The sequence below is a fragment of the Festucalex cinctus genome, chromosome 9 (assembly GCF_051991245.1).
Source record: "Festucalex cinctus isolate MCC-2025b chromosome 9, RoL_Fcin_1.0, whole genome shotgun sequence".
Lineage (NCBI taxonomy): Eukaryota > Metazoa > Chordata > Actinopteri > Syngnathiformes > Syngnathidae > Festucalex > Festucalex cinctus.
In genome coordinates, this window is record NC_135419.1 from 1,645,103 (window position 1) to 1,902,498 (window position 257,396).

Consider the following 257,396-nt stretch of genomic DNA (forward strand, 5'->3'; position numbering starts at 1 on the left):
GGAGACATGATAGGATTGGGGGGTGTAGATAGAGATGACAAAGAGAGGATGCACAGCTGACCAGAGAATGAAAAGATAGTTTGGGGGGGGGGGGGGGAACCTACTGCAGATGCGATGTCAATCCTAATTACTAATTCATTAACCTGCTGGTCTCCCCACCCCCTCCTGTAGACGTACACGCACACGCACACAGAAACAGACGCCCTCATCTGCGTCCCTGGAGAGGCGGAGGGATGGATGGAGAAATAAAGAGGTGTGTCTGCTGCTAAGTGACATCTGCTGGACCGTGACGGCGGAAACATTGTGGGAACACTGGAAATCCCTGATGTGACAACGGGATGGAGGGAGGCAGGGCGGAGTTATTGCTGGGTGATGGAAAACGATAACAGCTTGCTTGCTTGGTGGGTGTTAGGTGGTCTCCTGTGATGGTGCATACACAAGTGAGTTGTGTCCGAGAAAAGACGTGATGGGAAGGTTTGCCAGGGTGCGAAATGACAAAATCGATAGGCTAATGTTGATGAGCTCAAGGAATGACATTCGGAAAATGCACTCATTGGCCACAACATTAGGTACACTTGCACAAGCGAGCAAAATATAGAACAGAGAACTGCAGTAAATAATCTGCCAAAGTGTTTTGAATGTGTTGGTACTTTATACTTTAAGTGCATGACATGCTTTGGTATACCTAAGTTTATTTTTGGAGTGTACTTATTCTTGTACTAAAACGAGTAAACTTTTAAGAAAAACTCCTTGGGACTAAATCGGCCCATTTTAGTACACATAAAAGTATAGTATATTAATAAGTATACTTAAGCATACTTTCAAGTAGACTTTGTGGTATATTTAAGTACACTTTAAGTATACTGCACTAAAATTGAGTTTAGGACTTTATAAATATATTTAACCTATAATTTTGGCCCATTACTTCACAGTGAGTGCCTTCTAAGTATATACTACAGAATGTAAACTTACTATACTATACTATTTACTATATGTTTCAGTATACTTACAAGTACAGTTCACATTTACTTGGTGTAGTATACTTCCAATAAGTACAAGAAAAGTAGCCTGGAAATATACTCTCCTAATTTTGAGTATACTTCAAAAAGTAAAAGTACATTCTAAATATATATAATTTTAAGTGTACTTGAAGCATACTTAAATATACTTCTTTTTTGGTTAGGGTAGTGCTGTTCAAGTAATACAATGCAAAATGTCATAACTGCCACATTAAAGATGAATATCTATGACCATGTTAATCAAAACTTACCATCAATAATTTTGTTTTGTTACACATATTTTAGTGGCGGTACAGCTGTACCTAATGACGCGTCCAATATGGTGTTCACATTTCTCTTACCACAATTATTTTTTCATGTTACAACCTTTTTTCCCCTTCAAAAATCTACACAAGAAACCAAATAATGCCAATGCGAAGTGTGTTTTTTTTTCTTATTAGAAAATGTATTAAAACCAAAAAAAAACAATACATCACCAGTAGTATCAAATATTTTTGACCTGTTAACATTTTGGACCATGCAGCGTTACCGGCATTACAATGACCTCATTGGAGGTCATTTCAAAATAAAAGACATTTCAGCTTCATTCACTTTTTGACATTATTATTATTATTATTCAGACTCCGGCCAGAACAGCTTCATCAGTCTTCATTACCATGGAGGAGGAAGGGGACATTGCCTGTCTGTGCGTGCGCGTGAGTGTGCGCATGCGCGTGCGCCATTACGTCCACAGGCATGAAAAAGTATGACACATTGCGCCCGCGGTTAATAAGTGGGTCTTGGAGAAGCTTTCCATCACTTTCACCTGTGAGCACTTGTTCACCACATGGAGCCCATTCAGCCGAACCTGAAAAATGTCCATGTTTATTTCCGGGGTGCATATGTGTGTGTGCGTTTGCGTGTTTGAGAGACGGCCAGACAGACAAACATGGGACAGCCTGCCAATATCATGACGGAGTGTGCCATGTGTTTGAGACTCATTTATAGTGCTCAGCGTGCCAACTATGAGTTTGCCGGGTCAACAGACCGACACGTTGCCATAGCAACAGCAACGCACTCAGCCCGCCGACCCGCCAAGCTGTAAATATGGAATTGTGGTGATGAGAACATAATTCACCCACGGAACGTTGGGACGAAGGAGGAGTTGGATGGGATGAAAGGATAAAAGGATGAAATGATAAAAGAACAAAATGTTGGTAGGTCTGTGAGCCTCGCGCAGAGTGAGTTGTTGTTGATGATGTCAATAAATCGCCAGTCTTTGGCTCTGGACTTCAACACCGCCTCCGACTCCCGTCACTACTCGCTACAGAATTATTATTATTATTATTTTTTAATTTTCAAGGGGGCAAAATAGATGGAGTCGGGTTCCTTCAACATTTTCCTTCAACGAGCTGACTTGAGCCGTTCGAAATGTGATTTTTATGTGAATTGTATCCGATTTCCAGAAAAGCCATGCAGACTCCTGACAGTGCATCATTTAATAGAGCTTACGAGTGCGCTACAGGAAATAGAATGAATACTTCCCTGCTGGCTTTCTTTCCAAAAGAATAAGCCAGCACACACTCTCACTCCTGTTTCGACTGCACTCGACGCTTTCGCGGGGGAACCTCAGCTGGTGTTCAGATGTAGCACTTTCTACAATTGTTTTTCCCACTGTTGATCCAGCTGTATGAAAGGCAGCCATTTTTAGCCTTCAGCTTGGATAAGCCCCACCCACCCACCGCCTGGCGCTAAAAATCCTGACAAAAGCAGGACTATTGAAATAATTCTCTCCTGTGAAAAAAAAAAAAAAAAAAAAAAGGTCAATAATTGACCGCAAACTCGACTTGCTTCAGTTGAGCTAATTGTTGCTCTGCACTCCATCAAGTAACAATTATTGTGAACATAACAAAATCCTTGTGGGGGGGGAAAAAAAAACAAAAAACAAAAAAAAATTCCACATTATGTGCTTTTGTAGAATTGTACTCAATGGTGCCGACGGCAGCATTTTATGTTCTGCCATTTAGAATGACTTGGAGAGAAAAGTATTGTAATACTTTGTGATCTATTCAAACACAAACATCATATCCATCATTTTCCACAGAGGCCCAAATTGGATGCTTATGATCAAACTTTTCTTTCTTCACAGTTGTGACAAAGAAAATCTTTTAGGACGTCAGTCTATAAAGCTGTTGTGCCTTGCTAGTAACGTGCGAATACTGTAGTTGTCCAACTCGTATGAAAACATTATCCAATCGTGAAGACAAAGCGTACTGCTACATGGACCTTAAAGTGGAAATCAAGGATATAGAATACATGTTTTTCCATTCATCTGTGGTTACACATTACATGTGATGAAATAAAAACAACAATAACTTTGTTTGAGTTACGCCGCGGGTCTGCGGACAAGCTAGCATTGGTTAAACTTTCTCATATGTATGCAACTTCAGTGAGACATATTTTTAGAAGTTCACTTTCAGACGGACATTAAGATGATCACGTTTATTTGTTGGTGTGGAAATTTTGAGCCTTACCTCTGTTTTCCTTGCGTCTTCAAACATTACAGTCTTAAATCACTGCAATAACAGCCTCGCTTAGTGACGTCATCACCATTACGTCCCTGACCTTCTCTTTCCAAGCAGACCTGAAACATTTTCCTGATGATTTTTTTTTTTTTTTTTCACACTGTAGTGAGAGGCAGGGCCACCCAGTGGTGGAAGTAAGAAGTACAATGCAGACATACAATGTGCAGGCCATATATGTTATTTTTAGAACGTGGTACAGGGCTGTAAAATACGGATATGGCCCGTGAGCCAACTTTCGGTCACGCCTCAAAGTGGATCTGCCAATGGAGAACCTTCCAATTAGTTAATGTTCTACTTGAACTAATTACAATTCTCAGCATTAGATCTTGTAACTGACCTTTGAAATGTTCTCTTTCAGTCTTCTTTGGTTTGTTTGTGCAGATGTCAGAGGAGAGTAAAGGAAAGGGAAAAAAAGAAGAAGCTGGAATCATATTTTTATGTTCTCTGCTGGTCCGCTCTTTCTTTCCACCCCATTATGCATATTTTGGTTCAGAGTGTGGAAAAATGTTGCTGAGTATTCTTCATGACTGCCTCTGGAATTGGAGAGCAGGCAAGGATAAAGTTATTAAGCGGCACGTGAAAAAGTGCTGGCCAACTCACAATCCCGTCTTGTGCAATGAAGAATATCAACTCAATCGCAAATGCAAACGTGTGAAATGTTGCGTGTGACAATGAAATTTCTTCTTTGCTATATTTACAGCAATGAGTGCTGAATGAATGTTTTATTTATGATTTATCCCGCTCGCTGTCACAGTTCGCCTTCAAAAGCGTTTGGGGCAAATGTAAACAACAAAGATGGTTGATTCTGAAAATTGTTTTGCTGTGCTGATTCACGCAGTCATTGCAAATTACGTTGTGTCACGTGATTATATCTTGTCTTACATTTGCCTCAAACGTTGATTGAAAAGTATTGGACTTTGGATAGTTGTAATTTCATTTGTGTGGATTTTTTTTTTAATTTGAATTCGGAATTGTCAATAATAATGATAATAATTAATACATTTCCGAGAGGTGAACGTGAAAGGCAGCCTGCTTGTCGATCTATTGTCCAGCAGAGGTCACTGTGTGTACAAAAATACCATTAAAACGTGCTCTGCGTTAAACTCTAATCTTGTCCACGTGTTGATAATTGCAGGGACTTTCCCAAGGTGTACCAAAGAATTTGCAAATGTAGGTTGATGTCAAAGATAGTCAAGTCAAGTCATCTTTATTTATGGGAAACTATTTCCTCATTAGTCCTACACAGCAATTCTGGACAAAAAAAAAAAGAGAGTGTTCCTAATCTTTACCTTACTCATCCTTTTACGTTTCCTGATATTTATGGTTGACAGTGTTGTTTACCTTCCTGGTTCAGACATTCACTTCAGCTTTCTGTTAAATGATATTTTGGAGGAAATGCCTCAATATAATCAAAGTTAAAGTGAAATGAAAGGACAGTCAACAAAGTTGTCTTTTTTTTTATTTTTATTGTCATTGTTTGATTTACTGGAATTTGTTCGTTGTTCACAGACCCCGACTATACCTGTGCTCTATTATTCCCATGTCTCAACCTTGACCTTTCCCCTGTCTCGCCACCAGTGACAAACTAAGAGGAAAAACAAACAAGTGTCTGGTATCAGCGTGACTCAACTTTTGACAGAAACTCATCTGTATTGACCGCTGATCGATTTTGACGTAATGCTGTGCGGAGAATTACCAAAACTGATGAAGTTGTTATAAATTGTTTTTGTTGAAGTGTTTACACGCAGGCTTTTAGTAGGTCACACCCATTTTGGCCTAACGGGGTCAAATAATCAGGAAACAACAACAATAAAATGTCGGCCACGTCATGTGTACCTAACAAGCTGAAGTAATTGTGTCAAGTTATAACAAATTAAAAAAATAAAAATAAAAAATAAACGATATATGCCTTTGAATTTGCAAAAATAATAGCTATTAGTTCTGACTGGCTATGCTATTTATTTAAGAATCACCATACTCATATATCTAACTAAGGCAGACAATAATATTGTCGTCACGTATGCTTCACAGCTCGGGTGCAAGCTAAGTGCAGCCACCCCTGGCTCTGCCCCTGGTCGTCATGGTAACAAAATCCATACTCACCATTGGCCCAGCAATTTGTGGAGTGGGTTGAGTGCAGGCCAACCTCTCAAATGGTCTGATTTCAGAAAGACAAGAAATGGAGTATGTAAAGTGTCAAAACTACAAAACAAAAGTAAGCATAATTGGAACAGAACGATTCTTGAACTGTGCCTAATGAAGTGTCCGGTAAATAGAAATAACCATCATTATTTAAGAGTCTATAAGTAACAATCGGCCAGTCAACTGGGTTCTGACATTGCGGCATTGTGAGGGGGGGAAGGCCAGAGCAACACAATGAGCGGTGGATTAATAAACGTGCCAGCAACCTGTCATCAGATTAACTTAAGTGTGCGCATTCCTTCCTGCACATGTGGTGTTTTGATTGCTGCTTTCACACAAAGCCAGCAGGACTTCCTGCAGGAAGAAAACAACGGAAGAGCAACAACCGAGTTGCAGATAAAAATCGTGAGGAAAAATGAACCCCCACCAGTTCCTGTTTGTGGCGTCCATATTAAGCAACCACATATAGAAGAGCTTATTTTGTATTAATTTGTAGTTTAAGTTGTACTTCTGTGTGCAGCAAGCCTATTTTAGTTCGTGGAAACTAACAAAATAAGTGAAACAAAAAGAAAAACATTTTTGAATCATGTTGTCAGAGCCATCAACAATCAAATTAGTGGTGCAAGCGTAAGAGTCAAAGCGATACATTAATTACGGTAAGAATTAATTGGTTGTATTTGAAAATATAATAACAAAGGAAATAAAACCTTTTTAGTGGCAATAAATTTAAATAGATTAAAGATGTATGCCTTATGATAGGTACAGTGGTCACGTGATTCCCAACCGCCAAAATTCTATGTCTTCATAAAATTCAAAGATTTGTACCACAAACGGAACTCATTCAACCAATGATTACAACAGGAATTTGTTTTGAAAAATCTACATTTGCGTATACAATATTTCTCTAATATCAGCAACACGTTAATGACAACATTTATTTTATTTTTATTTTTTCGCCAAGAATCCCAAATTGAGTCTAGACACAGTGGGAGTTGTGGTTCTTTTACTGTGTCGCCTTGAAACGACGTCAGCTAGTCACAGGCAGCCAATAAAAAAGCGGGACGAGATGACGTCACTCCGAGGCGACAGCTGTGCTTGCTTGAAACGCTTAAAAACAATCTGTTTGTTGAATTTTTACTTACACAATTCTTACTTAAAACTAACAAACTTACTCCGAAAACGAATTCAACCTAACTCAATTTGAATTTTGATGAATTATAATAAAAATGGTTGTGCGGCAGATTAATGAATATCAAAGAGTCTTTTGCGATGTTGTTGAGCTGTTTTTATATGATGCCGCTGAAAATACATCTTTTATTCGTTTTTCTGACCATGATTCATTTGTTGCAGGTGATTGGGAAAGAGGAGGGGAAAGATGCCGTGTTTTACTGTCAGTCCGTCCCACACGCGTGGAGTACAAATGCGGCACAGTCGAGCTGAGAGCGCATTCCACCCTCCTGACGACTGACCTCACACAATCATACACGCACACGCACAGTTGCATGCGCCCACGTCACACTGGCACACACTCGTCATACTGCTCTCTAGTGGAAAGCTCATGCAGACAGACCAGTCGAAGGAGATGCTGGCGGCTGGCAGCAACTGAGTAAGTCCGCTCTCATTCTCTCTCTCTCTCTCTCTCTCTCCTTCTGTCTTTGTTGTCGTTGCCATTCTCGAGCCCGTCTCACTTCATTTATCTCCCACACTCCGCTCTGTCACTGTGAAAACAGCCGCTGTGTTCTCACATGGGGGGGGGGGGGGGGGACTTTTAGAACTCTTCTTTCAGTATGCATTGCACACACCTTTCTCTCCTGGTTCTCCCTCACCCTCCACTTTGTTTTCTCTGCATGTGAGCCGAGGCACAAGTGAAGTCTGAGCCTATTTGCATGTTGGAGCACAGCCAGACGGACAAGCTTTTTTGTCTTCACATGAGAACAAACAGCCTGTGAATGTTGAGCCTCTATTTTGAGGTCTCCTTGCAACTATTTTGACTGTGTGTTGTCAATTAGGATGCCAGTTGAGGACTGCTGTCTGTCTTGCAGAAATGGAGGATAGTTTGTATCTTAGATTCATGACATAAGACAGATTCTTTTTACATGGCGTGTTGCATCTTTGATCACCGTTGCGTCTGTGTGTGTAGTAATTGGCAGCAGCTATTTGCCTGGGCATTAAATAATTATCTTACAGCCCCACGAGGCCCACAGACGTTTAAGTTCGTGCCCGCTTGAAAGCTTTAGCTTAATACTTCAATCCAAATCTGTCTCACACGTGGCCACACCTCAAACTCTACAAGTCACGCCTGATGTTTCACCTGTTTCGACACTTTTGACTTCCCTCCAGCAGCCATTGGCTGAGCCTTATCGGAGAGCTCCAATACGATTGGCTACGTTTCAGTCGCTCGTTTTGAATCTTTGTTTACACACGCTTCGAAGGAGGAAGGAGACGGTTTGTTTTCCGGGAATGTGCCTTTTGAGGACTTCCCTCGTTAATAACTAACAGGGCCGTTAATGGCTACCGTCGTCGTGTGTGGGTAAGAATGTGCTTATGAGTTTGTTCAGATTTTTTGTGCCTTGTTTACTTGCAGTGTACAGTGAAATCACTCAGATTTATTGGCGAAATATGTCTTCACAGTCCCAAACTCGGCTGAGAAAAAATTTTTTTTTTAGTTGTTTTTACAATTATTTTTCATTTATTTATTTATTATTTTACCTATCATATTTTATTGTCTGTTTTTTTTTTTTTTTTTTTATAGTTAGTTTTACTAGATTTTATGTGTATGAATAGTGTGCAGCACTTTGGAAATGCTTGTTTATAAAAATGTGCTATAGAAATAAAGTGGATTGGACTGGATTGGATGAAAAATATCAGGGAGGGAGACAGGCCGGGAAGCCTGGCGGTTTGCTAGTTAGCGCCCCAAATTTCTTAGATGGGGAAAAGGGAGCTGTGAGGAAGGAGGGAGAGAAACTGAAACAAGACCCCAAAGGGAACTCAGTATGGACCTCGGAGAAAAAATGTCAAAGATTTACACAATTTTTTAAAATTATTATTATTATTATTTGTATGACAGTAGTGGCATTCCTAATATCTTCTCAACGTTTGCACAGTAAACAAAGCTTTTGAAGCCTCTTGTGAATGGTGCAGTCATCTTTCTCTCTCATCTTTCTTTTCAAATCACAGCACGTCCTTCAGTACCGATCCAGACCCGCTGCACCTTCTTCTCAAGAGAGTCCAACATACTCCCACTTCTCTGTGTTGGAAGACTAGCCAAAGGACAAGCAGGGCTTTACCTGACTCCTTTACAGAACAGGAAACTTGAGCCTCAGCACAAAAAAAAAAAAAAAGGCAGCCATTTAAACCGCCGCTGAAACTGCAGCACCGACGGTCGTTTGCAGTGCTTGAAGAAGAGCGTCGGGATGCTGGCTAAAATCCTGGAGGAAATGTGGGTGGAGCCAGAAGTTCTGGAGGCCTTGAGCGAAGAGCAGAAGAGGATCCTCTTCCTCAAGATGAGAGAGGAGCAGGTGCGCCGTTGGAGGGAGAGGGAGGAGCGGGACGGACAGGACGGCAGCATGCGGCCAAAGAAAGGTAACGTTGCTTAAAACTGACATAGAAATCAGATCAACAATGCCTATTACGCAAGATATGAATTTTGCCAACATTCAACCTTTAAAGGGATACTTCACTTATTTAGTCCATTATAGCAATACAAAGTTAACTCATTTGCTCCCAATAACGTGTAAATACGTTTTTTTTAATGTTGTGAGTGTCCCAAAGACGTATTTATACGTTTTTTTGTTTGTTTGTTTTATGCTAGAGCATACAGAAAGCTTTGATGCAGCCTCTCGGCTGCAAAGAACGGTTGCAAAAATGGTAGTTATTAACAAACGGCCAGCAGGTGGCAGCAGAGCAAAGGAGATCAACCAGGGCCATCTTGAAAAAAAAGCTAAATTACTCACAATTTTAAATAGATTTGTGAAAACTGATGAAACTTAGCTCTCTTCTAATGCTAATTGCTGCAAAACAGAAACAGATAGAAACATACTTTTTTTCCTGATGAAATAAGAGACTTTAATCTTTCTTTTGATAGGTTCCATGCTTTTATAGCAACATAACACAATATTCTGTGGGCCTTGCAAAATCAGTCAAAATCCAGTAAAACAGCCGGGAGCGAACGGGATTGCGAAATGTGAAAATGGCGGCGAGTGAATGAGTTAATATTTTGTCTATAATTAATTTGATACTTTCATTATTTTTCACGTACAAATAGTACCTTTTAAAAACATATTTTGCAACTTGCTGTCGACTGAAAATGACATCACAAGGGGCTCAGGTAACCAATCACAGCTCAGCTGTTTTCTAGGTTTGGTCATGTGACATTCACAAGCTGAGCTGTGATTGGTTGCCTGAGCCCCTTGTGATGTCATTTTCAATCGACAGCAAGTTGCAAAATGGGTTTTTAAAATGTACTAATTGTACATGAAAAATAATGAAAATATCACATTTATTATAGGCAAAATATTCATGTTTGATTTCCAAAAATGGCTAAATAAGTAAAGTATCCCTTTAAATCTTGATTTAGTTCTACTCCAGGGGAGAGCCTCACCTGGCTCCACTGGTCCAGCTATCAATAGGTGTGCGTGCGTGTGCGTGCGTGAGCGTGCGTGAGTGGCAGCCTCTATCAGCATGTGTCGAATGGCTTTTACGGGCACGCAGCTGAGTAAGATTGACGAACCCCCTGTGGCTCCAACCTGATATTCAATTACAGTCTTCGTTGAGCCAATCTCTGCCTGCCATGTCACCTGAGAGGCAAGCAAGTCTGTTTGTGTTACACAACACGCATCTTTTGTTGCGCCCAAATGCATAATTAAAACTTACAAGGGAATTAACATTACTACATCAAAAAACTTAAAAATAAAAATAATAATAATAATATGGTATGTTCGGTGTCCAGTCCAGTGAGCTAGGATAGGCTCCAGTTACTCGTGACCCAAATAAGGTGACGCTGCATAGAAAGGTGATAAGGAACTTAATTTTGGAATTTTTACATAGAAATATATAGTATAACGAGACATACTTAAAGGTACATGTACTTTATCGTATATTTTAAGTGACAATTGACAATTATGTATGTGTAAACCTAAAGTTGTGCTTCACACATGGTTGTCATGACTCACAATGCGACATTGCTCTCTGACAGTAAATAAAAGGTATCCTTAACTCATTTACTCCCAAAGACGTATTTATACGTTTTTTTTATTTTTTTAATGCTAGAGCATATAGAAGGCTTTGATGCAGCCTCTAAACTGAAGCGAATGCTTGAAGCAATGGTAGTTATTACAAAAACGGCCATTAGGTGGCAGCAGAGTGTAAGAGATCAACCAGGGTCATGTTGCAAAAGCTCTTTTCCCCACTGTTTTAAACAGATTTGTGAATATTGATGAAACTTAGCTATATTCTAATGCTACTTGTTGCAAAAAGGAAAAGATATAAATATACTTTTTTTTCCCTAACTAATATTTCTCTTGGTCGGTTTCATGTTTTTATAGCACACAATAGTCTAGTGGCCTTGCAAAATTAGTCAAAATCCAGTAAAACAGCCGGAAGCTAAGGGGCTTGCTTCACAGTGAAAATGGCTGGGAGTGATTGAGTTAATAATTCATTAATATATTGCATTAAAGAAGCAGCATTTTTATTTTTTTTCTCCTTCCCATTTACACTTTAAATGACCATTATCGTCGTCAACCTGCTTTTAAAATCAAGGTTTTGTATTCTCATGCAGTAGCAGGTGCAATATAGTACCTAATAAGTAACTAATAAGATGGAAAACATTTGTCAAACTTTCCCTGCTCTTTTAGTTTTTTTTTTTTTTTTGTGTATCTTGAACAGAATGGCAAGTTTATAGGATCTGAAAATTTGAAAAGGTTATGGTTAAAGTAAAATTGTATTTGTTAAATGGTTGTCATATAGCAGGGAATGGGACACAAATGTCTTGAAGATACTGTTTTAGATAGATATTGTATTTATTTATATTTTAAACAAAATCAGTCGTATTCCTGATGATTTCTAAGTAACCTTAAAAAAAACATGATTATTATTATTATTATTATTGCACGTTATTTCACAACCCAATGTCTGACATTTATTTCTAAACACAATAATATCCGGATTTTAATTAGAAATGATCCGAACAACAATGCTGCATCATACGATCGTTTCAGAGGATCTTGAACAAACAAACAATGAGCGGCAACCAAAACGCCAACAAGGGCAGAAATAATCAGCAAGCAATGAACAAAGAGCCACGCCAGAGGAATAAACTTGTCGGACAGCACCATCTTGTGGACGTAAGCCTTCATAACAATCCATGAGGGGACGAGCTCAAGTTGTGTTTTTCTTGCTTTTTCCGTTTGCAGCCACCAGTAAGCATGTGAGTTGGCTCCTCGGGCGTGATGGAGACGTGTGCGTCCGCGTGATCGGAGAAGTGGATGAATTCCGCTCTTCCAAACTTCTCCAGAACCTTCTCAGTAACAGGTTGGAACGCGCAAAGTCACGTGACGGATGACCGACGCTCTAAAAAAAAGGAAATTGTTGAAATGATTTAAGATTACAAATTGAATTGTTGACAAACTTAAAAAAAAAAAAAATCGCTTCACTTAATATATTCATTTGAATTAAGTTAATCCAAAATGAATATATTAAGTTTAAAGAAGTAACAATTAAATGTAATATATTGACTTTGGGTTCGTCTCTGTGTGCCCTGCGATTGGCTGGCAACCCGTCCAGGGTGTAACCCCGCCTACTGTCCAAAGCCAGCTGAGATAGGCTCCAGCACCCCCCGCGACCCTTGTGAGGAATAAGCGGTCAAGAAAATTGATGGATGGATGGATATTCACTTTGGATTAACGTAATTCAATCGTGTGTTGTTCAACAGTTCAATTTGTAACCTTTAGTTGGTTCAACAATTCTATTTATTTAGAATTTAATCTATTATTTAGAATGTATATTTTATTTAACGTATCAACATTTGAAATGGTTAATAATTGCTGATTATTTAACATAATAATAATAAAACCATGAATGCACAACAATGAACATTGTGCTACATCACATCTCTGACAATTTCGAATAGCGGAGTCTTTTTTTTGTTTTTTTAAATTTAAACATTAGCACGCATAACATTTAAAGAGCATGTAGCAAAAGTGAATACACCCTTCCCATTGAGCTCAGTGTCAATTTTGCATGCGGCCACTATTATTTTCCAGCACCTCTTTACACGTAACGTTCACCGTGCAATGCGGTTGAACTGGCATCTTCTCCTCCTCCTCCTCCATGACGACATCACTGAGTGACTCACTTTTGTGAGCGAGTATAGCGTAAGCTTGTGCTTGCTGTCATGTTGACTCTTGATCCTCACTTATCACATGACACCGACTCCGCACGTGACCTCATGACATCACGCAGTCTTTGATAAAATAACAAGTTACGGGGGAGATTGCTATCGGCTCCAAATGATTGGATTATTCAAGTTATTTGCTAAATGAGTAATTGGAAGAGTGATTCAAAGGCTGGTGTGACTGTTGCCGATCGTCCTGCAGGCTTCATCGCGATAACGCGAATGGGATGCAGACGGCAGACGTGCAGGCAGGAAAAAAGGCCCAGCAGCTTGGATTGAAAGAAACCCGGCGAGCACTCGCTGATGACGCAACTGTGAGTGCATGTGTTTGCTGTTTTAAGTGAAGATAACGTGATAACGCGCGTTTGTGCTGTCGCCGTGCGCAGAATGAGCGCGACTCGCCGAACGTCTGCCAATCGTCGGAGGATGAGACGGATTCCTCCTCCAGCGCAGACGACGAATCGAAGGACCTCAGCGAGGGCAGCGACAGCGAATCGGGCAGCGGCTCGGACAACCTCGGCGACCGGGTTCCTCGCTGCAGGCCCCGTCTTAGTCGCCATGGCAACGGAGCAGCGCTCGAAGCCCAGCTGTTCCACGCGGAGGGCGTCAGGCCACGGGCCACAGGTGAGAAAACCAGAAGAGGCGTGATGGTGAACACAAATCGCCTTTATTCAGTTTGAATATCGTCACATCGAATATCACGATACAATATTAGCACGATATGAAGGTCACGGTATGATAATTATCACGATATTGAGTTGGTGATATTTAAAAAGATCCCAATATTATAAAAAAAAAAAAAAAAAAAAAGCTCATACTAAAAAAAAAAGCACAATATTATGCTTTTGCACATAACACCAATGCAAATAAACCACGTACAATCTCAAATAAAAATATTGATCACTTCATGTGCAAATTCGGTTCCAATTAGCATCGATTTTAAACATAGAAGGCCAAAACATCCCTAATGAAAATTAAATTGCACTAATAAAATAGCCACTAGAGGGTGCTAGAACTGCACAACAGATGTGTTCCTTTTAAATATTGTGAACATGACGACGACGATATTGTGGCAGTTTTAATATCACGATATCACGATATTGCCCTTATCGTGACATCCCTAGTTATAGTCACACAAAAAAAAAATGTCATTACATTATGTTTGTTTGTTTGTTTGTATTTTCTCACTCACTTTGAATTTGATGCCTGAAACAGTCAAAAAATAAAATAAAATCTGCGACAGGGGCGACAAAAGACTGGGAAAGTTGACAAATGGCTGTTTGAAACATTCCACATGCAGGTGAACAGGTGAATTGGAAACGGGCGGGTGTCATGATGGGTAGAAAAGAAGCGTCCCCTCACAAGCAAGGATCGAGTGACGTTCACCACTTTGTGAACAGCTGCGTGAGCAAACGTTTCTCAAATTACAATTGCGAGGAATTTAAGGAGTTTGTCATTTACGGTCCATAATATCATCAAAAGATTCCGATTCAGCTCCCAAATGTGAATTGCAATGTTGTTAAAAGGACATTTAACGCAATGGTAAACATCCCGCTGCCCCAGTTTTTTTTGTTTTTTTGTTTTTTGTTTTTTGTTTTTTTGAACGTGTTACAGGCATACAATTCCAAATGAGTGAAAGTTTTTATTTACATTTTACACAACATCCAAATTTCATTTGAATTGGTGTTGTACAGGAAACAATTAAAATATTGTTTTGTTTTGTTTTTGTTCCCATATCTCCACCTGGATAATTGCAAGCTTAATACCTTATCCATCAATAAGTGCCATTCGGACCTTTTTGAATGAATTTGATCTCTACTTTCTTTCTCAGATGCCTTAAGCATTCAAGGGACCAAGTTAGAATACGGAGGACGAGTGTCCCAGCTCAAGAAAGCCTTTGGATCGGATCCTTCTGCCGGCTTCAGCAAACCTCCTTTACCTGCCAAACCTGCTCACCTGCGTCATTGACCCGTTAGCATGCCGCTAGGCCTGCTTTGAAACAATGCTGTGACAACCCCCCCCCCCCCCCCCCCCCCCCCCCCCCCCAAACCCCCAATCAAGGAGACTGATGGACTGAATCATGTCACCAGTACTGTGGGAGGAACTTCATGGCTCAGGCCATGTGAAGGCGGAACAGGACCCTAACTAGGTGAACTGGATATGGAGAAATGTGCAAAGTGACACCTCAATCAACATTTAAGACAACATCGAAAGGAAATCGAGGAATGTGACTGCTGTGGTCGACTGTGTGAAAGTCTTCACCATCCTAATTTTTGTTGAGTAGTACAACATAAACAGCTAATGAGATTAAACAAAAAAAACACAGGTAAACAGTAAATCATGCACCTTGCGCTACCTTACTACAATCGTTTTTCCATCAACGTCGTTTGTATGTAAGCAATAGTTACACCTGCACAAGTTGATTCAAAGAAATGTTGCGAATATTTTGGCATCCTTATTTAGCAACATGTCAAATTCTACGCTCGATACAGTGAGCTCGTACGCCAGGACAACAAAAAACGTGTGAATACGTCTCTGACCGAATCGATCATGAGCATCGTTATGTTACTAATAGACAGTATTTCATTTTTCCTGTCAGCAAGCAAATTGTTTGGCACATTTGTGTGTCAATCACACTGTTTTCGTAGTGATTCAAACGATAAACCAATTTAAAAATAATTTAATGTTTAAACGTGTTCCGATTTACGTCACATTCGCGTCATAGCGTAACCGCGACTACTTCCTGCTTCTGTGTCAAAGAATCGTGGGAAATGTAGTCAGACCCGACGCTAGCGAAGCGTCACCATTTCTGCCGGCGCGATCGTTTTCATTTCAAGCGGAGCTTTCAAACTACTCCGGTCCTCGAGGTTTCCCTCCTCCGGCACACCTGATTCAAATGAACGGCTCATCGGCAAGGTGTGCAGAAACCTGGTAACGATCCTGATCATTTGATTCAGGTGTGTTGGAGGAGGGAAAACCTCTAAAACATGCCGGACTGCGGCCCTTGAGGACATCCGCTTGAGACTTAAAGCAGGGGTGGGCACACTCAGTCCTTGAGAGCCGGAGTCTTGCAAATTTTGGATGTTCTCCTTCTTCCAACACACTTGATTCATATAGTATGCTCATCTGCAAGCTCTGAATAAGCCTGAAGATGATCCTGTTTATTGGAATCTGCTGTGTTGGAAGGGGGAAAAGAACCTACAGGAGTCAGGGCCTCGAGGACTGGAATTGCCCACCCCTGATTTAAAGGGACAATGTGTAGCACGTGCATTTTCAAGCACCTCAGAGAGTCCACACTTTGTTAACGCCTACCACCTCCAATTAGTACGTTTGCAAAGTTCTTCTGCTTTGTGTATCCATATCAGAAATATGGCAGCAAAACATGTCAGCGTCCTGTAAGACATGGCACAACCTATGTAATATAATTAGTGATTACCTGACCTACAATTATATATTTTTTAAATGTACGTTGATGTGATAGCACTTTATTTTTGCTTTTTATTGAAACTAATATTTTTTTTTAATGAATGAACATTGACAAATCCCCAAAAAATTCTACACACTGTCCCTTTAAAGACATGAAAAAGATTTGTATTTTTGGATTTTCAGTTTTATAAACAAGGTTGTGCAATATATAAAATAAACATGCACTTGCATTCAAACTTTAGCAAAATCAAGCATCCAAATAAAGTGAGCACATTACAGTCACGTCGTGGAAAACATTTTATTGTGTATTTGACGCACCAAAATCAGAACGGATGCATGTCAATACTGGGACCGATCAAAAAAAGAATATATAATGATCATTGTTCAACACTGTCGAACTGTCAACCAAGAACACAATCGCGATTGAATTTGTTTGAAATAGTTCCTGTTGATAGTCTATTGCGTAACGGATTTTCAACAAAATTGTTTTTAATGTGTAAAATCTGGTCACCCTATACTTGTCGTGGATAAAGAACACGTTACTAGTAAGGCAAAACATTACTTTTACTTTACAAAACTAATAGCACACAGTCAACTAGTGCACAACTTTTATCACAATAGTGACATGTAGTTGTTCTACTAGCGCACTGAATTGTCTTACTAATAAAGAAAAAGTACACGGACAAAGCAGCGCACAGATAGATAAATAAATAAATAAATACTGGAGCAGCTTTCCGTAAGAGTACGAGCAACAGTGTTGTTGTCAAGTGTACTGGTGAGCACAGCCAGGAGTCAAAACATGTCAAATATTTACAGACCAAACTGCACTGTGTCCCTTTAGGGGGGTCCAGAAACAAGCAAAATTCACATCAAAACAGAAAGTTGGTGTAAGCATGGCAAGAGAATGCGCGAGTATAATGTGCAAAAAAGGATATAAGCTACACTATTGAAGCGTGCTTGCAATTGTACCCATTAGTCATGTATTTGCACCAAATTGGTTTATAACAGTGGTGTCCAAACTACGGCCCGGGGGCCATTTGCGGCCCGCCGTCCATTTTTCCGTGGCCCGCGACATGTGCTAAAAATGGCATTTGACTCAGTTCAAATGAAATAAAAACAAAAATGTTTGGAGATGGTCAAAGTAAGACGGGAGGATGTCAAACAACACAGGTGCTATTAAAGATTATTTTAGTTAACTCAAACTAGCTAAAAAACTAAAACTCGTTAACGAAATAAAATAAAAACGAAGATGCTTTTTTAAAAAAAGAAAACTAACTGAAACTACATTTTATGTTTACAAAACTAACTCAAATAAAACTACCTAATTATAGCAAACACGTCCTTCGTTTTAGTCTTTGGTAATTAATTTAATGCGTGAGACTTTGTGGATGATTTTAAATGTGATTTTTAGTAGATTTATTTTGATATAAACCGAAATAAAGACATCGTGCCCGTGGTGTTTTTTAAATATTGCGCACAATACTACACATGAAAAAAATACAAATAAAAATAATACTGAAACTAACTAAACTAAAACTAAGCAATTATTAAAGAACTAATACTAATAAAAACGAACAGAACCACCCTTAAAACTAATAAAAACTCAAATGAAAAATTCCAAAACTATAATAATCCGACTGCCATATTACAAATAAATTGGTTTATATACTGTAGCATTTTTCAAAATATGCAAAAGCGCAAATAAATTATTTGTACAATTTTTAGGACTAAAATAAATAAATAAATTCTCTTCATAACATGATGTGGCCCTTGCGTCCTTCTAATTTCCTGTATGTGGCCCTCAAATGGAAAAGTTTGGACACCCCTGGTTTATAATATATCATGGTCAAATCATTTGTTTATTTAATTTCATTGAAGTTGCGTGTCTCCAAAGGCATTCCATGTGTGTGCGTTTGGGAGGGGGGGAAGTGGGGGGGGGGGGGGGGGGGGGCATTGACATTCTGATAGGGTTATACAAGGAGGTTGTTGATAGCGGCCGCCTCGCACAATGATTATCTATTCAGCAAGAAAACAGCCCACCAGAGATCAAACGAAGAGCACATAAAGCTGATTAGCATGTGGTTAAGACGCACAGACAGACAGACAGACAGACAGACAGACAGAGAGGGCGAGACGCTCGGGGAGACGGCGCAAATGCGAGCTGGGTCACGGGGAAGCAAACGCGTCACAGGGCGGCTCATGAAAGCCTCCTAAGCATTCCCGCAAGCACCTCCACGCCTCGGCCGCAGGATTTGCCGTCTGCGTCCGCCCCATATCTTGGATCATGTGACTTCGACGCACGCACGCACGCACGCAGTGTGAAAAGGGCCCACTTATATTTAGCTGGCCAGTGTCGGGTTTCCCAGCCGGGCATTGTGGCTCAACTTTGGCGCACAAGAAAGTGCACATCAGATCAAGTGTGAGAGGCAAGAGGACGTGTGCAGGTGCTTTCTTTTTTTCTTTTTTCTTTTTTCTTTTTTTTTTCATGCCTCTTTGGGTCAGAAGGAGAAATCGGGACACTTCTCATGCGATGTGACAAAGCACCTGTCAAAGATCACATGCTTGACACCGGAGAACCGTTTCCTTCCATAATGAAGTCATTGTGGAAGAAAATGGCCGTTCACTTGCCACTCTTAGTTCATTGGACAGAACTTATTTAGCACAGGCTGTGTGCCAATACAGATCATACTAAAATAGTACATTTATACAGAGTAAAATGATGTTATGGAAAATGTACTTGTTGTTATACATAGTTTTGTGACTGCTGAGTATGTTCCAATGTATTTGCGAGTATGTTCGAACATGCTCACAAGTCCGCTTAAACATACTCGTACATTTGAACGTAGGCTAAATCAAACATAGCATATGTTTTCCCATAATGCCACGGGGCAAGTCAGTTCCCTGTTGCATTATGGGGGCAGAAAAACAATCCTGAACCTAAATCATGCACTGCAGGCATAATAATAAATCATAAAAATTACGAATAAACAATGTTGTTTCCATGTTGTTTTTGCACCGCAGGCGACGTTGAACTTTTCCGACTGCACGAATTAATTTCTACCACACTGATAAGTTAACACACATCGCACGAGAAGATGACTTGATTGCTGTTAACGCTAACAACATTATGGAGGAAGCGAAACCGCATCGCTTAGACTGCTAGATGCAGTTTGTTTTTCTTTCTTTTTTCTTTTTTTAACAGTGTGGTGAAAACATGGAGAAAAGCGTGAAAAAGTCTTTGCTCACCACTGAAGCGCTTCAGTCTGACCTTAACGTCACGCTAGCGCTAATGTTAGCATGTTAGCATCAACTCTTCAAGCGAGGCCTGTTTGACTGTTTTATACAAGAGAAGAAAGAGACTTGAGGGTTTAGGTGAGTTAATTGACTAATTGTATATACATTGCCTACAAATTAATATGATTTTAAGCCACTGTAACAATATTCAAAAGTTTGAACATTGGTTCAAATACGAGCCTCATGGAAAGTGACATTTGTTTCAACGATTAATATGCGTTCAAAAAAACGCCTCCAGATAGGATGATGACGCTCACGTGATTGAAAACTCATGACAAGCTAACTGCTTTGTTTGCGCATTTAAAGAAACGACATTTTCCCTTCTTGCCTGGAAATTCAACCAAAGTAACACTTTTTTTTGGAATGAAACACAATCTCACAATCAAATAATAATATGAATTGTTTTGGGAAGAACTCAGCTCAACTGCATCATCTCAACACATAACTGGAAGCAATTTTGCTAACAACAAACTTTGTGTTTCAAATGTTACAGGGGATTAACACAGACCACTTATTAAATATGTAGAATTACTATTTATCAAGCAAGTTGCTGATTTGTCACTGGGTTAAAAAGGAAATGCTCTTGAGAGCGGCGAAGGCCGTTCGCTCCGAGCGGAATCCTCGGTGGTAACAATCGATTCCGCATCATGAGATGGCGTGACAAGAGGCCGTGATGAACGATCGCTGCAGGCAGGCAGACTTTATCAGCGTGCTTTGCTCAACTTCCTGGAGCCACCGTGGCTTTTTTTTCCTTTTTTTTTTTTTCTCCTTCTGCAACCAGCAGCAGGCTAAAGATTAACAGAAATTTTGTGCACACATTTACCACTGCGAGAGGACGCCATTTGGCCGTGCTTAAAATGGCGGACAAATGTGTGAAATGGTTTTGAATGCTTTAAGGAGGCGTATTGGACTTTTAGCTATTGTTTTTCCAAACAGTTTTAACAGGAATTTTTCCGTCAAAATAGGATTGAAATGTGACTATATATGAAAATGTGCAAATATTGAGAATTATGTACTGAACCATTTTTCACCAGTTGTCATTTTCAGTCGACAGAAAGTGACAAAATGGCTGCCCCCGTGAGATGGATACAACAAGTGGATTTTGCTGCTTATCTTATGAATCCACGACGGCAATTTGCATCAAAACGCCGTCTTTTAGACTAGTGAGGCTGTAAAGAAGATATTGTCAAGAAAATGTTTGGGCTGTTTTCCCCGTTACACTAAAAACAACTCAAAGCTGGCGTTGCATTGAAGGAGAATTATTCGTATTGTGGTCAGGTCGACTCATTTGTGGTTCAAGAGCAAGAGTGACACGCTGAGATTTTATCCAAGTTGTAAAGTATCTTTATGTAAGTGTGCCTTATATTGTGGCTGCCTCATAAAACATTTGAAAATCAGAAAACCGATTCATTATAAGCATTTATGCTATTTTTTTTTTATTGATGTTTGTGATTTTCTTTGAGCACTGGGCGGGAGAAGCTGTTTTTAGATGTTGGCCTCATCTAAATCCATCTTTAATAGCTTAAAAGGTCAAAGGTCAAGAGTCCCCTTTGACCTCAGTGTCAGCAAAATACAACCAGAGGGCAGATGAGCCTGGATTTTTTTTTTGAAGAAAGTAGAGACGTTTATGTTTGGGGGGGGGGGGGGGGGGTGTACCACGGTGGGGGGGCTCCATCGAGGGGCCTGGCGGTTTAGGCCTCACAGTTGTGAGGTTCGAATCCCTCCTCCAACCTTCCTGTGTATGGATTTGGTTCCTCCTGAAACCTTTGCCGGAGTGTTGTTTTTTTTTAAAAAAGGCGATGTTGTGTTGATGTTTTTGGACCACAATGAGACGCAGGAAAGGCCCGACTGGCGAGCGGGCGTCCGTCCGCCCGAGCTGCCTCCAGTAGCGGCTTGCGACGAGCGAGCTGGCAGCGCGTTCCGCCGCAGTGCGAGAGGAGACGCTTGCCAACATACGCAGGCGCCGCGGGGGTCGCTCGATTGCACCCCACCGGCCCCATCGGCCGCCATTCGGTCCGAGCCGGCACGCAAGTCTCGATGCATTTCTATCACCTTCATCGCTCCGCTCTCGGGAACTCGCACTCATCTTTCGCTGTCTTTGTTTGGCCCACGTTATCTTCGTCCCCTGCTGTCCGTCTCCCCGCGTGTCACTCTTTCTCTCTCTCTTTTTTTTTTTTTTTTCCCCTCCTGTGGCCTGCTTTTCATCCCTCCCAGTTTCACCCTCTCCCATACCCCCCCCCCCCTCTCTCCTCCCTCTCTGCCCTTCACCAAGTCTCTTTCAAGCCCCCCTACGCACCCCCTCGTTCACCCTCCACCTTCTCTCCCCTCTCCCTGGATCCGCTTTCGACCCCCACCATTCCTCCTCCTCCTCCTCCTCGCTGTCCCCTGTTCAATCCCCCTCCCCCCCCCCCCCTTTTTTTTTTTCTTTCCTGCCATCTTGCAGGCCAGTGGAGCCAGACTGCAGGCGTTCAGGGAGTCACTGGACCTGCTGGGCAGCGGGTGACACAGATTTCCGGTGTGTGTGTGTGTGTGTATGTGTGCGTGTATGCGCATGTGACGAAAAAAAAAAAAGGGGGGAGGGGGTGTGGGGGGGATTAGGCTCCGAATCACTAGAAAAAAAAAGGGGGGGGGGGGACGAAAAAGCTGCGGATCCAAGAATGTTACGCTTGTGCGAGAAAGATGTGAGGAAAGTATGTGAGGACTTGAGTGGAAGATTGTGTGTTTGTCATTCAGAGCGAGTGTTGTAATTGCGCGATGTTGGAGCTCGCTGCTGTTCTCCATGAGTTGGCAGTGTCCTGCGTTGGCTGGCGTGCTGCGCCTCTCTCGCTCGCTCGCGACCGCCTGCCCGACGCGCACGCGCACACGCACGCAACCCCCACAGATGCACGCACGCACACACGCACTCACGCACGTCCCTCCGCGATCCCCCCCTGACTGAAGGCGCACAGGAAGTGCAGCCGTGGCCCAATTATAGCGTGACACCTCAGGCCGACCGTTGCCATGGTTACGTCTTCCCTGAGGTCCCCTGGAGTGTGGCGCTGAGGAAGAAGGTCTTATCACATCAGCCATCGTTACGGCAACAAGCGGGAAAAAAAAAAAAAAAACGGCCCAAGCTTTGCTTTCTTCTGTGGAGTTGGGAATAATCACAAAAAAACAAAGAGAAAAAAAAGCACTATTGCGTCACAAGTGTGTGCGCGGACGTGAATGGAGATTGTTTGTTGATGTGTGTCAGCTTAGGTGCGCTCGCCAAGCGGCGTGGAAGGTGTGCTGGTGTGCTGGTGTGTGTGTGTGTGTGTCTGCGGGGTGGTGATAAGGCTCCGCCACGCCATTAGGTGACTCATAATCCACGCGCGTGCACAAGTATCAGCGGAAGCACGGCGGCCGCCAAACACGCACACACCCCCAATTAAATATGAGTACAAGCGTGTAGACAAGCGCGCATGGGCCAATTTCTTTTTATTTCAAAAAGGGCAAACAGATCTATACAGTACAAGTTGCACATGAAATAATTTAGACGAACTCGCTCGCTGATGACGACAGAATTGAGAGTCCCGTTTGAAACAAAACATTTGGCTCGGTTTTTTGTCCTTCTTTTCTTTTTAACGGCTGCAACACAATACATCCAAACTGGAAAGGGATGTAAAAAAAGACATAATGTCCCCGCCCACCCCTCATGATATTTACAGTTTATTTACAACTTCATCGTCTCCTTCTCTCTCTCTCTCCTCTCCAATTCACTGATTGTCAAAAGAAAGGATGGGAACGAGTGAGAACATTCTTCGTCTCCGCGCTAAACATCATGTCCACGTTTTCGAACCAACATGGCGTCCAGTGTGCGTCTGTGTGTGTCGTGCGTTTCCACAACAATCATCCGAAGGTTACTATCCGTCCAAGGCGCCACCGCTTCTCTCCTGCGCCAGGCCCAAGGAAAAGTCGGAGCCTCTGAGGTCAAACGCGGACACGCGGCCCTCGAACCCGGGACCTCCCGGCTTCCTCTTCAGCTCCTCGCACTTCCTGTATTTACAGATCTGGTGTCCCCTCTTACGATTGCGGCAGCTGCTGCACTGTTCGCAGTTCGTCTGCCGCCGGCACGGGACGCACTCGCCGCAGCGCTTCCGCTTCCTCCTGCTGCCGCCGCCTCCGCCCAAGGAGCCGGGCGAGTGGCCCTCGGCCACCAGGCCTTCTATGCCCTCGGCCCCCGCCGCCGCCGCGCCCCGCCAGTGCCCGCCCCCCATCTGGAAGCCGGCGAGGGGGAGGAGCGTGGGGCTGAAGGGGAACCAGGCGCCCAGGTAGGGCTGGATGTCGGCCCTGCACCCGGGCGAGTCCTCTTCCTCCTCCTCGGGCCCGGACGCTCCTCCCTCGCCGTCGCCCTTGCCTGCCTTGGCCTCCGCCGCCTCCCTTTTGGCCGGCTGGCCGCTCTGGGCGCCGGCGCCGGGCTGCTCGGCGGCGGTCGGGGTCAGCGCCAGCAGCCCGGCGCGCATCAGCAGCTCGGCGGCGTGGGCCAGGTGGAGCCCGCTGGGCGACTCCCACATGTCGGGCCAGGAGGGGGCCCGGCGAGGTTTGGCGGGGCCGGGCGGGGCCGCCGGCTGCTGGGCCGGGGACGGTTGCATCAGGCCTTTGACGTCCACGCCTTGCGGCGGGCTGGCGATGTAGTGGGACAGGCCGTAAGGGTGGCTGGGGCGCTTGAGGTTGGGTCTCAGCGGCTCGTTGGGGATTTTAGCGCCGCCGCTGGCTTGATCTGGCGAGGAAGGGCCAGCGATGTCGACTGCCGTGGACATAGCCGTGAATGTGGGCGGCGGCGGTTTGTGTCCTTGTGTGTGCGCCGGAGGGGTGGTGAGGTGAGGTGAGGCGAGGTGAGGTGAGGGAGAGAGGGATTGACGCCGGCGGCGCGCGGGCTCGACAACTGTCCTGTTCCTTCAGCCAAAATGGCAAGCCTTGGCCTGTGTCCCTATTCCCATTCTCTGCAGCAGCCGTGGAGTCCTGGGGAGCAACACATGAACAGTGCGAAGGGAGGAGGGTTAAGAATAGAAATGTTGGGGGAGAAAAACGCAGAGTAAACACAGCGGGCTAGCATAGCTCGCGCTGCTTAGAATGTGACAAATGCATAACAACAACATCATCATCATAATCACGTCAATTGTTTGCAAATAAACCTCCCCAAGGGAAGCTAACCGGCCCCTGCGAGCGCGAGCGCGAGCGCATGTGCTGCCGCTGATTTCCGCATCCAGGAGGTTCGTATCCCTTTAAGAATTTCACGGTATATCAATGCAATCAATAACAGAGCGACAACAATATGCAAAGATATGCGCATATGCGCAGGTCAAATGTGGAGCGCGCTTTTCAAATACATTTTGACGACTGCTCTTATGTGTGCCAGCCATGCTTATGTGGCTTTCCGGAGCGACGCGAAACACACAAGCGTCCGCAAACAAGGCTGTCTTTTGTCTGCTATCGACGACGAGCAGCGGCGACGTGCGCAACGATGCGGTGGCGGCGGATAGAGGAAGAAAAAAAAAAAAAAGCCAAAACAAGCAGCCGATATTCCGCGGACACGTTTATGGGGTGTTAATCGAGCAGTGGATTCACGTCGCGAGCGCGATCGGCTGTTTTCGGCGCAGAATGGCGAGGCTGGTCCCCGTTTTCGGCCGAGTCGAGGTTACCTAAGAAGAAGACGACGCTCGGCCGACGCTGACCACAGTCCGAGTGGTCGCTGCGACACGCACGGAAGGCGACAGCACAAAGCAGCGCCGAGCAACCAGGAAGTAGCGCGGAAACGTCCCCACTTACCGTCGAAAACGCTCGTTCGAACGCCACTGTCAACAACAACAACAGCAAAAAAGCGACGCTTCGATGAAGTCATGAACTAATAATGGCGTTGGCGCTGCTTGTAGCGTACACAGACGGCCGAGCTGCCGATTCCTCCTCCACCTCTCCGTCCCGGAGGGTCTGCAAACACTCGGCACGGAATTTGGGGGCGTCGCTCAAAATGCGAAGTGGACTCTCGGCGGCGGCGTGGTGGTCGTCGTGGTCACGACGAGCCACGGAAATGCACAAAAACGTTTCAACATGGGGACGGAAGTCTGCACTTTCAACACCAGAGACGCGGGGGGGATAAAAGCTGACATGAAACACAACACTGGCCCGCCTGGCGTCATGAAACTACTATTACTACTTTTGTGACAGCTCTTAAAAATAAATAAATAAATAACTAAATAAATAATACATGACGTAAGTTGTTGTACAATTGACACAAACACACTCAATCAATAGCCATAAAACAAGGATCACGTTCGCCCATGTAACCCAAAAAGGGAAAATGTACTTTCAAGTCAAGCTGTCAGAGCATTTACTGTGTAAATAGAATCTCTTCATTGTTATTTAATTTACTCATCTGTCAATACTTTTGCTCTACATGGCAGAAGGCACATTTCACATAAAAAACGTCAGTTTTGTTGTTATAATGTGAGAATTTTTTTGTCTAGTTTAAAATGTGTGCCTTCACAAACACTGAAGACAAAAATTGATGATAATAATGATAATAATAATTGCGGCCTTTCTATAAATAACATAAATGTGTTTGCAGTAATGAGTTGACCTCTTGTTGAGGTATAGTAAAACGTGTGGACAATAAATATTACCGTATGTTTTTAAGTTTGTATAATTCTAAAAGTTGGGGTCTTCCAAGTTTATGTATAAACTCATGTACTACACTAGTATTTACCATAGGACTATTTGTATTCAAATTATTGATATGTATTCAGAAATGTATGTGCTTTTAATAGTATAAGCACAGATGCTGAGTTTTTGCATTCTATTAAACTGACAGCTCAATAATTGTATTTATTTTCTTTAAATCTCACTACTGAGGCGCGTCTCCCTTGTGAAAGGCCAACCCACCCAAACTTACAACTATTTTCAAACGAAATGTTGAGGCAACATCCGCTCCCGGTCAGGCTGTCCTCGACTAAACAAACAACAAACATGGCCGCTGACTCGAGCCGCTTTTTTTTTTTTTTTTTTTTTGGCAGGTGACTCCTCACGAGTCCAGTCCACCTCTTGCGAGAGTCCTGCTCGCATCTGGCACGCAGCCACATAAGCTCGTGCACGCGCCCGTGCGTGCGTGCGCGCGTGTCACTATAGCAGCAGGGGCCCCCACCAACACTCGTGAACACGCTCTGGACACGACTGCTCGTGTAAACACAGCGTCTTCTAGTGGTGACCACACATACTGACGTGTCTTAAAATGGCCACCGATGCTCGAGGTGGACACTGCAGAACACGCGCGACTCTTGTCAACCAAGGCGTGGGTCACTGCTTGATGTGGTTTAACAAATACACTCTTGTACTTTTAAAGCCAGGTCTTCCCACAATAACAAACAACAACAATGATCATCCAAGTCCGGCAAAAAAAAAACAAAGTTTTATTCACATGATACAGTAAAACAAACCACAGATTCTGAAACACAGGAAATAGTAGAAAAACAAAAAACAAAATTCTATTTTGGAAGCAGAGTTGAGCACAAACAAGTTGCCGCAGCGATTGGTTATGTCTGACCAACATTTCTCACGATCAAAGAGAATCATTTAAGACAAACGTCCAGCTTTAGTTAGCACTTAGCACAACATAAAAAACAAAACAAAACGCAACATTCATCATTTTCGTAGTGCGTCTCGGAACTGAATTCATTTAAGGCCTCGCGTTCCTTTACATGAGGTCGAGTGGAACTTTTAGACACAAAAACCATTCCAAAGTGGGCCGAGCTCACCTCTGACCGTTCAGCATCTCTCTGCGCACGTTTAATTCCGTCGTAACACGTTTGTTGATTCTACTGAGGCTTGTGTGATTTGTTGCGACATCAAAATACCGTAAACTTTCCTTGCGATGCTGCACGGACACAAATTGGGGAGGCATGTTGGGGGGGGGTTGAAGGTGGGCGCTGAAGTCGGTTTCGTTGTCTCACACGTCCCTCTTCTTGATGATGAGAGGGCCCACGTTGTCGCCGGTTTCCTCGTTATGTTTGCTGTGGGCGCCGTCGCAGAAAGGGAACTGCCAGAGGAAAAGTTCAAACAGAACAGACGTTGAATCCATAATTGAAAGCTAATACAGCCATTTTGGTTTTCTGTCACAATATTAAAGTGGTTAACTTCATTTAACTTGGCAGTTACCTGGGCGGTCCTCGGCATGTGACAATTTGACGTTGCAAACGGCACACAATGAACTCTTTTGTGCAGCGTGAGAATACGTCATCACACGGTATAATCATGCATGATCAATTTAAAAAACATTTTTTTACAGTATAAAGGAAAGTCTCAATTATGAGTTATAATTATGCTAATTTCCGTTATGTGCTGTATTAAGTTAAGTTAGCGGCTTTTGAGTCGACAAAATTGTATGATTTGGTTGAAAATTGTGTCATTTAGCTCGACAGTAAACTTTAACTGGGAAAGACAAATTTAAAAGAATGTTTTGCCTTTCATTGGGAAAACTGAGTGAAAACAAGCGTTATGTTAGGTTTAACGTGTAGGAAGGGTAAAACAATGTTAAAAAAAAAAAAAAAACGTGATATGGTCTTGTGGAGCTGGGTGGTGATAAACAGGGGTTAACTTGTCTTTTTAACTCATTTGCTCCCAATAACGTGTAAATACGTTTTTCCCCTAATGTTTTAAGTGTCCCAAAGACATATTTATACGTTTTTTTTTTGTTTTTTTTTATGCTAGAGCATACAGAATTCTTTGATGCAGCCTCTCAACTACAAAGAACGGTTGCAGAAATGCTAGTTATTACACAAACGGCCAGCAGGTGGCAGCAGAGCAAAGGAGATCAACCAGGGCCATATAGAAAAAAAGCTCAATTACTTACAATTTTGAATAGATTTGTGAAAACTGATGAAACGTAGCTCTCTTCTAATGCTAATTGCTGCAAAACGGAAACAGATAGAAACATACTTTTTTTTTCCTGACGAAAGAAAAGACTTTAATCTTTCTTTTGATCGGTTCCATGCTTTTATAGCAATCGAACACAATATTCTGTGGGCCTTGCAAAATCCAGTAAAACAGCCGGGAGCGAACGGGATTGCGAAATGTGAAAATGGCGGCGAGTGAATGAGTTAAATATCCGATTGAAAACATTACTATTCAAGGATTACGGTGTGCTACAATTTACAAATCTGGGTGCTACGTCATCACCATAAGAAAGAACTTAATGTTAAACTGAGGAACTCCTATTATTAAATCTTTTAAGGCCCAAGTTCGACCAGGCAACTAATTATTTTTCGTGAAAACAGCATTCTAAAATCCAAACAAGACACTTTTGTAAAAGAGACGTCGGTGTTTAGCAATGACAAAAAAAAAAAGCGGCTTGCAACCTGACCTTCTTTGACTTCCAGCAGCGGCAGTACACAGCCTTGGTGCCAATGTCCTCCATGTCAAAGCTGTGCACCACTTTGGGACTGTCTTTGTTGACACACAAATTCACCGGGCCCTTCTTGCAAGTCCGCCCACTCAGGTAACGGCTCACTAGGAAGCCTCCGACGGCTGCCACGACAGCCACGGGGACCGCGACCAGGAAATGCTCTGCAGAGATGCAAACATGATAAAGAAATTGGACTTATATGTGTATGCTAGGGCTGGATTCATACGGTGTTGCTCAAGAGATGAGTGAAATCTGAGGGTCTGAACATGCAATTTGTTGTGTGTTCCTTGGATGTAAACAAAGCCATATTACATATTTGGAACTTTTGGAATCAGAGTATCACTGTTCTGTTCCAGATAAAATGTTTAAAAAAAAAAGGCAACCAAGAAGGCACTGTCGACATGTTAGGAGTAATATGTGGAAGCTTTTTTACGAGGCAGTGAGTGCAGAGCAGATGTCTGCAGGGTTACCAGGGCCACGCCGCCTGACCGGCTTAGCAGGTCCCGTGATCAGACTTTTTACTCGGGGAGGCACAAGGCCAAGACGCGGATAGAAAGTTGGATCACCTTCAAAATCACCATAGGTTGGAATTTATATATGGCCACTTAACTTAGGCTAGCTAAGTAGCTTTTTAGCTAGTAATAAAAGCAGTTCATTTGATCTGTTCAGTCGATTTGGCTAATTTGACTTCCGGCTGTGTTATGCAAACAAATAAACAAACCACCATACAGTTAAATTGCCACAAAACGATGGCTGAGATGACGTTTTTGTTTTTTGTTAAGTTACGTCGACACGCAAAACATTACCTTTCGACCACCTCATTCCCGAGCTGGCCGGCGAATGTGTCATGGTGGGGAAACCGGGGGTGGCCATGATTTTCTGGACGCTGCGTTATTTGGCGTCAGCAAAGCGGCAAGGTCAATCGTGGTTGCGCGTAAAGTGGACGCCGTCCTCGTTCTGCTCGCGTTGTGGTGTCGTCCTGCCTACGTCATCCCACAACACAGACGACGTCGCAGAGAGGGTACGAGTGGCTTCACAAAATTCCCTCCGCATCACTTCCGGTTTCGTTTTGGCGATTTTTGAATGCTCCTGGGGTTTCCAAATACACTGGTTTAAAGTTAGCTTCGTGGATAGATTTGCACGTGACTATCATCACTTATTGTCTTGCCTGGTCCAGATAACATATTAACAATGGCAATGTTGTTCAAACGGGAACGTGCCTCTTTCATGACTATTTACAAGTCAGGAGGGGACCATTCTTAATGGCTACAGTCTTTGGTGAAAATCAACCTTTGACCGATGCGGCGAGGACTCATTTAGGGACATTTATGTCCTTAAATCATACCAGTCGGCCAAAAGGGTTGCACGAGTGGTGGAAAATTGTTACTAATAAAGTATCAAAGACAGAAACTGTTTCCATAAGAAGTCATTAAACGGCAACTTGTACAACCGATGAGAATATTTATATTATAAATAAACCTTTATAAAGCAATTCTCAATTAATAATGCCACTAATTTATCATTTCGTACAACTGAAATAATAATCATGTAATTTCGCGAGGCAACGTCTGGAGGGCGACAAACTCTGCTCACTGAACTGTGTACCAGTCACTGATCTGAATGAATGACTGGATCGCCGTTAGGCCGAGACTTTTGAAGTCGCGAGGCCGCCATATTGCTCCTCCCAAGAAACGTTTCTCGGCATACGATCCTGTACATTTACAGTATCGAAATTGGAGAATATTTGAGACAGTACATAGTAGAAACAGCACGATTCATGGTGTTTTAAATTTGTTAAACATAAACAAGATGACTCAAGACATTTCACAACATGCCTTAATTAAATACATGTATAAATTATATGCTTAATGATGTTTACACAGGAAACGTGTATATTTTTTTTAAATCAAAGAATTAACTGGAATTCAAAAAGATGCGTCTACCAAATCTAATGGAGTCTAAGGAACTAAGCGACAAGAAAAAGTGGGTCTTCAAAGCAGTAGCCTACATATTGTCCACTTTTTTTTTTTTTTTACTTATTAAAAAAAAATAAAAATGTGAATACCCCCCCTAACAACTGCCGACGAACTACACACATCTCATTTGTACGTATGCAGTTTATATAAGTAGTCTGCTCGCGAGATGGGAGGAGCAATATGTCCGCCCTGTGACTTCAACGGCTTGCCACGGGCTCGTATGGGCTATAGCGGCTATCCAGTCTTATATACAGGTCAGTGATACCAGCGCACTCAAGGGCCATTTTGGTGTGCAATATATGAATACTTCGAAATTTTGATCACACAATAATTGTGGGCCATCAATCACCTTATTCATATGGCAATCCAGTTGAGAAACGTAAACGTTATTTAGACATATTCATATAGAAACATGAAACTTACAGAAAATAACTCAAAATGAGTTGGAAGTGGGAAAATGTATCTCCCGAGCATGTCCCGCCAATTAAACAAGCCTGACGTAACGTTCCTACCATGACCTCCTCAAAAGGTGTTAGAATGAGTCAACACAGGAGTCACGGGTTTTTATTACACAGTTTAATCAACACACAAAGCTCAACGAGCCTCTCAGGTAATTCAATATACAGAGGTTTTGTGCAAGAAGAGTGTGTTCTCCTCGCACTCAGAGCCCAAGCCAGTCCCAGAGCCATTTATGATGTTAGCCTCTAACAAAAAGCAAATAACAAAAAGAAAAGAAGCAACCTAAAGAGTTTAGGGAGAGAGATGGGTGGGGTGGGTAAATACACAGGTTGGAAAAAAAAAGAAAAAAGAAAAAATTGCTTAAATACCCGGTCCAGAACCTCCCCTTTGTCAAGAAAGAAAAAATGGCGGCCATAGTGGGGGTGACATGGGGTTACAGTTGTATGTTTATAATAAGAGTCAACATGGTTGCTGCCATCGTATTTAACACAGAGTGCTCTTCAACTCAGTCTGCTTCCTCGACAGATGGAAATCAAAACGGGGGAGGAAAAAAAAACAAAAACAAAAAACAAGTATGCCGAGTATAAAAATTCCCCAAATTGTGTGTGTCCCTCTTCCCCCAGAAATGAAACAAAAACAGGTCCCGTCAAAGTTCAAATGCTCAAAGGAATGCTTTAAGTGATTGACTATCTGGGGTGGTTGTGTGAGGATGGGGGAGAAAGGGGAGGCAGCGACAACCAAACCTGCAAGGAAAACCAAATGAAACGCAGTACGGTTGCGGAGACTAAAAAGGGGCGGGGCACTAAAGAAGAGGCGCTTATTTACCATTGCAAGTTGGCTGTTAGTTGACGAGAGGGAGTCATGGCAGGTGGTTGGGGAGGCAAGACAGAAAGATAAAGATACGGTGGAGGAGAAACAACACATATGAGGGGGGGCAGAGGTACTCTGGTGAGGGGGGAGGCGTGGCTCAATGAAAGCACTCCAACAGAAACCAACAAGATCTTATTTCAAACTTTTCATTTGTTTGTATGTGTTTTTTTGTTTGTTTGTTTGTTTGTTTTCTTCTTTACATCTCAAGCTTCCCAAACTTCTGCCGTTAGAGCTGGTTGGCTTTGATTCTGCACCACCAACACTACATTGCATACTTTTGTGTCCATTCCCGGGCTATTTTGTCGTACCTGAAACAGATGCACATGTTGACAAATCATGAGAACTTGATATTTTTAAGGTCAATGATGTGTGCCATTCAGAATTGTGACCAAGACAAATGAGGGTTTCCTTATAAAATGGCTGCTGAAACAGATTACATGGAGTATTTTTAGCTCCCAGTTGTAGCGATAGTAACATAAAACCAAGAAATATCTTAACACAACAATAAATGCAAACAGATTACTACGTATTGGTATCCTTTCTAATTTCCTCAATCGATTCAATCGACCATCATCATCATCATCATCATCTCTCTGACTGTCCAGACTGACTGAGAAAACGGAGAAAACATACTTTTGCTTGTCCGTCTTGTAGATACGGGCGATCTCGGGTACTAAGGGGTCATCCGGGTTTGGGTCGCACAGAAGAGAGCAGATGGACAGGAGAACTGCAAAGGGCAAATGAAGAGGTTCATCAAACACCGATTGACCTCAATAACATCGTAACACTTTCCGTGTTGTGGAGGCAAGGTTACATATTTGTGTAAAAATAATTATTATAAGTTGTGAGGCTTATGATGATGATGTTATCACATATGAGGCACTAATGTCCCTATCTTATACATGCAACTGAAAATAGTGAAGGTATTTAGGTCTTTAACTTCCTTCTACAAGTAAAAATTAACCAAATAAAATATTTAACCAGGGATAGAAGAAAAAAAAAAAAGTTTTCAAGCCGTGGGAACATTTATCCTCATCCTGCAGTGCGTACTACATGTTTGTCCTTATTCTTTTTTATTTTATTACTGGTTGTCTTATGTTTTTCATAACCTCAATTTTGCTGCATCTGTGTCATAAAACGTCTCAATAAAGTCTTTCTATTGAATTCTATTCACACTTTCTTGTGGTTGTTCTTGTGCCCTATAAAAATGGAGTTGAGCATCTCAAAAGAAGTACAAGTCTTTTTACAATATACATACACAACTGCATGTATCTTCACACTTTTTCATAGTTTGGTCCTACAAACTTGCACACAGGTGCGACTTGTATATATTAAAATTGGAGCGTAGTCTGACACTGGGTGATATGGACAAAAAACAAAAACCTCAATTTGTATTTAATTGTTGACAATTATGATTTTAAACAAAGTAATAAACCCAACAAACATGTATATAAAGCTTTAATTTGTTCAAAAATAAAACCTCAGCAAAATGTCCAGAAAATATTGTATACTGATTTTAAATTAATCTTAACGTAAGTAACATTCATAACTGGTGCAAAAGAATGTAAAACAGTACTTCAGGTAAGCCATTTTCAATTAAAAAGAAAAACTTTTTGTAGTTCGAAGCAAAGTTTTGCCCAGCATCAAACTCGTTTGCTGCCGTCAAAATGGGGTGCGTTCAGAAAGTCACTCTGACACCTTCACACCAGTCAAAGTGTTTTTGTTCAAAGTGTTTGAGCACTCGAGCCTCCCGTTAATTTCCGAACGAACGCAGCCAATGTTATAAAGCAACGAGCAGCTCGTGCTTCAATTGGTTCGTTTACGTGTTCTGACGATGCAACTGGGCTCTGGCACTCCTTTTTTGTGGCGCTCTTATATAAAGATGAGTCGACTTGACTAATAAACGAACGGCACATTTGAACAACACTCTGAATTTCCAAACGGTTTGATCGAAGCAGTGTGTGCTTGAACTAGGGCTGAACAATTACGGAATATAATCTAATTGCGATTTTTTTTCCCCCCCAAAAAATTGCGATTGCAATATCATGTGCAATTATTTAGTTCAAGGTCCCTTTTCAATTAATTTTTTTACCCAACAAAAAGTTGATTATAATAAACAATATCATATCGATTATATAGAATAGGATCTTAAGACAAAGACAAATAAAGCCTTTTAATATATATTTTTTCTACTAGTTACAATTTACCACTTCAACACATACTTCTCAAGTTGCATGAAACATGACATGTAAACACTGTATTTATAAATACATTCAACATACATATTTAAAACATAAAACTTCAGTCAGTAAACGCACACATGCTAAAGTGTTGATGACGCAACATCTCCGACTTGATTTCAAAAACCACAAGCATTCTATAGCAATCCTTGTGGGTGGGTCGCGGGTTGGGTAGTTTCCCATGGTGTGGACGGTCCGTGAAGGCAACACGGGATTTGTTTTGGGAAGCCAAGCGCGTTCGGAGCTGTCGTTTTCCGGCTCAGTTGCGGCGACAGTTACATGCAAATTGTCATTATAGAAGTTGTTGTTTGTTCTGCCGCTTGACCTGTTCCGTTCACCAACGCGACAATACGTGTACATTAAAAGAGGCTACGACGGCGCCATCTAAACGTCGAGTAATGACGACCAATAATTTCATCCGTCCGAATCTTCATTCATGAAATCGGACGGCAACATTTGGCCACCTATACACTGATTTGGCCTCAAAATAAATAGATGGCAAATCTAACAGCTTTGCTTGCTTCCAAGAAACGATTGTGCAGCGATCCCAACGTGTCCACATGTTTTTCTGTGCGAGTTTGAAGGTGAGCAAGCACGAAAGCGCCTACCTTTGGAGATGGTGAGAGCCGGAGACCACTGTGACCGCAGGATGTCAAGACAAATGCTGCCGTTGCTGTTGATATTTGGATGGTAAATTCTTGTGGTAAATGCAACCTGAGGAAGACGAGGTCAACGTGAGGCAAGGGAGACACCGAAAAGCGACACAACCACTCGCTGCTTGCATACCTTTGGTGGTTTGAAGGGGTAGTCTGTGGGGAAGTGGATAGTCAAGAAGAAAACCCCGCCTTGGTAAGGACTGTCATTCTGATGCGGGAGACAAAAACATCCACGAAGAAGCTAAATCGTGTTTATACAATCAAGCTAGTCAACCTGTCAACATGAAAGTGACCTCTGAGGTGAATACTTACAGGTCCCATTATTGTGGCTTGCCAATGAAAACCTGAATGAAACAGTGGAATTGATTAGGAGGGCACAGTAGTTGGGAGATTTTAAAAAAAATACAAACTAACATCAAAAGTATTTCTCATGGTGCCAACTTAATTAGCATTTAACTTTAAATATCCCCTTGACAAATATTTGTACGTGTCGTTCTAACACCACAGAAGTCTACCAGTGAGACCGATCAAACGATTCAATAACGGCTTGAGAGCGACAACAAATAAGTTATTATGCAAACATATTACGGAAATGTTATTTCGAAAATGCTTCAGCAGAACAATTTCAAGCCAGTGTGATAACAGCTGAATAGTAGCAATTAGAAGGGACTAGTTGGTATGCTGTGGAGGTGCTCAGCTTCCACTCAGCCTCTCCTAAAGGCTGTCAGTCGGTGAACTATTGCCCCCTTTTCCCAATGCACAAGTAGACTCGGCTCAAATCTACTTGCACCCGCCTAGTCCCCCCCCCAAATAAAATAGTGAGAGAAGCTGCAAAAACCGCACCACATTGAACACATCATTTAAAAAGACACACTAAAAAAAAAAAAATCAGGACAACAAAGGTCTCCCTGTTGGCCACATAATGAAACGAGTTTATTTGGGTGGAGACTGAGGGCTGCAAGAATAAGGACAACTGCAGCAAAATAGAGACTGTGGAGATTTAATACTGCAGCAGCCTTTATTTTTCTCATTTCTAGATGTATAACAACCCAAACTACACTGCTGTGTCCCGATATTGATTTGATTTGACACTTAACATTAACTCATTCACTCCCAACCATCGCTTCCAGCTGTTTTACTGGATTTTGTCAGATTTTGCAAGACCCGCAGAATATTGTGTTCTATTGATATAAAAATTTGGAACCTACCAAAGGAAAGATTAGAGTGTTTTCTTTCATCAAGGGAAAAAAAAAAAAAAAAAAAAAGTGTGGTTGTATCTGTTTCCGTTTTGCAACAGTTAGCTTTAGAATATAGCCGGGTTTCGTTAATATAGCAAAAACAAAACTGCTGCATTTGTATTTTTGTTCAGTAGTAATAGAAAATTGACGTGAATATGGCAGTGTGTGGTGGTAAACGTACTGTCATCTCCTACTGGTCCAGCAGAACACTGGGCTGGGGGATCCCGTGCGAAGTCATTCAATTCCTAACACAAACAACAACAACAACAAAACAATAGCAGAAAATTTAGTTAAATAGAAGCAAAATCATTTACATCGAAGTTTCAGGACCTGGCCCTTACAAAAATCTTTATAATACAAATCAACTACAAAGCATAAAAAAGAAAAAAAAGAAAAACAAAAACAAACTCACATTTTACCAGGTTAATAATCCAGGGAACCTGAAGCAAAGGTTTTATTGAACAATAACAAAACAACAATATAATGGGGAAGTAATCCAGTATCCAACTGAAAATTCTATTGAATAATGAAGCAAATAAATTATTTCTGCTTCCTTAAACAACAATTATGAATACAGGAGACAAAACTAAACATTTTACTTAACAAGGACGGACCAAATTGGATTGTTCTTTATGTCATCAAGTTTCAACAGTTATTTCATAAATTCGCATTGTACAAAGCAAACCAACTGTGTTTTCTTGTCTAGAAACATTTTCAGTGGTTCATTTTCAAACATAAAAATGTTAATCTTGGCATTTGTTGCATCAACAACACACAAATTAATTTAAGTATTAATACCCTTTTGTTTATGCAACTTCACTTGAGTAGCGAGCCGTTTAGCATGCGACACAATAATAAAACAGGTTCAGAGCTGTGCATTTATGATCTTAGAGCAGCTCTTACTCGAAGTTTTGGAAGAGTTCAAATTCAAATGAAGACACCTCAAAAGAAAACAAATATTTGCATCATTAAACTTAACCCAATTTTGACGGTGGTCAGAAATAATAGAAAGTCCTCGTCACCTCGCCGTCCACAGGGCTAATGATATGATTGTAAGTTACATTAATGTTAACCTCGCTGATTATAAATGTTAGCTTATTACGGGTGGCACACAGCTTCATACTAGGCGGAGAGCAAGGTCAGCAATGATTACAAGTCACAGAGCTTGCCTTGTGTTGTGTTTCAGTATGAAATGCTCCCACACTTTTTTTTACTATCTTCCCATACCGTCAAACAAACAGCTTCGCTTCTGCCTCTGACTTTCTGTGCGTACGTGACATAAGCAATTTGTGCCACTTCAACACCTGTTGCAAGTTTTACATTCCAAATGTGTTCATATGAGGTGCAAAGAACGTGAATTTTGACTGGCAATATTAAAATGCAAACCTACTTATTTGACTCCATGAGTACATATATGTAGTGATTCGTAAATATGTTTTTAATATGTTGCAACAATCAAAACATTTTTATTTTCTTCATGTGGCCAAACAAACACATTTGAGAATAGAAGCTTAATGATTAGAAACCTTCGAAACAGGTCGCTGGTTAAGCGTAGTAACCGTGAATTAGGGCTGCTCGATCATGAAGAAAATATTAATACCGATTAATTTGGTAATAATCACAATCACGATTAGGACAATCATTTGATTTTTGGTGCCAAACAAAATAATGTTTAAATTAGAAAAAAATATTAAAATAAATCAATTTCTTTGCAACACTATAATTATGCAAGTTCCGTTTGGACCAAACAAGATTTATTAGTCGTTAGAAAAAAAAAAAAAGAAAAAAAAAGGTGCAAATATATAAATTTAAACGACTCAAAATATATCAGTATTAATAATCTTTTATTTTTGTTTACAATTATGCCCATTTTGTAATTGTATCAAATACTGCCCGAAACAAACCAATCAAGGAATAGCAGAAACAGGGGCTATCTATTTAATTTGAAGTCCTATGTTGTTTATGGTTCACCTGGTCCATGCTGATTTATATCCACATATGTCAGTGGCTTGGGTTGGATTTAAAAAAAGTTGTAATGTTACTTTTTACACTGACATGGAAAATCAGATACAAGACACATTGGCCAAAAAAAATAATAACTTAACTGGAGTATGAACATAACCTCTTTGATACAGTACGATAATTTCTTTTGGTGTTTTTGGTACATCCCTATACATATGCACGCACACGCTTTAACACTCATGAAAGATATTTTTGAGTTTTATGAGATTAAATTGTACTGAAAGATTTCACATCAACAAATACAGGTATTAATGTAATAAAAATATCTTTCCTTTTTTATTGTCTTGGGGAAAAGTGGGTTGTAGAAAGCTCCGTATTTTGTTGTTGTTTTACTGCCGTTTTCATTTGAGAATAACAAAGGATGAAATTCAAAAAGCTCTGCTTCCTCCATCCTCATTTTTAAACCGTGATTATTGTTAGTGGTAGTATTGTTTGGTTTGATATCTGGGGGGGAATTTCACAGAAAGTGTTTATTTAGTCCATTCAAATTTGCTCCATACTGAAATCGTAAATGGCAGTTGGGTATTGTTATTGAATCACCGCCATTATGCAATAGTTCTTGTCCAGGTACGGCAGGTAGTGCCTGTGACAAAACAAAGGACTAAGTCACAACAACAACGTTATTACAGACAAGGTCCGAGTCAACTACTAGTTGGTCGTTTAGTAGCCGCCGCAGCTGTACAAACGTTAGCTTTGCGTCACATGTTAGCGAGCGCATCTCTTACAACATCAACACGGAATAAGATTTACGGCGGGCGAATTCACACTAGCCCGACAACGAGCAGCTAATATTATCCAAGAAACGGTATGTCGTCGTCCTGCAGCTCGCCCGCTGTCACTAGCGACGTCAGCCGAACGACGCGTGGGGCCTGCTAACATCATTTCCAGCTTTCCCACGGTCGGCTTCTATGTCGATGGCAAAAAACACGAAAAAAATTACAAACTGTGACTTTCTTTTTCCTGACACAATCTCGTAAAAATACAATTCAAGGTTGCGCACCGTCAAAGTAATGTGATGAAAAACAGCACAAGCATAAACTACTTTAGCTGACATCCGTCCTCGCGTCAGGACTGTCAGGAAAAGAGCAAACGGAACACATCCGTTCATATTTAACATTACATTGGTTAAATCGTTCACTAAAAAGGTCCAAATGAGCGATTTTGACAATAATTAGGCAAGCGGAAGGGGTCGTTGTTTAATGTAGCTCGCTTTAGCATAGCCGCTAGGTGAACAACTGTCAAATGTGTAGCCACTAATATGAACAATAAAAAAAATCCTAACCTTAGCTAGCATCGTATCTTAATGGGCGATTGAGCAATGCGATACGATTGACGGCAAACACAATTAGACGCGACTACAATCAAGTTTCACATTAGTGTTCATGTGTTAGCTTAGCTTCATCAGAAGGAAGCATCTAGTTTATCATCGTTCGCCAACCACCGGGGCAAATTAAGTAAGTAAGGGTGAATGAAGACCAAATGATCACGCAGGAACGCCATAACGACTTTAAACAGCCTAACATATGGCGATTAAACGTGTTTAAGGTAAGCCTATGAAAGATAGCCAGCCACTGGAAACGGCCACTTGAGTGTAAAATCGAGGTGGCCCGTTAAGTGATACAGAAAAGCGGCGCATTGCTCCATCCTCAAACTCTCGTCGCTGGCTGCGGTTTATCGTCGAAGTGCAGGCCAGTGACGACAATGTGGACAATATCACACGATTATGCGGAGCGCAGTGCAGCCAAAACACGTCTTGTCGGCAAACGGACAAGCTCGGAATAAAATCCCCAACATCACGGCGAAATGCAGGGCCTCTGCGCTCACTTCCTTACCTTGTGGATTCTTTTCAGGGCCATTGTTGTGCTAGCGCTTCTGCCAGGGAAAACGTGCGGTTAAAATGGCGATTAATTTCAGTCCGTTGATAACACACCGACGTAATTATCATAGAAGGTGATGAGAGTACACTCAAAACGATCGCAGATCGCTACTACAAGGAGATACCGACAGATTTCCGACTCGAAACTAAACGATAGAAGGGGTAGACCCGCGGTCCTTCCTCCTACTGCAGCAGCTACCAAATCACAGCGGGCCTGTGCCCACACCACAGGAACAATGACAGAATATCCGACGGCGCCCCTTCACAATAATACATCGACCTCTGTGGAAAAGCTAGAGGTTAAGGTTTACAGTATTTTGTTTTGACTCCTTCGCCCATAAAAAGGTTCGTCACAACGAGTCACTTGCATGACTTGTTTGGCACAATTTTTTCATTTTTTCCCCCACTTGATGCCTTTTCTAACTCAACCCACCATAAAATGCCCGGATGTTCAGAATTGTGCATTTTAATAAATTGTACATTGTACAGTGAACACCAACATAAACACAATACAATTTTGTTTTGCTCCCAGTTTTTGTGGGGCAGATGCAAAGATCTAAAACTTTTTTTTTTTCACATTCAAAGAAGGTCATTATTGCAATTAAGACAATATTGATCACAAACCTGTCCAACTCTGTGTTAGTGAGCCTTTTGGCCTTTTTGTACTGTGTAACAAATTAAATGCAGTTTGGTGGTCACTGAGGCAAAAACCTGGCCGTGGAAGGAATTTGGTGAGGTTGACGGAGAACGATTTCTGGACCGCTACAAGGAAATTCTGGTCCACCATCCGACGTCTCAGTGGGGATGAAGCACTGCTGACCACAACCTGTTTCCTGGAGTTGGTCATGTGATGTTTGCAAGCTGAGCTATGATTGGTCGTTACTTGTGATGTCATTTTCAGTTGAGAGCAGGTGGCAAAATGGCCGCCCCATGAGATGGGGGCAAATACACAGGTATTTTTTTTTTGCTGTTGAGTTCATTAACAGCTGTTAAACAAGTACACTGACCAAATATACCAACTTCCTCACTTCTCCAAGCCTGCTCCTTTATTCTTCAGACCACAATGATTATTTTAGCCAACATTATTTCTCTACACTAACTGCACAGGATGCCATGTTTGTAGTTTTCTTTCGGACAACACGTGTGCGTGGCGCAGTAAGTATATTCTCGACGCTGGATTGGCTGTTGCGACGCCATGAGTGGTTTCCAGTTCAAATTTACCAACTTGCGCGAATGTGTTTGCCACCGGTCGCTTCGTCTCAACTGCGTCAATCGCGCATCGTTTCTATACTACGACAAGCTATGCTAGCTAACCAAATGCTAATAAATCGCTAACTTGAAAATCAGTATAAAAACGCTTGCAAAACACTACTACTCAACCTCCAACTCGCTAAGGAGGCGCGTACGAGACTGAGCCGATGAGTGGCAGGGCGACTACGTCATATTGCACAAGTGACGTAATAAATCACTTCTCGTCCAATGAGAGGACAAACAGCCAAATTGTGTTATCCCAGTGTTTAACCTGAAGATGGCGCCACACAGACGTTTTTTTTCTTTTCTTTTTTTGTTGCCCCAAATTCAAACAACAAACGAGCACTAAAAAAAATGTAAAATGTATTTTTTTTTCCTTCTCAGTTACAAATTTCAGCGTGCTTTCGGTGTGAGTACATTTGCCAGTTCTGTTTAGCAAGTTATTAAAAAGTATGCCTGAAGTGTCAATGAAGACCACGTGACAAAACATTTCAAGTGTGTGTAACTGTAAACCTCCACAGGATGGCAGTATTAGTCCGAGTGCGTGTGTGCATCTACGCACGTCGTCAGCGTGAGCGTGAATATGCGTGGGAGTTTCTTTTCTCGCCTTTCCGGGCTGTTGCCGACCAGCTGCACATCATTGTTTTGCAGGGCGCGTCATTAGGTAGAGCCCCAGTTTCCTGCAATCGACACCCCAAACCCCCTTAATTCCTACAACCCCCAGTATCTTCACCAAAACAAATCCGGGATTCAAGCATGCCGCCAGAACAGCCGCGAACAATCTCTGCAACAACATCTGGATTTCCCCGAGCGAGAGAGGACGGAGACTCCGCCGAGTGATGCCACTGCGGCAGCCTGCGCATGTCGTCGACACCCGCAGCAGGAAGACCCGACGACGCAACAGTGTGTGACAGATCAGAGACCGCCCACCCCCCCACACGCACATAGCCCCCACCTCGCTTCCGACCCCCACAAGGATGTCCAGCTGCAACGCAAGTCCCGCAGACCGGCTGATCAAATGTCGGCATGCCCATCATGGCGAACGATGCACGGCCAGCGACGGCGACTGTACATTGTGCGCACACTGATTCGGATGTGATCATCCCCCTCCCCTTTTGTAGCACGCTGTCAAGTGTTCATTCCCGCTTGTTATATCTTAGCACCTTATCACCCAATAAAGTCAACCGTGCACGTGCCTGCCTCTCGACCTTTTCGGAGGGGGGCGGGAGATGAGAAGTGGTGGGTGGGGAGGGGTAGCGGCGGGGGGTGGTTTGGGTATCCGGCGCCACACGACACAATCAGGGTCTTCCCCTCGTTATTCTATTAGAATTCACTCCTCAGCGAGGCAATACCCCATTTTCCAAAGGAGGAGGAGGAGGAGGAGGGGTGGGTGCTTTTTTTTTTGTTTTTGGCTCCGTGGGCGCGCACTACTCCTAGCGGTGGTTGGCTGTTACTGAATAATTCCCCCTCCAGAGTCACCCACGGAGTGATAGAAGGAGGCACAAGCCAGCGAGTGGGAGACGTGAGCGTCTTGTTCCAATGAAACGACGAGCAGTGTGACGATGACAGCGAAAGGCAGACATAAAGGTAAAAAGGCTGGCGCGTGTTTTGCCGTGCGGCGCGAATGTGGTCACGGCGATGATGTCGCGACGACGAGAGGAGGGGAGGGAGGGAAAGGATGCTGCCGCGAGGGGCATTTTACAACATTTCTGCCTATCATATGCTGAATTTTTAATGTGCACGTCATGTTTATGCGTGCGCGCGTCTGCTTATTCCAAAGGCTGACCTACATTGGCGGTCTAGTTGTATTTTTAGACACAAGTCAGGTGATCGATTGTAATAAACGCGAAGGGTACAAGTCCAAACTTTTCCAGCATCCCCCTTTTCGTGTTTTCGCCTCTATTAGCTTAAGACATCCCCCACCGTGGCACCTTTAAATCCCCCACGCGCGCGGTCGTCTTCCCGTCAAGGCCCGCCGAAGCGTTCGAGAGTGGCCGCCGCTCCTCCAGCCTCCTCCTCGGCTTCCCCTCACGTTTCCCTGGCGGTCAAATGAGAGACAAAATGGAGCGAGAGGATGTGCTGGGCTGCAGATGAGCGAGCTGACGATGATGACGACGGCGGTTCGTGCCGCACTGATGGCGTTATTGCATCATTGGATGATGGGATAGTTCATGTGTCGAAGGGAGGAGAGGGTATGTTGGTGCTTGGATTGTCGTGCGGATGTTAGCCACCACTACAAGGCTGACACGCTTCCCGCACACACACACGCAGTCAGTCTTCTGTCACAGGCGACGATGTTTGGTCAACCCACTCGTAATAAAGTCACAAGGTCTCTGCCGGAAGAAGCGGAGCTGACAGCTGGACGCGTCGCTCGGGCATGCCCCGGTATTCCTCCAGAAGGAGGGGAGGGTGCTTGCATTTTTTTTTTTTTTTTGCACGTAGACCTTTGGACTATGTGCACTTTCGAGTTGCTATATGTGTCGTGCGCGCGCACAACTACACGGCACGCTTGCGCATGTGCACGGCGGTTGCTGGCATACAGTATCTGGATTCCCTGAAATTACTGATATTATTGAATGGCCCCCCCCCCCCCCTCTGGCATTATTGTGGATGAGTGGTTGCCTCACAGAAAGAGAGCTTGTGACAGGGTGGTATAGTTGAGGGAAACAGCCGAATGGGCATGCCCCTTTCTGAATGTTTCTCAATTTTTAGGACGAAACACAATTTCCCTTCATAACATGATGTGGCCCTTGCGTCCTTCCGATTTTCTGTATGTGGCCCTCAAATGAAAAAGTTTGGACCCCCTCTGCTATAAACACTGGAATCCGGAGTGTGTGAAAACAAGGACATACTTGCAAAGTGAAGATGTTGTCAAAATGTAAACATTTTTAAATGACTATTACCGTTTCAACGTACCTACATTGCTTCAAGATGTCTGTCAGTCCTGCGATTGGCCGCTGTTCAGTTCGGGGTGTACCTTGACCTCAAGAGGAGTCAGCTGTGACAGACTCTGGCTTCTCGACGGGTTTTAGAAAATGGACGAACGGATGTTTGTTTCCTCCTCTCCTTAAGTGACTCCCCTTCACTTCACGTACGCCATCATGACTCTCCCTCTGTGTTGCAAACATCTGGGCCACCAGAGCTCAGCTGCCTCCACATCAGAGCAATCGAGCAGCGTGTACCCTCCTTATGCATTAGCCATAATAACACACCAGAAAGCTGTCATTCACTGACAAACAGAAGCAACACCACAAAGCAATTCATCACACCTGGTGAGAATGATTTCACGTGTTTGCGCCGAAGGGGGGGGGGGACGTCGTCGGTGACATCAGTCACACAGACAGCACCGTGTCGGCGAGACTGAGCTGGGTACTTCCCATGTTATGGATTTTCGTGCTGTTTGTCAGATCGAAGTGCTCGGAGATGGAGCCAAAGGACAAAGCATACCCGCAGGAATGGACAGAAAGTGTGGGGGCGGGCTCAGTGAGAGAGCGAGCGAGGGAGAGGCGACCGTGTGAAAAGGCCGCCAAGGAGTCTTGCTGGAGCAAGGACGGCATAGCGATCGATCTTTTGGCGCCTTTCTCAATCGCATAGCGTAAAAAATCGTCATTCCTGATATTGCACGTGAGGTCAAGGCAAGTAGTGACGCGATCCATTTTTTGCGTTTATTGTTGTGGCATCTCTGCGATTGGCTGGCAACCAGTCCAGGGTGTCCCCCTCTTACTGCCCGAAGCCAGCTGGGATAGGCTCCAGCCCCCGCGCGAACCAGTTGTGAGGAGCAAGCGGTTAAGAAAATGGATGGATGGCATCTACAGACATATTCCGAGACACTGGCTAATAATATTAGCTAATACTCCATGCTAGTAACTCCGGCGAATACATCTTGTACAGCTCCCGCATATAAACGCTGTTCCGTTTGGACCAATCACAGAGCAACATTGTGTTTGGGGGCGGGATATGCAACTGTGACGAAACCAGGAAGCCAGCGCCGACACAGGGGCTAACAAACAAACCTAACATGGACGAATGGACGCTACAATTAATTCTGTACTCAAAGAATTACTCACCGTTTCCTTGTTGAATGTTGAACAGCGAGAGGCGCTTCGAGCATTCCTAGCTGCTAAGATGTTCCTGCTTTTCCCCCCTTAGACAAAAAGGAAGAGGAAATTTTCACCCGTGGCCGTGATTGGTTAAAACAAAAGGTGTAGAATGACGCATCATCCAATCAGCTCGAATTATTATACAGAATGTCCCGCCTTTTCCCGACAAAATTACAGTACTGTGGAGAGGTACCATCTGGCTATTGCCAGGTTACCATACTAGGGCTGTGCAATTTTCAATAATTAATAATTTCAATAATTCTATTATATATTAATATTATATTATTACACGCCACAATAACAAAATCAGCACAAAAAAGATTCATACTAATTTTTGAGTTTAAAAAAAAAATATTTACACATTTTTTAAATTTTAAAATAACTAATTTAATACATTTTGTTTCATCCAAAAGTAACTTGCATAATTATAGTTTCAAATAATTTTATTTATCTTAATTTATTTTTATTTTTTTTTACATTTAAACATTTTCTTGTTTTGTACCAATTTGCCAAAATAAATAAAGATTTTTTTTTGTATTAGTATTATTATATATTATTATTAATATATATTATTATAATTATTTTTGGTCCAAAAGGTAACTTACATAATTATAGTGTTTCTATTTTTTTTAATTGTTCTTAAGATTTTTAATTGCTTAAACATTTTCTCGTTTTGTACCAAAAAATCAGGATTTCAGTTCTTGCCAGAATAACTGCAATGATTATTTTTTCCATAATCGAGCAGTCCTACTCCATGCATAGAGGTTGGAAGCAAGAAGCGCAGAAGAATGTCGATCGTATAAAAACGATTCCGTCCTTCTCCATTACGTCTTCAGTCCGACTGAAAGCTGCAAAAATTGATGATGCTATCATAAAATGTGGTCATTGCTCGCCGAAACTAAACCTGAGCAAGCTTCATCAAATAATAGCATCACTCAGTTGTGTCATTTTGTTTTTTTTTGGCTGTGGCTCGATAAAATGCAGGGACCAATCTGTTATTGTATCCATTTCTTATCAGCGTGAACGGAATCGCCGATACAAACAAACTGCTTCATGGCATCGCGTTGAAATAAGTTGCGGTCGCTCCAGGCTCGCTTGACGCGACGAGCGATAAGAAGGCGAGGCGAGGATCGGCGAATAAACCGATTGCAAGTGTTCGATGCCTCCGTGAGCTTACGTCATTCGTTGTCTGTGGCAAAGCTGCGTTTCACTCTGATGCCCTCCAAGAGACTTTTTGTTACAGTTCACGTTTTGGTTTGTAAGCACAACTGCGGTCGGCAGTGTGAGTCATGGCCGCATTTCATTTCGCTGTGCACGAGTCACAGCCGCGGTCATGTGACTGCTGGCTGTCTGGCGGCACATCAGTGATCTTCACTTTATGCTGGACAAAAATGTAAACAGGGGGAAAAAATGTTTTTTTTTTAAAATTATCACAGGAAATTGTAAACAGTTTGAGCAGTCGGTGTTCCATGAGAAAGAAAAACAACGCCTACGAGAACAACTGAACAAGTTGAAGTCAATCCGACACACTTTAATGGCGACAAGTTGATTCTGAATACTGCCGGTTATAAGGGGGTGTGCACACTTGTGCAACCACATCTCAGATTTGTATTTTTTTTAGTTTCCCTATCAAAATGATTTGAACAATGAAATTCAATTGAGTTGTATAGGTTAGGAAAATGTTTTTTTTTTTCAATTGAAATATTGCAAGCCCTTTATTATTTTAATATTGCTGATTATGGCTTACAGCTTAAGACAGGGGTGTCAAACATAAGGCCCGGGGGCCGGATCAGGCCCGCAATGGGGTTTAATCCGGCCCGTGAGATGGTTTTATAAAGTGTAATAAATAAATAAATAAATAAATAAATAAATGTAGGCCCAATTAATAAGCCGGCCACAATCAAAGCTTATAAATTCATAATTACACAAGTAAGTCTCAGTTGAGCAATGCAACTTGTACATGGAGTTGCTCTGAATGTCGTTATTTTAAACACAATTTAAAGTTAGTTTGTTTAAAAAATAAAAACATGAATCAAACACAAACATGCTGAATAAGACACATTCAACTACACATATGACAAGGATTAACATCCTTATAACTTCATTAACGGCACCCGGCACACAATCAGTGAACAATATACAGGTTTATGCAAAAAAAAAAATTAGGACAATATTTGTACAGATGCGCCCCACAATTTAGGGCTGGCCCACAAATAGCGAAAATCTGCATGTAATTGACGGCAATGTTTTAAAAATTATTTTACAATTTTACCGATCCGGCCCACTTGCGAATATATTTTCCTCCATGTGGCCCCTGAGCTAATATGAGTTTGACACCCCTGGCTTAAGAAAACTCAAACATCCTATCTCAAAAATATTCGAATATTTCCTCAGACCAAGTAAAAAACAAAAAACAAACAAAAAACCCCCCCCCGCCATAATCGGCGATATTAAAACAATAAAAGGCTTGCAATATTTCAGCTGATTTGTAATGAATCCAGAATGTATGGCATTTTTGATTATTTAATTGCATTACAGAAAATAATGGAATTTATCACAATATTCTCATTTTCTGAGACAGTCCTGTGCGGATACACAATTTCTTTCGATTATAAGAGTCACGAGCCGCCCTTTTGTGGGGGTTTTCCATGTCACAGCTCTGTATGAAAGTTTATCTGACACAGAATAAGTAGTTGCCCCACAAACCTGCTTTTGGATTTAAGCTTATTGTAGTATCGACGCTCACAGTAACATCCTACATGAACCAAAGCTTTGTCATATCTCATATGCATGCGTTCATGCGTTCATGCGCTCACGCACGGGCAAACCGCCACTTCCGGCATGGCTTGGGGGCACTCTGGCCATCTTTCCTTTTGGTGCAACATGCTGTCCCATCATTCTGAGGGTTGCCCCAAGGCCTCCTCGTGTCAACTGCATTTCACCAGCATAAACGTGTTGGATTGTCATATCGTCTCGTGAGCCAGCGGCGGGTCACACCTTGACAGGTCTGCGTGTGTCCTAATAGGCCGCTGTCTATTTATAGGGAAGGCACTCCGGAGAGAGAAAGAGAGAGCGAGGGAAACAGAGAGCAAAAAAAAAAAAAGGGGGGGGGGGGTCTAATGAGGGCAGGCTGTTAGGGGATGAGCTGTTGTTTTTGTTTGTGTGTGTGCGTGTACGCAGATGGCTCTTCATGTGTGTCGTGCGCATTAATTGAATGACTTCAAACGTATCTTTGCTTGTTCCTCTACCATCATCAGCGCCTTCAATTAGCCCGTCGGTCAAAGATGGCGGACACACATACGCACGCACGATGAAGAGTCACATACCAGTTTTTTCTCCTTTTTTTTTTTTTTAAGCCTTGGTCTCATTCTTTCATCCGCCACTTCTTCCCGTTTCATTTATTCATGCAGAGCAACAGAATGAAGGCGCGTGGAAGATGAAGGCAACCCGCATCTATCGCTAACACATCCATAGATATATGTGCATGAACAGTAGGGATGTAACAATATCCAAATATCACGATACGATAATTATCATGATATTGTGGGGAGGTTGGCGGTACAGAGAGAAAAAAATAAAATAAAATAAAATAAAGGTCAATGATGCTGCCACCTGCTGGCCATAGTTAGTGGGTGTTTTTGATTCCACAACCCATTGACCTGGCAGCACTCCATTAGAGATTGCATTGCCCATTGATTAAGAAAAACAAAACAAAACAAAAAGACATAGTTAACATCAGTTAACGTTTATGGCGGCATACATCATGATTTTACTAAACGTTATTAAACGTTTTTAGCGGTTAAAGAGTTAATATTGAGGCACTTATTAGCTAATACAAACACACATTGAGTTCCTCCACATACTGACTTGTTTCAAAAAAAATATTAAGTTCTCCTCCATCTGACCATTAGTGTGGATTTTAAACATAGGAGGGACAAAACATGCCTTGTGAAAATTAAACTGCACTTAAAAAAAAAGTAGCCATCAGAGGGTGCTAGAAATGCACAAATGGAAATCAACCTGACTTTTTTTTTTCTTTTTGAACAGATGTGCTGCTTTTAATTGTGACATGACGACGACGATATATTGTGGCAATTTTAATATTGCGATATCACGATATTGCCATTATCGTTACATCCCTAAAGAACAATAGACACGTATCAATGAGGGACCCTGTTGTTTGTCTGTTGTAGAAATAATGTCTTAATGCAATTGTCGTGTTTCAAATCTACTGTACTTATTTTAATATTAAGTATATATTAGGGGTGTCATGCGATTAACAATTTCAATTGTGATTAATCGCATGACTTCAATAGTTAACTTACGATTAATCGTAAATTTTATATCGGTTCTAAATGTACAATCAAATATTTTTTTCCCAAGTTTTCATAATCTTATTAACTCATTCACTCCCGCCCATTTTCACTGAAGCAACCCCTTTACTGGATTTTGACTGCTTTTTCAAGGAGTTTTGTGTTCTATTGCTATAAAACATAGAATATACCAAAAGAAAAATTTGCATCTCTTCTTTCATCAGGGAAAAAAACAGAATATTTCTATCTGTTTCCGTTTTCCAGCAATTGGCATTAGAATATAGCTAAGTGTCATCACAAATCTGTTTAAAACAGTGGGGAAAAGTGTTTTTTGCAACATGGCTCTGTTTGAGCTCTTATACTCTGCTGCCACCTGCTGGCTGTTTTTGTAATAACTACCATTGCTTCAAGCGTTTTCTTCAGTTCAGAGGCTGCATCAAAGCCTTCTGTCTGCTCTAGCATAAAAAACGTAAAAAAAATAAAACTAAAAATAAAAAAACGTATAAATACGTCTTTGGGAGCAAATGAGTTAAGAGCTATCTAATCTTGAACACGGAGTAACTTGTGAAATTCTGCACATTTTTAAAATTGTAAAATACAACTTGACCTCAGTCTTATTATTATTATTTATCAAATTTATTACTGCTAAATGTTGACATAATTAGACGTGTCTGCTGCGTTGCGACTGGAATTCCAAGTAAGACACGCAAAACAAGAAGTGATGATGACATTTCCAGTCACGTCTGCAGTATTTCAGTTGGCCACTGAAGTCACTTCCTGCCGCTCGCCAATGAGTGTCCTGTGACGCTGAAACTAATGAAATATCCCTATAATTTGATTTGAGCCATTATTAATAACGGGAGGGTGGATTCTGATCAAATTGTGCTCCACTTTGGCTATTTGAGCAGCCCAAACAAATTTAGGGGCTTTGGTTGAAAGCCATGTCATGAGCTCGTCGTCCTCACTGCTCTGCGCTGCTGTTGAGATTTTTGGCTGAGCTGGCAGCTTTTTCGCTTCATAGATTCCACACTCGGGATTTCAGCTGTGGCGAGTGAGCCGAAGGACATAAACAGTAGGAAGTATGAATGGGATTATTCACAGGCGGTATTATGTGGCTAAAAGTGATCTCGTCTGCCATTGTGCAACAGTTGGAGATAATTGCCCCCCCCAATTTGACAGGAAAATTTTCTTGTTATTGTGGGAAAATGCAACACTAGCCCACCCGTGCTGCCCCCAATAGTGCTCCAATTCCTGTCATTGATTTAATTGCAGCACCTCCATCCTGACAAGAGTTCGTGCGTTTCCCCAACTTCAATCTGTTGCAGCACCCTGAAGACAGGCGGGCACCTGCATTAGGGATCGTGTCAGGCATTAAATATTGATTTTAAGTCTGTGAATAAAGTATCCTCAAGGGCACCTCAGACAAACTGTCCACTCTTCATGCCAATACTTTCACAAACAGAGGCGGTTTCTAGGCTAGTTCCCAAACATTATAGACCAGGACCCACTTGACAACAATCGAAATGCTATTTGTTACAAGTCAGTCCAACATTGAAATGATTTGGAAACCAAATTCTTTGATAAAATATGATAACAGCAGCACCGAGTTGAATGTTTTTCTTTTTAATGGGCAAAAATATGAAATAAATGAAGACAAAGGTATATTTATCCTTTTTTTGTTAAATAACATGGAGAGTGAATTACAAAGTAACCTTTGTCCAGAATATTGAAAAAACAAACAAACAAGTAATCCAGGTACCAGCTGTCAAACTCGCTTACCAGCTAGACACTCGGTAATGCTAACAGCTAGCCGCTAGCCACTTCCGTCGGACACTTCTGCCTTATCATACAATGACGGCGTAATTAATTAGTGGTTTCTTCGTGTCCGAGATTAGCGATTGAACATGAGTTTGGGATAGCATTGTGTTGATGTTGGTCGCAACTACAAAGTCAATCAACTACGATAAAGTAACGTAGTGATGGGACTTTAGGCTCTCTCAGGGGAGCCGTTCACGTAAAAAAAGAGCCGTTCAAAAGACTGGCTCTTTTATGTTTTTTTGTTTGTTTGTTTGTTTTTTTACACGTTACACAACCCTGACACACAAATTCTGTGTTTGTTGTTCCTGCATTATCGACAATTTTGTCCACATGTTGTAGGATAGTGTTCGTGTTGCTTATACACTGTTGATGTTTTTGCGCACGTTTTAGAAACAACAGTAATATCTCTTCCATGAAGATGATGAAAATCTACGAAAACAGTGTTCAGTGTCGGCATGTGCAAGTGCATGATTACAGTCAATGTCATTCTGAGTCAAAATGAAAAGGTCAGGGGTCGGTTGAAAAGGACATTTATGGTCGATCGGTACTGCTCTGCCAATGGTCTTCACCCAAATATCGTTTCTCTCCCACAGCTCGGTCTGTCTCGACTGCTCTTGACACTCTCATACCTGCCCTATTTTTCACACTACGCTCCACATTTATGACTTGCACGCGCACACGCACGGACACACAAGCCTCGCTTTTGCCTCCGACCAGGAACTCGCACGCGTTGGGTTCATGTACTGTTTATGTACGAGCTTGTGTTCCCTGCTTGCACGAGAACAGTGCGGCGTAGTGCAATCAAGCGCAGAACGGTACGTCACTGGACGGTGACGCTGAGTCACACGCTGACCACAGCTTGTTCTCTTTTTCAGAACTCACTCTGAAGTCACACGCATGAGTAACCGAAACTCTTCTGTGTTCTCTGGCAGCCTGGTGTACACAGACTTTTTTTTTTGTTTTCAAATATTCATCGGCCCCTACCTGAAAGGCAAAGATGGTTTTAGCGCTCGGCGTGAAGCGACGCAAAGCAGACGCTCCAGTTTGGCAGCTGCTGCTGTCCTGGGATGTGTCCGGGTGCTCCGGTGTGTTGATGTGTTGTAGTCACTCTTAAGGTGACGTAATGGCCTACTTACTTATTGAGACATGAGGCGCAGTCGTCATGTGCCAACTAACGCGTCTTACACATTCCAGAGTGCCGACTACTGAAGGCAGGACGGTAACTCACATCATGGCTCACCTGTTTGCTGGGATTGGTCGCGTGGCGGTCACAACATGTGATGTCATTTTCAGTGGACATCAAGTGGCAAAATGGCCGCCCCCTGAGATGGATAAAAAAAAAATGCTTAATTCATATTCCACAAATGCAGTATTTCATTTAACTCATTCACTCGCCGCCATGTTCACATTTCGCAATCCCGTTCGCTCCCGGCTGTTTTACTAGATTTGGACTGATTTTGCAAGGCCCACAGAATCTTGTGTTCTATTGCTATAAAAGCATGGAACCTATCAAAAAAAAGATTACAGTCTCTTCTTTCATCAGGAAAAAAAAGTATGTTTCTATCTGTTTCCGATTTGCAGCAATTAGCATTAGAAGAGAGCTAAGTTTCATCAGTTTTCACAAATCTATTTAAAATTGTAAGTAATTCAGCTTTTTTTCTACATGGCCCTGGTTGATCTCCTTTGCTCTGCTGCCACCTGCTGGCCGTTTGTGTAATAACTACCATTTCTGCAACCGTTCTTTGCAGTTCAGAGGCTGCATCAAAACCTAAAACCAAAAAAAACGTATAAATACGTCTTTGGGACACTTAAAACATTTAAAAAAAACGTATTTACACGTTATTGGGAGCAAATGAGCATATGCTGCTGTGCAAACAAATTCATTCTGTGCTGTTTGTAACGTTGAAATATCATAATTACAGTACAGTCAACCCCCGTTTATTCGCATGGATAGAAATCAAGCAAATAATTGACACTCACCCACAAAGTTTCTTCTGGTAGAAAAACATTTTTTTTTCCTATTAGACAAGGTTACAGCATTACAATGCCTCACTTTTTTTTTTTTTTTTTTTTACATCAGACGCCACTAGATGGCGCCAAAGCAGTATTTTATATTGGCCAAAGCTTTGATCTGAGCACAAAACAGCAATTAGGTGAGTTTCAGTGAATAAACAGAATATACTCTCGTAAAATTCTGTGATTATGCAAACTTGTGAACTCCAAAATGTGACTATGTCGGGGTTCGTATGTTTGACAACCCTGCTCTAAATGGTACGTTATTTTTAAGAATGGCACCGGACGTCCTCATGTCGATTGCGGGTTTGGAGCTTGTACCTTCAAAATGGAAAATGGAAGTGTGAATTTCACATTAAAATCTCATGACCGACATTAGTGCCAACACTCGCAGAGGAGATTGTCGCGTGTTCACAGCGTCAATTAGAGAGAGAGATATGGAGAGGGACGGCAATCGAGAAGAGGGACGAATAAACAGAGGAGTGCAAAACAGAGACAAAGTGGCAGAGTGAACGTTTGTGTGTGCGCGCGCTGGTTTGTGTGTGGATGGAGAGAAAGCGAGCCAGGCCTACTTTTAGCGTGTGATCGAGGCCATTATCTGTGTTAGCACTGATGGGGCTCCATCAGGCTCGCTGGATTCTGTGTCACAATACCTTTTTATGACGTCGGATCTCATGCGTGCGTTCATGCGGGTTGACGGTGTGCTCCAAAAAATCGACACGGCAATATATCGGTGCGGGCCTCGTTACAATACACGTATCGATACGCAGGCGCCAGAATCGATTTTAAATAGGCAGTTAACGTTTGCCTTTGCAGCTCGCATTGTACCTAAAAAATAAAAACCAGCAGCGTCTTTGAAGTTAATTGCCTTCAATTAATGCAAAAATAGCTCACCGGTGATTGGACACTGTCTTGCTAAGATAAACGAAAGCAAGGAAGAATATCAACATTTATTTACTTATAAACTTAACATGGCACGTGTCTTAATGTACCAATTTTCCTATATTTTGTTTAAAAACAAAATAGAATGTGTATTTCCCCAAATATTTCAAATAAGCACATTTTAGAGCTGTAATTTGAATAGCGTATTTTCCGCATTATGAGGCGCACCTTCAATGAATGACATATTTTAAAACTTTTTCCATATGAAGTCGCTAAAGTAGAGGCTGGGGTTACGTTACGCATCCATTAGATGGTGCTGCGCTAAAGGGAACGTCAACAAAACAGTCAGATAGGTCAGTCAAACTTTATGAATAGATTACAAACCAGCTTTCTGACAACATTCACTCCCAAAATGAATAAACAGCTGTTTTATTATTTTCCCTGAGCTAAAGTATTAGCATTAGCTAGCGATCCAAGATGGCGGGATCTTCCGCGCATGCGCGTCACCGATCGTGCAGGGTCACCGATAGCGTCTTGACAGTTGCGGCTCAATATTGATCCATATATAAGGCGCACCGGATTATAAGGCGCACGGTCAGCTTTTGAAAAAATTGAAGGCTTTTAGGTGCGCCTTATAGTCGCGAAAAATATGGTACTTTGATATTTTTGCTCATATCGGCTCATGCCTATTAATAAATGTTCCCGGCGTGTCTGTGAAAACTGCTACCTGCTCTGCAGTGCGTACACATTTAAACCAGGCATGCCGCTAGGTGGTAAACCAGAAGAGCTGCTAACAAAAACATTTTTGTCAGTCAGCATAACAAACATACCCTTTCGGCATACATATGACTGTTATTATAAAATGCGATAAAATTAATGTAATGTATCGGGATACGTATCGCCTTGAAGAATCAAGTATTGGGATACGCATCGTGTCATGACACCTGTATCACGATACCTATCGTATCGTGAGGTTTGCGCACGCTCGTGTACGATTGCGAGGTTTTCAACGTGCCTTGTTTTTGTGTACGCGACTCCTCACGTGCAGCTGTGCACTCTCGCCGTATCACCCCCGCCGTCGTCAGTCAAGCCAAAAGTGCTCCAGCAGCGGCCTGCGGGCCTTCATTATGTAAGAAAGACATTTACTGCGGAACAGAGGCAGCCAGCCCTGATAACCGTGGCAGCCCTCGCTTCATTACAGTATGTTTTAGCCTCCATAACTCACGCAGAGTCAAAGCTTGTAGCTCTATAATGGAGAGCGCAATAATGTTTGAAGGCAATTTTTATTTATTTTTTTTGGAAGGAAACATCAATTAATCATGTTGTGCTCACTTCACTGGCTGTGCACGCCAGCTTGATTTTTACACGTGCAATCTTTTTGTATGCCATCCATGCATACGCCTATTGAAATGATGCCTCCTCGCAGCCGTCCCCTTCCCACTGGCCCATCGGCTGACCATGAAGGAAGTGTTTGACGCCGAGGGCCGGCCGAGGGTGGACCTTCTCAAAGCTCACCTCACCAAGGAGGGCCGTCTGGAGGAGGCGGTGGCCTTGCGCATCATCGACGAGGGCGCCGCCATCCTGCGCCAGGAGCGCACCATGTTGGACATTGAGGCACCGGTAACAGGTATTTGGATTTGCATACAAGTCGCAGGGTTACGACTAAACTGTATTTTCTGTTTCACTGTGCTTTTCTGTCATGGACAGAAATCTGTAGTTTACAGAGACTTTTTTTTTTTTTAACATGCCATTGATTGTGGGAAAGGAGCACCAGTCGCTGGTGCGCGTTCCACCAGACAAACAAACCTAACAGACGAATGGACGCTGCAATTAATTATGTTCTCACAGAATTACTCACCGTTTCCTCGTTGAATTTGAACAGCGAGAGGCGCTTTGTGCATTTTTATCTGGTAAGGATTTTTGTGCTGTTTTTGCCTGAATTGGTCAAAACAAATGCGCAAAGATGCCGCATCGTCCAATAAACTCGGAGTTTCGTACAGCAAGTCCCTCCTTTCCCAAACGTCCTAGATTGATAATGCAAATAACTCTCTTGAGTGAATCACAATTTTCAATCTGGCTTGTGAGGTTAATCACCCTTGCCCCCGTTTTTCTTTTCTTTTTCTTTTTTCTTTTTTTTAATATTGTTTTTCTGTTTTTCTGATTTTTTTCTGTTTTTCTGATTATTTTTTGTTCTACATTTTGGAATAACTTGTTTCAGTTTTTGGATTTTTTCAAATTGTCTTTCCAGAATATTTTTTTTTCTATTTTTCAGATCTTTTTTTTTTTTTTTTTTTTTTTTTTTCAGTTTTTCGGAATATGTATTTTGTGCCCCATTTTTTTGCTAAATATTAGTTTTTTTTATGGAAAATGTTTTTCATATTGTTCAGTTTTTTTCCCCCCAGTGTTTTCCCCTGAATATTTCTTCCTCTTTTTTTGCGGGGGAATATTTTTCTTTGTTTTTCAGAATATATTTTTGCATGACAGAAAAACATATCACCAAAACCTGAAAACAAAAAATAAGAAAAATAGAAACAAATATTCCATAAAAATATAATTAAAAATATATTCTTTAAACAAAGCATCCCCTACCACAAAGTACTCATAAAAACAGGAGGTTTTTGTTTTTCAAGTGAATGCAATGTGGTTCTATAATTTACAATATATATATATATATATATATATATATATATATATATATATATATATATATATATATATATATATATATATATATATGAAAAAAATAAATATGTCAATATTATACGGAGCTCCTGAAAAAAAAAACTAAAAAGTATTATTATGAGGAAAAAATATTCTTTTAGTCAATATTGTCATTTCTAATATCTTAATATAGATATTGTTGAGTAATTTATATCGACCAATTTCAATATATTGTCAATCCCGCTATTGTGATGCGATGTTTATCATATCGTGATAATATTGTGTTACGAAGCGATTCCCATCCTCTTTGCTCAATGACAAGCAAAAGAAAGTTAAGACGCACAAAGTGAAGAAACCCGCCAATCATGTATGAACCAGTGTGCATTCATTGATTCCTTAACCTGCCATGTGCATCTGCTTCCCTTTCAATAAGAATAGGAATCGTCGTTCCGTCTCAATTGGCTGAGAGACACAATCGGCGTATTAGACACGCCTCACAATATCTTGCATGTATTTCCTTGACAGGGAAATGTTAGGATGCGAGGTGAATATGGTGGGCGGGAAGAGGGGATAGATTGAGATCGATGGCGAGTGCAAAATGGAAAACGAGTTTCTGGCAATCATACTCAGACCCATCCAGATGATTGACAACAGCGTGTGCGCGTGTTTATGCAAATAACGAGTGGTGAGATGAATCTGTGTGGGTTGTTCCAGTGTCGGAACATTGCTTGGCTTTTACAGGTACTGCTCCCCCGGGGGACAAGAGAAGACTGCAGGCAGATGTGGAGATGCTTGAATAGAAGGTGTTTAGCGCAGAGCTTTTTTTTCAAGCGGCTTGCTTCCGGCAAAGAAATTTCGATCTTCAATTCCAACTTCTTCTACAGATAAACAATATGACTCAGAAGAACCGACCTCAAAGCGCTTTTTTTGTTTTGTCTGAGCTGAGTGATGAGTAACAATTTGCAGATAGCGCTGTGACAAATGAGTCCAGGTGTTCACATTTGGGAGAAATACAGTATAAGATAAAAAGTTTTTTTTTTTGCACTCTCAAGTTGGAGAGAATTCCGAATTAGTCCCAGTTCCAATTTTGGCGCAGTTTAAGGAGCCTGTAAGAAAGTTGAAGATGAAGAGGATTTTTATCTTCCGGCTGTGTCCAAAGGATGCAATCAACAAAAGAATGGATTCGCTACAAGAAAAAAAAAATAATAATAAATACATAAATGAGAACGGCCCAGTCAGAGCCATTACCAATAGTAAATGTAATGTGTCTGTGGTGACCTGAAGAGGAGATTTAGGTGTGGACAAATATTGCTAATCCAATATGTATCACACTGATAGACTTGTAACCATAATTACTGGCGCTTCAATAAAGGTTTTATTAGAATTGCACAGCTTTTTACAGCATACTTGGTCCCAATGTTTGCGTGGCGCCCTAGTATGTCGCAATAGATCATTAACGGTTCTATGGACAATTTTGCTCAATTTGTCTGAACATTATTATTTAACACAACAATATATTTGTTTATGTATATAAGTGATAGTTGTTGTTTTTTTATGGGCCCCTATCTATGTATCCACCTGTCATCATCCAAATAACAAAATAAGTCATGGCTTCTTGCGTGTCAATTAGCATTATGTTACACATTCCGCACCAAATAAGTTTGCGTGGAAAGACGAGAGACGAGAATGCCATTATTTCAGTACTCACTTTTTGGGTGATATTTTTGTTTGATGTTGCACTGTGAGATTTTGCTAATGTAAACTGGCTTCCTTAGCACAATAACGATTGTGTAAGAGTAAAAACAACAGCCGAGCTCTCAAGACGCGCATTTCATTGGCGCCATTCTGAATTTCCAGGTCAGTTGACAGCAGCATCCAAAAATGACAAGAGACAGAAAGTTTGCGACGAGATGAAGGGACGGACAGATGTCAGCAGTCAGACAGATGCAGGAGATCTAAAGTGAAGCAGACGACGTGAAAGCAGACAGATGGTGAGAGAGGCGGATGGGAAGTCGGATGGCTCAAGTCCTTCACAATGTGACGGCTTCAAACGGGAAGCCTCATTTGAGGTGGTGCAGTACACAGGGTTGTCAAATGCAACATTTCACTGACTTGACAATATCCACATAACACTGAGGCTCATTTTTAGCGGGAAACGACGCCAGTCGGATGCGTCACTTAAAACATACGCGTGAATAAACACGGATATGGCACTAAACGGAAATTGGGTCCTTGGACCTGGAACGTACTCGAAATCCAGAAAAGTGCGAACTCAAAGTGCTTATGTGGCTTTCATCTGTCACTTCTCACAGTGTGTGGAGACATCCACGGCCAGTTCTTCGACCTGATGAAGTTGTTCGAAGTGGGAGGTTCACCTGCCAACACGCGCTACCTCTTCCTGGGGGACTATGTGGACAGAGGCTATTTCAGTATTGAGGTAAGAATGCATCAACAGTTCAACACCGTTGTGGGGCGTAATGCCCCCCTTATGCCACTTTTCCATTGTGCCCGCACGCAACCACACTAGACAGCAACCACCGGTTTTCCATTACAACTGGCGCACGGCGAGAAGGGGGCGGCAACATTTGAACCGTCCACGCCAAGCTTGCACTCCCGCATTGCGTGCGGATCTGAAATAACATTTGCGAGTGGCAAGTCGCACCAACATTGAACCATATTTACAATTTAATATAGACCACCATGGATGGAATATTACGATTGACGAGCGGCTCGCGAAGCTATTTGTGAATGGAGGTCTGCCGCTGGAGCTCATTCAAGTGAAGAGGAGGAACACACCACCAGCCTCGCCATGTTTTTTTTTTAAAACCACAAACATTACAAATCCATCCACAAGTACCGTTTCAATTCTAAATGCAGTTAAGCGTCGTTGTAAAACATGATTATATTTATTGTATATACTAGGGGTGTGAATTGCCTCGTACCTGACGATTCGATTCGTATCACGATTCACAGGTCACGATTCGATTCGATACCGATTAATCCCGATACGAATGGTCACGATTCGATACCGATTAATCCCGATACGAATTTATAAGTCGATTGTTGCGATTTTTTTTCATTCAAATTTAGAAAATACTAATCAGTAAGCTTGTAGAGTGTAAGATTTATATGAAAATGTATGATTTATTTATCTGAAATTTCAGTCTTATAGAGGTTGTAATCTGTTTCATGTTTGAACAGCATTAAAATAAAATATTAAGGCTTAATGTTCCGTTCATATAACATTCTTCCATGCTCAAGGTGTGAATCCTAACCCGAAGTCAGACGTTTTGTTGAATATTTTTCCATTAAAAATGGAAGTTTAAAAATTGATTCACACACACAAAAAAAAAAAAAAAAAAAAAAAAAAAAAGGCAATGATGATAAGACGTTGAATCGGTAAGACGACCGAATGAACAATTCTGAGCTCTTAAAAAAAAAAAAAAAAAAAAATCGATTTTTTTTTTTATTGAATCGATTCGAGAATCGCGCGATGTAGTATCGCGATATATCGCCGAATCGATTTTTTTTTTTTTAACACCCCTAGTATATACTGTATTTTTCTGACTTTGGCGAAGACCGGCGGGCGCTTCTGCCGCTCTCGCTTAAAACAAGGAAACGGGCGCGTGCCACGCCGTTGCTTGAGGCGGCAGCGGCGTTGCTGTCGGCCAATCAGAACAGGTGACGTCATGGCCCCGCGAGTCCCCCGACGACCGGCGCTACAGAAACGCATTTAGTGAAATCGGAATTGGCTTGTTTTTGTTCTGGAGTAATAAGAGTGGACGGCCGCGGTTGGTGACGGACAAACAAACAAATGCACGCAACAACTCAATCACAGAGCCACCAACTAACAAACGCTTTCCAATCACTGTCAGGAATTTCAATTCCAGTATTTCGCCTTTGAAATCTAGATTACTTGACATTAATGCTGAATTTACAGATTTGCATCAAGCAACCTGCCCACATTGTTCATTGAGATTTTGCTAGCAAACGAATGATTGGATTGCCCATTTGTCTGTGATTCAAGTGCACGAAGGTATTTGTGTGATCAACATTGTCTGGCCGAAGTGAACCGTGATGGGATGAGTGTTATGTCAGTGACAGTTTGGAGGGAGGCGAGCAATATTGAGTCCACCTTTTTTTGTTACGCTTCATTGACCTCAGTTACTTTCAGATTATCAACTGGGACAATATGATTCTGAATCCAGTTTATTTTAAATTACATTTGAAGTTGAGTTGAGTTGACTTTGTGGCATGTTATCGTTTCATTTGATTTAGACCGGTGGGGGGTCCAAACTTTTTCATTTGAGGGCCACAGAAGGACGCAAGGGCCACATAATGTTATGAAGAGAAATTGTGTGTTTAGTCCTAAAAATTGTATATAAATAATTTTTTTGTGCTTTTGCATATTTAGAAAAATGCTACACTATATAAACCAATTTATTTGTAAGATGGCAGTAGCGTTATTATAGTTTTGGAATTTTTCATTTTAGTTCGTTTTTATTAGTTTTCAAGGTGGTTCTGCTAGTTTTTATTAGTTTAGTTTGTTAGTTTCAGTATTACTATTAGTTGTTTTTTTTTTTTTTAAATGTGTATTACTTGTGTGAAATATTAAAAAAAAAACACAATGTTAGCAACATCATCTGATGGTGCTTAGAGTTAGTTTTAGTTCGTTTTGTAAACATAAAATGTAGTTTCAGTTAGTTTTTTTTTTTTTTTTTTTTTTAAAGCATTTTCGTTTTTATTTTATTTCAGTAACAATATTGTTTTTTTGAATTTTAGTTTGAGTTTTTTCATTAGTTTTAGTGAACTAGAATAATTTTAATAGCCCTCCTCCCTTCTTACTTTGACCATCTCCAAACATTTTTCTTTTGTTTATTTGATTTGAACGGAGTCAAATGCCATTTTTAGCATATGTCGCGGGCCACTGAAAAATGCACGGCGGGCCACAAATGGCCCCCGGGTCGTACAGTAGTTTGGACACCACCGATTTCAACACATTAGGCCAAATCGGTCATCGCGATACAAGACATTTCCGTTTTGCATGAAGGCGAATAGGCATTTGCATGATGTGACAAATCATTATTAATGTAATTGTTTCTCTTCCCCGGTGAACATTTAGTGTGTGCTGTACTTGTGGTCACTGAAAATCCTCTACCCAAAGACGCTCTTTCTTCTACGGGGAAACCATGAATGTCGACATCTGACGGAATATTTCACCTTCAAACAAGAATGTGAGTAACTCATTTGTTCCCTCCAAATGTCACTCGCTTGTTCTTCCTTTTGTGTCATTTTTGCCACTTATGCAGTGTGATTTCTTAGCTGAAAGTGAGTCAGTAAAGCAACAAAGAATTCTCGACATTGTTGCGTTTTATTGAATGAAAAAGTGGTTAGCTTTGTAGCCCGAGAGGTTTTGTATGAAGACTCACTGGGAATGTAACGGGATCAAAAGTAAAACGTTCGTCTTTAAAACCCGTAGAATTAAAATAGTTTCTTTATAATGCATCAAGAATGTAAGATTTTTTTTTTCAATGCTGTATCATGTTTTTAGGAACGCGTAGGCATATAAAGGTATTTTGTTCGAGTTGGGTTGCCGTAGTTAGCGATCCAAGATGGCGGGATCTTCCGTGCATGCGCGTCACCGATAGCGTCTTGACAGCGAGACCTGTTGCGGCTCAATATCGCTCCATATATAAGGCGCACCGGATTATAAGGCGCATGGTCAGCTTTTGAAAAAAATGAAGACTTTTAGGTGCGCCGTATAATCGTGGAAATACGATAATGACCATTAGCTTCCAGACATTTATGTGTATGGCGAAATACTGCTTGGCTAACATTGGCCCAAGTGTCCAATGGGATTGCTGTGGACACATTTTTAATTTCATGCCTAAATGTTGTCACAAATGTTGTCGATTTTCTGCGATATAAAATACATGTGCAGCAATCTCATTGCATACAGCATTTTTTGTAAGTATTTAGCATTGAATTAAATGTGCTCGTCCATCTCCATCTTCCCAGCTGAGTCCTTCCGCCTTCATTTCCCACAATGCAGCCCTTCTCCATCTTTCTGTCCTCTCCTTCTTCCATCCCTCGCTCTGCCCGTCCGAGAGCGGGTGATTAGCGGCAAATTAATTTGGCCCGCAAATGATTGGCTCGGGGACGTCCTCCTCTGTGTCTGATTGGCCAGGGGACGAGGACGCTAATTTCCCCTGGTGCTCTTGGCGAATGGTGGTCGCCCTCAATTACCATCTGCTTCGTGTGTGTGTGCGCGCGCGTGCGTTTTTGCGGTATCTTCAGAAATGTGTGTGAGAGAGAGAACAAGAGGAAAAAAAAAAGAGGAAAAGAGCTGACACCTGGCAATAATGATCTCTTGTTATACACGAGGCACATGGAGAGGATGACAATCGCACACTCGCACAAATGCGACCGTGTTCCGATGCTAAGCCTTGATTGCCTCCATTTTGCTGCTCCTCTCCACAAATGTTGCCCTCCATCCTTTCTTCTCTCTTGTATCATTTCCAAACGTCCTCCTTCTCGCTTCATTAAATTATTATCCTGTTATTCCCGCAGCCAAAATCCGCCTTTCTTATCACCCCCTCTCCACTTTTCCTGCTATTTTAATCCAGCGACATTGCTTTTGTGTTGGGACGTATTGTCAGGACTGTTTGTGAAATGTACTTTCAAGATACGTCCTGTTGGATGTCATAAGTGATAGTTGCTGCCAAATCCCCCCCCCCCCAAAAAAAGATTTGTTTTTAGAACAAAACAAAATGCCTCGCAGTGTCTTTGTGCTGCTTCACGCTCATATTTGGGTCAGGTTTTTAACTCCCTGAAAACAGAATGGACGTCTCGAAAGCAAATATTGCACCTATGCCATTTTATGTTTTTCATTTGTGTATAAATGAGCTCGTCATGAAAGTCACATGATGCTTTCAGTGGCAGCTTTGATCTCTCGTACATCCGAAGCCCATTTTTGGAGCTTCCTCTCAACTTGCGTCCCCCAAATGTCCCCCCGCAGGTAAGATTAAGTATTCGGAGCAGGTGTATGACTCCTGCATGGAGGCGTTTGATTGCCTGCCCCTCGCAGCCCTGATGAACCAGCAGTTCCTGTGCGTGCACGGGGGCCTTTCGCCGGAGATCCACACGCTGGACGACATCAAAAAGGTACAAGGCACACCTGGAGCTGACATCACTCTGCTTTGTTTGCACCCGTGGCGTCCATTTTTTGCCATTTTCAAAAATTGGAGAACCGGAAATAAATTGATCGGTTACTCTTTTGGGGACATATTCTCCTTTGTGGTTAAATCGGGGGGCACTTTTGTGGCTGAAAACTAAAACTTGTACACTATAAAAAACGATTTTGGAGAGAGAGAGAAACCATGACAGTAATTGGTCTCATAAACAAAGACTTCTCAGCCATATACGACACTAACCCCGGGTTTTCACTGGATGCGGTTGCGGTGCGGTTGCGGTGCGGTGCGTCTTGACTGCGTGCTCCGGACGGGTCAATTTTTTTGTCAATCCACACCGGCTCCGCACAGCTGCGGTCCGGCAGCTCCGTCGCCGCCCACTTCCCAACGTGTCTCGCGGGACCGCGCGCGCGCGATCATGTGGCATTTCACAACGACAAACATACAGAAAGTCTGCTCAACAGAGAAGCAGAAAGATATGAGATTCCATGCAGCATCCTTTTTTTGGTTGTCCTTGTAAAGTATATTAATAACGAGAGTCGGGTCAGTGCGGGTCCACTCTTTATTTCTGTCTTCCGGGTCCGGCTGCCGCTCAGTACGGCAAGCGAGACGGGCACAACAAGCAATCGCGAACATCAAACTCACAATACATTACAGTCCTTATAAAAAGGATGTGCCGTGTCATATATTATTTTGTGGTTTTCCACCTCCAATATAAACCTCTCCTCGTCCATGTTCGCTGGTGTCTAAACCGTGAATGAGCACATGGCCCGGCGGCGACGCCCACGTCACGTTTTGATGAAAAACTTGCGAAATAGGAGCTGGCGAGTATTTTATTCTGAAAGGTAACCGGAAATTTATTTTGAAACTGCCTCGGTCTTCCTGTCCCGCTCGATGTGTTTTGTGCTAGCTTGCCATTTGCCGGAGGCCTAACGCTGCGGCGTCCGGCAAAAATAGAAAATAGGTCTATTCTTGCGGAAGGCTTGCGGCACGCCGCAGGCCTTCCGCAGTCGACACGCAACGCACCCGCAAGCGGTGTAAACTGCACCATTCGAATGAATGGAATCTAATTGCTTGCGTCGCCGGACCGCACCGCAACCGCACCGCAACCGCACCGCAACCGCAACCGGTGAAAACCCGGGGTTAGTAGTGATAAGAAGGGAGATTCTTCCTATAAGGTCAGAGGAGTGACCGCGTGCCGTTATTTATGTACGTAAGCATTTTAAAACACATGTAAGATACTTTCGTATATAATTACAAGTATTTTATTATGATGATGATGATGATGATGATGTACTATTGTAGTATAAATCAACATTTTCGTATGTATGTATGTATTATTATGATTATTATGATTATTTATGATTTATTGTAGTCCATTTAAAGTACTTAACGCACGTACGTTGGGTTTCTCACTCATGACGACTGTTTGAACTAATTTATTTACGATAAAATAATTTCATTCTGCTTTATTACTGTGATAATTTTAGTGTCGTTACATCACGTTACATTCAATGTAGTAATTAACTTTGACTAGTAGTATCTAGTAAGAAATTGTGAGTATATTTTACCCAGTTATGATTAGCACTTGGTTGTAGAATGTAATCAGAAATGTGAGGTGAACTCTACCCAACATATTTAAGTGTTTCATAATTACTGAATTAATGTGATATTTAACTTATAAACTTGCTATGTTTAATGAGATGGTTAAAGATATAGTTATATTGTTAGATTAATTGGATATGTAGGACCTTTATTTATCGTTTACCTTTTTGCATAAGGGTTTATTTTGTGTGTGTGTATATATATATATATATATATATATATATATATATATATATATATATATATATATATATATATATATATATATATATATATATATATATATATATATATTTTTTTTGTCTTTTTTAATTAATTTATTTTTTAAATAAGGTTTTTTTTAAGGGTTGGATAAATGTTTATAACTTACACTAATATTTGTAAAGTGCATGTTGTCTTTTTTCCTTCATTTACTCCTTTTTTTCCCCTAGTTTAATATTATTATTAAATATAGTAACTTATCCTTATCATGATATAAGTTAGCAGGGGTAGGACTAGATAAGTTCTTGTACTTCTTCCTACTCCCTTTTGAACATATGAATTCTGACTTCTGATTATGAATGACAATGTATAATTTATATGTAGCCAATTAAAGTGGCTGCAAATTGTTACCCCACATTACTGCACGTGCTGAATGAAATCCGACGTGCAAAACTCCACACATGAGGGTGGCGATATGGAGAGAACGCACACTTCCTCATCTAATGGCAGCGTTTCCATGGTGAATCTGCTGCTGTGACATCGTCTACCTCCTGTGTGGTGGGGGGTCGCCATTGAAATGATCTATAGTGTACGTGTGCATGTGTGATGTTTTTCTTTCCTTTCCTCTCATTTACATGACGTGCTGGTGCATCCGTTTCTGTGCGTTCCCCACAACCTTCATGTCGATGTGTTTTTGTGTGTTCTAGTTGGACCGATTCAAGGAGCCTCCGGCGTTTGGGCCCATGTGTGACTTGTTGTGGGCAGACCCACTTGAAGATTTTGGCAATGAGAAGACACAAGAGTACTTTGGACACAACACAGTCAGAGGCTGCTCCTATTTCTATAGGTAAACCTTATGACCTCAACACACCTGTATTGCATAATGTTTAAACTCTTATAACTGTCGTTTACAAATCAGAAGTCTGATTATGTTTTAGGTGCACTTAAAGCTATTGGTTTGGGACAGTATAGTGACAAGAAGAGAGCAAATCCTCCTATGATGCAAGATCCAATAACCATCACTAGGATTTAGACGCAAATCTTGGCCAGTTCACGCACACACGCGGACGCGCGCAGACACGCTGTTATGAGATTAAACATAAACACAGCGCGCTCCCAAAACCACATGCACGCAAGTTCCGTTTCGGCATGAAACGATATCCCACAATCCCCAGGGAAGCTGCACGGTTCTGTTGCTATGACGACCGGCTACCCCTGCCAGATACCGAGTGATATTAAGATACAAGGAGAGCAACGTTGGAGAAGTGCACGACGGTGTCGGCGGTGAGGGGAGGAGATAAAAGATGCACATGAAAGTGTCAAAAATGGAACGAGACAAGTTTGCACTTTAAAGAGAGATGACGAGACCTTTTCATTTGCGGGATGTTCCTGCTGTACAAGTTGTTCATGCAGCACCTTATTTCTTACAAAGACAGTGATTTTCTAAAAGTTTACAATAAGCTATTGAGGATATTGGAATCGCACCCGTGGCCCCAGCAATATCTGTCAAAAGTCTGTAAAACGGGACATTATATTTGATGCTGTCGTCATTTTCTTCTAAAGATTGACTGACTTTCTCTTTCTCTCCGTTTTCCTATTGCAGTTACCCGGCGGTTTGTGAGTTTTTACAGACCAACAACTTGCTTTCCATTATCAGAGCACATGAAGCGCAGGACGCCGGGTAAGCCGACTGGAGAATTTGTTTTGAGTTGGGAAGAGAAATGCATCAGGACGTTTTCTTCTTTTGACAATTAGGGAAATAACAGTGACGTGTGAAATTCCTAGGCAACCATTAGATGTGTTGTTCATGAAGGATGACGAACAGATGGGCAGTGCCATTATGGCTCGAGACGGTTCCCCTTGGTGCCGTAGGGGCTGGGAAGGGTTGAAAGTATCACACACACACAAAAAAACTAAATCAAGTATTTTTTAAAAACACACAGCTAGCATAAGGAACACACTATGAGCATTTGATCCATCACATTGTATACAAATCTCAAAACAAAACCTTTAGCACAAACATTATTGTAATACTGGTAAATATTTGATTGTTGTTTTTTTTTTTTTTCCTTTTTAAAACAATAAAAAAATAGGAAGGCAGTTGAATACAATAACTGAACAACAGCAAAAAGAAGACTTTTTACAGCAAAAATAACAGCGGCGCCAGTCGAATAAACAGATGCTAAGTTGCCAATATAGCTAAATAACATTAGCATTGTGTGAAACTGCTAATTTTGATGGCGTTTTGACCACACATAACTCGATTTTACAAACTTGTAAAGCCTTTGTACGCTCACATTTGCAAGCACTCGCCTGTGGTGAATTCAATGTACCAAACATCGCCAAAAGAAAAACAAAAAAAAGCACTCTTGGAGCTTCATAAGTAACGGTAATATCATCCAACCTGTCTGTCTTGTGCATGTATATCATGTCCTTGTCGTCAAAGATAGTGTGAATTCTCCTGGACGGCGAGTTAGAGTCAGATAAACGCTAGTTTTATCCCTACTAGCCATTGGAATCTGTTCGCGCGGCACCGCTAATTTCCTGCCAGAGAGGGCGTGTTCAGAGAATAGTCATGTGACGTCTGGGTCTCTATAGAGAGAAGATATATTTTTAGAAATGGTTTTTACTCCCATTTGTGTAAATCTGTTTTGTTAGAAATAGTTCGGTTCGAAGTGTAACATTGTCAAGCTTTCAGCATCAAAAGTACGCAAGTGTACAGATTCAACAGTTCCCCTTAAACGTATTCAAACACGCTGTCAACACTATGTTAAAATAACGACTGTGAAAAAGGTCATTAAAGTGGTTACTTTTGCACCAATCTTAACCCCTTTGGACTGTACGTTCTAGAATTGAACCTCACTTTGCCTTATACACAAGTGAACGTTTATTTAGAACTGAGTCCCAACTATCTTGATATGTGATATGGCGTTTGTACCCTACATTGAGAAAATAAAAATAGTCAAAATATTCTGTCTGACCCATAAATCCTCCCCGACATCTGTTATCTGAGGGAAAAAAAAAAAAAATCCTTTAATGTAATGCAGCAATTAAAGCAGCACTATTCCAATTGTTGTTGATGTTGTACTCTTTGTTCAGTTTGGTGAACCCATTAGTAACATTTTATCTGCCATCAACTGTCTAGTTCGTTTGTGGTCCATAATATTTCTGCAATTCATGGTTCAAACACATTGATAAGGAAACAAAGCAACGTCATACATAAATTATGTTTGGGACTCTGTGCAAATGTCCTTATAGGTATCGTATGTACAGAAAGAGTCAGACGACAGGTTTTCCTTCACTCATCACCATCTTCTCGGCTCCAAACTACCTGGATGTCTACAATAACAAAGGTAGCCCTCAACACTCACATATATGGATTGAATAGGATTAATCCAAAACAGTCAGTTGAGATCAAGCGTGTGTTTGCGTTTGCAGCGGCGGTTCTGAAATATGAGAACAACGTAATGAACATCCGTCAGTTCAACTGCTCTCCTCACCCGTACTGGCTGCCGAACTTCATGGACGTCTTCACCTGGTCGCTGCCTTTTGTGGGGGAAAAGGGTATCACGCACGCGCACGCACACGTAACAGTTTAATGTTGCGTATCGATCTCGCACCTTTTGCGATGATGTCACGGAAGTAAATGCTGTTACTTGGAATAGTAATTATGTTTATACCAAATGAGACAAGTGTTATTTTGATATACTGAAAAAGTAGAGAGTAAAACAGATACAGATTATGCAACAGGAATGTCGCACAGGTGACGTACGTGCCAAAGCAGAACAGGTTGGATTACCAATCATCTGTTTCTCAACCAGGAAGTAGGCTGCCCTTAACAGGCATAGAGGAAAACACAAATACAGAACTCTACATTTTGGGGGCATTATTGTGGTTATTGCTATTATATTCTGTATCTAATGAATATATCTTTCGAATTGTCCAATATAGAATACATGCATACTTAAAAAGCCAAGATGCATTCAGTTATATTGTTCTGAATTCACTTCATAACATGTAGCTATTATCTCAGCTTAAAAAGTGGCTAGCCCCGACTTAGAGGATTAATTTGAACGACTGGTGGGTGGACAGAGCTCAGTCGGATTTATCCTTCACTAGGTGATGGTTGTGGGTTTATTGTTTGAAGTGTTTTAGGTTAGGGCAAAAATTCTGAAAAATGATGTTCCTATTATGTATGTCAAATTTAAATTATTTCATGGGGGGGATCTTAAAAGCAACATTGTAATTCAAAGCATTAGCTTCAAAAACGTATCCACCATTTGGACGGGATGGTACATTGGCTTCTACTAATGAGAACAGCGTCGTGGTTAAATGCTAATATTATGTTGAATGTGTTCCTCCCATCAAGCTTTTAGAAGAGATTTAAAAGAAGACAATATGAAACTCGCTGCCTTGAACGCAGACAGTCCAGGATACAAGACACAAAGCTCAACCCGCAAAAGCTCCATCGACAGTATGATGCAAATGTTTTCCATTAGTCTTCAGCACAAACATGACTCACTATTGACTTTAGCTTTTAACCATAAGTTATTAATGAATTAAATGCATTCTAAAAGGATTGAGCCCGTTAAGGTGGACGGTTCTACACATGGAAAATCATTTCATCCAAAAGATTTAAAAAAAAAACAAAAAAAAAAAGTGACAACATCATGTCATGTAGTCATTTTGTAGTGAGCCTATTATGAATATTTGTATCTGTAGTGACAGAGATGCTGGTCAATGTGTTGAGTATCTGCTCTGACGACGAACTCATGAATGACGGCGACGAGATCTTCGACGGTAAGAACACTCGACACTGCCACGAAGGACATAACAGTATGATTCAGCTTCACATTCCTGAATACTTCACGCACAGTTATTATAACAAATAATATGCTGTTTGTCTCTTTTTATAGCAAGTGCAGCTGCAGCCAGGAAGGAGGTGATTAAGAACAAAATCCGTGCCATTGGAAAGATGGCAAAAATGTTTTCAGTTCTACGGTGAGTTGACTTGAGAACGTACTGGACAATGTCATGTACATTTACATTTATTTGTATTTTTTTTTTAAAAAGAGAAAAGTCTACTAGAATATTTTGTGTGACAATGCATTTTGGTTAGACTTTGTCACCGCTTAGGTCGATCAGAGTCCAATACAGGATGCTGGATGACCTCCCATTTTGTTTGGATCAAACAGAAATAATCAGTTTCAGGGTCAAACTGATGCCATCGTCAAATCTTAATGTTTTTTTCTTGTGTCTTTTTTTTTTGAGTTTGCAAAGTATGACGACAACAGCACATCCACTAGCGAGCTATGCACCTTTTATTTTCCAACTCGGATCATGTCAACAACACTCATCGTGACTGACAGATGCCGAAGTTAGCTGATTGTAAACGATCATCGTTCCAGCCATGACTGACCCACCCAGAAATATTCTATTTACAGAATAACTTTGGCCGTTTTTTCTTCTTCTTTTTTGTCCGTGCGTCGCACCGGCTGCACTTCTTGATATAGACGCCACACTTAGTAGAGGATCTGTGAATAAACCATATTTACATGTACTGCTTTAATGTCAAAATGAGTGTGGCGGTAAAGTGGTCTAAGACTTGCGCCGTTGCATATTTGAAAATGAGCCGTTGAACCCACATGGACAGGTGAGTGATACTAAACTTCGCCTTTATCTTCTCCTCCCCCCGTGCCCCACCTGTCTCACCAACTCTCAGGGAGGAGAGTGAGAACGTGTTGACCCTGAAGGGACTGACTCCTACTGGTATGCTGCCAAGTGGAGTGCTGTCAGGGGGCAAACAGACTCTACAGAGCGGTAGGTGTTTTACACAATCACGTACACGCCCTTGACTGTCAGACCTAACCCAGAGTTCTCCTCCAGACACCCATCTGTACAAATCAGTCAAAATAATAACACGCACCAGTCCAAATATTCTTTAAAGCATGTTGCCTTCTTCCCTTCCCTCCTCTTAAACTGCTATTTATCTCCTGTCATCCCTCTGCCCTGTGGACTCATTCCCTCTTCCCCACTTCACTTCACCGGCGCCGAGGATACTAACAGCCTGCTGGTTGACCGTGTGTGGGCGTGAGACAGAGAGGAGAGAAAAGGGATAGTTGTGTGCTAACGCTAACCCCCCAGGTTGCCCGCTCACCTGCCTCGGCCTCAGTGTTGCTCTGCGGGGCCTCACGTGGATTGACATGCTTTTGGGTCAAGTTTCGCACAACGGCGTCTATTCCACAAAGCCTCCATGTCATATCCAGAGACGTGCATCTGTACAGAAGCATGTTTCAGCCTTCACTCGTGTTTTTTTGGTTTCTTTTGTTTTGTTTTTCCTCCTCGCCTCCTTCCTCTGCTCTCGGAATCTGTCATCTTTCTTCCTGTCCCCTTTCTCCTTTCTCGCCATCATTCAGCCACCATTGAGGCCATAGAAGCCATCGAGACAGTTAAGGATGCTGAAGGTAAAGCCGCTCATATCACCGTGAGTGCGTGTAGTCGTGTGTGCGTGCGTGCGTGCGTGCGTGCGCCAGCAGCATGGCTGCGCTCTCTGCCACCCATGCTCATTAGATCGTAGATTTTCCTTACCCATGATGCACAGAGCTTTTTTCTAACCGATAACCACAGCTCGCTCAAGTCACCACATTCATATTCAAACATACATATGCTTCATTTTTTTTTTTTTTTTTGTCAAACAACCAGCAAATACACTTCATTCTCTCCGAGCATACATAAGCATTCACATTCTTAAACGCACACATTAGAGAAGCAGGTTGATGGGTGAGGGGGGGGGACGAGGTGAATCTGAAATCTTGTCGTCCGCTTTTTGTTTTGTTTTGTTTTGAATTAAATGTGTTATCGATGCTGCAGAAGGTGACCATGCAATCAATCTGTTTCCTCCTGTGAGCCACCTGTGATGATGGAAATATGTATAAAAGATACATGATTTGACTCTTTCACCTCCAAAAAAATTAAATTGTGACCCAAAACGTCATTATTTTTGAAGCATTTCGTGACATGATCACTGCCCAATGACAACTTTTCAAGTCCACTTTATGCACGTTTTTGAAATAAGTTAAAATCATTGCTAAAAGACGAATAAACATGATTTTAGCCAAATCGTCAACCCCATCAGTGCTTCCACTACAGAAGTGCAATGTCCCTTTTAACTTTGCCTGCGAAAAAGCAAAAAGATTTATGGACAGTAAAATAATAGCTGATAGCCATAACTTTTGTTTTAATACACAACACTCTGACAACTTCATTTTGGAAACCTAAATTTGACTAAAACAAGTCTTAATTGGTGCATGCCGGTTAAAACCGTGTGACCAAATTAGCCATTGAAAATGAACAGGGGACATTTATTGCGTACAGAACATTGATGACATCCGTTTCCCATCGCTGTAAAGTGAAAATAAATGTGTTGTAAATTTGACACGTGCTAATGGTCGAGTTCCACAATCCGCTTTACAGGCATTCGCGAACAAAAAAAACTTAGATCCAATGATGTTTAAGAAAGCAGAGTTCAGCCCAATATTAGATGCTTTTGATGGGTTTTAGGAAAATAATTCATCTATTAAATCAACTGTAATCAATAAATACATTGGAAACATAATATCCATGGTTGTCATCAGGCAGTGACAGTAAGCATTTAATCGTGATTTGTGTCGAAAAGAATTTTGCAATACAGACTCTCCAAAACTTTAAAAAACCTACCAAACAGATTGATGTCATGGTAAAGTACTTGTAATTAATGTGTCAGTATTTTGTGAACAGAAGCTTGACGATTAAGTGCACGCTTGAATTAACTGCAATGTTTCGGTTTGTACAAACCCTTGTTCCAAAATCAGTGACGTGTGGAAAAGCGATGGTTTGCATATCAATTATCACATGCGGAATTGAAGGCCTGCAACACCATCCATTCAAGTCGGGACATGTGTGGGGAAATGTTTCCAGTTTTGAGCTTTTGGTCAACAAAACATCCATCAATTTATGAGCAAAGTTTCCCATTCATGTTGTTGCAAAGATGAGACAATTCTGCATATTAGCGCCTCCCGTTAGGTATCGTCCCACTGTAACTGACACAAACCAAGCAACGTCAAATTGAGTTCATGTTTGTTTCAAATATTTCATCCGCTCCAAAAATATTGTTTGTCGCGCACAAAACTGAACTCTTGATGGAATATAAAACAGGCCAAATACACGTGTAATGTCTGCTTTCACAATTAGCACGCTAAAAAAATGAGGCAATTGTCCCCATTGTATGGCTGTTTGCTAGAACCCATGGCATTATGGGTAACTTTAGAACATGTTCTAATCCAGCGGTGTCAAACATACGGCCGGCGGGCCGGATCAGGCCCGCAAAGCGGTTTAATCCGGCCCACGAGATGATTTTGTAAAGTAAAAAAAAAAGAAAGTAAAATTGTAAAGTCGGACTAATTAATCAGCCGTCCACATCAAAACATAATAAATTTGTACGTTCACAAACAGTTTTCAGATGAACAATGCAACATTTGCATTACATTTGCATTTGTGTTATTTTTCGGATCGAAATGACAGTTGAGCTCCGTAATTTAGGGGTGGCACACAAATAGCGAAAATCTGCGTATAATTGACAGCAAATCGCATTTAAGTTATATACCGTTATTTTACCCACGCAGCCCGTGAGCTGACATGAGTTTGACGCCCCTGTTCTCATCTGAACGCACTCACGTGCAGCTCATGCAATCCCAAGTGTTGATTTGTGATGAATGATTATCAAAACGAAGTCTGTTGACCATATTCTCAGCTCCACAACAAAACCAACTTCATAAAACGTGTTGCAGCCATCAAATTCCATCATGTATCTTTGTGGGATGCGCTACGATTCAGCACAAGTCGAATGCATTCGAAATTGCTTGCTCGCACAGCCTCTTTGGAACTTGGATTTGTATATTTAGTCGTGTCTGTGGCTTATCTGAACTGCAATCCATAATTTGTTCAAGCAAATTATGGGTATTGTGTTTTTTCCCTGTGATGTCCTGTAAATCGAGCCTCTAGCCCAGTGTTGAATGTACACTGAAGCAGAAATTTTTTTATGTGGCTGCATGTTCGTAAAAGGTAGTAGCAGTCTTAAATTGGTGCTTTTCAACGGGAGTATTTGTCATCAAGTTTCAATGTTAATGTTGACTTTTTGATGACAAACACCGTTATATAGATGGCAGCTCAAACTGTGTGAAATTGTCACAAATCTCACAAAAGTAAGTCGATCCCTCACATTTCTGCAGATATTTAATTTTTTTTTATGATCTTTTCATGGGACAACACTAAATAAATTAATATTTGACACAATGAAAAGTGGTCTGTGGCCATTTTATAAAACATGTCAATTGTTCCCTAAAAAAAAAAAAGTTACAATGAAAACTTAAAAAGATAAAATACATTTATACTATTATATATGATGCACCCTGACTACTTTTCAATGTGTCCAATTGTCCTTTTTCAGTGCTGTCCCACGAAAAGATATGATTAAATACTTGCAGAAATGTGATTAAACAACATTTTTATAAGCCTCAGTTGTTCTGCCAACTCTGTTTATGAGGGTGCATTGAGTAGCTACAACTGTTTTAGTCAAACCCAGTTAGTTAAATGAGTTTTAGGTAGTGAAATAAATGAAAACGTGACTACTACATTTGAGAGATGATACGAATGGCCACTTCTGTACAGCTGTGGTTTGTTTCATCCACACTCTCAACAACTCATTTGCTCCCAAAAACGTATAAATACGTTCTATTTTAAATGTATTGTGTACCAAAGACGTATTTATACGTTTTTATTTGTTTGTTTTATGCTAGAGCATAAAGAAGGCTTTGATGCAGCCTCTCAACTGCATAGAGCGGTTGAAAAAAGTGGTAGCAATTGCAAAAAAACGGCCAGCAGGTGGCAGCAGAGTATAAGAGATCAACCAGGGCCGTGATGAAAACAAGCTGTTTCCCCACAATTCTAAACAGATTTGTGAATAATGATGAAACTTAGCGATATTTTAACAATGAATACTGCAAAATGGAAAAGAATAGAAATATATTCTAATCATTCTTTTGGTAGGTTCCATGTTTTTATAGCAATAGAACACAATATTGTGTGGGCCTTGCAAAATCACTTGCAAAAAACAGCCGGGAGCAAAGGGGGCTGCTTCAGTGAAAATGGCTGCCAGTGAATGAGTTCAGGGCTTTGCTGATCTAGGATCAGTAGTTAGGTCCTCCAGCTAATCCGGGCTCAGCATTGAGAACAACAGATAAACACTGCCTGATGTTTGGAGATAGTGCTCGAAGAACATGCGCAGTGTGACCAAATTCTGTTTATCCGAACCCAAAAGCTTCAGGGAGAAAGACAGGACCAAATGATCTGCTTGTCCTGTCTTAGTATTCAACGAAAGCATTAAAAAGTTGAATTAGATCAGACCGAGACTTAAAGCTTGACTGACAGTCAGTCAAAAGGATTTTTTTCAACAGTTTGGATGCACGCATTTCTTTCAAACGTCTCGATAATAAACCGCGTTTGTGTGTGGCCGCTTGTGTGTCCGCCCCCCCCCCCCCGCAGCCATCCGGGGCTTCTCGCCGCAGCATCGGATCAGCAGTTTCGAGGAGGCCAAAGGTCTGGACCGCATCAACGAGAGAATGCCGCCGCGGCGTGACGCCATCAACAGCGTGGGCCTGTCGATGGGCCGCATGAATATGGGAGAGCCCAACGGGACGGATAGCAACAGCAATATACAGTGACGGATGCGTACCGTCACAGTTAGCGACATCCTGACTGATGATCTGTACATAAACATACTCGACACGCAAACGCAGTATTTCAGATACTTGTTTCACACGCATACAAACGCATACACATACTCACGTGATTATCTACCCCTTCTCTTTGCTGTATGTAAAAGGCTTAAGTGTGGCCGGACGTCGTCTCTATTTAGAGAACTACAACTCCCTTGTACCTGCACAACAAAGAGGAAAGAAACTACTAAACGAGCAGAACGGGAGTAGCTACTAATTCACTGTGCATGTCGGCCATCGCCAGCGGGCGGACATCGTCATGCGGCTGCGTCGACGGGACGGGTGCCGGCGGCCATCAGGGACATCAAAAGCTTCTTGTTCCTGTTTGCGTCCCAAAAGCAACAAGTGGAACCAAACTTACAGTAGTGTGTTTTTATGATATGCTTTAAACAGTGTCCATGCAGTTCTATTTAACAAATGTGATGTTGTTCACCAAGATGGGGGGAAGAAAAAAACCAAAACGAGGGCCGGCGAGATGTGCAAAGACGATCGCAGCCGCAGACCGAGCTGAGCCCTCGTCTGTTATTGTGGGGAGGAGATTCCCGTTTGCTTTTGTAACACAGCAGCTCCGCTCAATTTCGAGAGGAGCCCCCGCCCCCCCCACTCCGGTCTCAGGCTAACTAGCTCTCGGGGAAAAAAGAAATACGGTCTGAAACAAGGCTGCGATTGCAAGCAAGTGTCTCCTGAGCTTTGGTATGTAAATAGCAGACTTGGAACGTTTCTATTGCACACCTGATGCAATGCTGGTTGACAATGTGAAGTCATTCTAAATTAATTACATTTACGCAACCCTCTTACTATCCAACGGCAGCGACGGCCAACAATCTCTGGCCTAAAAAGTAGGAAATGAAATTTTACAGATGAAATGCACTCTTCAGTTGTTAGGACAAGAAGTCATAGGAAAAAAAACATCTTTGTAAAGCATTTATATTAACGCATTGGTGCATGCACAGTTAAGTTATTTGATAATGTGAATTATATTTGTGCTCTGTGTTTCACTATAGTAGAATTATTATTTTTTCCTCGTTTTTCTGTCTGATAATGAGGAATAACAAATAATTTATTTTGCACATAATGTTGATTTGCTTTTCTTTTTGTATTCACTTTGTGTTATATTTTGCAGACTTTTCTTCCCAGTTCTTTTCATCACCTGCTTCCCGTTTCTTTGAGTGCCGTATTAGAATGACAGCACACTTTGAATCAAAGGTGTTGCGTCCACATCCAATCCTCCGTTCTTCGTCAATGTACAGGAATCGTTTTTCAGGAAATACAAATTAGTATCGAATGACCGCACTATATAAAGAGGCACAAGCGTTCGGGTGGCCAAAAGCATGATTGCATGGTGAAAACAAAACAAAACAAAAAAACATAAATAAAAAGAAAAAATGTGCAATTCAAAGCAGCAAGTCACATTTTAACAGTAAATGCCGATGATGTTGCTGTGACAATTTAAAAGCGAAAAGTGTACTCTCATACATCTTGATTCCTCTTGTTATTTGATATTTATGGTTGGATGATGATTATATTTATTATCAACATTATTCTTAATATTGAAGCTCTCACTCTTTCTCTCTGCTAGTTGCTCTTTCTGTTGCGTTGCTCCTCGATTGAGCTTGCTGTGATTCTATGGGAGGTCGAAAACCCCCCCTGGCAACACCGTGCCATAGCAACTGTGCCACGGATTCTTTTCTTTCTCTCATTCTTGCTTTCTCTCTCGCTGTCATTTCTCTCTCGCTCTCGTCGTCTCTCTCTTGCTCGCTCTTTTGATTTCAACTCGCCAGTCACTAACACTGTAAGCATGCCCCATGGGACGATCCACTTTTTTTACTCTTGAATAAAATATGCATGAACCTTTGGTATCGATACTGAGACTTTATTTCCTGGGAGGAAAAACTCATCCTAATGCTGCCATGACTACAAATAAACAAAGTGCATTGGTCATTTTTGTCAATTCGTATGATACATTGTTACTTTTGGGACTTCTCCTATTAAGTGTCACTACAGCAAAGCCACCAGCATAAATTTGTTTGGCACAGATTTTGTGGGCGGGCACTTCCTGACCCAACACCCACCCATTTTTTTTTTTTTTTTTTTTTTTTTTAAACAAGTTTGGGACAGCATAGCCAAGAATTGAAGCCGTGTTATGTACATAAGTCAGGTTACTCATAACACGGCACCACATATATTTATTTCCTTTATATTTCATACGTCAGCATCTATTTGCCCCTCCTAAAAACCTGCTTCACTGCCTGGCACTGACCCAGAAATGTCGCTCATGCGAGTCTTTGGGAGGAGAGAACCAACAAAAGTGAATCAATTAAGGTTTGATGCTGAGATGAGACTCCGTTTGTACAACAGATGTCGTCCTCATCCCGAGCTTCACTGACAACATTCAACTCGACGTTTATCAACAATGAGATGCTCTGAGTGAAATGCAACGGATTCCATTTGATCTCCTTCCAGAGCCGCAAATAACCTCTTTCACTCGGGAACCGCAACTAATTGTAGAAATTAAGCACGTGACCAGGTAGGCAGCAAATTCTAATCTTAATCATGTATTTTAGGTGTAAAGATATACAATAAATATCGCATCCTCCTCACAGGGCTCACTGGTCGTCTATGAGGTGTCGGAAAACTTCCACCATCTGCCATGCGGTCATAAACAGAAGTTAAACGCGCTCATTAAATGAAAAGTCATGATCTCTCAAATCTGAAGCTATCGTGCTGAGGCGTAGGGCTCACAAGCAATCATTTCTACTGAGTACTGTAAGAGTCGCATGGCTCAGTGGTAGAGGTAACTCAAGTTGAGAATTCAGGACATGTGGTTTAGTGTAGGAAACAGTACTTTCAGCAATAGCACCTCCACTAGATCAAATGTGATAATTCAGCCATGAAGCAACAGTTTTAATAAAGCACAGTGACAGCGCCATCTACCTGCAAAACATGGTTACATGATACAGTATATTCAAACGTAATTTGGTACGCTTCATTTTTAGGCCTGTGAACGTAGGCCTGAGATGTGCCAAGCTAAAAAAAACGGCCACTTTTGTCTCATCTTGTCCATCGGACATTTTCACAGACGTTTTGTGGTTTGTTAGCTTACAGTTTGGCCTGATTACCTTTTTTAAGATGTAACATTCTTGTCTATAATTTTCTTTCTAACCTCTTATGAGAACTCCTTTGCTTCGTTTGGTCCATGTTTTAGTGCGTTTACAGACGATCATAATCACCAAACTGCACAGTGACTACTTGACACTCTTTCATTGGCCTGACTGACTGCTTCCAACTTTTTGAAGACACCTGTGACGCTAATTAGGGGACACACCTTGCTGGAACATGCCCATCATTTTTTTGTCTCGGTCTGTTTCATGTGTTTGTATACTGCTGCTGACTGTCTTCAAATGTGTAAAATGATGACGGGAACGTCGTAATAAAAAGTCTGGGTCCCAAATGTAAAATTAACAACAACAGTACACGTGCCCATATAAGTCAACATGCACCTTATTCTGGAATTAATTCATTTCTAATCCCTTGTGGATGAATAAACATGCGGGTATGTACAGAATATTGAAGAATAAAGTTTGTTGACATGAAATAATCATTACAGGAAACAACTCGAGGCTGCAGGGCGCCTGTTCAACAAAGCACAACAATGTGTTCTAAAAAGTGCCGAAACAAAAACAGTCACCTGATAAGGCACCTGACACCACACCTGTTTATCAGAACGCAAGTGCTCCGTAAAGGTTGCATCAGACATGTCATTACGGTTCAGGTCCAGCTTGATGCGGTATAAGATTGAATTGTGAACCTCATTTGCGGTTATGCTTTTGTTCATCTACTGTACAAGAGTAATTCCAAACAATGGAGCGTTTTTTTTTTGTTTTTTTTTCCTGACTAATTACGTCTTTGACCCTGAAATAAATACAGATATTTAATAGAGATGATTTAATACAGACTAGCCCATTCAGGTTGGACGGAATGTTTAAATTCTATTATTTAACAGTAATATTTCTTTCAAATCTACTGTAATGCTAGCACTTGTTTTGACCACTTGCCGTTGTTGTTTAAAGTTATTTATTTCCACAAAGGTGGATGACTAAAAACTGAGACAGGTCAGACATCTTCTCAGCCAATCATTACATTATAAGCTAAAGCAGCTGACATCAGCTGACAAGCTGACGCTGTTCCAACAATGAGTGTCAGTGAATCCGGGCTGAACTAAACAAGCCAGTTTAATAATTCTCTTTGTGATATGGGATGATTGCAGCTTTGTGGGTTTGATGCTGGATGGGGGTGGGGGGGGGGGGGGGGGGTCAAACCATTTCTAAATAAGTTGACTTGTTTCGTGAGAGTGTATTTTGAAGGGGAAAAAAAAAAGAAAATTAATTTCATGGAGATCTGAAGTGGGTTTTGATCTGGAAAGTTATGATGCTCTCCACTGGTTAATGTTTAAAAAAAATAAAAATGTCTCAATGTCCTGTGAATAAAATGACCTGGATAAATGAGAATATTTTATAGACACTTTAAAAATGTTGAAAAAATACAAAAGTGTTTGTTCATGTAATACAACTGAGAGACAGTTTTAGGAGTTAATTATGGTCTCCCTGATGACATAACGTTCATATTGCAGAACTTTTATATGCACGCCTTGATGAACGTGTTTCATGGCACTGTTCATCTTCCGGCAACTACAGCTGGATCTTGTTTTTTTTCATTCCAGACATTTCTACATAAATCGTCTGTTGTGCGAGTGGGCGCACGCCGTTCACTTTGTGCTCCAACTGTTTGTATGAAAACAAACATTCTGTATAAAGAAAGCCAGATTGCTTGATGAAGATTTATATTCCAGATATACAGGAAAAATTGTGCTACTATTGTACTTCACGTATCAATACTTGTATTCCATCATTTGCATATCAATACTTTTTACTTGATCAGTCAAAGGAGGAAAATGTTGACAGTCGGTGACTCTGCAAGCTGGTGCTTAGTTTCCATATTGTTCCACATCATTTCCGCTTCCGGACTTCATGATTGTACAATTAGAAATGTTAGGTAGGTAATATTTTCCTCACGACATGTTTTTTGAAGCGACATCCATGACTGAAAGGTGCCATGTTGCCAAAGTGATACAGCTTGTTGGGTGACCTTAAAGTCAATTTAGACAAGTACGGTAAAGGGGTAACGAAAAACATACATCCTGGAATAAATGAACGTATATTTGTGAGTCAGAAAGGTGTTACTCACCTGTGAGTAAGGCGGGGCTCACGTCACGAGTCTGGACTTGCTTGGGCCACGCGATCACAGCCTCGCCGCTATTTTGGGTGAAGGCAGATCGTCAAATACAATGGCAATCATTTTCCACAATGTTTCAACAGCAGGAAAAAAACACATTGTAACATTGTTGTCAGATTATTACTGTAAAAAGAAAAGCCTCCATCTTGAATGTTGTGTTAAAAGTTTTGTTTTTATGTTCTCCTGTTATTTCTATTTAGATCCAGCCAGTATGTCAAAACATCAAATTCTTAACCCCCACATATGTCATCACATTTTTAAATGACACTTTTTAATTACACTTCAAAATTTATAGAGGGTACCAGGAACCAAACTATACTTTGGATTCCAAAAAAATATACAGGTTTGAATAGACAAATCTATGATAAAGGATTCCAAAATGGGGAGTAGCAATATAAGTTTTTTTTTTTTGCCAACAACTACTACAAGTACTTTTGTGAATTTTGCATTATGCCTCAATTGCTACGAAGAAACTTGTTCCTTTCCTTTGATAGTATTTTCTAAGTGCTAGCCTATCACTTACTTGTGTCTTAAAAAAACATTTATTTGTGCGACTGTACTTCCATACCAAAGTGGACGTTTCCCCTCGTCCTCATGACAGATTTTTGGAGCTAATGCTTTATGGGGTATCCACAACACGTTAATTGACTTTTGTAGTGTTGCATCATATGAATATACAGTGTCCACCAAACCAGACAGCTTCTCATTGTAGTCAAACGTGATTTGATCACATTTTGATATCAAAATAATCCCCACAAATAAAATTACAACGATCCAAAATCCAATGCTTTTCAGTGGACGGAGATGGTCATTTCCCCAAGTTGAACGCCATTTTGATATATGACATAAACTCGCCGATAACTTGTTTCACTGCATAAAAGTGTGGTTCTCTCACATATTATTTGTGTATTTCATGTTCTCAGTTGCTGAAAAAAAAAAAATGTTTGACGTTTGTTGCCACTTCTTACCTGCCTGTAAGGTCCTTAAAAGTTGCATGAGACACTTCGGGAACTTTCTACAGCTTTTAGCCCCGCCCACACGCACAAGTTCAGCTGATGCAACCAACGCCTCCGCTATAAAAGCTTGGCCGCTCTCATGATCCGCGATGTCCTCACTTGATGCCGCTCATTCAAGTACATGGAGAAGAAACAAACTAATCGTCCGGACAAGCTACCGGAGTTGTACAAACAGGAATCACGATGGTCTATACCGCGGCTCTTCTCTTTGGGAAAAAGGTGCCAGTCTTGGGAGAGGAAGAAAGCTTCGCGGACATGATAGGAACGTACTTTTTCAGGATTGCATCGCTGCGGCAAGGCGAAGGCGCTTCGCTCCGACGGGGAAGCGTTGACAGTTGCGACGAGACCGACAGCACTTTGCATTGTAAGTAAACAAACTATTTATATTTAATAACTTGGGATACAAGGCGGCTGCGGCGTTTCACTTCTGGTTAGAACTAGTTTATGCCGCGGAAGGAGCGCCAAGCGAACGCGCGCTGATGTAAGTGATGCGGTTCTTTGAATCAGCTGATGTCATGCTGAGCTGTTCAGTTTCTCTCTTGTAGAGGCTCGGCAATGATGAATACATATTTTAATGAAAGAAAACGTTAATACACTTTGCTTTGCTCCTTCCTACGTGTGTAGTACTTAAACACTTGATTTTTTTTAAACAAAAGTCTTCAACCAAAACCATGTGTAGTACAATATAACTCGCACTTTAGGATAAGTGGTTCAGATAATGGATGAATAGTCTTTAAAACGAAATAAAATTGTTTATGTTTATCCTTCACAGCTTCCAAAATGGATGCTGGTTTGGAGCACGAGGAGAGAGCCCTTCAGCAAGACCTGACGCGCCACATCGAGCGCTGCCTGACCGAGGCCAAGGCTTCCATCCTCCAGTGCAAGGTGCTGCTTCTCCCCCGCCACATGACCACCAGGGTCGGCCGAGACGTGCTTCGCTCCTGCGCGGACGAGCCTTGCGGCCTGCGGGGCGCCTCCATCGGGGTCTACGTGGAGACCAAGACCGGCCTCAAGTCTTTGGGGTGCGTTTTCCCCGACTCGAGCGTCACGCCGACGTTTGAACTGTCTGTCGTGTTCAAGGCGGACATGAATGACGGCTGGACGTCGCTGAAGCGCATCTTTGACAGCAGCAAAGTGTTAAAGCTGAGGCCAGAGTACAAGGTGGTAAAGAGGAAGCTCTATTCTTCTGCCAGCCCGGTCATCCACGAGTTTAACTAGAGCAGGGGGCGCCAGGACGACATGTGTGGATGTTGTTAAAGCTCAGGTTTTACAAATCGGGTTCTGAACTGAACCTGGCATTCTGTTGTTTGTTCACTGATGAGAATGTTTGAGTTAAGGGGTCAAACCGTTACATGTTGTGTCTGTGAATTTGAGCTGCTAATTTGCACAGATTGTAAAATTGTTTAACACTGGATGCTTCCCCTCTGGAAGGGGCGGAGATTTGTGATAAATAAAGCCTTTTGTTCACAATTTTTTTCGAGTTTATTTTAGCCGATGGTACTTTGACGTCCAATTTGTTCAGATTTAGAAACGACGATTTATCTTTTGTCCTCATTAAGATGACATGAGCAGGCGACCTATCATAACCTTGGGCCCAAGTTGAGGTACACACTGGTATACTGTCCGACCAGGTATATTATGGACTGCTTTTGATGCCCAAAGTGTTTTACAAAGCCTCACGTTCTACAACAGCGGTCAGCACAAGTGCAAACACTCCAAAGAAATATCTATATTTGATTAGATGTACAGCAAATTAGGACCGTATCATAGTTTAAAACAATCTTTTATTTAACAAATGTACAACAAAACGTATGATACATGTATCTGCTACCCAAAACACAAACTAAATGGTCCATCATGTGGGCACAAAACATGTTTTCTTACTTTTCATCTAGGACACATTACACAAGCTGTCTCGGCTCACGCCACAAATTCTGGCAACATCCTAAAGCGATAACTGGATACATCAACACTAGTTCAGCAAAAGTCACTCTACACATTTGGACTCCTCTTTCAACCACTCCCCCATCAACGTTCGACTTGATTTTGTCCAGGAAGGCATCTTTGGACTCTATTCACTTTCCCTTACACAGTTGGAAAAAACAAGTCTTAGGATCATTACATCTAGGGCTGAACAATTACACCAATATTAAAATTATCTGTACAATGCTATTTTGAAATTGCAATGGTTGCAATTTGGGGACCCAAAAAATAAACAAAAAAAACCTAACATAGATAAAACTGTTTTTCATATTAATTGATTGTTCATTTGACTTGTATAGAGGACCAAAAATGCCAAAATAACAAAAATAAAAACAAATATAAAAATGTAAATGAAAAATAGTTGACTGGCTAGAACGTCTGCCTCCCAGTGCTCAGAGGATGTGAGATGGAGAACCGGGCTTCGACCTCCGTGGGTGGAGTTGACATGTTTTCTGTGTAGGTTTTCTCCCACATTCCAAAGACAAACGTGGCAGGTTAATTGAGTGCTCTCAATTGTCCCGAGGTGTGATCGTAGGTGTGAATGGTTGTTGGTCTGTGTGTGCCCTAAATTGGCTGGCAACCAGTTTTGGGTGTATCCCGCCTACTGCCTGAAGACAGCTGGGATAGGCTCCAGCACTCCCACAATTCTGAGGAAGAAGCGGTTAAGAAAATGGATGGGGTTTTTATTTTAAAATCTATTTCTATATTTACTTTTTATTTATTTCCACATTTATTTTTATTTTGGGAGTCTCATTTTTGATTTTTGTATTTTTTTTTTTATACATATGTAGTTTTTAGTGTTTTTATGTCCATTTATATTTATTTTTGTATTTAATTTTTTAAATCAGCTTTTATTTTCACTTTTGTTTTATTTTGACATTTTTGGTCCTCTATAGACTTTTAGCACAAGTCTAACCAATGAGAACAAAACATTTATTTATAATAAATGTAATCATTTGTTGTAATACAGATTATTTTATTGCTTGTGCTTATTAAAAAAAAAAAAGTGTGACACGAGGACCTTGAAAAAAAAAAAAAGATCGCATATTAAACCACAATGGCAGTATTAAAGTGGAAAAATTGCAATGATGGTACATTATTTTGTAAAATTGTTCAGCCCTAGTTACAGATGATGAATGAAGAGCCCTGAACACAAACATGTCTCTTGGACGTGGACTGTTCATCTGGAATTTGGTTTGGGTAGTGGCGCATTCAGTGACACCGACAAAGAATTTGAGTCAAAAACTGAACAAAGTACAAAAACTACATTGTCCCTCAACACTACTAAATGATTGTTGTCATAATGGACAATTTAAAATCAGCAAATCCAAATCATTGAGTTCTCTGGAATACAGGGTGACAAAAAAAAAAAAAAATTGGATTTTTTTTTTTTTAACAATCTAATAAAACAATAGTGATGGAAGAAAAATATTTGATTTACAGTAATTGAAACCTTAAAACATTCCATTCAAGAAACAATGTTGGAATTTTCTTTCTTTCTTTCTTCCTTTCTCTCTTTTTTTTTAAAAATTTTTCTGCTGTTGAGATTCCTCATTGACCGCTGAGATTCCGTTTTTTTTTTATTGTAAATGGTTATGTTTTGGTTTCAATTACTATGAATACAATATTTTTCTTCCATTACTCTTGGTTTTATTTTCGGATTGTTGAAAAGTTCCCATTTTGTTGACCTGTATATGTAAAACAAATAAATAAATAATTGATTGAATACTTTTGCTTCAAAACCGACAGTAATCAAGTTAATAGATGGAAAAACAAGTCAAACTGATTGGAAACCAGGAAGTCTTCAAATTTCATAGCAAGTTTTTTTTCCACAATCCTAAATGTCTTTGAATGCACCACGAAGCGAGATGTTTGAAAATGGTCGTAGGTTCTAACTGTAGAAGAAGTAAATTGATGTTCAATGTAAACACATCCGCACGTACCTTCTGTTCATCTATAGAATCGCACAAATACACGAGGCCTGCCTACACGCTCAACAGCTCTCGCTACGGAACGACAAAACCAAAGCCACCTCCTGTCCACCGTCTTCGCCGCCGTGGGTCTTGCTCAGTCTATTTCTTCATTTTCAGGTCAGCCTCCATCGCACTACGGCGACCTCTGGTGCCGCCATCCTGTAATGGAGGATGAGGTGAAGATCAGGAAGCAACGGGAAAGAAGGGAGGGGGAAAAAAAAAAAGAGCAAGAAAAAGAATGAACATTTAGGTTGAGAAAGTCGAACATCAGCTGGACGGAGTGGGAGGATGCACACAGACACAAAAGAAGGTCCACCTCTTTCTCCTCAGATGGAAAACAGAAAAACAAGATGATCAAATGAAAATCCAACTCAAGGGAAGAAAATAATTCGATCATGCAGACGAGAAAAATACACATGAGAGCGGCATGGGTCAGTCGCACTGACTGACAACATTTTTGGAAGAATTAAGCAACAACACGCTTATCAGTCAATAATTGCTTTTATCAGCCTGCGCCTCGCTGTAATAGAAGTTTCATCTGATTTAGCTAAAGCGAACTAAGCGTAGACGCCACAAGGCAAACAGTGATAAGCGTTGAGGACAGTTGAGTTGCAACAAGTAGCAGTATGGGTCAAAAGGTGACTAACTTGGCAGATAACCTTTCATATCTAAGTCCCAAATGCTCTGCTGAGACAAAAATCACAGTTAATTCTGAAAGAAAAAAAAAAGAAAAAATCATACTGTATGGGTTTGCACTTTGCAGAGTAATGATTATTTAGAAATACCTGTTTAAGGGTTTAACTTGATTTTTTTTTTTATACAAGAAAAATGTTCGAGGTGCAATGATTATGGACAAAAAAATTGATTATCAAATTATTTGTTAATTATTTTTGATAACCAACCCTGTTTGATCTAAAATGAACCAATACTTCAGCCACTGGATAGTAAATATTGTCAGATGTTTACAGTCGTCTATGAAAGATAGATTATCTTTGTGTAGAATCCAAATAAAGATACAAAAAAAAAAAAGAAAAAAAAAAAAAAGAAACAATGCTAAGATCTGCTTTTACTTGGGAAAACAACGATCAACATTTTCTTATTTCTGACATGTTACATACCAAACTACTAACTCAATCATAATTAATTTGTGCATTTCTTGCAACTGTCACCAAAACAAAAAAAAAAATCATCTAATTAATCAATGAATCTCCAAAATAATTGACAGTTGACCTCCTAAGTCACAATTTGGCACAAAGTTCTTTTTTTTTCTTTTTCTTTTTTTTTTTAAAATAAACTAGTAACATTTAGTCAAAATCTCTCCTAGCAAAAACATACTTTAGAATTTCTGAGTGGAATATCTTCAATAGAGTATTTTTTTTTTTTGTCCTTCTTTTCCATCATCCCTTTGGATTTAGGTTTTTGGGCTCTCCTGAAAAGTGACAATTTTGGAGGTACTGTACAAGGATTTGGCAAAATGCCAGCAATACCCCCCACGCCCCCATCCTTTTATTCAGAAGTCGGATATTATTTCGAATTGACTACAGAAATCTGTTTTCTGAGAATTTGGATACGTTCAACATTATTGTGTGCTGCTGCAAAAGCTACAATTGGCGCCTTTCAGGACGACTACAAACAGAAATGTCCATTTGTAAGAGTATTTCATTATTTCCTAAACCCCATCCCCGCCCACCCCAACTTTTACCAATTTCTATTTCTATCATGCCAAAAAATGTCAAACTGAAAAGAGAAGACGAGAAGAACTGATGAGGTGGTTGTGATGACAAAAAGCGTTTGCGGACCGGAGCCTGCTTCTTGGTGAGATCTGATCAATAACCTGCATACTTACAAAGAGAGAGAGAAGGAAAGCGGGAGAGGCCATTGGGACCAAGTCCTGCAGAAGGACACACATTGACGTGAGAAGGAGAGAGAACACACACACACACACAGCACAGACGTGTACACGTGTGAGAAAAGCAAGCGTCATTCAAGTTTCCATCAAATGCGGAAGCAAGTGGAAAAGACGGAGGGCCAAACAAAAACACGCCAAAACTAATCGGCAGGAACTTGTACAAATATGGTCGTATTCCATACAAGAGACGTAGCAATAACTTTTGCTCATCGCTGACGTCCGGCCGAAAACTCCTGTGTCAAAATTTAGCCTCCCCAAATCGATCCTATTGGTTAGTCCACACGTTTGTGTGCGTTTAAAAATTATTGACCTATTTGAAGTGTTGCAAGTGACTTGCTCTCTTTGATGATGCAATGTTTATGGTTAAACAGTCGTGCCATCTCTTCCTGGAAAAAAAAAATGATGATTTTGGAGGTACAACGATTCCGCTCGACGCCAGCGTCATTATTCTGGTTGTAGCCTTCGGTGGGTACGCGATAAAGGGTGCTGTTTTAAACACGCCTGGCCACTAGGTGGCATAATTCCCATTTCAAACAACAACATATTGCCTCCAACAACTTTACTGCACCCATAAAAGACATTCCGAATATATTTGACTCATGTAATTGCGATAACCAAAAGACGAGAAAATGTCGTGAAATTAACCGCTCTCTGATGATGTCAATCAAAACTGAGGCATTATCTTTTTAAAGCATAATAATTTGTATTGGATACCATTCGTGTTAGTCGATCGATGTGAAGCAACTGATATTTACGTATAGATAACTACAGACATCTGATAAACATATATGACACTACATTACTACACAGCACTGACATTTAAGCAACAAAAGACAAACCCAGCATCTCATGACTATTTTTTATTTTTTTTTTAAACCATTTAATTGGATTTGCCGGCTTGAATATGTATATTGGCACAATCCCAAATCAACATGACAAACTTCACATCTGAGTCAAGTGGCAGGCAGACACGTATGCACAGAGAGCAGACAGACCGACAGACAGACAGACCGACAGACAGACAGACAGACGTTAGTGAGGAGAAGTGAACCCTGATGCAGGAATTGCCAGGAATGATTGCATCACAGCACTTAAGGGTAAGCAGGGAGGATACGGTCCGGCATATCAAGACAATGTCTCAGATTTCCCGTCTTGTGTCAACAAAGTGTTCTTCAGCATATGTTGTCTTAATAACAATGTTAAAGGACAGAAAATCAAAGATGTCACGGTATGACTTGCTGGGGGCTATACTGTAAATTGTTTTGGGTTATTTTCACCCTTGCATACACCTGATTGTGATATTGTGGATTTGTTGGAAAAGGAGAATACTCCGGTCACTGCCAAATAGATTGCAAAAGATGATTGACAACCACAGAAATAAGTGTGGCGGCAGCAGTGACTCAGAGGAAGATGTGCAGTGTATTTCTATGTAAAACGCAAGACATAGATGTAGTTGAAGGCATATTCTCACCAGAAGAAAAAGCGTTAAATTTATCATCTGAGGTAATAGCTGGAAGATAAACACATTTAAGCAGTAGCGTTACACAGGTGCCTAAGACTTATGACATAATCTGGAATCATAATATCCATTTACAAGACCTTGGACATGTGTTAACTCCACTACTAAATCCCCTTCCATCGCAGGGGTTACGTTCCAGAACAAACATAAAATAGCAGGACTGTAAAACGGCAATGGGGGTGGGGGGTAAGTCCCACTAGAGCAGCGGTTCTCAACCTTGTTGGAAGTACTGAACCACATCAGTTTCCTATGCGCATTCACTGAAACTTCTTTGTTGAAAATACAATGGGATTTTTTTCCCTTGCAAATTGAAGGTTTACTGGTGAACAAAACAAACAGGGAGGCAGCCTTTTAATAAAAAACCCCACCGCTGTTTACTTCAAAAGGAAGCAGATGCAATTAAAACAGCAGAAGCCCTACAATTGAACCCTGTGGAACTCCATACATTCTGTTATAAATGCGAGTTCATATTTGGAGTGTGACGAATCATCCATAACGCGATAAATCGTGATACTTTGTCTCCCAATAGATTGTCGACATGCCTACACAAGTATTGCGATATTTGTAGTTAATATACAACACTATAAGGGCCCCATTGTTTGTGACTTATTGAGCAATGACTTGGTGGGCCACTAGGGGGAGCGCCTCATAAGAGTGGCGGGGAAATGTACGGAAGTCTTCAGACAAAGAAGACTCATGAGAGTACTTTTACTTGTGTAAGACATTTATCTGTCCAGAAACTGAGTCAGTTTTGCATACGTTTTATGAAAAATGTGTATCATATCTCCAATTTGAACATACTTTATGTATTAATATGGATTTAATTGGATTTAATATTTAAGTAATTTTATTTATTTACTTTTGCAATGCTACACAAAAAAATTGTGTCACACTTTATAAAATGAAACAACTGACTATGTAACTATGATGTATGACAATATTGTTTATGAAAGACACAAATTTGTTAACAGAAAGTGGTCTCTGTTAAGAAAGACATCTATTTGTTTCATAAAAATAATAATAATAAAAAAAAACACTAAAGTACTCACTGTGTAGTAGACGCCAGTTTGAATATTGTGTTTCAGTGATGGTACAAAAAGAAACTATTTTCTCATTGAAAAAAAAAAAAAATCAGTTTATGTCAAGAGTAGTTCTATCGTAGATTATCATGGATTTATTACCTGACCAATATATCGATAATTGTGGTATCGTCATATAAGGTTTTAGTTTTTTTTTTGTCGGCATAGTTAGTATGAAGGGATTAAAAAAATAAAAAAAATAATAATAATAATTAAAAAAAAAGAGACATGAAGCACCAGCACAATTGTCACAAGTTGACTACTGAGCACACCAAATTCCCTGCAGCCCGGATAGGCCAAGCCAAGCAACGTGATCACCTGCAGCCAACGATGGCCAAGCGAGGCGTGTCATCACGAATCATTTGAGTCAAGTGTGTCTTCAGATCTGAGAACCACTGCATCATTTGCTCAATCGGAAACATCTCATTATCGCTGGAATGTATCGTTCAAACAAACCAACCTACACACATCACGTCACGTCACATCATTGCGCAACGCACCTTCTCAGCTGGCTCGCCCGGCTTGCGATTTCCCTCCCTGCCGCGGAGGCTCTTGGCGGAGATGGCGCTCTCGGAGGTCTGCATAATGAGCTGCGTGGCCAGGAACTGCTGGACGTGCTCCAGGACGTCGCGCTGCATCTCCAGGGCCATGTGATAGACGTCGTGGTCTGACGAGTTGTACATGACGGCATTCTGGAACATCAGCATGATGTCCCGCTGGAATTCTGCCGTCGTGCGGATCACGCCCGACTCGATGTTCTTCTTAATCGCCGACAGGTCCATTGGTCTGTAACAGGGTGCGTTTTGGCACGTTTCTTGTACTTTTTTTTTTTTTTTTTCAATGTATGCATCATTAAAAAAAGATCTACGTATGAGAGAATTTCTCATTATGGACCGCAGGAAGACTGTGATCTCACCTGTGTACAATGCTGTGGTAACCAGGGGCGATGTCATCCGACACAGGTTGCAAGAAGACGCTGGCATACCTGAGAAATGAGTTCGACAATTAAGAGTTGAGTTGTGGAGGTCGCACTTTGCAAAATGAGCATAATAATGTTGAACAGTATTGATCTGTTTTCTGGGTTGAGGCAACCACCTGTGGTTTGCCGCAGCTCTCCACACCAGCATGATGGCTTTCTTCCAAATTTTCTGGGCCTGCACAGCCTCTTGGTCCTCACCGCATGTAGATCTGAACAGATAACGGGGGAATGAATGGTACCCAACTGACAAAAGAATGTACGGCTGCTCACAGCTGGGAAGAAGAGGCGGGGCTGCTGGCCAGTGAATCGGCGGTGTAGCGTTGAGAGGGCGGCCCGTAACCGTCTTCGCTCTCGCTGGCTGCCCGCTCCACTTCGGACAAATAGGGACCCTCCCCCTCTCCGCACTCCTCTTTCAGCTCCATTCCTTCTTCGGGATCACACTCGCTCCCTGCTTCCTCCTCTTTCACCTCCTGATTTCAAGTTACGTGCAGCAATTAGGTCAATTAGGCAGCATGGAATTATTAGGCAAGTGAGTATTTTGACCATATCTTCGTTATCGTCGTCGTCATGTCACAATATTAAAAGCAACACATTTGTTCATAAAGTCAGGTTGATTTCTATTTGTGCAGTTCTAGCACCCACTAGTGGCTAGTTTTTTCAGTGCAATTTAATTTTCACAAGGCATGTTTTGGCCCTTCTATAATTAAAATCCACACTAATGGTCAGATGAAGGGGAACGTAATATGCTTGTGAACCGAATCAATGTGGAGGAACTCAATCTGTGCTTGCACCAGCAAGTAAGTGCCTCAATATTAAGTGTGATTAGAGATTGTAGGTTGTTTATAAGCATTGCTGTAATGTACAGAAGCATAATATTGTCCTTTTTTTAGTATGAGCTTTTTTTTTTTAAACATTGTGACTTTTTTCCTTTATATTGCCAGCCTCCCCACAATATTGTGATAATTATCGTATCGTGACCTTCATATCATGATAATATCATATTGTGATGTTTGGATATCGTTACATCCTTAGTCGGCATATTGTCAAGAAATATGTTTGTAGAAAATGACGATGTTGAACATTTCAACGACTTTTTAACGGGATGGACGACAAATAATTATCACTCGATTCCCCGAGGTTATTACAACTGCGCTCCAGTATTGCAGGTAAATATACCCGCATATGCGAGAGTTGTTTGTTGATTTTTATTTTTAAATATTGAAGGTTTATAATAATATCCGTATTTCGGTGTGAATGCCACAGGTATACACTCTGAAACTTTTTTTTTTTTTTAAATTATGTTTCTATCTGCTTCAGGCGCTGAGATATCAATTATTTTTAATATTGTTGAATTTCTAGGAAAAGTTCAGGTTTTAGGTTTTCGAGACATGTTTTACCAGGAAAGGCTTTAGGACTTAATGGGTTAAGCCACACCCACCTCCATTACACATCACCTAATATGCTTAATAAATGCAATAACCAGTTAAGTTTATACAGCTGGGAGTTGGTAAATATGATTATATAATCAAAATATGCACTTGCCCTATAATTGTGCACAGAGTAAGTGTATTTATAAAAGCTTTTGGAAAATACTATTACCTTGCACTCCCTGCCAGATACGGAACTGTCCTCGGAATCTGTGGAGCAAATTTTTTTTACTGTTATTTATTTTATTTTTTAAACCGGCCCATCATGATCTGTGTCTGTGTGTTAGTTCACCAAGGCATGGTGGGTTCGCTTCTGGCTGGTTCCACTCCTCTACTTCAGTCTTCACTACTGCATTTGTGTCCTCCCTGCCAGCAGGCTCCTCTTCTGTAGGGTCGCCTCCAGGAGCGACATCTTGCGAGGTGGCGCACAAAGTGACATCACTTTCAGTCACAGTTGCCTCACAGTTGCCCTTGTTGACCTGCTGTTCCTCTGTGCTCGTAGCTTCGGGTGGATTTGGGGCATCTGGACTGACGGGGGCGGAGACAGAAAGTGTCGCTATATCGCAAGGCTCCTGTATGTGCTCCGAGTCTTGGACAGTGGATGTTTGCTCTGATTCCTTAATTTCCTGAGTTTCCCAGGGGCCTGGCAGGGTGTGTCCTTCAGAGACGGCCTCTTCACACAGAGACAGTGCTGCTTCCACTGCTGCTGCATCCAAAGCCTCCACTGAATCATCCACCTAGGAACCAGAGCAAACGTGACTTCTCAGTCGGCTTCATCTGATTTAGTTGCCTTACGGTACAGTGGATGTACTGCGAGCGTAGTGGCACATACTGCTGCCTTTTGTACAAACGGTAAACAAGTATGCTAGTACATGGTGACCCCTGATGGGACAAGTTGAAATCTCCAAACATACTCTACAGTGGAACCATCCTAATAAACATACTGAATATCTGCTCATGTCATTGCAGTGTAAATAAGTTATGGGCAGATGTGTGGTTATGGCAATACGAGCCTAACATCACTGAAATACACCAATTTGTAAAATATACTTACGAATGTATCCACACACAAACAAAACATTAAAAACATCTACTGTGAATCCAAACTACTTTAAGAGCAGCAACCATAACAATGCCAAATAAATGCCACGGTTATTTAACCAACTGTGAGAAAAGTCAGTATTTACCATATTTATTTATCAATTTTTATTATTGTTTACTTCCGTGTTGTCGCTATCTGGTATGGTACTTGCATAGTTGTTTACTTGCATTTTTAGATGTCTGCACGTGCAAGTTTTTCCATGTATTCAGTGAACGTAATACCGTCATATTGTATACGTATTATGTGCAATGTGCGCATATGTAAAGCGGATTAGGCACTTGTCATGCAAGTGCAAGTCCAGCACTAAATCAATGGTTACAAGTAACTTTATTGTCTATTAAGGTTTATTTAAAACATTTAATGGGATTTTTACACACTGTCCAGTCTTCAGGGCTTGTTTAATCTTGACAGGCTTGGTTCATCTTAAATGAAATGTGCAGTAATTCATGATACTGACTTGGTAAAATGGCATCAGAAATAAACAATTAACTTCTATTTTGAGTTAAGCAGTCAAACTTTTGCTATTTTTCCCCTTTGGGGCACCTAATTCATCCTTCTTGTGATGCCTATTATTATCATCATCGTCATCATTATTATTTTGCTTGCTAAGTATTTGATTGTAAAGCGTGTACACCGCCAAAGTAAGATGGGCTACGCTCAAGCTCACCCGTGACCCAATGACAACAAGCGCTATAGAAAGTGAATGACTTGTTGACCATAACCTTTTTAATCTGATAGCAATGCTGCAGCTGAGCTCTGCCTGCATTGCACACTACTGCCACCTGCTGTTCAAACAAATCTCCAATAAAAACTTTTCATTTGTCTTTTCAATGACCCTGAAAATATACCACGCAATACTGACACGTCAAGCACATGCAAACTGTATGCGATTCAAATACAAAGACAGAAGTGAGGATCAATATATTTACACTCGACCAAGTGTGTACCTTTTCCTCAATGATGGCAATGATGTCGCCTACGGTTTCCAGATCGAGTTCGTCTCCCATATAAGAGACTGCGACAAGGTCCTCTTCTACTAATCCTGTCTCTTCACCAAGCTCTGCCTTCACTGCAGCTTCAACTTCCCCCACTGCAAACAAAAAAATAGAGAGCAAACATTCAAATTGTTGCTGAATCAAGTGAAATCAGAATGTCACAGAGCTTCACCTATTCAGAACATTAATGAAGAGCCCTTCCCGTTAGCTTAGCAATCACAAAAGAGGTACCAATAGTTGCTGGTAACCAAAAAAACAAAAAAAACATGCAATGCAATAAAATAAAACCTGCCAAATTAAACTAACAATTGTGTCTTCTTGACATTGTTCATCCGCCAATCCGGTTTTTGGATTGAATGTTTCAATAACACAAAACATCAACATAAGCTCAAGCAAAACTTACTTTACGTTACATTTACCTGTCATGACATCATGGCCAGGAGGTAACGGCGTGGTGACAACAGCAGCAGTCTGTATTCCATTGCTTAGGCTTGCTGAGGAGTCTCCGTCAGTTACCTGGAAGAGCACAATTGTTTGTTGTTCTTGTCATAAAAGTATTGTAATAAACCAGGGCAGCCTGAGCATGGACCAACACATGATGGCATTTGCAGGTTTGTAATGACCCCCAAATGATTTCATTCACTACATGCGAGTGGTTGACATGGGTTCAATATTATCTTGTAATAGTTTAACATTTTAGCAGCTCACATGTAGAAATCATTGATGCAAATGATTTCAAAATTCGGCATTCTCACAAAGAAACAATGACCATAATATTTTGTTTTGGCTGCAAGTTTGGCACAAATGAAAGACTTTTTTTTTTTTTTTTTTTTTTTAAGCACTGTTAAGACCTTTAAAAAGCTGGTTATGTATAAAAGATAATTAGGGAATTCATTTCGGAAAGTAAACAAAAGGCTTTTTAGGAAAACCAACTGAAACAAATGCTGACAAGGCATTCTGCATTTGTCTCTGTGCAACAGACCCTCAGACAGCTCTGGCATTGTTGTTGTGGTCTAACTTTATTATACGGCAACATCTATCACAGGATAACAAATACACTATCCTGACAAAAAATATAGATATATTTTTTGAAAGAAGGATCAACGTCATTTGACTGCAATCTCACATATGCCATACTATGTAATGATAATGATAAATTATACTAAAATTGCTGTGGATATAACTTGGGTTCATGAATCATGTGGCTTAATATCTAGTTGAACTGTTAAATTCAGGCTATGCCGGCTCTCACAAGGCGGGGGCTGGCCGAGATGTGGTTGCCTTTTTTCAGCAGTTCCGACAGGAGAGGAGAGGGCGGGGGTGTAGCTTTCTGAGGCACGAGTCTCTTCTGTGAAGAGTCCTCGACAAGAGCGGCGAGGCCGCCCTCTTTGAGTCCTGGGCCTGGAGCGTCTGTCGCTGGGAGAAAAAAACCTACGCCTTGGACCTGGAACAGCAGCAGAAAATGAAATGAGCAGACAACAAAGTACAGAGAGATGCCATCAAGCAGTAAACACTATCGCAGATCAATACCGGCAAAAATGCTAACATGCTAACAACTAGGGCTGCTCGACGATTAAGAAAAAAATATATAGGGATGCATAATAATATCGTGGCCGATAATTACCGGCAATTTGACGTCATACAGATAAACCAGATGATAAAGAAATTGGCCGATAATTATCGAACTTTTTTTTTTCTACGTCATACAGATAAACCAGATAATAAAGAAATCTGCCAATAATAATAGACTTGCCACAGTGGTGCATCTGTTGTGGTTGTTGCTCAAGTTGAGCGCAACTCCTCAACCCTTCCCCTCGCCTATGGAAGTGTTGCATCATCTTTGAAAATAATCTTAACATAGGTCCTTTAATAAAGGTTTTATGATGACACTAGGTGGGCCACGGAACAGAGTATTTGCATTTGTATCTAATAGGAAACACTGTTTTGAAAAAGAATAACTCCAGCTATTTGGGGACCGAACCCTGCTATGAAAATTGATGCCGCCCCCACTTCATTAAAAAATTACCTTTGGATGTGCTATAAGATGGATGGATGGCAACAAACGAGGGCTTAAGTCTGGCTAATAAAAGCTCCTTCCCCCACTTCAACATACTTCCTTAGCACCAAGATGCCACTGAATAAAGTACTACTTCTATATTCGAAAAGTTGTTCAGTGAATAAGGTCGAATTAAACTCAAGTATAATCTGGAAAGAGGAGAGCAAATCACTAATAGTTGAGGGTACACAATACAAACAAATGCAAAAGGATTGTGTTGGATATGGACCTACAGTACAGAGACAAGCCTGTTGTACTTACAGAGTGGGCGCCGGGGTCATCTGAGACGACGCCTGCAGGTTCGGAGGGTGCGGTGGGGGCTGAGGCGTCCGTCTGCGAGTCCAGGCTCGTGGGACTGGCCCCCAAAGGGGACCGAACAGCGACACTGGGCAGACGCTTGGGTGCGTTTTTAATCGCCTGACGAGCTGAAAGAAAAAAAGACAGTTAGCCAATAATGTTGTATTCATGTACTGAACTTTCTTTTTCTCTTTAAAATAAAGACTACATTGTTTATGCGCAGGTACATAAAGGCGTCAGGCCTAATTAGACCTTGTGCCTCCAAAATTGTCACTTTTCAGGGACCCCCAAAACGGCATGTTTGTTCAAACATTAACATATTGTTAGCAGCAAGCAGTTTTCAACAATTTAGAACAGATTGGTCAATAATTTTTTAAAATGACACCACATGTGGACTGACCAAAACTATAGATTTTTTTTTTTTTTGGGGGGGGGGTATTTGACATTTCTCACCTTGGTATGCCATTTCTGTTGCTTTCCTCTTCTGCTCTGCTTCCTCCTCATCCTGCTTCTTCTTTCTGTCAAAGGAAATTGAATGACATGGAAAGGAAAAGTGCCGCTTTACGACGTAGACGCTTTGACAAATGAAAGGAACAAAACAAATCTTACAATGTTATCTCTGCCCACAGCTCTTTCAGCTGGGGGTCCATGTGACCCGTCTGGATCAGCTCCACTTCCTTTTTCAACTTCCTGCACAGACAGAAAACACAGATAGGGTGAAGGGCGTATAGATTCCATCACGAATCCTTAAAGCTTCCTTTAACATATCGGAATTTGTACCTGTACTGTTCTTGCGTATCTCGTAGTAGTTTTTTCAGCTCCTCTATCCTCTCAGTAGTCAGTCTACGAACAATTACATCTTCAATGGTCTCGACCACCTCGCCTTTCTCACCACGCTTACGTCTAGAACACATGTCGAATTTAAGGCAAATTGTGGCAAACTAATCACTGCTTTGGCATTTTTTCCGTTGTTTTTTTTTTGTTTTGGTACTGACTTAGGGGCTTCGGTGGCTTCCAGCAGCTCAGAGTATTGTGAGGCACAGTGCTGAAACATTAAGAGACGATTAAATAATCCCTGATATTGAGGACATCAATCAACGCTTCCTGTTCAGTAGAAAACAGTCAGGATCTCTTTCTTACCTTCTGTGAGAACCAGTCAGGTGGTCGACCAGGCTCAGAAAAAGGCTTGATGGCTCTACTTACAGATACCCTAACAAGTATCAAGAGGAAAATTCACTTCAAGTTAAGAAAGCTATACAAATTGATATTCTGTTAAAGGGTTACAAATCTTGTACATAACGAAGAGGAATAGTAAATTGTCTGTTTACCAGTTTTGGTCACCACTCCTCATAACAGAGGACGCCAGGCATAGTTTCTCCCTGACTGACCATGGCTCTGTTGGTCCCACATTCAGAATCTTGTGTTCTGGAACATAAAATGTCCATATTTTTAATCAACTAATTTAATGATGCTGACATTTTAAAAAAATGTATTCAAAGCAAATATTATGTTTTCATATAAAATGAAATAATAATAATAATAATAATAATAATACAATTTGTGAATATATTTTTATATATTCAGTTTTTTGGATCACAGTGAACAAAAAATTTGATATATAAAGTCAATTGTGATTTTTTTTAACCGACATTTACAAGAAAAAAACTGAGATACAGACTATTTTATTAAACACAAATAAAAATAAAAGCTTATTCTATATGGTGAGTTGGTGACTGTTGAGGATTGTTTTAAATGTTATACTTAAGTGTAAAGTTTCCCAAGACGGTCACAATTTTCATCATTAATATCATCATTATTACAACACACAGACCCATTTACGTGATTTGCTGCGTTCGGTTTATTTACAAGAAAATGTCATTACGGAATACGAACCAAAACGCCCAGTATGTATGTAATAACTGAAAAGTAAATGTAACGTAAAAGTATGGTGAGTATATGTACTGTATTCGTTTTCCAGTTTATTTTTAAACTGCTAGCCTAACTGATACTAGTTTACATCCCGTTTACATCAGTTCATAATGCTTTGTAATGGAATCGCGGGAGTTAAAGCAATCGATTGAAAATGGCTGGAAAGAGAAAATGTACAAACATTAGTCAAATAACATACGCTAGCAAACGGATAATCGACATTACATTTTAGCAGTTATTACGGGGGAACACTATGGTGAGACACAAACAGCTACATGGCGTTACGTTTCTTTAAGAAGATTCAACTCCTATTTTCATTTAAATTAAGCTACATAACAAGGTTTAGAATATGTTCTCTAAATGTTTGTGCTCTAAACTACAAAGAAAACACTACGGAGGGCGGAAAAACAATACTCACTGCCTATCCCGCTCGCCATTTCTTCGCAACAACCCAACCAAGGTCCCAACTTCCGCCGGACGAATTTCAGTGTTGCACAAACGGTCTGAGCAAACGACGGTACACTAGATATAAAATAAATCAACCGTATTGGGGGAATCTTACGTAACCCTCGCTCCCATGTTGAATGTGTAGACAAAGTATTTCTGAGAACAGAGATACACCAACTATTTTACACACGAAAGAAAAGTTACATACGTTGTGTTTAGTGCCTCTATTTCCCAAATGTTGTGATGGCCGTGCACCATAATGAACCTTATCTTAGTATGTCAAAGCATGGTTGGTTGATTTAAGACTCTAAATCTAAATCAGGCGTTAACAAATTTTTTGAAACTGAGAGCTACTTTCATATTAGCTATTAAAAAAAAAATCCAAAATTTTACTTTCACGTTTTTGTTCAATAAAGTCCAGATTATTATAGAAGCTAAAATAATTGAGAACATGAAATTCTGCATTGACTATTAAGCATACAGTTTCCTTTGTTAATAAAAAAAAAATTTCATCAAACTAAATGTTTTAATAGTGAATGTTGTTGGGTGACCACTCTTGCATAGACATATGAACTATTAATAGTACTACATGCATCCTCTAAAGGTGGTGCCTTACCTGTTGCCAACTTTCCACACTCTTAAAAACAGTTGGCTCAAAGTTGACCTAAATCTGGTTAAAAAGAGATCGATCCTACTTTTTAGGTTATTCAATTAACTCAAAAAGTTGTTTTTAAGAGTGTAGGTGAAAAGTGTAAAGATGACCAAAAAAAAAAAGATGTTCACAATCAGTTAAATATTGGCAGTCTTTATTTCAACAAGACTAAGAAATGTTTAATATACATTTTTTTCTTACAATTCAACATCTATCTCATCTTGTTTTTCCATAACATTTTAGGAGATACTCTGACATGTAAAAAAAAACAAAAAAAACATCTGTTGTAATGTTACGGCCTCTTTTAGAGACATCTAAAACGGCTGCTCTTTATTTACACTTCACTTTTCTTTTCAGTTATTCCAACACACTCTTTAATCAGTGATGATCGAGTCCATTCAGTTTCCTTGTAGGCCAAAGACAAATTAAAGACTAGCAACACCTGTCCAACTCAACTTAGTCCCAAGACTGAAGTTGCTCTGTGGTTCAAAAACACAGCATACTGCAGCGGGACCAATTCCTGTCATCTGGAAAACGCTGCTCCGGCCTGCAAGTTCTTTTTTTTTTCTTTTTTTTTGGGGTGGGGGGGGATTCTTCACCCAACGCAACTCTTCCACAAGTCATGAAGACTTGCATAAGCACTTGTAGAAATGTTCGTGATATACCAATGGCGGTCAAATTAAAGTACAGTACAATAATGCCAAAACCAGTTGCTGAAGCTCAGGCTTCATTATTTTTAAAATAAGGCTTCAAGTGTTTGAAATTGATTGCATAGGGGTTCCTTCAAAGTGAGATTTCTAACTTACGCTGTCACCGATTCATTCTCAGTCTTCGTGATTGGACCGCTCACTTATTTTGAAGATAGTTTTCGTGACATCTTACAATCAATTTGTCAATTTGTCAAAGCCAAACAAGAGGCAAAAAGGCGGTATTGATTATTTTCAGTCCGTCTTCACTGTGGCCAGATGTTTAAGGTCCGTCAAGGTACATGGAAAACCTACTTTAAAAAAAATAAATAAATCATAAAATTGCATATGTAAGAACCCCAAAATGAAAATGAAAGCCTTTGTGACGAAGTGAAAAATGAATACTGTTAATTATGGATGATCTTTGCCAGAGTCAGAGTGACAATGAGATACACATAAATTACTGTACAAAGGCTACTAAAGGCATCATTTAGAGATGAAATGGAAAAGACAACAACAAATAATGAAATGAAGATAAAGTCATGTTTTGTTTTTTTGTTAACATCTGAAACCATTGATAGGAATTTCCGCACGACAATTCAATTACATGTAAAATCATTTTATCTTAAGAAGTTGCCAATTTATGTATGGATAAAAAAAAAAAAGGAAAAATGTTGGTGGCACTGCGACATCAACCACGAGTTGAAATGTTGACTGAGGGTAAGGATAGGCTGATTAAATGGTTGAATGTGGAGTCCAATTCTACTGAAAAAGGCCATGCGTGAGGTACAAATGTGCAACCAAGGTGCACATGAGCCAGTTCAACCGCCTAAAATGAGCATTCAAAACAAAAGTTACGAATGTAACGACGGCTCTTTGAGTCCCGAACGACCGCCAGGTGGCGGTGCTGTAACCAGCACGGAATTCCACTTGTCGCGGAATTCCGTGTTGGTTACAGCACCGCCACCTGGCGGTTGGGAGGGACGAAATAGAACCCACTGTAGTACCAAATATATATCTTCATACCAAAAATAGCTATTAAAAAAAATACAGCACCTCTGCAAAATAAAACCCTGTATTACAATAATCTTTTCCTTTTGATCGAAGCACTCTTTTTTTTTTTTTTTTGGGTTGTCTTGACTGAGATGAATGTGCGAACACATTTCTGTCTGCCCGACGTCGGATCTTCAGTCGTGAACTGAGCTTAACAGTACAAAACAAAAACAAAACAAAAAACGGGGCCACTCGGGGTCGAGTCTTGCTCCTTCTCAGATAATAACATCTCTAACACTCACTTTCAACTCCATAATCACTAGATTGCACTGACATAGTATGAGGTATGACCTTACTACTGAACTGCTGAAGAGAGAGAAAAAAACAACAACTCTGGAAGTGAGGCTGTGATTATGCTCGTAAGCTGATATAGTCTTGTGCAGGTTTGGACTCAAAGTGAGCCCTTGAAGCTCTTGTAAAGGATGATTCCATCCGTAACTTTTGTTGTTTTTTGTATTAACCGTATGAAGTAATGCTGCAACCCTGACAGGATATCATATCTTTCCAAAGCAGAACAAGGAGTCTACCTTATTTCTAAGTCAAGACTCCATTCCCCGAATGTCATACTGGCTTGTTGTAGCTAACATGCATAAACGCACAGAGATTCACAGTTTGCACACAGAGTGATACATGACATCACCGCTCTAATAGAACTCAAATCTTATTTGCAGATCTCTGTAAGGACGCCAATGACGAGGAAGTACCATGTTGTTATAGTTATATCCCGTCGTCGGCGATGGAAGAAGGCACACGCTCAAGTATGTGATTAAACTGTCTAAATGAGACACGTACTGTAATATAGCTTCACTAATGCTGCAGGAACAACCAGAGTGTAGCTCCAATAAGAGTCAAGATTAGTGGGAAAGCTGAGAATCAGATTGTTTTGTACACTGTCGTCCTCCAAACATGCAAGCGAAAAATTCAAAGTGAAATTATTGTAATATTAAGAAGAGTCACCCCCCCCCTCCACTCCCCAATGGTGGACTGTCCGAGGTCCTGAAGGCAGCCATGTGAAAGTCTGACAGTTTTCCCCCCTTCACTCCATCGTTCTCAGTCATTCTTCTCTTGGTCTCCATATTTTATTTTTATTATTTTTTTTATCTCGAGTGGGCAGCGAGCAGGGCCAGCCCGCAGAGCGCCAGCGCCAGCGCCGCGCTTCCCTGCGGGGTTACGCCAGCCGACGCGTCAGCGTGCACCAGATTAATCCGGGGATCCGCCGGATTGGGCGGAGTGGAGAAGTAGATGTCCCGATCCGTGTCGCAGGACGGAGACTCGCAGCCGCTGCCGCTCTCCTCCCCGCCGCTGGCTTCCTCGTCTGAGGAGGGCGGCAGACAAGGTTAACGCGTTTTTGCACGTAAACGTCCGCAAGCGATTCGGAAAAAAAAAAAATGTTTGCGTTCTCACCGTTCTCAATCGAGATGTCGTTGCCGCTGAACGCGGCTTTCAGCCAACTCGTCATTTCCTTCAGAACGGCGATCTGGCTTCGGATGACGATGTCTGGCTTTGTGATGTCCACGTCCACGTCGGGGTTGGACACCTGATTGGCCAGCCCGTTGCCAATGACAACCGCCTCATACCTATGTGGCAAAATAATCCATTTGAGCAAGTGGTGACGGTTTACTATGCACATCGAGTTTATTTTACAGTATTCATTTTCACTTTGTCACATGAAATTTCATCTAAATTTCATGTCTCGTTACGTCCTTTACCTGCTTTTTGCTGTTCCATTCCAGCAATCATCACCAGGTGCGATTCTCTCACCCGCACAAACCGTGTCTGGCAACGTGGACCAGAACTTTTTGGCGTGTTTCAACTTCTTCTTGACGTCGCTCGTCTGTTGTAGAAAAGGCACGACTCAAGCGCTACCCTCACAAAAAAAAACACGCCACGCTCTTTATCTATGACCTTTGACCTTACCAATCTATCTAAGGTGGTTCCGGCGGCAGTGGTCGGTCTTGCGTCGGGGCTGTAGGGACGGAAGCGACCGGTGAAGACCGCCTCCTTGGCGGAACGTTTGGAGCGGAATGCCGCGCTGGGTTTCGGCTGGCCACAACCATGGAATACCTGTCAGAGAGGGAAAAAGGTGCACTGCTCTTCAGCCTGCGTATTTCTTGCATCTGTCAAAAAAATGGGGAAAAAAAAAATAAAATACTGACTTTCTGTGAAACTTGCATGCTGTTCTCTTGCATGTTCATGATGGCATCGGAAAGCTTCACGTCGATGGGATCCATGACAGATTCGAAATTGAAAGGACCCTCCAGCCTCCCAACTAAACCAAGCATGGCATCTGAAACAAGCGCACAAACTCAAGTTAGAAATCGACCAGGAACCACCTCAAACAGCGGTGTTACATATAATGTCCAGGAGGGGGCAGCAACGTCAAAATGTAGTCACGGTACTGTGGCTGTAAATTCCAGGTGGTAGATTAATACTCAAATGTGGTGAATGTAGTTAATGGAAAATCTTGATCTTGTTTTGTCATAGGAGTGCTTCTCAATTATTTTCTGTCATCCCCCCCAACACACACACACACCCCACACAACTATAGATAGTATCATTTGTCTATAAAATTGCTATAAGCACACCTCTGCATAACACTGTATCCATATTAACGTATAAGAGAATAAAAAAAGAAAGAAATATGGAGCAACTTACAACAAAGAACAGCTTTATTAACTGTAACAGAAAAGATTTAAAGTGCATCTGAAATTCAAAAATAAAATTAAATCCTTAATTAAACTATAAGCATTTATTGACTGACCATGTCAAACCATATGATACGGAAAAATAAAATTACATAAAATCAATGAATAATAATGCATTCAAACTGATCACCAACATTAACTCAGGAGCAAAATATATATTAAAAAAAAAAAATCTTTAACCTGCAAAAAAAAAAAAAAAAAAAATGCACTGTGCACCTGTAATGTGCAGTAGGATGATTATTTATTTTTTGGTATAAAACAATAAAATGTTTACACATTTTAAAATATTAAGACCAATGAAAAATAGAAACACTATAATTATGTAAGTTTCTTTTGGACCAAATTTATAATAATAATAATAATTTATAATAATAATAATTAGTATTATTATTATTATCATTATTTATTTATTTATTTATTTATGTTGGCAAAAACCTGAAGTTGGAGTGCAGAATGTGCACTGTGCTGTCGGACGATCATTTATTGTTTGTTACAAATCAAGAAAATGTTTAAACATAAAAAAAATATATATTAAGACGTAAAATTCTTTGAAACTATTATTATGCAAGTTGGATGAAACAAAATTTATTAAAATAGTTATTTTGAAAAAAAAAAGTGCAAACGTATAAACTCAAAAATTTGTATTAAGATTTATTTTATTTTTTAATACAATTATACTGATTTTGTCATTGTGGAGCGTCATAATAATTGAAACTGTGATTGAATTTCGATTAATTGCACAGCCCTCGACTCGACTCCGCAGTGTGTTTGTATTTTCACTTACCGAGAAAGTTGTTCCACTCCGTGTCCAGGTCTGCCTGGTTGGCCAAACAGCCCCGCATCACATTGAGACAATAATTCTGGCAGGGCTTCAGCGCCACTTGGCCCGAGCAGTACGGACAGTACAACATCTTCATGGCCGCTCGCACGCAGCTGGGAGACGCGCTGACCTGCCGGGGCAGTTCCAAGACAAACATTGACTCGGACGCCGACTATTTAGTTTACGAGCCATTATTTCACCAAACAGTATAATCTAATCATCAATTAATCACTCTGTACAGTGGAAAAAACATGTCATACCAGAGAAAACAAAGTGGTTTATGTTATCAGAGTGATTATGGGATTGTAGCCAGGAATGAAACGCATTCAGAAAACACAGCGCTACATTCCTCGTGAACGGTTTATCGCTAGCAAAAAACGCACCGGCTTCTCCTCTTACCGTCGAGACTTTGTTGACCACCTTCGGCATGAGGTTGAGGCCCCGCACGAACGTACGCGCGGCGATGAACGCGCGCGTCAACTGGATGCGCAGCTTGCGAGGCACGTCCCCAAACGGCTGCAGCTGCTCCGTGTGGCGGCTGACGCACTCCATGTAGGCGTCGCTGAATTCATATTGCACGTTGACCAGCCGGAACATTCTCTCCAGGAGGTCGGCCCAGAAGTCCGACAGCATGGCGTCCAGGTTGACGGCCGCGCTGCCCGACACGTAGTACCGTGTCAGCGACTGGAAGAAGTTCTTGAACAGCTCGGCGTTCTGCACGTACATCATCCCGTAGGTTCGGACAAACATGTTGTGCAGCGACTCCTCAGCGTTTTTCAAAAGTTCCCGGAAGAACTCTGTAGGGTGAAAGACGAGGAGAGATTTGTGTCATTTCACCATACGACCTTCTGGTCACACCATTTACAATTCTGACAATGTATTTATTAATTGCATCAGTGAGGGGGGGGGGGGGGGGGGGGGCAGTGCACTATTTGGCTGCATCCAGCAGAGGTGTGGTTGAGTCAACGTCATTTAAAGGGGAACTCGACACAAATATTTTCTTAACATCTTCTATGCAGTTCCCACTAGTCTGATTAAACTTGTGGAAAAAGTCAAGCAGCAAAATCAACCCGTTTTTAGCCACTCCGGGGGCGGCCATTTTGCCACTTGCCGTCGACTGAAAATGACATATAGCGGGTTCAGGTAATGACCACTCATTTTCAGGCGACAGTAAGTACCAAAATGGCCGCCCCAACATGGATAAAAACAGGTGGATTATGCTGCTTAATTCATATTCTACAAAAGCAATATCAATCAGAATGCTGTGTTGAGTTAGCTAGTTAGTTAGCTAGCAAGATAGCTAGAAAGCTCGATAGCTAAAAAAAAAAAAAAAAAAAAAGCTCCATAGCTAAAAAGCTCGATAGCTAGCTAGCTCGACAGACGGATGGATGGATGGATGGATGGATGGACAGACAGATAGCTAGCTCGATAGCTCGATAGATAGATAGATAGATAGATAGATAGATAGATCATTCAGTAAGTAGCCCACTTCCCCAAAGTTGAAATGTCGGGAAGCAAAAAGTATACATAAAATCAACACATAAAACTATAATATAATAACAAAACATATTATAATATTATGGTAAATAACATTTTCCCTTCATCATCATATTTGTTTCCTGTCTGTTAATCCTGCTTTTAATGTAAACAGCACAACATTGAGACGATACCAATTTTAAACCACAAAAAGTGTCAGATGTATTATAGACCCCGATCTTCAGGCAGATACTGTACTTCAATCAGGTCCCACAAAATCATTGTTTCTAAATATATCAAAGAAATACAAATGTAAACTAATGCTGTTGAAATACTCTATAGCTGTTGTTCAATCGAACCCCAGGGGTTCGGCGGTCAAGACACACGTCCAGTTCAAATGATTCATGATGATATTCCCCACTTTAGCCATCATTGGCTGTAAGTGCTCACATTACGTTGCTTGGCCTATCAGTGCTGCAGGGAATTTGGTGTTGTCAGTAGTCGATCTGTCGACATCTCCTTACTGACCTTCATCAATGGCATTTTTTTCTGTTGTCACATTCCATTGGCTTTCCTTTCTTCTGGCTTCTCTTGGGCAGTCCTTCAGAGGCATTTTTCAATAGGATTACTGAATAATGAGAATCGTTTGCCCTCCTATATATATCTATATATGGACCTGTATGCCTTTCCCCATCCCAACATCTCCCTCCCTACGCTGCTTTCACTTCATCAGTTCCTTCAGCCATCTCTCTTCAGTAGACAGTGAACAATGACCTACTTCATCCTGAGGAATGTCCATCAACCCCCTCCTCCACCTCGCCTCAATAATCCAGTCCCCCTTACCCCCGACTCTCTTAATCTGAACAAAATGAGAATTCCACAGAGTCACTGAAAAATGAGTCGCCTTCGGTCGCGCATGCATCGCGAGCGTACGCTCGCAGCCCCCGTTCACTCATCTCCTTTCTATCCGCTCTTGCTCGACCCCCCCCCCCGCCCCCACCCCTCGCTGCCGCGTGCAGACAAAACTTCTGTCCCGCTGGACTTTTTCTGGGTGCCCTATGCTTGCCTTTGAAATGTAAAGTTCCCATGCTCTCACAGAGGGAGACACTAAACGTTCCTTGCCATAGACACACACACGCACACACACGCACACACACGGTCCCCTCGTAATGCTGTCACTTCCACTCCAGACTGACACACTAAAAAGAAAAAATGGGGAAGGGGGAGGAGTGAGGGCAGCATGGGGTGGGTTAAGTTGAGGGCTTTTTTAACTCCCAAATCCCCACTGTGTTGCCAAGGATACCGGAAACATTGCGGCCCCCCAAATCACATGCACAGGCACACACAACAGCAGATGACAAGAAAACAAGTTCTGCTCTTCGCCGGCTGAGATTAAAACAAAAAAGGTTTTACTCGCCACAATGGAATTTTATAGCAGCAACAAGTTTGAAGTCAGTACAAAGAATAGATCAGGGTTCGACATGAACAACATGTGTAGGACCACCCGGAGTTCAATGACTCTGGCCTGGCAGGGGTTAGTACAAATTTCATGAATAAATGATAAAAATAACACACTTACTTTTTCTTTTCTTTTTAATGGTCAATACTTCAAGGCCCAGAATGCCGGTTTCACGCAGGAAAATGCACTTTTTAAATACAGGATGCACACACTTTAACTTTCTCTCAGTCTACACATCTGGGTTTATGTTAATTTTTGGTGGTGATTTTGTCCTGCGTGACGTCACTCCCGTGGCAATTTGAAAGCACGCACAGAGTTTTTTTCTTCACTCACTTATTCACACACGTAAGCTTCTGTTAGTGAGTGAAGAAAAAAAATAATAATCCGTGCGTGCTTTCAAATTGCCGCGGGAGTGACGTCACGCAACCGACACGTTCGGCCAGCCCCGTTTGCGACACGCCACCCCTCCGCTCTGCGATTGGCTGGAGGGGTGTAAACACTGTCTTTCCACAGAAACGGCCCGCTGTTTACAAAACAAACACAAAATGGCAAAATACAGGCTGGGCGTGTGGGGGTTTAGGACAAAAATCACCCCCACACGATAAGAAAAGCCCAGATCTGTAAATTGAGAAGTAGTTTGTTTGTTTAAATCCTGTATTTAAAAAGTGCATTTTCCTGAGTCAAACCGGCAGATTGCGCCGTTAACCATGTAAACTGACCAATCATTGATCTTTTTACATTTTCTGTGCATTAGGTTAAATTCTTCCATCAGGAATGGCTCAGAAAAAGAAGTCACAATTTCTTAAAGGCTTAAATGATACATTATTAAGACACTAAATACGATATAATCATTGACCTTTATTGTATTATATCCTGAATATACAGCACCAGTGGCACATAAAGGCTTAATAATGTAGGAACTTTTTGATGGACATGTTAAATGACACACATAATAAAATCTATCTCCAGCCATTCAGTCATCTATCCACACAATGTTGCATAGGAGCCATAAATTCTAAGCAAGGATCTTAATCCATTACAGGAACAGGGCATCTTAACACCTCCCACTTCCTCCTCCTTTCTCGCACCCCCCACCTGTGTCCCTTTAAACTCTGCTCCTCCCAATCCCTACCCAAGAAGTAATTGCACCCCTATTTGTGCCAATTAGTCCTTTTGCTCCTCACTCTTTTCTCATGGGATGTGATTCCGTCACTCCTGCTGCTGGATCTTCTGGACGATGGGTATTCTCTTGTTAGAAGCCTTTAATCCACGTTGTTAAATCCCACATATTAAAGCTTTCTCTGCTGGACAGGGTCAGAGTAATAAGGCCGACAGACGGGCCGAGATCATAGCAAAGTGGGCAGAACTATTTCGGTCTCCTAATTGGCCGTGACTTCGAGCTCCAGGCCCAGGGTGAGAGCATGTCTAATCACATACGCCACTTCCTGGGTTTGTTAGTGTGTAAACGCATGTAGTCATGACTTGTTTTCATCCACATTTCTTGCCGCGTTCGTTGCACGGACGCACGGAACTGTCCGTGTCATCGTCATGAACGATGAATACAAGGATAAGCACTTTTTGTGTGTGTAAGCTCCAGGGTGTCTTGGAGCACGACAAGTAAATAATAGGACAGCAATGTGAACATGTCATAAGCGGCGGCGAGGTGTCAGATGGTAAAAGTGGAAGAAAGTGCAGCAGGTCTTTGTCAAAGAGATCCCACATGGAACAGTTTGAATAGAGCCGCAACCTTCCTGCTGTCAATTTATGAAACATCAATTCTTAAATATAGAGGACTTGATAAAAACTCCACAAACATTAAATTCCAAATTAAATATTGTGGAGGCAGTAACTGTTAAATAATTTAGTTTATAATAAATGTACCATGTGTTATAATCACTTAAGTGTTACACAAACATTGCTGACAATACAATATACATATTCCAGCTGTCAGGACATCTTTATTATGACAACAACCATGCATGTAATGCTGTGCATGAGACATTTCCGTCTGTCGAAGACTGCAGTCAGCACACGTTTTTTTTTTTGTTTGTTTGTTTTTTTAATTATGATGATTAATTTTGAACATGTTCAAAATTCCTCTATACTATAAATAGAAGAAGTTGATGTAAGAATTTTAAGACTTGGGTAAATTACATTTTAGAACTAGGATGAAAATATATATATATATATATATATTTTTTTTATTTATATAATTTAAGGCCTAAAATGTAAGTTTCTGAATTTTTGCATTTTTTAAATTTTTTTTAGACCGTGCGGAAACACTCAATAGCAGAAATTGAATAACTGAAAAAAAAAATGCTACATTCCGAAACATAAAATAAAAATAAAAATAAAATAAAATAAATTTAAAAAAAAAATCACATAATATAAACTAGGGAAGGGTAAGTACCAATAAAGTATCAGTACTCGCGAAGGTGGCCAATACAATCATGAACAAAAAATTAGAAAAACAGAAAAATGTTATTTCCTGCAATTTTAAGAAAAACGGCTATATTTAAAATGGTTATTTTTTGGGGGGGAAATTGATCAAAAGTACTCGTGATATTGGTACTTGGTATTGGTGACTAATCAAGAGTTAGATTCGTCCTGGTACCGGTCTGTAAAAAAAAAAAAAAAAAAAAAGTAGCATCAAACGTCCCTATTAACTCATTTGCTCCCAATGACGTGTAAATGTTTTTTTTTATGTTTTAAGTCTCCCAAAGACGTATTTATACGTTTTGTTTTATTTTTTATGCTAGAGCATACAGAAGGCTTTGGTGCAGCCTCTCAACTGCAAAGAACAGTTGCAAAAATGGTAGTTATTACACAAACGGCCAGCAGGTGGCACCAGAGCAAAGGAGATCAACCAGGGCCATCTAGAAAAAAAGCTCAATTACTTACAATTTGAATAGATTCGTGAAAACCGATGAAACAGCTTTGTTCTAATGCCAATTACTGCAAAATAGAAACAGATAGAAACATACTTTTTTTTTTCCTGATGAAAGAAGAGACTAATCTTTCTTTTGGTAGATTCCATACTTTTATAGCAATAGAACGCAATATTCTGTGGGCCTTGCAAAATCAGTCAAAATCCAGTAAAACAGCCGGGAGCGAACGGGATTGCTTCTGTGAAAATGGCGGCGGGTGAATGAGTTAAAATTGATGCACTAAAAAACATTTGAGGAAATCTACTGCCACAAGACACCAACTTGGATCTGAGCGAGTACACAAAGCAGTAGAAAAATGGCCATGGAAGAATAAGAACTAGAAATGGAGAAAAAGAAGAGTTTAAGCAGGACGAGAGCGAATGTCAGGAGAGGCATGAGACGGGGACAAAGGGCAGCAAAGCGAGGGGCGGGACGGAGTGAGCCGCCGCCGCATTCCGACACGTCACATTCCAGTTCACATCTGGCTGCAATACACACGCACCCTGTTGCTGACGATCCTTCGGCTCTCTTTTCACAGACGCGCAAGACGTAAAAAGGTCTGTGACCCGCGTTATGCGCAGACGTGCACGTACGACATGCGTAACGTTCAGAACCCGAGTGACCTTCTTCGACTTATTACAACGGATCAGAACAGCGGTGCTGACTTGGTAGGGCGCAGTCAGAAGTTGTGCCATTTCCTCTGTGATTCCACAGCGTTGCATGTTCCCATGTGCTTCCGCCGTCCACACGCGAAATCCGATCCCGCCATTTACAGGCATACGCACGTGTGCGCACACTCGGAGGAAAAAGGGAAGCACAAATCTGAAGTTGTGTGTGTGTGGTCCGTGTGGGAGTGCATGCATCTCTCGGGAGAAGGAAGGCCAGTAGAGGGGGCCGCTGAGGGATGGTACCGAGACGTTGAGAGACAGGTGGACGCAGACCGACTGTCTCCGCTCAGGCCAACGCTATTGGCAGGTGGGAGCGTACGTCAAAAATCACGCGCCGTATGTGCTTCTACTAGTGATTAGGGATGGAACCATATCCAAACATCACGATACGATATGATCACGATATGAAGGTCACGATACAATAATTATCACGATATTGTGGGGGCGTTGGCCATATTTAAAAAAAAAAAAGAGCTCATACTTTTAAAAAAAAAAAAAAACAAAAAAAAAAAAACACAATATTTTGCTTTTGTACATAACAACAATGCATATAAATCACCTACAATCTCTCTTAACAATATTGAGGCACTTACTTGCTAATGCAAGCACACATTGATCGCTTCACAAGCTAATTCGGTTCCCCTTCATCTGACAATTAGCATCGATTTTAAACATAGAAGGCCAAAACATCCCTAATGAAAATTTAATTGCACTAATAAACTAGCCACTAGAGGGTGCTAGAACTGCACAAATGGAAATCAACCTGACTTTTTTAACATATGTGTTCCTTTTAAGTATTGTGAACATGACGACGATATTGTGGCTTTAATATCACGATATCACGATATTGCCCCTTATCGTGACATCCCTACTGCTGGTATTTTGCGGCAAATGTACATGAAGGTGGCTGCTGTTTGTGTGCGTGCGTGTGCTTACGGTCAAAGTGCTCGTGCCGTTGTCGAAAGGTGGACTGTAGATTGGTGCTCAGCCTGGAGACGGGCGCTTTGATATCATAGTGACTCTGCTGGCTCAGCTTTTCTTCCATCTCCACCGTGCAGCAGGAGTAACCCTGCGGACAGACTTTTAGCGATGCTCCTGGGGAAAAAAAAACAAAAAAAAAACGCAACCAGGTTAAAAATAAGATCATGTATCACATGAATCTATCTCCAAACATTAACTTTAACCTGTGGATGCAAATAGAAATCAGTTACGATGATTGTCAGTGCGCGCACGGCAGGGGTCGGGACGCCGGTTCAAGAACCTCCCCGGACACGCTGCTGCGGTGACCTTGAGCGAGACGCCGATACTCCAAACGCAAATGCAGAGGTCAGATTTTGTGTCCATGACTCTTTCATCTGTTCCTACAAGCCCTCTGCTTCCTCAAGCCAAAAACACATGAATAGAAACTGTCAATATTACACTCTAAATGTCATTGAGGTGTACCTACACTACATTACAATGTATTGTATGGATACTTAAATAAATAAATAAATAAATAAATAAATAAATAAATAAATAAATAAAATAAAACGTACATACTACAGAAAATAACCTTGACCCTTGCTTGGAGTTGCCAGTCATCAAAATGTGATAACACATCAAAGGCAACTTAGTTGCTGCAATACATCATGCATAAAACTACACATCAACTAAATACAGCATGTATTTTATCCAGGCAATCAGTACATGTTAGTGCAAATTAGTCTTAAATGCCTTTCTCCTTCCTCACATACAGGACCACATTTTAATAAATACGTTGATGATAAATACTTCGAGTCAAGTCATCTTTATTTTAAGTTTTAAACGGATCCTAAGAAATGATTTCTGTGGCAGAACTGTCATTGTAATAAATCAAAACTATTGGGAGCTTTGTCCAATCAACCATTTCTTAGAAGTAACTCTTTCACGTCATTCATTACCTGTCCGGCTTGTCAAAGGTACATTTTGACATGAATTTAAAAGGATTAATGTAAAGCAGCAGCAGCAGCAATATTATTATTATTGTTTTTTTTAAATAAGGAACACAGAGATCCTTTCAGGCCATGTATGTTTAAGTTTTCTCCAAGTGGAGGTGCCTGCAAAGGTTTTTACGACTTGCACAGGGAAGAGCATTAACCTTGCCTTTAATACATGGAATTTAGTTGCACAACTATTTTTTGGTATGTCAGCTCTTGGAAAGTGCTACTTCCCATTACTACAAGTTCTGTTGTGCAATATGGACATATAGTATATACTGTAGGTAATTCTATATCCCAATAACTACTACTTGTATATTTTCTGACAGTGTTTCTCGTTAAAATACAGAAAACTCTCAAACACATGATTTTACACTGAAAAAGTTTACCGGTAATAAAAACAAAATGTATCTATTTCAGAGGTTGAGTGTTAACACCTCGATACACCAATCCGACGTCAGAAGTCGTGAAGTGTCCGGGCGTCAGTATGCACATTCTGATTACCGTATTTTCCGTACTATAAGACGCACCTAAAAGCCTTCAATTTTTTAAAAAGCTGACCATGCGCTTTATAATCCAGTGTGCCTTATATATGGCTCAATATTGAGCTGCAACAGGTCTTGCTGTCAAGACGCTATTGGTGACCCGACACAATTGGTGACGCCATCTTGGATCGCTAACTACGGCAACCCCACTAGAACAAAATACCTTTATATGCCTGCATGATAGTGTGCGTTCGTAAAAACACGATACATCATTGAAGAAAAAAATCTTACATTTACACTTACAATACAAAATTAAGAAAAAAAAAAGACACTTTAATGTCTCTATTTGTCATTTTGTCTTGCAAAGCAGACTGGAGTCGATCATGACAATGTTGTGCATATCTGTAAATTGAAGCAGAAATCATTTATCAATCAAATAATTTTGAATCGAAAACAGTTTGAATCGAGAATCGAAAATTGATTCTGAATTGAATCGTAGACCCAAAAATCGTAATTGAATCGAATCGTTAGACAGTCAAAGATTCCCAGCCCTAGTATATAGCTAGCTAGCTGGCTATTTATCTAGCTAGCTAGCCAGCTATTTAACTAGCTAGTTATTTGAATTGCACACAAACACAAACCTCTGTATTGTAACAGAGGGCTTTTACAAAAATTCAAATTGGTTTTCACAGAGTCATCGTAATTCACAAGTCACATTTGTTTAAAAGTGGGCATCCAAAGGAGGGATGCACCCTGGCGCCATAAACTGGACCCCCTCTGTCTGGGATCAAGTCCATATAATCCTCTAGTGACTTCGCTCACAGTCCTTTCCTTAAACTCATCTCTTTCCAACCCCCCCGACTACCCCAGTTCATGTACACGTGCACGCTCGCATGTACGCACGCTGGCAGCCCCAACTTAAAACATATTCGCACATCACATCACATCACCGCTCAACACATGGCTCTTTGTACAGGCATGATTGGAGGCATTGGGAGCACAGGGTACACAAACAAACACACACTGAAACTGTAGGTCTAACAGACATTCAACTCGACCCCCACCCACCAGCAGGGGCTACACCGCACAGCACTCAGAAGGGATATATCCACATGGAAAATAGCCCTAGTTACCAAAGTACACAAATAAAACTGATATGGTCAGTATTTCACAGGAATGTCCATACAAATGTTGTATTGTTAGCTTAAAGACTCAAGCATCTAAAGGCCGAGATACACCAAACCGACATTGGGAGTCGGACAGTGGTTGGGCCGACGGCATGCGCCGTTTGATTAGTGTATAAATTATTGTCGTTAAGTCGGATCGAGTTGGAATCTGTCCAGGGTGTGGGGTGGGCTCTTGTTTTCAGCAAATTCGACATGTTGAATCGGCGTCGGGGCATTTGATCACTGTGATTGGCTGTTAGCTAGCGAATCAGTGCAGAGGAAGAGACGACCACAGATAAACAGTACTGATGGAAAAGCCTGGACGTTTTTTTCCCGCTCATTTTGAGCATCGTCACCCTGCTGTAGCCTCCGCATTTGAACCTACAATGTCTGTCTGGACAGAAGATCGGGAAGATGACTTTGTCTTTGACTTTGGTTCAAGAGATACCGTTAAAGGATATGCCGACAAAGGTATGAAAGCCACTATGTAGCCAAACTACTTTTATATACGCTACTGTGCAAGAAGCCGGAGGGTTTCAATCACGTGGGAAGACATTCATGAGAGAAAAAGTCATTGGTATGCATTGTTTACGTTTTTATATCCCGCCCCCGTGAAGGTTTCCGGTTGCCTTTAGGAATAATGACTACCACCACTACCGCCGCCGATGGTATGTAGGGAAATTACTGCTCACGCATGCACTGAAGGTAAGTAATAGTCGGGGTCGTTGCGGTGCATATTGACGTCATTTTTTCTACACGACGTGCCAACGTCTGGGCTGACGCCACAGGGGGTAGACGTCGGTCACGTTTGACCGGCGTTGGATTGGTGTATGTAGGCCTTAAAAACACAAGGTTCTTAGTTCATGCATACTTTGGAAGTCAAATTCTGGACTTCCTGGTAAAATACAAAAAAAAAAAGAAGGCTGAGGTACAAGACAGTGAGTGCCAGCAGAAGTGGGCATCATGCTGGACTATTGCCGTTACTTATTTACAGCAACATTAGCCAATCATTTTCCTTCAGTCACAAACATGAATAGCCTTTGTTTTGGTTGAACGGAATCATCCTTTTAGAGACCTCTTGAGACACCAGTTTCCCAAGTCCTCAAAGACATAACAAGACACAGAGAGAAAACTTTGTTGAGGTGTCACTCTGAAAAGGAAAATAGCCATTTATGGTGGTCAAAACAAGGGAACGGCACCTTGTAAACAAACGTGACTGCGTGCCGTGGCATTCATCAGCACTCCACTACTTCGCTGGCTTTCTTTTGTGGAAAGACTACCCATCCCCTTTAAATGGCTCATAAAATAAGACACTTCCCTTTTGACATTGTCCTGCCTCTCAAATGCTTCTCTCAGAAGAAGGATAGCGGGGGATGTGAAAACGCCTCGCAGACAAAAAACAGATTAGACACCTTGCCGCCCTCTCTGCCTACCATCTTGTGCCTCTGAACCAGGCAGACATCAGGGTTGCAGCCCCCGCCCGCCGTCTGCACGCCCTCCGCCTCAACCGCCACCACCCTGCAGGCTTAGCCGGTGAGGTCAAGGGTTAACAGCCACTCCTCTGAGAGAGGTCCTGTCCTCTGACCACCCCCTTGTCCGTCAGCCGGCACATCCACCACACGCAGTAACCGACCGCCCAAACCTCAGTCATCCAATAATAACGCCACTAACACACATCCCCCGCAGACATTGTGGCAATTAAGAGTCGTAAAAGTCACAAACACAGGCAAAAACTATAAATAGAAAAGGCCTCGTGGTCAATTCACTCCATCTCATGTCATGAAAGCCTCTTGAAGATTTTCTCTACCATCCTAAACTCAAAACATTGGGAAAAACTATTTGAGACATAAAAGAAACAATGGGATAAGTTGACGTTGCACAACTGTTTGCTTGCTTCTAACGCTAATTGGAACCCAGCAGTCAACAACATTTGTGCATAATAAACTGAAATTGGCCATAAATTTCGTACATACCGATTCTCAATCACAAGGAATGGTTGCAATGTGAAAACGGTGGCGGCATGCTATGCCATAATTTGATTTCCAAACAATCTGACTGCAAAATAACTGGTATGATAATGACAGCACCAAAACATACTGGCGAAAGTAACCGAAATGAAACGTGAACATAAAGGCTGACTATTAATCGACATTAATGCCCCTTGCCGTGCCGTGACATGCAAAAGACAGGTCTGACTCTAGTAAGCGTTGTTCACTAAGACTAAATTTGCACGCCCTCAGGACATATCATCTCGTCCTGCCGACACATCTGCGCTTAAGGTGTAATTATCCCTGGATATTGTAGCCTAACGTTCTGTTCTGTTCCGCATCCTGTCATCCCATGAGCAAAAGCATGCAGGCTTTTGGAGAGTCTATTGTGTGCGTGTGCATGCGTGCGCATGTGTGTGTTTTTAAAGGTGTTTATGTTTAATTCACAAGCGTGCAATTTGAACCATTTGTAAGATGCCTCAGACGAGAAAGAGTTTAACACTGGAGCTGATAGCTCTTTTAATGAGGGTCGAAAGTGCAAAAACTCCTCCTTATTCCTTTTTCAACTAAATTTCTTGGATATTTTCCTTTTATTTACATCCCCCCCTTCCCTTTATTTCTAGTGTGGTCTGTAATGCGTGTACATATTTTTCTGAGTAAATTAGATGTTTTACAACTGGTATCCAGTCAGTGACTTATGAGCAATCATTATTATTGCCACAAGAAAACAACTTGATTTCGCAGAACCATCGCAAAAGGCTTTACTTAGCAGCTTTTTAATGATAACTTCGGAAAAGCCATAATTTCATTCTGTCGGATGAGTCAAGTTGAAATTAAAAATCCAAAGCTTTAACGAGGACAAAAAATAATAGCTGTTGAGAAGGCTCCAGGATTGTGCACAGCAACAGGAACAAACCTTACAAGCAGTAGCTCAGACCACCATTTCAAGCAATAAAACCTTTGTTGTTGTACAATATTAGGAGAATTTAGTATAATATATTATTTCCCAGCATGTTGCAAAGACTTGATTCACTCGGTGAGTTGACATAGGACTACTTTAAAGGATGGGTGTTACAAATACCCACATATACACATCAAGTAGCCGCTCGGTACAACTGCAGATTTGCTCGAGGGCACCATGCCAGACATAGTTGAAGAAAGGTGAAGTGTGCGAAGTTGTGCACATTCCAAATTCAGATTTTCCTTCCTCGCCTCAACATCGGTGCTATCCTAAAGACAGCCTTACTTTTCATTTTAGTTAATAGTATAGTAGTGTTAGCAAAAAAAAGTGTTAGCAAAAAAGCAAGTACAGTTAACAGTGTTAACTGTACTTGCTTTTTTGCTAACATTGACATTCTAAAATATCGCCACAGTTCAATGAAAGGAATGCATGTCCAAAGTTTTGAGGTTTTTTTTTAACATCCAAGATAAAACAAAATTACTTGCATGTTAAAGAGGAAAAAATATCAATTTACTCAATTAAATGACTGTTAGTAATTCTGCCGAGTGTCTGTATTTAATCTTTTTAATCTTCTTAAAGAACCGAGATGAAATGAAGTGCACTACATGGTTGGACCCAGAAGAGTTTGTCGCCTAAAAAACAAAGTTGGCAATAGAAAGATGGGCTACATCCTGGGGTTCAATTGTTTTCTTCGATAGAGGAGTCTTGATATTTATTCCACTCGGATTGTGTCAATTCCCTCATCAAAGTGTTCGAGGCAAATGGAAATACAAAACATATGTTCACGTGACAACGTAATCGGAATGACTGCATTCACCAGAACAACAAACAATTTATCGTAATCAGCCATCTTCGTTGTTTACATTTGCCTCAAACGCTTTGAGGGTGGAGCTGGGACACTCCCGAGAATAAATCCGACTTCAATTCAAACACTCCTCGAATGCAGCATAAAACCGCCATTTTGATTTGTGACGTAAGCTTGGAATTGTCAATCGATTACAGACTCCAGCATCATACTGTACACGGGTGCAACAAAAGTAGAAGCTGAATCACCACAAAGGGAGATAAGCATCATTAGAAACACGGCCGGTCATATAGATATGATCAGAGCACGGCAATACTTGCAGCTACTTTGTCTCCACACGTTAGCCTCTTAAATGTATCATGACAAGTTTACAGCCTTATGATCAAACCAATGATGAGTTTCGGTCTTTTAACTTCATAGAGATCCAAAAGTGCAGGAATGTTATGGAATGCTGCCCCTCAACTTCAAACAGAGTGTAGTACTGTACGTTAATTGTTGTCCTTTTGCTTTCCGTTAAGTGTTTCAAGTACTAACAGACTATTAGCAGATATTCATAATAAGAAAACTCTTCAATTGGCGTCAGATCAGCTTGCTGTGTTCATCTGGATGACTTGCACTGAACAAGAAATTCCAAAGAATTGCTGCAGACTTGACCTGTGTGGGGAACTAATTTTAGTGCACCAAACAACTGTCCCATGACTCTATTCATTTCTAGTCAGAAAATGTCTACCATGAAACAAAGCTAGAGCTTTTAAGTTTTACACGAAAACCCTTTTTACAAAGATAATAATAGGAATCTGCATCACCAACATTGTTACTTTTCCAATAATAAAGTGTGAGCCATTTTTTTTATGATTTTATCCGAGGTCACTTTGATGTGCTGATTTATAATTCTGCTGCTGATCCACTCCAACTACTGACTGGAATAACTTTTTGATGATCGCTTTTTTATTACTCTACATGCAGCTAGACTACATAGCAACATATTAACCATAACTTAATAAGCGGTTGACTTCATCTGACTGATCAAGCCACAGCGGAGAGTTTCTCCCTCGTCTCCGATTCAACAGCTCGACATTCACTCGATGAGAAGCAGGAATTCTCACATTCTCTTTAAAAAAAAAAAAAAAAAGACGTATAAATACGTCTTTGGGACACTTAGAACATTAAAAAAACATATTTATACGTTATTGGGAGTAAATTAGTTAACCTCTGGTAAATTGAAGTTTGAAGTCATGTAATTAGTATTAGTTTGAAGTTTATTGAACATATGCACATATACACGTATAATTATATAAACACAAAATTAAAAGTAAAAAAAAAATAAATAAATAAAATAAAATAAAATAAAAGAAACATCCAATAAATATCTATGTATATGTTCAAGGGAGTAGGAAGAAGTTGAAAACTTATCCAGTCCTACCCCTTATTCTTCATATGTAATGATGAGCTTTGCATAGCAGCAATCAGCAGCAGCTCAGTATGAATGAATGTAGTCATCAGAAGTTGATAAAAGTAAATGCAAAATTGAATATTGTTGCAACGTTAACCTATCGTCAAGTGAAGCGGATATTCAATCTGACATTCCATCAAGGGTGCTTGTGAGGCTGATATGCTGTATATAATGCAAGCTGTGACCACAAGATTTTGCAAATTGGCACGCACGTGGAAAATCCCTGCAAAGCAACAATCCATTTATGAACGCATTAAATTGTGCAAGCAGTTAAACAGACGTGTCTGGATTGAATATATTCAGCATCGGAGCCAAAGGCATGGTTTTGGGTAACGACAGCGTCAAATGTTTCCTTAAATAAATTGAGGATTAACAGTCTTCTGCAGCAAGCCTTCAAATCACTCAACTTCCAAAATTTACGAGGCACATGGTATAGCCATGAAATTGCAAAATTGCTTATTCATCAGAAATTGTTTTCCGTGTCCGTATCAAAGAAGAGCAAGATAGAGGAATCGTTCTTTTGTCGTTACCAGAGTCCATTATTGATGACTAAACCAGTCGGGGCCTCTGGCCAATTAAAATTCTCGACTTGTGAGTCTTCCAAAATGCTGTCATCCATAAACATTTACCCAGAAGCGCCTGGGGAGATTCCACAAAATCATAGCAGCCTCTCACTCCGTTTCCCTGTCCCGTCCTGAGCTGGCATCTCCAGCTTTGTGTCCAGGCACAAAAGCTCCCCTGCCTACACAACTACACCACTTCCCAGGTCACTGCTTTGTCAGGGTTTCAACTTGCTCCCACATTTCCCCGGGAGCACTTAAAAATCAGAAAATAGGAACGACCACGGTTTTTGTTGACCCTCTCAAAGTGTCCCACAGTTTAGCATTGAAATCAACTTTAGACAACGTCTGACCTTTGCGTACAAAGCAGCACGAGGTTAAATGTAGCACTTCTGTGCAGATGTGGATTTAGCATGAGATGATGGACTTAATCTTAATATATTTGAGTGGATATGAGAGGAAAGGTTGACGGGTTTCAAAATGAAACGTGTTTATGTAATGTATGAAGGCTGAAGAAAATCTGCGGTAAACTGTGGCAAACGTGTTAATGATTAGTAAAAGGACAGTGACTTAGGGGTCATCCTCCGAGCCAGTTACATGATAAATATACCCCGGCTTCTTAAAAAAACAAAAAAAACAAAAAAACAATGAGATCAGAGCATAGCACAGTCACCATTGCACAACATGGTCTCTGTCTGATCTATTGAGAACAAGCAAGACTTGTTATAAAAGGTACTACAAAAAAATATCTATGATTGGTGCAATTGAGGGTTCACACAAACATTTACCAACTTATTTTAGCGACAGTTCCATTTGTCTGTCCAGGAATGTACGTTATATTAAATACAAAACAAACAGAGCAAATAACAAATCTTTTGTTTTTTTCCCCCCCCTTACTACTGGGATTTTTCAAAGGCAACATATACAAAAAAAAAATCCAACAAAAGAAAGTTCATTTATAGTTCTATACATTTTTAGGATGTTTTTTAATTCATTTTTTTTTTGCCTCTCCCACATTATTCCTCTCTCCTACAGCATCCATTAGAATTACATACAAATGACCAAGTATGCAAATTAGGTGATGATGTCATTTAGCAACTTTTAGCCACTTTTAGGACAGCCAATTTAGCTACTTTCCTTATTACGGCGTTGGCAACACAGCCCCCAGCAATTTGGCGGATGAAAGTAAACTTAAAACATTTCACCTGCTAGTGCCAGGTCTAAGTTGTGGTGCAGGTGGTGTAACACAATTTTGCTCAATTTAATCAAGGTGCAGGCAGACAGTCTGAGCTCCGTGGATATGTGTGGTGGATGTCGTTGTTTTTCCATTTAGAAATATGACAACAGCGTGCATAAAACCCTCTGAATCATTGTAGAAATCAATTCATCATCATTATTGTTATTAGACTGTGTCCCTCGTGCACTTAATTTAAAGGCAATGAGACAAGCTGCTTCCATTGGACACAAAGCTACTCCCATAACGTTACAAAGCGGCCATTTCTAAGCGTGTGAATCTGTGACAATACCAGAAGAAAGGTAGCTCCGCCCACACCGCTTCACACTGGACGGATATAGAGTCCTATGTGTGCACTCTGGCTATGTACATTGAGTTGAAAAGAGGAATACAAGGGTCCCCCTTCCGTTTTAGTAAAACCCCAGAACCTTTTGAAAAGGTTTCACACAAAATACACTTCATTATGTTAAAAAACACAAAAATTCCCTTAAACTCATTTGCTCCCAACAACATGTAAATACGTTTTTTTTTTTAAGGTAAGTGTCCTAAAGACGTATTTATACGTTTTTTTTGTTTTTGTTTTTTTATGCTAGAGCATACAGAAGGCTTTGATGCAGCCTCTCAACTGCAAAGAACGGTTGCAGAAATGGTAGTTATTACACAAACGGCCAGCAGGTGGCAGCAGAGCAAAGGAGATCAACCAGGGCCATCTAGAAAAAAAGCTAAATTACTTGCAATTTTAAATAGATTTGTGAAAACTGATGAGACTTAAGTCTCTTCTAATGCTAATTGCTCAAAACGGAAACAGATAGAAACATACTTTTTTTCCCTGATGAAAGAAGAGACTTTAATCTTTCTTTTGGTAGGTTCCATGCTTTTATAGTAATTGAACACAATATTCTGTGGGCCTTACAAAATCAGTCAAAATTCAGTAAAACAGTCGGTGGCGAACAGGATTGCGAAATGTGAAAATGGCGGCGAGTGAATGAGTTAAGGACAATATTCATTTTATACAACATCTTAAAGCAGCAGTCGACCAGATGATAAAGCAGGACATGGCCCAGCAAAGTGCCTCAGGCGGAATGAGGTCAGGTAGAAGATTAGGTTTCTGGAGGCTCGGCACTACAAAGAGACAACAAAGATTCCGATATACCTGTTGGGCCTTACGACACTGGACACCAGTTAAGCTGATGGGAAGAAAAACCACTCATCGGAGAAAGTCAAAGGGGCAAGAAAGTCTAAACCACACGAGGTTTTATGGACCTTGGTAATGAATGGTGCAGCATGTTCAGAATGTTGTCAATGTGCATGCGCATCTTAGCCGCTTGCCATTCCGCTCATTCACAATAATTTAAGGCCTGGCGGGTCAACTCGGGTTCTCAGTGAACACATTTGTCTGCCAACGCGCACCACCCTGAAAACATACCGAGCGAATGATTTGCAACCTCAGAGCCATCGTTAAACAAAATATTCTTTGATGTGTGAGGTTCTTTTGCCTCTCGCCAGCAGGAAGCCTGCCATTGTATTCATCATGTTTTACATTTCAGTTATGCTCTAAACATGGCATCGGTTCATGAGTCAAGCTCAAAAATGTTCGGCAGCCAAGACCCCGCCCGAAAGTTTTTTTGGGGGGAGTTGTTTTTTTGACAAAATAAACCCAATGAAAACCTCCTGTTCCGTTCTCACTAGAATTGTATATTTAAATCAATCTGAGCCCAAGCTGGACACAGAAGGATTAGATAAATATTAGGAAATCGATTAAAATTGCAGTTTTGAAAAGCGAGCTAAGTGCGAGCGAGGACCTCGTCAGAGGGTGATGCGATGTAGGATTTGGGAGTAATTAGCGGGGATTACAACTCGTCTGGCCAGGAACCAGCACTCGCTTACAACCCAAACACCCAAGCAAGAACTTGGATCTGCTCCCCTTTTCTTCCAATTCATACAAATATCAACCAAAACACACAAATCCCAATCACGATCATTACAACTGACATACGCAATAAATGCCAGAGCAGCTTTAATGAAAGCCAGTTGAACTTGAAATCATGAATTTTCCCTTATTACAGTTTACAGTAATGACATGACTGGAGTGAGGGAGTTGTGGCAGAGTAACAAAAGTCATGAAGTGATCAACACAGGGGAGATGTTAAGGAGTACAGATAGCCGAGAACTGTTTCTAATCCAAGCAGTTCATGTACAGTAGAAAGGGACTTCAACAGCAACAGCAGTCAAATAATGCATAGATCAAGTCATAGTTTAATAGGTGTAACAGCCCTGGACGCCTCTTTCTACTGCAGTATTTCTAAATTATGAAGGCCGTTATTGAGGCTTTGAGATTAATTATCTGGGATCATTCACACAAGAGTTCCGGTAGTTAAAAGCGAAGACAAATGTGTACCCATTTCTCTGGATTTGACGCCAATGAATGAAATAAAAAACAAACAAACAGGGTTATATGGACTGGTGGGCCTGTCATGACTAGACTAGAGGGTCATAACATTGGGGGTTCAGAAGTACAGTACAGCACAGTACCTTAGTGCACCAAACCACAAGGCCATGCCAAGTATCCATAACCCGGCTTTACATGGAGACTTTTTTTTTTGCCGATTGAGATCTTTGTTTAAGTTACATGCACCACTACATTAACTCATTCACTCGCAGCCATTTTTACAGAAGCAATTTCGTTCGCTCCCGGCTGTTTTATTGGATTTTGACTGATTTTGCAAAAAAAAAAAAAAAAAAAAAGTATGTTTCTATCTATTTCGGTTTTGCAGCAATTAGCATTAGAAGAGAGCTAAGTTTCATCAGTTTTCACAAATCTATTCAAAATTTTAAGTAATTGAGCTTTTTTTTTTCTACATGGCCCTGGTTGATCTCCTTTGCTCTGCTGCCACCTGTTGGCCGTTTGTGTAATAACTAACATTTCTGCAACCGTTCTTTGCAGTTGAGAGGCTGCATCAAAGCATTTTGTATTCTCTAGCATAAGAAAAAACAACAACAAAAACGTATAAATACGTCTTTAGGACACTTAGAACATTAAAAAAAACAACGTATTTACATGTTATTGGGATCAAATGAGTTAATCAGAACAGCCGTTTTATAGCCATGATCGTTCATTTGTCTGTTTAGCACAGTAGTTGCAATTATTTTAACACTTTTTATTGAAGCAACAGCTTGATTAAAATAATAATAATAATAATAATAATAAGTTCCCCCATCGCAGACTGACTCTGGTAAGACGCTGCCATTTCAAGTGCGTAAACGACGATGTCACTACGCATTTACATCAAGACAGAGCTCGCGCAGACCAGATGCAGCCCGGCTGTTCCAACTAAAGCATGACGTCTGTTTCGGACTGGCAAAAGGACTATAGCACCCCTGTGAATACGAATGAAATTCCATTCGGATCTGGCCCTTTTGTTCCGATTGAAGTGTTTACATGGAGCATTTTAAATGTGTTTGGTCATTCAGTTTCCTCCTAATAGGCTCCATGTGAAACCTGCCATTGACTCACTCAGATCCAAAAAGTTAATACAGTAAGACACTGCGGCCACTCAGGTTAACAACTAATATTAAAAGATCAAGCAAAGTTATGAAGAGGTGCACACGGTGGGTGCAATACGCAAGAACATGCCTGCATGATCTCAGTCGGTTGAGTCACACAGCTCGTGCTTTCAGTTGCAGTGAGTCACACAAACATATGTGCATGTGTGCTCTCTGGCTTCTGCCTATTTGTCTCCAGGACACTGAGATCAACTTGCCCCAAGTCCAAACTTTTTTTCCCGTCAGTCAAATACCCCACTCTTTTTTTTCTTTTTCTTTCCCCCCCCCCTGCATGCCTCGGTCAATTCCTCCAGAGCTCTTTGTTGCCGAGTGCTTCGAAGCTCTGGGGTTCCCAGTGTGTGGGTCTTGGTGGTCCGGTTTGGAATGTGGTTGAGGAGCGAGGGGGGGGTTTAGGCAGGCTAGCATATAAGGAGGTACTCAATTGTTCCCACACACTGCATCCACCCCCCCCCAATGATCTCTCGCTCACTTGGCCATTTGGAGAGGTTCTGGCCAAAGCAAAAAAGATGCAGAGTTGTGGACTCACAAGTGGGTACGCTGCTCTCGAACTCATGCTGCACATAGAGCATATTAAGCAAGTTTAAGAGGGGAAACTTAACATTCCAATTCATTCCAAGTTCTACTGGTTAAAGAAAAGAGGGCTTTCCAAAGCCTGGAATAGCAATTGCCATATAAATCTTGATATTTTTAAACTTGTGTTGGACTTTTTCTGGACAAAGATTTGCTGTTATTGTTCTGGACTGATGGAAAATAGTTGCTGGCATCCAGAGAACCACTGATGTCTGAGCTGCTCTGCTGCGTTCTCAGGAAGCTGATGAGAGGGGAGCAACAGAGCGGAGCTGACAGGCACGTGAAGCAAGAAGAATCCCACTCGCCTTTTAGATGGTCGAAGTAAGAGCCAGGTTCCCCTCATGCCTTCTGCCTCATAATATTTAAACTTTACTAAACGGTTACTGTGCGGAGATCATCTCATCTTTGTTCTCATGTTGAGTGTTTGTTTTGATTTGATTTTTTTTAACTCTCACACTCAGGTTGACTCCAAGTTCTCCCCAAGCTTTGGAAGATGTAGTTGTCTATTTTTCTGAAAGAAAATACTGTTCTCACTTCTCACAGCAAACTTCTCATCTATACAACCTGAACCTAAGATCGGGAGCATAACTTTTCTATAACATCATTAAAACAAAAACAAACAAACCTAATTTTCACTTTCAGTTAATTTATCATACTTCCCGATGAACACAAGAGTGGAAGTAAAATGTCACACCTGCCTCCGTCTGATCCCAAAATGAACATAAAAGCCTGTTTACGATCAAGTTCTCATTTCTACACGTCAAGCGCAACCCAACTTTATGTCTCTATCTTACCGGCACTTTCCTCTATTCTGTATACTTTCTCTCTCTCAAAGATGTATGCCTCACACATTTCCATATTTTATAATATTTTGTTGCTCTTTTCCTGAATGAGAGTAATGTTAGTCTTTAGGCAAATGTTTGTGGTCCCTTTGAATGATACTACTGTTCTGTAAGACTGGATTATTGATTAAAGTTTGTTTATACTGTTTTAATGTACATTTTTATTAAAATATTTTAATTATTTTTTTTATGTATATCTAGTATGAAACTCTCGAGCGTCTTCTGTGTAGTTTGTAAAGAGTTGTGGGCAATATACATCTCCTATTCCTATCATAAAAGAATAGTCCGTTTCAGACATAACAATCGTGAAATTTTGTAGCTGCTCAAATAACATATTGACGTAACCCTTCTCCCTGTGCACTAAGTTTGTGACTTGACTTGACTTCTCCCTTGGATGGGTACTGTCAATAGAAATCTTTGCTAAAAGGTGTCAAAACGGTTAAATGGAGGCACAATTCAGACATTTTAGGACTCAAACAACTTATCCTCCAAAAACTTCCACCTCATCTGACTTGGATAAGAAAGGAAAGTTGAACACAACCCTAAATCAGAATTGTGTGGTTCTTGAACATTTCTTAACTGCTTTCCATTTGGCATCACACAACAACATTGTATTTATTTGAAAATGTTGCTCATTCAGAGGAATAGAAATTAAATGTGCTGAGCTGAAGCAGCTTCTCGTGAAAAAACACGCAGGGCGATTCACATAAAACAAAGATGGCCTTTTGAATTTTATGGGATTGACCTTGTGAGGCAGACAAAGACACTTGGCTGGTTGTTTAATAGTTAATTATCACTAGAGTTAAAATACTTGGCCAAAGTGCTTCTGAGGAGGGCCTCTAAATTACTGACATTTGGGTAATAAAAGGCCCGACAGGCTTTGTGTGCACAAGGTTACTTCTTCAGTATTTGGAGACTCTATATCACACACTATTAATTCCTGAGTAATAATATCTAGTGAGTTGCTTCTGGGAATCACCCACAAAATGTTACAATGTTTCACATTGAGAGCTGTTTATTAAACGTGAACATACACAAAGCGATTCAGTCATAATGCAATGGACTGATTCCGAAAAAGGAATGACCTCTGTCTTAGTTCCATAACTAAGGCATTACACATCAGGCCCCTACGGCAACATGCGCGTCAGTGCTACATTTTGGTTGATTCGAGCAAAACGGTGAGCATTGTGCCCAAAGTCACAGCAACTCGACTTTGAAGGTGTGTAACTGTATACTATCCTGTTCAGAACGAAACAAAGGGACTTAGTATTGGTTACACTTTTGTGGTTAGACCAAATTAAAACTTAAAAAGTAGACAAAAATGAAAAGGTAACAAATCACACCACCTTTTTTTTTTTTTTTTTTTTTTAAATACATATAGCACTTATAAGTACTGCTTGGAATCGCCCTCTAAATCATGAGTCACTGTTTGTGTTGACAGTAACAAATGACTTAGAAATGTAATTGAATGGTTACTGCTTAACTTTCTTTAAAAAAAAAAAAAAAAAAAAGTCCAACAAATGTAAAATGATCCAATTTTATCAAACCGGTAAATGGAGTTCACTAACTGACTGTATATAGGACTTTTTCTATACCATACTTTACCCAAAGCGCTTTACAAAGCATCACATTCACTTCATTGAAATCTTTATATTAATCTGGAAAGTGCATTTTGGCTGCTGCATTTAACTCAATCTAAGTTTTATGTTTTATTTTTTTGGCTTACTTCAACCAGGATTCCTTGCCATAACGTGGCCATAGATAGAACCCGGAATGCTTTTTGCACATTTTGCCGTCAATCTATCTTCGTTGGCTGGGATCAGATGCTAGCTAGCTAGCTAGCTAGCTAGCGAAGGAGACGCTGTCCTCGGACCAGCTCATTTCATTTGTTGCCGTTACAGAATGAGACAGGCCGGCTGCAAAGTAACGGTAGAGATAGTCTAGAGACACTGATACACTGCTGAGATCGTCTGTATGAACTGTACTGATTAACAGTTTAATTTAATGCTCCACTAGCTGGCTAACTATTTCCATACCCGCTTACACATTTCTGCACCATCTCTCTACACTACACGTGCACTCCTCACAAACAACAACACGTGCCGAGTTCGCGATCACATTCTGGTCTGACCACAACAATATTCCAAGATTTGTTGCGATTTGTTCCGATTCCACGCCCACTTGAATCCCAATTCTAGTCACTGCCGATTTGTGCACAATACAATAAAAATTAATGACACTATAGCCACTATTTTCCATTGAACTGAAGTGGCTTGAATGAATCACCACATTACAGAATCACCGCATGACAGAAGAAACTAGGTCTTGGATGTGAAATGTGGAATGAGACCGATCCCATGTGATCAACAAGGAATTCACAATCGGAGCCTGCTGTTACTGTCCATCACTTAATTTGGTCTACACTGAAACAGAAATTGAGGTTTCTATTTCACTTTTACTGCAATACAACATCTTTATTGTACCTCTTGTCGGGCCTCAACAAAGCCCCCAAAGTGACATTAACGGTAACAAACATCCCTACTGCTGCGCCGTGCCAACAATAACACAAGACGTCCATGGTTGTAAAAGGCAGGTTTTTGAATCCTGTGTCTCCTTATAAGAGTCATATTCCACCAGTCTGATTTACTATCAGTCTAAGAGTGCCAGTAAATATTTCAAGAAGTACTTATCCAGCACCTGGCAGACATGTTTTCCTTCTCTAAATAAAAAGAAGCTTAAGTTATTCTGGAATAATAACTCAAGCTATGGTTTAGATCATACAGTACAGTCGATTAACCTGGAACTGCTGTTACCCACCTACATGCAACACTTCAAGACCTGATCTTTTTAAAGCAGTTTGTGGACACTCCTTACTCGCTTTAACGACAGTGAACCTTGAGACTTGTAGCTCTCTATGGATGTATTATCTCAGTTTCCATTTATGACAAAAGGGAACTCATTGAGACTGCCTGTGCTTAACGCCCAGTCATACATAGTACACACACACACACACACTCAAAACCAGAAATCTATTGCAAGGAAAAAGCATAGTATAGCTCACAATACTGCTCAATAAATCTTAGCATCACAACGAATACGGTAAGAACACAAACAATTGCCTCATAGAGTTGTATGCAAAAGCTGCTCTACTTACTGTATTTGACAGTTACACCTAACTCCAATCATGTTAATGGCAAAACTTAGCTTTCTTGTCTTCCTACTCCCCTCGCAAAAAAAAAATAAATCCCCAAGTAAATGTCTCCTAAGATCACATTCTCTATTAGTAATTTATTCTTAACTCATTCACTGCCATTGACGGAAAAAGATGTCAAATGATGCTTTTTTTTTTTTTTTTTGCTGGTCTGGCAATGAATGTGTTAAGAATTATACAGCAAACGCTAAAGCATTTTGTTTAAAGTGAAGAAGAGGATGTAATGAAAACCACTGGCAAATAAATTGTTGGCACCAAAATTACACTGATCAACATTTGAAATATATGTCGGTTTGCAGTAGAAAACATACTGGACGGGTATGAAATCAACAGTCGGGGTAAGTGTGCATATTCATTTAACCACCATTAAAAAAAGGAAATGAGAGAAGTGAGGGATTTGAAGTATGCGGGGCACAGTGGAATTTCAAACCCCAACTCTGCTCCCCCACTCCAACCATCACTGCAAAAGTCGCCTCCATTTGTTTCCATTACTTGGGTTTAACTCACAATTATCTCTGCCAAAGGGGATCTGCTGTTGCTGGGCTACAATAGTTTATATGATAACACAATTTATCTGAAGGCCCTTACTCATTTGCTAAACAATAACTTGTGTCATATTTGACATGTAAATGTTTTGACGAATATTACGTCGGCATAGATCCAGTTGCATGTTTTTCTAACATTGCACAAGTCTGAGCTTTCACTTGATCAATGCATTGCTGAATTGCAGACTAGAAGGACATTTAAGATATCGTAATAGCACTTTGACAAAATGTTTTGTATAAAAACACAGAAAATCCAGAAAACTGTTCTCACTACCTTCAAAGGCTAAACGAATTCCTTGCCAGCTTGGGAGTTTTACTGAGGAAGCTTGGAAATAAACACAAGCTGGCTTCATTCAATGGGGAGCACACTGTGTGCGTCGATTATACCTCTCCATTGTTATGAATTGCCTTCAAGTATTTCCTAAATGAATGTTATATTCACTGGCTGAAGCAGTGAAGTGTTGCCAGCCACTCGCTAAGCTGGAGAACGCGTCACAAGAGGCGTCAAAGCGGCTTGCGCTAGCTTGCCTCCTGCTTTCATTTGTCGTGAATTGCGCAGGAACTACAAGTACAAATTCTGCGCTGGTTGATGTGTATCAGCTCATGGCATAGAGGTTCGAGCGGTCGCCCCATAGGTGTTGCTTCATTAGCATCATGGGTTCAAGTACCGCTTTGCACCTTTAAAAAAAAAAAAAAAAACTGCTTCAAAACCATTTCTTGCAGCCAGTCAGGAGTTGTAAACAAAGTTTTGTTTCGCGTGTTTACTGAAGAATTGAACAGTTATGCAATCGAACAGTTGTGCAATTAGTATTACAACTGACTTTTCACTAGTTTTCAATTTGTTTTGCCTCAGAAAATAGACTATGATATGCATTACCAGCTTACTATACATTTCATTTACTAGGTCATGAATTCATGACGGTGCATTTCCATTACCCTCATATGGTAAAGGAAACAGAAATTTTGAAAAAATTGTCCAATACACCGCAAAAAAGATTTTATGCTATCATGAGGTGGTTTTTGAAACGTATTGAAATATAAGTATTTAGCAAACGTGTCATGGAAACACTTTTATTGGGATCAAAAAATGGTTTGAGGAATTTCTTAAACACACAAGTCTCAATTAATGATGATTTTATAACATCGCAGAGGCATCGTTGATAGGCGTCACAAGAGTGCGAGTAAGCTTGTCTTTCTTAGCAACTAAGTCGATTTAACTTTGTGATGCTAACCGCAAAGCTAAGTGCTTGCAAGGTGAGTCCATCCAAACAAGGCGGCGTACAACCATTGACCAATCAGAGCCGTTCACTGCAAAACAATGCTCTCAGGAGTTGTCGGTCTTGGCAAAATAACCACTGCAAAATTGGAATTTAACTAAATGTCTACCACTTTTGTTACTACTCTGGAACAAAGTCAATATTTTTAATAAATGGTTTCATGTTGATTATCACAATTTACATGGTAGACTGCAGCAAATAAGATGTTACGTTGATAAACTGACAAGGCCAACTAAGTGACCACTGGACCATAAGAAACATTGCTGTGGCCCAAAGCGGGCCCCAACCCCCATGTTGGGAACCATTCCTTCATACTACAGTTTTTTTTTTTGAAGTTCTAAGCGAACATAAAACAATGTTTAGAACTTACCGTTTACTCCTTTGTTGGGAACATCGTTGACGTTGAAGCCTTTGGAGCTGTAAGCAGCGCGAACATCGTTGCAGTTTTTCGACTTTTGCTCCGCCGTGGCCGACACGCAAAACACGACCAGCGTGCTAAGCACACACAGCAACAGCAGCGTCTTCATGTTGGGTCACTTCCAGACCAACAAAATAAAAAAAAAAAAAACAACAACAAACAGACAAAAACAGTGTCCAGCAAAGCTGTAATCTAAGAACGAGCTACTCCAAAGGTCCACATGGAGACGAGTTGGTTTCCTTCAGCTGAACAGACGCTTCATTCACTCAAAAGAGAGAGAGAGCAAAAATCAAAATCACCGAAAATTCTCGAAAACACCAACTCTGACTTATTCCTGCAACCAGAGAGGGTGTTAAAGAGAAATGTCGAGTTCCGGAGTCGTGTAAAAAAAAAAAAAAAAAGAAGAAGAAGAAGAGGACGAGACCAAAGAAAAGTTTTAGAAAAGTTTAAACAACTTTTTGGACTGCAGACAAGAATCCCAGAAGCTGCCTCCTCACTTTCGGCGACGGTAATAACCACAGGCGGGGGGACTCGACGACAAAAGGGGTCTTCAATCTTTCGCTTCTTTTCTCGCCTTCTGTCCACACGCGAGGAGGCCGTGGTTTCTGCGGGGTCGGGACAGTGGATTAAAACGTCCTACGGCGATCCAGATGCAGGCTGAAGGCGCTGGTAGACACCCCAGGAGAGAGGAGAAGTTCCGGGGACAAAGGGGGGTGGAGAGTAGGAACACCAGGGGTGGAGTCGGGAGCTGGAGTGCCTGAATTTCTTTGGGTAGAACCAAACAAACACCTCACCTCACATAACAGGAAGAAACATTAGATAAACAAACATTTCAAACCACTATTTCTTATCACTGAACTCTCATTTGACTTGATTTGGGAGGTTCTTATCTGTGGATCCAGATGGAGATTGAGAATAATACTTCAGATACCATAGGAACCGTTAGGGGTTTTCCTGGCTCAAATTGAGGAAGAGGTGGTATCTGTATCTGTCTGACCATTTGTTGCCTGCCCCAAATGATTCCCCTTTTCTGTTCATCATTTAGGGCCTACTTGCAGATATTGTTCTTCAACATTTTTTTCCCTAAATACACTTGTTGCCACTTTGTCATGAAAAAATGTGACCTAACAAAAACGTGCATACTCAATGTATTTATTTATTTATTTATTTTGCTGCAAAAGAAAGATCATTTACCTGTTTGAAAATCAACAAATTATTCAATACATTGCTGGCAGGAAAAGATCATCTGTCAATGGATTTAGCAGTGACTTCCTACTATGACTGTCACAATCTAATATTGATTATTTCTTCGATTATTCCATTAATTATAAGAATAGTTGGACACATTTTATTTTACATTAAAGTCCAATCCAGTTTATCCCCTTTATGTTTACTATTGTTGTGTATTTGGTATTGTTTGTGATTAAAACAGCAACAACAACACTACAAACCAGTCTTTTTGAAACTGCTTCAGTTACATTGTTTTCCAAAGTAATAGCAGATGTTTGCAAATGTCTTATTTTGATGAAACACAATCATCGGCCTCCTTTCGTGAAGGACTACAGAAATGTGAGATGTTGTGAGGCTGAAATCAGAGGATTTGGACAATTTTAAGTCCTCTGCTGTGATGCCTTCAGCTTTTATATATTGTAGCTTGTTACTTTCAGCAGGTTTCAAACTCGTGCAACGGTCTGAAAGACATTTTATTCAAATTCAAATTCCCCAAATTCTTCAGCTGCTACTCGCTTACACCCTTCAACCAAGAGCTCGCTCTTAAATGTTGGCTTTGGGGATAAATTGCAGCTTGCGTTTTTTGTTTTTTTATCACCTAACAAAGTCCCTTAATTAAAGGAAAACACGCGTATCAGAAAGTTATAATCCTGATTTTTAAACATGTCTAAACACGCCTGACTTGTGGGCTGTTGTGTGCGCGTGCGCGTTCGTCGGTTTTGGGGGGTCGCGCTCAGCAAAATGACATTCCTCCTTTTGTGTCCACATTCCTCAGGCGGCCGCATTCATTCGGTGTGACTGCGGCGGCTGCAGGGGAAGCCGGGGGGGTCGCCGAGGAGCAGCGGGAAGGATGCTGGAGCCGCGCGCTTGGGGCCGGTGGCGCTCTCCTTAATAGGCCGACAAAAGGTCCGAAAAATGGTCCAGCGCCATGGCAATTAGACAAGAATGAGCTTTGAGCGACGTGACATGTCTTGTGCGTTCGATCAGACAAGAGGAATTTAAGCGTCCGGCTCACTTCAAATTGGGCTGGAATGGGGGAATTCCTTTACACATGGACGCACCTGAATTATAACGCTATCTTAATTTTTACGCAATGTTTGACGGTCGGTCAAGCAGCACAACCATGAAATACATTTTCACTTGGGGAGGCAGAAAATGCAACCGGTTCCTGATAGCGCTTCTCGGTGTTCACGCTAACATCAATTTGACCTTTCACTCTCATCATGTGTGCTGTTTCAACATTGCTTCAATATTACCCTAAGAAAACACGTGAACTCTGCATCTCAATAGACCCGTTTGCCCTTTCTCCGGCCATGCATTAGCATTCAGAATACAACCCCCCCAACCGCACCTTGGGTAGGCTTGCCTGTTCTCTCTCTGCTGCCATCGTTTGCTCATCTCCTCCTAATCAGCTTGTGTTTTCCATGTAAAAAGCTGCAATGTGAGAATAGCACAGCTGGAGCACGATGGCGTCTTCATTTCAATCTGCGGCACGGAGAGCCCGGCCGAGGGTGTGAAAAGTTTACAGGAGAGCAACCAGACAGAGAAAAAAGGATTTTCAAATGTGTTTACAGTGATGGCCGTGTCACATGTTTGGCCTTGTTTGGTAAGCGGATCGCTTTATAGGTGAAAGAAAAACAATTAAGGCTAATGAACTTTTATTGCTGGGTGCTAGCTCCATTTGTCACCTGGTCACTGTATTAGCCTCGCAGCGGAAATAGCAACAAATCTGTTGAGGTTGAGCAATCGAGATAAATATACTAGTGATGTGACGTTCACGAGCGAACAGAATCTTTTGAACGGCTCGTCATTGTGAACGATGGGAACCGGGTCTTCGTGGGGAGCCGTTCGATTTTTTTTTTTGCGCAAAAAAAAAAAAAAGTTTAATATATTATTTGTTGATGGTTACAGCATCTTGAGCTTTATAAGCTGTTTCTCAACTCAACTTTATTTATAAAGCGCTTTAAAAACAGGCATTGCTGTATACAAAGTGCTGCACATGAAACAGAAATCGGTTGTGCAGTAAAGAATATCGTAACAAAAACATTTTTTAGTGAGCATACAAGTTTTTTTTTTAATAAGTAGGTAAGTGAATAAAGAAATAAATTCATAAATAAATAAATAGAATAAACATAAAATTCATACACGCCACAAAACACCACAATCTACCAGCCACTTAAACACTTAAAGAATTGTGATCGAATCCCAGTATTTGATTTTTGAGTAAAACATGCCATTTTCAAAAAAAAAAAAAAAAAAAATACGTAAAAGAGCCAGTCTTTTGAACGGCTCTTTTACGTGAACGGCTCCTGAATGAACGGCTCCCCTGAAAGAGCCAAAAGTCACATCACTAAAATGTACTCTAAAGGAAAACATACGCCCCTCGTGCCTCTTTGAGGATCGGGTCTAATAGAATCCAGAAACGCGTAAACTCGATGATTCCGAAGGGAACTTTGAAGTGGCTCTGTGAAAAATGCATCAGCACACCAACGCCTATAAACGTGTGTTGTATTCGGAACATGTCGTCGTCGTTTAAATTAAAGAAACCAACCACCCTGAAGGCTGAAATTTGTAATATTCACTGAGTCATCGTATGACAATGAGTCACATTGAGTCAATACTTTATTATTATTATTTTTTAATATAGATTTAGCATAAAATCACGAGCGTGCAGGACACTCCTAACATTGCATCCAACATTGGCTCAAATGCCGCAAAGTGACTGTTGATGCTTATTTGTCAATGTGCCCTGTGACTGAGTGGTAATCAATCCAGCGCTCACGTCAGCTGGGATCATTTCCACGACTCTGTGACCCTTAACAAGATAAGCGCTAGAAAACAAGACTAGCGTTTGGCCGAAACTTTATTAGCCACAATTTGGCAAACTTAATATTTTTTAAAGAATCGATTCTTTTGGTAGGCGGTACGGTGGTTGGGTGGTTAGCAAATCCGCCTCCCCGGATTTTTTTTTCGTCACTCACTCATTCACACACGTAAGCTTCTGTGAGTGAGTGAGTGAGTGAGTGAGTGAGAAAAAAAAAATCTGTGCGTACTTTCAAATTGCCGTGGGAGTGATGTCACGCAGCCGACACGTTCGCCCGGGCCCCGTTTGCGACACGCCCCCACCCCCTGCTCTGCGATTGGCTGGAGGGGTGTAAACACTGTCTTTCCACAGAAACATCCCGCTGTTTACAAAACAAACACAAAATGGCAAAATACAGGCTGGGCGTGTGGGGGTTTTGGACAAAATCACCACCAAAGATCAACATAAACCCAGATGTGTAGACTGAGAGAAAGTTAAAGTGTGTACATCCTGTATTTAAAAAGTACATTTTCCTGAGTGAAACCGGTATACTGGGCCTTTAAACTATCTCATATAGGTTAAACTTTAAATCTTTGTTAAAAAAAAAAAAAAAAGCACCAGGTTAACTGGGAGAAAATGTAACTGACATTCACGAGAAGTCATACAGTACCTGTTCTTAAAATTCCATCTCTGTAACGTGAGCTATTGAGGTTTGGAACTGTTTGCACAGTTGAAACACCTCCAGACTGCTAAAAGCTGAACAAAGACTAGAATAAAAGGCTGCTGCGGTCTTTGATACTGAAAACCTGACTCCCAAACTAAACATTTTGTGGTCATGTGTTAAATTTTATTTGACAGCGACGTCTATGTTGCTGCAATTGAAATACATAATGACCAAAAAAAAAGTATTTGGCCTCTGCATGTAGGGACAAAATGCAACAATGTGACTGCTTCGTTTGAAGTGAGAACACTGTTGAGCGTACTCAAGCTCTTCTCAAAGGTTTGGAATGAGGGCTGAGGTCACGGCGCTCCAGTTCTTGCTCACACAAACACATCCAGGCTGTCCTTCCTCAAACTGTTCCCATAAACACAATCATAGAATTGGCGCGCATGCAAAACCTGGGCTGTTGCTTGAAGGTGGCTCTGGATCTTCACCTAGCTACAAGTCATGGGCCTAAAAAAAAAAAAGAAAAAAAAAGTGGGGACTGTTATGTAAATTAACCAAGGGTAGTTAAAAAAAAAAAACAATTAATCCAAAATAATAATTGATTAAAAAACATTATTGATCAGTTTTAGGAGACAATTTTGTCATTCTGAGACAATTTCTCCGTTGTTTTTACATACTTGGCCAATAAAGATGATTCTGATGAGACGTTCGTGGGCCCCTGGAAATTCCTGTGTTTGCCTAATGATAACTTCCATCCCTGAAATGAGCAATTATCTAACGTTGGAGTGAATATTCAGCAACACATTTTCAAAAAACATCGTCTGTTTACAAAAGATTTACTTGGATGTTTTAATTTCACACTTGGGTGGGCTACGCGACAGACCAGACAAGCAATTAAAAAGGCAACTTCCCAGAATATCCCGTTTAAGTGGGAAGGGCAGAATAAAGTCATGTCTCATACACTTGTGCACCACTATGGAATTATGATAGATAATCGCTGCTGTTTGCTCAGGTTGTCATTTATTCAGTTTCTTTGATCTGAAGGTATTGCGTAATTAATACCTGGCAAAATACGCCGTTTAAGATGAAGATCTTAAAAGTAGGCACACTCATTTTGGGCACGTTTTCATTTGAATGATAACGTAAAATGGCATATCATAAACACATTTCAAATAAATAGAACGATCGTGTATTTATTCACATTGGACATACAGTACATCTATCTACATACAGTACGTGTTAAATAATACAGAATACATTCATGGAAATTAAATGTCACTTTTCCCAATCCGCATTTCAAAACGCAGATCAGTGAAGAAGTATAGAAACTGTTCATTTGGACACATTTTCTCATGACAAATTGTCAATCTAGTCCACGTGTAAAGTCATTTTGGTGGCAGCAACTTTATAGTGCAAGTCTTCACACTTTTAGAATTCGGCTGGAGGGAGCTTGCTGAATATAAAATTATTAAATGGGTGACATATAAAGTGAAATGATCTTTACTCAGAAAACATACACAACACATCGAGATCCAAAGACATAAATTTTGAATATTTATCGCCATCATCGCAGTAACATCGTTACACACAGTAAACATGGTAAGCTGTAAACACTCGTAAAAACAATAGAAAGATACTGTACATACGTGGTTTTGTTTTGTTTTGGTGTGAGTCAGTGCTCAAGGCATATGTACAGTACTGTATACTATATGTTTATGTACCGGTACTGTATCTATGGCCTTCACTGTAATGGGAAACACGTAAATCTCTTAAAGGGCCAATGCACCATACAAAAAAAAAAATTTTGCATGTGGTTAGAAGATTATATATATATATATATATATATATATATATATATATATATATATATATATATATATATATATATATATATATATATATATATGGCCATAATTATTTATAACGTTGCACAGTAAATTTTGTAAATTTTACTCTAAAAACTACTATATTTGGTCCCAGTCTTAAAAAAAAAAAAAAAAAAAAAAAAAAAAAAAGAAGAAGCAAACTTTCCATTGGGAAGAGACTAAAATATGAAGAGAATTTACTCTGTTCAGACTGGGGCCATCGTCTTTTAATTACGAAATTTACTGTGTGCCAATGTGTGGATTGTCCATCCATCCGTCCGTCCATCCGTCCATCCATCCATCCGTCCATCCGTCCATCCGTCCATCCATCCATCCATCCATCCATCCATCCGTCCATCCGTCCATCCGTCCGTCCGTCCATCCATCCGTCCGTCCATCCGTCCATCCATCCATCCATCCGTCCATCCGTCCATCCATCCATCCATCCATCCGTCCATCCGTCCATCCGTCCGTCCATCCGTCCATCCATCCGTCCATCCATCCATCCATCCATCCATCCGTCCGTCCATCCATCCGTCCATCCATCCATCCGTCCGTCCATCCGTCCATCCGTCCATCCATCCATCCATCCATCCGTCCATCCGTCCATCCATCCATCCATCCATCCGTCCATCCGTCCATCCGTCCGTCCATCCGTCCATCCATCCATCCATCCGTCCATCCATCCATCCATCCATCCATCCGTCCATCCGTCCATCCATCCATCCGTCCATCCGTCCATCCATCCATCCATCCATCTTCCGAAGTGCTTAGTCATCAAAATTAAATGGGGACATGCTATCAAGACCATTTATCCATCATCAAACATCAAAAAACGCAATAGTCATTAAAAACAAAACAAAAAAAGCGTCCTCTCTTGCACTTTGTGTTTGGTGGAGATAATTTATGTTCACACATATTACACGTCAATATTTATATACAAATCCAGCTTGACAACATTTGAATACTGTAATTTTTTCAACAGTCCACCCTGTGGCCCTTGAAATATGTTAATATTGCAAATGAACATGTTTTTTTTTTTCGTAAAAATGTAAATTTGTACAGTTTGGATCAGGAGACACGGTGGACATATACTCTCAGGCCTCGACTCCCGTAACGGGCCAAAATAAGAGCGACCAGTCTGAAATGATTTGGACATAAACAACGAGAGAGAAATATATGAGACATTTTTTTGTGCCGTTTGATGATAGTGTGTCATTACACAAAATTGAATGTGGGTTTCGACCTGTCAAGGCAGGGGTGGACATTCACTTCCATGGGTGACATCTTGTGCCCGCAAGGGCAGTAATTCAGTGCAGGCAAGGACAGGGAGCATTTATTTAAAAAAAAAAAAAAAATGTTCACAGACCTTCAAATTGCCAGTCAATGATGATGCTTAATAATCAGGAGCGATGTTGTAGGAATCTCATTTGGTTGATGCAGAAGAAAGTGTTTCTTATTTACATATATTAAGTTCATCAGTTGTGCTTTCAAAAACAGCCCAAATTGACGAAAAGGAAGCATTGTCTGATGCTCTCTGGAACAATAAGTTTAAAAGCGTTTCTCTTGCGCTCGAGAGTTCGCAACGTGCGGATGCGAGCGTGCCAGGCGGACTCGGTCAGTGGCGACACAGAAGAAGCAAACACAGACCGACGGGGACCATCAGGACCAGCTGGGCGCTCTGCGGCGCCGCCCCCGGTGAAGGGGCGTCTCCAACGCCAGCCGTGGCCAAGCGAGGGGTCAGAAGTTGCTCTTGGAAGGTGAAGTCGTCCATTGCCAGGTTGTCGGCGAGGTCTGAGAGGTGAGCGGATGAAAATGGAGGCGGAGGAGACGGGCGGGCGATGATGGTGAAGGGATGAAAGAAAGAAGAATACGTGAGAAGCAGGAAAGGACGGGAAGGTTGGAAACATTTCGACCCGACATTGTCACAAAGCTGAAAACCATGTGTGGTATGTCTGTCCTTCTGTGTGATGTCTTTCACAGCTGTAGCAACAATGTTACACCAGAAGAATGACAAAAAAAAAAACAAGCACCAGACGTATAATTGTCGACCACAAGCTGCATCACAAAACATAATTCAGTCCAAGTGTTGAATTGTGAATTCAAGTGGTGAGATGACACAAACCTTAAACGCTTCAAAACCCGAGTCGGATTATGTCTTTTTAACGAACTGTTTGCGTTTGTATGTAACCGACAGTTGCACATTTTAAAGGACTGAATCGGTTCACAAAAGCCACGGTTCAGTTTGCTTTCGGTTCGATTTGGTACGCGTTGAGTCTGTGAATGTGAACGTATGGTCACAACATTATTATCACTTAAATTCTTAATATTTTGTTTTTCTGTCACTGGCATATATCAAGGCAGTTTTGCATTGCAGTTAGCGAGTCAAAATTTGTATTTTTTATTTTTTTGCCTCATTTGAACACATTAAATAGCAACCATCCAGCAAGACATCCCAAAAAAAATCTTTGCTGGGGTGCATCGCTCACGTCAGCCATCACAGGAAGTCGGAGGTTGAAGCGCATGTAGCACCAGCTAGCTAGCAACGAGCTTCGGTTAGCTACTGCTGCGCCAAAACACATTGCGGAGTCGCTCCGAAGTCGGTCCTCACTCGGCCAGGGTAGCAAATACGCTACATATCTGACAAATATCATTCTGACAACGGGAGAAGCCGTGCTAATTGCTAAGCTAAACTAAGATTGACACGGCTAGCACGTTAAACACTGGAATTAAGTGCTTGGGTGATTGAATACACTTGTCACAGATGTTTGGCTTGAACCGCGTCTTCTGCCTTTTCTCTGCTCCACATTCACATAGCCTAGCTATATGTTATCTTTTTATTTTTTTTTATTTTTATTTTTTTTCTTTCTAAAAGAGCTCAGAATTGTTCATTCGGTAGTCTTACCGATTCAACGTCTTGTCATCATTGCTCTTTTTTTTTTTTTTTTTTTTTTTTTTTCTTTCTAAAAGAGCTCAGAATTGTTCATTCGGTAGTCTTACCGATTCAACGTCTTGTCATCATTGCTCTTTTTTTTTTTTTTTTTTTTTTTTTTTTGTGCGTGCGTATGTGTGCGTGCGTTTGCGTGTGCGTGTGCGTGTGCGTGCGTTTGCGTGCGTTTGCGTGCGTGCGTGTGTGTGTGTGCGTGCAAATACATATAAATTTATACTCATTAATTCACCTAAAACCTTATAAATATCCCATTACCCTTCGCCTTAACCAGGTACTTCAGAATCTTGCCAGAGTCGTGAGGTTTAAATGGTCAGGAGACCAGAGAAAAGGTCAGAAAAAAAAAAAAAAATAAAGAGAAAAGAAAGGTAAATAAAAGTGAAATCCAGCACCGACCAAACACTTCCTGCCTTCCCCATGGTTACAAAATCAAACTCTTACGCCAACCCCGGGAGCCTCTAAATTCCATCAAATTTAGCAAGATCTCAGAGACCAGAGGAAAAACTAAAGAGAGGAAGGAGGGAAGGATCGATGAGGCAGAGTGAGATCCATAGAAGCCAGTACATCCAATCCATCAAAGTGAAGTCCATGTTATCTTAACAGAAGATGTAACGCAGCAGAATGGTTAGAGTCAGTCTGCTGAGACCGCCTGTTTTCTGTTCAGAAATGATTTGCAAACTTGACCACACGTACTCAGCAATCTTCCACTCACATGCACACACATAGACAAACAAGTACACTGTGTTCCAACTATGTTTCGCATTTGCATTATTAGGGTTGTAACTAGGGGCACAGAAACCAAATAAAAAGACAGGGTGAGGAAGGGATTTGGTCAGAGAATTGTATCAGTCAGTTCCTCTCCTAGTTTGTTTGTTTAAATCCTGTATTTAAAAAGTGCATTTTCCCGAGTGAAACAGGCAGACTGCGCCTTTAACTTTCCACTCTTCCTAGTGTGTAAATCTTAGCTTACTCTAAAACTGAGTCTAATTTACTCCAGCACAGATTTTCACCCGATTTGCAACAGAAGTGCTACAACTCCCAGGTGCTAATTCTCAATAGTAGGTGTGTTAAAAAAAAAATCGATTCGGCAATATATCGCAATATTACATCGCACAATTCTCGAATCGATTCAATAGGCGTGCCGAATCGATTCTTAAATATCCATTTTTGATGGGAAAATATTCACTAAAATGATTTAGGGTTCACACCTTAAAAATGAGAGAATGTTATATTAATGGAACATTATTGCCTTAATATTTGATTTTAATGCTGTTCAAACATGAAACAGATGGCAACCTTTATAAGATTGAAGTTTCGGAGAAATAAATGATACATTTTCATGCAAATGTTACACTGTACAAATTTACTGATTAGGATTTAAAAAAAAAAAAAAAAAAAAAAAAAAATCGCTACAATCGACTTCTAAATTTGTATCGGGGTTAATCGGTATCGAATCGAATCGTGACCTATGAATCGTCAGGTACCAGCAATTCACACCCCTACTCAATAGATATACGAGCGGTCGTATACTGTCATCAGAGTACCGCTAATTAAAAGTTGCACCGCTATTTAAAATCTGAAATATGTTTCCCTTAATCATACATTACTCCTCCGCTCGTGTATCACACTTTTCCTTGTCCATCTGTTGTGCATGCTGCAAGGATTTCGTCACCTGCTGCTGTGCTCCTTACTCACAGCTGCCTCATCGCGCCGCATCCGCAGCTGTGCTCCTACTGACGCTGTGCAGAAGCCTCCCCTCCGCTGCGTCAACGCGTGTGAGAGCGCAACACTGACAGCTATGCTTTGTTTGGCTGAAACGGTAATAAGAAGGCTGAGTTATGAGCGAGGGCGGTCGGATATCAGTAATAAGGCGCGCTGTGCTTTGGCATGCCAACGACGAGCCAGCGCCAGATGGACGCGCACACGCCGTCGCATCTGTGCCCATAAAGTTCCAAACGGACTCGGCTGATCTGATCTGATCTGATCTGATCTGAACTGCGTCTTGTGCTCCAGTTGTGGGAGGAAAAGGTGTCTCGGGTCTTAACCACTGCGCAATCGGAGGAAGCACTTAGAAACAGTCAACAGGTTCAAAATGGCCTTCTTGAGCACGAGTCGTCAGGCCTTAAACAGAGGAAAGGCACAAATAAATACAACTCCAAAGTTCAAAACTGCACCTCCTTAACTTGAGCTAGAGCAGGGAGGGGTTCACTAACCCGATCAAAGTACACCACAAGCATCTCATTTCTCGTTTGTTGGCTCCTTGTCAATGTACACAACGAGGATGAGAAGCAGATAAGAGAATTGACGTTCACCGAGGCTCTGACAGAACAATTTGTCACTACTGTCGACAGCTGTGCTCGTAATGTCGAGCCAATTAATTAAAGTGCAATTCAATGCAGCTTATGGATGAGAAGGATGGCAGGACCAAGTATGTTTGTTGGTATTTGGGTGTAGTGACAATTAGCCAGTCAAATGGCTCGCTAGAGCACCCATTAACTCATTTGCTCCCAATAACGTGTAAATACGTCTTTTTTTTTAATGTTGTAAGTGTCCCAAAGACGTATTTATACGTTTTTGTTTTTGTTTTTGTTTTTTATGCTAGAGCATACAGAAGGCTTTGATGCAGCCTCTCAGCTGCAAAGAACGGTTGCAGAAATGGTAGTTATTACACAAACGGCCAGCAGGTGGCAGCAGAGCAAAGGAGATCAACCAGGGCCATCTAGAAAAAAAGCTAAATTACTTCCAATTTTAAATAGATTTGTGAAAACTGATGAAACTTAGCTCTCTTCTAATGCTAATTGCTGCAAAACGGAAACAGATAGAAACATACTTTTTTTTCCCTGATGAAATAAGAGACTTTAATCTTTCTTTTGGTAGGTTCCTTTATAGCAATAGAACACAACATTCTGTGGGCCTTGCAAAATCAGTCAAAATCCAGTAACACAGCCGGGAGCGAACGGGATTGCGAAATGTGAAAATGGCGGCGAGGGAATGAGTTAATGTGACCAATGCATATGCTCGAGACTTTCATTAGAGCAGCCCCCCACCCCTCCATTCACAACCATCTGAACCCTCCATTTTGAGACGATCCTGCCATGAAGGGCACCACTTTGCTAGTGTACCCCTGCTAGTTTTATTGTTGGCCATTTGAGCTCGCGTTACGAGCCAGGGGAGAGGTCGGCAGTGCGTCGGCTGTGGATGAGGCCGGCAGGCAAGCCCAACAGCCGCTGACGCATTTCAGCTCCATCTTGATGTTGTCTTTAGCCGCAAGTCCGTAGGAGCAGGACGGGTCAGGGAATTGCGGTCTTTAGGGGTGAGCGGATGTTTGTTTGGATCCCCGGAGTGGGTCAAAGAGCGGCGGAGTGTCTGTATATACATGCATGTATGCGTGGGGGTTCATGTGGCGGTCTGGTCTGTCTGTGAAAAACGGAAATGGGGCTAAAGGGGATGCGAGTCTGGATGTTTCTTGACAGCGCTCCAGGCTTTTTGTGTACAGTCTGCAGTCGAGGCGATCAGAAGTTTATGTATCCAAAACGGCAACATGCAGTGAAAAGTGCATTTCCTGACAAATATGTCCAAAGTCGTACACAAGCAGATTCCAATTTTTTTTTTTCCCCCATAGGTATTAGGGATGTAATGATAGGCGCGATATCGTGATATTGTGATATTAAAACTGCCACAATATCGTTGTCGTCATGTTCACGATATTTAAATGCAACACATCTGTTTAAAAAAAGAAAAAAAAAGTCAGCTTGATTTCCATTTGTGCAGTTCTAGCACCAACTGGTGGCTAGGTTTTTAGTGAAATGTAATTTTTATTAGGGATGTTTTGGCCCTTCTATGTTTAAAATCTACACTAATTGTCAGATGATGGGGAACGTAATATGCCTGGGAAGCAAGTTAATATGTATCATAACATAAGAATAATAAAACATAATAATAATAACAACATTGATGAGAGGTACAAAAGCACAATATTGTGCTTTTTTTAACTCATTCACTGCCAGTCATTATAGAAAATTTTTACATTTCCAATACTCACGTGATATTACATTCAATAATTATATATAAACCGAATCTACCAAATAACAGAATAGATTCCCTACTTTTTGTCCCGTCCCGTTCTTTTATAATTGACAGCAGAAAAATGTAGGTTTGCCAAAATACAGCCATTTCTCCCATGGACTCTGAAACTGTGTTTATTTCCTATAAAATGGGGCAATGATGTCATCTACCGGTGGTTGGGCATCAGTAAAGTCGTTTCCAAGTTTGATATTTACAGTGGAGCATAATCAGATTCGCCCCCATTTAGCACCGCTCTAAAAAATACAATTGACAAGTATACTTGTCAAAGGCAGTGAATGTTAAGTATGAGCTCATTTTTGTTTTTTACAATATTGTGACCTATTTTAAATATCGCCAACCTCCCCACAATATCGTGATAATTATCGTATCGTGAGCTTCATATCGTGATGATATCGTATCGTGGCATTTGGATATCGTTACATCCCTAATAGGCATGTTCCAAGAAATTAAGCATTTCTCCGTTTCACTTTTTCTGTACGTTCTTTGCTTATATTTGAGAATAGACTTGTTACCGCCAACTCCGTTGTTTTGTCCTGACGATACGCAGGTCCCGTCCCGGCGTCCGAGTTTTTGACATGTGGGGACGTCAATCACACAGATGGTGATTCATACGATAAACCCATTAAAAGGGAATTTAACTGTTAAATTCCTTCCTATTTAATTTGACGTTCATGTTTCACGTTCACTTTCTCACCTGCGTCTACTTGCTAGTCGGCGTGTTCTCGTCATGCTTTTATGTCGAAGAATCATGGGGAATCTAGTCCTACTATCCATGTATCGTTACATCCCGAATCACAAATGAAACTTTTTAGACTTGATTACCCAATTGATTATTCTTACAGAATCTTTATGCAGCATCTCGATCAAATCGAATGAAATTGCGTCACACCACGGGCGACTTTCAGCACCAACCTGTCAGGTGCACCGTAAAAGCAAAAAGGCCCGCATGGCACAGAATCCAAGTTTGCAGCGACATGAAAATCAAGGTGCGCCAAAGCGCTTTTACGCCCAAGTGCTCATGCACCGCCTACAAAAATAGAGCCCCTCTAATGTTTATCATCTGACACTTTCTAAAGAGGTGCTGACGTCTCCAGTATGTTGACGTCTCATATGATGAATGCGTTTGTGCAATGTTATAGGTTTTGTTTTCTGAAAATATTGTTCAAATTCCAAATTTTATGATCTCAGCTGTACATGATTCATCGTAGACCGTAAACATATTTCTTAAATACAACTTAATTCCTTTCAATGAAGGTGAACATTGAGCATATGACATGATTGTTAGAACCCCTCGGGTGAATGTGTACCTTCATGGCCCAGGACAGATTATTCAGTACATGTGCAAAGCCTTTTTTTTTTTTTTTTGGTTAGATAAGTATGCGGAATGTTAAGTCTCCAAACACAGGTGCTTCTTATGAAATTGGAGAGATGGTTTAGATTGCTGTTACATTGGCAGACGCGTGTGTGCACGTAACACGCCAAAGCGGCTCAAATTTGGTCTCGGCTCTCAACAAGAATTAGCGTCTTAGGAGATATTAAGAGAGTCTGAAGGAAAGCAAATATTTGATCACTTGTATCAGCAAAACAAAGTGAATGCTACACTCAGCAAATTTGGAGAGTCTCTCGCTGTCGAATTCTTGGTTAGCGTATGGAATAGCTAACTCAACGAGAGGACAATACTCCCTTGCAAAAACATGAAAACAACTCGATAATGGATTATCCGGAATGATGGAGGCGGACTTAATCGATGCACTGTGATTACCGGCGTGTTGCAACGATCCGGGTCAAACTAGAACGCGTCTCTGACTCGAGCTGATTCATTTCTCCCGCGGCATCGCTGACTTCGAGCGGAGAAGCAAACTGAGGGAAGCGACGCAGGATTGCTTCCGTCCGCGGAATGTGACCGTCTGCCTCCACACCCGCAGGCCGACCGCGGGGGTGATCGGAGGGACTGGGAATGTTGGGCCAATAAAAACGGGACGCACCGAGGAGTGTCGTGCCTTCGGCCTGTGGGACGGCGCTGCTCTCCGAATGGCTCCGGCCTCACGACCTCCGAAACATTCTCTGTTAAGAATGAGAGACTGTAAATGCTGGTGATGTAACCAAAAGTCCCCGTTTGTGCTTATTGTTTCTGTTCCTCCAGATTGTATTAAGTATGACTTTGGTAAACAACCACAAGTCAACACCTTTAAATTATCAGTGAGCGTAGTTAGTGTTCTTGTTTAAGATTTTAGTTTTGTTTTCGTCAGCACAATCATTCACAGTACTTGTGTCTGCTTCAACTAAACTTGCAATCTTGCCCAAACAGTATAACGCATCACAAGCGAGCACAAATTCAACATCACACACAATTACATCAACAAATGGCGACTGTCGCTACATGCTACAAGCTAGCAAGTTAGCCAGCATTAATTTGCGGTCGGTTTAGTGCTGCTGTTGGAACATTATAGCCGTTGGTTCAATGCTACGTTATAAACATGGCCCTGGTTGATCTCCTTTGCTCTGCTGCCACCTGCTGGCCGTTTGTGTAATAACTACCATTTCTGCAACCGTTCTTTGCAGTTGAGAGGCTGAATCAAAGCCTTATGTATGCTCTAGCATAAAACAAAAACAAAAAAACATATAAATATGTCTTTGGGACACTTAAAACAAACAAAAAAAACGTATTTATACGTTATTGGGAGCAAATGAGTTAATAAACTTGACTTGACTTTATTATTAATGGGGTTTTGGTATCGTCTAGTCTAATTTTCATCTGGTGACAAATGTGTGTTGCTGAAAATAGTTTTTGTGAAACAAATTAATTGGTGTTAATGAGAATATGAGCCCGTTATAAAATTGGCCTCTTGCGACATCTTGCAATATTTTATTTACTTTGATGTACTGTGTTTATCATAGTTATATAAGGGCAAATGTAGTTATAGTAATTAGAAAGTGAGGGACTTGGAAGAGAAATAAAAACTGGAAAAGGGGGCACACTGTACATTTCAAATGAAAGTTTCTGGTAGTGCTTGCAAGGTCGGAAAGTATGCGAGCGAGAGCGAGTGAGGTAAAAACTACAACCAATCAAGCATACAAAGACTCGATTCTGTGCTGAAGGCATGTCAAGGGGCTCATTTAGGGTGGGGGAGCTCCTGCGCACAGAAAAGGCCTGTTACCTTCCGGGACGCGCTCTCGATTTCTGTACTGTCGGATTGTCCGAGGGCGACTGCGAGTCTTTTGGAGTTGCGCAACAAGCAGTCACGAGGACGAGTTGGTCAGCTTTCGCCTCGGAGGTACTTGCAGGCCAAAGAGCCTTTGAGGAACATATTCTTAGGCTGCTAATCATCCAATAATGAGATATTTACACATCTTCCACAGACAGCAGTCTGGCATTTTGGGACATACGTTTTATGACAATCACGCAAGGATTCTCTTCTTTGCATTCATGCCCGGTGAAAGGCAGACGAGAATTACTGCAATGAGGGACGATTTGGCTGCGCACGCAAAGCTCCAGTCGAGTGCTTTCACTTGACTATTTGTGAGCCGGTTCCAGTGGTCAGCCTGCGGTTTCATGCAGCAGCTCACAGTCTATCGACAGCATTGTTGAATTACATTCAGGAATGAGCCGCATCGTCAAAAGCGTCATTTGTGAGACGCACGCGAGAGCGGAGGCTTCACGTGTAAAACATGGACATTCAAAAAGTTCCTCCTGAGATTCCCACAAAATGGCTGCAGTGTGTAAAATGTGGCAGCGAGCGACGGAGCAGCGCGCCTCGAGAATGGAGCCGCTTGTGCGCCGAGTGTTTGTGGACTGCGGCTGAGCTGATGGACACGACCCAGGAACGGGCCTGGAATCAATTTAGCGCGTCCAAAAGTGCCTGTGAATGTAAATAAAGCGCTTGAGCAAACAAACGCTTTTCGGAAAGGCACACACAAACAGAAAAAAAAAAAAAAAAAAAAATGCATAAAGCCTACAAAATGAATCAAGTGCTGCTGGTGGGGCCCACTTCATGAAAATGATGCGAATCCAAGTCAGATCTGCGCTTGTTTCCACACAAAAATGAAAACCGGGGCTCCTCTTCCGGTCCTTTGAATCATCTTAAGGATTTTATCCCTGGAATCAGTTGAGAAGGCGGCATGGCAGCAGACCAGCAAGGGTCCAATAAGAGGGTAACTTCCTCCCTCTGTTCCTCTCCTCACTTTTTCTCCCGTCTCCTTTCAAAAGAGCGCCGGGGACGCGCTGGATCCAGTCAGAACGAGCGAGCGCCATTGCAGCGAGCCAAGCCTGTTTACACAGATGGTGGCAAACGTCATCATTTTTTGTGCGGGGTGTGGAGGAGCTGACTGAGGAAGCGGGCAGGATTGGCTGACATCACAAAGGTTGTTTATGAGCTGAAAACGGGGATGGAGGTTTGGAATATTGAGCAGAGGGGAAGTAAGTATGTAAAAATGGGGTTCAACATTGTGACCTTGCCCAGACCGAGCATGCAACAACATCTTCACAACTTTGCTGCCCTCCAGAAATATACGTTCATTTGCACTTGGCTAAACACTCATGGATCATTATAAACTCAAAACATACAGAAGTTTTGCATTTAGACTTCTTTTCATGTACTGGGATTTTTTTTTTTTTAAACTAGTGAGTGAATTCTGAGAGAAGCCAGTGGAAATGAACCATAACGCTGTTTTAATGTGTCACATCGTGTCATAGTCATCTCCAGGTGTCAAATGCCACATATGTCTGTTATCTTGTCTTCATTTTTGTTCTTTCTTGCCAATATTTTTGCAAATGTCCGGTGGGATGAGAAAAGTCATAGATAAAAGTCACTATTCATACAAGATGAGTGAGATGTTACTCAAGAACGTGTTTTTTCTTTGTTTTTGCTCTTCTACAACATTCATTCCAAAAGAGCGACTGGCCTCGACGTTAAGTTTGTGATTCCAGTGATTGACTTTTTTTTTTTTAATAACATTTAAATGGTAATCAAGAAAAATAGATGTGAGGTGCATCTGTAATATTTGTCATTGTTATTAAAGACTGTTTATCAGTGTTTTATTATTATTTTTTTATTTAATATTCACAAAGCTACGTCAGATAATATTTTATTTATTTATTTTTTAGAGCTGTCAAACGATTAAATTTTTTAATCAGATTAATCACATCGTAGAATTTTGATTAATCATACTTAAAAAAGCTTTTTTTTCCTAACATTTTTGCCCGCTGCACACGCTCATCCTACTTTTTCTAATGAATTAATTATTTGCAGAATTTAAAATGGGGAAAAAAATGACCTAGGGCATATGTAAACATTTATAAAATTCTTTATTTTAATGCATGTAGTTATGTTTATTGCTCAAACTCGAACAGCTCCCTTTAACATAACCATCCACTGTCGGCTAAAAAAGGATCATCTGCAGTCAAAATTAATAGTGTGATTAATCTGTGGTAATACAATGATTAATGCGATAATTTTTTGTGATTAATTAATTAGTTAACGCTTTAACTTTGACAGCACTATAATATTTTTACAACTTAAAACAGCTCACAAATATCTTAATCCACGGCATAGAATAGAAAGAAAATGTTTGGGTTGACTTAACGCTATTAGCTAATGCTAATTTTTGCAACCTACAAAACTCTATGCAGCTCTGCTTACTTTATGGATTTGACATGTTGTTTCACATGGTGAGATTATTTCTAATTGGCGGATATTCGCTCAGCCTTGCTGATGTGCTGATGTGCGCAGTGTGGCATGTCGATGGTAATTTGTAAATTAGTCCCACTGTTGTGTCACAATGTGGAATAATTTCATTCAAAATGGGCACAAAATATTCACTTAGTTATCTAATTTCATGCTTGATGGTACTCCAAAGAATTTTGTACCCCAGAAATTCAAAAGGGATTTTTACACAAACTATACACTGCCTGTACACGTGGTCAGCATGGCCGCCGCATGTCGAAAACCTCGTACGTGGAAGCATGTTCAACTGCAATAGTTTACATCGTCTACTCTAGGAAATAATAAAGAACGTAACGTACAAACCCAGCAAATCTAGCGACTGGAGCCTGAGCCGCCATCGTAGACGGTCTGGATTATGGCGGCTTTGATGAAAACATGTGGCAAACGCGACTGCGGAGGGGCGGCGCCGTGCGACTCACCTATCAGGTGCTGAGAGTCAAAGGTCACAGCTGCAGCTAATTGACATGCCAGGTTCTCGCACTGGCAGCATGCACGGGTGTTCATTCCACCCACATCCAGACTACACGTCGTTTAGCTTTCCCCGTGTATCAACCTACAGTCTCCTTCTTTTCTTCACCTGCATTCTTTCTCTTTCTTTTACACAATGACAGACATTAGGAGAGAGAGTGAGACAGCATCCCAGGCTCCCATTAACTCATTCACTCCCAAAGACGTATTTATACGTTTTTTAGTTTGTTTGTTTTTTCCATTAATGAAACAGATGAAGCACACTTTTTTTTTTGTAATGACTACCATCGCTTTAAGCTTCCACTTCAGGTCAGAAACTGCATCAAAGCCTTCATACAAAAACTCTAGCAAACAAAAACCTAAAAAAAAACGTATAAATACGTCTTTGGGAGTGAATGAGTTAATCAGTCATGTGTTTGACGTGATGGCAACATTTCTACTTTGTGTTTTGCTCACTCACAGTTTGAACGAAACGCTCTGGAGTTTCCTGAAGAACAGCTTTCTTTCCCTTCGGGGTACTAAAAGCGAGCGCGCTTTTTACAAGAGGCCCGTTCACACGCGGCTGCGACTGCGAGTCAGCGGTGAGTTACGACGCTTGTCCAGCCAGGCAAAGAAACAACAAAAACACGGCTGGCGCTCTGACTTGCTTGGCTTTTAGACGATCGACTCTGAAAACTCTTACAAGTACGTTTTTAAAAAAGCAATTTTTTTAGTAGATTTGACGTTGACACGCACCAAAATGTCATTCAAAAAACATTGACAGTCTTTGAGAATAAATGCAGAAATGTTTTATTCTGCAATGTCATGACTTAAGTCTTGTGACCGTTTGAATATGTTCTCATAATACTTGGAAAAAAACTTTTCATTTGCAGATGAACCTTTTGCAATATTAGAGTATGGACTTTTTGGTCTTTTCAGAATGGCCCTAATATTGTGTCATACAATAAAATGACCTTTCTTTAGTCCTAACATGACTTGTTTTGCTGTCTTACCAAAGAAAGTAGCAGGTGCTGGATTTCACTTTGATGGACTGGATGTTCTGGTTTCTGTGGATCTCACTCTTGCCTCATCTAGCCTTCCCTCCTTCCTCTCTTTAGTTTTTCCTCTGGTCTCTTGAGATCTCTTTAATTTGTTGGAATTTAGAGGCTTCTGGGGTCGGCGCAAGACTTTGATTTTGTGAGCATGGGGGAAGGCAGGAAGTGTTTGGTCGGTGCTGGATTTCACTTTGATTTATCTTTCTTTTCTTTTGATCTTTTCTGACCTTTCCTCTGGTCTCCTGACTGTTTGATCCTCACGACTCTGGTGAGACTCTGAAGTATCTGGTTAAGGTGGAGAAGGGTAATGGGATTTTTATTAGGTTTGAGGTGAATTCATGAGTATAAATTTACACGTATTTGCACGCACGCGCACACATACACGTATTTAAAAAAAAAAAAAGAGCAATGATGATAAGACGTTGAATCAGTAAGACTATCGAATGAACAATTCTGAGCTCTCTCTTTTTAAAAAAAAAAAAAAAGTAGCATGAATGGACCCTCAACTAGTCGCAAGTTGAGTCAGTCACAGTGAGAACAACTCCACACTGAGATGCTCCAGCAGAGACTCAACTCCTGACTGTGAGGCGGACATACTAGCAACTATTTCACCATGCTGCCACTCATGGAGAGTTTAAAAAAAAAAAAAAAGGCCTCAAACGATTTAGCAGTTCTGCAGCACAAATCACAGCAGATGACACGTCATCAAAGACTGATTTGCGCTTGGCTGTTGGTGGCGGGGGTTGTCTCTTTCCTGGAATAGCTCTCCTGGCCCGGAATGTTCTGGGGAATGTCGGGCAAGAGGAATGATTGGTCGGGAGGGGAACAGTGTGCATGTGCATGTGTGTAGCAAAGCTAATCAGTCAGTTATGGAATCTGCGTTGAGAGCGAGTGAGGACAGATCAATCATTGCGCACGTTTGGGAACATCCTCTCGCGTGTTTGGAGGTTGGCAACCGAGCTGTGTGGGAATCTCAGCGCCGCGCCGGACCTTTCGCCACCTTATTGTTGTGACTTGTGTCACCTTCGCGTCTGCGTGTTTGACGTGTTGCGATCGTCGTTGCCCTTCCCGGCTTTGTGAAAGCAGATCTGGCTCGTCCATCTAACGGCCCCGCAGCTCAGACGTCCAGCCCATTAGGCCTCATGCTCTGTAGCTTGACCTTTGAACCTCAATCCCCCCCCCCCAATCCTGTATTTGACCAAAACAGGCTGAGAGGCCGTGCAAGGTCAGCGATTTGATGGGTCATTACAGGCTATCAGCCGCTATCTGTGTGTTTGCCAATGAGCAGGCACTTTCCAAGGTCTGCAAACATTTCTGGCTTACATGCACAGGAGCCGAAAGAGGATAAGTCACAAAACTGAAGCAAAATCTAAATCTGGGGACACACATACTGATGTTTATGATGTTTCTGGTGTACTGAAGACACAACATGGACAACTACTTCTCCATTGACAATCCCGAGTCCCCAACTGAGTAGCAGTAGTAGAAGAAGAATTTGAGGGAGCGAGGCTAACTGTTAAATTATCGACATTGTGATTGGAAACTCTTCTTGTTATTTTATTGTGTTGAATGACTTGTGAGGCACCTCAAAGGAACACTCAACACAACCAGTTGAGTTTGGCAACAAGGCGAACTTCAGAGTCGGGCGCGTCAATGAATTTTCAGCATTCGTCATTTGGCGATCGTCATTAGCTGCGACACGTCTTTGTCAATCTGTCAATATTTCAACCTGAACTAAACTATAATCGCTATTCCGTCAACGTTGTTTTAACCGGGCTTCCGTTATTGCTAAATTACAACCGCCATTTAACTCATTCACTCGCCGCCATTTTCACATTTCGCAATCACATTCGCTCCCGAATCCTGTTTTACTGGATTTTGACTGATTTTGCAAGGCCCACAGTTCTATTCCTACCAAAAGAAAGATTAAAGTCTCTTCTTTCATCAGGAAAAAAAGTTTCTGTTTCCGTTTTGCAGCAATTAGCATTAGAGGTTTCATCACTTTTCACAAATCTATTTAAACTTGTAAGTAATTGAGCTTTTTTTCGAGATGGCCCTGGTTGATCTCTGTTGCTCTGCTGCCACCTGCTGGCCGTTTGTGTAATAACTACCATTTCTGCAACCGTGCTTTGCAGTTGAGAGGCTGCATCAAAGCCTTCTGTATGCTCTAGCATAAAAAAAAACAAAAACATGTATAAATACGTCTTTGGGACACTTAAAACAATAAGAAAAAAAACATATTTACACGTTATTGGGAGCAAATGAGTTAAAGACCAACCGTAAATTTCAAGGGTACAGCCCGTCAATCGTCAGTCCGTCAACGTTATTTTAACCATGCCGTATTACATTTTGTCGCCACTATTTTCTACTTGACATTGTTTGTTACGTTACTATTCTTTTCCTCACAACCGTCACCACATGTATGAATACTGACGTGCGCAGCCACCGGACTCAGTACCGCCTCCCTTTTTGTGACCCATTAGCTGTTCAATAACCTGCCTGACATAAAATAGCACACCGAAGGACCCCATGGATGTCTAACAATGCGCATGATGTTAAATAAACAAACTGAGCACTAAACTAACGCTTACATAAAGATAGAATAAGAAGTCATTTACATCTATCCATCCATTTTCTTGACCGCTTATTCCTCACAAGAGTCGCGGGGGGTGCTGGAGCCTATCTCAGCTGGCTCTGGGCAGTAGGCGGGGTTGTCACACCCTGGACTGGTTGCCAGCCAATCGCAGGGCACACAGAGACGAAGTGGAATATTACTAGCAGACGTGGACATTCCGTCATTCTCGACGGACCTTCCGTCAACAAAATGGGCGTCAGTGATTGGAGGATCGATATTGATATCTTTAGGTTACTTCAAGATTTTCTATTGATACGTTTCACATCATAATCACTGAGTCGGTGTTGTCCGACATGAAGAGTTGCGTTCGGAACAGGTTTAACGTGAAACATTTTTTGCCAGCCGACGATTTTCCAAGCAGGTCGGAGAAAAATCACTTTTAACAGTTCAGGATAATCTTTCAGAGACTTGCTGATCGGAAGGGAGGGAAAATGTGCCCGATCATTTGTTATGGCTCAACCTGCCAATTTGCCAAGCCGATGAAAGAAAATGGAAGGTAATCTTAAATGGAGCTTTGCTTATATAAAAGAACTTTAATCTCCCGCTGTGACCACCTTCAGCAGCTTGTAAAGAAATAAGAGACAGTTTGGTGTGTATGGAAGTGAGACCGTCGAGTGCAAAAGTGAGGGCAGGAGGCTCTCACGGCCAAGCCTGCTGGAAGTGACGGCCCTGTAGGATTCCTGTGTTAACCTCTGCTTCTTACTTTCGCTCCCTGCCCAGAAAACCCAAATCTCTGCCACAACATCCCCAACAGGACGACTACTCCCTTGGCCTTGTTTGCTCAGCTGCGCTGGCTTTGTGTCGGCGAATTGAGCTAACTTGTTCCTGCTCCCCCGGCAGTTTTCGCTCTCTCTTTTTTTTTCTGTTTGGTTTCTTTTCTGCAAGCAGTTTGTAGCCTCGGTTGTTCTTTGTTTGGTCTAAGGAGAGCCCGTCTGACCACTTTAACTGACAGCAATGAGGTCAAGAGGTCGAGTCGGGGCGGCTACCTGAGGAAGTCTCGCGCCGACCACCTCATAGTGTCAAGTTGGTGTCAAGATGTACACTGGTCGTGTAAACACCTCTGCTTGTGTTTGGACTGTGCTCACTTTGACTCACTGCAGTGGGAACCTTGAGGTGCACTTCACAGTCTTTTCGAATTTGGTTAACCAACAACTACTTAACTCATTCACTCGCCGCCATTTTCACATTTCGCAATCCCGTTCGCTCCCGGCTGTTTTACTGGATTTTGACTGATTTTGCAAGCCCCACAGAATATTGTGCTCTATTGCTATAAAAGTATGGAACCTATCAAAAGAAAGATTAAAGTCTCTTCTTTCATCAGGAAAAAAAAAGTATGTTTCTATCTGTTTCCGTCTTGCAGCAATTAGCATTAGAAGAGAGCTAAGTTTCATCAGTTTTCACAAATCTATTTAAAATTCTAAGTAATTGAGCTTTTTTTCTACATGGCCCTGGTTGATGTCCGTTGCTCTGCTGCCACCTGCTGGCCGTTTGTGTCATAACTACCATTTCTACAACCGTTCTTTGCAGCTGAGAGGCTGCATCAAAGCCTTCTGTATGCTCTAGCATAAAAAAAAATAAAAAATGTCTAAATACGTCTTTGGGACACTTAGAACATTAAAAAAAACGTATTTATACGTTATTGGGAGTAAATGAGTTAATAGCCTGTGAACAAAATGTTTTCACAGACCGTCTCATAAATTCAATTCGAGTCTTTAACTGAGAACGAACCATTACAGTCGGCTGTAACCACACCAGAAAAAAACATCAAATTAGTTTTGATTAACCAACCTTCCATGGATGAATTGCTGTTGCGTGAGTCGGCAAAGTTTACTCATCAAATCACAACTCTAAAAGAAGAGGGCGATACTTTACGTGGCGGTGCCCATGTGCTATCCTAGCTTAGCATAGCTTAGCTTCACTTCAGCTGACAAAAATGTCACCAAACAACATCGAAACTAGTGAAATCCGCAACAACAACTCAGCAGAACGTTGTGAAACCGCCATTTTATGTTGCTGCTGCTTCAATCCAGCAGTTTCAAGTCAGTAAACACTGAAGCGCTAACTGCTATATTAGCCCAGCAGCTCACCAGCGCCTTGTCATCATCAGTGCAACTCCTGCGAGGTCTATGCATGTTTTGTTTTTGTCATTTTAAGTTGTGTGTCTTGAATGTGACAATGACACACAGGTGAACAGTCATCCTTGACCAACGAGCCACCAGAGATTGTTGACGTCACCCATATGGTATTGGAACTGCACATTTGAAGCTTGGCTGACCAGGTAGAAACAGTAACCTCGTTGTGCCTAATATTACCTGCTTTTGTACAGCTGTCAAGCAGTGGACAAAAGGGGGTCGGTCATAAACGAACGCACGCATCTAACCTGCAAAGACGCGTAAGCGTTTGCGCCGCGGCGGCGGTCCCAGGCCAGACACGCCAGTGCACTCGTCCTCATCGTCGCAGTCGCCGCTTTGGAATCCCTCGTCGCCTTCGTCGCTCCAGCCGTCCGTCCCGCCGGCGCGCGTCCGGGCCCTCCAGCGCTTTTCGGATACCGTCACGTGCCGCAGCAACTGTGGAAGAAACAGGAAGTGCTTTCAAACCAATCGGGCATAGAACGTTTCGATGCAGGCGAGAAGACTTTGAAATAACCTGTCAATTCTCATTCGTCACATTTGCTACAGCACAAGTTCGCCTCTTGGCTGAAAAGCAGCTTAACTCCGATACTTGCCAAGAAATTTAGAGACGCTCGTAATGCGTTACGCAAAACATAACGCAAGTATTTGACTGAGCGCTGTGGCAATCTAATCTCAGAAAGGCAGAATTGTGCAAATCTATTGCACTGTGTAATTAAAGGCATTATTAAGATCCTGTGAAACAACTTGAAAGAGGAAACGTTTTAATGATGCATTACCGAATGAAGGGGGGGGGAAGTTCATTCTTGTACCTACTGGTGAAAAACATGCGAGTGAGCGCAGAGATGACCCGGCCTGTCGCTCTTTTGACCATTTTCAGCCTCCGAAACATCGCACGTGATTGAGAGTCCTGCCAAGCTAACAGATGTGCTAAAAATTCCAACTGCCCGCTTCGCGAGTCCTCCTTTCAACTCGCCGCTTGCGCCTCCTCGTACGCTTTTTATTGAGTTCCTTCCTATCTGCACACGTCAGCGTGCATGTTGTGGTGGTGTTGTTGTTTTCGTCGTTTGGACTTTTTTTTTTTTTTTGGGAGACAATCGAGCTCATATGTGCTGTGTCTCCGGTCAGCTGTGTTTGGACTTTGTGTGCATGTTTAAGCAAAGAGAGAACGAGACAGCTGAAGTGTAAAACTAATCACAAAAAAAAAAAAAAAAAAAAATGATGTCAGAGGACAAACAAACCTGTTGTGTTCTCTTCCGTGCCATACAAACGAGTCAATCTGGGTTTTACAAGTGACATCAACTGTAGAGGGAACACACTATCCACTATGCCTGTCCAAACAAACTTCACTTCATTTTTAACTCATTTGCTCCCAATAACGTGTAAATACGTTTTTATTAATGTTCTAAGTGTCCCAAAGGCGTATTTATACGGTTTTTTATGCTATAGCATACAGAAGGCTTTGATGCAGCCTCTCACCTGCAAAGAACAGTTACAGAAATGAAAGTTATTACACAAATGGCCAGCAGGTGGCAGCAGAGCAAAGGAGATCAACCAGGGCCATGTAGAAAAAAAGCTCAATTACTTAGAATTTTAAATAGATTTGTGAAAACTGATGCAACTTAGCTCTCTTCTAATGCTAATTGCTGCAAAACGGAAACAGATAGAAACATACTTTTTTTTTCCTGATGAAAGAAGAGACTTTAATCTTTTTTTTTTCATAGGTTCCATGCTTTTATAGCAATAGAACACAATATTCTGTGGGCCTTGCAAAATCAGTCAAAATCCAGTAAAACAGCTGGGAGCGAACGGGATTGCGAAATGTGAAAATGGCGGCGAGTGAATGCGTTAAACTGTACACTATAAAAGAGGAAACAATTCTAAAATGGACAAACCTACGTCAGGCCGAACGGATGATACACGCGTGAGACAAGAGGTGTCACTTGGGAACAAATTCTCTCAGTGATGAGTGGGAGTTAAATGTACTAAACGGACTTCTTTAAGGCGGAACAATGTTTGTCCACTTTGGCCAGGGTCCCCCAGAGATTTACTAACTTGAAGAAATTCCTTCTTATCGTTCCTAGCAACCCATTTGGACTTTGTGGGGGGGGGGGTCTTCACTTGTAGCCCATCTAAAGCAAACAGACACTTGCAAAGTGGCACAATGACAAAATGGTTCAGGGTATGTTAGGAGGGGAAAAAAAAGCAAAACTGACCCAGTGTCAAGTTTGTGCAATTACCACCATCTAACAATGACGTCACGTCATTGCCGCGCGTAATAAATAAGCCATCTGCATGGCTAAATTAATAATAAAAATAAAATAAATAAATAAAATAAAAATATCACCATAAATGTCAAGTATATGCTTCATGTTTTGAGTGGGAATAAATTGAAGTCAAATGGAAAGTTACTCAAAATAGCTTTGCAGATTCATGTACGTACTTTTTTTCTGTTTTTTGGAATTATTCTTTTCCCCCTGTTTTCTGGAGTAATTTCTTTTTCTGTTTTTCGGAATTTTTTTTTTATGACAGAAAAAAAAATATTCAGTAAAACAGAAAAAAAATATTCAGAAAAACAGAAAAAAACACACACACACACACACAAAACAAAGCTCCACAAAAAAAAATTAATCAGAGAAACAGGAGGTTTTTTATTTTCTCAAGTGAATGCAATACTCTTCCGTACATTTTGGGAAAAAATTAAATAAAATAAAAAATTGGATTTTGGTCTCATTTGCTTGCAGTACTGTGAACGTAGCCTAGAATGCTAGCTTTAATGTTTTGATGGTATGATGTCATTTTCTGTCATATTTGTACCAGTTACAGTACATTGTAAATATTGCACTGAAGCTTGATTTGAAGAAAATTGCAAACTGAATTGAAATTGCGACGTCATAAAAAAAAAACCCCACACAATTCAATTTTTTCCTAAAATCGTTGAGCTCTAATCATGATCGATTTGACCTCATTAAATTGTGCTGTCGTACTTCATGAAGTGGCCGGAACGCGAGTAGAAAAAGACAGCAGTGACATTTCTGAATTAAATATAAGTCTAATTTCAGCCCTACTCGAGGAAAGTAACGTCATCATCACGCAATCTAAACACCAGCAGAGAAGCACGCTGACTGAGAATGAAGACGTTTTTTTTCCGGGAATTATAAAAAGAAGCGGGCGGCATAATTATAGCAGCGGTGGAAGCGAGCAGTCGCCCTGCGCGCGCGGTGCCCTTTTCCGCGAAGGGGGTCGGGCCTCTGGGCCTCTGCGGCAGGGCGCGGTGGCTTCTCCCCACCGGCCGCTTGCCTCTGCCTTGGCAGCCGTTCTCGCAGGGAGGACTGGATTGGAGGTTTGTGTCACGAGTGACGCGGCTCTTTTTGGCACGGCTTGAACCACGAATCTGAACCACGAAGCCTCCAGACATGGGGACGTATAAAAAGAGACATTTTTGGAGAACGGCTCAGTATGTTTCCCATTAACTCATTTGTTCCCAATAACGTGTAAATACGTTTTTTTGTAATGTTCTAAGTGTCCCAAAGACGTATTTATACGTTTTATTGTTTTGTTTTGTTTTATGCTAGAGCATACAGAAGGCTTTGATGCAGCCTCTCAGCTGCAAAGTACGGTTGCAGAAATGGTAGTTATTACACAAACGGCCAGCAGGTGGCAGCAGAGCAAAGGAGATCAACCAGGGCCATGTAGAAAAAAAGCTTAATTACTTACAATTTTGAATAGATTTGTGAAAACTGATGAAACTTAGCTCTCTTCTAATGCTAATTGCTGCAAAACAGAAACAGATAGAAACATACTTTTTTATGTTGTAAGTGTCCCAAAGACGTATATATACGTTTTTTTGTTTTTTGTATGCTAGAGCATACAGAAGGCTTTAGAAACATACTTTTTTTTTCCTGATGAAAGAAGAGACTTTAATCTTTCTTTTGATAGGTTCCATGTTTTTATAGCAATAGAACACAATATTCTGTGGGCCTTGCAAAAATCAGTCAAAAAAATCCAGTAAAACAGCCGGAAGCGAACGGGATTGCGAAATGTGGAAATGGCTGCCAGTGAATGAGTTCAGGCTTTTATTTTCTGCACGGAGAGCCGGCAAGGCGAATTTAACACAGCAACGAGCCTGCGACGGATTGCGGGTTTCATCTCCCACAAGCTCAAATCACAGCAAGGAAATGCTCACTTTACAGCGGCTGCACACAAACTTGCGCGGAATCGAGTCTGAATGCAGGCCAGCTCAGACAAACACAAGTAACCGCAAGGCTGTCACAGCCTCCCACACAGGACATTGAACTCCACGCGGGGTCACCGGTGGACGCAACAGCTGCAGCAGAGCCACAGCGGACCTGCACTGATACAAATAAACCTGCTGCTGTTTTGTTATTCATAATGATGCGTGAAAAACAAAAACAAAAACAAAAAGGAAGGACAAAGACAGAACAGAAACATGTAGCATCTTGCGCGTGTCCATAGAGAATGAATGAGCTCTGATGCACGTGACACACGAGAAATAAAGATGTTAGAGAAAAAAAAGGGTCTCCTTGTCAGGTCCTGTGTTATGTTTTTCTCAATGTCGAGGACACGTCTGGACAAGACGCGTATGACTCGGCCGGGACGGAATCTGCTGCTCACAAAGTTTCTCAACAACACATCTTGTCGACAAATCTAATCTACACAATTTGGGGCCCTCGTTTCCCAAGAGACGCCTGCTTTCCATGCAGATCTATTTTTGGAAGTCTTAGTTCCGCCATATGAGTTTGACCTTTTCCCTAGAGAAGGGCTTAAAATGCGGAATTACGTCCCCAAAATGTCAAAAATATTGACTTGAAGAATTGGAATATCTGCGATTGGCTGGCAATCATCCCGCCTACTGCCCAAAGCCAGCTGGGATAGGCTCCAGCACCCCCCGCGACCCTTGTGAGAAATAAGAGGTCAAGAAAATGGATGGATGGATGGAAGAATTAGATATGAGTGGTTAGCACGTCCGCCTCCCAGTTCTGAGGACTCGGGTTCGAGTCCAGGCTCCGCCTTCCTGGGTGGAGTTTGCATGTTCTCCCCGTGCCCGCGTGGGTTTTCTCCGGGTACTCCGGTCTCCTCCCACATTCCAAAGACATGCATGGCAGGTTCATTGGGCGCTCCGAATTGTCCCGTCGGTGTGCTTGTAAGTGTGAGTGGTTGTTCGTCTCTGTGTGCCCTGCGATTGGCTGGCGACCAGTCCACGGTGTAACCCCGCCTCCTGCCCAGAGCCGGCTGAGATAGGCGCCAGCACCCCCACGCGACCCTTGTGAGGAATAAGCGGTCTCTAAAAAGGATGGATGATGGATGGATAATTTAGGCATATTAACATTTTTGACCCATTTTTTTAATATAATTTTTTTTCTGGTGTGGCGTAAGGTAGTACGAGTTTGTCTCTTGATGTGTTAGTGGAACATTCGGGACCATCGGAAAGTATTTTCCTTTCCGCATAAAATAGCCCAACTGAAGAAAATAAACAAGAGCGACCGGTCATTTGTAGCCCTCCAAGACAAACAAACACCTGAAAAGCACCACGATGACGAAATGGTATTTTAGGAAAATCGCGTGGAAAAAAACAGAACGCCAAAAGTAATTGTGGCCCTGTGTGGCGTTTGTGCAAACACGGCCGTGTGTAACTTAGCACCTGCCAGCACGCACACACCTCAGCGCATAAACATTCAAACCGCCATGTTGCTGACTCGTCAGACCTTTCGTTAGGTACAACCCGCACAAGCTAATGAGTAAAGCCCCCCTCAGCTTAGCTAAACAGTGAGAAAGTTCATTATTCATCCAAATAGCAGCGCTATGTTTTTCTTTCCCTGTGATGTCATCATGTCCATCGAGGAATATCGGATTTTGCTTCTCTCGATCACTTTACTGACCAACTCCTGCTTGTGAAACAGGCCGAGAGAAGCAAAGTGGTAAGCAGCATTCCTCCACTAATTGCTATAAATAAACGTGCAGACGCTTTCGCAGCAAGCTGTCAACGCACCAAGACCTTTTGTCACATGAAATATGAAATTGAAACCAAACTACCACATTACATCAGTGTAACAAAATGTCAAAAGCCAGCTTAGCTTTGGAACAAAGTCCACAGACTCACATGAATGATTGGATTCTTTTTTAGTGTGTATTACTCGTGCGCAACATTTAAAAAACACCATGGGCGCGGCATCATTATTCCAGTTTATATCAAAATAAATCGACTAAAAGTCACATTTAAAATCATCCCCAAAGGCTCACGCATTCAATTAATTCCCAAAGACTAAAACGAAGGGCATTTTTGCTATAATTATAGTTTTATTTGAGTAAATGTAGTTTCAGTTAGTTTTCGTTTTTTAAACAGCATTTTCGTTTGTATTTTATTTCGGTAACAATATTGTTTTTTGAATTTGAGTTTTTCCATTAGTTTTAGTGAACTAAAATAATCTTTTAATGGCACCTGTTTTTCGATACCTTCCCTTCTTACTTTGGAACATCTCCAAACATACTTCTTGTTTTTATTTGATTTGAACTGAGTCAAATGCTACTTTTTCGCATATGTCGCGGGCTACTAAAAAATGGACGGCGGGCCGCAAATGGCCCCCGGGGCCGTCGTTTGGACACCACTGGTCTTATTTCTTTCAACTGTAGCCCTTATTACAGTGAGCCGTTTCGAAATGTGCTCACGGGAGCGTCACACTTTGTTTGTACCCTTACGTGCAAACGAACACGTCCAAAAATAGTCCCTTTGCCACTTTGGACCATTTGTGTCCCTTTTGATAGAGGTGATAAATGCCTCAAATCCCAACATATGGACAACCAGGCAGCCAGAAGTACATCCAGCATGACAGCCGGCACTTTCCGCCCTCTGACTCATGGAAAGCTCCGATGCAGAGCGCAGCAGGCCCACCTGCTGCTCGCGGCTCATTACTCAACGTGAAATGTATAGCGGGAACAAACTTTTTCTCTCCCGCTCTCATTCTTCTCTCGGACAACCCCCACAAACCAGGCTGCCCCCAACCCCCCCCCCGTCCTCCTCTGGCGCGTCCACGGCTCAGCATGTCACGCAACGGTCGCTCGGCCTCAGACTGTCAGACGGTTAACGCAGACGAGATTCATTTCCTGACGTTAATTCCAGTCGTAACACAAACACGGAGAAGAAAAGCAGCTCTGCGGTCGTTAAAGTGGGTGCGGACCCGACTCCACCTTTGTGACTAAGCCCGCAACTTTATTTCCAGATTCCACGAGCTGGACGGAAAACTGGAATTTATATTTTGCTGGCAGTCACTTTTGTTTCTTGTTTCAATTATCTTTGGACAGAAAACTCTGAGCCGTTTACATATTTTAAGGGATATCGAATTAAATCATTTGTTGCCATGCAATCCTTTGGAAGATCAAAATGCAACAATGTGTTTGTGTTTTGTTTTGTTTTGTTTTTTCAGCCAGACTCAGCTCAGTTGAAGGCTTGAATGTGCTGCCCTGTATTAAAAGTATCTGCTATAACAATAATTTTCAACTGTTCTGAGGCAATCCCCATGAAAATCCTGACTCATTTTTGTGAATGTGACCAATTGTCTGCACGAAGTTGAACAGTTGGAAACAAAAAAAAAAAAGTCTCATTCCTGTCCAGGCGGCTGGATGCGAAATCAGATTACTCTCCTCGGACAATCTCTTTTTGTCCGCTGCTCGTCTCCTTTGCACGTTATCACGGTGGTTCCCAGAGTCATATGTTGCTAAGAAACCCTCCGTTTCCAGCAGACGGTCACTGCATGAGGATCCCATGATCACACGTCTCAGTCGGGTGAAATCGCAGAACATGGACTGCCAACAGAGATGCAACCGAAGTAGAAGTCAACTTGAAACGATTCTTGACAACAATATGTGACCTCACTCGTCTAAACATGACATTCTGATTAATATTACATTCGTGAAATATGGAGTGATGAAGCAACATTTTTATCCATCTCAGGGGTGGCCATTTTGTCACTTTCTGTCGACTGAAGATGACATCACAGTTCGAGCTCAGGTCTCATGCTGCATTCGAGGACGGTTCAAACCAGGAAGTCTGCATGGGAACGCCCCCTCCAACTCGGAAAATTCCACGAGCGAAGTCGGAAAAAAAGAACGACTCCCGACATCACCGACAGACTACAAGTGACGTCAATCTACGATGGTTTCCCCTTTGGAAACACAGACCGTGAATGCTAAAACATAATTTACTTGAGTATAAAACTATATAGCTTCCTTCATACATAAATATTCGACATAACTGCATTTAATCACTCATTCCACTTGCCGCCCCTGGAAAAAACAACTCGGATATATCTGACTTCCCACCACCCTCGAATGCAACATACGGTAACAACCAATCAGCATCAGAAAAAAACAAGGTGAGCTGTGATTGGCTGTTGCAACTGTGATGTCATCTTCAGTCGACAGCAAGTGGGAAAATGGCCGCCTTCTGATCTTTGTTCCTCAGGACTCAGGCAACGACCAATCAGAGCTCACCTGTTTTCTGAAGCTCAGCTGTGATTGGTTGTTAATGTTAATGTACAATTCACCACGATGGGGTAATAATTCAAATACATTTCTTTGCGAAACACATTAATAGTCGACTATGCTCATTATGAGCGACCGGTCTAAGCCAAAAATCTCACGGCCAATTTCTTTCCCCCTGGCAGACACAAACGCCGACAGACAGAGCTGCCACAACGCGAGGGGCAAAGTGGGGGCCGCTGAGATGAAAAGCTAAAGGACCTCGAGGGCCGATGAAAAAAAAAGTTAAAGGGAGCGCAAACACTCTGACAGGTCCAGAGAGGAGCCTCTCCTCGGCTGCGCCTGCCCCCAAACAAAAGGCGGAGGAGGTCCGTGACCCTCACATGGGAGACCCTGTGATGACCTAGCACAGACAGGAAACAGGAAGTGTGACCCCTGACCTCTCTTGCAGGGGCAGGGATCCTGTTACACGGGAGCATGTGATTGCGGCCAGTGACAACAAGCTCAGGATGTCAGAAACGTCAGCAGGAAGAACTCAGCTGTTCATATCTTGGCAAACTGATAGTGATAGTAAGAATAATTAATGAAGACCAAAAACAAAATATTGTGTCAATAGCATTGTGCCACATAACGCAAAACAACTGTCACTCATCTAAAAGTGCATTTTAGGATCAGCTCATTTGAAAATTGAGTTTTAAATAATAATTAGTGATACAAAGCAGAACATGGCCGAGAAGTTAGCATGTTAGCATTGCCAAGAAGCAAGAATGTAAAGAGAGAAGGAAAAAGAAGAATAAGAAGGTGGAATCAATTCTATTTTTGACTTTGTGTTAAAGGGGAAATCAACCCAAACATTTCCTTTACAATAATCCTTGGATTGGTCGCCAAAACACATCACAGTTGCTCAACAACCAATCACGGCTTATCATCAGAAAATAGGTGAGCTCTGATTGGTCGCCATCTGAGCCTTGAGCAACTGTGATGTCATTTTCTGTTGACAGAAAGGTGCAGTTTTGTTGCGTCCATTAAGTGGATCTCTTATATATGCATTGGAAAATGTATTATGAAAAATGAAATATGTTAACTGTTTGAGCACCAAAAACGTTTAATGATGTATGTTAAAATCCTAATAAATATGTGTTTTTTTTGTTTGTTTTTTTAAAATTAATGGTCAATGGAGTTGTGAAATAAAAACACCCACTAACTATGGCCAGCAGATGGCAGCATTGTATCACTTTTTTCAATGGGCTCGATGTGTCTGAAATTATAATGAAACATGCCGAATCTGATGAAATCGAACGTTTTCAAGGATGACGTGAATAATCAAAAGCCTTTGTCACATTAAGTGTAATTCACAGAGCGTCACTAAACAAAAAAATATTATTGTCAAAGTCACTGTTGTGCAGAAAATGTATCATTTCACGTAAAGCTTTTCTCATTTTTCTATTTATGTCACTCAATTGACCTATTTTCAAATGGTGATTACAAAGTGATTACTCATTCACTTGCCGCCATTTTCACATTTGGCAATCCTGTTCGCTCCCGGCTGTTTTACTGGATTTGGACTGATTTTGCAAGGCCCACAGAATATTGTGTTCTATTGCTATAAAAGCATGGAACCTATCAAAAGAAAGATTAAAGACTCTTCTTTCATCAGGAAAAAACATTTCTATCTGTTTCCGTTTTGCAGCAATTAGCATTAGAAGAGAGCTAAGTTTCATCAGTTTTCACAAATCTATTTAAAATTGTAAGTAATTGAGCTTTTTTTCTAGATGGCCCTGGTTGATCTCCTTTGCTCTGCTGCCACCTGCTGGCCGTTTGTGTAATAACTACCATTTCTGCAACCAATCTTTGCAGTTGAGAGGCTGCATCAAAGCCTTCTGTATGGTCTAGCATAAAAAAAATTAAAAAAACAACAACGTATAAATACGTCTTTGGGCCACTTAGAACATTAAAAAAAACTTATTTATACGTTATTGGGAGCAAATGAGTTAAGTAGTCATAGTGCACAATATTCTGTTTGCTTTGAAAAAGGAGTGAAAATGCTCAAAATCAAACAGCACAAATTTTGTACGGATGCAAATATTTTGTTCAGAACTAAAATAGCATTTTTTTTATTTTATTATTTTTTTTGTCATACAGCTGGTTTGGAAATATGTGGTCCTATTTTTTTTAATTTTTTTTTTAAGTTGTTCCAACTTATTTTGAGGGTCGGCAGGACTTTTATAACCCTGCCGTGTCATAATTACACCGTGTGCAAAGGGGTGGCCGTGCTGTGGGAGTGGGGACAGAGAGGTGACCCTGACTTGAGCCAAAAGTCTTGAAGTGGGGGAAACGGGCAATGGGGGTGGAAGTATGAACGTCGAAGGAGGAATGGGATGGTTGGGCCTCATTAGCAGGCAGCCTAATTGGGAGGAAAAGGGCCCTCACATGCTCCGTCTGACCTCCCAGCCAGCAGGGGAGAGGGTTGATGTAGGACTATGTGGATGCGAGGACGTCTGGGGAGGAAGGGGGGGCGGGGCTTATCTGCTCGTTGGATTCCTCAAGTTAAAGAACCATAACTTCACATAACGCCTCCAATCCTCAACCTAGCGTGAAGCCCCCAAGCCACCTGAAAGGATAAACATGCGTGTGGCGCTTTTGACGAGGGAAATGACTGCGCCTGCATAAATGTGCCCCCCCCCCCCCCCCCCCCCAGCTCCTCAGAGGTTTCCACCAGGTGTCACACTTCATTTAAAAAAAACAAAAACAAAAAAACTCATGGCTTATCACCCGCTCACAAATATAGCAGAATAACAAGCGCTCCTTCCTCCTCCGCTTCCACAGCGGTCGTACTTCCACCCGCATAAAACCAGCGGAGGGCAAGAGGACGAAGGCCCCGAGGGGGGTTTGTTCAATAACGCTTGGTAAATAACATCAAACGGAAGCCGAACCGCTTTGATTTGAGAGCGCGTAACGGCTTGGTGAGCGAGTGGACGTTTACGAAAACAGCAGCAAAACGTCTGACACCCGTTGCTGTCCGTTAGTCGGATTAGAAGCACACCCAACAGGACTAGGGATGTTCGATACCACTTTTTTTTCAGACCGATACCGATACTCAGACCCTCAGTACTCACCGATGCCGATACCAACTGCCGATACCAGTAGTACATTTTGACAAATAAAAAAAATCACTAAAATATATTTTTAAACAAATATATTTCCTTTAATTTTGACCAAAAAAAAAAAAAAAAAACAGCACAGTCACTCTTCAATAGTCTTAACGCTCAAAATAAAACACAAAAGAAGATTCACAATTTTGAAGTATTTCCAAAACGGTGAAGTTGTGGTGAAAAACTGTTGCAAGCTAGCTAGCGCCACTTACAGGCAAGGAGGACTCACTTAACGTCTTCCCCCTCCGCCATCGCTCGCTTGTACTCGTCTGCGTCACGAGTACTCGAGTACTTGAAAAAAGGCTGGTATCGGCCCGATACCGTTATCTGGTATCGGTACTCGCCCATCCCTAATTATAACATGTACATGTCACATCATTCAAAAAAACCATTTACGTTGAAGCCGTCTGGTTTTCCGTCACAGGCATGTGTGAAAAGTATCGGTTATAATTTAGGCGCTTGCAAACAAAAAAATAAATAAATAAATTATCGTACACATGTTGAGTGTGTTGGTATATTCTACATCAGTTTGCATGCAGTGTCACGCACATACTGGCCAGGCTCCGGTGCCTGTGAGGAAGTGAGATTGTGCGATGGAATTTTTGGCACTCGGGATCTGGTTTATTTTTTTCCACCCTGGATTCCTGTTCTACCTGCAGGATTTTCCCAGGTTCTGGCTTCAATTAGCCTGGGAATCTGGAAAAGAGAGGAGGGGGATCTTTGAGCTTTAGGAGGGAAGGACGAGGCGGGGGTGGTGGGAGGGGGGGTAATATCGCGACAAGAACTGGAGTCTGTCACACACAAGTCAGCACAGCTGGAGTGTTGGAAAGAGAGGCCAATGAGCCAGCAGATAAAGAGCCCTCCGACTTGTAAAAACTTTAACACACAATTCAAAGATGGTTTCATCTGTTAATGAAGGAGCAATTTCAACAGTTTGTGATGAATTCATTTCAACTCATTCACTGCCAACCCAAGTAAAAATGGATATTTGACGTTAGGGCTGCTCGATTATGGGAAAAATAATAATCAAGATTATTTTGGCAAAAGTTGAAATCACGATTATTCAAACGGTTATTTATGTTTTGGTACAAAACAAGAAAATGTTTCAGCGTTTAAAAACATTAGGACCAAATTTAAAAAAATAGAAATACTATAATTGAGTTTTGGACCAAACATAATTTATAATGATATATATTCATTTATGTTGGCAAAAACGTGAAAGTTGGAGTGCAGCATATGCACTGTGCAGCATGGCAATTTTTTTTTTTTTTTTTGGGTACCAAACAAGAAAATTTTTACACATAAAAAAATAAAAATAAAAAAAATAAAAAATTAAGACAAATAAAATTATTTGAAACACTATATTTATGTAAGTTCCTTTTGGATGATTTTTTTTTTTTAATCAAATTAGTTATTTTAAAATTTAAAAAAGGTGCAAATGTATCAATTTAAACAACACTAATCTTTTTAGTTTATGATTATGCTGATTTTGTAATTGTGGAGTGTAATAATTGAAATTATAATTGAATTTCGATTACCGTATTTTCCGCACTATAAGGCGCACCTAAAAGCCTTCAATTTTTTTCAAAAGCTGACCTTGTGCCTTATAATCCGGTGCGCCTTATATATGGATCAATATTGAGCCGCAACAAGTCTCGCTTCAAGACGCTATCGGTGACCCTGCACGATCGGCGACGCGCATGCGCAGAAGATCCCGCCATCTTGGATCGCTAGCTAATACTAATACTTTACCTCAGAGAAAATAATAAAACAGCTGTTTATTCATTTTGGAGTTGTCAGAAAGCTGGTTTGTAATCTATTAATAAAGTTTGACTGACCAATCTGACTGTTTTGTTGACATTCCCTTTAGCGCAGCACCATCTAATGGATGCATAACGTAACCCCAGCCTCTACTGTAGCGCCTTGTATATGGAAATAGTTTGAAAATACGTCATTCATTGAAGGTGCGCCTTATAGTGCGGAAAATACGGTAATTGCACAGCCCTACTTTGACGTGTATAGCTGTCAATGGCACCGAATGAGTTAATGTTGCCAAAATAGCATCCATACAAAGAGTCCTTTCATAGCCATTGTGTTGTTAATGTATCTCTCGAAAAAAAACAGCGTCACGTTGCCGAGTTGAGCTTGTCGGAAGAAGTCCCAAGAGGTCCTGACCCTCTAAATTGCAAATTCATCCAACAAAATGAGTGCGAAACGCTCTGTAATCAAAGACCAATCACGTAATTGCTCTATTTTGCCACTAGCTCAACCATCTCCTGTGAGATTAGTTGTTCGGAGCAGGAACTTGATACTCTGGGAAGTTCCAGCAGATGTGGAGCAAAACAAAGCTCATCTCCGGCAGAACAAGAAGACATCACCAAAATAATATGTTCTCACTCGAAGGCCCTCGTCTCTGCACGGGAGCCGTCGGGGCCACTTTTCGCGATAGACACGTCACGGCGGCGGCGGAGATGCGTCGCGTCGATGTACACTTGACTTGCGTCGGCTCTGACATTCCTCCAAACTGCGCAGACGCGACCTCACACAGCGACAAAAATGTGCCACGGCTCCTCAAAGTCTTGCAAGAATTTGTGAGGTTAAAAACAATGACTCGCTATCCGTTTATTGTTAGCAGATCATGTTAACCTTGGATGCTGCTCAGCCGTTCATATCGGCAGGGTTAAGCGTGAGAAAAGATATACTGTATTATTATTATTATTATTTCTTTTGGTGTTTTCCTTCGGGTCCCCGTTCCAGATAGTCTCTGTGACTTTAGATACGCAGATCAATGCTGACAATGTGAGAAATGACACATTTCCGCTGCATAGTCGCATTTCTCACGGATTCCGTCACAGAGCACAAAAAAAAAAGAAGAGAGGATTCACATTCCAAGTGTAGTATGACAACTGAAAATTTATTTAAAAAAAAAAAAAAGGATTATTGGAGGTTTTTGTAAACCACATTTTTTTAAATGCTGGATTTTCAAGGATTTAAAAAAAAATAAAATGTATTTTTATCTAATCGCCAGAAAGGTGTACATTGTACTCCTGTTCATGGGTGTCACTTTACTTAAATCAAAGTACATCCAATTCTGAACACATAAAGCCCATACAGAGCAATAAGACATAAAGAGATATTGTCAACTGCTTGCTGAACGTCATGGCATCATTTTCATGTGCAATGTCATGTGAATAAAAGAAATGTGCCTGCTTTCCTGTAAACGCTTACTCACAGTTACTTTTTTCACTCGACAGTATTGTTTGCCTCAGCTCAGCTTGCTACAGTTTATCTCTTCAAAATGGCAGCGTGAGAAACTGTGAAAACCACACCACTTTGAACGTGTCCGTTGGAATAAGATGTTAACAAACAACAACAACAATGAAGGAGAATGAGGATCTCGTGTATTTATTTTTCGACGTGCGGTCGTCGGCCAAATTTCAGCAAGAAGACGGACTGCAGCGAAATGGAGATTTTGGAGCCTAATAAAGAACAGTAACAGGGGAAGTCAAGGCCATCGCAGGCTTGTGTCCTGTGCAGAAACTATCAATTCAGATCCCTAGCTAGTTAAATAGCTGGCTAGCTAGCTAGATAAATAGCAAGCTAGCTAGCAGGCTAGAAAAATAGTCAGCTAGCTAGCTCGATAGGTAGCTAAATAAAATAGCCAGCTATATAGATATCAAGCTAGTTAGCTAGTTAAATAGCCAGCTAGATAGATATCAAGCTAGTTAGCTAATTAAATAGCCAACTAGATAGATAGCTCAGTAGCTAGCTAGCTAGCTACGTAGCTATACGAAAATCGCTAGCTAATGAGCATCAAGTGAGCGAGCAATCAGTGTCCTATTCGGCCAGTTCTGACTCAAACTGTTAAGCCTGTCATGCACCAAATCATTTGGAATGCGGCGTAAAAACGGCTACTTGATTGACTTTGTTGTTTGTGCCGATTCAATTCGGAAAACACGAGACAAATATTTGTGACGTGTTTTGAATTTGAAGCGCACGTTCACACAGAGAGAAACCTGAGACTGAAGCGGTGCCATGCGGAATCAACGCGGCACTCTTCTGGTCCAGTTCCAGGGACGTTTAAACATGCGATCCGTGTTGTTGGCAGCGCCTCATACATGCTGCATAAACTGGGGGCAGATGAAAGTAATTACGTGCGCGTTGCGGCCTTCTTCCTCGTCTGTCAGATCCGGATTTAGTCCATTTGCTCACAGCCCCACAGCGTCCAAAGCCAAGTGGCGGGAGGTGGAGACATTGTAAAACTGCTCTTAACGGAACAAGCCCACTTTCTCCGGTTCCTCCAGAGTATGTTTACATAACACACCGGCTCCGAGCAGTTTGGTTGGTAAAATAGTCAGATAAACATTTCCCAGGATTAGAAAGCATGTTTGCAGTTTTACCTCCTTTCTTGAAAATATCAATAATTTGTTGATTGGCAGGCTGTTCAGAGAGTCTCGTTCAACATCACATCAGTTTGTTTAAACCAACTGCAATTCTTTATGATCAGAATCAAACGCAGACAATGTATGCATTTTTTCCCCTCATTAGACATATTCGATTAAATGTCCCAATTAACTTATTTACTCCCAATAACGTATAAATATGTTTTTGTTTAATGTTCTAAGTGTCCCAAAGACGTAATTATACGTTTTTTGTTGTTTTTTTTTATTTATGCTAGAGCATACAGAAGGCTTTGATGCAGCCTCTCAACTGCAAAGAACGGTTGCAGAAATGGTAGTTATTACACAAACGGCCAGCAGGTGGCAGCAGAGTATAAGAGATCAACCAGGGCCATGTTGAAAAAAGCTCAATTACTTACAATTTTAAATAGATTTGTGAAAACTGATGAAACTTAGCTCTCTTCTAATGCTAATTGCTGCAAAACGGAAACAGATAGAAACATACTTTTTTTTTCCTGATGAAAGAAGAGACCTTAATCTTTCTTTTGGTAGGTTCCATACTTTTATAGCAATTGACCACAATATTCTGTGGGCCTTGCAAAATCAGTCAAAATCCAGTAAAACTGCCGGGAGCGAACGGGACTGCTTCTGTGAAAATGGCGGCGAGTGAATGAGTTAATTCATCAAGCTCCTCAAATTCCTAAACATTTGGAAATCCTCAAAGCTGGCTGATTTGAACATGATTGTTAGAAAGAGGGTGACAAGTAAAGGCACACTGCATACGATGCGTCCTAACTACACAAGAAAGACTGAAACAGTAGTTTGGATACGATAAACGTCCCAATTTCTTGCCAGATTACAAAATTGGATTGCATTTAGTGTACTTTGCAAAGTATTTCTGTTATTTGGTGCGTAAACGTTTTTCTTGACAGCTGGCTCGTAAATTGTTTTACGGGACATGAAATCTGCAATCAGTCTTACATCAGATGTTCTTTCTGGATTTTAAACCCCAGAGGAGCTCATGCAGATAGCTGAAGTAGGACGTAATATATTTACGCAATTAAAGAATATGCACTCGTAGTGTGTGCAACATAACGAGCTTTATCATCTTTAGCACAAGCCAAATGTCATCAATACGAAACACGATCAGCCGTAGCAAATAGTTCACATGGACTGCAACATGTCTGCTTGTAATCACATTGTTAAGAAGTATTTGTCCCTGGCAGGGCCTGTTTTAGGTTTGTGTTTTGAGTCCATTGCAACGTTGTTGTGCAACAACTTAAAAAGATCAACAGAAAACAAACAAAATTATTATCATTGTACTATTACAGCCATTCATTTCAGCTGTGTCTCTCTGAATATCCACAGTTCAATAACACCGCTTCTTTTGACAGTTATCCCCAAATAAAGTAATTTAAATACACAAAAAACATTATCTTCATCATTTGAATTTACACCTAAAATCACAATTAGAATTTATACTTCGTAGAAGTTGTATGCAATTTGTTTTTCGTCACATTTAACACATTCGGTTGTGTGAAAATAAAGTCAAACTGTGTATAAGAAAATGCGTCGGCTTGCTTGTTGGTTTGTTTTATGAAAGCTAACCTGGCAATAGCCTCCACGGTAATTTGGTCGGAAAAAGGCGGGACATTCGAGATGATTGGACGACGCATCATTCTACACGTTTGTTTTAACCAATTACGGCCATGGGTGAAAATGTTGTCCTTTTACTTCCCGATGGGGGGGGAAGTAAGCAGCTAAAAATGCACAAAGCGCCCCTTGCTATTCACCAAGGAAACGGTGAGTAATTCTGTGAGAACAGAATTAATTGTAGCGTCTGTTCGTCCATGTTAGCTTTGTTTGTTAGCCCCTGCGTCGGCACTGACTTCCTGGTTTCATCACAGTTGCATGTCCCTCCCCCCCAAACACAATGTCGCTCTGTGATTGGTCTGAACAGCGGTTATCTGCGGGAGCTGCACAAGATGTATTCTCCGGGGTTTGTGAACTCAAAAATTGTTCAGTGCACTTCGATGTGGGTGGTCGGGCACTGGCGAATCCAGGCAACATCTAAATGTTTACTTTACTGATGGGCAAAAATACACCCTGTGTTTACAAAAAATAAAAAATAAAAATGCCATCACAGTCAAATTGAGTCACAAGTGGGAATGTTAAAAATAAAAAAAGACAGAAAGGGAGTGAACAAACTTCCAACTATGGTGGTAAAAAGCCCGATTTTCCAGCAGGACTAAACGTGAAGTAATGCTGAAAAAGAAAATTACAGTCGGAAACCACAAGCCGCCTAGCTGTCATTTTTCTTAAGCGTCTCTGCTTGTCGGAGGAGCTGAGAGGGTCGGCAGCTGCTCTTTGGATCTTTCAGGTTGTTTGAAAGCCCGGAGAAACGTTGTCATCCAGCAAGGCAGACCTGCGGCCGCTCGCAGGCTCGCAGAAAAACACTTTAGGCAAACGTGTCTGTGTTTTTGCGGCGATTCAACGTGTTGACAGCTTTAAGTTCTACCACCAGGAAGCAGGAAATTTGGCCAGAGTCGTCGCACGATACATCTGCCTGCTAACTTTGAGGCCTACGTTGCGAGCATTTCTGGTTCCTGCCGGCCGCCGCTCCAAAAAAAGGTGGTTTCCATGGCGATGACAGTATGAAAAATAGCTCTCCGGCCCTGGAAAACAGCTGGGGCTTACAAGTGCAAATCATTTGTAAACGTCCAAACAATCTCCATCGCCCTTGCAAGTGACCTACGCTGGCCTGGCTGTTGGGAATGTGCGTTTTTTTGCAAGTTCTTGCCATAACAACTTATTCAATCGACAAATGTTCTCGTCTTGCTGACCCTTGTAACACCCGCGTGATGATTTTGGCTCACGGGCAAGTAAACACACAAATTCTCACATGACCTATATATAAAAATAAAAAAAATTAAAAAAAAAAATCCTAACACTCACCTGGTTGATGTGCTTGAGTTTATCTATCATCTGACTGATGACAGGCTCGAGGGGCTTGTTGCTCCGGGATTCGGAACCCGAGTGAGACCGCTTCAGACTGGGCCCCGAAAACCTGACGGCAACAAGACGACGCGTTATGGAAGTCAACTCAATGATTTAGAAGTAATTGGAATAAGGCAGCGACAAACATTTTCAAAACCATGAAAACGAGATCAATGTTTATTTAAATGTTTTGAAGCCAGAACAGAAAACTGACACACTAGAACAGATCTGTAGAAGAACACTAATCATCTACACTCAATACTTTATCATGAAGATTTTTTTAATGACAAAAATAAAGCTCAAACCTTAATGAAAGTATCTGCTAGAACGAGAGAAAAAAAAAAAAAAAAAAAAAAAAAAAAAAAAAAAAAGAGTCGCAGACGAAGTGACCAAAACTATGAGTGTACCGCCATCTTGTGGTGATTGTGTGAATGGCAGCCCTTCTCTTTTGTTTTGTTTTCGATGTGTGGCAGACGCCATGTAAATTAACAACGTAACATGAACCAAGCGGCATTCCCCTGCATTTGTAGGTCAATTACACAATAACATTATTTTAAATAGTCAATTAGTACCCTCTGTACAGTGGAACCTCTAAAGGTGGTTAGCCATCGATTTTTATAGCAGGTTTAACATTTACTGTTCAACATTCAACATTGTCTCATTCAGTGATTTTTTTAAATATATATTTATTTATCTTATACTAATTAAAACAATTAAAGCACCATGCTGCTTCCTGAAATGATCTGAAACGCCATCATGTGCACCTGTAGCCTCACTGGTGGACATTTTATGGTGAGACCCACCTGAGTAGAACGTCCGTTCATGTCATCAATAAGAAAAGACAAGCATGAGATAACTCTCTGTCCCCCTCTCACACATACACATGATGACACACACACTCACGCAGGTACGCATGCACGCACACATGCTCACTCAGACACAAACTCACACCTTCAATTTCCATTAATTATTATTTTTTTTTTCTCCTGTGCACTAATTCAGACTTTCCATTAAATTCAGAAGACGTTTTTTTTTTCTCCTAATTATTTATTCTTCTTATTAAGCACGATCTCCTCCCCTTCCGCTGCTAATTATCGCATTAATAATAGAACGAGATGTGGGATCCATTTAGCATAGATCAAGGGAGGCGCGAGTTGAGGAGGGAGGACGATTAGAAGAGCTTTGACGGATGGAGCAAAGCTGGGATCATGATCCTTGGAATAGATGCCTGGAAGGTTACATGAATAACTGTTTTGTTTTTTTAATTTCCATCATTTCCAACGATTCTCGCAACAAAGACAAAGGCCTGAAAGTTTACATTTGCGATTGTACCGAATGGCTACAGCACGCAGGCCTGAAATAAGCTGCGGTATCGTTGACCTCCTCTGACCAACTCTTCCCGCAGATAATGTTTAGGCTCAACAAAGCATTTTCTCTTGCGTCATTTATCCCCCTCACACGTATGCGGAGGTGGATATCGCACACCACTGCAATCCATCACTTATCAGCATGACGCTGTTTGATGTGCAGGAAAAAAAAAAAAAAAGAAAAAAAAGTTGCGCCTGTGATCTTAGCTGGAACTGGTATGGTAAATATGCCCGACAAAAAAAAAAAAAGAAGCACTATATTTAGTTTTAAGGTCACTCTGAAGAAATGCAAACATCCAACTCTTGAGTCTCCCAGGATAAAATCTCATTTTATTTTTTTTAATGAGCCATGTGAGACAATTTGAAGATGAAGATCCTATCCGGAACGGTAACGGAAGATGATCCAGCGCAAATCGAAGAGTTGAAAATGCGCTTCGCAAGCCTGTACGAGGTGACGCTGAGAATTGCTTGCCGGGAGGTTTTGTAATCGCTCCATCGTTCGCTCTCCTCTGCGGCCTCCCTAACACGTTTCTTATCGCCGCCGCTCGGTCCAGCTTGCAAATCGTCCCCTCAGGACAAACTTGCCCCTCGCCGGCACCGCGTCTCCTCCTCAATTTCTCCATCTTTGAGGCAGACTCTCTCGCAGCAGCTGCCCTCTCCAACAAGAGGTCAAATATTCGGCCTGAGGCGACCTTTAACCTTCAGATCACCTCAACAGCGCGTCATTGGAAAGAATGATGTTTTTACGCCATTTTTTGGTGTACGGTATCACCATTATCGGGCTCCACACTAATGAGGAGAAGCACCAGAGAAGTCGTGAAAATGTTTTTGCGGTCTTGTGCCGCCGCCGTTCCAGAAGATAATCCGCCCACTTACCTGTCTGTCATTTCTTGCCCATTCCAACAGAGGGAGTGGTTTGCCGGAGCCGGCTCTCGGCTGCACAGCGACTCCCCGAGACCGCTGTAGAAGGAGCTGAATTCCCTCAGATTAGAAATGAACTCCCTAAAAGAAGGCGAAGCGGGGAAATTGTCCGTCACGTGACTGAAACAGGAAGCTCGCCAATGAGGTCAGCAGGCATGTAACGATGTCCAAATGTCACGATACGAGAATATCACGATATTATGGGGAGGTTGGCGATATTTAAAACAGGTCACAATATTGTAAAAAAAAAAAAAAAAAAAAGAGCTCATACTAATTGTACATAACAGCAATACATACAGGACTGTCTCAGAAAATTAGAATATTGTGATAAAGTCCATTATTTTCTGTAATGCAATAAAAAAAAATGTCATCCATTCTGGATTCATTACAAATCAACTGAAATATTGCAAGCCTTTTATTATTTTAATATTGCTGATTATGGCTTACAGCTTAAACAAAACTCAAATATCCTATCTCAAAATATTAGAATATCATGAAAAGGTATACGAGTCGGCTAGTCAACTAATCACTTGAATCGTCTAATTAACTCGAAACACCTGCAAGTGTTTCCAAGTGAATCCAGAATGTATGACATTTTTGTTTTATTCACTCATTTGCTCCCAATAACGTGCAAATACATTTTTTTTTTCAATGTTTTAAGTGTCCCAAAGACGTATTTATATGTTTTTTTTATGCTAGACAGCTAGAGCATACAGAAGGCTTTGATGCAGCCTCTCAACTGCAAAGTACGTTTGCAGAAATGGTAGTTATTACACAAACGGCCAGCAGGTGGCGGCTGAGTATAAGAGATCAACCAGGGCCATGTTGAAAAAAGCTCAATTACAATTTCAAATAGATTTGTGGAAACTGATGAAACTTAGCTCTCTTCTAATGCCAATTACTGCAAAACGGAAAAAGATAGAAACATACTTTTTTTCCTGATGAAAGAAGACACTTTAATCTTTCTTTTGATAGGTTCCATGCTTTTATAGCAATCGAACACAATATTCTGTGGGCCTTGCAAAATCAGTCAAAATCCAGTAAAACAGCCGGGAGCGAACGGGATGGCGAAATGTGAAAATGGCGGCGAGTAAATGAGTTAATTGCATTACAGAAAATAAAGGACTTTATTACAATATTCTAATTTTCTGAGACAGTCCTGTATAAACTACCTCCAATCTCTAATAACACTTAATATTGAGGGACTTACTCGCTACACATCGAGTCCCTCCACATATTGACTCACTTCACAAGCATATTACGTTTCCCTTCATCTGACAATGAGCACAGATTTTAAACATAGAAGGCCAAAACATCCCTCATGAAAATTAAATTGCACGAATTAACTAGCCACCAGAGGGTGCTACAACTGCACAAATGGAAATCAACCTGATTTTTTTTTTTTTTTTTTTTTTTTGACAGATTTGTGGCATTTAAATATCGTGAACATGACGACGACGATATTGTGGCAGTTTTAATATCACGATATTGCCGGTATCGTAACATCTCTAGAGATCAGTCCCACGGGAGAGAGTAAATAGCAATGTCTCTTCTCCTAATTGGTGTTAATTTAGGTAGTGTGTTGCAGAGCCCAGTGGGCCCGAGGGGCATTGATTAGTACAAAGCGCACTCGGGCCTCTTACTGCATCACTTATGTGAGGGGACAGTCGGGGTTTTTTTCAGCGCACAAACAAACTTTTCATCGGGAGACGGCTGTGGAATTACACAAAAGTAGAAGTTTGCTCACCTGCGGAGGCCCCCTAAGGTCTCGTCAGGATCTGCGGGGGATGGCTGAGCGTTGCGGGCCACAGAGGGATGCTGGGAAGGACGGGATACGACTGAACGGGTGGACCGCTGTTGAGATTGTCCACACATCCCGCTCACCTAAAGAGAGGGAGAGACGAGACTCGTTTATTGTCACTCCATATGGCAGTGCTTCTCAGTTATTTTCGGTCAAGAAAACATCTTGCCCCCCCACCCCCACATGACTATAAATAGTATCATTTGTCTATAAAATTGTTATAAGCACACCTCTGCATAACAATGTATCCGTATTAACGTATAAGAGGATAAAAAAAAGAAAAGAAAAAAGAAATATGGGCCAACTTACAACAAAGAATAGCTTTATTAACTGTAACAGAAAAGATTTAAAGTGCATCTGAAATTCAAAAATAAAATTAAATCCTTAATTAAACTAGAAACATTTTTTGACTGACCATGTCAAACCATAATGATACGGAAAAATAAAATTACATAAAATCAATAAATAATAATGCATTCAAACTGATCACCAACATTAACTCAGGAGCACAATATTAAAAAAAAAAAATATATATATATATATATATATATATATATATATATATATATATATAAAAATTTGTACTGACTTTTTTTTTTCTTTTTTTTTGCTGTGTGCGAAGTGCGCATGCTCAGTGCAAACAAAACCCCTACGCCACCGAGCAAATGTTCCCTGCGCACACTCTGCCAATAATGAGAGGACACTGCCCCCTAATGTAGTGGAGGTGCAATTGCACTTTATTCTAGGACAGTAAAAAAATAAATAAATAAATAAATAAATACAAATAAAAAAGCATGATGGAGGCTCGCGCCCCCCTGGGGGGGCAGGAGGGGGGTGCACTATTTGCGAAGCACTGCCATACAGCAACGACGCCACCGCGGGCGCTGTCAGCACTCGATCTGCCGCCGATTCTGCTCCTCTGCAAATTGTCATCTCTTTAAGGTGTGTTTATTTTCAGAAGGGAAGAAAAGCGGGGATTTGCATAACAAACGCGTCATCGCATCATCCGCCAGCCGTCCTCGCCTCATTCCCGTTTTGTCATCCCGACACTCACAAAACGTGAGGCAATCAGACGAGGCCTCTCGCCTGCCACGCTCCCTAAATAAACGCTATTGTGTTTTCGCGTTGGGATGTCGGTAACAATAATAAATAAGGAGCCCCTCTCTGTCTCCCGGAGATAATGGACTTGGCACGCGCTTTGCAGGTGCTATAAACATGCAAATTGTTGTTAATGTTGAGCTGCCGGTTTCAAGATTTGCCGGCGGTTTAATTTCCCCGGGGGGGATGCCGGCCCGTGCTTAATTTTGCCATCCAGCGCTAACAGCTAATTGTGTCTCGCTCTCCTTAAACGGAAGAGACGCCGATGGAGACTGATGGATCGGTCGGCGTTGGACATCTTTATTCCCAACACGGCGGCACAAGCGGATTCCCCCTTGTGGATACAAATAGAATGACATCACTTCTGTGTGACATACTTTCAAACGTCATTATTCCGGTTTATATCAAATATAAATCTACTAAAAATCACATTTTAAATCATCCCCAAAGGCTCATGCATTAAATTAATTCCCAAAGACTAAAACGAAGGACATGTTTGTTATAATTACAGTTAGTTTTAGTTACTTTTGTAAACATAAAATGTAGTTTCAGTTTTCGTTTTTTAAAAAGCATTTTCGTTTTTATTTTATTTCGGTAGCAATATTGTTTTTTGAATTTTAGTTTTTTCATCAGTTTTAGTGAACTAAAATAACTTTTAATGGCACCTGTTTTTCGACACCCTCCCTTCTTACTTTGACCATCTCCAAACATTTTTGTTTTGTTTATTTTATTTGAACTGAGTCAAATGCCATTTTTAGCATATGTCGCGGGCCACTAAAAAGTGGACGGCGGGCCGCACATGGCCCCCGGGCCGTAGTTTGGACACCACTGGGCTAAAGCTTCACATTAAAAGGACAAAATTGGACATAACTCTCCCTTCACTGGCAATTTTTTTTTGACATTATGTTTTAATGCATGTAATGTTTGTTGACTGGCTATATGATAAAAAAAAAAAAAAAAAAACAGGCACTCGATATTCCAAATAAGTTTCCTCCCCATCAAGAAAATTAGACCTCAAGGTGACATATAACCCAAACTAAATCCACCCTCAGACAAACACACATTTTTGCTATGTTAGCGCCTCATAACTTGACCGAAACACATTCGCATAAACACACATTGTCTCCGTCAGTGCATCCGCTTCCCCTCCATCTTCCTCTCATGTAATTGTCCCCGCTGTGCGGCGCCCGCAGCGAGCGCCGGCGCTCCCGCGGGCCACGATTAATGCGATTGGAACCGTGTTCTTCTTTTTTTGTTGTTGCCGCGTTCCTTCACGAGCCACGGGGGGACTCCGGAGGGACCGATTCAGCACGGACGCCCCCCCGTCCGTCCGCCCGTGCCGATTGTTTCCAGAATCTTCAAAGAAGGGGCCACATTAGCGGGGGGTATTAATGTCACGCAGGGATCGGACCAACACGAGCTACAGGGTAGCCGCCGATAAGGCCCGCCTCGGCGGGAGCGCTCGCAAATACCTGCACGGTTTTATCTTCACTGAGCAGCCTGCTGCACTGGCGGAAGGGGCGGGGCCTGACCACAAGTCATTCGACGCACAATCGTGCCTTGTGATTTTGCATCCGTGCACTTCGGCTCCTCGGGGTCTGCGTGTCAACATGATGTAAAGCTACGACAGCATCAAAAACGGAGACCACTTCCATGCGAATTCCACTTTACTGGTCATAGAATGCTGAAGCATTCCCACATATGTTATTGTGGGGGGTTTTTTATACTCCACACTTTTTTTTTTTTTTGCCGCCTAACTACTCCCACATAATACGGACAACTTACACTGCTCAAATTTCAAATAGCTTCAAAAATTCACGCCTCACGGGGTATATATCGTCTGATTCCACATTACTTACACTGTAAGTAATTGTGCAAATACTGTAAGTCTTACAGTATTTGCACAATTTAACATTTAATATCAACTTTCCCCCATTCATTTTCAGTGGGACAGACAATGAACTTTTTCTAAGTTTCACTTTTCACACACACTTCCAAACATATAACTTGTCATCATTACATGCATTGCATTCAAAATCTGTAATGCCCAGCATATATATTAATTGGCTAGCTTGTTTCAGAAATTTTATGTATTTATAAAGATATCTTTCGAGACTAATAAGATTCTTGCAATGAAATGATGAATGATGAGTTTGTCAATGGTAGCTTTGGTCTACGTTTAACTCGTTTACAACTAAAACAAACCAATTCAAACGTCAAAATAGTTGTAAGATTGTAACATTCCAAATACTCTTAAGCTGACTTTGACATCATGGAGGCATCTACCTCGCAAAGGGGGGGGGGGGGATGAGTCCTCTTATGTATACTTGAATAGTTTTAGAAAGGATCCTCTCGTGGCGGCTCGTTTGCCGGTTTCATGTGATTTCACGTCTCTCGCTTAACCTTCCCTCTCGGGAGGCTCTCAGAGGCGTCACCCGCGGCGACAGACAGATTGACTGCTCGCAGTGCCGTCGTGAGCGACGCGTCTCGTCTGCGAACACTTTAAACATGGACGCCGCTGGCGTTGTGACCGCCACAAGTCCGGCGGCGCTTCTCCCCCAGCATGTTAATGTTCATTCCTTCCTGTCGGCACAAATCCAGCATGAATCAACCTGTTCCGACAGAAACGAGAGGGCAGCCAAGAAGCCCCGCAGCTCCAAATCTATCCCGCTGTCAACTTCCCTTCCCGGAGTTTGATGTCATCCACCTCACTCTTGTACATCTCACTCTGAACATTACACCCGCTCTTTCATTCCCGCTTTTTTTTTTTTTCTGCCGCTCATTCTCTCATCTGTGAGAGAAGATGCATGATTTATGAAGCTCTATTTTTAACGGTTACTCAGGAGAAAGAGGAGCGACAAAGACGGGGACATAATAGAAGCGAGGAGGGGGGGAGACGTGGCGGCGAACCCAAGAGGACGAAGGACAGACGAGCGGGCGGAGGGGACATTCATCACCCGGCCAGGCCTCGGCTCAAAATGGAGACAGGAAGTCGGGCTGTGAGACGGAGATGATGGATTTGGCCGGCGTCGTCGGAGATTGTCTGTTACGTGTCGTTTCACGCAAGCACGCCATCGAGACACGTCTCGTCACGGCGACATTCTTTTCGAACGATTCACTTTCGTCTGTTCTGCTTTTGTCTTGCTGTTGTGCACGTCCAGTCAAGTCCAAATACATTTCACAGAGGGAAATAGAACGGTGTAAAACGTATCGGGGCTTAAGACAGGGGTGTCCAAACTACGGCCCGGGGGCCATTTGCGGCCCGCCGTCCATTTTGTTAGCGGCCCGCGACATATGCTAAAAATGGCATTTAACTCAGTTCAAATAAAATACAAACAAAAATGTTTGGAGATGGTCAAAGTAAGAAGGGAGGGTGTCGAAATTTTTTAGTTTTACGAAAAAACTAAAATTCATAAAACAATTTCGTTAAGGAAATAAAATAAAAACGAAGATGCTTTTTAGAAAAAGAAAACTAACTGAAACTACATTTTATGTTTACAAAACTAACTAAAATAAAACTAACTATAGCAAAAATGTCATTTGTTTTAGTCTTTGGTAATTAATTTAATGCATAAGCCTTTGGGGATGATTTGAAATGTGATTTTTCGTAGATTTATTTTGATATAAACCGGAATAATGACAACACAATTTCTCTTCATAACATGATGTGGCCCTTGCGTCCTTCTGATTTTCTGTATGTGGCCCTCAAATGAAAAAGTTTGGACAAGTTTAAGACAATTCTTGTGGGAGAAGTCAAACTGTAGACATGCATATGATTTTGGAAATCAAGTGACTTAATTCTGGCTCGCTTGCTGATTGCCAGTTTACTCAAACGTGTCCTATTTACTTCACATTTATGCCACTATAAATATACCGGTTGCAATTATGCAGGATTTGCACTAAAAGACACATTCATTAATGTTCAATGCACATAATCACCTCATAATTTCATACTTATTGGGAAGTTATGGGTTTTTGTATTCATCATATTCAAATCTTTTTTTTTGCCATTTCATCAGTATAGAAGCAGCGTCTATAAAATGGAAGTGGTGCTTTTAACAACTCTGAATGGCTCAGAAATTACAAATCTGTGAGTGAAAACTGTGAAATCAATTTTCTTACAAGAGAACGCTCATAACCTTGCCAAGTAGCGGACCTCTATTTTAAACTCTGCGGTGAATCGCATCTTTGAGTCATCTACTTGAGTGTTCGGTGCAGATTTAATGACTTTTTTTTCTCCCACATCTTATTGATGTGAAGCCAAAGTTTATGAACTGGATTTATATATATATATATATATATATATATATATATATATATAAAAAAAACACCTGTTCTAAACTTGTTTTAGAGACTTGCCACATTTTTCAAAGGGGCACTTCTTGGCCACACTAAGTGTATGTGCATGGAACCTATCAAAAGAAAGATTAAAGTCTCTTCTTTCATCAGAAAAAAAAAGCATGTTTCTAAAGCCTTCTGTATGCTCTAGCAAAAAAAACAAACAAAAAAAAACGTATATATACGTCTTTGGGACACTTACAACATAAAAAAAAACGTATTTTCACGTTGTTGGGAGCAAATGAGTTAAGTATTTTAATCCCTCTTGTGACATTTTCCAGACAAAACTATCAGTAAGTGAAACGACGCTGCTGTCCTTTCAATGACACCCCCGAGCAAGTTGTGTCTTCAGCAAGATTACATTGGAGCACTAAGACGGACATGCACGACCTTGTCACAAAGTTGGAGCCACACACTGACACAGCTGCTATAATCCCATCGAGTGGAACCGGTCTCAGCCAGGAACACGCATTCAAGTCATCGGCGGCGACTGGAAACTGCAACGGTATTTTAATTTGAAAATGGCGCAGAGAGAAAGCGAAGGCGCGCCAGCGATTTGTGGATGCGGCGTAAGAGAGGTCAACCTGCGACTGAATAAATAATGGTTTGTGAGTGGAAACCCGCTCACTGTGGGGGATTCTGGGTGTGAGAGTGAAAAGTTCACCAGATATACAAGAAGCAAACACGCATCCGGCACATCTGTCGCCGTGGCAGGGAAAAAAAAAAAAAAAAGCCTCCATATTTCATGAGCACGTCTTCCCTGACTTCACTTGCGGGCCTCGAACAAACCTGACGCTTTTATTGCTGGAGAAACCGCACGTAACAGGTCACCGCGATTGGGACGGATTTTACTGCTGGGAAAAAAACAGAAATGCTTGTTCAAACAATGTTCTCAGACACTTTTATACATTCACTTTATGACTCGGAAAATGTTGCTTTTAAAACTGCTATTATCCTCTCAGTGGCACACCTAACACATTATATAGAGATCCAAGAGGGGATTTTTTTTTTCTTTCCTCTAAATACGCCTTTATGAATAATAATGCTCACTTGTCAGAAATGTGTAAAAGTTTCACGAGAAAACAATATCTTAAAAGCTCCATTTGATAATGTTGGTCCTGTTACGGATGTGTGCAAGGAAGCCGAGAGGCAAGGCAGGAATACCGTCAAAAAGAGCATTTTATATAAAAAAAAAGAACAAAAAGGGAATCATGGATTTATGAAAGCTACTCAATTATCAAAAAAGTCCAAAACAACAAGATTCAAAGTAACAAACAAACGGATATGACATGACAGCGTACAAAATGAACTGACAAAGACGATGGGGAAAAAAAAAAAAAAAAAAAAAAGTGCTTTCACGTGCTATGGGAAAAATGGACCTTTTCACGAGGAAACTCCTAATTACGACCAAGTTCTGTATATCAAAAAAATTTTTTTAAATAAACAGCTGATGTACTATTTGCTCACAAAACCGAACAAATTACAGTAAATAATAAGTTTTAAAGGACAGGACATTGAATTGTGTAGATTCAAAAACAACATGCGAGCGGACGTTTTTTTCCGCCTTATTTCTTGCCATTCACAAATACTTCGGCACTCCGCCATGTTGACACTTGAAAACTTCTATCAGCTCGGAAACTCGGGTACCAAAATAAATTCCCAGTTGTATACGTCATGGGGGGGGCAATTTTCTACTCGACATGTGGTATTTACCATCATTTCGATACCACATGAAGGCGGCACAAATACAAGCAAACTAGCGAGATAACAATTAAGGAACACCTGGACAAGACAAGTGGCTGCGAGACCTGATTGGTAGACATGAGGGGTTGACGAGGACAGGTGGAAACAAAAGACCGAACAAACAGACCCCCGGTGGTTATTTTTTGAAGGTGTAGACATTTTCATAGAAATTGTGACAAAAAAAAAACAAGAATCAACGTTTGAGCTTTGGCACCCCTCAACTGGTTGCCAGTCAACAGCAGGGCACTTATTAAGTATTGATGAAGTCTTTATGGAGTCTTCAATTATTAAAATGCCATGCATTTGGAAAACCATGCAATCACAGGAAGAATAAAACGCCACACGTGAAGACTCGAGTCAAGAATTGAACACAGAACCTCGCGCCAAGGTGCTCGCTCATAAAATTCTACGCTGAAAATCTTCACCTTGTAAGAACATGTTAAAGGTGCAGTCTGCCGGTTTCACTCAGGAAAATGCACTTTTTAAATACAGGATTTAAACAAACAAACTACATCTCAATTTACAGATCTGGGCTTTTCTTAACATGTGGGGGTGATTTTGTCCTAAACCCCCACACCCCAATTTGAAAGCACGCACGGATTTTTTTTTCACTCACTCATTCACATATGTAAGCTTCTGTGAGTGAGTGAGTGAGTGAAAAAAAAATAATAATAATAATCTGTGCGTGCTTTCAAATTGCCGCGGGAGTGACATCACGCAGCCGACACGTTCGCCCGGCTCATTTGTTTAAATCCTGTATTTAAAAAGTGCATTTTCCTGAGTGAAACCAGCAGATAGCCCCTTTAACTCATTCACTCGCCGCCATTTTCACATTTCGCAATCCCGTTCGCTCCCGGCTGTTTTACTGGATTTTGACTGATTTTGCAAGGCCCACAGAATATTGTGTTCAATTGCTATAAAAGCATGGAACCTATCAAAAGAAAGATTAAAGTCTCTTCTTTCATCAGGAAAAAAAAAAGTATGTTTCTGTTTTGCAGTAATTAGCTTTAGAAGGGAGCTAAGTTTCATCAGTTTTCACAAATCTATTTAAAATTGTAAGTAATTTAGCTTTTTTTTTTTTCTAGATGGCCCTTGTTGATCTCCTTTGCTCTGCTGCCAACTGCTGGCCGTTTGTGTAATAACTACCATTTCTGCAACCGTTCTTTGCAGTTGAGAGGCTGCATCAAAGCTTTCTGTATGCTCGAGCATAAAAAAACCCCAAAAAAAACACGTATAAATACGTCTTTGGGACACTTACAACATAAAAAAACGTATTTACACGTTATTGGGAGCAAATGAGTTAAGCTCCACAGGAGAGACAAACATGATATTTTGCACAATTAACAAAATGGGGGAAAAATGTGAGAAATGTGAGCCTGGTGTGTCTGTAATTCAATAAACGGTTTTCGCTCACAGACATTGCGACTGACAGTAAAAATCATTGTTTCCCCTCATAAAATCACAGTTGTTAATTCCGATGTTATTGTATTTTCTGGTTTCGGCCCCGCGTGTGACTCACCGCACCGCTGAGACGGCCGCGCGCATTGACGGCGTGTCTGAGAGCCAGTTTGATGATAGCCGGAAGTCTGAGGACGACCGCCTCCATGTCCCGCTCGCCGCTCATGGCCGCCGCCAACTTCCCCAAGCCGTCCACGTACGTCCTCCAGTGAGGCTGCACCTCGGCCGCCCCCGCCAGGCAGCCGTGCATCACCGCCTGGCAGAAGCCCCCGCAGACCGGCGGCCCCAGCAAGCCCCGGCAGTGCGGGCAGTACCACATCCTCATCAAGGCTCGGCCGCAGTCCCGGCCCGGTCGCAGGTGGTCGGTGGTGTTGACGACTTCGATGCCGAGGTTCAACGCTTGGAGAAAGACTCGCGTTGCGAGGAGCGAGCGGGAGAGATGCGTCGTCATCAGTTTGGGGTAAGGGCCGAAGGCTCCCGAGTCCCTCCAGGACTCTTTGACGCACTCCTCGGACAAAGACCCGCTGCCCCCCAGCAGGCGGCGATATGTCACGTGGAAAAGGCGACCATAGAGCGCCGCCACCATGTGATCCACTGTGGAGTCCGAGCCCAGGATGTAGAGCGACATGTCCAGGAAGAGCTGCCCGACTGAGCTCTGGGCTCCGCCTCCCAGAGCGGGGAAATCCGACTTGAGCACGGCCAGCGTCGCATTTCGACCGTGACGCAGCACCAGGTCGAAAGCCTCTGCAAGATAACAAGCAAAAAAAAAAAAAAAACAGAGGGTAGTTATTAGGGATGTAACAATATTGCAATATTAAAACTCCCACAATATCATCATCGTCAGGTCACAATTTTAAAACGAGCCCATCGGTTAAAAAACAGCAGGTTGATTTCCATTTGTGTGCAGTTCCAGCACCCTCTGGTGGTTAGTTTATTAGTGCAGTTTAATTTGAATTAGGCATGTTTTTGCCAGCTATGTTTATGACCCACGCTAACGGCCAAATGAAGGGGAACACAACACGTTGGAATTCCTCCACAAATTGACTCGATTCACTGTATGTGATTACAATCAATCAATCAATCAAACTTTATTTATATCGCACCCTTCATACATTCAAAATGCAACTCAAAGTGCTGAACTCCCAAAACACAACAGACACACGAAAACCACAACATGGCGGGGCACAGAAGTACCCTGTAAGGAAAGGAAGCCAGGAGGAGGAGGCAATATGTTATTTGTGATTGTACACACACTATTATATCATGAGTATATACACTATAATATCATATCTTATCGTGAGGCTCATATCATGACAATATTGTATCGTGCCACTTGGATATTGTTACATCCCTAGTAGTTTATTTTAAAGCACGATATGTTTATTGATAGTTGGGAGTAAAGCACAATGAAGCGCACTCATGCGAGAGCTGCTGTTGGCCATAGCTCACACCCGGACACTCACACGTAACCAGCCAAATTTTCATCAAAATGATTTATAGATGATTTCTCTAGATGGCAGATTTTTACCAGTACCGTTTGGTTTGGAACGTATCCTCATGGTGGAAAGAATTGATTGTAGTTCAAATTTGATCTCTCGTGATTATATAATAGAGTAATCCACATTATTATTATTTTTCTTCTTTGTGTGGAAGAAATATGGCCAATACATGTAATATGTTTTTATTTATTTATTTATTTTTAAGAACATTGCATTGAACTTTCCAGGGGTCTAACATTGTTTTCTGGAGTGCAAAATACAATCCTGATAACCTGACACAAATGGCAAACGGGAACTCACAATGTTGCAAATTAAACGTTAAACATACAGACAAGCGGCGTATACGAGCGAGGCAAGCGAAGGCGGAAAATCATCAGCGGCGTTCGCAGTCTCAAAGAGTCAACGTCTTATCTCCGAGCTGGCACAGGAGCTGAGGAGCTCCATCGCCGCCGCCAGCAGCTCATCGTACGAAAAGGACAAATAATAGCAGGGATTCCCGGCACTATTACCGAACTTGACGGGGAGCCGAGACTCTTTTTTTTTTTTTTTTTTTTTTCCCCTGGAGAGAAGCAAGTTGATGCTGAAGTCATACCCCACCGGTCCACTACACCTCCGTTTGGAACGAGAGCTCGAGTTTTGAGTGTATGTGCAGGGAAATGCAATGCTAGAGGGACACTGAAGGCAGTTTTGGCTAATTTGCTTGAACATTTCATCTTCTTTTTTTCTTTTTTTTTTTTCCACAGGAGATGACTTGATGGCAAACTTTCATTTTTGTCTTCTATCCGCATCAAATGAAGCTCTTGACAGTCCTCTGAGACTTTTACACAGCAAAATGATCTGACAATCTGTCTCAGTAGTGCAGAGCAAAAAAATACAAAAAAAACAAACAAACAGGTTTTGCAGTGAACATTTTTACCCCAATAAGGAAGTTGATAAGTGACACGAGATGCACAAAAGATATGTACAAATGTTTTGCTTTGAATAAGAGCTTGAGAATTGCACAGCAATTCATCCAGGACCCCAAATGAGGATAAGCAGTGTCGAAAAAGGAGGGATCATCATGTATTTCTTTGGTTTGTGCTTGCTTGGCGCTGGTTCTCATTGTTTGAGGCTAGCTGCCTTGATCGCACACACACACCATAAATAATAACTCAGTCTTTCATCGACTTCTCACAAAGAGACTGTTCACGTTTAAAACGGGCTTTGTGGGGTATGTATGGTGTGATATGAGTATTAACACTTTGACCGCCAAAAATGTCGAATAACATTTAGTAAAATCACGATGTATGCCGCCATAAATGTTTTTTTTTTTGTTTTGTTTTCCCAATAAATCAGTAGTCAGTGCAACGTCCAAGTGCAGCGCAGCCGGCTCGATGAGTTGTGAAATCAAAAACACCCACTAACTGTGGCCAGCAGATGGCAGCGTTAGCTGCTCGGGCCCTAACTAGAGCTGCGAATTACAATGAAACATGGCGCAATCTGATGAAATGGAACGTTTTCAAGGCTGACGTGAATGATCAAAGCCTCTGTAACATTAAACCTAATTTGACGGCGCGTCACTCAACAAAAAATAGTATCAAAGTCACTGTTGTGGACAAAATGCTTCGAAAAATGAGTTAAAATGCTCGAAATCCGCTGACATTGGGGGTTGTTTTCTTAATAAAGTGTGGCAGAAAAAGAGTTAAGTGGATTTTATTGATGACTTGAAGTGGATGTTAGGTAATATGGTAATTGGATAGGCCTTCTATCTTGCAGTGGTTATCGTGATAGCATAAAGCTTCAGCAAGCGCGGTGTTATCGCCTTTATTCAGCAAAGTTTGATTAAGGAGTCTTGAAAGTGTCATGGCTAACTTTAGTCTACATTTTTAGACCGCCGAGATATTCAGTACCTTCCCCTGATGCCGAAGATGAGAGAAACTCGAACAATAAAAGGCGGTGCAGGGCTGCAAATCCACCTCAAGTGTATTAGCTTCTTCTTTCTTTTACTTCTTTTTCATCTGCTACCTGTTTTGTATCTTTCACCACAAACGGAGCCACTTTGTAAAGTTCTCAAGAAGGACTCGAGGGCTCGTGATCAACGCAATTCAATGGCTGTAAGCAGCCCGGGTCATGGTAAGAAAACACCGCAAGCCCATTTCCTGCGCATGCCTCTATTTTTTTTTTTTTTTTTTTCTCTTTTCCCTCATCAGTGAAAGCCTGTGTGGGATCAGGTGTCCTCTAATGGAGGGAGAGGGCCTGCATGTCCGAGACCTGTGACATTGCGGATGCGACCGCAGAGGCGGCCGAGAACTCACATTAGCAAAGCAGCAGCCCACAGATGGATGCAGCCACGGGGACGCAATTAGAATTAGCGGTAACATTTACTTTGTCAGTGTCACAAGATGGAGGCAAGCTGGCGGCCCGTTCGTCCTCTGAGACTGAAAGGCAGACACGCGAAGAAGAAATCGGCAAGATTGAAATTGATCTGCTTCATTCGTCTTAGACCTCCAAATTTCAACATTTTCACCCAAGGATCAAGATTTTTACAACTGCGGCCAAGTGCTGGCAAAAAGGACTCAAGAGGACACAAGAGCAGGCTAGACAGACTGGACTTTTAATACCTGATACCAGGGGTGTCCAAACTACGGCCTGGGGGCCATTTGCGGCCCGACATACATTTTTTGGCGCCCAGCGGCAAATACTAAAAATAATTTTTCAATGCCGTTTAAAAAAAAAAAAAAGAGGGTGGATTAAACATTTCTAGCTACGCAAAGATACAAATTTGCAGCTAATACTTCAGTTTCAGAAATAAAAATACTTTCACCCACTTGTTGCTTAGTGTTAAGGTCCAATTTGTGAAAACATCACATTAATTTAATGGTTCTTAAGTGTGGTCAGTTTACTACCGATTGTTCTTGTTGTGGTTCAGAATGTCAAGTTGGGATTCAGCTGCTGCTCTATTATAGTGGCACACAGGGGTCACTATTTGCCTTGTGACTGTTAGTAGTTTTCAATAAGTAACTGTACATTATATCAACCATTTATAATTGCTTCATTGATTTTTATCACGATTAACTCATTCATGCCATTGACGGAAAAAGACGTCAAATGATGCATTTTTTGCTGGTTTGAAATAACTTTAAAAAAAAAAAATCAAAGTGGCCCTTGCAGCTTTCTATTTTTCTGCATGTGGCCCTCAGAGGAAAAAGTTTGGACACCCCTGCCTTATACTTCCGATTTGGTTTTCATCCCTGGGTCCTTTCAGGTTCACATAATTAAAATGTCGCATTTCCTTAAACCATTCAAATTAGTGGTTGTCAAAATTAGTGTGACTATTGTGAGTTAAAGTTCCTTTAACGCAGTGCTTCTCAAATAGTGGGGCGAGCCCCCCGAGGGGGGCGCGTTTGACCTTGGGGAACATGCTTTTTGATTTTTAGTTTTTTACTTAGACTTAGACTTGACTTTATTGATCCCTTTGGAATGGCTCCATCTGGGAAATTTACATGTCCAGCAGCAATAAGAACAGATAATAAAATAAAAAATAATTCAATCGATCAATCAATAAATAAGGTTATTACACCAGAGGTTGAATTATTATTAATAATAATAATAATAATAATAATAATAAAAATTCAATCAATCAATAAATAAGGTTATTAAACCGGAGATTGAATTAAATAAATGAAAGTACAGTAAATAATAAGTCGTGCGATTAATTAGGATTAAAAATTGTAATCGCCTGACGCCCCTAATTAAAATACAGATCAGGTCCCTCAAAGTCCTGCAGAGGGCACTGACTGTCACCCGTGTTCTATTTCCATCGCGTTAGCATATCATAAGGCAGATCTTCTTTCTCAGTTTGTCATGTCATTATCCAAAGTCTGCCTCAAAGCTGTGCACATTAAAAATGATCTCATGCGAAGACACCCCCTCATTTTGACATCAAAAAGCTGAAAGTGACACGAAACGGGCCTTTTCATATAATCTATGAACGCTCCGTCGCTGGACGTGTTCGTCGTTCATGAAGCCATCAGACCGCTTGTCAAATAAATCCGCCGCGGGGTTCGGAGCAGACAAGACCGGCTGACCACTGACGGCGGTTGTCTGCCGCGGCAGACTCGCTCTCAACCGCCTCGTCAATCTCCTCGCCGTTTCCCCATTATCCGCGTGTGAGGAAAACATCAATAAATTACCACAACAATGAGACTAATCCATTTGGGCGGATGGAGTGTCACCTCTAGATGCCATCGAGACGGATGGAGAAGTTGCAAGCACCTGGTCCCGCTCAAAATGTGCAGACTTCCCAAGGAGGACGTTGGAAACGGCACAAGTCTTCAAATTCCACCACAGAAAGAATTTTTATGATGGGAAAAAAAAAAAAAAAAAGGATAATGAAATGACGACCATAGAAATTGAAATTGTTGCAACTAGTAAAAAGATCCCTTGGCAGACTGTGCTCGGCCTAAAAACGGGTGCATCTTAATTTTTTTTTGTTGTTGAGGCAAGTCTAGTTTGCCATGTTTGTGAATTTGGTGGATGCGCTATGCCTCACAATCATGACTAGGGTTATTATAAGTTTTGGAATTTTCATTTGAGTTCGTTTTGATTTGAGTTTTGTTTTTTAAGTTGATTTATTTTTAATTACTTTTCAGGGTGGTTCTGTTCGTTTTTATTACGGTAGTTTTAGTTATTTCCATTCATCCATCCATTTTCTTGACCGCTTATTCCTCACAAGGGTCGCGGGGGGTGCTGGCGCCTATCTCAGCTGGCTCTGGGCAGTAGGCGGGGTTACACCCTGGATTGGTTGCCAGCCGATCGCAGAGTTTTAGTTATTTAATGCTTATAATTTTAGTAGAGCTTTAGTTAGTTTCAGTCATAGTTTTTTTTTTTAAAGTGTGTATTACTTGTGCACATTATTTAAAAAATCATGGTGTTTTATAAATATTGTGCAACGTCATCTGACGGTGCTTTTCTATTGGCTGCTGCTAGAAAATGTTTGTTTGTTTTTTAAGGCAGAAAAGAAAACATTCAAAAAGTAACCATAAAATGACAACAAAAATAAATAAATAAATAAATAAAAAAAGAACAAAGGGAAAAAATTACAATAAAATGTCTTTAGGAATGCCAAAGAAGTCAGAAAATTCCTTTAAGAAAATCCCGAAACGAAAACATTTAAAAATTAATTATAAAATGTCCAAAACCAAAAGAATAAATCCCCAAAATTACCATATAATGTGCACAACATTGCTAAAAAAAAATTAAAAAAATAAAAAAATAAAAAAGGCAGAAAATTGAGAGCAAAAAGGCAGAAACAAATGTCAAGAAATAGCCACAAAATTTCCAAAAAAAAAGGAAGCAGTGTGGCAAAAATGACCATAATATGTTCATCATATGTGTGTCTACAACAAAGACAGTTGTGGTTGATCAACTGTAAACAATATGCTGTTTATCCACACACATTCCTCAACCTGTTCCCCGCGTGCCCACGGTGTTACAAGAAGGCTTATTGGGGGGGGGGGGGGGGGGGGGGGGCGATTGGGCTGATTACTGGAACCGTGCGGACGGGATGCTGGCAACGCCCAGATAGCATCACCGGCAGACCGTGAGATGTGATGGCCAGCGGACAGCGGGGGTGGAAATGAGATTTGTATTAGGTTACTCCGTCTGTCCTTCACGGTAAACATACACCAACAAACGTCGGGAGCACACACGCGCACGCATCCGCGACGCGTTCCCGCGGAGCGCAACGGTAGCCAGGTGGCCACAGTGCGAACCGACAACATTTGGCAGTGCGAGAGCCGGGTGTGAATGAGGGTGAAAGGATGAGAGACGGTCACACAGCAGTCGTTTGCATTCATGACAAAGTGTGAATGAACCTCAGATTTCCAATTCTGCTTTTCAAAATCAATTTTCACTATAAATATCCATTCATCCCCTTCAGATTAAAATTGATCATTGTTCCAATAAAGCACATTTCACATTCCTGAGTCGCAACCAGAGCATGCACAAACCAATAGTCCTGAAAATATACCAGGCTGCTTCCGCTTTCAATATTTTCCGACTTTCACTATCGACTCCATTGGCGCTGCGGCGTTCGCTTGGGCCGACGAGCAGGCTCCATCAGAGGACAGACTGCTGCAGTGCAGAGGACACGGCGGGGTGCAGAGGACGCAAAAGGGCAAACCCAGCAAAGGGCCAGAGGGTAAGAAGAAGGACGGTTTTCATATGATCTTGCCAGAAAAGCAACCTTGAGTGAGGCTTTGAAGCTGCATTCAAAGGCAGCAAGAGTCAAGCAGTGCCAGAGCTGCAAGGCACGCCAGGGCACTTCTTGGCAAATGTCAACCACGTTGACAGCGTGAAGACGCACGATTCAGGAATCCCAACACTCTGGAAACTGAACCTTTATTTGAAATTTTCATCCTATAATCAGTGTTAGGAAGTAGCAAGGTCCTTAAGTAGATTTTTAGGCTATACAGTGTACGTACTTGAGCATTTATTTACCTGATAATGTTTTACTTTTGCTCCCTACATTTGAAAAGTATGGAGCCCCAGACGTGCACATATTAGTTTTATTTATTTATATTTTATGTCTGGGGCTCCATAGAAAAGAGATATTTGAACTTTTCTAATCTTCGCTTTGTCAAAACGGGATTCTTACTTTATTCAGCTTCTGCAGATGACAATTAATGCAACATAAAACAAAACATCATAATAGACAGAGATTAAGTCAATTGATTTGGATCTTGGGGCTTCACTTTATGTTGAGGTTGTAAAATTAAATGTTTTTGTGTTCACTAATTTCAAGAGTCAGAGCTCTTAGAGTAGTTTTTTTAATTGTAGATTTTATAGGGTGCATTTTTTGTGTAATCCAAAGTAAGCTAAATAACTTTTATTTTAGCATTTTGTCAAGGGCTCAAAATAACTTTTTTTTTTTTTGCCTTCTAGTTTGCTATTCAAAATTGGTTACTTTCCATTAAATTGATGTTCTAGCAAGACGTCTGTGAAAAGTGTTCTAATGAATTCTGATGAATTCTGAACGATTAGCTTAGCGAGTAGCATAGCGTCTCCGTCCGCTGTTAATTATTCCTCGTAATAATGGTAACAATATTTGTCCAAAAGTGTAGATTGTCCGCCAACACTGAGAAGACGATGATTTACTGACTTAGGAGCGACTTTAGCTACATTTTTCAGCTGGAGCTTGTTGCTAGCTAGCATGGTGTTGCACAAGTAGCATCAAATTTTCTCTGATAGAAGCCAAACAGCGGAAAGCAGCGAGGATGGGTGGACGGTGATGACGAGGATGGTCCGTTGTTGTTGCTAAGATGATTGTTGTTTTCATCACACAGTATTTATTTAGAAAATTTCATTTGTACTGACTGACCAGCATTTGTAGCGTCCTGGTCAGCCATTAGCCGACCGCTAATGCCAATGCTAATTTCGCTTCCACTTGTGATGCGCATTTCGCTATGCCGTAATTAGTCATGTCAGACCGAATCCTCTTTTTTTTTTTTTTTCCAGTTTTAACCTGAACAAACAAGACATAGGCTAATTGATTTGAATAACAATCAATGTGTACCAACTGTTACCACAAAACTGTGACGTGAACTGAAACAGGGAGGACATTTGGTACTTGTAGCTCTGCTTGCTTTCCAGGGCTGCAATTTAAAGATGGCGAATTAAAAAAAAAAAAAAAAAAAAAAAAAAGACTTACGCAGCCCATCCTTCACGCTAAGATACACGTAATGAACAACCGAGCTCAAGTGCTCCACTCCAAATCAAGTAGCCGCACAGTTCACTTTAGCGCGTCTGTGAGGAGATCCTGTGGCGTGAGATGAACATCCTCCCACACGCGCACCCATGCAAGAACACATTTGCAAGGAAATGTATTTTTCACATCGCAAACACACCGACGTGACATTTCATAAAGCGCGGGAACATTATGTAGCCAATATTTGCTGCATATCGTAACAAAAGGACAGAAGTAGGAATAGGCTAGGTATCAGAAGATTAAGGTCCGGCTCGGGAAGAGAGGAGGCAGAGACTAAAGCTTGTGTTTGGTAATTTCACCATGTATTAAATTACAACGTGAACAACAACAACCCTAGTGGACAGGACAAATATACACATATGTACAAGAGGCAAAATGAATGGCCATTCAATGAAAGTAATAAATTTTCAAAATAAAGAAAAGAAGGGAAAAGAAAAGGAACAACTCTTTATCGAGGCACGGATTGAACTATCTGATTGATAATTTCCCAAGTTCTGCAATATGAAGTTCATTGGTTGGCAATCGCACAGTCACAGTTCACTTGCGCAAAAATGTAGTCACAGTTCATGCAACCAGCACTATAGTGATCCGATTGTCCAGCAACCGAGGTGTATGAGTGAATGTGAGTAACTGAAAGAATGAATCCGGAGGGGTTGCAGATCAGAGTGCAAGTGATGGAAAATGCAGGGTCGGCTACGAGAGCCTCCTACCAGCCCGAACAGAGCAGGTGGCTGGGGTTCCTGGCAGGAATCTCCATTTCCTTAGCTGCATTCAATGTTCGTTGACTGTTCCTGGGCTTAGCTCACCATCAATTCAAGTCTGGCCTGTATGAAACAGGACCATCTTAATATTCTTTGTGTACACAAATAAGAAACTACATTGCATAAATAACACTAACAGCATTATCAATCCAAAAGTTCCAATCCATCATCAATATTGTACAATATAAATCTATTAGACATGTCAATTTATCAAAACTAATGTACTATATGAAAGTGCTAAAGTTGTGCAAAATTAGCAATAGCAGCATTAAATTTAATTCATTAGAATAATGTATTCTAATGAAGATGTATAAAACCTACACAATTCAAGTACATTCAATTATCAAAAAGAACAACTTCATTTAGTAAAATACTGTTCAGTATTATTATATTTCAAACAATCAAATCTGGGTAAAACGCCACATTGTACATAAAATACGAGCTAACAGTGAATAATCAGTACCATTAATCACTTCATTCAGTCGTTTGAGAACCATGTCAAAGCACCACAGAAATGGCTCATGTTAACACATGACTCACCAGTTCAACTTTTCAAACAATCGCGACGGTGAAACAATGCAGTCCGGTGCTGGCAGTCGGCTCTACAAGTCAATAAGTAGGCGTTTAAGTTTCAACATAACTATATTCAAGATAGAGCTTTCTAAAAAACCCACCTCGATCCATAAACATTTCCACACGCGTTGCCTGGCTCCTTCCGCACTACTGACCATAAGCGGCTCTTATTGGTGGTACGTGCGGTCACATGACAGAGCGCGGCAATACATCAAAGATCATTTATAAAAGGCAAGAGCGTACACTCAACAGGTCGTCTTGGTACTCTTGTTACACCCTCCCCCCTTTAGACCATGCACCTCCGCGTGCATGTTACACAATGCGAACCGGAGAATCAGACTTTGAGTTTACTACCGGGGTGGCAGTAAATGCCTCGCCGTAGGCATCAGCCAGACTATGGAAAAGCGTCTGAACAACCGAAATCAAAGGATTACCTAAAGTAGAATAGGCAAGGCGGGTGGGTGGCCGTGACTGTCTTAAAGAGCGACGGACAATCTCAGGCTCAACCACCGATGGTACAGTATTTCCAGAGTCATCAAGTACATCTAATTGGTTAGGGACACTCTCAGCCGACTTGACGGATGTCTCTGCTTGGCCACCATTCTCTGCTTCTCCATCCATCTTGTCCAGATCCCTGACTTCAGGTTGGATTGCGACAGACCCATCTGCTGCAGGTAAGCGTTCTTTATTATTTTCCACAGATGGAGGTTGAATTGTGACATCAACAGAGGATCCTCCAAGATCAGCTAAGTGGTCCTCCACAGGTTCAGCAAGTGTAGGCGCTGGTGCGTCCCTCAGTGTTGGCGAGGTCAAGAGACTTGTGGGGCGTGGAGGTGAAAGTGGTTCGGCAACTGTCTTTTTAATTTCAAATGTCTCTGGAAAGGGGTTCGCAAATAAAGGCAGATCACAATCTTCCTCATCACTCAAGTCTTCAGTAATAGGAACAGCATTGTGTTGACTGCGAGTCACTGGTCTCCGAGGGGGTGTGACCTCAGAAGGTGTCTGACATTATTATAGAATTAGAAGGTAGAAATCCGCAAGGGAGAAGAAGATCACGGTGAAGTGTCCGAGTTGGAGCATCTTCCTGTTTCTCCTGTCTGACAGTGTACACTGGGAGATCTCCAGCACGACTGAGAACAATATACGTGTCACGCTCCCACTTATCTTCTAATTTGTGTTTTCCACGCAGCCTGACGTTGCGAACAAGAACACGATCCCCAACTTCCAGACAAGATGGAATTATACGTCGGTCAAATCGAGTCTTGTTTCGCTCTGCTGATTTCTCTGCATTCCTGGTGGCAAGTTGAAAACTTTGCTCAAGCCTGGACCGTAACTGCTCGACATATTGTGAATGTGACTTGGTCTGACTCTCTCGAACTGGAAGACCAAAGGCAAGGTCGACTGGAAGACGGGGTAAACGACCAAACATTAGTTCGTACGGTGTAAATCCAGTAACATCACTTTTCGTACAGTTGTATGCGTGACAGAGGGGTTTCACATATTCTTTCCATCGCAGCTTCTGCTTGGGTTCCAAAGTTCCAAGCATACTTAGAAGAGTTCTGTTGAACCGCTCCACAGGGTTTCCCCGTGGGTGGTATGGAGTAGTCCTTGTCTTAACAATGCCGGCAATTTCACAGAGTTCTTTTATAAGCTTAGATTCGAAATCAGGTCCTTGATCAGAATGAAGACGTTCAGGAATGCCATAGTAGACTATGAAGTTTTCCCATAAGCAACGTGCCACAGTCCGCGCCTTTTGATTTGGCGTGGGTAGAGCAAGAGCAAACTTCGTGAAGTGATCTGTAATGACAAGAATGTCTTTGGTGTTGCTTTGGTCCGGTTCTAGTGACAAAAAATCCATACAAATCAATTCAAGCGGCCGGGTGGTAGTGATATTGACCAAAGGCGCAGCTTTCTCCGGAAGGGACTTCCTTCTGACACACCGATCACAGGTTCTGATTTTGGTCTCAACGTCAGCTGACATGCGCGGCCAAAAGAATCTGGAACGTGCGAGATCCAAAGTACGTTCCACACCTAGATGTCCCATGTCGTTATGTAGACTTTTCAGAACCGAGGATCGCAGCTCTTCAGGGAGAACAAGTTGAAATATGGTTTGTTCGCCATCCTGCCTCTTCCTGTACAAAACACCATCCAACAGTTTCAGGCGGTTTAACTCCCGAAGTAGAAGAGCAAGTTCAGGAAGCTCTTGTCTTGCTGTGGGAGGGACTCGCTCGCCGGTTTCCAACTGGTGAATCACTGCTTGGATGGATGGATCAGATCTTTGTTTCGTCATAAGTTCTTGAAGAGATAGAGATGGAACAACTGGCAATCCATGTTGACTTTCATCAATATAGCTTTCGGGAATAGCCTTGGCGGACATAGTCATGGACTCGACTAATGTGAAAGCATGGGAATCAGCAGAGAGAGTCAACGAGCAGGGTTTCACAAGATGGTTTTGGCAAATAGCTGCAACTACATCTGGCGCAACTCCACATGCAGGGTCACCACTGTGATCACAAGTGAACTGGCTGACAAGATCCAAATCAGAAGAAGCATCAGAAGCAGATGTATGTGGACGGCGTGACAGCGCATCGGCATCAAGGTTTTGCTTTCCAGCCCTATACTGGAGTGTGAAAGTATATGTGGAAAGAGCAGCAAGCCAACGATGACTAGCAGCATCCAATTTGGCAGACGTAAGAATGTATGTGAGTGGGTTATTGTCCGTAACCACAACAAAATTAGCTCCATAGAGATAGTCGTGGAATTTCTCTGTAATACTCCACTTCAATGCCAAAAATTCCAGTTTATGTGCTGGATACCTTGATTCACTGATGGAAAGCCCACGACTGGCATACGCAATAACTCTGAGGTGTCCATCTTGCTGTTGATACAGCGCTGCACCAAGCCCTGTGGCGCTCGCATCTGTATGTAAGATGTAGGGTTTCTTCGGATCAGCAAAACCCAGGACAGGTGCAGTGGTCAGCTGGTCAATCAAGGTCTCAAAAGCATGCTGGCATTTTGGAGACCATCTCTCTCCAAAGGGTAGATGCTTTGGGTCCTGATGCTTGGTATGGGGTTTTTTCTTTCCTGACTTGCGAGTGGGTACGTAACCCCTAGTCAAGTCATTCAGCGGCTTGGCTATAGTGGCGTATCCCCGGATGAATCTCCGGTAGTATCCGGCGAATCCTAAGAATGATTTCAATTCTCGCAGGGTTCGTGGAATTGGCCAAGTCTTTAAAGCAGAAATCTTCTCTGGGTCGGTCTCTACTCCCTTTTCTGATACCACATGACCCAGGTAACGTACAGATGTTTGGAAAAACATACATTTCTCCGGGGACAGTTTAAGACCGAACTCTTTCAGACGAGTGAGGACTCGCAGCAAGCGGTCCTCATGCTCTTCCAATGTCCTGGAAAAGATAATCAGGTCGTCCAAGAACACAAGTACTTCTTTAAGATGAAGGTCTCCCATACACTGCTCCATGAGGCGTTGGAACGTCGAGGGAGCATTGGTAACACCTTGTGGCATGCGATTGAACTCCCAGAACCCTAATGGTGTTACAAACGCAGTTTTTTCTTTGTCAACTTCACTCATTTCAATCTGGTAATAACCAGACTTAAGATCTAATACACTGAACCACCTGGAACCAGTCAGTGCAGAAAACGACTCTTCGAGATTGGGAAGGGCGTAGGCATCCTTTATGGTCTGGAGGTTCAGCTTTCGATAGTCAATGCATAGACGAACATCGCCGTTCTTTTTACGGACTACCACGATGGGTGAAGCAAATGGAGAGACTGATTCCCTAATAACTCCAGTCTTCAGAAGATCCCGCAGGTGTTGTCGCACTGCCTCAATATCCTGTGGATGGATTGGCCGTGGACGGTGTTTAAATGGGGTTTCGTCATGCAACTTGATGTTATGTTTGACCTTATTAGTTCTGCCAAAGTCTAGATCGTGATGGGAGAAAACTTCCGGTATTCCATTCAGTTTGTTCACAATCCGTTCTTTCCATTCTTGTGGGATAGATGAATCGCCAAAATTAAATTGTAGATCACGGGGAGGGGGTAGTGTGGAGTCAACCTTCACACTGGCATCATGTGAGAGGATTTGAGGCATTAGCACAAGATTGGCAATCGGGCTCAAGGGTGGAATACACACATCGTGTTCTGATTCATTTTTTATAATAACTGGTACTTTGTGAAAGGCATGCGGTGAAACTGTAATCAGACAATTTACAACACACAGTCCACCTGCCAATGGAGATGCTGGATGTTCAATGAGCACACAGGAGCGTGCTAGTGGGATGCTAGTACTGATTGAGCCTTCAATGACAACAGTCTGACCCCCGGGAATGACAATTGGAGCTTTGCCTGAGAGTCTCACAATTCCATTGGTGCCCAACTGCGCTTGTTGGTGACGTAATTGGAGCAGTTTCAAAACAGCTCGGTACCCATGTGCTAAGGGCTGAAAGCTTCCGGGGTTGCTCTCAATATACTGGTCGTACAAAGGTTCTAGAGTGTTCATTCCAATCAAAACATGTGATTGAAGCTCTGGACGTGAATCTGGAATCACGAGCGCCAATGTAGCCACTTCCATTTCAACCCCCACAAAGTCACTAGGGAATGTTACTGACATCTCAATATACCCCAAGTAGGGAACAGCTTGACCGGCTGCACCTTCAACTTGGAGGAGATCACAAAGGGGTTTCAGTGGTTGAGAGGAAAAATGCTTGTTATAAAATGAAACAGGAACAGTGGTGACTTGCGACCCAGTGTCAAGTAGACAAGAACAAGTTTGGCCCGTGATGGTAACTTCACTTGTACACTTGGATCCTATTAATCCCTTTGGTAATCGAGTGTTGAGAGGTGGTGACGAAGTCAACTCTGTACAGGTAACTGAAGGAGAGTTCTTGGGACATTGTTGGTCCGAAGCAGTTCCAGTGCGCCCCGTAACAGGAACTGGGCTCAGTTTAAAGACTGGCTTGATGGGGGATTGGATTTGTGCCATTTCTGCAGTTTGTCAGCATGCTGCTTCTTCTTGAAAATCACCAAAGCAGAATTCGGGGGATTGTCACACGCTGGTTTAATGTGTCCGTCTTCCCCGCATCGATAACAAAAACCTGGCTTCGGTCCTGCTGGTGCGGGTCTTAAGGATCGTGATGCAGATTTTGGTTTGGCACCGGAACCAGGAGGGATAGGTTTTGCTGATGACTGCTTCTGAGCGGATTGGGCTGCAGTCAAAGCTGCCAACTGTCTCTGTATGTCTGCTAACTGTTTTGTTAACTTTTCCAGTGTTATGGCTTGATGGTCTTCACCCCCAGCATAAGCATACTGAGCATGAGTCATGGCCTTTGTTTTGGATGGACCGAGATGCTGCTTCATTCGAATGGTCTTTGCTGCTTCCCTATCCTCCTCAGTACGCAACAGCAGTAATAATTCAGCAAAAGATGGTGGATTATGCTTTCGTTGCTTGAGTTGGAGTTCGGAGATCAATGTATTGTCCCAACACCCTCTGCAAAACTGGTTAAGCAGGTGTTTGTTGGTTTCAGTGTGTGGGACCCCTCCTCTCTTAATGGCTAGACTGAGGGCAACCTGCAACCGCTGGAGATATGAAGATGACTTTTCTCCTGCATCTTGGAAAGTGTCCATGAATTTTGCAAAGAGCTCATCGCCATCTTGCACGGTACTGTATGCTGAATCCAAAATTTGAAGATAGACTGCTGGGCGTGTTTCTGGTTTCAAATGCTTGACCATGTCTGCAGCTGGAGGCAAGAGACTTTCAAAAATTTTTCTTGACCGTTGTAAGTCGGAGAAAGATGGATCATTTGACATCAGATCGACAGTAGAACGCCATGTCTCATAATCTGATTCATTCTGGGGCCGGGGCAACCTCCCAGAAAAAGCCCTGAGTCGCTGGCTGGAAAGATGAAGCATTGCACTGTCCTCATTTTTAACTATATGCTCTACCACATAACGCTGGACTTCTTGTGGATTAAGATCAGAAGCGGCATTATGTGGGAAAGAGAATCTTGGTGTATGTGAAGTCTTATGTTCCGGCTCGTCTGATTCTTGACTCGAGTTCTCAGCATTAGAAGTGGAGACAGCCAGCGAATTTAAGGTGACATCAGATGGTGGCAGTGGGTTAGATTGGGCAAGTGAGGCAGAATCTTGTGGGGCTGGCCTTAATTGCGTAACAGAGTGGCCAAGCAGAGACATCGCATCATTAAGGACTTCTGTAAAATCCTTTCCTGTACGCTTAGCCAAGTCTTTTAATTCTAATAAATAAGCATCAGTTTTTAGCTTCTCTATTTGAGTAGCACACACTGTTGACAGTTCTAAAATGTCATACGTTAGTTTACCATCATCACTCACAAATGTGTATGGCAAAGTGTCACGAAGTGCAACTATGGCAGCACCAGATTTATACTCAACAACCCATTTACGGTTAAACACAGACTCTGGCTCATCAATAAATTGACTTTTTAAAATTGAGCCATATTTTGTCAAAAATCCTATGACTTCTTCATCCGTTTCTGTCTTAGTGACTCCTTCAATCAAAACTGCATTGGGTATTTTTATGCCATGGTTCTCAAACACATCCATTTTAATGTTGTATATTTCTCTGTCCACAACAGTTCTGCCAACTCTCTCCTGGCTAGCTCACCAAATTATGTAGCCAATATTTGCTGCATATCGTAACAAAAGGACAGAAGTAGGAATAGGCTAGGTATCAGAAGATTAAGGTCCGGCTCGGGAAGAGAGGAGGCAGAGACTAAAGCTTGTGTTTGGTAATTTCACCATGTATTAAATTACAACGTGAACAACAACAACCCTAGTGGACAGGACAAATATACACATATGTACAAGAGGCAAAATGAATGGCCATTCAATGAAAGTAATAAATTTTCAAAATAAAGAAAAGAAGGGAAAAGAAAAGGAACAACTCTTTATCGAGGCACGGATTGAACTATCTGATTGATAATTTCCCAAGTTCTGCAATATGAAGTTCATTGGTTGGCAATCGCACAGTCACAGTTCACTTGCGCAAAAATGTAGTCACAGTTCATGCAACCAGCACTATAGTGATCCGATTGTCCAGCAACCGAGGTGTATGAGTGAATGTGAGTAACTGAAAGAATGAATCCGGAGGGGTTGCAGATCAGAGTGCAAGTGATGGAAAATGCAGGGTCGGCTACGAGAGCCTCCTACCAGCCCGAACAGAGCAGGTGGCTGGGGTTCCTGGCAGGAATCTCCATTTCCTTAGCTGCATTCAATGTTCGTTGACTGTTCCTGGGCTTAGCTCACCATCAATTCAAGTCTGGCCTGTATGAAACAGGACCATCTTAATATTCTTTGTGTACACAAATAAGAAACTACATTGCATAAATAACACTAACAGCATTATCAATCCAAAAGTTCCAATCCATCATCAATATTGTACAATATAAATCTATTAGACATGTCAATTTATCAAAACTAATGTACTATATGAAAGTGCTAAAGTTGTGCAAAATTAGCAATAGCAGCATTAAATTTAATTCATTAGAATAATGTATTCTAATGAAGATGTATAAAACCTACACAATTCAAGTACATTCAATTATCAAAAAGAACAACTTCATTTAGTAAAATACTGTTCAGTATTATTATATTTCAAACAATCAAATCTGGGTAAAACGCCACATTGTACATAAAATACGAGCTAACAGTGAATAATCAGTACCATTAATCACTTCATTCAGTCGTTTGAGAACCATGTCAAAGCACCACAGAAATGGCTCATGTTAACACATGACTCACCAGTTCAACTTTTCAAACAATCGCGACGGTGAAACAATGCAGTCCGGTGCTGGCAGTCGGCTCTACAAGTCAATAAGTAGGCGTTTAAGTTTCAACATAACTATATTCAAGATAGAGCTTTCTAAAAAACCCACCTCGATCCATAAACATTTCCACACGCGTTGCCTGGCTCCTTCCGCACTACTGACCATAAGCGGCTCTTATTGGTGGTACGTGCGGTCACATGACAGAGCGCGGCAATACATCAAAGATCATTTATAAAAGGCAAGAGCGTACACTCAACAGGTCGTCTTGGTACTCTTGTTACAATTATGTCTGTTTTGAAGTGCAATGCGGAGGACGCAAATGAGGAATAATGTGTAAGTGGGGAAGATGACGCGCGATTGAAGTTCTTCAAACAGACGGGAGCGCAGCGTGAAAGACATCGAGCGAGCGTGAACGATGGAGAGATCCAGCAAGAGTGTCACTGAGATAGCGGCTGCCTTTGTTAAATACAGCGAGGAGGTGACGCTCTCATCGCTTTCTCTCTCTGTCACCAAGATGTCACATAAACTGCTGGTGGGATGCGCTCAAAATAAAGAGTAAACACGACACTTATTCCGTGTTTACTTCATAAAATTAAAATGTGGAAAAAAGCGACGTGAGCAAGTTCTTCTTTGCTCCTTAATGACTACAAGCTGAATTTAATCAAAAAAAAATTAGGACACCTCCTTGCGCTTTTAATGATTAATAGCGAGCCACAAGAGCTCCTCTGGCCTCATATATTCTCGGTACTAGTACATGTCAGTAGATTAAATTAGTAGGCACTCACATTAGTCCAAGTCCAAATGCTCATAGATGACGTCATGGAAAAATGTTAATGGACTTTTCTCTCGTATTATTCGTGTGAGCTGGCTCGTCCTTTCTATTGTTAATAGTGCTAACACAGGAAGTCCATTCATTAACCGTCCCCCCCCCCAAAGACTCGGAAGAAGCATGATTAAATCCACCATTTTAGGAATTCCAGTTCTGAAGCGCCACTAACGCAGTCGTATTCATCATTTGATCCAAAAAGAAAAAGGTGGCAGCTGCCCGAGAGAGACAAGAACGACCGGCAGCGTGAAACGGAAACAAGTCAAGCGGCCAACTCCAAGTGCAACACTTCAAAAGGCGACAGAGAGAACGCGGCGCTGAACGATTGTTTTAAGTGTGAACTGAAAGAATATCTGATGGGACTGTCGAGCGTACAGAGTGCCTGGTAGAGGAATGAGCAAAGTAAGCTTAGGTGGCTCATTTAAAAATGAATGTGCTCATTTGCCCTCATGTGAAGAGCTGACCAACAACACACTCCTTTTTATGCACGTTATTCACATTTGTTGCATACCAGTCTGAATTTTTATTTATTTTTTGCTAATCTGTACTCACAGTTCAGTAAACCGTAAAAACTAGTCTTCAGTTTAAGATAAAAAAATAAAAAAAAAGCTGTTCGCTGCTAACCCCGGGTTTTCACCGGATGCGGTTGCGGTGCGGTTGCGGTGCGGTTGCAGTGCGGTCCGGCGACGCAAGCAATTAGATTCCATTCATTCGAATGGTGCAATTTACACCGCTTGCCGGTGCGTTGCGGTCGACTGCGTCTCAGCTGCGGCGTGCCGCAGGCCTTCCGCAAGGATAGACCTATTTTCTATTTTTGCCGGACGCCGCAGCGGTAGGCCTCCGGCAAATGGCAAGCTAGCTCAAAACACATCGAGCGGGACAGGAAGACCGACGCAGTTTCAAAATAAATTTCCGGTTACCTTTCAGAATAAAACACTCGCCAGCTCCTATTTCGCAAGCTTTTCAGCAAAACGTGACGTGGGCGTCGCCGGGCCATGTGCTCATTCACGGTTTAGACACCAGCGAACATGGACGAGGAGAGGTTTATATTGGAGGTGGAAAACCACAAAATAATATATGACACGGCACATCCTTTTTATAAGGACAACCAAAAAAAGGATGCTGCATGGAATCTCATAGCAGAAGAAGAAGAAAAGGTAAAATCAAAAGAAGTCCACCTCTCTTTCTGCTTCTCTGTTGAGCACAGACTTTCTGTATGTTTGTCGTTGTGAAATGCCACATGATCGCGCGCGCGCGGTCCCGCGAGACACGTTGGGAAGTGGGCGGCGACGGAGCTGCCGGACCGCAGCTGTGCGGAGCCGGTGTGGATTGACAAAAAAAATTGACCCGTCCGGAGCACGCAGTCAAGACGCACCGCACCGCAACCGCACCGCAACCGCATCCGGTGAAAACCCGGGGTAATACTGCTGTCAAGCAACCACTCGACCGTTGCGTGCGCATGCGTATTACATAACGCCACAGAAGTGCTAAACCGTGGGTACGGTTTACTAAAGTGTGGGTACAGATTACTAAACTGCGGGTACAGTTTACTAAACTTTTACAGATTGTTAAACTGTGGGTACAGTTTACTAAACTGTGGGTACAGATTAGCAAAAAACAAAAACAAAATTCAGACCCTGACACCAGAGGGGCTCCGTAGTTGCAACATTTCCACTTTTGCTTTTCTTTTTGGTGCAACAGTAGTGGAGGATCGAGCAAATTCAAGTGAGTAGCGAGCGTATTCGACAACAAACATGCTCAGTGCACTCGCTTCAAAAGAACTCGCTTGTGTAACAATCAATTTGAAGCGAAGCTTTTTCACTTGATCCCGTCATTAAACGCGCTAATAGCGTTAAGCACGTCAGACGCGGCAATGGGACGCCGATCGCTGAGCTTCACCTGCTGCAAGCGTTACAGCATATTAGTATGTGACTGACATTTAAAAGCCAAAATAGACTTAAAAGTGAGCAGGAGGCTGGTGGAAGACTCCCACGCAGACAGTTGGAAAAGCAACACGCTGCAATCTGGGAGCTGTGGTTAGCGGAGTCTCGGATGGGCTGCTTGCTTTCGGTCTGGCGATGGGTGAAAGACGCAGTACGCCTTCTATAGCCCTTAACAGGACATCCGATTATTTTCAACCACTTATCCTGACCAGGGTCACGGGTGAGCTGGAGCCTATCCCAGCTGACTTTGGGTGACAGGCAGATAACGCCCGGGTCTGTCGTCTGCAGAAATAGTGAAAGTGTCAATGAGTAGGCAGCAATGCCAGGACAGTTGATCAAAAGTCACCACGAAAAAATGTATTTATTTATTTTTATTTTTTTTGCTGCTTGAATCCTCCATCTTTAAATCAGCAAAGTCAGGGGTTTCTTTTGCAACAACAAAAGTTGTTATCGAAAATAGTGACCATAAAATGTCCAAAAAGGAAGAGGAAAGCAGAAAATTAACATTCAATGTACACAAAATTTCCCCCAAAAAGTCAGAAAATGTATTTTCAAAAAGGCAGATGAAAAGAAAAAAAAAAAAACCCATAAAATGCTCAAAAACAAAAGAAGAAATCCCAAAAATTACCATATTATGTACACAAAATTGCCACAAAAAAAATTGTCAGAAAATTGATAGCAAACAGGCAGAAACAAGGGCGAGTGCAGTGTGAAAGGGGTTTTACACTAACCATGGACCTTCATAGGGCAATGAATCTTGTTAAATTTGAATCAAAATGTACAACATACAAGGCAATAGAACATTGTGATTTCTCCTCGCCAATCATTGAGGAATGGAATTGACAGCAATTAATACATTCAATATAATCAAAGAATTGTGTTTAATAATTGAGGTACAATTTTAAAAACTACTCAAATATTCTGGGGTTAAATGCAATGAAATTAGAAAAGAAAACTGACATGATTTGATTTATTTCAATAATTTATTTTGTTAAACCAACCTTTTCCAATTGAGACAAAAAATTAATAATGGATCAATTATTTAGTCGCTTTCAGAATAAAATTTTGATTATTGTAAACTTTCCTCATCGACTGCTGTTACGCTGAAACAGTCTGCAAAACCAAAATAAAAATTAGTAATGGTCTAACAAAGTCGATAATATGCTCCATAACAATAAGCCCCAACCAAACAACATCATCTTGAGGACAACACAAGCACCATGTACAGTACATTTTGTTCACCAAGATTCACCAGCGCTATCAAATTTCCACAGAATTGTGATCATGCTGCTCGTGATCACGTTGAGCATAATGCAACCTGACCGCTTTGCTGACGACTGCGGCACCACTCCAAGAGTTGACGCTGCCTCTGCTGTCACCTCCTACAAGCACAACAGATGTCCTCACATTTGATGAGTCCATCGCTTTACCAAACAATTGCCCGACTCATGAAGGAGGATTTATGATTTGAACAGCTTTTCTCCTTCTATGCATTTTCAGCCGTTTTAATAGCTTGATAAGGGAAGTCACGGTCATACAGCAAATTCAAACATGCCCACACATTGAAAGACACTTCTTAATTAAACACGTACTAAAATCGGCAAAACTGAAGAGTTCAGATCTACGTGTTGTACCGAAATGCCTGAAAATGCATTTGACTTGGCAGCACTGTGACGATACAAAAAGCAACAAACATCAAAAGGTGTTTTTTAAATCCTTTTACAAGGTAGTTCAACACGCCGCATAGCACAGATTGTCATTACAGCATGCAACGTAATCTCTCTTTTGAATTCCGTGAATTAATTTTTTTTTGGGGGGGGGAATGTTGCTGTATAACTTAGTGTGGTAGAGAGGATCAGGATTAGCAGACAAAAGCAGTGCAAAAACACGAATAATGTGAGAATTGGAAACATTCTGCTGGATTTCATTCACGAAGGGAAAGTGTTAATGAAGATGGCACGAGTCAAAATAAAAAGAAACATTTTTTTTTTCCATTCACCTTATCTTATTTCAATACATTGTACTAATTTTACCACCAGTGTTTACTGTACAGACGCCTAAAGAGAAACAGACGACACATACCAAGTCCATAAAGCTGAGCTCCTTCCGTTCTTGAAATCTGTTTCCAAAGCAACTAGAAACCGATGTGGTTAAAATAGCTTGACGGTTTGTCCCAGCACATCTTTTTATGTTGGTCAGGGGTCTGCAACCTGTGGTTCTGGAGCCATTCGTGGCTCTTTAGTCCCTTTCCTATGTCTCCCCGTGGATCTTGAAAAATAAATAAACAAATAAATAAACAAATAAATGTAGAAATCAATATTTTTTTCCCTACATATTACATTTTTTTAGAGAAAATATTTGAATTAATTAATGGTTCAGATTTTTATTTTTTTTTAAAAGATGTAATTAAATATTTATTTAAAAAAAAAATGTCAGAGACCAAATTTGTAAGTTGTCAGAAAAAGAGACAAAAGGTATATGAAAAAGTTTTTTGTTTTTTTTCAATACTTAAACATGTCTGCAATTGCCTAGCAACCAGTTCAAGGTGTACCCCGCCTACTGCCCGAGGCCCGCTGGGATAGGCTCCAGCACCCCCGCCACCCTTGTGAGGAGAATGGATGGATGGACTTAAACATATCAAAAAGTGATCATGAAATGTCCAAAAAGGAAGACGTAAAGCAGAAAAAGACCATATAATGTAGGCAGAAAATGTTTTTTTTTAAGGCAGAAAAGAAAACATTCAAAAAGTAACCATAAAATGTCCAAAAACAAAAGAAGAAATGGAGAAAATGACAATAAAGTGTCTTTGGGAATGCCAAAGAAGTCAGAAAATTCATTTAACAAAAGGCAGAAGCGAAAACATTTAAAAAAAATAAATAACTATAAAATGTCCACAAACAAAAGAAGAAATCCTAAAAATTACCATACACATACACAAAATTGATAAAAAAAAAAATAAAATAAAAAAAGGCAGATAATTGATAGCAAAAAGGCCAAAAGAAATGTCAAGAAATAGCCATAAAATGTCCAAAAAAGGAAGAAATGTGGCAGAAAATTAACATATGTTCATAAAATTGACAAAAGTATTTTAAAAAAAAAATTGCTGAAAAGTACACAAGTCGTGAAATGCATGAAAAACTAAGTGAAAAAGCGAGATCCCCCAAAAACGATGTCAAGTCAACCGACCAAAAGCAATTTGTTTCCACCAAGCAGCACCATGTATCACTTTGGGCATCCTCATGTTTGGGTTTGATAGAAATAGATAAACATCAATTTGTTGCATCAGTTTGTTGCTCGGTTGAAAAAAATAAAAATAAAAATTGTAAACCTTAATCCACGGATGATTAAACCATGATAGCGCAGCTTGAGCACATAACTGTAATGTTTGCAGTGACTTGATGACCTGATAATAAGTTTGCATGCATATTATGCTACATATTCTGTTCAAGGTCACAGAAAGCTAAAGTCTATCCCAGTTGACTTGACTACTTCAATTACCCTAACTTGTTTTTGCAGTGTGGAGAAAACTCTCACGAAATGCACATCCCATCAAACTGAGTGAAAACAAGCACGTCGAGGATGTAGTAAGACTTGCATCATCAACGCTGTTGATGTTAATTGACATGACCGATAGCCTCGTCTAATACATTTTAAAAAACTATATTAAATAAGCATCAAATGCTGCCTCGCAAAACTGTGAGACTTGCACAGAAAACGAATGATTCGGGCTTCTCCTTTGCGGGCTCCCCAAAAACTGAAATAAAAGCTTCACCTGCAAAAGAATTTTCCACAAACATCACTTCCACAAAGTCACTGCGAATCGGAGCATTGTTTACCTTGTTAGCCAAAGTTTATGGGTAAACAAGCTAATTGAGTAACGCGGCGCAGCGTGAAGCCGCTCTCCCACCTGCGCTATAAATAGGTAAGAAAATCCGTTGCGTGATGGGAGGGAAGCGAAAAACTCGTTGTTGTTTCTGTGCGAGAGATGAAACACAAACACCTACGCCATCTTGGTGACTGAGGTTTCCCCCCGCCTTCGTTTTCAGCGCGTCTTCGCAAGCCCTCTCGCTCCGAAGCGAGCACGACTCTCAGTTTAGCGGAATGCGTTTCAGTCACCGCAACACAAATGAGATACACAAAAGGCACAAACATCCTGACAAGTGGCTGGTTTGATCAAAGCGACACACGTGAACACAAACCCACACACAAGCGCACGCAGACGCGCGTCTCCATTAATTAGACCTGCTCTAACCTTCTGTGCCGGCTTCTTCTTCCCCCATTTTTCACCCTCCATCCCAAAATCCTTTCTACTTTCGTCCGCACTCGTTCATCTGAAGTAATAAAGAAATTCACATTCAAACAAAAGTCAACCCCTCAATTGTTTTTTTTAATAATATGTTCAATGCAGCCCCACTCATATAAACACGGTATTCTGATGTATATTGTGTTTGTGGAATATGAATCAAGCAGCAAAATCCAGCCGTTTTTACACACGGTGGAACGTTGGTCAACGTAAGGCTGTAAGTAACAATTTGTGTTCATTTGTATAACTTTCTCTTAGCTATAAAGAGCCAATAAGTCCGGTTGAATGTTTCTGTAAATTCAAAATGTTGGTAAAAACGAGTCAGTGAAGATGTTAGCATTCATTAGCTTTCTATGCTAGCGGACTTGAGTTTGCTAACTAAGCTAACTACGTTAGCGTACCTTGGCTGTGCCGTCGACTCAAATTCAGAACGCATATTTTAACAACATAAAAGTGCACTTATGTCTTTACATTTGTGATTGGTGTATGCTAATTTAGTTAGAAAACAATGTTAGCCAGATATTTAGCTAATACGCTGTATTTTATTTTTGTTTGTTTCAGTTTTATAATGAATAAATAAAACCTACAAGAGGCATCTCATCTGTTAACTGTCTGTGTGGCTGGACAGAGCAGTCGCATCTAGTGAGGACAGAATAACTAAACTAAAACTAAGCATTTTTAAATAACTAAATCGAATAAAAACTAACAGAACCACCCTGAAAACTAACGGAAAATAAGAAAATTGAAAACACAAAACTCAAAACAAAATCAAAACTAACTAAAATGAAAATTCCAAAACTACAATAACCCTGCTGTCGACTGAATATGACATCACAGTTGTAACCACCAATCCCGGCTGAGCTTGCGAACATCACGACCAAACTCAGAAAACAGGTGAGCCGTGATTGGTCGTTACCCGAACTGAGTAACCGCGATGTCATTTTCAGTCGACGGCGAGGGACAAAATGGCCGCCCCCTGAAACAGGCGGATTTAGCTGCTTAATCCATATTCCGCAAAACACGATATTAATCCGAATGGCGTGTTTAGACCAGTGTGGGCGCATACAACATGATTGTAAAGACGATTTTTGGGTTGACTTCCTCTTTAACAGGAACCAAGACTACAAGTGTGCACGAAAAGAGACTGCTATTGCGAGAAAGTTCATTCCCTTTATGAAGCAGAAAAGCCCAAATAAATGCCCGGTACGCTCTGCGGTTGAGTTGGCTGCCTGTTGAGGAAATGCGGTATTTGGAGGCAAAGACTTCTCACGTTTCTGCACCCAATTAGACCTTAGTTATTATTCAGAGTGCCGCTGACAATCGATTTACTCCAACAAAAGAGCTGGAATATTATTTCACACCCCTGTCGCAGTTTTGCAGTGGCTTTGTGTTTGTTTGTATTGTGTGTGCGTGCGTATTCGACCCGGGAGTTCAAGGACAGTCCTTGTATGTCCTGCCTCCGGCTGCTCCAGTCTGTACCCAAGCGATGTTTTTATTTAAGGTGCTCATCTGCCCTCACCACGCACACACCGATACAAGCTGGCGCTCTGAGACGCATCACCTCGGGTTCTGCACACGTATTCATATAACCGTCTGGAGTTTCGCACCCGCACGTACTCGCACACAAGTAGGCTACATCCCGCAGCACGGCCTCCCATCCTACAGGATTAATTACCGTCTCCCCCCGCCCACCTGTGATCCCGGGAGCGTCGGAGCCGCGTTAGCTGGCCTTTGCCTTTCGCTGGTGGGCAGCGCCGACATGGCGGCGCTCACCCATTCATCACTGTGACTTTGGGAAGGGGAACGGGAGGAAGAGGCGAGTTAGAAAAGGGGCTGGGGCAGGTGTGAAGGTTAGCGAAGGTGAACGGAAGATGCCAGGTCCCCTCTGAGTGAGACCCTCATTAAAAATTCAAAGTGTTGTTAAGGTAAGGACGGCTGTGGGGATTCTCGGCGGACGGGGTTCAACGGGGATTTGGGGGCTGTGGAGGGGGAAAAGCGGACCAGATGTGTTTTATTGGAGTATTTTTAATTTGCAATAAATAACATAAACATGGCCTTGTGTCATCGTTTTTGCCTTGGCCCTCCACTCGCACAACAGTTACAACCTCTTTTTGTCATGGTTTTAGGTTGTTTTTTTTATGATTACATACACCATGGTTTAGGGTTAGTTTGGGTTTTGTTTGATTTAATCCTTGTTTTTCTTATGCTGCGTTCTCACCGAAAGCAGTGGGAAGGCTTTTGGGCGGCGCGTTTTCATTGTAGTCAATGGAGTTGGCGCGCAACGGAACGAAAGTGCGTGGGGCGGCGCGGACGACGCGTTTCATACATGCATGCATTTACAGTAATCAATGTTTGCAAATGACATTCAGATAATAAAATGCGGTCATGTCAAAATATTACAGTAATTTGTTTTTATTTTATATTATGCGGATACGCAAAGTGATTTATCTGATTAATCGTGATTAATCAAAATTAAAAAGTGTGATTAATCAGATTAAAAATTTTAATTGTTTGACAGCACTCGTATTTACAGATCATTCATATCTGCCATGTACCATCAAAATCGACAGCCGTGGTTGAAATTCCTATCAAACTGTGCTCAGGTTCTTACAAATACCTGGAGACCACCACTTCCTCTCTGTTTTTAATTATTATTTAATTATTTAATCGGGCGACGCACCTAGTGACTAATTAGGGCAACAATGTCAATAAGAGCAGTGATCGTGCGGTTAAAAAAAAAAAAACATCACTTCGATACGAGTCTCCCAGAAACGTCGGTGTTAAAGTTGCTCCATAAACATCTCGGTGTGTTCTCCATCATGTTGCTATGCTAATTGGGCCAATCCGTTACCCACTTTGACGTGTTTAATGTTTCGGGAGATGACCGATTATTGCAGCGTACACAAGTGTCCGTGACGTCGAACCGGAGGCTACCGCGCTATGCATCATCAGCCATGGCCTCGCCAGCATACCAATCACATGATAGGATAGCCGAGGGGGTGGGGGGGAATGAAAGAAATCGTTGTGTGTGTTATTCTCTTGATTTTGTCCTTTTTTTTTTTCTCCTAGCAATATTTAATGGGTGAGGGCAGCCTAACTATGGAAATCAATCCCAAATTTTTCCTGACAATATTTTCTATGTAGCCCCACAAGTGTAAACACGGTATTCTGATTAATATTGTGCTTGTGGAATTTGAAAAAAAGGTGCAAAATTCATCTGTTTTTAGCCATCTCGGGGTAACAGCCAATCAAGGCTCGGCTTCAGAAATAAGTGAGCAGTGATTGGTCATTACCCTGAGCAACTGTGATGTCATTTTCAGTCGGTAGCAGGCGGCAAAATGGCCGCCCACTGGGATGGAGTTGAAAAAATTGTGGATTTTGCTGCTTAATTAATATTCCACAAACTCATTATTAATCAGAATGCCGTGTTTAGCCTGTAAATAAAGGTTCTAATAAAAAAAATAAATTGTGTTGACTTCCTGTAAGCAACTCAAGTTAACTACTATTAAAAGGAATGAAACAATAACATGCTAACATGGCCATGCTAACATGGCTAACAGGTTGTTTTTTCTTTTGTTTCTTTTTTTTTTTTTTAATCTAAAATGGATAAGCACTTATTTTGATCACTCATTTGTACAATTTAAGATTTTAGAAACTAAAAATACAGAAAATGTGTCTTTAAGTCGAAATGTATTTTTTAAAGGGCGTCTCAACAGAAATAAATTTAAAAACTAGGGGGCAAATTGAGACATTAAAGTGTCTTCTTTTTTTTTGTTTAAACATTTATTAATTTTGTTTTGCAAGTGCCTTTTTCCACAAAAACAGCATGTGGGCTACAACTGCCTTTTCCCCTTCTTCTTCATTTCTAATTTAAATAAAATCGATTTTTGGATATTAAATATCGATTTGATTCGATTAATAAATGAGAATCTCCATTCTTTTATGAATCGATTTTTTTGGCACACCCCTACTAATCATCCTTTTGGAATCCGTGTCACAAATAAATCAAAGAAATAGCAAACGCACTTCCAGAGTTTTCCACTTCTACTTGCTGAACAGCGTCATGCATGATGGCGGTTTTTGTGCATGGGGAGACACACAAATGTTGGTTGTATTCTGAAAAGTGTGAGCTCAGGTGTGTTGGAATTTGGAAGCAGCAGGAAATGAAAATGTGGATGTTGTGTACAATAACAGAGTGAGGCCTTGGACAGGTTAAAAAATAAAAAAATAAAACATAAAAACATCCCGCTACGCATGTTGCGTCGGATGTTAGCCGGCCTGAATCCCGGTACAAGTCGTTGTGGGGCTGCAGCCCGCATGCAGTGACCCATTTTCCCCCAGAACGAGGTAGCAATCAGCAGCAGCACAGCCGGCGGGCGCCAGAGGCGGGCGTACGCCGGTCCCGGCGGACGCGGCGCTATTACAGCACAGGAAATACAATCATGACAAGTCCGGAGGCTAAACGTACGATTCGGCAACTTGCACAACAGAAGGACTTAGGTCCTTTTTAAGTCCAACCAGCACCCCCTGCCCGCGCTTAAACATGTTTGAGCCGCTTGAAGATCTGATCAAAGACACTTGTACACCTACTGAGTAGCTGTTGATGTTCTGCACAGCATCCAGAACAAAAGAACGGGAAAAAAAAGGGGTTTTCTCTGCGGTTTTTCCAACCGAGAGACATGTCTGGGGGAGATTACCCGGCGTGTAACGTAGCCAGCGGGAGCCCGGTGGTTTCCAGTATGCAGGAGATGAGCGGGTTAAAACGGGGAGACCGGATGAAAGGAGGGAGGCGAGTTGAGATGAGAGGTCACGGCGAAGGGGGAGTACCGACTGACAGATATGGAAATGAAGTCAAGAGGGAGACAGAGATACCAAGTTTTCCTTCACTTCCTTCTTTGTATTTACCCTTCAAAAAGGGGAGAGAGCGCAGCCTAATAAAACATTTATCATTACAGGAAAGCGCTTTAATGTCTCTGGCATTAAAAGGCTGGAAGAAGTAGGGAAAGAGAGATGAAAAGAGAGAGAGATGAAAAGAGAGAGAGAGAGAGAGAGAGGTGAAAGGTGGAAAAGTGGCAAGGCACACGAGTGAGAACGCGATAAATTACGTCTGAAGATCAGGAAACGCTTTGACAAATAATTTATCAAAAGACAAAGAGCATTTTTTTATGGTAATTACTCGGGCTTGATTTATGAGGAAGATACGCGATTAAATTAATCTTGATCCGTTGAACATTGTGTGTGCAAAATTCAACGTGTGTTTTTTCGCTTTTGATAAAATATGAATCCAGGAACGTTACGTACGTCTTTGGGACACTTATAACAAAAAAAAAACAAAAAAAAACGTATTTACACGTTATTGGAAGCAAATGAGTTAATCAAAATTGTAAGACGTGATTAATCTGATTAAAAAAAAAATGTAATCGTTTGACAGCTCTAGTTATCACCTTACCTTGATTTCGTACAGATTTTTACTCTCATCATTAAATATGCAACAGTTGCTGCTGGCATTTCAAAACAAACAAACTGCAGCACCGTAAAATCATCAATCTATGGGCAACAAAAGATAAACAACAAAAGAATTGGCTTGCAACTTCACTCTCTGATCCAGCCATAGGGAAATAAATGTCTAGAGAGAATGAGTTTTTTTTTTTCCTCTTTTGATAAATTATCCATTTAGCATCCGATTTCAAAAGTAATAGTTGGTTTTACTTTCCAACGGGTAGCTGTTGATGGTGAAACTCGTCAAATGCCTCACCCAGATCATTCCTGAACAAATCATAACCATGTTGAGTATCATGTTTTGGGATCTGCACTCATACAATTATGATAAAGGTTCATTTTTCGACACGAACTTTCTTCAAGTAAATAAAAGCTGATTAACCAAACATTCTCTTCATGCCAAAACGGCTAACAAACAAAAGTCACGTCGAGCCAAGTCGAAGTTCCTTTTCGTTTTAACGAATCAGTGGGATTATTGTTCAATAGATTTCGATCAAAGTGTCTCGAATGTAGCACGATGAAGTCAAAAAGGCGCTTTTGAAACGAGGGCACGGAAATGCCACGGCGTGCGTGCGCGCGCGTCTTTTAAGTCGACTGCCAGCTTTCTGGCTGCGTGTTAATGATATCAAGATGAAATATTGACGTGAGGAATGTTATTCTAAATGTGTCTACAAGCTCTCACCCCTAAAGACTCGCATTAAAAATGCTTCTAAAGACACAGGTGCATCCGCCTTACCAATAGGAAAGAATTGTGCGCTCGTGCACTCTGCAGTTCAAACCAATTCTGGTTTGAAGCGGCAGGAAGTTCGCCTTATCTCGGTGATAGGGAAGGATGGGTTGCGTAATTATTTTCACCGACTTTGATCCAGAATTAAGCCGCCTCTGAACACCTGCTGGTGTCTGCCTCTGTCGGAGGCTCCATAATTAGACCCGCAACCACAAGGACGGGACACACGCCGGGCTGCGCGCCAGTTGGTGTGTCACAAACTGCATCAGGTGGCTCTCCTCTCAAATGCATGTACTGTTATGTGCTGGGGTTGGATCTCAAAAACGCAGACACAAATCAGACTTTCACTATTCATTCACATCGAGAGGCGTGGAACCAACTTGGACGAGACGAGGAACAATGAGAGTTGCACAGAGGAACAGAGGTAATAATCCGACAAAAACACACACTTCTCAGTCAGGCTTATATAGACAGCAAATCAATGTGATTGGTTGTGGTTGTGGGAAACATGACTGACATGGAATCATCTGATTGGCTGTTGACCAGATAAAGAGATTAAAGATTCTTGACATCACATAGCTCCTGACGTCACATAGCGTCTTACCAGTTGAAACTAGATGCTGGTTACATCAGTTCAAAACAGACACTTGACCACACGGTCATAACCCAAACATAACCCTCGCATGACTCAAACATAACCCTGTCATGCCCTTGCGTGACCAAAATTTAACCCTGGCATGACCCAGTCATGACAGTACCATGACCCAAACATAACCCTCGCATGACCCAAACATAACCCTGTCATTCCCTGGCATGACCCAGTCATGACAGTACCATGACCCAAACATAACCCTGTCATGCCCTGGCATGCCCCAGTCATGACAGTACCATGACCCAAACATAACCCTTGCATGACCCAAACATAACCCTGTCATGCCCTTGCGTGACCAAAACATAACCTTGGCATGACCCAGTCATGACAGTACAATGACCCAAACATAACCCTCACATGACCCAAACATAACCCTGTCATGCCCTGGCATGACCCAGTCATGACAGTACCATGACCCAAACATAACCCTCGCATGACCCAAACATAACCCTGTCATGGCCTGGCATGACCCAGTCATGACAGTACTATGAATGACCCAAACATAACCCTTGCATGACCCAAACTTAACCCTGGCATGACCCAGTCATGACAGTACAATGACCCAAACAACACCCACATGACCCAAACATAACCCTGTCATGCTCTGGCATGACCCAGTCATGACAGTACCATGACCCAAACATAACCCTCGCATGCCCTTGCATGACCCAAACTTAACCCTGGCATGACCCAGTCATGACATGTACAGTGAGTCCACTTTATGAAAGTTTTGAATAAAATGTTAAACATCTGTAGTCAGATCCATATACTGCAGTTCACAACACTATGAGCTTTGTACAAATGTTATACTTTGCTTCCTGAAAGGAAAAATTATGTGAAGGTATTTTTTTTTTCCTTTCAGAATTTAAGATCCCCCATGAACATAATTTTGTTAAAAAGCCCCCAAAGTTAATGGTTTACAGCACCCTTTTCACGCTGGTTTTCTAACCTCACTGCAATTAGCCGACTAAAATTACCATGCAAATAAGTCCCTGCTGATAATGCCCCTTTACTGCTGTGGAGGTAGAAACGCACAGCTGGATTACATCTGGTGGAAGATGATGTCATCTGAAGGAGATTTCTGATAGTGTAGTTTAGTGGGGTGTAAAAGGACCCTGTTGGGAATGAGGAAGATTAAGAAGGAAAAGGCAGAGAAGAGATAAGAAGAGTGTCGTGCAGCCTGTCAAGAGGTGCGACAGGTTCTCTCTCGGTGAGCAGGAGACTTCTAGATCGTTATGGTGAAGATGATCCGAGAGATGGGCAGGAGTGTGTTTGGTCTTCTGATAGGAACGGGAAAATGAGACTTGGTGGTGGAACCGGAAAGCAGACAAGGAGAAATGGGGACATTGAGAGGACTCAGGAAGTACGACTGAATAAATGTGAGTCGTAATTACTTAGCTTGGATACAGGGCCTTCTTTTTTTTTCTTCTTCTTCTTCTTTACAACAAATACCTTAAAAAGATAGATGTCATTTCAGGTGCTACTTGCTCAAATGAATCAATTGTGCACTGTTTATGTCAAACATTTTTCTGTAAGAACGCGTTTCTCGAAAAGAAACAGCAAAAGCTTTTCTCACTGACTTAAGATGTTTTGCGGTATGCAAAAAAAAAAAAAAACAGAATGAAAACACTCTCTGGGCAGTTTAAAAAAAAAAAAAAGCGATTTTGCATTGCAAGGAAGACTAACATGAGAAGTGACAGGCGTGCTGAACACTGCAGCATCTCAGCGTCGTCGATTTAATGTTCCTGTTCCTCAATTCCGAACGGCTCCAAAAGCATCAAACAGGCTTTCGTCTCAACTGCCATTCAAAGTCGGGACACTTTCAAATGACATTGACAGTCAAAGCGTCTCCTGCGTAGCAACAGTTACATTGATAGACTTTCTTTTTGACGGTGAATATATCTTTTTTTTTTTTTTTTTTACTATGTCAGACACGAAGAGACTTCCAGAGAAACCCGAAGGGGGGTTTACAGAGAAGGGATTTCTTTTTAGCAAAATAACTTAGAGAGAAAGTAATTTTCTGACATGCCATGTCTCGTTCTTCCCTTTCAGTGTGTTCCCAAGGCTTCCTATTATTTTTCAAAGAACAGCGTAGCTCTCTGTCGGAGGGAATCAAGAAGAGACGGTCAGGGTTATTGTCTACAAAAAAGTCCCGCAAAAAAAAAAAAAAAAAAAAAAGCTTGTTTTTGAGAGCCAAGAACGAAAAGGTTCATTTTGTCTGCACTTTTCTCTTCAAAATCCAGATGCCGGTGATGCTGCCGGTTTCAACAGATACTAAAGAATGTGCTCAAAAGCCTCTTCACAACTTATTTCGTCCTGTTCCATGTTGGTCTATTTACGCAGATATATTTTGTTGTTGTTGCCCAATGTCAACCTGGTGTGGCTGCTTGGGACAAATTCACAAGTTGTTTACACACCTTTTTTTTTTTTTTTCAATGTATTCTCAAGAACATACCACTTGAAGTGCTGAATATATTCATGTTTTTGGAGGACGCTAATTTAGTAACGCCTCATGGGCTTCAAACGAACTGGTCAAAGGTTCTAAAAAAAAATAAAAATAAAAAAATAAAATAAAATAAAAAATAAAAAAAATAAAAAATCGCTGTTTGCGTAATTTTGAGTTCGGCCTCGTATGGCGAAAGTAATATATCAAAGCAAATTGGCCAGATATGTATAATGTTTAAAGTTGGTCAACATCTCCGTATTATTCCTATTTTACCTGAAACCATGTATATTCTAGGCCAGTGGTGTCCAAACTACGGCCCGGGGGCCATTTGCGGCCCTCCGTCCATTTTTTAGTGGCCCGCGACATATGCTTACGTTTACAAAACGTGATGTTCGTGATGTCAACCTTTAATCCTTTAGGTGATGTTTGGACCTTATGTGATGTCGTTCTTTAGTCCTTTACGATTTACTGTCTGATTGAATTTTTATTTTTTTTATATTATTATGAATTCAATCTCTGGTGTAATAACATTTATTGATTGAATTTTTATTTTTATTTTTTTTTATTATTATCATTATTAATTCAATCTCTGGTGTAATAACCTTATTTATTGATTGATTGAATTATTTTCTATTTTGTTATCTGTTCTCATTGCTGCTGGACATGTGCATTTCCCAGAGGGAATAAAGTCAAGTCTAAGTCTAAGTCTAAGTCTTTGCCGGATTATTGTCCACCTGTCCTGTGTACAGCATCTCTTCAGTTTCTGCCTCTCGATGTGAATAAATAGTGAAAATCTTATTTTTGTGCCTGCATTTGGGGTCCAAACCTCTCAGTACACAACAGCTAAAAAATAATATCTGCTATCTAGTGGTGAACACTGTTATTACAACTGAAAACGTCATCATCTGCAGTAAACATTTTTTTTTAATTTTCATCACTGTGTCTCATCTATTTTAACTCATTTGCTCCCAATAACGTGTAAATACGTTTTTTAATGCTCTAAGTGTCCCAAAGACGTATTTTTACGTTTTTTTTTGTTTTTTTTTTATGCTAGAGCATACAGAAGGCTTTGATGCAGCCGCTCAACTGCAAAGAACGGTTGCAGAAATGGTAGTTATTACACAAACGGCCAGCAGGTGGCAGCAGAGCAAAGGAGCTCAACCAGGGCCATGTAGAAAAAAAAAGCTCAATTACTTACAATTTTAAATAGATTTGTGAAAACTGATGAAACTTAGCTCTCTTCTAATGCTAATTGCTGCAAAACGGAAACAGATAGAAACATACTTTTTTTTCCTGATGAAAGAAGAGACTTTAATCTTTCTTTTGATAGGTTCCATGTTTTTATAGCAATAGAACACAATATTCTGTGGGTCTTGCAAAATCAGTCAAAATCCAGTAAAACAGCCGGGAGCGAATGGAATTGCTTCTGTGAAAATGGCAGCGAGTGAATGAGTTAATGTTTCAGTCATACTCTTGTTATTGATGACAAAATGTAGCTAGAGAGTATTTAGTTTGAAGTGATACCGTATTTACAGTTCGACTATATAACATGACCGGGTTCATGCACAGCCGGATAACGCACACCGTGTAAAAACTGGTGTTAGACTCGTTTTACTTTTTTTTCCAATTGTGGTCTATGACATCACCAGCCTCTCCAGTCTTGTTCAACTTGTACTACCGTTTCCTCTGCGTTGGTCGCTATCCTTGACTGGCCCTCATTTTGACCCTCTTAACCTCATGAAGGCCTCAAAACTCGTACTCGAGTGTTGGTAAGCAGATCTCGTCACAATCACCCCCCCCCAGGATCTTGTACCCAGTTTGTTCTGAAACGTTGTGGTTAAACCCAACACCTCTCCCGGGCTTTTAAAAGGGTTTGGCTTGAGCTCGCTGCAAGCGTGTCATCTTTTTTAAAAGCGCTGCATCTCGAGCCCTTATGAAAAATATATGAACATAAGCGATGCTGTTTTGTATTAGCGCAAAGTCTGCCTTGTCACTGCAGGAAGTACATCATCTAACCTTATGAATGCGGGTCGTGTATTTTTGTCAGAAACTAATGTTTATGGAGGAGATGAAGTAAAAAAAAAAGAAACTTTTGAAGCGCAGAATTGAATTCCATTCATCAGAATAACAAAGAGCCTCCCCCATCTTTAAATTAATTAATAATGATAGCTTGCATCCTTTGTTTCAGTTTAATGATGGAAACTTATGCACTGCCTGTACTACTTGAAAGGACGATTTTATGAAACAACCAATTGTCCTCAGCCAAAGCTTTGAAAAAAAAAACATCTCGCAAAGTGCAGCACGAGTGAAGAGGAATAGAGGGTGGGAATTGGATAGAACTTGTTAGACAAGACCAGCAAACTGTCACGGTTGAATGAAATCGCGCAGTTTTTCAGACGAAATTGAACACGTACGGTCACGTTTTCGAGTCCTTGGAGAAGTGTGGAGGGATGATGGATAGCGCTCCCAAAGGGAACTCCCTCGTTTGGGTGGGGGGTTTGGTTTGGTTTGGTTGGGGGGGGCTCCAGTGGTCACATGGACAAACGACAGTGAGACTTGGAAGGGTGCAGATTGGGAGGCCATGTTGACCTGAGTTGGTGCTTTGTTATTGGGCATATGTGCTTTTTCACTGATTGTTCATAACATACACCAAATGCCCCAATTCAATGATTAACTTTGTGGTCTTGTCAGCAGACTTGCAGCCACACCTCTTAGTGATAAAAAGTCGGAGCTGTCAACCGATCACCAGCCGAGGATGAGTTGGCTGCAGTGGTGGGAAGGTCAATGCGAGGCTGCCATGCCACCCTGGTTGCCTCATAAATGTGTAAATATGAGTCTAATGTCAGTTTCGTGAAGGCCTCTATTATAATATATCAGAATCCAAATTTATTGGCCCAGTATTTAAAAACACAAGGAATTTGTCTTTAGAGTTACAACACATCCGAGAAACGCTGGGACGTTTGTTTGAAAACCGTTAAAACCGATCGGTTGCATAGTTTCGGTACGGTCATGACGCTCATTCGTGCATTCGCGTATACTGAATACATAAAAAAAAAAAAAAAAAAAAGAGAGAGCACCACCTTGTACTCCCACTTCTCTCCTAAGACTATACAGCCGGGACACTCTTTTCTCCAGCAACGCTCTTTTTTTTTTTTTAGGTACATGTTTACGTCTGCTTTTTGGCAATCCGGAGGCCGGTGGTAGCGCTACTAGCTTTGGCTAATGCATGCTAAACACTATTGCTACTTTGGTGCAGTTCACCAGCAAGTAAATACACTTGAGTTGTTTTCCAACCTGTGGAGCCAAGTCACTTATTTTGCATAAGAAAAACTTCACGGTAAACCAGCAAACAAAAATAAAAAGTTTGCATGTTGAAATAATGATCTTAAGTCAGTTTAGTCACAAATGTACTTGGTGTGAAATCTGGGCTTGCATAGTGGAACACGAAGCTGATATATTTGCAGGTAACCACCACTTTGTTGTTGATGTTTATGTACAGCACTTTGTATACAGCAACGCCTGTTCTTAAAGCACTTTATAAATAAAGTTGAGTTGAGTTGAATGCCAACAGACGGATACACACAGGTTGGTTTTACCTTTCGCCATTGAAGAACAATTATTTGTTATGCCTGCCACTATATGCCACTGGCATAAATAGAATAATAATAATTTAAATGATAAACAGCAGTTTAAGACAAACAAACCGACAAACACTTGACCTCATCGTATAAAAAGCCATTTTGATTGGGTTTTTCCTCTCTTCTCATTAATCTCAAGTCTTTGTGTTGCGCTGAGACATTGTTCATGGAAAAGCCCTTTGCCCGTCTGAAGAACTGTGTCACGACGACGGAAACAAGACGAGCGATGTGGAAATAGACGGGGGCACTCTCAATTATTCACACTGCGTGAACTTGTGAACTCTTGTCTGACTTCAGAGCAGCGAAACACACATTAGCAGCTGGAATGTGTGAAAGCGTGCTAAAATGGTGTTCCAAAATCGCCACGAACGCGAGCACGGCGTACATACGTGATTAGAAACAGCTGGAGGTTCAATTTTTTGGATTTCCTATAAGACGACAAAAGTCCACGAGGAGGTTGACGGTTCCTAAAACAGCACGCGGCGACTGTGATGGATGACATTGAGAGACAACTCTGCGAAAAGCAGACAGGTAACAGTACGGAGGCTCATGGGAAGGGGGTTGGAGGGCAAGTGGCTTTGAGTGACAGGATGACACCGTCAGCTCCTCCGCATCGCACACATCAAGGCGATCCCCCCCGAGGCGTGTTGTGTTGAGTAAACCGCCGCAGTGACGAGAGTTCCGCAAACATTACTCGGGCGTGATTCACCCCCCGCTTGTTCAAATTCCCTGAAGTGGACCCCGGCGAGGCCAACATAACTGCCAGCACTCGTCGAGGCCCTCCAAAGCCAAACGGGGCCCCTCCCTCAAGGCTGAAACGCAACCTCCCCTGGTGACTCGTTACAATTCACAACAAAAAACATTCCAGACTCCTCATGAAAACGTACTAAAACGTAGTTCATCTCCACCCTCCATCTTGGCCATCAGGCGGGGATAAATTATAGATGAATGGCCGCTCAGTCGGACAGGATCAATACTAACAAGTAGGGATGTCACGATCAGGGCGATATCGTGATATTAAAACTGCCACAATATCGTCGTCGTCGTCATGTTCACAATATTTAAAAGGAACGCATCTGTTAAAAAAAAAAAAAAAAAGTCAGGTTGATTTCCATTTGTGCAGTTCTAGCACCCTCTAGTGGCTAGTTTATTAGCGTAATTTAATTTTCATTAGGGATGTTTTGGCCTTCTATGTTTCAAATCTATGCTAATTGTCAGATGAAAAGGAACCGAATTTGCTTGTGAAGCGATCGATGTGTGCTTGCATTACCAAGTAAATGCCTCCATATTGTTATTAGAGATTGTAGGTGGTTTATATGCATTGCCGTTATGCGCAAAAGCACAATATTGTGCTTTTTTTTTTTTTTTTTTTTTTTTTTTTTTTGTGAGCTCTCTTTTTTACAATATTGTGATCTTTTTTTAATATCGCCAACGCCCCCACAACATCGTGATAATTATCGTAACGTGATGTTTGGATATCGTTACATCCCTACTAACAAGGTCCGAATTTGCCACGACACATTTTTTTCCTGTTTTTTTTTTTTTTGTGTCTGGATTCTGGCTTATTCTTGTAAAGAAGAAAAAGTGAATGCCAAACAGTTGTGGACGCTTGACAGAATAACGACTTTTACAGCTATAACATGAAGGTTTAAAAAAAAAAAAAAAAAAAAAACAGCACATATACAGCATAGCGCAGCTGATGTGAGAGTTACTCGACCGCTCTGATCGACCCACCACACCCAAACTCTCGGCCCGTCACCTCTCCACTGACAGGCCGACCGGGAATCAGCTGGGTGGGTTTAGGGGGGGGGGGGGGGTAATGGAGCCTGTCGGAGTGCTCCCCGCTTCACGCCACTTAGCCTCTCTTCTATCCAACTTGGTCGGCGATGTCGGGGTGGGGGGGAGGTCGGCAGCGGTGCTCCTCTGGGACCCTGCGCAGACTCCTGGCAACCCAAACATTTCTCCTCACATCAGTCACGCCGTTGCAGGCAGAGGAGCGTGTAGCCGCTTCGCTTTCTTCGGTCTCGCTGTGTAACCCAATTAGTCTTTGGTTGACCTTGACGTCCGCTCGCAATCCTGCTGGGCTTAACACGGTGTCCTTCTTCATCACTCGATATTCACTAAATAAGGACAAGTTTACCTTTAGCCTCATTGTTGGCTGGTGTTTTTGTTTGTTTTTTAATGCCTGAGCGCCAACGATGCTGTTTCACAACTATTTTAGTGGCATCTCAACGAAAACAAAAGTCGGCCGGTTGTTCCTCTAAGTACTTTTACACGTCATTCCAGATGCTGATGTCGTCCCGCATCTAATTTTGAAGACGTGTGAAAGAACACCCAGTTCAATTATGCTCCTGCCACTATCGAGTTTCTCTGGGCACTGTGAAAATGCCTCGAAATGCAGAAATTTTTCCAGCCTCTCAGGAGTAAAAGGGTGACGATACTGCATTTTGAGGCTAGTGGGAAGTAGGACATACCCCACTTGGAGAACTCAAAATGTTCCGGGCAAAAGAAGTTGAACACTAACAAAAAAAAACAACATGGCTGCAGAGCTGCCAACTGTTCTGCCCAGAGGTGGTTGAGAACAACCAGGCTAAGAACTTGTGGGACTTCCAGACTGACAAACTGGTGATAGCCAACCAGCCTTGAGGGCTGGAGTGGTAGAGGATGACGTCATGCGCGTTCACGCAGCGTAGCAGACAAAAAAAAAAAAAAAAAAAGAAAAAAAGGACGTGGTGTTGTGCTAGCATTAGCCTGTGGTGTTAGCTAGCGTACGACACTGCGCGCATGAGCTGCTAACTTTCCACAGTCGGGATGCTGCAGTTACACATTTGTGCTAAAAATAGCTTTGGCATTAATAATAAGCACTGCTGCTAATTCGGTACAGTTCAAAAGCAAGTAAACAGACTTGCCAGCACTTTAATGATCATCATTCGGTCACGGCCGGCCGCGTTGTTGCGCTCGGGGTGACAATCGAGAGGACGCTGCACGTGACGTGGCCCGTACTCGAAGCCGATTGGCTACCGCGAGGCGAAACGCGACAAAAAGTTCCATTTTTTGAACTTGGACGAATGTGCGAATGTTGGTCACGAATGTGCGGATTTTCGCTGCTGCGCGCCGCGTCCCAACGCGCGAAACGTCGAACTCCATTGACTACAATGCAAACGCGCCGCCGATTCGCCATCCCTCGCTTTTGGTGGGAACGCAGCATTAGAGTATCCATTGAATAGAACTACTCAAGTACTTCGTAAACGGCAACTTCATATTTGTATTTTGAAAATCATAGCATGAGCCTCAAAATGACAAAAATACATATTGGCAGTGTGCAAATTCAAAATAGCCTCTGGCTAAATAAAGGAGCGCACGCTGCATGTCGCCTGGGTGAGAAGAATCCGCGTCTGTCACCACAACTCAACAGCATCATTTGAACTAAGGCAATAATAAATTCCATCTTTACACAATAACAGTTACACACAAAATATAAAAGGCAGCGTTTACATAAAAAAAAAAAAAAACAGGAAGTCAGCGCATAGCTGCAGCTATTGTCTGTAAAGTAGTCGTGGATTGAATGTGTTCTGACACTCTTGTTTCTGCCACATTTCATGTAAATGAGTCACTTTGAAACTTTGGCTTCCGCGTGGGGCCGCGGAGACTTTGCGTGCAGTCATGTGACTGCCTGTCTGCGTTTGATTGATGAAGTGGTGGCAAACGCCGCCAGTGGTTAAAGCTGAATTGCTGAAACAGAATCCTGTGACAGCGCCCAAAGGCAGAAGTCTCTACGTAGATCGCGCGACAAATAATAGATCGTTTAAAAAATAAAACAAATTTAAAAAAAAAAATAGCAAGCGGATTGTACAATTGCTCAATATTACGGAGCAAAAAGTAGCATTCCTTCATCACAAAAATACCCAAGTAAAAGTCAAAATATTTATATAATAATTGCGAAGCACTGCTATAAGGCATTAAATAGAGCCATGTGATTTATCCTGGCCAATCAAAAAAAAAAAAAAAAAAAAAAAAAAAGTCAGTAAATCATCACGCATGTGCAGTGAATAAAAAATTTGGAAGACGTCCTCATAACTTTAAATGTTGAAATAATACACAACAAATGCTCTTTAAAAATGTTGCTGAAAAAAAAAGCTTTTTTAATAAATAACCTCTTATTCCTCAAAAGGCTCGCAGGGGTGCTGGAGCCTATCCCAGCTGGCTTCAGGCAGTAGGCGGTGTACTCCCTCAACTATTTTGACCATTGTTCCTTTAATGAACTCGTGATGAGTCCAATCAACCTCTCACCTTCCCTGTGACAGGACAGTCAGTATTGTAGAGAATCGGGGTGTTAAAAAAAAAAATCGATTCGGCAATATATCGCGATTCTCGAATCGATTCAATAGGCAGACGAATCGATTTTTTAACAACCATTTTTGATGGAAAAATATTCAACGAATCATCTAACTTTCACACCTTAAGCATGGAAGAATTTTATATTAAATGGAACATTAAGCCTTAATAATTTATTTCAATTCTGTTCTAACATGAAAAAGTTTACAACCCGTTTGTTAAATACACAATTATAAAACGGAAGTTTCAGATCAATAAATAATACATTTTCATACAAATCTTTACAGTGTACGTGTACAAGTTTTACTGAATGGTATTTTCTAAATTTGAGTAAAAATAAAAAATCGCAACAATCGACTTGTAAATTCATATTGGGATTAATCGGTATCGAATCGAATCGTGACCTGCGAATCGTGATAAGGATCGAATCGTCAGGTACTGGGCAATTCGCACCCCTAGTAGAGAATGAACGGTTGGATGGATGATCCAAGAAATCCGAGAAAAAAATGCATTAGAAATCGAGATTTGTCAGTTTAAATGATTTTAAATTTGAATCAAGTCTGCTCGTACATCCCGAGACGTGTCTGCAAGAAATTTGGTCTCCATTTGGCAGCAAAGGAGACATATGGAAATAGCGTTTTCAATCAGCTCATTATCCCATCGCACGTGTCAATATGGGGCAACGCGGCTCTCGTCTGCTCGCGATCCCGACTCGTGAACTCGTCGTCAGGCAGCCCCGAGAAACAAAAGGCTCCTTCGCTCAGCTGGAGATGGGAGGAGCCGTCAGTCTCTTCGGCTCCGTTTGATGAGAGCATTTCAAGTGACACTTTGATCCTCGCTGCACACTGTTTGTTTTTCCTCCATGATGAAATTCAGCTCGAGAGGCGTGCAACAGGGCGCATCATTAAAAATGGGGCTCAAACACCAACAGCTACTCGGCTTGTCCTGAAAAACCACTCGTGACAATTTTGGGTCACATCAACATAAAAATAAATCAATAAATAAATGAATAAAAGACACAGCATGGTAGGAGGTGTAGAAATCGTACAGATGAACGGAAATCATGTGTTCTCCCCCGTGACAAAAGACTGAACTGAAAAAGTGTTTTTTTGAAATTCCGTCACAGCTTGTGATCAGCAAAGGCACAAAAAGCAGCCGTACACACAAACTATTGCTATTCTCATACTCATAATGTCGTCTGCCACTTTTTAAATACAGGATTACACACTTGAACTTTTTCTCAGTCTACACTAGGGGTGGGACGATACGGGTAAACCACGATTCGATACTGTGACGATAGTTGACTCAAGATATCGATAATATCACGATACACGATATCTACGATTTTTTGATATATTGTCAAAAAAAAATCTTAGCAATATATCATATGTGACTGAAACAGCTAAACAAATCCCCATAAAAATGAAAATGTATTTATTTCATGCCAAAACTAGTACAATGTACAAAATCTACATTGTGCCTCACAACTATAAACATTGTAAAGTGAGACAAATTAAAGTACAAAAACATTTATACCATAACACTGCCCAACTGGAAACATGACATCTACTAGGGGTGTGAATTGCCTCGTACCTGACGATTCGATTCGTATCACGATTCACAGGTCACGATTCGATTCGATACCGATTAATCCCGATACGAATTTATAAGTCGATTGTTGCGATTTATTTTCATTCAAATTTAGAAAATACTAATCAGTAAGCTTGTAGAGTGTAAGATTTATATGAAAATGTATTATTTATTTATCTGAAATTTCAGTCTTATAGAGGTTGTAATCTGTTTCATGTTTGAACAGCATTAAAATAAAATATTAAGGCTTAATGTTCTGTTCATATAACATTCTTCCATGCTCAAGGTGTGAATCCTTAAAAAAACAAAAAAAAAAAAAAAAAAAAAAAAAAAAAAAAAAAAAAAAAACGATTCTGCCGATTATTGAATCGATTCTAGAATCGCGCGATGTAGTATCGCGATATATCGCCGAATCGATTTTTTTTTTTTTTAACACCCCTAACATCTTCTGTCAGTGTATCGATAATTTATTGCAACAGAGAGCGCAACAATATATTGCGATATCGATTTTTGGGCTTATATTAATGTCTGGTGGTGATTTTGCCCTAAATCCCCCCAGCCCCCGGCCTGTATTTTGCAATATTTCTGCTTGTTTTGTAAACAGCAACCTCCACCCAATTTGCCGAGCGAGGAGGAGGGGCCGCAAACGGGGCCGGGCGAATTTGTCGGCTGAGTGACGTCACTCCTGCGGCAATTTGACAGCACGCACGGATTATTTTATTTTATTTTTTTCCACTCACTCACTCACAGAAGCTTACATGTGTGAATGAGTGAGTGAAAATAATCCGTGCGTGCTGTCAAGTTGCCGCGTGAGTGACGTCGCGCAAGCTAACAAATTCGCCCAGCCCCATTTGCGACACGCCCCCCCCGCCCTGCGATTGGCTGGAGCGGTGTAAACACGGACTTTCCACAGAAACGGCCCGCCGTTTACAAAACAAACACAAAATGGCAAAATACAGGCTGGGGATTTAGGACAAAATCACCACCAGACATAAAGAGAAACCCAGATCCGTAAATTGAGAAGTAGTTTGTTTGTTTAAACCCTGTATTTAAAAAGCACCTTTTCCCAAGTGAAAACGGCAGATCGAACCCTTTTAACGTTGTACATCAAGGAGAAATCTGTGACAACACATTTGAAATGTTAACAAAAGTTACCATTATGACTTTGTTCCCCTTTCAAATTCAGAGCCAGAAAAAAAGAAAATCCTTCACACCAGAGATCAGCTCAGGATGAATACAACATGACGACGAGCAGCCACCTTTTGTTAAGCACGCGCGGAAGAGGGAGAAGGCCAAAGTGTGTGCGTGTCTGAAAGAGGCTCTTTTTCCTTTCATAATTCCACTTTTGAAGAATTTTTACCCCATGCAGCGCCGACTGGCTGAAATATTATCAACAGAGAGACAGCTGTCATGTTGGGGTTGGTCAAAAAAAAAAAAAAAGACTGTGATTAAAAAGGTATATTGTGAAAGTGCTTTAAACAGGATGCCAGCAGTGTTGTTAAGAAGGAAGTCGAGGCTTCCTGTGGCGACAGGAGAGCTTGGCAACCTACATAAAAGCCCGTAGGGACAACGAGGCAGACTTTTTGGGAAGCCAAACAATGAAAAACGAGAGCATTGACAATTCGTAAAAACAAAACGATATCTGGGTAAAGCCTGCTAAATGATGATGAAGAAGAATTTTTATACTCAAAGCAGTCTAAATGAATCATGTTATTGTTTGATGATAACAGTACAACACACCAAAAAAAAAAAGAAGAAAAAAAAAAAAAAGAACAATAAATTTTTGAAATTTTGCATGGTCGCATGCAGTGTTATTATATTTTTGGAATTTTTCATCGTTTTTATTTCATTTCATTTCGAGTTTTGTTTTTTAAATTTAGTTAATTTTAATTAGTTTTCAGGGTGGTTCCATTAGTTATTACTTTTAGTTATTTAATTACTTTTAGTTTAGTTTAAGTTAGTTTCAGTATTAGTTTAAAAAAAAAAAAAAGTGTATTACTTGTGTGAAATATTTAAAAAAAAAAATAACAGCATGGGAGCGACGTCATCTTTTGGTGCTTTTCTATTGGCTGCTGCTAGATGATGTCACTTCTGTGTGACACATTTTCAAACGTCCTGATTCCGATTAATATCAAAAATAAATTACTTAAAATCACGTTTAAAATCATCCCAAAATGCTCATGCATTAAATTAATTGCCAAAGACTATAACAAAGGACATTTTTGCTCTAATTATAGTTAGTAGACACAAAAAAATGTTTATGTAACGCATGTGCATCAGGATAAAAAAAAAAACACACGCATATTTTCGGCTTACTAAATGTGCAAAGTTTGTCATCCTAACCGAGTGACAAAGTGCATCAATTTTGCATTGGCCTCTTGGGACGTACGCCCGATATACTCGACTCAATCCACAAATGGATAATGAGGGGAAAAGAAATTTTAAAAAAAATCACAGTTGGGGCGGATTCACAGGTGCGTTTCGTTTTATGTCGTTCGTCAGACTCGCACGCTGCAAAATGTTCTCTGAGGCAATTCACCGCATGGAGACGCACTCCTTGGTGACTCCTTTGAACTACAAGCAAAAAGCTCTGCACTCAAATGTGGAGTATGCATCGTATCACTTGGCACAATAGTTTTCCAGAGCGAGTGCAAGGAAAAAAAAACTAATACGTGATGGGCATTGCGATAAAAACGCACTCAACGGCAATTAAGTTCAAGTTAAATTGCGAGTTGATGGAAGAAGATGCGCTAATGGTTGGCGTACCCCAGCGTGTCTGCTAAACGACGCTCCGAGGAGCCCATTGGACACAGGAAAAAAAAAAAAAAAAAAAGTGCCTCTCCACATCATTAAGTTATTAGATTGGCCCAGGGCAGCACGTAAACAACTTCTCGCAGCACCGTACACACCGACAGTCTTTATTGGATGACTGAAGGGAAACGACTTCAGTAGACAAAATGGCTGAACGGTGGAAGTGAGGCAAAGGAGGTATTAGAGGAAAGTAGATGATGGGAAGATGACCTGCAGCGTTCGCGGTCAGGAGGACAGCTAACGAGCCGAATTTAGCGAAATAGATGCCGAGGGCATCGAGGTCCGATTTGGATTATCGGCCGCTGGCGCCTGTCGAGATTGTCCACCATTCAACACTTCCTTTCGCATCTCATTTGCCACTGAAAATGTTCATTCAGCACTTTTGGCGACACGTGAGGGCAAATTCCTCTCAAGGTCAACCAACTTGGGGGGGGTCGGCAATTTGGATTCCTTGTTACGGTAATTGGAAAGGAAACAAAGTCAATCACATATTTGAGGCCACCAATGAGATGGTAAATATGCTAACTGCGAGGAATACGGTATGAGAACGCACTCATTTTCAATTTGACGCCCGTAACGGGTTGCAAAAAAAAGCTGGGATGTTGACATGAATACCACCGTTACATCACATTTCTTTTTTTAAACAAAACATACGGTGGTGCCTCGACTTACGAACGTCCTTTCATACGAAAGTTTCAAGTTACGAACTCCTCAACAGGAAAATATTGCCTCTAGTTACGAAAGAAATTTCAGGATACGAAAGGTAAAACTACAGTATGGGCCGCTACTCGCAGCTCCCAAAGTTTCCTGAACGCAACATTCTAACAGCTGCTCTGCCATTGGCTATTACTGGCAACTTCCTGGCATCCAATTGGCTAAGAGTATTTGACCATAGATATAAGTTAGAATGAGTCTATGTCGCGTCCTCGTCATTCGCCCCTCAGGCCATGAGGTGTTTAGATATTTTTACATAAATATTAACCAACAGCCGACGAATTGGTGCAAAAATTCGAACAATTGTTGATTGATGAAGGCTCCGTTTTTAATTGCGACGGAAAAAGATCCCTGGCTGTACCTGAAGTTTCCATCAAGTTTTGGAATTTACTTGAAAGAATCACCCAGAAAATGTGTTGACGGAAAAAGAACGTCACTTTCCTTCGGTGCCTGATGGCGAAGGTTCACTTATCCGCCTGGGAGATCATGTGCGGCTTACATGATGTAAGCATGAGTGAGAGAGTGAGTGATAAAAAAACAAAAAACAAACAAAAAACAAGATAAGTAAGAATAAAAAAAGAAAATTCTTAGCTCATTCACTGCCATTGACGGAAAAAGACGTCAAATGATGCATTTTGGGGCTGTGATGCACAAGCAAAAACTCTCATATTACCAGATTGTTCTTGCCCAAAACGTACCCCAAATCATCCACGCCCTGACCTTGAGAACAGCCGACTGCGACTGCTGAAGCACCGGGCCGGCTGCCCCACTTTCAGCAAGATATCACACTCACGCGCTCAAGATATCTATGCATGACATTATAACAATCCAGGCCAATCCTGTCGTCTCATGTTTATTAATTGGGTTTGCTCCTTGGGATTTGGGCGTGACTGCCCCGAGTGTCAGAATGGCTCCCCCCGGCTGCAAAGGAGCGGCGGACTGCGATGAAACTGAGACCGACAACATTGTGGTCTGCGGATTTGCCATTTTTACACAAGCACTGCAGCACAAGTACACACGTCCTGCCTGCTCCACTCCGAATTTATGTCAGATTGAAACAAAATAGAAATAAGAATAGAAATTAACTTCTTTTTTTTTATGTTAGACATTAAAAATATTTTTCCAGGTTAAGACTTTGCCTTTTTATCAATCAACATCTGCAGCTTGTTGCCGCGCCGCAGGATGCAGAGCATCTTTGAGGGGAGAAACAATTAGAGCTGCCAATCAAACATCATGACCCAAGAAATGGATTCAAATTGGTTTCCACCTCCAGTTAGATGGTGATGGAGGTTGCAGCTCTCCCGTCTGAAAAGATTTGATTTTAGACTCACAAAAACAAGTCTAAATGGTGGCGCAGGTGGTGCAAGGCGATTTTGGCAGATTTTAGACTCGCATAAACAAGTCTAAATGGTGGCGCAGGTGGTGCAAGGCGATTTTGGCAGATTTTAGACTCACAAAAACAAGTGTAAATGGTGACGCAGGTGGTGTAAGGCGATTTTGGCAGATTTTAGACTCACAAAAGCAAGTCTAAATGGTGACGCAGGTGGTGCAAGGCGATTTTGGCAGATTTTAGACTCGCATAAACAAGTCTAAATGGTGGCGCAGGTGGTGTAAGGCGATTTTGGCAGATTTTAGACTCACAAAAACAAGTCTAAATGGTGACGTAGGTGGTGTAAGGCGATTTTGGCAGATTTTAGACTCACAAAAACAAGTCTAAATGGTGACGCAGGTGGTGCAAGGCGATTTTGGCAGATTTTAGACTCGCATAAACAAGTCTAAATGGTGACGCAGGTGGTGTAAAGCGATTTTGGCAGATTTTAGACTCACAAAAACAAGTCTAAATGGTGACGCAGGTGGTGCAAGGCGATTTTGGCAGATTTTAGACTCGCATAAACAAGTCTAAATGGTGGCGCAGGTGGTGTAAAGCGATTTTGGCAGATTTTAGACTCACAAAAACAAGTCTAAATGGTGGCGCAGGTGGTGTAAGGCGATTTTGGCAGATTTTAGACTCACAAAAACAAGTCTAAATGGTGGCGCAGGTGGTGTAAAGCGATTTTGGCAGATTTTAGACTCGCATAAACAAGTCTAAATGGTGGCGCAGGTGGTGTAAGGCGATTTGGGCAGATTTTAGACTCACAAAAACAAGTCTAAATGGTGGCGCAGGTGGTGCAAGGCGATTTTGGCAGATTTTAGACTCGCATAAACAAGTCTAAATGGTGGCGCAGGTGGTGTAAAGCGATTTTGGCAGATTTTAGACTCACAAAAACAAGTCTAAATGGTGGCGCAGGTGGTGTAAGGCGATTTGGGCAGATTTTAGACTCACAAAAACAAGTCTAAATGGTGACGCAGGTGGTGCAAGGCGATTTTGGCAGATTTTAGACTCGCATAAACAAGTCTAAATGGTGGCGCAGGTGGTGTAAAGCGATTTTGGCAGATTTTAGACTCACAAAAACAAGTCTAAATGGTGACGCAGGTGGTGCAAGGCGATTTTGGCAGATTTTAGACTCACAAAAGCAAGTCTAAATGGTGACGCAGGTGGTGCAAGGCGATTTTGGCAGATTTTAGACTCGCATAAACAAGTCTAAATGGTGGCGCAGGTGGTGTAAAGCGATTTTGGCAGATTTTAGACTTACAAAAACAAGTCTAAATGGTGACGCAGGTGGTGCAAGGCGATTTTGGCAGATTTTAGACTCACAAAAGCAAGTCTAAATGGTGACGCAGGTGGTGTAAGGCGATTTTGGCAGATTTTAGACTCACAAAAGCAAGTCTAAATGGTGACGCAGGTGGTGTAAGGCGATTTTGGCAGATTTTAGACTCGCATAAACAAGTCTAAATGGTGGCGCAGGTGGTGTAAAGCGATTTGAGCAGATTTTAGACTCACAAAAACAAGTCTAAATGGTGACGCAGGTGGTGTAAGGCGATTTTGGCAGATTTTAGACTCGCATAAACAAGTCTAAATGGTGGCGCAGGTGGTGTCACGCGATGTTGGCAGATTTTAGACTCCCAAAAACAAGTCTAAATGGTGGCGCAGGTGGTGTAAGGCGATTTTGGCAGATTTTAGACTCCCAAAAACAAGTCTAAATGGTGACGCAGGTGGTGTCACGCGATTTTGGCAGATTTGATCGAGTGCAGTTCACCAGTATATCTCACCTTTGAAAATGCGGCGAGTTAATTTCGATTTAAAAATTACCTGTACATTTTTTTTTTTACGGTGCTGACAGACTACTTCAAGATTATTGCCCCTAAGAAAAATGTTTTTAATAACAGTCAATGGCTCATATATGATGACCACTACATATGGCACCAGTCCCAAAAGTTTCAAGTGGTCTTTTCAATATTCATGTGTATTATAAAAGTGCATTATTCAAAGTATTTTTTTGTTGCACCATTTATGTCTCCCTCAGCGTCGACACAGACTCGAGTTATTTCTACTGCCCACCGTGCTGCATCATGTGCTGACTGATACACTCTTAACACAATATTCATAATTCATTAAGCAAATTAAATTCCCAGCATGTGCAAGTTCGGCTTCTCATTTCAACGTTTGGAGACGAGCGCCCGGCGCGGGTTTTTGCGGATTCTCGTTCCGAGCTAAATTGAAAGCATCGGCCCATTACGAGCGAGGCCATCGCGGCGGAAGTCGATATGACGATCTCGCTAATGGGAATCAAAATGAAATTTGAGTCCATCACAAATCAAGAGTAGACGCTGCGATTATTCCATTGCGCATTATTTCCTCGGTATGCCATCAAGATATCAGGCAGGCCTCATTAGAGCAAACGAGGAAATGTGCGGGAGAGCCACTGGAAAGTCCAAACGTCTCACCTACATCCTGATATTGATCTGAACGAGATGTTTAGGTGTGCTGTGTGATGTTTTATCCAATTCCACTTCATTTGTACAATAATTGTAATTTTTCTTAATCACAAATATTCATCCATCTATAGCAAACTTTTTCATTTGAGGGCCACATACAGAAAATCAGAAGGACGCAAGGGCCACATCATGTTATGAAGAAAAATTGTGTTTAGTCCTAAAAATTGTACAAATAATTTATTTGTCCTTTTGCATATTTAGAAAAATGCTACAGTATATAAACCAATTTATTTGTAATATGGCAGTCGGGTTATTATAGTTTCGGAATTTTTCATTTTAGTTAGTTTTTATTAGTTTTCAGGGTGGTTCTGTTAGTTTTTATTAGTTTCGTTCTTTTAAAAAAAATGCTTAGTTTAGTTTGTTAATTTCAGTATTAGCATTAGTTTAAAAAAATGTGTATTACATGTGCGCAATATTTCAAAACAGCATGGGCAGAACTTCATCTTTTGGTGCTTTTCTATTGGCTGCTGCTAGATGACGTCACTTCTGTGTGACACACTTTCAAACGTCATTATTCCGGTTGATATCAAAATAAATCTACTACAAATCACATTTAAAATCATCCCCAAAGGCTCATACATTCAATTAATTAGCAAAGACGAAAACGAAGGACATAAAACATTTTTGTTTTATTTTACTTGAACCGAGTCAAATGGCATTTTTAGCATATGTCGCGGGCCACTGAAAAACGGACGGCGGGCCGCAAATGGCCCCCCGGGCCCTAGTTTGGACTCCACTGATCTATAGCCTGTGATGTACAGTGACAAGCAGAAGAATCAAATGCTACAGCAGGAAGTCAAATAAATGTGGTTCTTCTCCACCTGTTGCCATTCATGCAACAGACGCCTCCAGCGACTACATCGGCATTGTGGTCAATTAAATAGGCCCAAATTGTTGTTGTACAAAGTTAGCAAAACAAATCATCAACAGTAAAAAATTATTTTCTTTTTTTTTTCTTGAAGCAAATTTGTACTTTCCTACGTTTACTTAAAAATGAGTTTAATTAAAGCCACAATATTTGTTTACACAGAAATCTTGTAGTTCAACTCAAGTACAGAATGTTGGTACTTTTTCCCATCTCTGAGCTGGAGCTGGCAAGGAGAAGCGGATGCAGAGCTGGATGGGAGATAGACGAGAGTGCAGAGGGGGAAACCTTTTGATCTGTGCTCAGATCGGAGTGAGTGTTTGGAAGAAAAAAAAACAAAAAAAAAACAGAACAGCAAAGAACATGCGCTCAAATCCCAATACGGAACGCACGAACAAATGAGGAGAGAGTGAGAGAGAAGGACAGAGATGGGAAAAAAAAAAGGAAAAAAAAGAAGAAAAAAAAAAGAGGATGACTGAGGGAGAAGAGGAAGATAAAGTAGCGGGAGACGGATAAGACCAGGATGTTAAAAGGATTTCGGTGCGGGGGATGTTTGGGGAGTTCTCTGCAGTCCTTTGCTAAAGCAATTAGTATTGAACCCCTTCTTGGAAAGTGGAGCGGTCGCTAACGTCGTTAGCTGCAGACGACCAAGTCGAGCAAAAGCCCCCCAGCCCCCGTTAGACTCCATGTTTTCATTGCCGTGTCAGGTTTGCATTGCGATTACAAATATGACATGTATTGAAAGGTGGGAAGAAAAATCGGCACCTCTTTGCTGCATGCTGAGATGTTTAAAAAAAAAAAAAAAAAAAAAAAAAAAAAAAAAAAAGCTGCGTAATTACAAGTCTCTAATTACTGCATTCAAGAACAGTTTAAGAACAATCAAGAGCTGTAAAGAGTAGTATCGAATATCCTCCGTTTGATGCGCGCCAGGTGAATCTCAGCGCTTACCTTGGAAAATGGCGGCATTCTGGATGATAATCCGTTTGAGTTGAGCGCTGACCACTCGCAGGCTGGACTCCATGTTGCTGCGAGCGGCTAACTGGTAGCGCTCCTCCATCTTTTTGGAACAGCAGGCGGGGCCTTTGGTGTGGCAAACCTGCAGGTCAGCACCTGGCGGGAAATCAACCGGGACATGAGGGGGTGTGAGTCTGCGATGAGTGCAAAGGAATGAAGCCAAATAGCCACTGATTGTGTCATTTTAGAACGGCTTCGCATTATAAGGCGCACCTTCAATGAATGACATATTCTAAACCGTTTTCCATATATAAGACGCACCGCATTATAAGGCACACCGCAGCATAAGGCGCACCTTCAATGAATGACATATTTTACATCTTTTCCATATATAGGGTGCACCTTCAGTGAACGACATAGTGCGAACCTTTTTCCATATACAAGACGCACCGCACTATAAGGCGCATCGATTTATAAGGCGCGCCGGCAATGAATGGCATATGCTAAATCTTCTTCCATATATAAGGCGCACTGCAGTATAAGGCGCACCCTCAGTGAATGGCATATTCTGAATTGTTTCCCATATATAAGACGCACCGCATTATAAGGCGCACCTTCAACGAATGACACATTTTAAATCGTTTTCCATATATAAGGTACAACGTATTATAAGGCGCACCTCCAATGAATGACATATTCTAAATCCTTTTCCATATATAAGGCGCGCCGCATTATAAGGCGCACCTTCAGCGAATGTCATATTTTGAAACGTTTCCATATATAAGGCGCATCGATTTATAAGGCGCACCTTCAATGAATGACAATTGAGTGCAAGGAACGGAGCCAAATAGCCACTGATTGTGTCATTTTAGAACGGCTTCTCCCTTGCAAAGCACCAATCAGACCAGATCGTACCTTTTAATAAACTTAAGATTATTCTGAAGATTATCCATCCATCCATCCATTTTCTTGGCCACTTATTCCTCACAAGGGTCGCTGGCGCCTATCTCAGCCGGCTCTGGGCAGGAGGCGGGGTTACACCCTGGACTGGTTGCCAGCCAATCGCAGGGCACACAGAGACGAACAACCATCCACACTCACACGCACACCTTGGGACAATTCGGAGCGCCCAATTAAGCTGCCATGCATGTCTTTGGAATGTGGGAGGAGACCGGAGTACCCGGAGAAGACCCACGCGGGCACGGGGAGAACATGCAAACTCCACCCAGGAAGGTCCGAGCCTGGACTCGAACCGGAGTCCTCAGAACTGGGAGGCGGACGTGCTAACCACTCGACCACCGTGCCGCCTTATTCTGAAGATTGTTTCATGAAAAATAAACAGCCGCTAAAAATACGAGTCGTTTTGTGTTTGCGCTGTGTTGTTTTCCACAGAGATCAATTTGGTCAAGAGGAACTTCGGCACCACTCAAGGCTGCAGTAAGATCAAAAGTCTTTTTTATTTGATTTTTTTCTTTCCCCCCCCCCCGTCAAATTTAGGAGCCAGGAGCATTGAATCTTGCAGGCAAACAAACCCAGCATGTTCTTAGATAACACCAACACTTGATAAGATTGACGCGAATGAAATGCGCAGTTGCCAAGAAATGCCCAAAGGATGTTTACACAAAAATTGATAAGAGCTAATTGGGCGCACAAAAAAAGATCTTTTCAAAAGTGGATGACAATAGAAGTCAAACTAAGAATGTTACTCGTCTCGGTGCGTGTACAATAACTGCTTTTCATTTAATAAACCACCACCAGAGGGCAGCGAGACAAGTTAAGACAGTCTGAATGTTTCATTACATCTGAATTAGCTTTCAAATCCAATATGGTGGGATAAAAAGGCAAAATCATAGCAGCTGATTCTATCCATCATTTTGCTCAGATATGTTCCGAACTAACTCCGACTGCTTTGTCGGGACGTAAAGTATTGCTTCGCCTTCCAAAAACGGAATCTCGATTGGCCCTTCAAGCTATTGATCTTGAGAACCAGACCCGAGACTCGAAACGGCAGGCAGGGGATGACGATTTAGTGCAGCGATGCAGCCGAGTGTCAGTCAAACTGATTAACGAGCAGCAGGGAGCAACATGGCCAAAGACTTCGACTAAAAACTTTCCTGATCTCGACCCGGCTCAACTTTGTCCTGGTGGAGGAGCGACAGTCTAATCAAGGCAACAAAAACTGTCACGCGCTTTTTGTGCACATGCACACTGAACCTTGACAATTCAACATGCTGAGCAGCTGTCAAGGTTTTTCATTGTATACCTCTTCAATAGCCAGATGATCACCCTTCTGCTTGTTGCTAACTTGACAAAAATAAATAAATAAATAATCCTGACAATGCCGCTTGGTGTCATGACAGAAAGCTAATGGACAAAAAAGGGTCTTGAGGATGACCTCTTGCGTGTCTAACAAGCTTAAGCCAGCAGAACGGTGCACCTCATACACAGTTACTACTATGCGCGTTTAATGAAGACACGTTGGGGAACAGGACATGAATTAACATATCAGATATATTAAAAGTTGTACTTATTGTAATCATACAACTATCAGTGTAACCTCAAGCCATAGAGACGTTTCAAATCGTTTTACCTTTTGACTAGTTTTAGTGCCGTATGAACAGCAGACGTGTTTGTTCTTCCCTGCTCGCTATAAATACGACCGAGTTTAAAGCCTGCAGTGGTCTAAGAAGCATTCAAAAGCGTGGCCAAGTCCATTTTAGTGATACTATTCTTCACTTAAAACATGATTCATCCTTTTGAAGGTGAAGCAAAACACCAACAACAACAACCAGTTACATTATTAGATTCGATAACTTCGGTTCTCTGTTATACAATGAAAGAGAGCTAATAGTGAACATGTTCCCAACTAAATAAACGCCCTTCAGTGTTGTTGTACTACAGTTGGGGAGGGTTTTTTTATCACATTTGCAAGTGATCACAAGAAGCTCTTGGGCAGCTTTCTCATCCGAGTTCCAGCTGTGTGCATTTGCCAAAAAATCCTTTGCCAGTCTGATCCGCGCAAGGCCAAAGTATTTGTTTCAGCACAGACGAACAAAAAGACAGAAAGAAAGAAATCACATCCTCTTTTGTGATGATCTGCAGGTGCAGATTTTGACGCACTACTGTATAGAAGCTCACTATTATCAGTTCCAAATCAGTATTGTTTATGTATGCAAGTTCTTTGGAATCACATCAAAAGTTTGTAAAACTGCGATTTAGTCTTTGCTGTTTTACCCAACATTATTAAAATTCTGTTTAGCCTTCCCGGTGCACCTCATTTAATTAACCTGTAGCCTTCCATGAGAGAACAAATCAATATCACAAAAACACATATACAGTACGTGCAAAGTAAAACTAAAATTATATACTTCAACGTCTGTTTAGAAATGTGGATTTATTCTGTTTTGAAAGACATTTTATGATGTGCTAATAATCCAGTCATTGCACACAGAATAGATTTTGGCTCGCTACTCGTCCCAACATATTATCCTTATCCTCACATCATGTTCATACCTGGCACAGTTATTACATTTTAATTATATTGAAACCACTGATTGGCTAACCGTCTGATTCACCTGCGCGATTGTCACACATCTGTGAACTTGAAACAAACATTGTTTCATTAGACTTATTTATTCCTTAACTCATTTGCTCCCAATAACGTGTAAATACGTTTTTTTTATGTTCTAAGTGTCCCAAAGACGTATTTATACGTTGTTTTTTTTTGTTTTGTTTTATGCTAGAGCATGCAGAAGGCTTTGATGCAGCCTCTCAACTGCAAAGAACGGTTGCAAAAATGGTAGTTATTACACAAACGGCCAGTAGGTGGCAGCAGAGCAAAGGAGATCAACCAGGGCCATCTAGAAAAGAAAAAAAAAAGCTCAATGACTTACAATTTGAAATAGATTTGTGAAAACTGATGAAACTTAGCTCTCTTCTAATGCTAATTGCTGCAAAACGGAAACAGATAGAAACATACTTTTTTTTTTCCTGATGAAAGAAGAGACTTTAATCTTTCTTTTTATAAGTTCCATACTTTTATAGCAATAGAACACAATATTCTGTGGGCCTTGCAAATTCAGTCAAAATCCAGTAAAACAGCCGGGAGCCAACGGGATTGCGAAATGTGAAAATGGCGGCGAGTGAATGAGTTTTAACAGCAGCCTGCCTGACACCTTATCCGGATAAATTATCTTACTACAATGTTCTTTTTGACCTCCCGCTTCGGAAACATTAGAATAATGTCATATTGATTATTTGTTGTCGTGTGAGATGACACTTGAATCCTCCTACATTATATCATCATCGCACTTTTCACTTCTTCGCACGTTTCACAGACACATTCTATTTTTGTAGGGCGTCTTGTTGTGTACTGCAGATCCACGTTTAAAGGGAAAAAAAGGAAAATTGACTGAACTAAAGTGCTTCACTAATTAAAAACGCATTAACCTTTCATTTTGAAACACTTTTATGAATCCAAAACAGAGCAGTGGTCCACCATTGCCGATCAGAATTATTTATGGTTCCACAAAATAAACAATGTACTTTTCGTCAGTCCGTTTTCCCGTTGCTGTAAACCGTAAAAGCTCAGAGAGTAACTGGAAACGCACGATACTACACTATTTTCATGTGTGATTATTCTCTGATGTTTGACGTGGCGTCCAAACTAAAATCACTGCATCAATCACACCCCTGTAAATTAGCTGCTGCTGAAGAACAACAGGGAACACCTCCTAGGATGGTGCGGTGCTATTTTAACATCCGTCTTTGCGCAAAACAGAGCATCTTATTATGTTAAAGCGTTTCTAAACGCTACATCAAAGGTGCTGCAGAGATTTTATTTGCGCTACGCAGGTGCAATTAAGTCTTTTCTTTAATACGGAATAATTTCAAATGCACATTCCAACAGTGCATGTCAATTTATTTTAAGTAGGGTAACTGTGTGCGTACGTGGCCATGTGAAAAAAAGTCAAATTATGAGCCAACTGTGTCGAACCGTCCTCTGGCTGACTGCATGGTGAAGTTACTTCCTTGAATTTCTCTTTAGTTGAAAACAGACAGACTTGGAGATTTGCGGAGACTAAATATTTCGATGGATGTGTCGGATGTTTCCCCCCCCTCCAGCGGCTGTCAGATATCTGCTGGCCCAGGTGGAGGGTGTTTGATTAAAAGTGGATGCATGGAGAGAGAAAAAAAAAAAAAAAAAAAACATTGCCGGAGCTGCATGTACCCGCAGATGGGAGATGAATATGAAATGTCGAGAGGGCATGCCAAAAAAATGTTTTAATGCATGTCACGCTTCTTCCACTATTTACGTTGCAGCCTTTTCAGATTTGTTCCACTCTTTCCTGTTTTCCAAGAACATTTGCTGGCATAGAGAAAAAAAGAGAATGTGGAGATTATATGACAGTTTACCTGGAGGACATTGAACATGACACTGAAACACCTGATGAACATACACGTGCCCAAAACTGATTTGACTCGTTACTGTAACTAAGGGTGTGTGTGTGTTGTTGTTTTTTCTTAGGTGAATCTTCATCAACTAAACATCAGTAATCTTTGAGGCCATGAATTGTGATTTGTGATCAATCCATCATTACAATTAAATGTCAAATTCGGTCCAATAAAAATCACAGATAAGCTAAAGAAATCGACCATGCTTGGATTAATGATCACTTATTTGTATCCTGACGGTTTGAAACGAATTGAATTGAATTTAACATCATATTTTGCAGGTTCGAATTATTTGAGCTCATCGACATCCGGCTGACAATCAGTGGCGCATTCACGGACATCCCGTTCGTTAAAGTGAATTAGGCACAGGGCGAAGTCGTTACCTGACACGGCGGTTTCGGGGACCCACTTGGATCCCGGGTGCAGGCTCTGAAACACGGCGCGAACCTCCTGGCAGTTCGGCGCCTGCCCCCCGGTACCGGAGAACAACCGGAGGAAGGCGCACAAAAGAAGGGCACTGGTGGCTCTTAAACTAAACATGGCCGGCAAGCGAAACTTAACTGCAACAGCACTGGAAACGTCATATACCAACGTCTGTACAAATGATACGAAAGCGTTAATAAAAGTTCGAAGATCCGGTGTTTGATGACGCTGCCATCTTGTGCATCAGCATCCTTTTTTCTTTTTTTTTTTCGCGAGTCCGCCAGCATCCACGCGAGCAAGTCCGACACTGGCTGGCAAGTTGTGATCTCCACCACCGAACGCTGCTCCAGTCAAGTCAATTAAATGCATGTGCGAGAGCGCGCGCGCACATGCGCACACCTGCCTGCATATTGAGGTCCTCTTTAAGTGCTTGCACAAGACAGCAGCAGTGATGTGAACCGATGCACGAGGATGATTACTGCGGTTGTGAGAATATTACTGGATGCAACAACGGGAGCCGTGTATTTTTTTTTTGTTTTTTTTTTTGTGATGCAATATTCACAACAGAGACAAACATGGTTCATTTATTCAACTGTTGTATTCAATAGTTCTCTCATCTCTCAAGTTCACTTTTAATTTTGAATGCCAAAATAAGACTTGTGTTGGCTGGCTTTCATTTCCGCAAGCTCCCACTTGGCGCCAATTATGTTGAAAATGGCGCCATCTAGCGTTCGACTTGCATGACAACTACACTTTTAAAAAAAAATGCAGAAAATAGACTCACAATGGTTATGGTTATTCCAGGGGCATCAAATTGATTTCAGTCGCAGGCCACTTTATAGTTATATTTTTTTCTTTAGCAGGTGATGTTAAAACAAAAGCAATCACCTAATAATTAATTGCCTCTGCACAGGAAATGCTTTTTATTATTTTAAAATATAAATATATATTTCAAAATCACAAGTCACAGAATATTGTGACAAACAAATATAAATACTGGAGGTCAAATTATGTTAATGGATTTGGTAGAGGGGAGAGCTTGTAAAAAGTTTTTATTAAAAAAATAAATAAATACAAAATTACAAAAAAATATATATATGCCGTTTTATTTTTTTTAACTCCACTTTATTTACAGATCACTTTAAAACAAGCATTGCTGATTTGCTGCAAACAGGGAGTAAAAATCAGGCATAGAATAACAAACTTTAAAAAATGAACAACATGAATCTAGACAACACATGCAACTTTGGTGGGCCACATAAAATGACATGGCCGGCCAAATTCGGACAGCAGTACTCGAGTCCGACATTTTGTGATGTATTCAATACCCAGTTTAAGGTCATTGTCCTCCAAAATGGTAGGACAACAACTACATATATAGAATAATAGAGGCAAAATTTGCGAGCATTTTGGTGCTACTATCGGGTCCAGAAGGCTACTAATGTGAACCATTGGGCTACTAGTTGGGCTAGTGCAGATCATTTTTACTAAAAAAAAAAAAAGGTTAGGTCATAAGTGGAAACGAGTAGTGGATGACAGAACTACAAAAAGGACACCAAACTGCAATATTAAAAAAAAAAAAAAAAAAGAAGCCCTATAAACCATAAACTCAGATGAGCTAATCATCTGGCGGATTCCAGATGGATACTGTGCAATTCCTTTTATTTACGAAGGTGTTGGAATTGCGAGGTCATCCGCCTGAAAACCGCAAGACAAAAGCAGCGGTGTTAAAGTCTCCCATAAAGTTGCAACAGAGGGGATAAAATTGATCGGCTTTGTCATTGTGAACGATATTTGCAACTTCAAGTATCTTGGGACGTCTTCCGTGCGTTTTGGGTGACAAACGGAGAGTTTTGCATGGATTTGCACAGCAGAAAGCAACAAGAAGCTGGACGCAAACCAACAAAACTCGCCGTCAGCCCATAAATCCACACGATTGCCGTCTGTCGTCGATGCAATGGTGGAAGGCCAAGTGACTGGCAACACCTGAAGTGCACAAACTGCAGTAGGTGACGTGTACACTACCTGCACTGTGAGCACTTTGGAACAGCCAAGTCGGTGACTGAAGACTGGCAAAGAGATGTTACAAATGAACAGATTTTATGTGTCATCTACAAGTCGAATACCTCGAGTCAACTCAAAGCACGGCGAGTTCGTTAAGTTTCACCAAAAACCGCTTGGAGTGAAGAAAAAAAAACAACAACATAGTTCAAAGTTCAAATTGATGTCCTGCATGGTGTCATGTGACAACGCACATCACTAAACCTCAGTTAGCATGTTAGCATAGCATGTGGATGTACCGCTGCAATATAATCCGACACCCGATTATATCCGGGCCATTGATTGCTCACATTGCGACCTTAAAGTACGATTTGTTCACCAGTACAAAACACACGAGCACTTTCTTTTCAAGCGATAAACGGCACGCTATTTATGATGGCAGTTACCCGACAGATGTTTATTAATTAACGGTGTCAAAGCGAGGCACGCCCCCTCCCACGTCTCGCTCGCAGAAGAACGTCTCGGAAAGTGAGCATGAAAAACGCTCTCCAGCCAGAAGGAGCAACTAGGGCAGTAGATAATCACGTATTTCACGATACTACACTAGATGCACCTTAGCTGGAGAGTCGCAGGGTCAAGCAAGCTTGTTGTACGTGGCGAGGAGAGACTGATGTGTTGTTCTTTTGCTGGCAAGATTAATGTCCGATCTGGAAAAAAAGGGAATAAAAACAGTTGATTGCGTCGCATAAAGAAAACATGTTCAAAAGACTCGGGCCCATTTTTGAAATGCTTAAGTGGGCATCCAAGAAAGCACACCTGTACAAATCAGGGAGCCTAATTGGTGCATTTGATCATTAGTGTTTACGGCATTTTTCACAATTATTTATTTGGTGCATTTGATTGATTGATAATACTGTTCAAATGTCTTTAATTTCAAATTTTAATGTCAAATTGATCTACATCAATTCATTCACTACACATATTAGGTGCCTTGTAAACTATGTTATTCTGTCACTGTCAATATTACATTTCCACTTTGTGCTAATTACAAAAATATTACTGGAGCACATTGAAAAACTGCATATTTATTAGGGATGTAACGATAATGGCAATATCGTGACATTAAAACTGCCACAATATATCGTCGGCGTCACGTCACAATATTAAAAGCAGCACATCTGTTTAAAATGTCAGGTTGATTTCCATTTGTGCAGTTCTAGCACCCTCTTGTGGCTAGTTTTTTTTTAAAGTGCAATTTAATTTTCACAAGGCATGTTTTAGCCCTTCTATGTTTAAAATCCACACGAATGGTCAGATGAAGGGGAACGTAATATCCTTGTGAAACGAGTCAATATGTGAAGGAACTCAATTTTTGCTTGCATTAGCAAGTGCCTCAATATTTTTTAGTTTGAGCTAATTTATTTTTTTTTACCAATATTGTGAGTTTTTTCGTATAGCCAACCTCCCCATAATATCGTGATAATTATTGTATCATGACCTTCATATCGTGATATCGTATCGTGCTGTTTGGGTAACGTTACATCCCTAATATTTATTACTTGCCATTAACAAACATGCAACATTTAACACTTTCTTATTATTATGGGTGGAAATAACTTTATTCTACTTTGGAATGATGCTGTAGCATAAAATGTGGAAAATTGAAGCACTACTGCATTAATACATTCCTGAAACGACTTCTACTGTAGCATATGAGTCACAAGGAGGCCCACGTGGTGCCACTGTTGAACACGACATTATTAACTTAATAACTGTAAAAGGCTTGTCCTAAACCGCAGCAACAACAACAACTTAGTCGAGAGACGGAAAAACAAGTTGGACCTCGGAGATTGTGCTTTTTAACAAAGGGGCGCCAACTGCACCTCGTGATCAGCGTATCGACGCTCAATTAATTAAAAAAAATAATAATTCACAATCACATCCGAGTTTATTTGATTACAGAACCAACGTACACTGCATCTAGAAGCCTAACAAGATAACGCAAACATTCTGAACTTAATGTACAAAGACTTCAACACATGATTCCCATAAAGAAAGTTGCAAATAGTACATGGTTGTTTTCTGTAAAACATGAACGCAATCGTATTATTTTAATGACAAAGTGGTTGTAGGCGATCTATGAATGACGACAGTGGCAGCATCTACGACCTAATGGCATAAATGCATTTTCTACTGGGAAATTGACTACGCATGCGCGAACACATGGTTTGCATGGTCGCGTAAAAGTACAGTTAACAGCAGCGATGTGCTTTCATGAGAATATATTTTGCAGCATTTGTGCCTATCCAAGTCAGAAAAAAAAAAAAAAGTAGACTCATTTTGAATTGAGCTATGAAAATCACCAAATGTCACTTTCAAACCTTTAAAGGTAGTGTGGCTTTCTGAAACGAAAGAAATAATGAAAAATAAATAGAAGAATAAGCCAAATGGTTTAATTTCAGCGTTGGTCAGCCATTGCCGAGCTTGCCTGCCCTGACGGCACGAAGCCGCTCCAATGAATGGGACGCGGGTGCGAATGAAAGAGCAAGCCTACCTTGAGTTGATTGAGTGTTGAAAAGTAAAGAAGGCAAGCTTGGTCCATCGTGCAGAGTAACTACTAGCGAGTCCACTCCACTCACCCTTGGCCGCAGATGTTGCATCCTTTTTGGCACAAACAAAACGTTTTGTCATGCATGAAATCGTGAGCGCATCTTCTAGTAGTTTTTCCAGTTTGTTGGGGGCGGGGTGGACTCGCCGGCGACGTAAATCTTTGTGGGCGTAAATGCCCACCAAAAAAAAGACCACTTCAAAACAAATGTGCGGCGATAAAGAGCATTTTATATGAATACCCAACAAAAATGTAGCTTTATTCCGCCAATGTGGCTACATTGATCTGTGTTGGTTAAGAGAGGTTTGTGACCTCTAACCCTTGTAAACCCTGCCCCCCACATAACATACCCTTCTGCTCCGTCTGCAGGAGCCCGCCTCATTTGCACAAAAAAAAAAAAACGTGTCCATCATTATTACTATTTCTTGTCCCTCCACGAGCCGTTAGCAGCTCGCTGCAAGCCCCTTCCCCCGCCACCCGTATTGTGGGAACCAGCGTTGCCTAACATGTCTTCTTCCCGGGTCGAACTTTGACCTACATTCCCATTTCCCATCCTGTATGTTCCCTGCTTGTGCAACGTGGAAACGACGTAGCTTATGGCAACGCCAGACGCCCATATTTATGTATTTATCAATGATTATGGCATTTGCGCTAATTATTCATTATTATGTGTTTGTTGAATTAACCTGCAGACACACCAAGTTGTTGCATTGCATGAATGCGAGCGTGGTTAAATAATTAAGAACTTTTCTTGTGGGCCCACACAAATAAAACGTCAAGTATTCAGTCAGTTGGAGGCAAATAAGTATTCATAATAAAAATGTGCTCAGAGATAAGAGACAATAACAGTCTTTATGTTGGTTACCTCCTGGAAAACTGGAATGTGGAGGTTGCTTCTTGAACTGAAGTAAATAGGCTATATTGGGTAAACAAGCAGGACAATTGATGCAAATGCTCACTGACAGACAGAACGGTTGATTTAGGCTGCATGAAAAATGGGAAATAATTGCTAAATCATTGGTAAATCTAGTCATAAATGTTAGGTTAACTCAAGAATCCAA

The 257,396-nt window shown here is 41.3% G+C and overlaps 9 protein-coding genes and 1 long non-coding RNA gene across 22 annotated transcripts; 3 read left to right on the top strand and 7 right to left on the bottom strand.

Annotated features, from left to right (window-relative positions):
• The first annotated feature begins 6,812 nt into the window (after positions 1-6,812).
• Positions 6,813-15,146, top strand: LOC144026205 (SH2 domain-containing protein 4A). Its single transcript, XM_077532793.1, has 6 exons — positions 6,813-7,331; positions 8,903-9,307; positions 12,136-12,253; positions 13,318-13,429; positions 13,502-13,739; positions 14,947-15,146. The coding sequence occupies exons 2-6, from the start codon at positions 9,139-9,141 to the stop codon at positions 15,081-15,083; spliced, it is 774 nt and encodes a 257-aa protein (XP_077388919.1). The 5' UTR covers positions 6,813-7,331; positions 8,903-9,138; the 3' UTR covers positions 15,084-15,146.
• Positions 15,147-23,273: 8,127 nt separating this feature from the next.
• Positions 23,274-25,956, bottom strand: LOC144026305 (uncharacterized). The gene is made up of 2 exons (XM_077532896.1): positions 25,623-25,956; positions 23,274-24,815 (listed from the first exon to the last, which is right to left on the bottom strand). The coding sequence occupies exon 2, from the start codon at positions 24,611-24,613 to the stop codon at positions 23,717-23,719; it is 897 nt and encodes a 298-aa protein (XP_077389022.1). The 5' UTR covers positions 24,614-24,815; positions 25,623-25,956; the 3' UTR covers positions 23,274-23,716.
• A 1,266-nt stretch (positions 25,957-27,222) lies between these two features.
• LOC144026287 (CDGSH iron-sulfur domain-containing protein 1) lies at positions 27,223-30,254 on the bottom strand. Its single transcript, XM_077532875.1, has 3 exons — positions 30,054-30,254; positions 29,206-29,408; positions 27,223-27,882 (listed from the first exon to the last, which is right to left on the bottom strand). The coding sequence occupies exons 1-3, from the start codon at positions 30,118-30,120 to the stop codon at positions 27,793-27,795; spliced, it is 360 nt and encodes a 119-aa protein (XP_077389001.1). The 5' UTR covers positions 30,121-30,254; the 3' UTR covers positions 27,223-27,792.
• A 1,517-nt stretch (positions 30,255-31,771) lies between these two features.
• LOC144026372 (ubiquitin-conjugating enzyme E2 D2) lies at positions 31,772-82,741 on the bottom strand. Of its 6 annotated transcripts, none has more exons than XM_077533022.1 (8): positions 82,674-82,741; positions 53,307-53,388; positions 36,868-36,931; positions 35,761-35,792; positions 35,579-35,656; positions 35,401-35,506; positions 33,186-33,279; positions 31,772-32,860 (listed from the first exon to the last, which is right to left on the bottom strand). In XM_077533022.1, the coding sequence occupies exons 2-8, from the start codon at positions 53,364-53,366 to the stop codon at positions 32,815-32,817; spliced, it is 480 nt and encodes a 159-aa protein (XP_077389148.1). In that variant the 5' UTR covers positions 53,367-53,388; positions 82,674-82,741; the 3' UTR covers positions 31,772-32,814. The 6 variants fall into 6 exon arrangements, with proteins under 6 accessions (XP_077389148.1, XP_077389147.1, XP_077389150.1 ...); XM_077533021.1 differs by lacking the exon at positions 82,674-82,741 and adding an exon at positions 69,023-69,054; XM_077533024.1 differs by lacking the exons at positions 53,307-53,388; positions 82,674-82,741 and adding an exon at positions 43,767-43,927.
• Positions 43,236-79,284, top strand: LOC144026370 (protein phosphatase 3 catalytic subunit alpha-like). 2 transcript variants are annotated; one of them, XM_077533018.1, is made up of 14 exons: positions 43,236-43,422; positions 56,388-56,588; positions 59,935-60,059; positions 62,745-62,856; positions 64,641-64,786; positions 67,326-67,465; positions 68,222-68,299; positions 69,877-69,971; positions 70,057-70,182; positions 71,341-71,418; positions 71,535-71,619; positions 72,341-72,438; positions 73,035-73,082; positions 77,197-79,284. In XM_077533018.1, exons 1-14 carry the CDS (start codon positions 43,398-43,400, stop codon positions 77,373-77,375), a joined length of 1,536 nt encoding a protein of 511 aa, XP_077389144.1. In that variant the 5' UTR covers positions 43,236-43,397; the 3' UTR covers positions 77,376-79,284. The 2 variants fall into 2 exon arrangements, with proteins under 2 accessions (XP_077389144.1, XP_077389145.1); XM_077533019.1 differs by lacking the exon at positions 73,035-73,082.
• Positions 82,742-83,767: 1,026 nt separating the features above from the next.
• LOC144026371 (DNA damage-inducible transcript 4-like protein) lies at positions 83,768-85,207 on the top strand. Its single transcript, XM_077533020.1, has 2 exons — positions 83,768-84,101; positions 84,510-85,207. Exons 1-2 carry the CDS (start codon positions 83,921-83,923, stop codon positions 84,953-84,955), a joined length of 627 nt encoding a protein of 208 aa, XP_077389146.1. The 5' UTR covers positions 83,768-83,920; the 3' UTR covers positions 84,956-85,207.
• A 300-nt stretch (positions 85,208-85,507) lies between these two features.
• brd8b (bromodomain containing 8b) lies at positions 85,508-101,522 on the bottom strand. 2 transcript variants are annotated; one of them, XM_077532015.1, is made up of 19 exons: positions 101,404-101,522; positions 100,385-100,481; positions 100,197-100,266; positions 100,052-100,101; positions 99,837-99,959; positions 99,666-99,746; positions 99,510-99,574; positions 99,021-99,184; positions 97,956-98,147; positions 97,123-97,219; positions 96,656-96,798; positions 94,899-95,343; positions 94,779-94,816; positions 93,450-93,649; positions 93,296-93,388; positions 93,117-93,185; positions 92,701-92,986; positions 89,540-89,584; positions 85,508-87,852 (listed from the first exon to the last, which is right to left on the bottom strand). In XM_077532015.1, exons 1-19 carry the CDS (start codon positions 101,420-101,422, stop codon positions 87,793-87,795), a joined length of 2,337 nt encoding a protein of 778 aa, XP_077388141.1. In that variant the 5' UTR covers positions 101,423-101,522; the 3' UTR covers positions 85,508-87,792. The 2 variants fall into 2 exon arrangements, with proteins under 2 accessions (XP_077388141.1, XP_077388142.1); XM_077532016.1 differs by lacking the exon at positions 89,540-89,584.
• A 699-nt stretch (positions 101,523-102,221) lies between these two features.
• Positions 102,222-135,635, bottom strand: gpc4 (glypican 4). Of its 2 annotated transcripts, none has more exons than XM_077532345.1 (9): positions 134,865-135,635; positions 114,815-114,973; positions 107,748-108,145; positions 107,313-107,478; positions 105,980-106,110; positions 105,741-105,887; positions 105,533-105,657; positions 105,228-105,400; positions 102,222-105,138 (listed from the first exon to the last, which is right to left on the bottom strand). In XM_077532345.1, exons 1-9 carry the CDS (start codon positions 135,019-135,021, stop codon positions 104,921-104,923), a joined length of 1,674 nt encoding a protein of 557 aa, XP_077388471.1. In that variant the 5' UTR covers positions 135,022-135,635; the 3' UTR covers positions 102,222-104,920. The 2 variants fall into 2 exon arrangements, with proteins under 2 accessions (XP_077388471.1, XP_077388472.1); XM_077532346.1 differs by lacking the exon at positions 134,865-135,635 and adding an exon at positions 115,063-115,246.
• A 4,217-nt stretch (positions 135,636-139,852) lies between these two features.
• On the bottom strand, positions 139,853-252,131 carry gpc3 (glypican 3). 5 transcript variants are annotated; one of them, XM_077532732.1, is made up of 9 exons: positions 251,687-252,131; positions 245,844-246,005; positions 192,332-193,014; positions 183,580-183,716; positions 181,788-181,913; positions 179,503-179,614; positions 160,751-160,937; positions 140,290-140,369; positions 139,853-140,119 (listed from the first exon to the last, which is right to left on the bottom strand). In XM_077532732.1, exons 1-9 carry the CDS (start codon positions 251,841-251,843, stop codon positions 140,105-140,107), a joined length of 1,659 nt encoding a protein of 552 aa, XP_077388858.1. In that variant the 5' UTR covers positions 251,844-252,131; the 3' UTR covers positions 139,853-140,104. The 5 variants fall into 5 exon arrangements, with proteins under 5 accessions (XP_077388858.1, XP_077388859.1, XP_077388857.1 ...); XM_077532733.1 differs by lacking the exon at positions 140,290-140,369 and having other exon boundaries at positions 139,854-140,119; XM_077532731.1 differs by lacking the exons at positions 139,853-140,119; positions 140,290-140,369 and adding an exon at positions 140,779-143,271 and having other exon boundaries at positions 251,687-252,130.
• Positions 201,797-210,945, bottom strand: LOC144025720 (uncharacterized). The gene is made up of 2 exons (XR_013284940.1): positions 210,645-210,945; positions 201,797-210,167 (listed from the first exon to the last, which is right to left on the bottom strand). It is a non-coding gene; the product is annotated as an uncharacterized LOC144025720 (long non-coding RNA).
• Positions 252,132-257,396: the final 5,265 nt, after the last annotated feature.

Bases quoted from the DNA above. Each gene is read 5' to 3' on its own strand.
- LOC144026371 (XM_077533020.1), top strand. From the start codon at position 83,921: ATGGTCTATACCGCGGCTCTTCTCTTTGGGAAAAAGGTGCCAGTCTTG. The intron at 84,102-84,509 runs GTAAGTAAACAA...TATCCTTCACAG, and splicing joins GACCGACAGCACTTTGCATT to CTTCCAAAATGGATGCTGGT.
- LOC144026305 (XM_077532896.1), bottom strand. From the start codon at position 24,613: ATGTCCACGGCAGTCGACATCGCTGGCCCTTCCTCGCCAGATCAAGCC.
- gpc4 (XM_077532345.1), bottom strand. From the start codon at position 135,021: ATGAAGACGCTGCTGTTGCTGTGTGTGCTTAGCACGCTGGTCGTGTTT. The intron at 107,479-107,747 runs GTAAGAGGAGAA...CTGCCCCGGCAG, and splicing joins TGGTCAACAAAGTCTCGACG to GTCAGCGCGTCTCCCAGCTG. The intron at 105,139-105,227 runs GTGAGAACGCAA...CGCCCTCCTCAG, and splicing joins CGACATCTCGATTGAGAACG to ACGAGGAAGCCAGCGGCGGG.
- LOC144026205 (XM_077532793.1), top strand. From the start codon at position 9,139: ATGCTGGCTAAAATCCTGGAGGAAATGTGGGTGGAGCCAGAAGTTCTG. The intron at 9,308-12,135 runs GTAACGTTGCTT...TTCCGTTTGCAG, and splicing joins CAGCATGCGGCCAAAGAAAG to CCACCAGTAAGCATGTGAGT. The intron at 13,430-13,501 runs GTGAGTGCATGT...CGCCGTGCGCAG, and splicing joins CACTCGCTGATGACGCAACT to AATGAGCGCGACTCGCCGAA.
- LOC144026370 (XM_077533018.1), top strand. From the start codon at position 43,398: ATGACAGCGAAAGGCAGACATAAAG. The intron at 43,423-56,387 runs GTAAAAAGGCTG...GCCTCCTCGCAG, and splicing joins AGCGAAAGGCAGACATAAAG to CCGTCCCCTTCCCACTGGCC. The intron at 60,060-62,744 runs GTAAGAATGCAT...GTGAACATTTAG, and splicing joins GAGGCTATTTCAGTATTGAG to TGTGTGCTGTACTTGTGGTC.
- gpc3 (XM_077532731.1), bottom strand. From the start codon at position 251,843: ATGTTTAGTTTAAGAGCCACCAGTGCCCTTCTTTTGTGCGCCTTCCTC. The intron at 183,717-192,331 runs GTGAGTCACACG...CCCTCTCTTTAG, and splicing joins GCGGCCGTCTCAGCGGTGCG to GTGAGCGGGATGTGTGGACA. The intron at 181,914-183,579 runs GTGAGCAAACTT...GCCTTCTTTTAG, and splicing joins ACCTTAGGGGGCCTCCGCAG to GGAGTTCATTTCTAATCTGA.
- LOC144026287 (XM_077532875.1), bottom strand. From the start codon at position 30,120: ATGGCCACCCCCGGTTTCCCCACCATGACACATTCGCCGGCCAGCTCG. The intron at 29,409-30,053 runs GTAATGTTTTGC...GCATCTCTGCAG, and splicing joins GGGAATGAGGTGGTCGAAAG to AGCATTTCCTGGTCGCGGTC. The intron at 27,883-29,205 runs GTCAGGTTGCAA...TTCCTCTGGCAG, and splicing joins GCTGCTGGAAGTCAAAGAAG to TTCCCTTTCTGCGACGGCGC.
- LOC144026372 (XM_077533021.1), bottom strand. From the start codon at position 69,048: ATGATATACATGCACAAGACAGACAG. The intron at 53,389-69,022 runs GTTGGATGATAT...TATCCATCTCAG, and splicing joins TACATGCACAAGACAGACAG to GGGGCGGCCATTTTGCCACT. The intron at 32,861-33,185 runs GTATGTTTTCTC...CATCTGTTTCAG, and splicing joins TACAAGACGGACAAGCAAAA to GTACGACAAAATAGCCCGGG.
- brd8b (XM_077532015.1), bottom strand. The intron at 100,267-100,384 runs GTAAACAGACAA...GATACTTGTTAG, and splicing joins AGGAGTGGTGACCAAAACTG to GGTATCTGTAAGTAGAGCCA. The intron at 92,987-93,116 runs GTGAGATCACAG...ACCCTGTTACAG, and splicing joins TACCACAGCATTGTACACAG to ACCAATGGACCTGTCGGCGA.